General features: G+C 42.8%; 11 protein-coding genes across 27 annotated transcripts; 4 read left to right on the top strand and 7 right to left on the bottom strand.

Moving 5' to 3' along the window:
- The first annotated feature begins 6,046 nt into the window (after window positions 1-6,046).
- On the top strand, window positions 6,047-8,387 carry wu:fj16a03 (uncharacterized protein LOC335475 homolog). Its single transcript, XM_042010936.1, has 3 exons — window positions 6,047-6,223; window positions 7,935-8,033; window positions 8,153-8,387. Exons 1-3 carry the CDS (start codon window positions 6,178-6,180, stop codon window positions 8,236-8,238), a joined length of 231 nt encoding a protein of 76 aa, XP_041866870.1. The 5' UTR covers window positions 6,047-6,177; the 3' UTR covers window positions 8,239-8,387.
- Window positions 8,388-16,709: 8,322 nt separating this feature from the next.
- LOC121655934 lies at window positions 16,710-73,941 on the bottom strand. Its single transcript, XM_042010866.1, has 19 exons — window positions 73,491-73,941; window positions 59,554-62,129; window positions 56,050-56,158; window positions 54,474-54,748; window positions 54,115-54,383; window positions 52,196-52,433; window positions 51,895-52,121; window positions 35,458-35,655; window positions 33,419-33,499; window positions 32,872-32,984; window positions 32,443-32,501; window positions 31,566-31,655; window positions 23,216-23,259; window positions 22,295-22,485; window positions 21,996-22,066; window positions 20,849-21,006; window positions 20,608-20,752; window positions 20,387-20,530; window positions 16,710-17,583 (listed from the first exon to the last, which is right to left on the bottom strand). Exons 2-19 carry the CDS (start codon window positions 61,990-61,992, stop codon window positions 17,269-17,271), a joined length of 5,166 nt encoding a protein of 1,721 aa, XP_041866800.1. The 5' UTR covers window positions 61,993-62,129; window positions 73,491-73,941; the 3' UTR covers window positions 16,710-17,268.
- An 11,342-nt stretch (window positions 73,942-85,283) lies between these two features.
- LOC121655966 (elongation of very long chain fatty acids protein 6-like) lies at window positions 85,284-90,703 on the top strand. Its single transcript, XM_042010918.1, has 4 exons — window positions 85,284-85,419; window positions 86,697-86,828; window positions 87,665-87,816; window positions 88,550-90,703. Exons 1-4 carry the CDS (start codon window positions 85,316-85,318, stop codon window positions 88,981-88,983), a joined length of 822 nt encoding a protein of 273 aa, XP_041866852.1. The 5' UTR covers window positions 85,284-85,315; the 3' UTR covers window positions 88,984-90,703.
- Window positions 90,704-91,967: 1,264 nt separating this feature from the next.
- LOC121655936 (ribonuclease inhibitor-like) lies at window positions 91,968-101,206 on the bottom strand. 5 transcript variants are annotated; one of them, XM_042010872.1, is made up of 9 exons: window positions 101,074-101,206; window positions 100,541-100,675; window positions 99,178-99,386; window positions 97,217-99,065; window positions 96,484-96,657; window positions 95,591-95,764; window positions 94,208-94,381; window positions 92,946-93,119; window positions 91,971-92,507 (listed from the first exon to the last, which is right to left on the bottom strand). In XM_042010872.1, exons 2-9 carry the CDS (start codon window positions 100,666-100,668, stop codon window positions 92,495-92,497), a joined length of 2,895 nt encoding a protein of 964 aa, XP_041866806.1. In that variant the 5' UTR covers window positions 100,669-100,675; window positions 101,074-101,206; the 3' UTR covers window positions 91,971-92,494. The 5 variants fall into 5 exon arrangements, with proteins under 5 accessions (XP_041866810.1, XP_041866806.1, XP_041866807.1 ...); XM_042010873.1 differs by having other exon boundaries at window positions 100,899-101,132; XM_042010876.1 differs by having other exon boundaries at window positions 91,968-92,507; window positions 98,840-99,065; window positions 100,541-101,131.
- A 1,186-nt stretch (window positions 101,207-102,392) lies between these two features.
- On the bottom strand, window positions 102,393-105,887 carry LOC121655978 (barrier-to-autointegration factor-like protein). 4 transcript variants are annotated; one of them, XM_042010935.1, is made up of 4 exons: window positions 105,491-105,887; window positions 105,295-105,372; window positions 103,713-103,843; window positions 102,393-102,922 (listed from the first exon to the last, which is right to left on the bottom strand). In XM_042010935.1, the coding sequence occupies exons 3-4, from the start codon at window positions 103,836-103,838 to the stop codon at window positions 102,776-102,778; spliced, it is 273 nt and encodes a 90-aa protein (XP_041866869.1). In that variant the 5' UTR covers window positions 103,839-103,843; window positions 105,295-105,372; window positions 105,491-105,887; the 3' UTR covers window positions 102,393-102,775. The 4 variants fall into 4 exon arrangements, with proteins under 4 accessions (XP_041866869.1, XP_041866866.1, XP_041866865.1 ...); XM_042010932.1 differs by having other exon boundaries at window positions 102,394-102,922; window positions 105,462-105,887; XM_042010931.1 differs by having other exon boundaries at window positions 102,396-102,922; window positions 103,713-103,856.
- Window positions 105,888-105,987: 100 nt separating this feature from the next.
- On the top strand, window positions 105,988-116,163 carry pygb (phosphorylase, glycogen; brain). Its single transcript, XM_042010877.1, has 20 exons — window positions 105,988-106,352; window positions 107,739-107,840; window positions 108,033-108,111; window positions 108,451-108,554; window positions 108,629-108,760; window positions 108,839-108,950; window positions 109,188-109,270; window positions 109,410-109,553; window positions 109,632-109,724; window positions 109,832-109,978; window positions 110,365-110,528; window positions 110,625-110,739; window positions 110,813-110,914; window positions 111,004-111,151; window positions 111,465-111,523; window positions 111,621-111,762; window positions 111,918-112,125; window positions 112,887-113,021; window positions 114,105-114,171; window positions 114,970-116,163. The coding sequence occupies exons 1-20, from the start codon at window positions 106,110-106,112 to the stop codon at window positions 115,132-115,134; spliced, it is 2,544 nt and encodes an 847-aa protein (XP_041866811.1). The 5' UTR covers window positions 105,988-106,109; the 3' UTR covers window positions 115,135-116,163.
- A 98-nt stretch (window positions 116,164-116,261) lies between these two features.
- Window positions 116,262-134,668, bottom strand: abhd12 (abhydrolase domain containing 12, lysophospholipase). Of its 3 annotated transcripts, none has more exons than XM_042010891.1 (13): window positions 134,590-134,668; window positions 133,042-133,216; window positions 128,026-128,147; window positions 123,314-123,419; window positions 122,966-123,116; window positions 121,938-121,983; window positions 120,265-120,397; window positions 119,676-119,713; window positions 119,094-119,173; window positions 118,906-118,988; window positions 118,042-118,120; window positions 116,672-116,799; window positions 116,262-116,598 (listed from the first exon to the last, which is right to left on the bottom strand). In XM_042010891.1, exons 2-13 carry the CDS (start codon window positions 133,212-133,214, stop codon window positions 116,562-116,564), a joined length of 1,176 nt encoding a protein of 391 aa, XP_041866825.1. In that variant the 5' UTR covers window positions 133,215-133,216; window positions 134,590-134,668; the 3' UTR covers window positions 116,262-116,561. The 3 variants fall into 3 exon arrangements, with proteins under 3 accessions (XP_041866825.1, XP_041866824.1, XP_041866822.1); XM_042010890.1 differs by having other exon boundaries at window positions 134,632-134,661; XM_042010888.1 differs by lacking the exon at window positions 134,590-134,668 and adding an exon at window positions 134,007-134,028.
- gins1 (GINS complex subunit 1 (Psf1 homolog)) lies at window positions 134,647-139,018 on the top strand. Its single transcript, XM_042010923.1, has 7 exons — window positions 134,647-134,887; window positions 137,198-137,262; window positions 138,138-138,236; window positions 138,337-138,427; window positions 138,511-138,627; window positions 138,702-138,776; window positions 138,860-139,018. Exons 1-7 carry the CDS (start codon window positions 134,813-134,815, stop codon window positions 138,926-138,928), a joined length of 591 nt encoding a protein of 196 aa, XP_041866857.1. The 5' UTR covers window positions 134,647-134,812; the 3' UTR covers window positions 138,929-139,018.
- A 1,086-nt stretch (window positions 139,019-140,104) lies between these two features.
- On the bottom strand, window positions 140,105-189,047 carry ninl (ninein-like). 4 transcript variants are annotated; one of them, XM_042010869.1, is made up of 31 exons: window positions 188,884-189,047; window positions 184,578-184,786; window positions 184,380-184,476; window positions 183,326-183,528; window positions 169,926-169,989; window positions 169,758-169,852; window positions 169,519-169,665; window positions 166,866-167,042; window positions 165,072-165,208; window positions 163,176-163,316; window positions 162,758-162,932; window positions 159,156-159,266; window positions 158,372-158,458; window positions 154,819-154,948; window positions 152,705-152,773; window positions 151,732-151,856; window positions 151,570-151,650; window positions 150,141-150,274; window positions 148,882-149,019; window positions 147,401-148,615; window positions 146,073-146,177; window positions 145,868-145,937; window positions 144,994-145,161; window positions 144,797-144,913; window positions 144,612-144,725; window positions 143,541-143,675; window positions 143,320-143,469; window positions 142,766-142,879; window positions 141,641-141,844; window positions 141,450-141,563; window positions 140,105-141,370 (listed from the first exon to the last, which is right to left on the bottom strand). In XM_042010869.1, exons 2-31 carry the CDS (start codon window positions 184,758-184,760, stop codon window positions 141,179-141,181), a joined length of 4,992 nt encoding a protein of 1,663 aa, XP_041866803.1. In that variant the 5' UTR covers window positions 184,761-184,786; window positions 188,884-189,047; the 3' UTR covers window positions 140,105-141,178. The 4 variants fall into 4 exon arrangements, with proteins under 4 accessions (XP_041866803.1, XP_041866801.1, XP_041866805.1 ...); XM_042010867.1 differs by having other exon boundaries at window positions 151,732-151,895; XM_042010871.1 differs by lacking the exon at window positions 147,401-148,615 and having other exon boundaries at window positions 188,884-189,046.
- A 2,925-nt stretch (window positions 189,048-191,972) lies between these two features.
- aifm2 (apoptosis inducing factor mitochondria associated 2) lies at window positions 191,973-198,765 on the bottom strand. 5 transcript variants are annotated; one of them, XM_042010893.1, is made up of 10 exons: window positions 198,675-198,763; window positions 198,148-198,208; window positions 197,189-197,363; window positions 196,624-196,739; window positions 196,263-196,382; window positions 194,365-194,457; window positions 194,124-194,232; window positions 193,884-194,036; window positions 192,656-192,856; window positions 191,973-192,581 (listed from the first exon to the last, which is right to left on the bottom strand). In XM_042010893.1, the coding sequence occupies exons 3-10, from the start codon at window positions 197,361-197,363 to the stop codon at window positions 192,430-192,432; spliced, it is 1,119 nt and encodes a 372-aa protein (XP_041866827.1). In that variant the 5' UTR covers window positions 198,148-198,208; window positions 198,675-198,763; the 3' UTR covers window positions 191,973-192,429. The 5 variants fall into 5 exon arrangements, with proteins under 5 accessions (XP_041866827.1, XP_041866830.1, XP_041866829.1 ...); XM_042010896.1 differs by having other exon boundaries at window positions 198,181-198,208; window positions 198,675-198,761; XM_042010895.1 differs by having other exon boundaries at window positions 197,189-197,393; window positions 198,181-198,208; window positions 198,675-198,761.
- Window positions 198,766-203,445: 4,680 nt separating this feature from the next.
- On the bottom strand, window positions 203,446-230,023 carry entpd6 (ectonucleoside triphosphate diphosphohydrolase 6). The gene is made up of 14 exons (XM_042010887.1): window positions 229,893-230,023; window positions 228,677-228,965; window positions 225,975-226,051; window positions 223,490-223,633; window positions 222,407-222,482; window positions 213,171-213,206; window positions 211,896-211,984; window positions 209,608-209,687; window positions 209,335-209,399; window positions 206,352-206,453; window positions 206,130-206,270; window positions 204,830-204,886; window positions 204,304-204,416; window positions 203,446-204,235 (listed from the first exon to the last, which is right to left on the bottom strand). The coding sequence occupies exons 2-14, from the start codon at window positions 228,936-228,938 to the stop codon at window positions 204,152-204,154; spliced, it is 1,326 nt and encodes a 441-aa protein (XP_041866821.1). The 5' UTR covers window positions 228,939-228,965; window positions 229,893-230,023; the 3' UTR covers window positions 203,446-204,151.
- Window positions 230,024-261,754: the final 31,731 nt, after the last annotated feature.

The raw sequence follows: 261,754 nt of genomic DNA on the forward strand, positions 1-261,754 counted from the left end.
ATTAAATAACACTGAAGGGGTTTGCCTCCCTTCACCACAGTTTTACATCATGATTCATCATAAAAACAAACCTTTCCACACGCATGACACAGAAGAATCTGCTGACTCTCTGTCACCAACATATAGAAGTACATTTCATGCTGCATTTACTGACCCTTGGACATCTGATGTTTACCCAAAAGAAGGTCAGTTAACATCAAATATTTGTGTCATGCCTGCGGACTGCCTCTCTGCACGCATGACACAGCAGAATCTGCTGACTCTCTGACACCAATGACTCAGCTAAAAGAAGGAAAGACAAAGTTTAATCAAACATCAACTAAATATAGGGCCCAAGCTCTGACGTATGCAACACTGTTATCTGTTTACCGGAAACATTGCGCTAACAAACATTTTACATTCATACATGCACACTAGGGCCGTGCATGTTATCGCGTTAACACATTTATTAAGTAACGCCGTTAATTTTTGTTAACGCACGTTAACACAGGCTTTTTTTTTCTTTTTTTTCCCAAAATTCTTGCTTTTTTTGTTGGAACAACAATGAGTGCGGTGTGACTGAGTGGGTAGAGTGGCCGTCTTGTAGCCTGAGGGTTGCTGGTTCGATCCTCCGCCTGTCAAGCTCATGTTGAGGTGTCCCTGAGCAAGACACCAAACACCAAATTGCTCCTGATGGGTCGTGATCGAGCGCTGTGCAAAACAAAAATAAAACTCAGGGAGACTCCACTGATTCCCATGAGTAGTTTTTAATGTTTACTGTAAAGCACATTGAGTTGTCTTGTACATGAAATGTGAAATAAAATAAACTTGTCTTAGTTGTACATCATGGGCATTAAAATGCGTCAAAGCCTGGCTGTGGAACATTTAGCTCAAACTAATTGTCTCCAACCAGCAGCTGTGTACCATGAAAAGTACTTAAAAAAATCTATAAACGATAACATGGGAGTGTTTTGCCACAGCAGAACACAGTTTCACTCTGTGTTTCACAATTAACTAAATCATGGAGTCCAATTAACATTTTACATTAAGCCCAAAACTCATTACATGTGACCCACTTCTCCTTGCAACTTGTAAGGTTTAACAGGTGTAGCTTGCACTAGCCTCTTAGCTACAGAGAGCTTGTCAACCAGTGCCACGCCCCATTTGGTAGGTTTTTTTTTTTTTTTTGACGAACATCGGTCAAAAAAAAACAACAACAAAAAAAAAACATAACACTACTAACAGCCTTCTAAACACTTACTTCCCCACAAGCCATTCAAGACATTTACTAGCCAGATGCAACAACTTTACATGTTTTTTTAGAGGCGTTCCACACCCGGAAAACAAAAGAGAAATGACAGCACAGGAGACGAGTATGAAGGTTAAAATGTGCCAGAATGATCAAACTACTACTACTAAAACACACACATCATCCATCCATCCATCTGTTTTCTGCCGCTTATCTGGAGTCGGGTCGCAGGGGCAGCTGCCTAAGCAGGAAAACTCAGACCTTATCCACTCCCGGGGCACTGCCACCGAGGAGCTTTTTAACTACCTCAGCGACCTCAGCCCCAGAGATGGGAGAGCTAGCACCAGCTACCCCAGACTCTGCTTCCTCATCAGAAGGATGGTGGGATTGAGAAGGTCTTCAAAGTATTCCTTCCTCTGCCTCACAACATCCCGAGTCGAAGTCAGCAGCCCCCCATCCCCACTGTACAGTTTTGACGGAACTCTGCTTTCCCCTCCTGAGCCGCCGGATGGTGGACCAGAATCTCCTCAAAGCCGTCCGGAAGTCATTTTCCATGGCCTCTCCAAACTTCTCCCATGCCCAAGTTTTTGCCTGCACTCCGCTTAGCCCACCGATACCCATCAGCTGCCTCTGGAGTCCCACAGGCCAAAAAGGCCCGATAGGACTCCTTCTTCTGCTTGACGGCATCCCTTACTGCTGGTGTCCACCAACGAGTTCGGGGGTTACCGCCACGACAGGCACCGACGACCTTACGGCCACAGCTGCAGCTGGTCGCCTCAACAATAGAGGCACGGAACACAACCCACTCGGACTCAATGTCCCCTGCCTCACCCCGGACATGGTTGAAGCTCTGCCAGAGATGGGAGTTGAAACTTTTTCTGACAGGGAGCTCCGCCAGATGTTCCCAGCAGACCCTCACAACACACTTGGGTCTTCCAGGCCTGACCGGCATCCTCCCCCACCATCTAAGCCAATTCACCACCAGGTGGTGATCGGTTGACAGCTCCACCCTTCTCTTCACCCGAGTGTCCAGGACATGCGGTCGCAAGTCCGACGATACAACTACAAAGTTGATCATCAAACTGCGGCCAAGAATGTCCTGGTGCCAAGTGCACATGTGGGCACTCTTATGCCTGAACAAGGTGTTCGTTATGGACTGTCCATGACGAGAACAGAAGTCCAGCAACGAAACACCACTCGGATTCAGCTAGCTAGCATAGATACATTAGCAGTCAGAGGAAATCAATTCTACATTAAGCAAAGATCAGCCTGCATGGTTCCCACGTTTCACATTAAATACAATGGTATTAGCAGAGAGCTCAGTAGATGAACACCAGTGATCGGTTGTTGTGCTTAAACGTCATCCCGCTATAAAGTTATAAAGTTATAAAACCTAATTTGTTGTACATTAATGCAGCCATAACTTGATCTATTTGATCTTTTTTAATAATTAAACAGTTTAGGGAATATTAATTGAACAATGAAACACCTGCAGCCTGTTGTGATGACTTTATACTGCTGAAATAGTTCTTAAATGACACTGTATGGAATGATTTCCATTTTGCAGATTTCTGTTACAGCAACACAATATTTACATGATTTACTAGTTAAATTATGTCTAAATAAAAACATCATACGATGAAAATTAAAATGCAACAGCAACTCTTTAAAGGTTTTTATAAAATGCATTGCACCAGTGAAACAGACAGAGGCAAGTTTTTTTTTTTCTAAGCAAAATCCATCATTCCAACAGGAATACAAAAGTAGCCCCAAGTCAAATCAAATCAAATCAAACTTTATTTATATAGCACCTTTCATACATACAAATAGCAACTCAAGGTGCTTTACAGATAGTAAAATCCCCCAGAACCCCAACCCAATAGCAGCAAGCCCCTCCCCCTCTTCCCGTCAAACACACACACACATCACAGAGGGTAAAAGCAAGTTAAAAGGACCAAGGAAACGCTGTTGTAAATTCTGGGGTCTAGTGATGTGGGGAAACACTGAGATAAAACACTGTAAAACTAAATCTAAGACAATCTAAAAACCAACCTGGGTATAATAGTAATATTGCTAAGACCCATAAAATAAGAGAACCCGTGAAATAAGAGAATCAGAATGATTAAACAAATACATAAATGATAAATAAATAGAAGCTGAATACAGCCTGTGTGTTAAGAATAAAGAAATGAATAAATACAATAGTAATAATAAAAGTAATGATTAAAATGCTAAACTAAAAAGGTGGGTCTTGAGTCTGTTTTTAAAAATGTCCACACTAGGTGTGTTATCAGAGAAAAGAAAAGACTGGTATGATGTGAGGGAACCTCTCCTAATCAGCTGGAACATTTGGGGCAGCAGCGTCATTCCCAGGAATTTGGTGAAGTTGGCTTGTTTTCTGTGCAAATATTAGAGCTGTTAGGACTTTTAACTTGTTTTCTACATATTTATATCTTACTTATATCTTACAGGAGCTAGATTGGGAAAGCAGCGACCTCTTACTCAGTGAGCCCAACTCTGGCATCTTCATACCCGAGACTGAATGCCCACTGAGCCAGCAGGAGCATGAAAATTTTATCCACACTGTCTTACATGGGCTATATTTTTCTAACTTCAAATTCAGTTCACGTGTATGTGTGTGTTTTCTTTACAGCAGAAAATTTTGACATACAAGTTCAGATTTTTGTTGCACCAGTTCTCACATTGTATTCTACAAGTTTTCACATTAAAGCTACAAGTTTGTTCATTCTGGCACATTTTAACCTTCGTAGACGTGGTATGTGCTAAACCAGTGTTTCTCAATCCTGGTCCTTGGGTACCACTGCCCTGCATGTTTTAGAGGTATCCATCTTTAACACACCTGACTCAAATGAATGGCTCATTAACAGGCTTGTAAAGAACTTAACAATCAGTTCAATTAATCAAAATCAGGTGTGCTGGAGTTGGAAAGAACTAAAACATGCAGGGCAGTAGTCCCAGAGGACCAGGATTGAGAAACACTGTGCTAAACTAATCTCTCTCTTTATGAGAGAATCAGTGAAGCAAACCAGTAACTCACAGTCTCTGTGCACCGCCCACTGGCGAAACATTATTACTGCATCTGCCTATAAAAGCCAGTGCGGATGACAAACAAAAGCCATTTTGCATAAAACAAGATCACCTTTTATACAAAGCTCATTCCACCTTTAAAAAAGACATTTAACACACTGTGGGCACACGTTAGTGGGCATTACACATACATGGTCTTTACACCAGATTGTTTACCAAAAACACTGTATACTAGCATTATGGCTAGAGACAGGAAGTTAAGATAAGATAATCCTTATTTGTCCCTTGGTGGGGAAATTTGGGGGTTTTTTTATAAAAATGGTCTGTATTATATAGCGCTTTTAGCCAAAGCGCTTTACATTACACATCACATTCACCCGCTGGTGGCAGAAGCTGCCATGCAAGGTACTAACCACAACCCTTCAGGAGCAATTTGGGGTTTGGGGTTTTGCTCAGGGATCAAACCGTCAACCCTCAGGCTACAGGAAAACTACTCTACCCACTGAGCCACGCCACTCCTGAAAGAGGAACACTGCAGCGGTGGGATTCGAAGGGCCGCAGAGACCAGAGCCTTAATCCAGGACAGGAAACATGACTGCAAAGACGGCAGCGAGAGCAAAACTCTGATCAGCAAGAACGAAACAGAGGAAACTGATAACAGAATATTTACTGTCACACAAAAAAAGACAAAGACTTTACACAACTGCTGTTTTCACTAATGTTTATTTCTCCCAAATTCTTAATTTTTTCCAGTCTAAAGAGCCATTTTTCCCTCAACCCTAAATAAAACTCCTTTAAAGCTCCAAATGTTACGAGACTTTTCAAAAAGGCAACTTAATATATGTTTTAATGAAGAGCCACCATAGATATTTGTTATTTTTAAAGAACCACATTTTTATTTCCATTTTTAGGTTTTGAAATAAAAAAAAACATAAAACCTTTATAAAAAGAGGATAGACAGACTTTCTTTTAAAGGATATAGATAATAGTGGGAAATTATATTTAAAAAAAAAAATTACCTTGTTTCCAACCTAATGGCAGGAAAGATAGATTTAGGAAATATTTTAACCGCATATTTAGAGGAATTGTGGAAGGTCCAGAGAGACACTTTGAGTCTTTCTCGGTCCTTTTGGCACAAATCTAATCCCATAGAAAAGTTCTGATGGGGGTCCAGGCAGGAAAAGGGGGCACACATGAGACCTTTTTTTAGGTCTACATTTCATAAATTCCTGAACTCGTTATTACAACTGAAGTGATCATCTAATGTAAAAAAGTGAAGAAAAACCAGCAGATGTGACGACTGAAGTTAAACAGCCAACACTGATGATCTGGATGAAAACGGCTTTTTCCTTTTATCACTGTGAGTGTTTGTGCAGCAGAGATAAAAGTCCAACAGCAGCATCACCCAAAGTAAACACCTGCTGGTAAAACACATCAATGGCTGTTTGTTTTACTAGTTTTATTACAGAAATGATCACCATGGAGACAGTTGGTGAGACAATGATGCATGAATTCTGAATTTTCTGGAACATGGTAGCAATGATTCAGAACAACATATAGAAGTACATTTCATGCTGCATTTACTGACCCTTGGACATCTGACGTTTACCCAAGAGAAGGTCAGTTAACAGCAAATATTTGTGTCATGCCTGCGGGGGTGCCTCTCTGCATGCATGACTCGGCAGAATCTGCCAACTGTCTCTCTGACACCAATGACTCAGCTAAAAGAAGGAAAGACAAAGTTTCAGCAAACAGTCGGGGCATGTTGATTCAGAGCTTTCCATGATTTCAGCACATTCTGTTCACCTTTGTGTATTTTTCTGCAGGGAATAAAACCGAGCTTTGCTCTGCTCTTCCCAGTTTTCCTGCTTGTTGAGTCTTGTCGACACAAATCCAGAAATATGAAGTTTTACCTGCTGCTGCTTCTGCTGCTGCCACTCTGCACAGGTATGTACTCTCACCTGTAACTTTTCTTTTAAGCAATGATCTTAAATGACATGTTCTCAGGTTTAAATGAAAACGTGTCCGCGCAGCCACGCAGCTCGTAAACGAATAAACTGCTTCATTACTGAAGTGTGTGACGGAACACTTGAACCACTGGGATTTTTTGTTAAATTATTGCATTTTACGTAGCGTAAAGCTAATTAAATAACTGTCTGGCAGCAGCAACACTGACACTTTTTTGTTTGTATTTGTCCCCCTCTTTAATAAATGATTTCCTCCTCTTACCTAAAGAATGCTTTAGGTACCTGAGCTAACATCAGCAGCAGCTCAAAACTTAACGTAATAAAGAACGAAGCAGAACTGGAGTGGATCTTAACCCTGAATGTATGAGATGTTCAGAGTTTTAACAAATGTTATTAACAAACAGGGACCTCAGAAATCTGTTAACTGTTAAAGACACAGAGCTTCCTGTGTGACGGAAAATCTAATTCCACCTAAAGCTGCACAAAGTTAAGAAGATTTTTATTATGTTTTGTTTTTTTGTTGTTTTTTTTTTGTTTGTTTGTTTTGTTTTTTTTTGTTGTTTTTTGTTTTTTTACCTTATTTGATGGTTAACAGGACTTGAGCTGGTCAATGACATTTACTGCACAGAAACTACAGAGAAATATTCACGATTATGACTAAAACCACATCTTATAAGTTCTTCTCATCTTTAATACTTGACAGTTACTCCCATTTTTGAAGTTTACATCTCATTTTAACTTTTTTCAAAGTTTTGAATTATGTGTGAATGTGAAATGTCTTGTAAAGTGCTCTATAAGTAAAATTCTTATTTTATTATTATTAATAATAATAATAATAAAATAAGAATTTTACTTATAGAGCACTTTACAAGACTTTGCTGGGGATCTATTTTTATCTATTGTTTTCATAAAAGCTGTACTTTGTGTTTACTTTTCAGTTATAGAATGAGTTACTATTAAGTTTATCTATGTAGCAGATTTAAAAATAACCTCCAACCAAAGTGCTGCACAATGTTGGAAATGTATATGAACACTATATAACCTCTAAGATGGTGATCAAAATGTCAAAATTAAGAGGAAAAAAATTTAACAGGAGATTTAAAAAAAATTAATTAATAAATAAATATAAAAAATAAATAGCAAAGTAAGTTACTTCACCAGGTTTAAAGGCCAGCAAAAATAATAATAAAAAAAATTACATTTTAGAATTTTCATCTTTAAATTAAAAGAACAATTGGCCACAAAGTCACAACAATCTAAATAACTGACGGCCAAAGTCTGAAATTATGACAATTAAAATTAATTTCTTAAATTTAACCCAACACACTTGTATTTACGTCCAGCTCGTCCTCTCTCTTTCACATAATGGTACGATCCTATTCTTTCCTCCCGTGTGATTGGCTGCATGCTGTGCCCATCAAGACAAAGCCCCGCCCCTTCTAAGGGTTCAGCTTTTCTTGCTCACTACAACACATGATGATGTTATTATAACATTCCAGACATGAACATTCTGGACAGTCGAGTTTTATATCACAGATTTACTGTGAAATAAAATAATTCGTTTTATTTTAGTTGGATCATCCTCTCTGTTACTTCTAACCAGCCTCTCAGTCTGGATTACTTCAGAGTTAAAACCCTACAGCGAGGGTCCAGTGTAACCTGGTTTTGACCTGATCTGCTGTGTTTTCCAGCTCAGTTTTCCATAGAGTGTTATGGGGAAGACTTCTTACTGGTCAGAAACATGTTGCTGCACTGCAACAGCAAAACCCCCCAGGCCTGTTACACCAAAGGTGAGTCCTCCGTCAGCACGCAGAGCTTTAGGAACCTGATCAGGATTCACCAATAGTGATAAAACCAGGTCAGTTTATTAACCATGTCATGGAGCTTCTCACGTGTTTTCTGTTTGCAGATAATGGAGAGAAAGGTTGTACTGTCCTGAAGAACTGTAACCTTCCCAAATGGACCTGCTGTCACACCGACCGCTGCAATGCCTAGAAAACCTGCCATCAAACCTCTGGATGAGGTTTCCCAGGATCAGCAGCCACATTTTCAGCTCTGTGTCAATGTGAATATTTGCTTTTTAAATCTTGAATCACTCTTTGAGTGATGTCTGTGGACTTCAATAAACTCAAATCCTGGGAAAAGTCATTTTCAAAGCATGAATGTTTACAGGTTTAAAGCTGCAGAATCTCCCTGCAGATCTCTGAATGGTTGATTGTCGCTCAGGACTTTGGAGGTGATGGGGAACTCTATTAAAAATTTAATCTAATTAATTACAGGCATTCTAATTAAGTAATCTTGATTAATCACATTTTAATCGCATAACAATATTTGCCTCAAAAGCATTACTTTTTTATTTAAATGTATTTTAGTAGACGACTGAATGGAAAATAGACATTAATATTATAAACTAATTATATGTCTGAAAGCTAATGTCTGAAAAATGCATTTAATTCCATGTCAGTTAAAAACAGTAGAAAAAGAAATAAAAAATATTTCTGGCCAAAACTGAACTAAAATTGAAGTGTTATTTTAAGTATTTTCACTAGCAGCTCCAGTTGTTCTCAGATTAAAAGTGTGCAACAAGTTACAGAACTTTCAACTTTTAAAATATTTTCCTCTACACTCTAAGCCAGGTAAGCCGGGGCGAAGTCAGCCAGCAGCAGCTTCCAGTCTGGTCCTGGCAAAGCAAGGCAAATTTATTTATATAGCACATTTCATGTACAAGACAATTCAAAGTGCTTTACATTAAACAGTAAAAGCCTTACAGTGAGGTGCAGGAAGCAATAACAGGTGCATTAAAACAAGCTTTAAAAGAAATAAAAAAAAAATTACAAAACAAAAAAAGCAAAAATAAAATCAATGAAATGCAAGAAATAAAGTTCCAGTGTGGGGAATTAACTGCTGTTCTGACAAAGGGCGGCAAATAGAAAAGTTTTTAACCCTGATGTAAAACTGCTGAGTCAGCAGACCTGCAGTTTTCTGGGAGTTTGTTCCACATGTGAAGAGCATGAAAGTTGAACGCTGCCTCTCCACGTTTAGTTCTGACTCTAGGAACAGAAAGTAGACCGGACCCTGATGACCTGAGGGATCTGATTGGTTCATAACAAACCAGAATACAGAGGATCCTGAATAGATGCTGGTCCTAAACATTTCAGGTCTTTGTAAATATGAGTTCTAGGATCTACTTTCCTGGTCTTAGTAAGGACTGGAGTTTTAGGATCTACTTTCCTGGTCTTAGTAAGGACTGGAGTTCTAGGATCTACTTTTCTGGTCTTAGTAAGGACTGGAGTTCTAGGATCTACTTTCCTGGTCTTAGTAAGGACTGGAGTTTTAGGATCTACTTTCCTGGTCTTAGTAAGGACTGGAGTTCTAGGATCTACTTTCCTGGTCTTAGTGATGACTGAAGTTCTAGGATCAACTTTCCTGGTCTTAGTGAGGACTGGAGTTCTAGGATCTACTTTCCTGGTCTTAGTGAGGACTGGAGCAGAAGCGTTCTGGACTACCTGCAGCTGTCTGAAGGACTTTTTAGGACAGTAGTCCAGTCTACTAAAGAAAGATGCATTTACCAGTTTTCTAAATCCAGCTGAATCATAAGTCCTGTCATCAGTGGTGAAAGTAGTTTGAAATTCTTGCCGGTGCTATTTCCAAAACCTTTATGTATACCTTTTATGTATAAAAAATATATGAATATACATATGTATGTATGTATGTATGTATGTATAAATATGTACATATATATGTACATATGTATATATGTACATATATGTGCATGTATGTATGTATCTATGTATGTACATATGTATATACTGACTACATACATGTAAGTATGTATGCAAATATGTAGGTATAAAAAATGTATGAATATACATATGTACATATGTATGTATGTATGTATGTATTTATGTATGTATGCATGTATGTACTGTATGTATGTATGTATGTACATATGTTTATTAAAATGTAAATATGTGTGAACATATCTATATATGTACATATGTATGTATGTATGTATGTATGTATGTATGTATGTATGTATGTATGTATGTATGTATGTATGTATGTATGATAAATTTATGTACTTATGTATGTACATATGTATATATACATTCATGTAAGTATGTTTATTAGTATATATTTATGTGTGAACGTATCTATATATGTACATATTAATGTATGTATGTATGTATGTATTTGTGTGAACGTATTTATATATGTACAAATATATGTATGTATGTATGTATGTATGTATATATTTATGTATATATGTATGTATGTATGTACATATGTATATATACATACATGTAAGTTTGTTTATTAGTTTCAATTTATGTGTGAACGTATCTATATATGTACATATTAATGTATGTATGTATGTATATATGTATATATTTGTGTGAACGTATTTATATATGTACAAGTGTATGTATGTATGTAAGTATGTCTGTATAAAAAATGTATCAATGTGGATATGTATGTATGAATTTATGTATGTGCCAAAGTATCTGTATATGTATGTATGTAGGTATGTATGTATGTATGTTTGTATGTATGTATGTATGTATGTATGTATGTATGTATGTATGTATGTATGTATGTATGTATGTACTGTATGTATCTAAACATATCTATATATGCACATATGTATAAATGTACATATGTGTGCATGTATGTATATATCTACGTATGTCCATATGTATATATACATACATGTGCGTTTCTATAATAGTATATATTTATGTGTGAACGTATCTATATATGTACATATTAATGTATGTATGTATGTATGTGTGTATGTGTGTATGTATGTATGAATGTATGTGTGTATGTATGTATGTATGCATGTATGTATGTATATATGTATGTATGTATGTATCTATGTATGTATGTATGTAAACATATCTATATATGCACATATGTATATATGTACATATGTGTGCATGTATGTATATATCTACGTATGTCCATATGTATATACACATACATGTAGGTATGCATATTTGTATGTATTTATGTGTGAACGTATCTATATATGTACATATGTATGTATGTATGTATGTATGTATGTATGTATGTATGTATGTATGTCTTTGTGTGTACATATTTATATATGTACAAATCTATGTATGTATGTATATATTTATGTATGTATGTATGTATGTATGTATGTATGTATGTATGTATGTATGTATGTATGTATGTATGTACATATGTATATATACATACATATAAGTATGTTTATTAGTATCTTTTTCTGTGAGAACGTATATATATGTATGTATGCATGTATGTATGTATATATGTATCTATGTATGTATCTATGTACCTATGTTTGTGTGAACATATCTATATATGAAAATATGTATGTATAAATTAAAAATGTATGAATATCCATATGTACGTGTGTATGAATGTGTATGTGTAAACATATCTATATATGTACATTTGAATATATGTACATATGTTTTCATGTATGTATGTATCTACGTATTTACATATGTATATAAACATACATGTAAGTATGTATGTAAATATGTATGTATTAAACATGTATGAATATACAAATATATATATGTATGTATGTATGTATGTATGTATGTCTGAAATTTTTTTTTATCAATATAGACATGTATGTATGAATTTATGTATGTGTCAAAGTGTCTGTATATGTATGTATGTATTTATGAATATATCTATGTATGCATGTATGTATGTATGTATTTATGTGTGAATGTATCTTTACATGTACATATGTATATTGAACATATGTATGTAAGTTTGTCTGTATGTATGTATGTATGTATGTATCCATGAACATATATTATATATATTATATCCATATAACATTTTAGTTACAATGCAATGGTAATACAAAGTTTCTTGTTTTTGGAAACATTTATGAACACCTGCCCTGTACATGAAATGTGCTCTACAAATAAACTGTCTTGCTTTGCCTTCACAACTTTGTTTATATAAGCTAGCAATACCCACTATGATGAGGCAGATCTTGGAATGGCACAGAGGAGGTAACAACTGGTTCACGTCTGTTAAAATTGGAATATGGCCAGTTGAACTGGTATCTGGTTATTTTTCCTGGAAGGTGAGGAAATAAATGTCACAAGTGTTTCTTTGGAACTCTAAGAAGGAAATGGAAGTAAACCCGTGACAATCTCAGTTGTGACAGAAGTTTCATGATAGTAGATAGCGAGTTGCTAGGGGCAGATGGAGGTCTATAACACCCCACTAACATAATTTGGTGATTTCTAGGCAATTCGATTTTAAGTGCCTACAGTTAAAATTCTTTACTTACTGAGGAATCCTGGCATCCTGGTCCTGCTGGACCAGGTCAGAACATGACCATTGATAAATGTTGTGGGTTTGGTGTCTGTAGCTCATTTCCAGCCATAAATATTAAACTATGATGCTCACTTAACTTGGTTTCTAACGTGTATATAGCGTCTAAACATTATCTTTTCTGTCCTGTTTTTTTTTTTTATCTATGATCGTTCTGGTGGATGTTGCTATTGTTGAGGGTGGTGAAGATCACAAGTCTGTTTCTCTCTTCTGATGTCAGTTTAGTAACGGGGAGGGGGGGACCTTTTCACTGCAGGGGTGCTTGTTTCAGCACAACACCTGGGTGAATGTCCTGGCTTGGCACGATAAGCAACCGTGTTAAATACTGGTTGTTTTATTAAAAAAGATTTATATTGATCAAAAATAATTGTGAGTTTTTCTATAATCCAGCAGCCCCAACAGAAATGGGATCCCACAGAGGAACATCGATGTAGCCAAAGGAAGGTTCCCATGGGCTGATACCGATGGCGGTCTCAGCCCAGACAACAGCTCCAGTGTTTACTGGGATCCTTCCCAGCTTGGATTTTCCCACCTCAAGTTGTGATCAAGGGTTTTTTGGTTATTAGTTTTAGAGCTTGTTTGTATGCTGTTTGACCTGCATGCCAGCTTGTCATACAGTACATCACATGTTACAGTCATTACATGATAATACAGTCTCTTATATCTGAAATTTGACATTAAATCTAAATTTGGTCCCAGTTTTCTTAACGTGTTGCATAAAGTGGAGTCTTAAATCAACAGCAACATTAAATATTTAAACTTGTGAACCACTTCAAGTTTTGTTCCTTCATCACAGCAACATCTTCATCTTCAGCTCAACTTTTCTTCAAAAACAGTTTTTCATACATTCAGAAGCAGATGGGAATTTTGCAGTGACCCAGATAAACTACTCATGGATGATGATGACTATCTCATTAGCATTTATCTGGCATTGGGGGCATCACTGACATAAATAAATACTAAATAATAACGGTCCCAAGACCTTGAGGTACACTCAGAAGTTTTAGATGTTACTTGCTGCACTCTTACACATTTTTGTCCCAGATATGGCTCCATCTACTACATGGTACATGAGGAAAAATTCAAATGCTCCAATTACAGCACTTACAGTCACATACTCTATACAACATAGTTTATTCAGATGTTGAATTTTCTCTAAAATATCTGAAATTAGAGATGAAATCAAATTTCGAAGTTGTTTAAAGAAGAATTACGAATCAACAGTAAAACCAAAATATTTAAACTCTTGATCCAATTTTGTTCCTTCGTCATCACAGCAGGATCCTTTTTTTAACTTAAACTTTGAAGTTTTTTTTTTACCTTTTAATATATATTATAAGTCCTGCGATGTGCCAGAACTGGACCTGGACAACCCGGTTTAAACCCCACCTGTTTCTCTTCAACCAACTGGAAACATCATTTCGGTCACAGTCTGAGATCACACACAAATAAATAAATGACTGAGTTTTTTTGTTTTCCAAGTTTTATTACTATTATTATTTTATTTCTAAGCCTCCAGCACGTCACAACATCTTGTTTGTGTTTCACTACAACAAACCTCACAGGTTGTGACAGTATGTACAGCATCGATCAGATCGGCGAACCGGCAGCAGACATCCGGGCCACCGGGAAGACAAACAACGACAAACATTTACAGGAACTAGTTTGTGGTCTGAATAAATAAACAAGTGTTTTTATCTAAAAGCTCTAAAAGCAAAGTGCGGCTGTATGGCTTCTTCTTCTTCGCTCCAACTTTATTTACAACAAGAAGTTGCTGAAAGCGATGGAGTGATCGCACACAGCAACAACACACATACACAAACACAATGTTTCCATGGAAACTGCTGCAACCTTCCCATCAATCTTGAAGTAAACTTGAATGAGACCTGCAGTCTGTTTGGGTCCAGACAGGTCCTAGTCCTGGTTCTGAGTCCACAGGGACTTCAGTTTATTTACATGGAACCAACATCAGACCAGAACCTGAACCCAGAGTGTTTGTTCTCCAGGTGAGCTGAAGAATTTCTGGTTGGAGATTGGATTTGTTGATGATGATGATGATGATGGAGGACTGATTTTGATGTTCAGTCTGCTCTGGTGTCGCTAAAGTCAAAACCACAGAGGTGATAAACTCTATCCATCCTGAGAATTCTTTTCCTCTCTCCGGTCCTCAGTTTGGACTTCAGTTTTATTGGTACCTTCAAATTGCTCCTCAGTTGAAGTGCAGGAGGAGTAAATACTGCAGGTCAAGTTTCCAGACAGGTTCAGACTGAACTCTGATGAAGAGCTGTAAACAAACAACATGGGGAAAACAACCAGCTGCTCTCTGCTGCCACCCAGAGGCCGTTTCCTGGCATTACACAAAGCTCTGACAAGGAGCAACAACCAGCTGCTCTCTGCTGCCACCCAGAGGCCGTTTCCTGGCATTACACAAAGCTCTGACAAGGAGCAACAACCAGCTGCTCTCTGCTGCCACCCAGAGGCCGTTTCCTGGCATTACACAAAGCTCTGACAAGGAGCAACAACCAGCTGCTCTCTGCTGCCACCCAGAGGCCGTTTCCTGGCATTACACAAAGCTCTGACAAGGAGCATCAAGCTTTAGTGTTAAAAAACAGAAACAGGAATGTTACTGCATCACATTGGGAAAAGATCCAGAATGAATCAGTTTTCTGGTCTCTTTGGATCTCTAATATTCTGATAAGTTTTAGATTTTAAACAATCAAAAAGAAAATTGATCTTCAATAGTTTGATATGGATCAATATGTGAAAAGCAGCTCTCTGCTGCCCTCCGGTGGAAGCAGGAGGAAACTACATGAAGGTCTGATAACACACTTCTGTCATATGACTTGGACCAATCAGATTGTCTTAAACTGTTACATAAACTTCACATGAAGAAGAAGGAGATGGACGATGAGAACAAAGTGGACGGATCCAAACGCTTCAGTAGACAAAACTACAGAAACTCATGAGGAAAAAACTCCTGAATGAAAGCAGTTTGAGTCACTCGTTAGTTTTACTGATTTTGTCACTGTTAGAAAAACAAAGAAAAACTTTTTCTTCCATTGACACAGAAATAAAACTCAACTTCTGGTTCTGGTTCCTGCTCCAGAATCAACTCTCAGCATGAAAACTGGGAACCTCTTATGTCAGAGTCTGGGGGCGGAGTTAATGTGTAACTACACACCCTATTTTTTGCGTAACTCCGCCCACTGTCGAATTTGAAAAATGCCTGCAACTGCAAGGGTGGGGGGAGGTGTGGGGCTATCAGGGAGAAGAGAGTGGGCGGGACGGGATGCACAGGCAGAAATGATTGACAGACAGCAGCTCAGCTCACGTGTGCGTGAGCTGCAGTCATATGCGTTGGTGGGCGTGGTTTTTGATACCTGCATCTGGAGGGAGGGGCTGTGTAGGTTTTAAAATTATCTGGTGATGAAGATAACCTCTCTTTGTCACAAAAAACAAAATGGTTTTATCCTGTAGAGGGCGTTATGAGCCATGTTTTTACCCATAAAATCCCATTTTTAAAATAAATAAAAAAATATAAATTTTATCAACAGTACATGTGATTTTCATCACAATTAAGTAATTCCGTGACGTTTACAGCTCAAAAAACACATTTTTGGGTGCACTACCCCTTTAATGTGACCGTGGTGATCAACCAGGAGTTTTGGCTGATCCATTTAAAATGTTTCATCGGAAATCTGCATCTGTGTGCAGAAAACATTTAATCCGGTTAAGATAAATGCAACTTTTCAGGCAAAAAATGATCAAATTAGTCTGAGATATTCAGAACTAAATGAAGGTTTTGATGTGAAGAAACACCGAACTGACTGCTGCTCTGTGACGATCAGGTGAAAACAAATACAGATTTTTAGAAACTTACGAATATTTAAGTCCAGAAAAGTCTGGTGGAGGACGAAAAGTCACAGAAGTTAAATGTTCACATGTAAGGGGGGGGGGGGACTCATGGAGGAAAACTTCCAGTTAATTTATTCAGTTTTTATCTTATAAGGTTTTATTTATCATCTAGTCTTTAATTACAGTTATCTTATTTTTATTTTTATTTACTATTTTGCAGCATTTTTAATCCTGTTTTTTCCTTAACTTTATTTTACTAAAATAAATTCAGTTTTTGAGTTCAGTAAAAAATAAAAAAAACTTAAACTAAACTCAGTGAAATCCCGTTTTATAAATCCTGTTTTAATTGTTTTTTAAGATCCTGTTTCACAGTAAATGGATCAATAACTGGTCGACTGATCCACATTTAAACTTGTTGTTCTGTCACTCAGAAGTTTTTGGTCCCTGATGCTTCAGTTCCTGTTTGTTTCCAGCAGAATGAGGAAAGCAACAATAAACACTCAGTAAAGTGTGCAGGTTCCTGTGTTTTCTTTGTTTGTTCGCTTGTTTGTTTGTTCGGAGGTTCTCTGACTCTACAGTCTTTCCCCCCTCCCTCTCCTCTTGTCCATTATCTCCATTACCGCGGCAACGCACCCACACATTTGTGGTTATCATGGCAACCAGATGGGAGAAGCAGTCAGTCTTATGGGGCAAAATTAAAAGTTCCTACAGAGTGTTTGTGACCCTGAAGGCCCCACTGTGACACCCCCTGTCAAAACAGCATCAGCCAATCAGGAGGAGGCTGAGGGTGAACAGAAAAAGTTGGCTGCTGGTTGGTTACGCCGCCTCCTCCTGTCTGCTGCTCTGTCTCTGCAGCTCCACCTGCTGGCCGCCGCCGTTCTTCCTCCTGCTTCCGTCTCTGCCGCCGCTCTTGGATGACGACGAGTGAGACGAGGTGACCTTTAAACTCTTGGACGTCTTGGTTCCTCGGGTCTTCTCCTTGTTGGCGGCATCCTGAGGCAATGTGGGGCTCGAGTGCGCCCTCTGGAGGCCGCCGTCGTCAAACAGCCGGGACTCAAAGGCCTCCAGGTCCTCATCTCCGTGGGACAGCTTGGCTCGCATCAGCATGGCGTACGTACCGTAACGGGTTTTCTGTAAGAGAGACGGGAGAAGGGTGGTGAGCAGGGTGGAGCTTCGCGATTACAGGGCCATGGTGCCAAACTTCTCAGCATGAATGACTGAACATCACTACCTGGAAAACCTCAAAAAGAATTATTAAGCAACAAGGACAATGAGGTAACCACAGTTCACCTGTTGGGCCGATTAAATACACAACTTCTCTGATTCTTCCACATGACTGTAAACGCATCAGAGACTTACATCATCTGTGTGTGTGGCAGCAATATTTTAGATGTGTGTCTTCAGCTGAGTCATGTGACAACAGATATTCGTGCACGCTGCTGCTGTGCATCAACAACATGCACAATGGTGCAAAGCGATGATGATGATGATGCAGCCATAGAAATAACTTATCACTCTAAATCCCCCTTCAGCTCCTTAAAACCCAACATGAGGTCAGGCTGAACCTGATCAGAGACCGAGTCTGTCCACTGATGTCCACGGTGACGTTCGCTGTCTGTAATGAGAGTGGGACAGGTTTGTGAGGCTAACTGGATGAAATAAAGGAGTAGAAACAGGCGGTAAACAGCAGCCTGTCACTGTGACTGATCTCCGTGTTCTGACACGCAGTCTGCGGTTCGATTGACACCACACACACTGATCTAGAGCAAACTGTGATGAAGACGAGCTGGAACGAGACAGAAGGAGCTGTCACCATTTCCCACTCGCCTGTGAGGAGGTCATGTGACCTCAGAGGTTTCACATGGTCGCCGTAGCGACTGACACTTTGTGTGTGCTCCAGTCAACAAACTGATGATGCATTTGCTGCTTTTTACTTGTGAGTGTTTATCACATTACGGTTAAAGAACTGCAGCCGCCTGTTTCAGGCTGTTCTCCGTGTAAAGATGAGGCGAGTGTACTGAGTGCTGGTTGGTCTGATTTGCATTAAACGCAGCATGGCGGCAGCAGCAGGCTGGACTGTCGCCGCTTGGCTCTGGGCAGGTTGTTTCCATGGTTTCATGCTGTTGGTTCTGACCGACCATCTGCAGCCGACTCAGACTCAGACCAGAATGTGTTTTTCCATCTGCAGCTTGGTGTTTGGTGAACATCACATTTCTGTTGCTGCCTTCTGGGACCGACCGACGTTTTCTGCTTCAGTCTGATCCTCAGCTGAGGGACTGGTTTCATCATGTGTAAAAGATTTTCACAGGTAAAGAAAACAGAGACTCTTTCCGGTGCAGCGGCACAGATTGTTTTAGAGAAAAGGAGAAAATGATCTGAGTTTTAATCCATTCAGCTCCATGTTCTCTGTTTTCCATCCAAAGTCCGGATCCAGTCTCTGACTCTTTACTGGACCTTTGAATCAATCAACAATAAATCAAGAGAAACTATCAACACACATGAAGGAGGATTTTCTAGCTTTGGTCTTTAATCTTTGTAAGTTATCAAGGATGTTTTTGTCCTTTCAAGTGGTTCTTCCTCAATTTCTGGCTGCCATTTTGGCTTTGTTACCCCGTAAGGGAAGATTTATTTTGAAAGAAGAATTTCAGTTTTTCTTTAAGGTCAACAGGACACCAGAGGACAAATTTACGGCCCTTTCAGGTCATTAGAGGACGAAAAAGTCCTCTCCCCAAAACTGCTATAAAACATTACAGATTAATAGTTTTCTTTTTTTTTCTCTAATTGCTCAATCACCTTCATTCCTAATCAGAAATAAGTAATTATTAAATGATTTAAACCATTTAGATACAGATTTGATCACATGATGAAACTGTTTTTTAAACCATGTAAAATGAGTTATTTTCCATATAAAACATGTTGAGGGATGGGTATCAATTTAAAGACTGAAATAAATGTTTTTACTACTTTTTTTGTACATTTAGGACTTACAGAAAACCCTCCCTAACATGTATTTGATGAAAAATAACTTATTTTCTATGGGATATTTTTATATTGTAATTAATTTGGCATTTACATAATAAAACTATTTTAAATAGTGACATGTTCAGTATTTTTTATTACGGAATTTGATTGAACGATTTGACAAAAAAGTGGAAATAAATGACAAATTTAATATAATATCAATTATTATAATATAAATTTATTCAGGACTTTTTTGTCCTTTAATGACCCAAACGGGTAGTAAATTATAGATCTGACACTGCCATAAAAAATCTATTTAGTTAATAGTGTTAAATACATTTAAGACTGATCTTTAAACAAAATCTCCAAATAAAGGGTTAAAATTATTTGAACAACTACATATTTTGGAGTTTTGATTAGAGATGACTGAAAAATGTGAGACAAATATTATCTGCAATATTTTTGTTTTAATAGCCGTTTATGGGAGAGGACTTTTTTTTAATTTATAAATCTTACACTGGGGAAAAAAGAACAATCAAATCAAACAAATCAATTTTGTTACTAATTAGGTGAAAATGAACTAAAACCCAGCCATCCAAAATATATTATATGGGAAATAACTAATATTATTTTTATGTTCTTTTTTTTTAAACAGTGACATTATGCTCACACTGGTTTTTAAAGAGTTGAAATGATGTGAATAATTACAGATATGGTATTTCTGATTAGGACAGAGGTTTATTGAGCAATTTTAACAAAAACACACAAAAAAGTTGAAAAAATATTAATCTGTAATGTTTTAGTTTTAGTTTCTGTAAGAGGACTTTTTGTCGCCCAACAACCCGAAAGTGAAGGAAACTAAAGGAACCTAAAAGGATTAACACTTAGCACCACTAGAGGGCAGCATTTCACTGTACCAAGTCAAGATCAAAATTAATTTATTTGCTTCTTCTTCTTTGGTGTTCCTCCTCACCTCAAACTCCAGGTACTCCTTCCGGAGTTTTTGCTCCTCCAGCTCCCGACCTTTCACCTTTCGGTCCGGCGTGGAGGCCGTGAGTTCCACCAGCTCAGAGGAAACCGCCCTGAATCGGTTCTCGTGAGATTTAAGCTGCTCTTCCTGTTGGAACAGACGAGGAAACGGGTGAAACTCGGTCCGATAGAAAGTCAGACGTGGACAGAAGGTTCTTTTGGTACCTGGGACAGCTTGGTGTTGGAGCCTGGCAACAAAGGACGGCTGAACCGCTTCTGGGAGCCGATCGCCGCAGGGAAGGGAGGGGCAGAAAACATGGCCGCCACCACGTTGATGCGAGTGATCCAGGACTGCATCTGCTCTGCGTTCCTGCAGGACGAGATACAGGAAGCGCTCAGCTTTAAAGCGGCAGGATGTCTGAAGCTGCAGAGAGGAGGAGTGGTGTGGAAGAGAGGAGCGACTCACGGCGCCTGGAACAGGAAGACCCTCCAGTCGGCGGTCCGCAGGTAGAACACGTTGGGCCTCTTGCTGTAATCAGCTGCTCTCAGGGCCAGAGAGTGATGGATGGACACGGCGTTCTTCACATCCTCCTCCGTCAGCTCTCGCTCCGTGCGGTACTCATCCTGCAGAGCAGGCGACCAGTCATGTGACCACAGGGAATACAGTCACATGATCTCTGTTATACAGACTCAGTCTGTCAGAACAACATTAAAACGGCTCACATTTCACACTTATTTCTCTGAGATGAAAAGTGTTGGTCTTTTTACTTAAATAAACATTACTACCAATGTTAAAGTTAACCAAAAGGTTATTTTTCACCTGCGGTCCCTGGATTAAAAGAAAAAATATATATCAGATGCATACAAACACGTTAAAAATACATTAATCGAATCAGAAGAAATGAACTTGTTTCTACCTCAGAAACCTGATTTTTCCTCTTTGTTTGTTTCTTTTTTTCTTTCCAGGGACTGAAGATGAAAATGAACTTTTAGCTAATTTTGCATCACTTCACAGATGCATACAACACACTCTTCCTGACTAATTCTTTTTTTTTTATATAACAATGAATATTCCTCATTGGACGAGTCTTTTTACCTACATCACAGCTCATGTAATGTGTTGCCTAGGTTACTGTTTGTGGACACAGTGATTAAATCCATTCTCGCAGTGGTCGAGTGAGCTTGAGAATAAATCTGGAGAGAGAGCAGCAATCGTGACAAAAGTAAAAGGGATGATAAATAATTCTGCGACTGCTTCAGAGCGGTGACACCTGTAGAAACATTGAATATTAACACATCTGAAGTGACTGCAGCTGACTGTGGTTCAACGAGATCCAGAAGGGCTGGAACTGGAAAAACCTTTAGTTTAGAAAAAAGCTGCAGTTTCACTACTAGATCTCACTACATGCAACACACTGGATGTCAGATCCTGGTTTATATTTTCATAAAACGGTTTTATTTATATTTGATGCTTTGTGTCAGATGAAGAAGAAAGTTCAGAACTTGAAGCTTCACAGCAGCTCATGATCTAATGAGTGACATCACGCTGACCACGCCCACAGTCTGATCATGTGATCACAGGTTAAACAGAGAGGCTGCTGAGAAATGTTTACCTTCTGCAGGTAGAGCACCAGACCCTTCAGCATGGCATAGAAAGTCTTCCATCCTCTTTTACCCCGTGGTGCTGCAACAAGCAAAGCATCATGGGATATCACTCGACAGCACGAGGGACAGGAAATAACCTGAGCTTTGGCATCCATGTTCTCCTAAAATGTTTAGCAACATCTCCAACTTCAAAGCGACTTTTTCTGATGTTTAAACTTCATCTTTATCTTTTATTAAATTATTGTATTAAAACCAACTGATGTAAGAAACAAAAGGATTAAAAGGAGGAAGAGGAGGAGAGTTGTACTTCTCTTCCCGTCAGGGTCGGCGTGGACTTTGCGAACAAGGAAGCTGCTCTTGTAAAGCTCGCCGTCGGCCTGTTGGGCGACGCCCACCAGTGGGTTTCCACCACTCCCAAGCCGTTTCATTGTGTGGGAGGCGGAGTCTGTTCGGACATCTGCCAGCTCCGACATGGACTTCCTTAACTCCTCTTCATCACTTCAATAAAAAAAAAAAACGAAAAAACAGAAATTATTTGGATTTATGCTTTTAGAAAGAACTACAAAAGATAATAATTAGAAAAAGTTTCCTTAGTCTGTTCATTGGCTCGGACGGCTGTACCGCCTGACATTTTTATGTCAAAACATAAAAAATTTTTTATTATTGCAATGTTCTGAAAATGTATTAAAACTCAGTGATTTGCATACAATAAAGTGATGCATAATGTATTGATATGTACGTCATGGGAGGGACAGACAGACAGACAGACAGACAGACAGACAGATAGACAGACAGACAGATAGACAGATAGATAGATAGAAACTGAACATGTGTTTTATCCAAACTGAAAATGTTTTTTAGACTACAGTTTTTAACAGAAAGCAGTTTTCAGCCCAGTGAAAAGGAATTTAGGAGGTTAACGTCGCCACCTGTGTGCCTGTTTCCTGATGACTTCAGCCGAAACTGATTGAGAAAATACAGAAAAGGCTTAACCGTGAGGGAAACAAATGCACACACAGTGTGTGTTTGTGTGTGTCCAATGTTAAGCATGGGCGTTGGGATGCTGACCTGTAATTACAGCGAGGAAATAAGCAGGGAATGGTTACCATGGCAACAGAGGCTTAAATAAGAGTCAGGGCAGCGGGGACACACAGTACAAACAGCACACGCAGAATGCAGAACTCAAAAATACATTTCACATGTGTACAAGCTGCATGTTTGCACTTACATGGTCCACTGCAGCTTCTCGTTCTTGATGGAGCTGTACAGCGTCTGCAGAGACAACACACACAGTCAGCTGGACGTGACACACACACTCAGAGTGTTATCATCCGCCAGCACGCGAGGATCATGAGGAAGACTCAGCTCTTCGTCTGTCCTGCTGTTGGGTTTGTCTGAACTCAGATCCTCTGCAGAGTCCTGACAATCTGGACTGTAAAACTTACAGCCCTGAAAGATGAGAAACTCTTCTTTTACCCGATGGAGAAACATCCGACTCCTCAGTCTGATCACATGACCAGAACATTGAGTGTTAGTTTGCCTCATAGACTTATGTGTACTGATGGACGCTCAGGTCAGAAATCTCTGAAAGTGTGAATGTTCATGACTAACTAACTAAAGTTTGACTAACCTGAAAACTGAACAGGAAGTGAAGGAAGTCGAAGACGTGTTCTCGTTAAACCTTTAACATGTTTTCAGAAGAGGCAGAATCAGTGTTTCTGTGTTTATCCCGTCACGTGTCATGTCGACTTGAGTGATATGTTGAGTTAACTGGCAGGCTGTTACATGTGGTACATATCATGTGACATGTCGAGTCATGTAGTATGTTGTGTGAAGTGTTACATTGAGTCATGTAACATGTTGAGGTGAGTGATATGTTAAGTGATGTGTTGAGTCAAAAGCTGTGTCATGTGACATGTCAAGTGGCATTGAATGTTGAATGAAGTGATATGCTGAGTCGTGTAAAATTTGTCAAGTGACATATCGAGTCATCTCACTAGGTATGACAAGGCGAAATAAAACGGTTTTTGCACTGCTAGCAAACATGGACAATTTTGTGAAAGAACCAATGAGCAAACGATGATGATCAACAACAGAGATTTCAACTAACAAAAAAAGGCAATAAAAAATGATGAGGCATGTCTTTCCCTGGCCTGACCAGGTAATAGTCAATGTTGGCTAATGAAGGAGACGGTTGTATGTCGCAAAACATTAGTATCTGACAGTATGAAGCTAAACAAGTTACAAAGCTACTTGAAAACATGGTTTTAGCTACTTTATTGGCTACTACTAGTAGCAGCCAATAATTTGCGGCACATTTCTTTCTACATTTCTTCGTAAGCATCGATGAGGAGCTTTGACATTATTCTTGTTGATGAAAAGGGGGCACCACAGAAAACCACCACTTGGGAACCACTGTGTTAAGTCAGTGAAACATCTTGTCAAATCACATTCTGAGTCATGTGAAAATGTCAAGTAAAATCTTGAGTCAAGTCATGAATTGAGTGAAGAGTTAAGTGACAGTCAAGTCATTTGACATGTCAATCATGTGGAAGGCTGTGTGAAGTGATATCGAGTCATGCAAATACGTCAAATGACATGTGGAGTCATTTGACATGCTGTTTCATGGGGTACATGTTATGTGGTGCCATGTGACATGTTGAGTCATGTAATCTGTTATGTCAGTGTTTCTCAGTCCTGGTCCTCAGGACCCACTGCCCTGCATGTCTTAGAGGTAACACTACATCAACACATCTGAATTAAATGAATGAATCGTTAACAGGCTATAAAGAACTCGATGAGGAAGTTTATTGAACTGAACCAGGTGTGTTGGAGTAGGAACACGCCTAAGACACGCAGGGCAGTGTGTCTGCGTGTCAAGTGATGTGTCAAGGCATAAGAAATGTCGAGTCATGTGGAATGTTGAGTTAAGTCATGTGACATGTGAAAGTTGTGTCACGTGATATGTTAAGTCGTGTAGAATGTCTTGTCGAGTCATGTCGAGTCATTAAAATATGTCTAGTGACATGTCAAGTCATGTGACAAGTCATGTGGAATGTTATGTGAAGTGATATGTCAAGTCGTGAGACGTGATGTCAAAAGGTGTGTCCCGTGTCAGGTGACATATAGTAGCAGTACAATTAGCCTAGGCTAACATTGTTAGCAACACACCATGTTGCTAGCTAGCTGTTAAACATTAGAGGCTGATGGTGAGCAGCAGCAGCAGTAACACAGGTATCTCAGGTGGCTACCAGAGTCAGAAGCTGACACTCCCTCAGAGGAAGGCAGGAAAAAAGGACACGGTTTATGTACACTGGAAATAAAAGCAGCTTTACATGTCAACACACTACTGCCAACAATTTTTATTGAAATGCAGCAAAAACTATCACATGTCTAGCATCACTACACTGCATTAGCATGCTGCTGTGTAACCTTTACATCTTTTTTTATATCTATACACTGCATATTTATAAACTACGGAAGCGTGGAGCTGTCACACAAATAAAAAAAATCTTATAACTATTTTTACAATAAAACTGATTATAACGTGATAGTTTATTGTAAAAACATGAAGCATATGAGGTTAAAACGTGATAGTTCATTTTAAAACATGAAACGTATTACGTTAAAACATGATAAACAAAAACAACACAAGCAAGAATTCAATCAGAGACAAACCAACACTGCCGAATAGGTCATGTATCCAGCAGTGACCTCCGGAGTTATTATTACCTCTGTCAAGGCGGAGGTAATAATAACCACAACCAATGAAAAATCCCAGAGGTGGTCTAAACCTCCACATTAGCAAGTACACAACAGCACCAAGAGTCACCCCCTGCTGGTCACTGGATAGAATGCAGCTTCAAAGTGCTTCATCATTAAAATGATCAGCTGTTTCCATTTTCTTAATAAACTTATCCGTCTCATTTATTTCTGTTGCTCATCAACCAAAACTAATTTAACTCTAGCTAATGAGCTAACCTACCGAAAAATGAAATTAGAGCACTGTGGTCGGCTCACTGAAGAGAGAGTGAAATATTAAGTTTGAAAGGTAATTTACATGTCAGGGAAACAAATCTTTCAGATTTTACATGAGAAAATTCTGCTGTCAATTATACACACACACATATATATATATATATATATATACAGTATATTTTATGAGTTTTCGTCCAGAGACATGCATGATAGGTTAATTGATGACTCTAAATTCTCCCTAGGAGTGTGTTGGCCCTGTGACTGTTGACCCCTCCAGGGTGTACCCTGCCTCTCACCTGTTAATGCTGGGATAGCCTCCAGCTTAGCTATGACCTGTAATGGACTAAGTGGACCAGTAAGAATTTATTACAGGTAATGCTATTAAATTATATCTGCAATGTTTCCATGTGAAGTGTTGTAGGATTAAACAGAGGAATAGAAAAATAAGGCACTCTTACTGACTTCTATGAAACCTGTAAAATCAAATAAGAAAACGTGTTTGGTATCGTTTCGGCACGTAAACCCACTGTTTTACCTTCTTCTTGCGGCTCTGTGGGTGCTGCTGTCCGTCCTGGGATTTTCCCAGCAGATCCGGGAAGGCCAGCGGCTTCAGGGAACGGGAGCGAGGTGCTCTGGGATACCTAAAGGCGTCCGACTCCCTCGAGTCCCGCCCACTCCGGACCGAGCACAGTGAGCGCGAGCGCATGCGGCCTGTGGAGTGGATGCTGTTGACTCCAATCATCGTGGTGAGCCAGATGAAGATCTGATCAGGTCGGGTCAGACTGAACCACAGAAGTTCGAAGGTTAAAAATCTAAAGTGAAAGTTTCAAACCACAAAAACTCGACTGAACCGTTGAAGATCTCCAAAAGATTCAAATGATGTTGGTTTCATGTGTTGAGTCCAGAGATGCTCCTCAAACATCAACAACATCTACTGATGTCATCAACATGGACGTCAGGTTCTGGTCCAGCAGGTGGAAGCTGCAGACGGGGAACCAGCTGGTTATGAGGGAGCTGGTTGGATCGTGTCCTCAGAGGAGTCAGGTCTGCTGCATTATGGATCGGATTCTATTCATTATGCATAAAAACCCTGTGATGCTTCAGCGAGCTCTGAATCCTGCAGGTGGCTCAGCTGAGACCAGAACTGTGACCAGAAAACAGTCCACTACACCAAAGAGACCATTTAATACACATTCTGGTTATCCAGCAGTTCAGGAGGAAATCAGGTTGAAATTAGAACAAAAATGTTTTTTTTTTTTTCCAATCTGTATAGATTGGATTAGATAAAATAATATATTTTCAATATTTTTTTTAAATATGCATCTATCATTTACTCTTTAAAAATAATAATATATCATCTTAAGCCGAAAATATGAGAAAATTTAAATATTTAATTAAAAGAAATCAGTTAATATTAATTATTTTATGTTTTCATCCATCTGCTGTTGATGGGTTCAAAAGAGAAACTTTAAAAATTCTACATTTATAACTTCACCTGGTGGTTTTTACCAGACTTTCTGTTAATATTTAACGCTGCTGTCAGTCGTCCAGGCCACCTCCTGCTGACGTCTCATTAAACAAACACTCCAAACTGTCCCGTCGGCGTTCCAGTCAATTCCCCCAGACGATCCGCACCACTGAGGCGTGATTCATCCACAAAAAAATCCCAGACAAAAATCCCAAAAACCAGATCTGGACTCAGAGCTGCTCCTTCTCGTCCTGACACAGCCAGAGGAGAATCCCTGATCTGCAAATACAGCTGCGTGACGGAGATGCTCTCACCTCCAAAACAGAAGAAGAAGGAGAGCAGGAGGCTGGGGCGGGCGAGCACACCCACATAGACAGACAGACAGAGAGAGAGAGAGAGAGAGAGAGAGAGAGCACCCCAAACCTGACGTCAGCACCCTGATGGAGGGATGATGGAGATCTGAAGGTGGAGAAAAAAAAAAGTTTTTCCTGTTGCTCTCCCTCCTCTTCCTCAGCTGTTGATCTCTTCGACCTCTAACTTCACTCCCACTCTTTATCCTCTTTTACTCCCCTCTGTTTGTTGTTGTCTTACTCCTGCAGGAGGACCCCTTCATCTCCTCCTCTTCCTCTGTTTCTTCCGCCCCCTCCTCCTCTTCCTCTGCTGAGACTGAACTGTTGAGGACTGAGGAGGAGCTGCTGATATGCCCCCCCACCATCCACCTCCTCCTCCTCTCTTTCATTTCCCTTGCACTCGCAATGCGCATTTTCTCTGAGCTTCAGCAGCCAATCGGAATGCAGTAACAGGAGCTTAGGCCCACCTCCTGCTCTCCTTGGAGCTGTCACTCATCGAGGATCCACAGAGCTGAATGTAAATGCAGCTGAGAAACGACAAGCTGCAGAAACGCTGAAAATTAGCTCTTCCTTGATTCCCATCTTCCCTTTTCCCGATATTCCCATCGTTCAGGATGAGATACATCCATCACAGATGGCCATTAACATTTTATCTGTCTGTATCTGGAAGTCCACAAGATCTTAGCCCTCTCATTCTCCACCACCTTGGGAGGCGTTTCCCATTGTGATCTAGGGGTCTCCAGTCCATAATCTGCACAGGTGTCTCTGTACTTGAAGCGGCTATTTGGTTATGGTTTTCTGTGTATTCTTTTCCTGCCAGTATCTCACACCCTGCTGTTATGTGCTGGATTGTTTCAGGGGCCTCTTTGCACAGCCTGGACCTGGAATCCTGCCTGGTGCGGTAGATCTGGGATCCTGTCTGGTCCGGCAGATCTGGGATCCCTCCTGGTGAGGTTGACCTGGGATCCCGCCTGGTGAGGTAGACCTGGGACCCCGCCTGGTCCGGCAGATCTGGGATCCCGCCTGGTGCGGTAGATCTGGGATCCTGCCTGGTGGGTTAGATCTGGGACCCCGCCTGGTGTGGTAGACCTGGGATCCTGCCTGGTGCGGTAGATCTGGGATCCTGCCTGGTGCGGTAGATCTGGGACCCCGCCTGGTGAGGTAGATCTGGGATCCTGCCTGGTGCGGTAGATCTGGGATCCTGTCTGGTGTGGTAGATCTGGGACCCTGCCTGGTCCGGCAGATCTGGGATCCTGTCTGGTCCGGCAGATCTGGGATCCCTCCTGGTGAGGTAGACCTGGGATCCCTTCTGGTGAGGTAGACCTGGGATCCTGCCTGGTGAGGTAGACCTAGGATCCCGCCTGGTGAGGTAGACCTGGGACCCCGCCTGGTCCGGCAGATCTGGGATCCCGCCTGGTGCGGTAGATCTGGGACCCCGCCTGGTCTGGCAGATCTGGGATCCCGCCTGGTGCGGTAGATCTGGGATCCTGCCTGGTGCGGTAGATCTGGGATCCTGCCTGGTGCTGTAGATCTGGGACCCCGCCTGGTGAGGTAGATCTGGGATCCTGCCTGGTGCGGTAGACCTGGGACCCCGCCTGGTCCGGCAGATCTGGGATCCCGCCTGGTGCGGTAGATCTGGGATCCTGCCTGGTGCGGTAGATCTGGGATCCTGCCTGGTGGGTTAGATCTGGGACCCCGCCTGGTGTGGTAGACCTGGGATCCTGCCTGGTGCGGTAGATCTGGGATCCTGCCTGGTGCGGTAGATCTGGGATCCTGTCTGGTGTGGCAGATCTGGGATCCTGCCTGGTGTGGTAGATCTGGGATCCTGTCTGGTCCGGCAGATCTGGGATCCCTCCTGGTGAGGTAGACCTGGGATCCCGCCTGGTGCGGTAGATCTGGGATCCTGCCTGGTGGGTTAGATCTGGGACCCCGCCTGGTGAGGTAGATCTGGGATCCTGCCTGGTGCTGTCCTTCAGTCTAGCCCTCTCTAGCTATTGGTAGGACTTGTTCATATCCACCACTTCAGCTTTCTGTCGGTGGTACATCCCATGCAGGAGCTTGTCCTTCCATGATGGTTCCTCCTTTTCATTCCCCTCCAGGTTCCATTGCCTGAGGCATTCACTCAGTGGTTCACCCCTTGGGCCCATTAACCTGATGTATTCATGGAGCTTGGATGTTTCATCCTGGACTGTGGCCCTGATGCTCACTAGTCTTCGGCCTCTCTCTTAGCAACAAATTATACTAGTCATTTTTCATGAATATAAACAACTCTTCTGAGCAACTGGTTTGTGGTTTTGGAACCTAGCTTAGAACATGAGAACATCAGGTTTTCTGTGTGTCAGATCTAAACTAAAAACAGAATCTGTGTAACTGAACAGACTAAATCAGCTTATGAATGATGAACCAGCTGATTCCTCACAGTAACTCAATCAACTTACAGAATAATCTTCATGGCAAAAGTCACTTTAAGCTGCAGCCAGCAGGGGGCGACTCTTCCGGCAGAATGACTCTACTCGGCTTATTTCTGACCTCAGTGGACATTTTTATGGCTTAAAACAGAAAATGGAACAGGTTGTTTCAGGTCGTCGTGACCAGCGGGCTGCTAATCAATGAGTTCAGAAAAGTTTAGCTATATTCAAAAACTGTAAATTAGATCTTCTGTTCATGAAAACCAACATAAAGTCAGTCAATAAAAACACACAATCTCGCAACGGTTGGCGATGAAACTACAACGATAAGCAAAACAAATGTGAAGGAACAACACAAAAGAGACAGAAAAACAAAACCACAAAGCACAAAAAGTCTTTAAACAGACCAGAAGCACCACATTCTGACTTCAGTTAGTACGCAGAATGATCAATAAGAGCACAGATCTGCAACCCAAACAAAGACTCCTCTTCCTGCCAACTACCAGCTGAAAACCACAGAAGAAGTAGAGAAGCAGTTGATGTTTTTCTTGTCTAAATGTTCTGAATTCAGTGTTTTTCTGGCTCTCAGTCATTTGGAGCTGCTGCCCACACACTCTCTGCAGCATGAACCACCAGCAGACCAACCAGAGACCAGCTGAAGGCAAGAAACACATACACACTAACAGGCATGATGATGATGATGATGGAGGTGAAGAGGTGACGCAGATTCATGTTGATCGCTCTGAGGCTGAGATGGAAAAACTGAGATGGAAAAAAAAGAGTGGGAGAACAAGAGATGGACACACACACATACACTCATGCACACACACGTGCACACTTTTGCCCAGCAGTCATGAGAAGTGAAATTAATGCATCACTTCTTTCTTTTCCTGCTTTGACAAACACACCAACAACCCATCCAGTGTGTGTGTGTGTGTGTGTTACTTGCACTGTGTGGACATTAATCTGTCCCGTTGTGGACTCTTGACCTGAGTTTGAGGACAAAAAGTGAGTCCCTACTGTCATTAAATCGGAGAGCGAGGACTTGTCTAATCGTGTCTCTCCACATTAATGTGATGTCCTCACAAGTAAAGTAACACCAGTGTGTGTTGCGTGATTGTGTGTTTATATGTGTGTGCACGTTGCTCCATCTTTGTGTGGACACGTTCAGATTTAATCCCAATGAGAAGTTCTTTTCTGCTCTATGAGGACACTGATTCTGTAAAGACATTTTCTTCCCATAGCTTCATTTGGCTGTTTGAAGATTCAGATTCGGTTTCAGGGTTCAGGTCGGACCACAGAAGGTTTTAGTGTAAAATGGGGACATCATCGTGTCGACGAGGGTTCTCGCAGCATGAAAGATGCGAGTCGTACCTTCAGCAGATCTTTGGGGAAGTCTTTTCCATCGTTGAGTCCCTCCAGGTTGGAGACAAACTGACTGCAGGACATCCTCTTCCCCACGTTCTGCACACAAACACACAGTCTCGTTTACATCATTTTAGAGGACTCTGCTCTTATTTCCATCCATATCCTACGTTATGGGACGTACGTTCCTGTAGCACGACGGTGTCACTTCTGTTTACACAGAGCAACACAGTTCCTCCGTATGTGTGATCAGTTTTCTGGTTGCCTTGGTAACAGTCCAACATCTTTAAACAAGTGTGTTAACTAAAGTGAAGGAACATCAAGTATTCGACCATCATGACAGGTGTTTATTGACAACAGCTGAAAGTAAGAAGAAATCACTGGAATTTCTAAACATTATATGTCTAGTTTTAATACTTTTAGTGATATTTAGCTCAAATTCAATAATTTTACTGTACAGAGAAAAAAGATGCAGATTGTGAATGAAAATAATGAAGAAATTTAGTCCAGACTTTGGAGTATTTGAAATATTTGCAATCAGAATTTTTGTCCTTCATTTTGTTCTAAGCTAAAGTGCTTTTTATGGCAGTAAAACCTGCAGAGACCATAATGTCTTATTGATTACCCTGTGCGGCCTCTTTTATCTGCTATAAAAATTTAAATGAAACACCTTCTAGTTTTGTAGTGATAGATGCGTTCATGGACAAACTGGAAATTTAAAACACAACAAAGAAAATATTTTAATCTTAATGGGACACTCAGCAGCAGGACTGAAATATAAAGAAAAATAAATAAATGCAGCTTCAATCTACCAAATATGGACTTCCTGTTAATGTAAGGGGCAGTCATGTGACCTGATTAAAACAAACAAAAAATAAAAACTTACGTTTCCATGAAGGTCTGTGTTCAGCAGCATGACGGCACACGTCAGAGTGTGGACGCTGTCTGAGAGACAGAGAGACAGAGACAGGTAGGAAACCGGTAGACATACAACTGGACAGACAGGTGGGAAGACATGGATATGGTGAGAGACAGGTGGACAGATGGACAAGTAGACAAAGAGGTAGACAGACTGACCAGAGGGCATGTTGACAGATGGACAGAGATGTATATAGAAAGATGGACAGACATGTGGACAGAAAGACAAGTGGACCGACAGGTCAGTGGACATGTGGACACGTGGACATAGAGGTGGGCAGACATGCATAGAGATAGGTGGACAGATGGACAAGTAGACATGTTGACAGACAGACCAGTGGACATGTGGACAAACAGGTGGACAGACAGACATGTGGACAGATGGACAGACAGGTACCTTCATTGGACAAGCTGTCTGGGTTACACTGTCTGTATCTCCTGGAGAAATGGATGAGGACTCGTTCTCTCTCCTGAGTTTCTCCCATCAGAGCGAACTGACTCAGAAACATCCTGAACAAACAGGGGACGGATGGTCTGACTCGTTGAAGACCCAGAAACAGAAATTCACACATTTCTCAAAAACCTCTTTCCAAACTCAGAGAACCAAGACTGACTCAGGACTCAGGAGTCAGACAGTTCTTCATCTAACTGGTTCTGACAACCAGCCAGTTGACTGGTCTGCCTTCAGTGGTCTAGACTAAAGGTAATTTTCTGACAGCCCTTTGTGACAGAGAGCTGGGGATCCTCACCAACTCCAGGCTAAATTTTTATTATTTTTATTATAACGTCATCAAACTGTCCCTGAGCGTCCAACACCAACCAGGACACCAACATTTGTAAGACACAAAAGGTTAAAAAGAAATATCTTTATGACAAAAGTTTATCAAGCACCTTCAGAAACAGAAAATAATATTTACTGTAATTAAAAATAAATAAGAACCAACCTGAGTGCGTGGTCGATAGTCAGACCCGTGAAGTTAAAGAAACTGAGATATTCTTCTGCCACAATCTGACTAAACTCGTTACTGCAGAGAGAAACAGGTGGAGTTAGTGGTCAGCTCAGCATCAACAGGACATTTAGACAAGACACCGTCCACATGAATGAGATTTTCATTTTAAACCATCTTCTGTTTGTTTTTTATAGCTGGAGCAGAGTGCAGTTCCAGCAGACTGCAGCAGAGGGCAGCATGGTGAACTAATACTAGGCTTCTGGAATCATGTCTCTGATGTATTTTGGGCCCAGACTGCAGGGCCTTATATTCAGCTCTATATTTAACTGGGAGCTTGATCTCAAAGTAGAAGTAACATCTGATCCGATCGGTTTTCTAGCTGCAGTGTTTTAAATAAGCTGATGTCTGACCTTTTGAGATTTTTTCACCGGAGTACAACATACAAGAAATAAAAAACATGAAAGACCATCTGAGTCCTGCTGGGACATGAAGGTTAAGCTGTTTAAAATGCACAATGATGTACAAGTTTTGAACCGAGATTTAAAACCTCATCTGTATCTTAGAAAAATCCTTGATGGGTTAGTTTTCAGGACCAAGCACAGCCTTCATTCTTTATTAAATCAGTCTAATCTCTATACACCTGTTATTGTTTTGGGTTTGTAGTGAGACTGTAAAATTGATCTGAGTTTCATCTGAACAGCAGAAACAAAAGTGGAAAATAAGGGGTTCAAGAACTGATCTCTGTGGAACTCAGTATACAGTGGCATTCAAAAATGTGGGCACACCTGCTTTAAATTTCTGCTCCTGTTAAAATTTCAGCAAGTAGAAGATGAAATGACATTTAAAACTCATGTTTTAAATGTTTAGGTCAGAAGATGGAGAGGACTGTGGTAAAACCTACAGACTGTGCCTCTTGAGAAAGTCCATTATGAATTTTGAGGTGAGTTTAGGATCTTCTCCATATCCTGAAGCATCGGCTGCAGCACATATTCAAAGCATGATGGATTCACCACCATGTTTAACAGTTGGATAGCAGAGTTCTACTTTAACCTCACTGGTCACTGGATTTGTTTCCTAAATCCATCACACTTGTTTGGATGTTTTGTTTTTTTTTAACTTCTGAGACTGAATTTTGTGTTGAGGATGCAAAAGAGAATTTTATCCTGTTGACTCTTCCACAAACGCCATATTTGTGCAGTTGTTGCTGGTGTTTGCCTTTCTAGAAATCCTACGAGCAGTCCTCTGAACATTTTCTCTTATCTTGACCTCCACTGGTACCATTAACTACCATTTCTTAATTACATTACGACTGAGGAAATGGCTTCCTGAAAACACTTTGCTACCTTTTTGCTGTCTTCTGCTTTGTGGGCCTCAATCTTCATTTTCAGAAAAAACTGTACTTGTTGGGACAAGTTTAGCAGAGGTTGAAAATTTATAGAGGTCTGAAATCTTCATTACTGTTCCTGTTCCTAATGATGAACGAGCCATAGCGCTACTAAGCTAAGACTATGTTCACACTTTCTTTTCTTTCTTTTTCTTTCTTTTTGAAATCAGCATTTTTTTGCGTAGTTGTTCACATCATTTGAATGCAACCTCCATCACACTTCAGTGTCTCTAAAGCTTTAACTTCTATTGGACCAAGTTTAAAAAGCTTCATGCATATGATATAGTGGGTCTCATAGCTATTGCCTGGACCTGGTGTTAACCATGATTATCAATGCAGCTAACTTTAAACTAGCACTTCTTCTGTGACCAACGCATCCAAAAGCTAATGAATTGCATACTAGTAATGTGCATACCTGAAATACCCTCTCCCACAAATACAACCAAATAAATGTTGGTGGTTCCAATCTTTCCGATTTCTTACGCAAAAATTATATCAATTAGAAATTTGCCAAATTCTTTTCAGAAATGATCATAGAAAATATATAAATCTTGTTAATTGGGTTTATGGTATTTTTAGGACCTTTGGGCGCTGGGTTTAAGGGTAAATTTTACAGACAGAGCTGAAGCTAACAGACAGAAACACTGACTTCTTGCTGAGGTGTCGAGCAACGTCAGACTTCCTGAATCCGTCCAGGTTGTAGAGCCGCTTGGCGAGGCGTTTGGCAGCCTGAAGGTCTGGTTTCAAGCCGTTAGCCAGAGCATCATCGCTGCCGCCAAGCGCCAGGCGCTCTGCCACGTCGGCCTGAGGGTACAGCAGCTCAGGCGGTCGGTTCACCGGGCGCTCCCTGACAACACAACACATACAGAGCATTATTTCAGGACTTTCACATCCTTTTTACTGAAGGACAAAAGTTTACTACTTCTTGTTCCCAGAGTTCCTCCTTCAGACAACAGAAACTTAATGAGACATTCATGGTCACGTGTTTATTAATGTTTCATATGAGCAGGAACAGAGAAGAATATTTCACAGGTGAATTGTTTCAGCTGCTCTTCACCAGAGTTTCTGAATTCCAACCCGTCAAACTGGCCCAAATAAACCCACAGAAAATTTAATGGAGGCCTCCAAACTGGAACTTTGGAAGAGGAAATCAATCATAAACCGTCAGGTTTCAGAAGGTTGTGTTTCTGTTCAGAACCGGGTTCTCACACCTCTTTCAGCAAGTGAGTCACCGTCAGATGTTTTCCTTCAGTTCCAGCGGTCGCTTAGTGATTGTTATCTGTTGCCATGGTTACAGCAGCCGCTGATGCAACTTGACATTTAACAGGTCAGGATGTGATAAAAGCTTTTTTCTCCGTATTCATAGGCTATTCCAACACTTTCAGCCTGGAAAACGTCTCCTTCAACCTTTAAAGTAACACTGGAAAAATCCTGTTTATGTTTATTTAATTATTGATATTTGTTTCTGCTTTTAGACTGTTACTGCTTTAATATGTGTATTTTTTCCTATTATAGATGTAAAATCCTGAATATGAGGAGACAAATAAAATGAAAAAGATGGTTCTGCACACAGTGATTTACCACAAAAAGCTGACATTCATTAATTTATTATAAAAACTGTGTTGTTGTCAGCCCCACCAATCACAGAATGCGTTCACCACCTGTGCACCAATCAGACTGGTCTCTCAGCCTCGAGACACTGCAGGGCAACAACAGCTCGAGGAATGAACATAATAATAGTTGATGTGCCATAACAACAAGCCAGAAGCTCAGTTTAAAGCTGCAAAGTTGCAAGTTTCTACTTTAAAATCAGGAAAAAATAATCTCTGACATCTGTAACGCAGTTGATGCCGCACAAATAAAAATAAATCATATTTTCTTTTCACACTATCAGACAGATGAAGATAGAAATGGGGCCTTGAAACAGAGTTTCTGGACAAACATGGTTGTAGTAAATCTTCAAATATTCATGCTGTAGTTGTAAATAGTGGATTTTACTGGCCCACCACCAATAATATCTGGCCCGCCAGATTATATTAATTAAAAGGAGTTATGTGTCATTGTGCAGAGACTTGGTGGTGTTTACAGCGCATGGTTAAAAAAACAACGTAGCCCCTTTAAGAAAAGCTGGAGAGGAGGAGAGACGCGCAGCGCATGGGAGGGTGAAACGTTGGAGCAGAGGAAGTCACTGTGAGAAACTTCCTGTTTAGTAGTGAATGTTTTGCTACCAGCTCTAGGAATAAACACCACACAGCTCTGCTAGTTCCAGCAGAGTGCCGTGCCTAATTTACCACTGCTGGGTAAAGTGAAGGGAGCTAAGCCTGAAGCTAACTGCTGCTTCACCCATGAGTAACCACCTCTCAACTGCCTCCTTAGCTTGGTGTGGCGGCGGAAAGTTTAACAGCTGTTTCTGTCAGGAGTTTTCACAGACAGCTGAGGCAATAGTCCAGGTGCCCCATTTATAAACTTTGCGTAGCAAGGATGACTACAGGTGGTGTAGGTAGGCAAAAAAGGAAATGCGGTGCATAATAACTTCCAAACTGCATTGTGTTTGCCTCCCCCAGTGTAGGAAAGTTAATGTAACATTTGGACAAACCACGTCTGGCATCACATGGCTGAAGGTTGGCTGTAAAATCCCCAACAGTTCCCTCTGAAAGGTGCCGGTTTCCAGAACAAGTTAGAACTTGCAGAGGGACAGGAACAGCCTTGTTCATTCTGGTGCATTTCTGTAATGCTGAGCCCAATCCATCACAGAGGTCCAAGACCATCACAGAGGTCCCAGACCATCACATGGGCCCGAGACCATCACAGAGGTCCGAGACCATCACAGCAGTCCGAGACCATCACAGCAGTCAGAGACCATCACAGCAGTCAGAGACCAGCACAGCAGTCAGAGACCATCACAGCAGTCAGAGACCATCACAGCAGTCAGAGACCATTACGGAGGTCTGTAGAGGCAAAAAGTTACTCTGTCAAGGGATGAGGAGTCTGGTTCTGAAGTGAAAAATGATTACAAGTTTATGGAACACAGAATTAGAATACAAAGAATAGAAAGAATAGAATTGCAATTTGAGAGACTGTTCAGAGGTCTGACAGCACAGAGATCTGAAGAGAATCTGATAAGAAACACACAGGCAGCATCTTTTAAGTAGAATGATCACGTCACAGCACATCATATATCTTGTAAGATAAAAACAAAGAGACTGTCTGTTCCTCACACAAGATTAGACACTTCAGCAAACCTAATGAGCTTTTGCATTTATTGAGCACATAAACAACCCCTTTGACATTAAGGCAGGATGCCCTGCTGGGTCATTCTGAAGATATCTGGCTAGTATCAGATAAGTCACACAGGTCAGTGTGAACTGCTCTAAGGAATGCATCCACTTTTACGATAGCAACAGGCTACTCAGCATTAATCTCTGTTACCAAGAACTTAAACAATCTGTTTACCTTGAGAGTGATCAGCATAACACAACATAGTAAAAGGAATATATGAAATTTCCACAACAGGTCCGAGACCATCACAGAGGTTTGAGACCATCACAGAGGTCCGATAGCATCACAGAGGTCCGAGACCATCACAGCGGTCCGAGACCATCACAGAGGTTTGAGACCATCACAGAGGTCCGATAGCATCACAGAGGTCCGAGACCATCACAGCGGTCCGAGACAATCACAGAGGTTTGAGACCATCACAGAGGTCCGAGACCATCACAGAGGTTTGAGACCATCACAGAGGTCCGAGACCATCACAGCGGTCCGAGACAATCACAGAGGTTTGAGACCATCACAGAGGTCCGAGACCATCACAGAGGTCCGAGACCATCACAGAGGTTTGAGACCATCACAGAGGTCTGATAGCATCACAGAGGTCCGAGACCATCACAGAGGTCCGATAGCATCACAGAGGTTTGAGACCATCACAGAGGTCCGATAGCATCACAGAGGTTTGAGACCATCACAGAGGTCCGAGACCATCACAGAGGTCCGATAGCATCACAGAGGTCCGAGACATCACAGCGGTCCGAGACAATCACAGAGGTTTGAGACCATCACAGAGGTCTGATAGCATCACAGAGGTCCGAGACCATCACAGAGCAGGGAAAACCAGTTTGTGAGCCATGACGTAAGTCTTGTCTGGTCTCCGAAAATCCACTCACTTCAGAGTCTCGCGCCATATCGTATTGCAGTGCCAGAAAAGGCGTTGTGTGTATTTACGCATTTGGTGTATATACACATAAATATATATATATACATATATATATATATACACATATATATAAATATATACACATATATATATATATATACATACACACACACATATGTACATATATATATGTATACACATACACACACACATATGTACATATATATATATATATATATATATATATACATATATATATATATATATATATATATATATATATATATATATATATATATATATATATATATATATATATATATATATATATATATATATATATATATATATATATATATATATATATACATACATATATATATATATATATACATATATATATACATATATATATACATATATATATATTCACTCTGGATAAAAGCGTCTGCTAAATGACTGTAGAATAGAATTTCCCCATGGGGGATCGATAAAGATCTATTCTGTTCTAAACAACATCCAGAAAAACAACCCTATGACTGAACCAACGCCTCTTCATCCCTGCAGGATGGTGGCCCTCATCACCTGCTGAATGTTCACCACAGATTAGCATCAGTTCCCATCTGGACAGAAAATCCAGAGCAGATAACCTATAAGGAGGCTTCCCAGGACACCTAAAGGTTTACTGAGTTTGTCGAGGATAAAGGTTACAGACCTGAACCTTGGCTGAATGGAAAGATGGTGCACACTGTCTGAAATTTGGGCATCGCAGCAGAAAGATGAACAGTCTGCTTCAAATACCACTGATGCTACAGCAGGGCTGACCGTTTCATTGTTTATGAATTGAAATCACAATTTAAAATGTTGCAGTTAGCAAATCACAAGGAGTGTGAATAATTCTCATGTTACACGGCACCTGATCCAGGCTTCAAACCTGCAGCGTCCACTCACACACTTCCTGTCTGCAGGCGTTTAAACATCATGTGACAGCTGCACTCAGCTGTGAAGTCGCGTCTTCAAACCTCATCATTTCCAGAAAACTGTCCAACTTCTGAGACGGTTTTCCTGAGTGGAGTCGCCCTAAATCTTCTTAAAGTTCAGATCTCAGATAACGTGCCAAAGTTAAAACCCACAAAGAATATTGAATCCATTTAAAGCCGTAATACGACTCAGAAATTCCTCCCATGATGTAGATTCAGCTCGTTCAGCTGCGTGTCCCTGATGGACATGAAGTTCTCAGCGTCTTCACCTCCCTGGGAGAGTTTAGAAACCAGGATTCTGTCTGGCTTCCAGCTGGACGAAGACACATGATGTCCCACATGGTTGGAGTGGGATCACCTGGACGTGCGATCAGGTTCACGCATCCAGGTCGACAAAGTAGAAACCAGTTCTAGAGGAAACGTCAGTGTTTAGGCTGCAGGCTGCATCTGAAGCCGTTCATATCTCAGCTTTACATCGAGCCGTTCATGTTTATCCTCCATCTCATGGTAGACATAGATTTCTGCATGAACACTGAACGAAAGCTGGAATTCAAAAGATTAAATTGTGATATTTGTCAGAAAAATTTTTTCTTTTTCAAAATTGTTGTTACAGGTAACCAAGAAAAATGGAGATGAATGAGATGCCGATACCACGGGGCAAAAACCAAAAGAAATACAATAACATACAATAACAGACAAACTGATCTAGTCGTCTAGTTCAGACCATTGAAAAAGACGAAAACAGGAGTCATGTTAACAAAGAGCGGAGTAAAAACTTTTAGCTTATAAAACCAACTTTCCACCAGGAATCTGAGCTGCTCTAAAGTCTCAGTCGGCTACTTTTCAGCAGGTATCACCATCGTCGTCGTACAGTCTCTACATCAGACATGCTGCTGAGTTTATCCAACGCCTGTCAGCCTGGTGTCAGCAAACTTAAGACGGTTAACAATCAGAGAGCAGTTGAACCTGATGATAAAATAATTCATTTTACTTTAACGTGTCCTCATTTAGCCACATAACCTGTCAGGTGATCTGATGCTCTGTTTTCTTTTAAGCTCAGCCTTTCTTCCATCAGCAGCCTCTCCAGGGTCAATACCCTGGTCTGTAACGCACCCATCTGTTGCTTTCCTGGAAACGTGTCCGTTCTCCATCAGCAGCTCTTCAGTCGCTCTTAAAACAAACGTTGAAATTAAAACTGAAGCATGAGGAGGAAATGAAGTCAGAGAGTGAATGAGAGTCAGAAAGTGGGAAGTGGCCGAGCCACAGTGTGGACTACATCCACTTCCCTTAATGGGCTCCGGCTTCCCCTCAGTGGATCGCTGCGGTCAGCAGGGCTGCAACTCAGAGCTGTTTCACTGTTGATTCATCTGACAACCAGCATCTGTTTTAGCTCAGAAATGTGACAAAACATCATGGCTCAGGTCATTAAACGTCTTCTGTCTGACAAACAGTTAAATCCTCAAACATTCAGCTGACAGTGACAAGCGTGATACAATACTGGAGAAGCTCAGACTGAAGCAGAAATGCTTCCAGAGGAACAAACAGGTGATGAACATGGGTTAGGGTTCAGGAACCGGCCCGTTTTCATGTAGTGTGGCGTAATAAAGACCTCAGCGCTGCACCAATCACAGGAGTCCGGCTGCAGGCTGTTTCTGGATTAAAAGAGACCAAATCAAACCCATTCAGCCTGCCGGCACTCAGCTGTGTAGTAATATTTCCTGGTGTGTAGACAAACAGAGGGAATGTGAGTCCGGATGTTTCTGTCGGCGAGTCCTTCCTACACTCGCCAACACAAGCCATTCATCCCAGACAGAAATAACCAGCAGCCACAGAGCTGCACTCCACAGGACGCCAGGAAGCTCTTTTTCTACGTTTCAGTCCATGTCTGACTGCAGCGCCCACTTCCACTGCCCGAGTTCAAGTTCAGCAGCTTTTATGTGTGTGTGTGTGTGTGTGTGTGCGCGTGCGTGTGTGTGTGATATAAAATCTGAATCAAAATCCTCAGCTGTAGTGTAGTGTACTGAATGTGTGGTCAGATGGATGAGCAGCACTCTTGATGTTTAGGTCACACCTGACACCTGGATGACACCTGACTGGGCTTAGCTGTCTGAGCCACCTGCTGAGACTTGAAAGCCAACAAAGACAGAGGCCGAGATCAGAACAGAACAAATACAGAGAAAGGAGGAGGAGTGAGAGCCTGCTGTTTGTTTCCAGGGTGTGTCAGAGAGACTGAAACCACAACAACCAAACCACCAACACACACTGACTCACATCACAAACACCACATTTCAAGTCCGAAGAGAAAATCTGTCCAGATTCAACGTCTGCTGTTGCTCTGTGTTCCTGCTGCTGTCCCGTTCACGTGTTCACGTGTTTGTGTGTCTCTCAGCTGCTTTCAGATGAAAATCTGCAAACACAGATCACATTTATTCGTGGTCAGGTCCTCATTTGTGATACTGGGAACTGTTTTCAGTGGTGGATTGATAATTAAGTTCTGTAAATTAGACAAATGGAAAACTGGAGCAAAACCCGTTCCCAGCAGGTTTGGTTGTTAAACCTGGTGTCCTCTTTGATGGACACCTCATGAAGAAGTGTCAGGACTCTGGAGACGATGAAGACTGATGAAGTTCGTCTGCGTTGGATTGTATGACTTAAGAAAGACGACGAGGCAGCAGGAAACATGTCATCACATTAAAAACTGCTCGAATCCCAGCTGCTCGAATCCCAGCTGGAAGAACACTGGACGGCATGATCAGATCCTTTCCTTCTTTCAAGATGCTCACGTTTCCTTTCCTTAGCAGTAAGACCAGCTGGGAGGAATCAACAGAAACTATCCAACCCGACCCTCCCAGTGTTTATGATGTGGAGCTGCAGAACCACCGGGATGCAAACAGATGTGGATTTAAGATTCCAGTAAACAATTTTCTTTCCATTCCCAGCTGAAAACCCTGGAGAGCTTTCTAGATGTCCGGGTGTTGTTGATAAAAATAGTTTTCTGATCTGATTCGTCTCTGGTTGAAATCTGTCAAAACTTCACAAACCAGGAAACCAAACAGCTCCGGTTCAGAAAGAAAAATCCAGATAATCCTACAAAGTTATTAAGTAATGAAAAATCCTCCCAGCACACGTCTGAAACAAACCGATAAAACCTCTGATCCTCAATTAAAGAGCAACGGCTTTAAAGGGACACTGTGTGAGAATTACTGCCATCTACAGTGGGAATCGTGTATGGCATGCTAACGTACAGCGCTTTCTAGCCTCTCGCGTTTTCAAACAACATGCAACAACGGTAGCAGTCGAATCTCAAAAAGCCTCGACAACACTGATGAAAGCATGTCATCCGATAGTTCATGGAGTTTCACTCAGCTGAAGAGGTTCATAATTTCATAAATATTGCAAACTGCATCCTATCAAACGTCAGACATGGTTCTGGGGAACAGATCTTAATGGGGAAACTGGCTTCGGCATAGAACCGCACACATTAGCGGAGATCGTAATACACCAATGATAAGACATATACACATGCAGTCATGGATTATGGCCAGTAGACAACAGAAAATGTTACACAACGTCCCTTTAAAGATGGACGTCTGGATTTACAGCTTCAGCAGACGACAGATGAGAATTTACTGAAATCCAGTGAAGGAAGGAGATGATGTGGAACCAACAGCTGCTGGATGGGCTGAAGATGGACCACAGAGGACTGAGGATTCAGGTAGACCATCATCCATCCACCCACCCATCCATCCTCCATCCATCCATCGTGTAAAAGTATCAGAATTTGTGGCATTCTGTAACTTGTATGTTAACAGAGCCTTTGTTACTTCCTGTGCTGATGATGATGATGATGAAGGACACCATCTGTCAGATCAGTTTTAATGCCTCCTGTAACCGAACTAGGAGAAAATCCTCTCTGCAGCATCCAGCTTGGTTTGTAGGAAGGCATGAATCACTCGTCAGGAGGAGGTAAAGAGAGTTCAGGCCTCACATGTTCCTCTCGCTGTCAAACAGGTTCCTGATCAATAATGGATGCCGAGCTGGAACTTCCTCCGACTCCGGAGCAGATCCTTCGCCTGCAGCAGCCTCATCGTGGAGTCTGTTTGAAGTGAAGCAGAGCCGAGCCTCAAAGCAGAGATGAGTTCCCGCTGAGTCAGACCACCAGCTCAGGCAGTTCTACACAAAAACTAAACCTGAGCCACAAACAGGACCAGATCTCCTGCATCAGGACCACCGGGAGGCTGGCTGCATGGTCAGCTGTATCTCCTCTTATGAAACAACTTGACCTTAATTTAATTTTCAATATGGAACCTTCCTGACCTCGAACAGCAGACCAGACCAGACTGGACTGGATCACCTCAGACTGATAAACAGGTTCTGATCATCCTGTGGCCCACATGTAATAAAGTGGAAACAAGCTCCTCTTTTTGTCGTCTGAATTCATGCTGAATTTAATGATTTTGTTCAGTCTGAGCAGCGACTCGGCTCTGAGCATCGTCCTGCCGACGTCATCATCTCTCCTGGTCCTCACACAGACTTTCATCCGACACATAAACCTCATCAGCCCTTCAGTTTGAGGGATCACTTCATGGACATCAGTGTGATTTTAAGAACAAATAAAGCCTTAATTTATGACTTTCCAAAGACAAGCAGCTTAGAAAGAAAATTGTTTCAGGATTAATTAAAATCCTCTAAGTGGCAAATAAACCAGCGATGATGGGAGCGTGTGTGGAATGTAACAGAGAAACTAAAATGTTCTGTTTTGGTTCCACAACGTGGAACAGTTTCCATCACTTTCACAGAACCAGATCAGAAAAGTCCAGACTGATGATGGACTGAGCAGAGCAGAGTCCTAGTCCACACAAGTAGCTCAGATGTAGAGAACTGGGACTAATATTTACTTTAACCTACAATGTTTTCATTATTGTGAGAAGAAAGAAGAAGAACTCTTCAAACTACAAGAAGCGACAGGAAACATGCGGCTAACACAAAGCATTGTGGGAGATCTGTCCCGTTGAAGGTTGTGTCATTGAAGGATTAACCCTATAATAACATATGTATCATGTTTGATAGTTTAAGAGCTTTTACATCATTTTATGGTAAAAACTTTGCTCAAAACCTTGTTGTTCTTTTCTTCGGCCCCCTGGTGGATACAATAATAATACAACAAACCTCCATTATCTGTACCGCTTCATCCAATGAGGGGCTGCGGGGCAGCTGGAGCCTTACCCAGCATTTAGGCCAGGTACACCCTGGATAGGTCACCAGTCCATCGCAGGGAAAACACAGAGACAAACAACCATTTACACTCACTCATAGGGAGGATTTAGAGCGACCAGTTAACCTAACATCATGTCTTTGGACGGTAGGAGGAAGCCGGAGAACCCGAGAGAACCCACGCATACAGAGGGAGAACATGCAGACTCCACTCAGAAAGGCCGCTGATCCAACCTCCCCCGAGCTGAGGCTCGAACCAGCGACCTTGGGTCCTGCGAACTCCACCAACAGCTTTGGTATTTTGTTGGACTCAGGTTTTAAATCCAAAAATCCCAAATCCACGTTCAACATGTCATCGTGGAGGACAGTGACCAAAACTTGTAATATTTAAAGAGCTTCCATACCAAATGTTTTTAGTTACAACCTGCAAATGAACCCTTAAGAGTCACTTCCATTTACTATCCTTCAAGGCCATTAGAGGACAAAAAGTGCTGCTATAAAAACATTACAGATGACCTACATGGGAGAAATGGACGGACACGGGGAAAAGGTTCATGTTTCTATAACATCAGAGTGCAAAGTTCAGTGAAGCATCACTGACCTCAGAAGGATGCTCATGTTACTATGACGACACATCAGCTCATCCTGCTCAGAACGATGCTGACAGCACTCACCTGTACACGGCAGGGTAGGGTGGGGCGTACAGGTATCTGTCCTCTAGAGCCCCGCCTCCCCAGCACAGCAGGTAATTTGCCATGACGACGTGGCTCCACCCACTATGACGGCCAGACTGCAAGGTCAGTGGCCATAAGCAGCTGCCAATCCACCGACATCGACGCCTCTGAGGCGAGAGGAGGCGTTACCGAGGGAAACGGAGCAACATCATTTGAGTGTTAATGGGATGACATCACACTGATGTGACGTCACGTCCTGAGAGTTTTCCGACAGTCTTTGAGAGTCTCTGATCTGTCTGGTTCTGGTTGACTTTCCCTGCTTGCAGCACCTTCCTCCTCTTCCTGCTTTTCCTCTTCTTCACTCTTCCACCCGTAGAAAATATCCACGCCGGCGTTTCAACAACTTCCCAACACAACTTTCTGTCTGCTCTGCGTCGGATCCTGTTCTCCCTCCCTCCCGTCCATCAGCTGGGTTATTTTCCTCCACTGAGCGGACGGAGGTATGCGTTTCCTCCCCCGACTGACCCCTCCTCCTCATCCTCCTCCCACCTCCCCTCTGTCCTCTCCTTCCCCTCTTCCTCTCTTTGTCTCATCTTACCTTCCTTTCACTCCACCAACCTTCCTGGAAGTTTCTACTTGCCTCTTTTTGCAACAGCTCAATAAACTGCAGATCTTCACTTTCAGGCCTGATTTGAGTTGAGGAGAACAGAAAAATCCCGCGGGTGGATCTGCACACGAATGCAGCACACGTTTTTTTGAAACATGAAACTAGACGACTGACTCAGCTGAAAATTCACTTTTAAATAAAATAAAAGCAGATCATTTAAAATAAAAAAATCCAAACATTTAACTTCTATTAAATATATTTTAATGTAATTTTGTTTTTTGTTTATTTTTGTCATGTTCCTGTTTGATGCAAATCTAAAGTTTCAAGAGTTTTGGACCTAAATGTCAAATATTTGTTTACACAGGTGCTGCAGAGAGATGTCTTATCAAACTAACTACTAAACCATTAAACCACCAAAATGTGTGAGAATATACGGCAGTATCATTCAGGTCCTGAAGGAAAATCTAAACTCCAGCAGAGAGAAAGCAGGTCAGAGGTCAGAGGTCAGAACCCCCAGACAACAGATGGAGAAGATCCACATGAATGAGAAAGAGGAGGAGGAGGCTGGAAAAGGAGCTTCTGGTCTTCTGACAGGAGTGGGAGGTCCTTTCTTTCCATCTTGTCTCTGAGACGCTGCCTGGATGAACCCATCTGGAATTTCCCTCTATAGGCTGATAAACTGCATGTGTGTGTGTGTGTGTGTGTGTGTGTGTGTGTGTATACTCATTCATCTACCTTTGTGAGACTATTGAGCTTGTTTTAACTTCTTTTACTCTTTTTAGTGTTTGATTTTAATCCTTCTATGGTACTTTATGATGTTTCTTTTGCTTTTATTGTTTTATGTAAAACATTAAGTTGTCTTGTATGTGACGTGTGCTACACATATAAACCTGCTTTGCCTTGGCAGACCTGATTTTAGGGACTGAATATGGTTTAGGTTGAGCTCAGGAAAGAAGCTTGTTGTTGCACCATGTCCTCACAAAGCTGGAGGCTCACATTATGTGATGTGTGCTGGGAGGAGTTTGGTTACAGTGAGTCGGAGGAAAAAGAAGAAGAAGCAGCTGCTGTTTGGGTGTGATCCTGGTTTTCATTTCCAGGCCCGAATTCTTTCTGCGGCTCGATTTGTTTCCTTCAGCAGACAATAAAGTTTGACTTTGTTTGAATGTGAATTGTGTGGGTCCACACCCAATGAAAGAAACCAGCGAAGCCCAGAAAACTCCCTGTAGCCATCTGCTTTCACTTCACTCCTTGAGCGTTTGAATGTGTTGAATGAGCTAAAAACGAAGGTTTGAAAACAGCGTGAAGAAGAAAAACATCAATCATTCAAGATGCCTTCAAGTTTAAGGAGCTGCAGCTCCAGGTGGCCTTAACATATTTTTAGTAGTTTTGTTGCGCCTGTTTTTTTAAATGTAAAAATGGATGTAAAAGATAAACCTTTTAATCCCAGTCAGCATCAGACATGATGTTTCCAGCCTCAGCTGTCAGATTAAGAGGCTAAAATGATGTAAAATGAATGTATGAATAGATATAGCAGCATAAAGGTCGACCAGAAGAAGAAAGCAGAATTTATTACTAACAGAACTTTGTAGAAATAACACACAGACCAACAGTGACCAAACCTTTTCTCATCTCATCGTTCTCTCAAGTCTTGGCTTTCAGGAGAAAAAATATTGTTATTGAAACAAACACACAACAGAAACTATTTCCATGTTTCCACTTTTTCCTCATTTCCAGTTATTCCTGCTACTATTTACCTGCTATCCTCACTAAACCAACTCCAGCTCAGCTGCTTTGTGGCGCCACCGTGCATCAGAAACGTCTTCTTGGCTTTATTCCAGCCATAGAGGAGCATTATTTTTCTTCTTTTCACACACACATAGAACTTTCTGCTCACTGGTTGATCTTTGGCTGCTCCTGATTGGACGTTACCGTCAATCTAAGCTCTCTGATTGGTGGAAAGTCTGACAGGAAGTGGCTTCATCATCATGTCCAGGTCTAAATAGAGGTCTCTTAGCAACATAGTAGTGATGGTGATGTTTTTATGGTGAAATGTGTTAAATAATGCTGTTATCATGGATCATTGTGGATTTACCAGATAGAGTCTCTGAATAAAACTACATTTAGTGGCTGGATTGTAAACCTCCTGGACGGGATAGAAATGTCTGGAAAACCTCCGTAGATCAGCTAAAGGGTAAAATATCCAGCTACACACCACCGCTGCTGAGACGCTGGTGATGGTAGAAGCGATAGCGCATAAAGACACTGGTGATCTAGCAAATTTTTAAGGGATAAAAAGAAAAGAATCAATCTCATCCTGTTCATGGCTGTCTTTTGTATCTCTTTGAATTTGACTCATTTTCTTCCATCTTCAAACTGTTTATTTTTCCTTCTTTAAATACCTTCAAGGTTAAACTGCTGTCTTGTTAAACTTGGCTAACCTTGAAATGATCTTTATTCCTAGTTTTTACTTCATTAAACATGTTTCCTGGTACCTGTGGTTTACTATCAGTAGAAATCCCATGACCAAGGGATATAATCTAGTAAAAATAGGCTGTAACCATGTGGAAATAGTTTGTCAGGTCAGGAAGTTGCCTGACAGCGAAGGGATCCTCTGGGAACCTTTCCTGGAACGTTTCTGTGAGGAATCTGCATGAGCTCACCCTGGGTGGGTTTGCTCTGGTTTCTTCCCAGTCCAAGGGCACGTGTTAGGTCAGCATGTGGTTCTGAGACGGCTAGACTCAGGTCATGTGACCTCCAGCCTTTCTACCTGTGGTGTCCGAACGGTTCCAGGCTCAGGATATGGTAACAGGTCAGGCAGTGGACGGTTGCTGGTGGGCCTATGACTATTTTGCTATAATACTACTTAAAACAAAAACAGTGATGTTATGAGAGATACTTTCAGCACCATTGATTGCATTTCAACACAGCTTTAATTAGGCAACGCAACAAACTTCCACATCCCAGTCAAAGAGGAACTGTGGTGGAGCGCTCGGTAACTAAGCTGCACAAGTACTTTTACAAATGTCTGAGACAGGCTAGTACTACTCAACCCAACTGATCCCGGTTCATTTTGTGCAATTTAATTCAATTCTGTAAAACAGACTAAAATACTGTCAGTATAAATGTGACTTATTACACTAAGTATGGCTCAGAGCCAGAATGAGGCTAATCCAGCTGCAGATTATGCTTCTGAGACGAGAAGGTGGGACACACGAACCAGTGGCTGCAGCAGCAGATGCCATCGAGCCAGGTCTCGTACCGTCGCAGCGTGACACAGGACACGTGGTATGAACCACTTTCTAGTGTCTAAAGGTAGAAGTCTACGTAAGTATTTCACTGAATCTAGCCAATGACGGAGTAACAAACACACTGATAACTTCAGTTACACACAAACACACCAGGTGTGTGTCAGAGCTAAGTGCTGAGCTGTGGCCCAACTTCTCTTTGTTCTGCTATCAATCCAGACACACTCACTCTGGGATGATTATTTCAACCCACAGTGAGTGTGTTTTATAGAGACCTACATGTGTCACTGTCATGTTATATGTGCCAGAGGGGATGGAATAGTTAGAATTTTGATCTTTTGGTATCCTCACCAGTTAATGCATTTAAAGGGACTTGTGTGGACGGGTTGTGTCGCAGGTGGAACCACCTGATGCATGAAGATTATTTAGTTATTTTTAGTCCTTTTAGTGCTGGTCTTCAATGATTATTGAGAGTAGGCCATTAAGTACAAAGCAAAGAAGATTAGCATCATGATTATAAGAAGCAGGAAGGATCAAAAACTAATATTTCCTCATTTCTCTCTGTCTGTTCTGAAAGTCTGTGCACTGGTTAAATACCTTGGACATGTTATAACTGATGATCTGGCTGATGACATAAACACTTACTGACAGTGTCACCTTATGTTTGCACGTTGCTCACACACCACGTTAAATATGTGTTCTGTCTCAGTGAAGGTTGCGCTTTTTAAGGCATACCACCCTTCGGAGGTGTTATAAACAAATAAGTGCATGAACTCAAAGTGGCATAAAATGATGGACTGAGGATGCTGAGATGGACTAGCACATCTCCAGATGTCCAGATGTGTGTGTAGACTGGCAGGTTTTTTAAACATCATAATCACTGATGGACCTGCACGAAGTTCAGTCAGGTTTTACTCTAGTATGTGGATCCATCAGTGCTTTAATCTTTTATGTGACTGTATTTTTCTACCTGTTTTATCTCTTTTTATACTGACCTACATGCGCCTTTAATGAATTGAAATTAAATCACTGTATCTGCCACACGCAACCTTTTCTTTATGAGCCTAATAATTAAACACAAAAGTTGGAACTGAAGAAGTCTTTCAGACAAGAAGTGAAACGTTTCCAGGCACCAAATAAATCATTCCTGTTTATCAGACCAGTTCTAGTTAGCAGCTCTTTCTATATAAATAAAGGTCAGGAAAAGCTGGAGGTAAAACTTATTACTGACTACTATTCACAAGTAGTCAGTAATAAATAAAGCTGATTAAGGTACAGACTGAAGAAACCCAAATATCAACTGTTAAAATGCTGTTTGAAGCAGAAGCAAACAAACACACAGATGGATAAAAAAAATGTCTGTTCTGCCTCCTTGTGGCCAATCTGTGTTACTGCAACAAGCTCACTTCCGCCTGTAAAAATACTTTGTTTTTTTACTGTAGTCAACAGATTTTCAGTCTGAGGAGCAAATTCAGATTCCTTTAGCCGATTAACACGAAGCATCTACATTAAGCTGGATGTTGGTTTCCATGGTGACGGTCACAGTTTCTAGAGGAGCATTTTTTTTAGATTTAAACCTCTCTGATGGTAAGTAAAATATCTTGACTCTAAAATCAGACAGAGATTAAAAATAACAGTTATCTGTTAATCATATTTCCATACTGATGAGCTGGATCCAGATGAACAGCAGTGAATGGACGACTGGATAAATGAAACTAATTCATTCCGTAGAGTTTACAGTTCTCTGTTTTATGCATAACTTATCAGTTTATTTTCCAGTGATTTCATTAATGTGATTAAAACTTATTGATTTCAGAATCAATCTAAAAATTTGTGTCTTGTTAAAGGTCGATAGTGAACAAACAGAAGGAAACAGATGTGGCATCGAACAGCTGGTTCAAACAGAAACGCCTCCCTGAAGTCTGAGCTGAATATGAATTTATTTCTATTATGGTTTAAGTTTTGGACAAAAGGTTTTAATATCAGGTCCCTGCCGATTGAGCTGAAATAAATCTTCTCTAAACCAGCTGTTCCAACCTGAGTGTCTGCATCATGACTCAGCCTTTGTCTGCTTGCCCGTTGGTATTCTGGTCCCGTCGGCCGGTCCGATGCAGACTCTCTGAGGCAGACAGCAGCTCGCTTGTTCTCAGACGGAGTCCGTGATGGACATGAAACCTCCACAGTTTGGATCTGAATCTTTGGGTCTGACTCACCTCGTGCTACTGTGGAGCGACGGGACCGAGCTCGCTTTTCGGAAGCCATCTTTGAGGACGGAGCGTCTCCCCGATTCTTTCTCCGACCTGGATCGAACTGGAGGTCCAGAGTCGTCGTTGAGGGCGATCTCGGAGCGAGATGTCTCTGAAAGGGCGGGTGAGTTGGGGCGGGCCAGCGGGGCGAAACTCAGCTCGATGATCTGTTTGGCGCTCTCACAGATCTGACTCTGAACACACAAACAGATCAACAAGTCACCCACGACACTCACACAAGTCCAGGTGGGATCAGGGTCTGGCCTACCTGGATCTCTGGGGTGAGTGTCGGCAGGTCAAAGGTGAACACAGACGTGGATCCAGAGGTCAGCAGGTCAACGCTGTCCAGGCTGCTGTACGAGGTGCCTTTGGCCCGGTGAGACTCCATGATGCTTTCAAAGTGCCGGCTGAAGGAGTCCAGGTTGCTGTCAGAGGGCCGGCGGGGGCTGTCGACGGAGATCGGAGACTTCAGGCCACCGTGGGTGTCGGGCGATACCTCCAATGTCCTATTCAAGAAAAATACACTCGATTATAAGGGCTGTCTTCTTAATTTTGTCAGGTTTGCATCTGTTTCTGATCCAAATCTGAATCAATGTTCAGAAAGCTTCTTTTATTGCTGAAAAATCCAACATTCACACACCCGGAAAAAACCTGTGATGGAGGAAGGCTCTGGGATGCTCACCTGCAGCATCCCAACACCTGTTAGGATGCTGCTTGTGTGCTTCAGCTCAGCCTTTAACACCGTTCTCCCGGACCTGCTGGCCCTGAAGCTCCACAACCTGGTCTGCCAGCATCACTCTGCACCTGGATCAGGGACTTCCTCACCAACAGGCCCAGGTGGTGAGGATAGGGAAATCAACATCTTCACCACTGATCCTCAACACCGCTCGGCCCCGCCCTCTTCACACAGGACTGCTCTGCCATCCACCCCACCACCATGGCTGGGAAGTCTGTGGACGAGTCCACCATGGTGGGTCTCATCCAACAATGATGAGACCCACTACAGAGAAGAGGTCCAGAGTCTCACAGAATGCTTTTCCAACAATCTGGTTCTTAACATCAACGAGACCAAGGAAGTCCTAGTAGATTCCAGGAGGTCCAGGAAGACTGAGCATGCTCCTCTCTGCATCCACGGAGGGGCAGTGGAGAGTGTGGACAGCATGACGTTCCTGGACATCCACATTTCCTCTGACCTCTCCTGGATTGAACACTTCCCACCCGGTGAAGAAGCCCAACAACGGCTCTTCTTCCTCAGGAAGTTGAAGCGGACGGGACTCTCTTCTCAGCTGCTGGTGAACTTCTACAGAGCCTCCATGGAGAGCATCCTGTGTCTCAGAGTGACAGTGTGGTACGGCAGCTGCACAGGACCAGAGGAGCTTAGCCCAGCTGGTGAGGACAACTCAGGGGATTGTGGGCCACCGTCTACCAGATCTGGACTCCATCTACATCACCCCGAGTCCAGAAGAGGGCCAGACGCACTGCAGCCGACACCGCCCACCCGGGCAACGTCCTGTTTGTACCACTTCCATCAGGAAAGCTGGACAGGAGCATTAAAACCTCACTGGAAACATCATGAAAACATGGATCCATCCTGCCTTGATTCAACGCTTCAGGCTGCTGCTGGTGTAATGGTGGGGGAGATTTTCTTGGCCCACTTTGGGCCCCTTAGTACCAACGTGTCCTGGTTGAACCAGTACAGCCTACCTGAGTATTGTTGCTGACCATGTCCATCCCTTTATGACCACAGTGGAGCATCTTCTGATGCTACTTCCAGCAGGATAATGCACCATGTCACAAAGCTCAGATCATCTCCACCTGCTTTCTAGAACATGACGATGAGTTCACTGGACTCCAACGGCCTCCACAGCCACCAGATCTCAGTCCAGTAGAGCAGCTTTGGGATGTGGTGGAACGGGAGATTCTCATCATGGATGCAGCCGACAAACCTGCAGCAACTGTGTGATGCTGTCATGTCAATATGGAGCAAAACCTCTGAAGAAGGTTTCCACCACCTGCTTCATCTATCACACCAGGATTAAAAAGGTCCGACCCGGTACTAGAAGGTGGACCTGATGAAGAGGACGACCCGGTACTAGAAGGTGGACCTGATGAAACGGATGCTGAGTTTGGATAAAAACATTAAAATGGATAAAAACCTAATTTAATTTAGAATCGGTTTAAGCTCACCCCTTTAGCAGCAGACTGAACACCTCATCTTCTTCTTTGGTGGCTTTCTGCCTCTTTTTGTCTCCCTGCATCCGGACGCTGGCCCAGCTCACCACTTCTTCCTCATCATCCTCATCCTCCTCATCCTCTTCCTCCTCTCCATCCTCCTCCTTCCTCCCTCGAGGTTTTGGGGAGGCGTCAGTGCTGAGGCTGGAGTTTTCCAGAACACTGCGGTTACTGCCAAAGGCTGAGTCCGCCTCCTCGGCCGCCTCAGCTTCCGCCCGCATGACCTGAAATCAAACCCATCAACAACATGTTCAACAGTCTGATCCTGCATGATGCACCAACAGCTGAGTCCAGATCCGACAGAACCGGCTCACCTCGTCCAGGTCGGTCTCCCGGTAGCAGCGTAGTGGCACGGCGTCCAGGTCCGTCTCAGAGTATTTGATGGACCGCCGGATGATGCCCGTCTGGGGAGTGGGGCCCCGAGGGTGGGGAGTCACCAGCTCTACCTCGATCTGCTGGACCTCGTGATGCGACAGCTTCTGACCCTCACTGTCCCACCCCCTCCTCTGATTGGCTAGCTTCAGAAGGAGGGAGGAGGAAGGAGTAGCGCTGAGTGAACTACCGGCTGGAGGCGTCGTGGACGGAGCGTCTGCAGGAGACACGGAACGAGACGGTAAGTACAAGCCCCGAGAGGATGTCAGGTTCTTTAGTTCAAGGCTGCTCGATTTGGTTTCAGGAGTTTAGCAAAACCCAAAGAGATGAGAATTTCATTTGGACGTCTTCCAGACGGAAAACCCAAAATTAAATTAAATTAAATTAAATTAAATTAAATTAAATTAAACTTGAATGATGTCACATGATCTGAGTGTGAAGCATAGTAAGACGTGTACGTTGAGTTAGACTCTGTCACAACTGTTCTTCTTCATGTTAAGCTTCATCTAATTGGCTTAGAAGAAGCTGGAGGCCCTTGAAGCTGCTTGTTTACTTCACTGAGTTTGTTCAGTTTAATCAGCTAAACACTCGAGCCATTCACATCTTCTTCAAACAAAATTTTGAACTAAATCTTGACTTGCTGGTGTTAATCAGCTCATCATTTAAGAGGAAAACTGAATTAAAAATGCAGCATGTCAGTGTTTCAGTATAAGGGATAAAATTATGGAACAGTTTAACAGATAAATTACAGCAAAGTAAAAACATCTACTGATCTAAAATAAGCAACAACATGGAAGTTTGAAATATAAACTTGAAGAACAGTTAAATCCAGGACGGTGATGACAGTGTTTAAAGCCTTTAAAAACAGCGCTGGAGAGATGCTCCGTCCTCAAAGACGGCTTCCGGAAAAACAGTGGGAGGAAGGGACTGCAGCTGACTGACTGGATGACGTTGTATCGTAACGGAGTAGCGACAGGCAGGTTTGTACTCCTGCTACAAGAAGAGACTATCCATCCATCCATCCACCCATCCATCCATAAATCCATCCATCCATCCATCTTCCCTTAGGGGATAAATAAAATATTTCTCATCCAGGTCTACAGCAGAGATGATTTACATCTCGTGATAATTCTGAATATTTATCTTCCAGTTTACAAAGTTCAGATTTGTCAGCCATCACACAAAATTCATAAAAGAATTTTTAAATATTGACATAAAATATTATTTAAATATATTTTTTAAGATTTCTGATTTATCTCTGTTATAACAAACAAAGCTGCAAAACATCCAGGTGATTTATTTAGGATAAAACAACCAAAACCAAAAGAAAAATATAGCCCAGAAAAAACAAACTGACAAATCAAAAACTTCTGAAAAATAATAAATCTTGTCTGAATCATTCATTTAATGTTAAATGATTCAGACAAGCCAGCTCCTCTTGCTGCAGATTTTTTACTATTTTTTTTATTAAAAAAGACAAAAACTGATAATCACTGATAATCTTCTCATGTACAGCACCTTTCCTGCAGGAGCTTTCCTTTCTCTGGCCTCCGAACAGGAACTCCCACTTTGCTCGTGCGATTTTCTGCGATCGCGAGGATGGAGTTGATGCCGAGCCGCTGTCCGACTGCAGGAAGAAAAATATGCTGACGTTAAATGATGCATTTCCAATTTTGAAGTCAGAAATTAAACTTTTTTTTCTTTTTTTTTTTTAATGAGACGAAAAAGGAGCCAACGTTAAATGTTAAGAATTCTTGTGTTGAAAAATTATTTTTTAATTCAAGAACATTTAAGAACATATTTTCATAGTGATTCATATGGCATTATCACGAAGTTACGTTTACAGTGCACATGATTTTGTAATGAACAACCCCTGGATATGACAAATATTTAAAAATAACTGTGCTCCTGAACATTATTGTAATTAAAATAATTAATCACAATAATTAATTTGGTCTCTCAGACTTCTCCACCTTGGAGTCTCCAACATCGACCCTCGTTTTACTCCACTTTTAATCATTTGCCCTTTTTGATAGGTGTCGAAGCTTCTTAAGTTTTGATGAAACTATTTTTTGTCCGCTTCTTTTGCTGGCTTCAATAACAGCACGCTGCTGCTCTGTAATTAAAATACCAACCAACCAGCCAGCTCGGGTCTCTCTGCAACCTAAAGGCTCATTTATGCTCCCTTACGTAAATTGCGACATCCATTTCAGATGTCGTACGTTGCCGTCCTCTTACTTCCATGCGTCTTTTTTGTTGCCATGGTTAAGTCAATTTCTCCACTAGTGGGCAGTGCCGAGTTCAGAGTTCATTCCCACAAGCCGATGTCAGATTCAGACATGAGCTGGCGGCAGTAATGTACCAATATAAAAGGTTTTCCAACCGCCCAACACGCCCTAAACACTCGCATACTGTCTTTCTTCAAAAGCTTTCTACAGTTGTTGTCCTTGTCTTCATTCTTCTTCTGCTTTTTTTCCCTTCCCGATTCTCTTCTTCTCTGGTTGTTTCTGTCGCTGATTGCATGTCAGCTATTCTGCTCAAGACTGCCCCCACAATTTCCGTTGGTGTTGCTCCATCTTCTGCGTCAAGCGACAGATAGCTAAACTCTGTAAAAACGGACCAAATTATGTGTGTAACCAACAAAGAAGACAAACGAAACTGCCCATCCATCTGTGTATCCGTCTTCTGCGTCCAGTATAAATGGGCTTTAAGGGGCTCAAATACGGTATGATTGGTTCTGGAACCAGGAAGTAGTAACGAGCTACGCAGCACAGCAACGTTCTCCTACTCTGTACCGCCCAGTTTGAAAGCAGAAATACTGGGCTAAAACAGTGTTGATGGAGAAGACAAGTTTTTAAATGGAATCTTCCTTCCATCTCTGGTGAAATGTTAAAATTATGTTGTTGGTTTTTTTTATTATTACTTTTAGAGTAAATTTATTGCTTATTTTGCCTTTAAGCAACTTTAACAAGAACTGAAAAAGTTCTTGAGGTCTCTAGAATAGCTCTAGTGGTCTTTGTGGGCGTTTTAAGATTATCTAGGAGTCACCAACAGGAATCCATGGATCCATTAATAATTTTAAATATCAGCTGATGGGTTTCGACATGTTGTAAAGAAATATAGGGGTTCTTTGTAAATCTGAGGCTCTGCTGAGTTTCTAGAGTTCTTGTGGTCACTATGGCAGCCTTAAAAGCAGCCTGGAGACCTTTAGTTCTACTGAACTAAAACAGAATCTAGGCTGTCTTCAGACATTTCCAATTAAATAATCTAATCCCCCACTATTAAAAGAATAATGATCATTTGTAAAATTTAGGCCTTTAATAAGGTTCCATGGTTTCATCAAATAGATTAAATAAGATAAAGAGGGAGTTAAAGTGGTCTGTGAAGATGTTATTTTGAGATCCAAGGGCCTCTAGGAGTCATTTGGGAAAAGTGGTCTTCTGTGCCATGAAATGTCCAAAAGTCTTATTATATGTTTTTACAAGGTTTTTCCAGCTCTTTAAGATGTTGTTGAGTTTTTTTCTTTTTAACAGGTACAACCATGTCACAAACGAAGAATATTCTTTAGGATGTTTTGAGAAACTATTTCTGATGCTATTATGTTCTACAGGTCATTAAAATCTTCCTTGTAGTCAGTGTGAACCAAGCGGAAACCCCCGGCGGTAAAATGTGAAGCCTATGTGGAAGTGCAAAAACTTGCAGTTCCCACCTCATCCACTAGGGGCTGGCTCCAAAACAGAGCAAATCCCCATAGACTCCCATGTTAAAAAGATAAACTTCACAGCAGAAATAAACATGTTTAAAGCCGGGTACAAAAATCCATTTTAGGATTAATAGGTCAAGTTTACCTTCATGACAACTGTGAGGGGGGTGAATTTTTTCCTAACTAATTCGTTTGGATGTTATTTATTCTTGAAATTCAATATCCGCGGCAAGAAGGAAGAGTGCCGCAAAACTGCAATTTTTAGCCGGCTAACAGTGCGCCTTAGCTTTAGCCCACCTACCTTCATTAGCCAGTTAGCTCATGTTAGGTCTGAGTTGGCTCAGTTAGCTCGTAGCTACAGGCAACTCGGAGTTTGATCAGCTCTGCCACTTTGCCCATTTTTGTATTTTCCAGGAGCAATGGAAGGTGTGACGCTGCCAAGATAGCGATGGTAAGAACCACCCAACGAGCTTCATTTTTGCTATTCAGAAGCCTACGGGTGACGTCACCGAGGCTCCGCCCATCTTTTATATAGAGTCTATGGCAGGGATCTCCAACTCCGGTCCTCGTGAGCTACTGTCCTGTAGGTTTTGGATTCTACCCTGATGCAACACACCTGACTCAAATCACTGGGTCATTAACAGGCTTGTGCAGAGTTGTGTTGAAGTAGGAGACATCTAAAACCTGCAGGACAGTAGCTCATGTGGACCGGAATTGGAGACCCCTGGTCTATGCTTTGAACCTATTTTGCTTGCTGAGCATAATCATGGAATTACAGATACTACATAAACAAATAATTTGTGTTTTGAGGTTCAGTACAAGTTCAAAGATTGGACACACCTACCCACAGACTTTGAATGAATGTGTCCAAACGTTTGATACTGTACTTACAAAGTTTAAGTTGTTTGATCATTCGTATTAAAACAACAACTAATAAGTGTTAGCCATAAGGGTAATGAGCTTTATGGGACAATGCAAATGTTGACTGATGATAACAAAACAAACTAAAAATGTGATGGTATTCTATTCTATTCAGTACAAGACGAGATCTTAGAAGCCGTATTTCTTTGAAGGCAGAAACTGCATGAAAAGACTGAAGATGAGTCAAACAAAACTATCTGAAAGGTAGGGTGGTAGTTTGGGTTTCTTAGATTTGATATTATCACTGTTCCTCTGACAGTCTGAGGATTTACTGATGAGCTCTGCAGACAGTCATTTTCACTATACTCATAAAGACTTAAAACAAACATAATCTTAACCATAAATTTCCCTAAAAAAGACAGAGACATATTCTCATACAACCCTCCCATCCAGCAGACCTGCATCCCAGAGCCACCGTTTATCATTTCATGGCTCGAATGGCTCGAGGTTTCGGGGGAAAGACTGCCATTTCTGTCCAGCTGCGAACTGTCTCCCAGACTGCCCGTCACTCCACTGGAGCTCCGAGAGGATGTACCAGTGGTCCCGCTGTAATCCTGAACCTCACTCTGATCCTTGGATATGCCCAAAACCAACCTCTGGTACTCCTGCACCAACTGCGTTTGTAGGACCTTGTTTCCTCCATCAGTCGTATGATACTCTTTTTTCTGGATATATATCCTAGAAGATGACTGACTGTTTTCTTGGTCACATAGTTCACCTCCATTGTGGGCTTGTCCAGCTTCTTTCCACTCTCGCTGCCTGGACACCCAGCTCGCAGGCAGACTTTCAGCATTTTGGCTGGACAAGTGTCTCCTGGTGACCTCAGGGGTAGCTTTGGGTAATGTCTCAAAGGTGTGATTATACTGTTTGCGTTCCATACCAGGTGATTTGCGGTCACCGGTATACTGTGGGGGTTGGTAGCGATGTAAAGTAGACAAGTCTTTAGTAGGTGATGAACTCTGTTTATGTCTTTGGTCAAGTGCTGATGGCTGAGAGCCAAATGCATGGGACAACTTAGATGGCAAGGCAGGAGATGCAGGTGTAGAGAAGCCTCTGTGGGAAGGCAGAGGAGAAATGCATCCTGGTTTAGTTTGAGGTATTGGTTTTTCTTCTCTTTTGCAGTGTTTCTGGTTGTCCATCTGCAATAATTCAAAGGAGCTTCGCCTCTGAAGAGAGGTGGAGTGCTGGGATTCTTTTGGGAATGACCCTCCAGGTTTGGGACTCTCAGACCTTAGTGAGTCAGCGTGAGAGGTAGTTGGAGAGACAGCCTGTTTGTCTGCAAACAATTTGTTAGCTTCAACAGCTAATTTACAATCCAATTCAGTATTTGAGGATGGGGAGATGCTTGTCCTGTCATTGATGAGACTGTCTGCATCACTAGATCGGCTACTACAGCGTGATGGCCTGTAGAGACTCTTGCTGTTCAAGTTATCATTCGCATTGTAGTGGGAAGTGTCTGTGGCATTGTGACTGGTGTTAGTGCTTTTAGTATTATAGCTATTGGTAACACTTTGATATGAGTTCCCAGCTTGATAGCTAGTCCGGGAAATGATGCTGGTGGGGAACATGTTTGGAACCTCATGCTGGATATCTGTGGGTCTCCCTGCAGGTAAAGGTGGGTGAAACTTGCTGGACAACCTAGGGCTTTCCACTCTCTGCCATGGCCTCTGCTGCTGGTTCTGGACTGGCCTATGGGGGTCAGGTACTAAGGTTGCAGCCATTGAGTGGGATGCGTGACCACTCTGGGCAGACAGGTGGTCAGAGGCAGGACTTCTGGGTAATCCATTCACTGCACTACGGCAGACTCTCCTGTCCAGCTCCAGGAGTTGGGTCTTGGATGGTAGGGTGAGGGTACTGCGGGATTGTATGGGTGACCCCCCCAAAGACCGGCAACGAGGAGACTGATATTGCCATGGCAGAGACGGACTGCAGCTCTCCAGACTGTGACCTCCAAACCTGCGTCTGAGTTCTGGCGATCCAAACTCCTCTAAGGCCTTGTAGGTAGCGTCTCTGGCAACTGTGTCCATGGTAGCTCTCTGTAAGTAAGGCGAGCTCTCTCTAGACTCATTCTGAGATGAGTGGGGGTGACTATGGAATCTGTCACACCGTGATGGCTGATCACTGTACCACATTGGATCACTCATTCTTTTCTGGAGGTGAGCAGGCAGCAGCTGCCTATCCATTCTCCTAAAAGGATTTGTCGGCTCATTGAGGCACACAGAGTTACGTCTCACCATGCTGTGAACACTATCTTTGTCTATGTACCCAAAAGTAACCACAGATGTCTTTCCTTCCTCATCCACTGCCTCTGCAACCTCATAAGATCTACGTTTGCTGGTGGGAGTGGAGGGCACAGCCAGCCTGCAAGAGGATGTAGGTGATGGGGACATAAGGAGTCTTTCCTGGTATGGATCCATGTTAGGGGAAAGGGTTTGTCCAAGTGAGCCACAAACACCTGAACTGGGTGATTTGGGTGCAAGAACCTCAAGTAAATGACCAAAGCTATCATGCAGTACATCCTGCCGCTGGAACTGGGTGGGTGACCCTGTAAAATCAGGACTTTGGAGTTGGAAGCTAACTGAGTGTCTGGAAGATGACTTTGAGGGACAGAAGCCATGGTTACCAACACCTGCATGATTCGGGATGACCGGAGAAAGATCTGGACTGGGGTTAAGACTTGAGCAGGCGGAGCTCTTCTGAGAGTGCGTGAGGACGTCAGGGCACTGCAGCATCAGATGATTAGTGCCGTCATCTCCTCTACCCAGCATCTTTTCATCCTCTTCAGAAACAGACCTCACCTCCACATAGAGATGGAGGACTTTACCAGCCTGAGACATATCTGCCTCTTCTAGGATCTGATATTTCCGTCTTTGTGAACTCTGCTCTCCTTGAACTCAGCAGTCTCATACAGTCACAGTTAGAGGCAAGACTGAAGTAGAATGTCCATCCTTCATCTGCACATTCTAACTTCAACCTGCAACAAGAAGAAGAAACAGAGTTAATTTTACATAGTTTGTATTGTACAGGATTTCTTAAAAAGAATTTGAGATAAGTAGATTTTTTTCCAAGATCTCACAACACCCATGTTCATAACATTCAATCAATGGTAGGTATGCTACAACAGAATAAAATAAAATCATTTACATACACAAACTCATTCAAACACATTCAAACAAACAAGTTTGGGTTGTGTGCAAGCCATGCTGTTTCAGGCTCAAAGTAAAAGCCACTAAATAAAATCCAACACCATGTCTTGAATCTAGTTTATCTTTCAGGGTAGATGTAGAACTGCTCTTAACATAAACAAGAAATTAACAACGATAAAAAGGTTTCCGATGTTGCCAGTAGCTACTGATAAGGCGTAGACAACATCATTTTCATGTACTGAAGTGTGACTAAAGGAAGTTTTCTACCCTACTAACCATAACCCCTCAGGCTTGTCTGACCTATTACACTTCGATCATGGCTGACCTATTACACTTCACCAGTTCTCTGTGAATCCTCCATGTAGGTCAGCGAGCTGCTCAGACTAACTCAATCAGAAACCAACGACCCCTCGTGTTTTATTCATGACAGGCGGAAGACGAGTCACACAAGACAGACATTGACAGAATTTAAGGAGGGTAAATGATGGGTAATCCGCTCAGTAAATGAAGCTTCCTTGGCATTTCTTTAAAAAACTTCTGAAAGAAGCTGAATTACTGCACACTGACTTCTGTCAAAGTCCTGAACCTCACAGGATAAAGGGCACACTTTGAACTAAAAGATCAGAAATATCCAGTTTGAATACGAAGCAGTGTTGGAGCCCGACATTTTGAGAGTCTTCATTACTTTTAAGTCCTGATTCCACTGTGCAACTCGGCAATAAGAACAAAGTGGAATCAGCTCTGTCTAAATATGTGGTTGATTCTTTGTTGTTTCAAGCCACCTGCCAAGAAGAAAGAACAAAAACTGCTGGATGTTCACCATTGTCCTACTTTGTTTCTGGAAGTCGTTTCTTATAATAATTTAACCTTTTAAAGCACGACTCAATGAAAAATGTAGAGAGAAAATTCTATTTTTTAAGCTAAAGTCTTTAATTAGCCCAACAAAATGTAAAAAAAAAAAAAAAAATGAAAAGTTGTATATTTACTGTTTATTACCGTGTGATATGTCAAATTTATTGTAGTGCATTATTACTGAATCCACCAGGGAGCAGAAGACAAGTTTCGGATTGTGTACAACAGGATTTTACAACGAGGATGAAATAATGGCCTTTCTATGTGGAGTTTGCATGTTCTCCGTGTGTACACGTGGGTTTTCTGCAGGTTCTCCGGCTTCCTCCCACCGTCCAAAGACATGCATGTTAGGTTAACTGGTCACACTAAATTGTTCCTAGGAGTGAGTGTGTGAATGGTTGTTTGTCCCTCTGTGTGGCCTGCGATGGACTGGTGACCTGTCCAGGTGTACCTGCCTCTCGCCTGCTAATTGCTGGGATAGGCTCCAGCTTCAATGTGACCCTGTACTGGACTAAGCGGTATAGAAATGAAATGAAGGCTGTCATTGTATTTAAGAATTTATTTGACAGTTTTACACTCAAAACACTTTGAAGCAATGTGGTCAAAATACCAAAGAGGAGTTTCCTGGAGAAGGCTTCCAGTGAACAAAGATTTGACTGTACATGCAACTAAAAATCTGTGCAACAGGCCAAAGTTTATGTATTTCAAAGACTAGTTAACTTGGTGGCAATAGTTTAGGTGTGATACACTGTCCAATGTGAAGAATGGAGCCACGACATGGTCAGGAACGATGCTTTTGTTGTTGGAGTCTTAACATTCAGCAGTGATATGCTGAAAAAAGAAGAAACACTTCATCTGTTGTGACAATAAATTTCCTCCTCCTCTAAAGCTGCGAGTCAGAGATGATAATAAAATTCAACATTGCTTATCTTATAGCCAAAGATACTATTTTATAAATTTAAATCAAAAATCATACTTTTGAAAAAAAAAAAAATAGTGCAATTCTTAATTCTTATTGTTGAGCTGTTCTGAACATGCTCTGAAAAGCCTCCAGCTGATCCAAAATGCTGCAGCGAGTTTAATGAAAACTAGCACACTAGAGCACATTGTCTCCCGTTTTAGCTTCTCTTTATTGGTTCCCTGTTAAATCCAGAGTAGAATTTAAAATTCTTTTCACATATAAAAGTCTTAGTGACCAAGCTCCATTGTATATCAGAGATCTCAAAGTTCCAGATTTTACCAACAGAACACTTCCCTCTCTGACTGCAGGTTCACTGGTGGTTCCCAGAGTCTCTAAAGACTCATTTATGCTCCATGTACATATGTAAATAGGTACGTCCATTTCAAACGTCAAGTGTCCTCATACTTTCATGCGTCCTTTACATTGGTATGAATGTCATACCATTACATCCACCAGAGGGCAGTGCAGAGCTCAGAGTTCACCTCCAGCATGACCTGTTTCAGAAACATGGCAACAGTGAAGACGATCGTGATAATGTTCATTCTCAAAAAGAGACATTAAAAAAAGGCAGCGCAGTAGACGGAGGTGGTCTGTGCAGCCGTCTTTGCTCCTACGCAACACTGCCCCCTGCAGTTTCCGGTGGTACAACTCTCTTATGGAACCAGCTCCCAGTTAGCTCCCAGTCTGCTTCTCAAACCCAATCTACCTTGAAGATCAGCCTTAAAACCTTCCTTTGTGATAAATATTATTGTTGGGGGGATTAGCCATCCCATAGTAATGCTGCCGTAGGTTTAAACTGCTGAGGGACATCCAATGACATCCCATTGAGCTCTTCCCTTTTCATCTCTCTGCTCCTTACTTTCCATGTATACATTTATGACAGCATTGCCGCCATTAACTTGTATTTCCCCTCTCTCAGCAGGTCTGCCTGGCTAAAGGTTGTGGTGCCTGTTGATCCCTCTTTTCTGTCCTCTCCGCCCCAACCGATTGAGGCTGATGGTCGCCCTCCCTGAGCCGAAGGTTTTTTCCTTCCTGGTATAAGGGAGTTTTTTCCTTTCTACTTTTGCCCATCGCTCTGTCCATGCTCAGGATGAGAGACAGAATCAAAGACCAGATACAGTGCAATCCACTGGTTTTCCTTAGCTGGGCAGTTATTCATGAACTGGCTTTTATGAACACAGTTATCATGAAATGGATTATAGGGTTTTTGTTTTAGCTGCATCTCAGTGATTTGGCTTGAAATGTGCCTTGAGAGGTCTTGGTTGTGAATCAGGCACTGTACAGATAAAGCTGAACTGAACTGAATGGAACGAGGTTGAATGTAAAACTACTGTGGCAGTACAGGCACCTTGAAAAACGTGGGTGCCACTTGTGTCCTACCCTTTGATAAGGTTAAATAAGGTAGTAATTACATGTCCATTTCATGTCCTTGGCGTCCCACCAGTACAGTGGCAGGAGCAGCAGGCGCCCTGCAATGTGCCAGTTTGATTCGTCTATTAATAGATGAGGCAGCCTGAAAGCTGTTCAGGTAGTGAGCGTACAGCCACAATACGAGCTTTCTTATGACTTCTCACACCTTACAGTTAAACTGTCCTCATCACAAGTGCTGTGGATTTTCTGGAAGATGGCTGAGGTTTACACAAATGATGTTCATTTCTTGATTTCTACCCAACAGAAGCTGGCCATACTTTATTTTCTCAACCTTTCCATCTGTGTCTGTTTGTGCCACAGTAAATCTGCGGGAAGAGAAGCAAGTTTTTATGCTGTTCATTGTTGTAAGTCAGCAGTTTGGATCATGAGTCTGAAGTCACATGAAAAACACAAGAGGCTGCAGGAAACACAACACAAGCACAAACGCAAACACAGCAAACAAGATTGTTGTGGAGGAGATCCTCGGCAGTCCTGATGGGATAGCTCACATTGTAGACACACTGAAGTCCCCACGCCCCACATCCAAGTATAAACATGCAGGAGAAAAACCACTTACAGCCATGTTAACTGGTCATTAACATATATATTAGTGCTGTCAAATGTCTAACATTTTTAATCAGATTAATTAGTTCATAAATTAATTAACCAGGAGAAATGTCTGAAATATGGATGTTTTTACTTTATTATTACAACAGAAAGAGAAAGCCAATACGTACAAATATTTAATGTTAACTGACCTTCACTTGGGTTTTTCTTCACATTTCTACATTAGATGATCACTTTAGTTATAATAATCAGGTAAATATTTAATAAAATCAAGACCTTAAAACTGATCTCATCTGTGCCCCCTTTTCCAGGCCAATGCCCCCACCTGGCCTCCATCAAAACTTCTAGACCCGCCCCTGAGAGCTGAAGTATAAACCCTTCTACCACCTGTCAGCTACTGTGTTAGAGAAGGTCCTGCTCTGGTTTGTATCTCAGAACATGTTCATAGTTTCTCTCACCACATTCATGGCCCGTAAATGATCTGACCTGTGTCTCCAACATCTGCACAGCACCAGAGATTTACAGAAGACGTCTCCTTCCTTCCTTTAGCTGTTTCACTCTCACTGGATATCTGAACCTGATCCGTCTTCATTGACATGTGCACGGTTGTCAGATGGCCGGTGATTTTACAGCTGTGTCTCTACCAAACCCCATTAATACTGAAAAGTTATAGGAAATAAAGGCAAACAATATCTAATCGAAACAGGCTGCTGTTATCAGCAGTTTTCATTCTTCAGCTTCACGTGACAGCGACATGATTGACACGAGTGCTAAATTTAGCTTACTTTTGCCAGCGTGTATGGATGTAAAGTGAATCATCTGATATACACTGATGACTTCATTCTCTCTCATCTTGCTGGCTTACAGCAACTGCTTCAATCTCTGAAAGTTATGCTGTGAAGTATAACATCTCATTTAATTCTAAAAAGAGTGCTGTCATGATTGTTAGAACCAAGGAGGACCAGTAGCTGAAATTTTCTTCTTTATATTTATTTATTTACTTGCAGGTGCTTCAGAGATTAACTGCTCACTGCAATAATCTAAACGGGAAGAAATGAAGCGTGAATGATAATTTCAATTTCCAATAAAGTAACAACTAGAATTATTACAGAAAATTCTGGTTTTTTTCTTGTATGTTACAGAAAACTTTACTTACTTCCTGCACAAGACATCATCTTTAATGACTTTTTCCTTTTAATTTTGGATATTTTCTCAGAATACAGACGATCTGATTGGAGTTGTGTTTCTGTGACTTTCCACTTTTTCCATTTTGTGAACATTGTGTTTTCATTCAGACCTTTACGGAGCTGCAGTCAAAGTGAACATAACAGAAAATGCAGCGTTGACAGATGTAACCTCGGTTGGACATGAAGCAGGACACAGCGTGATGCTCTGCTACAGACCAGAATCAAAGGGACGGTTTTCTTCCCTGCAGAGTCACATCAGAGAGCCGAACTTCAACCCACTTATATCAGCTGTTCAGTGTTTTTTAAAGCCGACTCGTGAGCTGCTCAGACATCAGTCCTCATCACTGTAACAGTAACAGGATGAAACTGCATGAACCTGCTCTGGGTTTCCCTCTAAACTGATGCACTGTTACTGAAAGCGATGAAGACTCAGTGCGACGATGAAGGACTTCAATGGTGCATCCTTTCGTCCGTCTCCTGCATCCCTTACGAGCACTATTTGGTTGGTTGTTTTTTTTCCTCTCTCTTTCTTTTTCTTTTGCTGACGATAGTTGACGGTTAAATTTGTTGTCGACTATTGTCGACAACGTCGACTAATCGTTACAGCCCTATCTTGGCCATAAGTGCACGCAGCCTATTCAGTACTTAGTTGAGCCAAAGAGGTGGACAAATCTTTCTAACTCATTCCAAGTAAAAGAGTTAAGTTAAGTGCAAAAATGCTCCTTAAAGAGCTGAGTCTTTAGCTTGCTCTTAAAAGTAGATAAGGACTCTGTGGATCGGACAGAGGTCGGTATATCGTTCCACCACCGGGTAACAACCAGAGAATGAACATCCTCATGGTCGCCTTCACCGTCGCCATGTTTAATACTGTCTGAAGCAGACGTCTGAACTCGGAGGTGACCTCTGAGCTCTGCACTGCCCTCTGGTGGATGTCTTTCCTAACAGCCATGCCAACATAGCATTTTTGCTTGGTAAACAGAGCATAAATGAGCCTTTGCTGTCGTACCAAACTGGTCACTGGACAGAGTTGATCTGTTTCACTGACGTCATTCAATGAACGGAGAAAAGTCTGAACTAAAAACTGAGTCGTTTGTGGGTGAGAATAAACTAGAGGACCTCTAAAGACCTATTACATCCAAAACTCCAAAAGTGAATGTGCTGGAAAACCAAAAGGCATCAATATGTTTCAATTTAGAGCTTCATGAAAGTTTTAAAGTTTCACAGTATTTAAATTAAACTTCATGAGGACAGAAAGATGTGATAAGTGGACGTGTTACAGCAACGTCATGCTTGGTTGGATGAATTTTCCTCCACCTATGGCGACTCGCTGCTGTTTAGGTCCCAGATATTACATCAGAGATGTAAGATGTGTGATGTAATAGAGCGACTGAGAGGACTTCTGGGTCATGTGACTCCTTTCAGATGAAAAAACCCAGACATCAAATCCACTTTGTACATTTTTGTTTTGAGCACAAACTAAAGAAATGAATAACAGTTTATCAGATTTTTTTTTGTGTCTGTTCAGGAATAAAAAACAAGAAAAGTGGTTTTCTGTGTTTAGTTTGTTTTTTTTCCATTTTAATTTCAGAGAAAAAACAAACTGCCTGAAGGTAAACAAACCAAATAAAACCAGTCTGCTGTTGTCGTCCTGGACAGAAGAAAACAGTTTCCAAGTAGCACCAGTTGTAGCTACGTTCACATGGACAAATATTTAATCCATCCGACTGAAATAAATCTGATCAGATTCCAGCCGACATGTTAACATGGATGGAAAAAGTGATGGACAGATTTAATACGATCCTAACGCTTTTGAAATGTGCAATACGTAATAATTCAGAAGATGAGGTTTTTTATTTTGAACTTTTTCACTGCTGTGATGCTCAATAATCCTGAACTTTCCGTTTCTAATAAAAATGTGTCTGTCCACACACGGTCCAGTCTTCCCAGACACTCGTTACATCACCTGCAACCCCCACATGGTTCAAGCATGCTCAGAAACAGCAGCCACCACAATGACTGTTTACATGGTCATTGTTTCCCGCTGATCCAAAAAAGTGTGAAAAGGTTCAAACCGCCCTTCCAGATCAGATAGACAATTCCTTCCAATCGAACCAACATGTTTACAGGATGCATTTTTATTCTGATTGGACGTTCGATCGGATCAAAGCGCTCCATGTAAACGCAGCTAGTGATGCGTGAACACAAGTCAGTAAAAATTCATTCTATCATGGTGAAATGTGAATCCCAGCTCTTCCCAAGAGGGGAGGATATAAAGTAAATGTGTCAAAAAATAAATAATTAGAAATCCACCTCCACATTAAAGCAGCCCCTGAGGACGGCTAATCCAGCATCATCTTCATCCTGTCTCTTCTCTGAGCTCTCTCCATCCAGTAAAGGTCAGTTGGACTTAACTTTTCTCTTGCTCTGTCCCTCTCTCTCTTTCTTTTACTCTTTTACTGATAATGTCGTCTTGTAAATGGTCTGTACTTTTATCCAAAGCGCTTTACTTCTTGTGTATCTGAATCAGCCACGGTGCACATTCGAAGCAGCCAGTGTGTTGATATCCAGTTGCTGGTGTGACATGATGCCATAAAGTGAAACTCCGGGTTGGAAGAGCGGTTTCTCAGCCTCAGGACCCTCCAGAACAACAACAACAGCATGAAAATGAGTCAGAAGCACTGCGTTTTAAGGCTGTAAAGTTATGCAGCGTTGCTGTAAAATGACGAACATTTCAACGAAGATTCTAGATGCGATTCAAAATGTGGACGGTGGAGCTTGTCCAGCTCAAACAGCTGCTCGTGAATGAACGAAAGCTGACAGAGCAGCCATGTTTTCACTTCACGGTGAGAATCTTTGCCAACAATCAGAGGCTTAACAAAGTTACTCTGACCTTCAGTGATGAAGAAGAGGCACCTTCTCTCTTCTTCCTCAGCAGCCTCATCTTTACGCCACCTGCTCATTAAACACCAAATGGCAGGAAGCAAAAAAAGTGCTCTGAGCTGTGAATTCAGACCTTCACCAGTCACAAGTCCAGTTTGGTTCTCTCTGGGATCATACTTCCACCTCTTCACTTCCTGTCTGCACATCTGCCATCTCCATCAACTAAAGGCAGAAAAATGCTGGAAAACAAAAGACTGCAGCAGTGTGAGCTTCAGGTTTTCCTTTCCGAGCAGCTGCTAAAGCAATCTAACTTCTGGAACAAGTAGAAGATCGGCTGTGTGACGGGAAGCCAGTCAGAGTCATCTGGAAGCCTCCGCTGCTTCAGAAGCTGCTGCAACATGCTGGCGTTTCTGGTGAGGTTTCCTGGGCCCTGAAGTTACACAGCAGGAAACATGAAGCAAGTCTGAACATGAGCAACGTTTGTCTTTATCTTCTGAAGTCGTGTGTGATGAGATAAAAAAATAATGCAGGAACTAAAACTGGAACTTTGTCCAGGAATGTAAATACAACAAACTGGTGTCTCAGAAGTTTTAATCTTCATCCCTGAAACAACAACACGCCTCTGCTGGAATAATCCTCAGAAATACGTTTCCACTGCAAAGACTCAGCTCATTTCTACAGTTTTGTCCAAATGTTCTGTTATCCGGATATGTGTGTTTGAGATAGAAGATGTTTTTCTTTTTTGGAGACAGATTTGTTTTAAAATCTGGTGAACATTATGCTTCAATAATGCTCACATGGGACGATCTGCACCACCGTGATGTTCTTGCTAAGACTGTTAATGCACATTGTGAAGTAAAGTTAAACAGGAAACAGTAGAAGTTTAAATCACATATATGAGAGCAAAATGAAAATGAAAATGGGCTGTGGGCGGGGCTTAAGTCTTACCAAATGAATTCCCTCTGTAAACCACACCGATCCCACCACAGACTGAAGACGTCCAGGACGACTTTCATGAAGTTTTGGGTTAATGATGAAACAAACAAACCTGCTCAGGTTGATTTTATTTCATTCAAGAAAAAGTTTAACTAACTTTTTCTGTTTTCTAATGTTATTTCCATCTGTTTAGAAGTTTATGTACCATCAGAACTGCACGTTTGTTCAGAGTGAAAAATGTTGTCCTGCGTGTTTTAAAGGAAACCAGACTGAAACACATCTGAATGAAATTAATGGTTCCTAAACAGGCTGCAAAGAACTTGATGAGTAAGTTCACTAATCTGAATCTGGTGTGCTGGAGTAGGAACACATCTAAAACAGTGGGTCCTGATGACCTGGATGAGAAACACTGACCTACAATACACTTTCAGTGTATTTAAAAATACACCATCTTTAGCTTTGATTCCAGCATTATTCTCTGAGGCAGCTTCTCACATGATGTTCTTCCATCCAGCATTACATTAGTGTTTTTCTTGTATTGATGATGGAGGGACAGACCACTGCACAAAGCCTTCTCCAGCACATCCCAAAGATTCTCCATGGGGTTCAGGTCTGGACTCTGTGGTGAACAATCTATGTGTGAAAATTATGTCTCCTGTTCCCTGAACCGCTCTTTCACAGTCTGAGCCCCATGAATGCTGGCACTGTGCCATCAGGGAAGAAGGAATAACCTGCTCATTCGGGATATTCAGGTATCAGCTGACCTCATTCTTTGGACACATAATGTTGCTGAACCTAGACCTGAACCTAGGCCTGAACCTAGACCTGACCATCTGCAGCAACCCACAGGCTTGTACAGTAGTACTAGGCATGATGGCTGCATCCCTCCTGCTCCATTTTCTGACCACATTTCTTCCTAGAAAACGATGGCTCCCCACCATCCTTCCAGTGTTTAATGTTGCATTAAACACAGATTTTTCAAATATCTCTTTCAGAAGTGCGCGCACAGATCAGATTATTACAGTAAATGGAGATTTTTGGTGTGCATGTAAACACACTGACCAGTAAATGCTCCAGATCTTAATCTGAGTTCAGGTTTATGGAAGAAACATGACCAGAATCCATCCCGCACAGCTGATCTGTCAGCTGCTGAATGAGGAAGAGCGAGTTGATGATGAAGGTCGTGGATTTTATTAGTGAATTCAAGCCATCAGAAAACACAGAGGAGCTGAAACAGGAAGTTTTTTATTATTCCATTATTATTTTTTCTACTTGGTCTGATAAAAACAACCAATGGTTAGAATAAATCAATCCTTTTGGGGTATTTTTTTAAATAAATCTGGCACCCAGCTTTAAAAAATATATAAAAAATAAAAAATGTGCAGATTCCAGATGTGATTTTAAAGAGAAGCACCTGCAAGCTCATTCTGACTGAACCAGGGGTGACATGGTGGGATCATGGATCTTTGCTCCACCTGTTATCAGGAAAACTGTAAAAACTTTGACTTCCTTCATTACCCTTCAGCTGGAAACAAGAAACAAAAGCAGAACCACGTTGGACTGTTCAGATCACATCATCAGTCAGAAAGGATTACACATGGAAAGTAAGTCTGGGAATTTAAAATAATCCAAATATTTCATGTTTCTAGCAAGTGTCAACAGGAAGGAGAAATAAAACATCAGAGGAAACAAACACTTTTATCTGACGCTGAACTTTGAACCCAGTTTACAGCTTCACTGAATTACAACCAACCGTGAGCTGAACTCCAGACTTCACCAGGACGGGAGCTTCACGGTGCCTCGCCAGGTCCATTCAAACACCAAGACAACTTTTCACAACAACAAAAACAAAGAGGAAAATCCCAGGGATGACCTCCGTCTCTGATCCGTCTCTCCTGTCCATCACCTGAAGCTTAAACTGCTCGGCTGGACTCGCCGATTCTGCTGCTTTAAACTGATCGTTTAGATAAGTTTATGTGATTAAATGAACCATAAATAATTAAATCAGGGACTGTTTGAAGGCAGAACTCGTTTTCCTCTGAGTTTTCATCCAGGTGCAGGTTTCAGCAGAAGTTTGGACGCCCTGCGTCACTAAAAGCATCTGATACGCAGAGAAAACCTGAGAACTGAAATATTTCTGATTTCCTGTCAGTCAGCTGAGCATGTGTGTGTGTGTGTGTGCACGTCAGCTTGCAAGAACACACACATACACACTCAGACTGATAAGCACACAGTTAGCCCTACTTTTCCTGGACTCTGCTAATAGGATTCCCCCCCCACCACCTCCTCCATCTCACCCCCCTCCCTGCATCTAGTCCACAATCTGCCAACACACACACTTATAAAACCACACGTATGTACACACACATGCCACACACACTCAGCTGTAACCTTACCTGAGTGTCCTCTGTTCTCGCCTCTGCTGCCACGTCCTCTGAGTTGCCGTGGTAACCTCCTTTTCTGCTCCGTTACAGAGAAGCCTCGTTTTCCCCTCCCTCGTCCTCCTCTTCCTCTCTGAACACTTGTTGTCTGCAGCAGAGCCGGCTCATCGTGGATTTACCGACTCGGCTCAGCTTCTCCTCCTCCGGCTCCTCCTCTTCCTCCTTTGGGATAAATCAGCTAATGGCCCCGCCCCCCTCCTTCCGGGCAGCCTGCCAGCAGGTCAGGTACCGCCTCCTTCAGCCAATGATGAGGCTGACAGATGGCAGGGTGTCGGAACTCAGGCCGGTCCGGTATCAGGACACTGGAACTGCATCAGTTACAGCTGATCGATGAGCACACCACACAAACAGTGATGTCACACTGCGCTGCTTCATGACTGGCTGATAGACCGTGACCTCATCGCTCTGTGCTGGTCAGAGAGATAAAACATTTCAGTATTTCTGATGGACACCTGTACACAGCTGTACTGTTAAGATGTTGGCAGGTAAGTTTCAGAGTTTAACATCATACATCACCGTGGCAACAGATGTTGAACATCACATTGTATAAAGGAAGTTCCGATCAGTGTTTCCATCTTTTCACTGATTATGTTCCTGTTGACATCCAGACAGAAACATCGTGGTCAGACAGAAGAACCGAATGTTTGATAGATCCTGAATAAACTGATTTTTCAGCCGCAAGCTAAATATGTTCAAACAATAAGTACAGGTTGGAACTGGGGATGTCACAATTACATGATTTCACAATTAGTGGTATTAAATGCCATGATCAATAATCGTAAAGACTCCTCGATATCGTCGCTTGATAACGACGTCAGCAGAACGAAAACAAAGTTCAACGTCTGTGTGTTTCTGCTTGTCTGGCTTTGTTTCCGTTAGAGAGGGAAAGTACGTCAGAGGACGAGTATTCCTTCCAAACTAATGGATTAGATCATCCTTGTCGGATTTATTTGGCAATAGACAAAATGAGCAAGGTGTCATTGTGGAGGACGGCTCATCGAGAAATACGTCCTCCTGCAGGACAGCCAGCAGCTTTGTACAACAAAGTAAAGCTACGTCACCGTTTAACGTAACGTTGAAATGAAATGTGACTACAAGCCACACGCAGACGAAAAGCTCTGCACAAGTCTGTTAATGACTCACTGAACTGAGTCATGTGTGTGGCAGCAGGGAAACATCTAAACCCGCAGGACAGTAGCTCACGAGGACCAGAGGCAGAGATCCCTGGTGTAGGGGAGATTTTCTTGTCCCACTTTGGGCCCCTTAGTACCAACGTGGCCTGGTTTAACCAGCACAGCCTACCTGAGTATTGTTGCTGACCATGTCCATCCCTTTATGACCACAGTGGAGCATCTTCTGATGCTACTTCCAGCAGGATAATGCACCATGTCACAAAGCTCAGATCATCTCCACCTGCTTTCTAGAACATGACGATGAGTTCACTGGACTCCAACGGCCTCCACAGCCACCAGATCTCAGTCCAGTAGAGCAGCTTTGGGATGTGGTGGAACGGGAGATTCTCATCATGGATGCAGCCGACAAACCTGCAGCAACTGTGTGATGCTGTCATGTTAATATGGAGAAAACCTCTGAGGAAGGTTTCCACCTCCTGCTTCATCTATCACACCAGGATTAAAAAGGTCCGACCCGGTACTAGAAGGTGGACCTGATGAAGAGGACGACCCGGTACTAGAAGGTGGACCTGATGAAGAGGACGACCCGGTACTAGAAGGTGGACCTGATGAAGAGGACGACCCGGTACTAGAAGGTGGACCTGATGAAGAGGACGACCCGGTACTAGAAGGTGGACCTGATGAAGAGGACGACCCGGTACTAGAAGGTGGACCTGATGAAGAGGACGACCCGGTACTAGAAGGCGGTCCTGATGAAGAGGACGACCCGGTACTAGAAGGCGGTCCTGATGAAGAGGATGGTGTATACAATAGGACGATGCTAAAGGATAAAACACTACATGGACGCCCATGTGTCCGTCAGCTCCATGGATTTCATATTGATGGGAACTTTAGATGCTCAACGTCTCCTGTGAAGCAGCCGGAGGTGAAACCACATCTGAAACCCACGAGTTCATTTCAGATTCTTTCAAACTTGATTTTTTGTAAAAAGTGACAGCTCTAAAACACACCATAAACACCATCTTAACCTCTATCATCGCTGAGATGGTCCAGAGTTTAGAGACGGAGGTCCTGAGCTCCATCAGTTATTTATCACATTTACATGGAGTTACATGGAGTTGTGAAGCTCTGCAGACACATGTTACCTGGGGAGATGGCCACTTTCACTCAGCTGGAAAATGACGAGATGAGAGGACGTTAATGACCAAGTCAACCTCCGTCAATGCTGTAAGCCAAAGGAAACAAGATGAGGAGAATAAAACGGTCCAATGAACAGCCAGAATTTTTACTTTAATTATAGTTCTTCATCAAATAAGCGTGTTTTCTTACCTTCACCTGATCTGTCCTTTTAGTAAAATCAGTCTGCAAATCGTCCAGACATCAGTGTTCCACTTCAGATCCACAAAATACCAAAGACCCTCTATCGCATCATTTGAAAATACAAAACCTGTTTCTCATTTTGCAGATAAAAGTGCAGAAGATTGTGGTTCCAGAAAATTTAAGAGTTAATGTATAAAACTTTATACATGCTTCCTGTGTTTACAGTTCTCTGGCCGACTGGACCGGATGAAATTTTAATGGAAACATGTCAGTAAACGTGTTTAGAATTTACTAACACGTAAATGTTACTAACACGCTAAAAACAACGACACCAAAGAACAGAAATCAAAACAAAAAAAAACAAACCAAACAACCACAAAAGCCTCGTTTCCACCAGCTAGTCCGGTTCGGTTTAGTCCAGTCTGGTTCAGTTCGGTCCAGTTCGGTTTAGTCCGGTTCAGTCCGGTTCAGTTCGGTTCAGTTCGGTTCATAATTCAAGGAAGACGCATCCACCGCCTCGCGGGTAAAGGTACCAAACCAAACTGTCCGGTACCAACCTGGACCAGCTCATGGACACAAAGCTAAAGAGATGCAAAACAACAAAGACGAGAAACAAAACGATGTAAAACAAAAGAAAAACAGGAGACGAAATGACAACAAAGAGACAAAAACAAAACAAAAACAAAACAAAAATAAGAAACAAACAAGAAACAAAGAACAACAATGAACAAAACCAGAGAGAGACAAACAACCTGGAAGTAACAAACAACAAACAAATATAATAAAATAAACTGACCAACAAAACAACCACAATGAGACAAACACAAAAAACTAAAACCTCAAATAAACTAAAATGACCACAAAAAACATAAAATAAGCAAAATGAAGAAAAATGAAAACACACATTAATAAACAACCACAAGACAAAAAAAAAACAAACAAACAAACAGCTGCAGGAATGAAAACGATCTCAAAGGTTTGCAGAAATCCTCCTTTTAAAACTAATTAATGAGCTGGTTTCTTCTTAAAGTCTGATGCTAATCAATAACTCCACTAATGCTGACACAAGCATTGGATCACCAGGAAAAGCTGGTGATCAGGTCCTGGCCAAAGACCGTCTGGACTTAGAATCAGAAGGAGGAATTATGCTGATCATTAATCATTAATTCTGATCATTTAATCATCTTTACAGCCAAACAGACTCTTTTCTAAGAACAGGAACAAACAGAAGGAATTTTGTTGAATGTGATACTGATACTCCATCAATCATCCTCCCATTCTTTAGTGATACACTCCGTTTTTATTTCTCATCTTATTTTTCTGTCCATCGTTAACAGACTGGTGTCTGGAAGCGGCCACAGTGGACCTTTCACGTCCCGGATCCTCAGCTCAACTAAAACCGCATTTTCAGCCAGAAAACTACATTTATAAACACAAACAGACGCACTTTTAGAAAGACTACAGAGTTTTTGTTTTTTTAACAGTTTCTGTTTCTGTTTAGCTCCAGACTCCCGCTGTTCAGCCACGGCACCAGATCTCCTTTCAGGATCGGGTGTTTTTATTCCCCCTGGAAAAAGTAATCAGTTAGCATCGCTTCCTGTGTTATTAGACTCTTTTCAGTTTTTATGGTTTATTTTATGGTCCAGCACGTAAATAACCGACCAAGCCGCCTTTTCTTTGCAGAAATGTCGACTTTTCCAACAGACCCGAGGTGCTGTTGGCACCGCTCAGCAGGGTGGACAGTAATTTTGGGAACAGGAATGTTATAAAAGTAGAAATATTCCTGGAAGAAGCTGGAATCACGTGTATGCCGAGTTATTAAGGACATGGTCTTACACCGGTTAAAACTTCAGGTTCTGTTTGGACGCCTCAAAAATTCGATCTATAAGAAAACCTATTTAAATTTAGATGTTTATCAAAGGAGTTCCGTGTAGCGTCCACTTACCTCCAGGAGACGAAGGGATGCAGCGGATTCTGCAGCTTTTACGGAGCCGTCAAACGCCACAGCAGAAGCGAGGAGGATTCCGGCTCATCGGCTCGGTCCATTTGATGGATGGCGGGGTAACGGGCGGTCAGATGGCCACAGAGGGCAGATGTAACTGGAGGAGTAGTTCCAGTAACGACGGGCTGAGAGCCGCGGTGCTCAGCGGGCAGCAGTGAGGGTGCAGCCGGGGATGAAGTGTCCGCAGGGTCCGCTGTCTCCTCCGCCGCTCCGGCCTTTCTTTCTTTCTCTTCTGTGGTTCTTGTCTTGATTTTCCAGGCGGCTGCTTGACATTAGTTTATGTTCTCCACGGTGACTTCGACTTCCGCATCGTTAGTGTGACGTAACAGCAGCGTAAGGAGACGTCAGACCAGTCAGACTGGACCGGCTGGATGACACGCGAGCTAAAAACACTCCGTAACACGTTTAGTTCCTTTCGCTCTATAAAACTGCTGATATTAATAACACTGGATCATAATTTACTGTAAAGCTGCGATCATCCTGTTCTAGACTATTACAGACTTCATCATATTCAGCTTCGTTAAATCTTAAACTAAAATTAGAAAATGTTGGGACAATAAATCTTTAAAAGACATTTATAAAAAGTTTTTTTATTCATAAATTTATTTCATTATTTTCCAAAGAAAACGACATTGCAAAGATAAATCTCAAACACCTGAATAAGAATATTTTTTCTATAATCTGGTCCTCTCACACAAACCATTAGTCAGCCAAACATACGAGAGTTTCAGATGTTATTTTCTCCTGATCTTCCTCTTCAGGAGCTGAACATTAGAAACAACCAGGATCCCGTAAAAACTGCAGGCAGGCCAGTCCCCTCCTCTTCCTCAGCCATGCTGCTGTAATGTAGCAGAATATGGATCTTCATCGTCATGTTGAAAACTCCATGGACATCCCTGGAAAAGATTAAAGCATCAGAACCCTGATCCACCTCCAGACCATCACAGAACCCTGATCATACCATCAGAACCCTGATCCACCTCCAGACCATCACAGAACCCTGATCCACCTCCAGACCATCAGAACCCTGATCATATCATCAGAACCCTGATCCACCTCAAGACCATCAGAACCCTGATCATACCATCAGAACCCTGATCCACCTCCAGACCATCAGAACCCTGATCCACCTCCAGACCATCAGAACCCTTATCATACCATCTGAACCCTGATCCACCTCCAGACCATCAGAACCCTGATCCACCTCCAGACCATCAGAACCCTTATCATACCATCTGAACCCTGATCCACCTCAAGACCATCAGAACCCTGATCCACCTCCAGACCATCAGAACCCTGATCATATCATCAGAACCCTGATCCACCTCAAGACCATCAGAACCCTGATCATACCATCAGAACCCTGATCCACCTCCAGACCATCAGAACCCTGATCCACCTCCAGACCATCAGAACCCTTATCATACCATCTGAACCCTGATCCACCTCAAGACCATCACAGAACCCTGATCCACCTCCAGACCATCAGAACCCTTATCATACCATCAGAACCCTGATCCACCTCCATACCATCACAGAACCCTGATCCACCTCCAGACCATCACAGAACCCTGATCCACCTCCAGACCATCACAGAACCCTGATCCACCTCCAGACCATCACAGAACCCTGATCCACCTCCAGACCATCACAGAACCCTGATCCACCTCAAGACCATCACAGAACCCTGATCCACCTCCAGACCATCAGCCTAAAATGTAAACAGATGTATATTAACAAAATGTTTTACGTTGACCTTATATCTTTAATAAAAAACATGAAAATGTGTTAAATCAGTTAAAATAAGTCACTTTTTGGTATCAATCACATCATGTCCGCATGAGATCAGAACATGTTTAGAAAATCTGAAAATATCTAATTATTTAGTTTTTTTTTTTCAGTTTTTTTTCAGTAATTGAGGAACTTCAGCTGAAATAGAAAAAAATTAATTTTACTGAAATTTGGAACATCTGTTAAGAAAAGAAACTGACATTTTCCTGCAGTGCTGCTTTCGTTTCCCTCCTGTCCGCCGTTTCTTCTAATCATCTCCAGCTCATAATTTAAATAAAAAAGCTAGAACGGATTTATAAGATCTTGTTATGAACCCACTGGTTCTGGTTCAGATCAGGTTTTTTGAAGACTGGAGTCTTTAGCATTTAGCCTTTTGGTGATGTTGCATAAAGTTTCTTTACCAACACGTTTGCCAGCCTCTGACCAGACAGAGCTGCAGTGAAACGTGGGATCAGTTAGTGTGAGTCAACTTTATCCAACTAGTTTTACCTGATTTCACCCTGTTGTTGCTTCTCTGACTTGAACTAACATGATTTTAGCTTCATGAAGCTCAAAAACATCACATATGTTTGTAATATTCAGTTGAAGCTCATTAGAACTGGACCGACTCTGGTTCAGGTCCTGAGCAGTGAGTTTTGCTCACAGTCCACATCGCTGCTATCTGCTGCTACCAGTGACCCACCTCTGGTCACCTGGAGGAGACTGACACCTTTAAGATGGACCAATGAGATTATTCGATCCCAGAAATATGAAAGTTCATGAATTGATTAGTGATCAGGTTATTGAGCCGGGAAGTTCTGGTGTAAATCTTCGCTCTGAGGCTGAACCGTCGACTGATCATCGATGTCATGTCGATATTCTCCACTGCTGTGCTAGAAAACGTAATTAGGGATGGATTGGTGGGGCGGTTCAGAATCTGAGTATCCAGCTGAAATCAAACTTTGACAACATGGTAAAACAGTATGAAGGTGCGGATCCTTTTTGACCCTTCACACTTCCTGTTCTCTGAGTTTGAGCAGCAGATGTAAAATTAATCACCTCATTCTTCACACTTTTTCAGGCTAGATGAAATATTTACTTCACTCCTCAACCCTCCCTGGTTAGAACCGGTTTCTCATGGATTGTTCTGCAGCTTCTGCAGCAGAAAAACTCCCCCGAAGGGAAACTAAAATAAATCTAATCGACATGATTGATTTACAGCTTGAATTTCCAGCATCATGCAGTTGTTTGTTTGAAGCTGCAGAAAAAAAAAACACATATTTTATACAGCACCTTTCATGCACAAAGCAACACAACGTGCTAATAAAACAAATTATGCATATTAAAAACAAAATTTAAAAGCCTTCACACATCAAAGAATATAACAAAAAAAATAAAAAGGCACACCTCGTAATAGTTCACACACAACCGCACACAAGCTCACACACATACAAAGTGCATGTACACCCCCCATCAGTACCAACAGCTAACCCTGAATTACGATGATTTTTGTCAGATTTCTTAACTCTTTTATTGAAACATACATGGAGCATTACAATTTTATATTTAAATTATGACCAGTGTTTTCTGTTATAAAGCTCCAGAAACAGGATGTCAGACTGGGATTCAAACTACATCCATAAAATAGAAATATTCTGTTTTACATGCAGAAAACTTGCAAATAAAAAAAATCTTTAACTAATTTTAAGGTTTTAAGTTTTCTTCTACACACTTATTTATAAAATTAACTTGATTTATTTTTTTGTTTAAGTATACCCATGTTAATGTGAAAATGTGAATGAGTAAAACTGATTTTCTGGTGTTTTCAGATAAAAATTAAACTTTCAAAGATGCTGTTTTAGTTTCTCTCCAGCAGGTGGCGCCTCCTCCTCATCCTCCTCTCAGATGCAAACATGGAAACATGGGATGTGGAATCAGACTCTCTGGAATTGTTGGGTTTCCTAACACAAGAAAAAAGACAAAGTACAGAAGAATGCATGTACGTAATTTAAGCAGACTTTAATATTAAACACGTAGAATTTAAATAGAGAGCTCAAACAGCTGCAGTTTGTGCAGACGTGGTAAAAGGTTCCAAAATGAGAGAGATTCTCCTGGAAGTCCAGTGAGTTCCCAGATTCTACAGATGTTCAGTGTTTCAGGTGTCATCAGGATCCAGATTCGTAGGAAAACCTGACTCTCGCTGTCAGGCTTTTAAATGCTAGTGACAGTTCTTAGTGTAACACCGTGTCTTGTTAGGTTTTTCATCTGTTGCATCTATTTATTTCTACTGTTGCACTCTGGGTTAAAGGCCAAGGAATAAAGGTGTGTTTTTAAACGAGATTTAAAACCAGCAATTGAGGGAGCCTGTGATGTGCTGGGGAAGATCACTCCATAGCTTAGGACCCAAAACAGAGAAAGCCCCATCACTTCTAAGTTTTTTTGGATGTCTTGGAACTACTAACAGAGTCTGATCCGCTGACCTGAGGAACTAGACGGCACATATCGCTGCAGCAGGTCAGGCAAATAAGAAGGGGCATGGGAATTAAGAGATTTAAAAACAAATAAAAAGATTTTACACTTAATTTTCAGGTGCACTGAAGCCAGTGACGAGTTGGTAGAGCTGGAGCGATGTGCTCTCGTTTCTTATACCTGTCCTGCTAACTCCTGCAAAAAGAGTGTTGCAGTAATCGTTGCAGATGTGATAAAAGCATGAATTACAGTTTCCAGGTTACTCTTAGAAACAACGTCTGAGATGGAAAAAGCAGGACTAAATCACTGCATTTACATGTCTGTCCAGTTTCAGATCAGCATCTATCTTCACACCTAAATCTGTGATAACAGGCTTTTCATAAGGAGCAAGCCAAGAACGATCAACACTGGGTGTCCTGCAAGGACTGCTGGGCCTAAAGAAAATGACTTCTTTTCACCGAAATTCAAAAAGAGCCATCCAGCTCCTGAGAAGCAGTCAAGTAGAGGCTGAACAGAGCGAGCACCTGAACGCCTGAGGGGAAAATAAACCTGACAATCATCAGCATACAAATAAAAACAGATGATCACATGAAGAAATTCATCACAAGTTTCCTGAGAGGCTCCCAGATGGACAGATTCCTGAACATTTAAAGCAGAGTTGAGTGTTTTGGGATTATGGGATATAATTTTGATGATAATAATACCTCATCAATCGCAGAAGAAAAATTAGACAGTATTTTACACGTTTTTAGAGTGCAGTCTCAGGCGCTGGCAGTGGTTCACCTCTGTTTCCAGTCCAGGGATTTCATCCAGGGTCCTCCAGCCCCAAGGCCACCTCTGTAACCACCAGGCCAGCACTCTCCAGAGTCGAGGTGGTGCAGGGTGGGGAGGCTGCATCGTGCACCTGAAGACCCCTTATGGCCACCAGGTGGGTCAACACCTGTCACGGAGTCGATTAGCAGCATCATTATGTTGGAATGGCAGTCGGCCTGACCTCGTTCATCTCTCTCTTTCTGGAGCTTTTCTTTTGGTTTAAATTTCTGCAGCTCAGACACAAGACGACCTGTGTCAACACCCTGAAGAATCTCAGGATTCCTTGCTGTGAAATTACGTGCTCAGCTTCCACATGCCAGGCAGCTATCGTCATCATCTCTGTGACCTGCCAAGATCACACATTTCGTGTTCATGGAGTCACAGAGTTCCTTAAAAGGTCTGTTGTTGTTCAGTCTGCTCGGCCTGTTTGTCTCCATTCACTGACAGGTGTTTTCATTCCTGCCGGCTCACCAGGTGATCTGCCTCACCTGGATCTGCACTGATCCCTCAGCTTTTCTACCGGAATGAAGTCCTGCACGCTGCTAAAGAGTGGACCAACATTTACATTTAAAACATTTTTCTACACACAGTCCCCAAAACTACGAGTTTCACAGTGAAACATTTATTCTGTAATTGATCATTTACAGAATCTGTGGAATATTGAACAAAAAAAACTGAATTTTCAGGCCCCTTCAATGTTCCCTTTCAATCCCCGCGTGATGCCAGCAGAGGAAAGTTATTTTACTTTAAACATTCAGATGAACTCATGGCTTTTCGGATGAACCAGACCCTGTCAACAAAAGAGCTTATTAACATGTTAAAATTCATGTTTCAGTCACAGCTTTGATTTCTGTCATTTATTTCTTTATTTCCAGCCTTTTCCTTTTTTATTATGACATTTTAGTTGATATATTTCTTATTCTCTCTTTGCTCTTTACGCTTCACATACATAAATATACAGACAGAGCTTATATAAATTTATTTATTATTTACAAATGAAATCAAACTTTGACATGATGAAACAACCGTGAAGGTGTTGATTCTTTTTGACCCTTCACACTTCCCGTTCTCTGACTCTGACCCCCAGCAGCCTACACCATGGTTTAATGTAGAGTTCTGGTTTTATCAGAGATGTTTTTCACTCCACAACCTCCCCGGGGTGTGAAGTAAACCTCCCTCCCTGACAACATGTTTGGGATGTTTTGTCGTCCCCGAGGGGAGAATGAAGTAAATCTAATCAGTTTGATTGATTTGCAGCTTGTATTTCCAGTAACTGTGTTTGAATTAGACACTTCAGTACCAACAATTAACCCTGAACGAAGATGGTTTCTTAACTCTTTAAGATTTGAGCATTATAATTTTATATTTAAATTATGACGAGTTTTCTGTTAAACAGGAATTTAAAATGGAAACATCCTATAATTTTAGCTTTAAAATACAGAATCTAAATATTCTGTTTTTACAAAAGAAATGCAGAAAAGTTACAATAATTTCCCATTCTGAATTACGTTATAAATCATATTATTCTCATTTATTCATGTCCCTAAACTCTGTCTTCCTTCATATAAATACATGACATTGTTGTTATTACTGATTTATTTCTTTATTATTTACTGTGATATGAACCAATTCATAAAACCTGATTTCCTAAGAAAACCAGCGGGTTCCCTCGACTTTCCCTTTGATTCAATCCTTCAGCTGCACCAGGAGACAGTGGAGAGGACTTTGTGATAAAATTGTGTTTGCTGCATAAGTAAAGTTAATTTGATTTATTTACTGTTGGTTCAGACTCAAAGGTCAAAAGGTATTTTTATTTGTCTCCCTTGGGAGAAATTTGGCTTAGACACAAACACATCAACACAAAATATAATAAATACGCGTCAAAGTAGTTAAAACAGTTAAACTAGACTTAATAAAAAGACTAATAAAAACCCTAAAGTTCATTACAAAAACACTCCAGGTCTGTGCAGATCCAGCCTGAGACTCTGCATCACTTCAAAAGTTCAGCAGAAGTTGAAACGAGCTCCTGGTTTTACCGGATCAGTCAGAAACTAAAACAAACCCTGAACCAGTTTTCCTGAAATATTTACTCTTAACTTCTCGGACTACATGTTCTGTTCATTCTCACGTCGCTGGAGTCATCAGCAAGCTACGAAACGCTGACAGGTGGGTCCTGGAGGCCCCGCCCCCTGCAGCCAGGCTTTAATTAGGACGGAGAGGCGGCGACTCACCAGGAAAAGTCTTCGGTGTTGAAGGTTTGACGGTCGGTGAAGATGCTGCAGATGAATGAGACGGACTTCTACCTGCAGCTGTCGGAGTTCAGCTTCGAGCGGCGCTTCGACGAGCGCGGAGCGATCCGGTGGATGCAGGAAAACTGGTCAGCCTTCATCTTTCACCTCATCACCTCATTACAGCTCAGAGTAACTGGAAATTCCGCTGGGGGGTTAAAAGAAATGACCAATAACAGTGGTCTTTTCATCCCTTCAACTTTTCCGTTCCGGAGTCTAAAAATATTCCAGTTTTAGAAGTTGCGCACCTACAGAGGCTGTTTGCAATATGGGACGGAGATTCTCTGTATCGGGCCCCTGGGGGCCAGTCTTTGTTTGGCATGCAACTGAAGCTGATTTGTAAAATACTAAAAATATCACGTGGGTTTTTGTTGATGCTGCAGAGGAGCTGATGTTAAATCAACTTAAATTCTTAAAAAATAAGCAGAGATCCGCTGGAAACATCAAACTTAACTTTTTATGAGGCAGAAAACTCTTTACAAGCTGGACTAGCCTACCTGTGGACAGCAGTGTGTCAGAGAGTTTACCAGAAAATTACCCGAGGGCACGAGCTGCAGGTGTTGTCAGCTGTGATGTCGCAGCTGTGAAGGTTTACCTTAAATCCGGTCGGTCCGGTTCCTCCAGAAACACAGAGATGGAGATGCAGCTCAGAAACACGTGACCTGCTGGTAACACCGAAACTGGGAATAGGTGATGAAACTTTTAACTGTGTTGGTTGGATAAGGGGCTAAAAGTTTCACTGCTGGAGAAGGTCAGGTGTAATTAACACCTCAGACGATTGAAGGTGATGAGATGCAGATCAGCTGAGCTTCCTGGTGTCTCAGGTATCAGTGCAGGTGTCTGCCAGGTGTTAGTAATGCTGGAATTCAGACCACTTCTGATTACTAGCAAAGATAAAACCGTTTTTATTTTAGTTCAGATGAGTAGGTTAAAACATTTAATGTTAGCCTTGATTTGGAAGTAGATGACTTTGTTGATGTTGTTCTGTCAAACGGGAGGATAAAAATATTAAAGTTTTCTTTAATTTTTTATAACACACGCAGATATCCTGAGTTCCCCAAGTGTCCCTAGATACCAAGAACATGTATTAAATATGTTACTGCATGGTGACACCAGCTTTAAACAGTTTGTAGGCCATCATGGACTGAGATGTGCTGTTTTTTGTGTTGATCCATCCCTCTCAGCAGACCTGCTCCTCTCGGGCCTTCAGTGGCCATTTATCAGGCCTTATTACACCTAAACATTCTCTCTTTCTGGTTTACATCGTGTATTTGAGATCGTTTTGTCCTGAAACCGGAAGCAAAAGATTTCTTACTAAAATAACAAATTTCTTCTCCCATTTAAATGTAGTGTTTTTTCTCCTCAGGAGCAAGTCGTTTGTGTTCAGCGCGCTCTACGCCGCCCTGGTGTTTGGAGGCCAGCACTACATGAAGCCGCGACCCAAACTCAACCTGCGGCTGCCGCTCGTCCTCTGGTCTCTCAGCCTCGCTTTGTTCAGGTATGCACATCTGGAAAACTCCTCCCCTGCAGCAACACCTTCAGGTCCTTTTGGGGGGAAAATGGCAAAATGATACGAGTATGTTTTTAGCTGTTTTTTTTTACTTATATTTCTAAACAGTTAAATGACCAATTTTAAATCATTTAATGGGAAAATTAGCATCTGAAGTTAGTTTTCAAGATGACTGATTTCATAATTGATAGGCTGGTGTACTTTGTTTCGGCCCACATTGTGTGTATCACCTGCGACAGGTGAACAGGTGTCTGTTTCTGACCGTCCAGCGTCAGTTTTGTTCGTTTGAATCGTTTCTCATCAGAATCAAACTAAACTGTCTGAAATTTACACACTGGTCAAGCTGTTTATGCGGAGACGACACCTCCTGACAAAGGTATTGTCTCCATGGTAACCAGTAGCATGCTTTGCATTGTGTCCTCTTCCACGCCCATTCCGATTCCTGACTCAACACATTGGCATGACTGATGTGCTAAAGGGATGCCGTCTCCGTAGTAACCACACCTGACTGCCATGTGTTGCCGCTCTTAGATTAGGTGTTTGTTTTTCTGCATGTTTGAGGTGTCGACTCACCTGTGGGAACAATGCAGAGCGGCAGCTCAGCGTGATGGACGTTCCTGAAACCAGACACCTGCAGCTTCGTGCTGGAAAAATCTGCTGATTGTTCCTTTTTAAAGGAAAACACTCATCACTTTCTGAACATTGTAAATCCACATGTCAAACAGGTTATTGGTCATAATTGTTGGAACATACCTGAAACAGACAAGGGTTGATTGTTTCCTCCTGCAGCAGCAGGTTTTATTAGTTTCGTGTGTATGTTGCAGTATCATCGGGGCGGTTCGGACCGGTTCCTACATGTTCCACATCCTAAGCTCCAGCGGCTTCAGACGCTCCATCTGTGACCAAAGCTTCTACAACGGACCCATCAGCAAGTTCTGGGCCTATGCCTTTGTCCTCAGCAAAGCTCCAGAACTCGGTTTGTTTCAGGTTTTTTAACTTTATTCAATGAAATGTTCATTTTTTTAAAGGCCAGAAGGTGGCGTTAGTGTCACATCACCATGGTAACCGTCAGGCTGGTCATACAGATGTTTCAATGTCCTGCAGTCAGTGGTGAAGAAGCCTGTTTCTTTTGGATTTTGATGCATTGGCGTTCATGTCCTGTGAGACCACAATGAGGGTAAAATGTCGTCCATATCGAACAGATGTGAACCTCAGATTCAGTTTGCTGTGATTTAAAACAGCAAATATTCCCAAAACTGAAAACATTTGGATGTTTTTCTCTCTCCAGAAATGACCCTAAGTTACTGCCCATAGTTTCCAGGTAAAATATAGTTTCAGTTGTAAAATTTAAATTCTGGTAACTGGTGACTACAACCTGCCGGCTGAACAGCTGAGCAGTGGATTAAAAGGTTGAAGATGTATAAATAGCTGAAAGTAAAGGATTAACTGGCTAGCTGAGGGTAATGCATGGATAAAAGTCGGAGGATTAAATGACTGGATAATATTTATAGTCCTGGGTAAAACTGATGTCCAACCCTTTACTTGGTGATTTGACTGATTTCAAGCCGTCTGAAAAGACTGTCCTGACGGTTTTACGGTAGATAAAACGTCAACATCCTGGTTGCATTAAAAGGTAAATGGCAGACCTGAACTGAAACTCAGACTTTGGATTGACTGACATGATCATTGATGGTGTGTTTATGTGGCAGGCGACACGGCGTTCATCGTTCTCCGGAAGCAGAAGCTCCTCTTCCTGCACTGGTACCACCACATCACCGTTCTGCTCTACTCCTGGTACTCCTACAAAGACATGGTGGCCGGCGGCGGCTGGTTCATGACCATGAACTACACCGTGCACGCGCTCATGTACAGCTACTACGCTGCACGTGCCGCCGGGCTGCGCGTGCCCCGCCCCTTCGCCGTGCTCATCACCAGCTCTCAGATCGCCCAGATGGTGATGGGGGTGACGGTTAGTGGGCTGGTGTACCGCTGGATGCAGCAGGGGGACTGCCCCTCTCACCTGGATAACATCACCTGGGCTTCGCTCATGTACCTCAGCTACCTGCTGCTCTTCTCCAATTTCTTCTACCAGACATACCTGCGCCGCGACGCCAAGCCTGTCAAGACCACCAAGACCCAGTAGAGACCAAGGCCCCAGCATGAGGAGCTGAGGCTTTAGAGTCGACAGATTTATGACAAAAATCTGACATTTTAATGTCTGAACAACTTAAAGACGGAGCGAGACAGAAGTCACATTTGTGACGCCGCCAAACCGAAGAAACTCTAAATTCTGTAAACTCTAAATGCAACGTGCTGAAATAATTAACAGTAATTTCCCACCAAAGCAACCGGAAGTCCAGAACTCACACTTTCACGAACATGGAAACTCAGAACCAGGTGATGTTTTGGTTTTTAAAAACCTGAAATATTTATTGTCAGTCAGGAATGTGCCGTCCGTCAGGGATGGATCGGCTCATCTTTGGAAGGCTTCATAAATATCTGCTCCAGAAAATGTCTCAACGTCCGGTGAATATTTCAGTTTATCAAATATGGAATAAGTGAATTTAAAAAGAGGAAATTATTTGGGTCTTAAGAGAGCAGGTCTTTAAATCCTCTCTAGAAAGAGTCTCTAAACCTCTGGAAATGGAAACCTGTCACTCAGTCTGAAGGTGTACTGTGAAGGATTTTGAGTTGGACCCTGAAACATTCACATCTTGCCTTTTCATTCTCATTTCTAAGTAATTTAATTTGTAAGATAAGCTAATTTTACCATCTGAACTCAGAAAACCTGCTACTGTTGGTCCAAACCACTGAGACGCGTCAGTCAACATTTACCTGCTTCTTTTTTTCTGTCTGTCGGTGACACAATAGCAGGATTAAAACTAAAAAGACTGGAAGTTTTTCTGGAGATGCCACTGGGAGTAACCAATTTCAGCCCTTTTATACTGGTTTAACTGGTTCCACCTGCTGCTGCTGAAACTGTAAATGTTGACTGGATGTAGATGATCTTCACCTTGGATAACGGATGCTTTGAATCCATCTGGGACAGAATTTTCCTAAACTTTCCTTAAACTTCAGGGTTTGATGGTAGAGTTGGGTTTTCTTCATCCCGACTCAAGTCCTGCACGTGTTTATCAAGGTGGATATTTTTCTTTTTCTCAATGTTCAAACTTTGGGCTGCAGCTGCTTTTAGGCTGAAGCTGTTGATATTTAGTAGATTTCAAATATATGAACATCTAAGAAAATCATGTTTGAGGCACATTAAAGGATCCTCAGCGGTTTGGACCTTTTCATTCAGAGGTGACCTCTTCGGAGGTTTTGTTGATCGGATTCACACGTTAATGATCAAACTGAAAGTAGTGAATTGTCAGTTTGAGACTCAGACGTGATCATTTCTTTATTTTCTCCATAAGACTTCAATGGTTTGTGTCTCAGTCATTTTTAAAGTCTGCATCTCTCAGATCAGGATGATTTTACATGGTTTACGTCCGCGTGTGTGTTGGCAGGAAGCTTTTTTTTTTTTTCTTGTTTCTGATGTATGATGGCGCCTGATTGGCTGCTGGAAAGTCTCCTTGTGGTGTTTCGCTTCTGTTTTCACTAAAACTTACATTTGTATAAATCACAGGTTGGATATTTAATGTTTTTATAGGAAAAAAGTTTGCCTGTTTAAGTGTTTTTGTATTTATATGTTTGAAATGTGTGTGATGGCAAAAATGTCTGAATTTTAAAGAAAAACCAACTTTGTTTTATGAAGACAGGATGTTTTGCTGTATGAACACAACCTGCTGCTGAGAAGTTCAGCAAAAGATTAAATTTATATTTTATTTATTTTGAATTTAATAAAGACTTTTTTAAAAATCTGATCTATGTCTTGAGTTTTTTAAGGCTCTTAAAATCACATTTTTGAGGTTTTATTGACTCCATAAAATACAACTTGATTAAATGACTGAATCCAGCAGGAAGATGCTAAACATCACGAAGCCAATTTCTTTATGTGTGATTTTGTAAATTGGTCTGCATCATTGATTCCTAGAGACGTTATCACTCCCACACACATTCTCCAATACAGATAAAAGTTGGCTTATTGTTTTTTTAAGGTCTTTAAGTTAAAGTTGCACTAAACACTGGCAGACTTATTTATTTTCCCCGTTAGTGCGTCCTAATGAAGGCTACTTCAGGACCTGTCTTGCATCTTGTTTCTTCTCTCCACCCAGTAAAACTCAGTTTGACTCCTGTCTTATCTTTTGCTCTGTCACTCTTTCCTCTGATAAATTACATTAATCTGCCACAGTGTGTGAAAAATGGGCACTGTGCTTATTTCCAGATACTATTAACACCACTAATTCTGCAGTTCCAGTTATTTCTTTTATGGTGTATGGATCACCCTAGAGACTATTTCTGTAGTTGTGGGGTGTATGTGATGAAGGACTTCAGGGAGTTCACTTCTTGAGGAAGCTGAGATCTGTCAATGTCTCCCCAAAGATTTTGCACATCTTTAATTAGTCTGTGCTGGAAAGCTCAGTCTGGTTTTGTGGCCATCTGTTGGGGCAGCAGCAGCATCAGAACCACAGACTTTAACCTTATAATGCTGTATGAATCGTATTTGATAACAGTTTCTGAGAACTTTTTTTGTACACAATCAGATACTCGTCTTCTGCCCCCTGGTGGCTGCAATAATGCACTACAATAATTTAGCCAAATCACACGAAAAAAAATCTACAAAAATTCTTTTTGTAAATTTTTTTTTTACAATTTGTTAAAGGGTCAAAGATTTCAGGTAAAAAAAAATCTACTTTTCTCCATGTTTTCTTGGGACGGACTTTAACAGAAGAAAGGAAGGCTGGCACTGTCCTGCAGACCGAGCTGGAGCCGATTGTCCAGAGAATACCTCTAACATATATTTTACCTTTCTAATTCCTTTCTTTCAATGCGTTTTAATATTTTAATTACTTTTATTTTTTAGATTTCTTAAGTACATTTTGATGTATTTTATTTCTCCAGTCTTAATGTCTTTTGGAGTCCAGAATATCTGGCTGTGTGTGGAAAGTCTGTCTCCATGTTCAACATTTATGTTTTATATGTAGGCTACAGCACAATGGCAACCGTGTGTTTTTATAATGTTCCATATAAATAAAGTCGGTTGGACTGGAATACTGCAAAAGCTGCTGAATATGACGAACAATTCTTCACACCCTCAAAAACACGGTGAGGAAACGGTGTGTTCAGTGTCCACTGTGCAACTGAGAACAGTACAGGAAGTTATTCCCACCAACAGCAGAAACACTTTTTAAAATGTAATTTTTTTCCTACTCCAAACCTTTAATGTTAACATGTGCTGCAGCTCTTCATTATTCCACAGTGTGGCGCTGCAACATGACATACAATGACAACAGAACTTCCACTTCTCTGTGTGCTGTTTAAATTACACAGCAATAATTCTTTCTTGGTCCAAAATAAATAGATAAACTGTCTCCACTGCTTAGGTGAAGGTGGAGGAGGTGTCTGAGTGTGGAGCAGGAGAGGAAGAGTTTCGGTGAAGCTCTTCTCTCTTCTTCACCTCCCAGTAACATGGCCCAGTCGAGCACTTCATACACAATCTGCCACTGTGTCCATTTCTCATCACAGACCCTCGTCTCTCAGACACCTGATCACGATCATGCCTTCCAGCTGGAGAGAGAAGAATAAAGAACAGAGGAATGAGAGTTTCCAGGGCGTCTCTAGCAGCAGAAGGTCAGCTGTGGAGCAGCTGTGTGGTTTAATCAGCTTCTTTTCAGCTCGCATGTTAACACGTTGGAGTGAACACACTAAAATCGAAGCCCACACACCAGCCGAACCCTTTAACTTCGAATCTGTTGTCTCAGTGAAAGTGTAGTTGAATATTTTAGATAAAAAAAAATCAGGTATAAACATTTGATGGACTACAGCATTTCCAATAAATCTTTATATTAACTCAATCAGCATATTGGCTCTCTGTTTCTGGATTCCTGTCCAATCCTGAACCCGTCAGTATTCTTGGCTCGCAGCTTCATTGAGGAAAGCTGCAGATTAACAGGAAACTCTGGAACTTTCATTGAGGATTATTGAATGAATCCATCCTCTACCAACCTCAGAGTCTCCAGTCTGAAGTCTGGACTGTCCACGAGCTCAGACAGCCGCTTCACGTCCGGATCCTGCAGGTTGTTGTTACTCAGGTCCATTTTTGTCAGATGGGAGGGGTTGGACCTCAGAGCTGAGACCAGAGACTCACAGCTGATTTCTGACAAGCTGCAGCGACTCAGGCTGAATAAAGAATAAAACATGTTAGTGTAGAACATAAATCCGATGTTAGAAGAAGCTACCTTTAGTTCTGAGACAGTTTCCAGATCATTTTTACCACTTTGATGTTAAAAGTTTTACTACTTCTTGTGTGAGTGGTGGTTATTGATGTTGCTTCACATTAAGCCGGGTTCAGTCCTTGGCTGGAGCTTTTCTTTGTCAAGTCTCTGTTCTACCTGTTCATGTGTGAATTTTCTCTTACAGTCTGAATATATCATGTCAGTTTAACTCTATTCTAAATACTGAAGGTGTGAGTGTGTACGGTCGTCCATCTTTCTTTGTCCTGTGATGAACAGTCCAGGATGTACCCTGTCCCTTTTTCTATGGCTGTGTCCGAAAGTCCACCCAACTCCCAAACCCCTCGTTTACGACATAGTGACTCATTCCTTTGGCGATTTGGACATGAAGCTGCCTATTTTTTCCTCACCGCAAACCACGTGACTACCAGCCGTCACCACGGCAACCACAATGCGCGTCAAGATGTCATTCCAAATCCAATCCAAAGTTGTGTGTAAGTGTTTTTATTTTTATTCCTTGTTGTATTTTATTCTTTGTTGCAGATCTATTCAATAAAAAGGTTTTTTTGCCTCCTTGAGCCATATTGAGCTTCTGCCCGCAATGCATTGTGGTCTATATTGACCCGTCTACTAACCATCAATGCTCACTACTTTTCAAGATGCATTGTGGGTAATTTTGAGTGCCCTACTTTTTTCTCTCTGGACATTTGGACACCCCTACGAAATGGCGTGACCCCTATATAGGTCACTATGTATTGAGTAGGTGCACATTCGGACACAGCCCATGATACCTGGGTTATGTTCCACCTGGTGTGACTAAATAGAACAGAAAGTTTATAACATGGATGGATGCACGAAGCTGTCACATGTGAAGCAAAACGTTACGTTCCACAATCAATGGACTAAGCCACTGAAGAAGAAAACTAATTTTGCCAGATCATCATTGTGGATCAGTATGATGTATTTTGTAGTTTTGTGTTACCACAACTTTCACATCACATCAGTCTCAGAACAAACTAAAGCTCAGTGCCTGACCTCAGAGCTTCCAGTTGACAGCGTGGACTCTTCAGAAATGTGCACAGCTGCTTTACTCCTGAATCCAGCAAGATGTTCCAGCTCAGGTCCAACTCCGTCAGATGGGAGGGGTTGGACCTCAGAGCTGAGCCTATGGACAGGCAGCTGACCTCTGACAAGCTGCAAGTCCACAGTCTGGATTAAGAAGAAAACACGCATATAAAGAGGACAAAATAATACAACTTTCATCTGTTTGGAAAGATGATCAATATCAACACTAGCTTTTGATTTTGCAGGATAAACCTTTGTTAGTAAAAACCTAAACAAGAAGGCAAAATATCCGACAGTTTATATATTTGCAGCTTTGTGCTTATAAATATTTTAATTACATTTTTAAATTTCACCTTAAAACAAAAAAGTTCATTCCCTTTAACAGTCCTGCTCATGGCAGCACCCCCCACCAACCATCCCTTGACTGATCCACAGGGATTATTAGCAGAATAACACTGCACCTGACCACTCAGAAGCGAACCTTTTAGCGTCGTTGATAGTCAGATGGTCATGTGAAGGGAGACAATGTCATAAAAACAGGCATTTCCTGGTGCCCAGTTTGAGGGAAGACAAACTACAAGTTTTATTTCAGTTGTAAGTTCTTCAAGCAGCAATTTCAATTGTCATTTATTCAGTCCCATCTTTGAATTGTCATTCAGAAGCATTTTAAAGTGAATTTAATTATTTTCCCAGTCAATGCAGACAACATTTTAATTACCCAACCCAAAAAGTTATAAACAGAGGCACTCCCACATCAGATTCTAGTTGTATGAAACCTGGTGGAACCAGCTGACAGCTTTGGTTCAGGAAACAGAAATTCTCTCCACCTTTATTATAATTCTCAATTACCTCCTTTTCCACAAAGCTTTTAGTTAGGACCGGTCTAAGGTGATCCTAAACCAGGGATCTCCCACTTCAGACCTCTGGGGTCAGTGTCCTGTGGGATTTAAATGTTTCCCTGCTGCAACACACATGATTCAAATAAAATTTTCCTCCAACAGTTTGTGCCAACTTCTGCACAACTCTCTTGATGGCCCTTAATGTCTCACTGCTACTTCAGGGGAACTGGCCTAATAACACCATGATAATAATTCCCCCACATCTTCCCTGTTATGGTCCAACGAGCTAGAGTCAGTCACCCAGAGTATGATAGTTCTTGCTTTGCTTACGATCTGAGACAATGCATTGCTTTGGCTACAGTCAATGGACTAAACCACCGAGGAGGAGAAAATACACCATGTCATGAAGATCTGTTGTGTGAATTAGTACAATATCAGCCATAAGTCCAGTTCAGGGTCACCACAATTTTCATATCATTATTATCTCAGCACAGAATTAAAACAAATGTCTAACCTCAGAGTCTTCAGTTTACACTGTGGACTCCTCAGAAAACTACACAGGTGCTTCACTCCTGAATCCTGCAGGTTGTTCCAGCTCAGGTCCAGATTTCTCAGACTGGACGGGTTGGACTTCAGAGCCGAGGCCAGAGGAGCACAGCTGATCTCCGACAAACTGCAGCCCAACAATCTGAAAAAAGTCATTAAAATAGATACGATACATTACAACATTCCAGGTATTAAATGTGCAACTCAGCTTCATATGAACTTTACAGACGTGATGATTCCTGTTGTCCACACTGATGGTGCACGCTCTGCACCATCACTGAACTACAACATTCAGTAATTCAGCTGCCACTGAATGAAGCTTCAGAAGTCACAAAAATCAATTCAACCTCTTATAAGGTTACTAAAAGTTATTTACAGATTCCCTCTTTGATTTACTGTCTTTCTGCTGTAGTTCAGCAGGAAACTGTGAAAACACAAAGTGTTGATCAAAGGAATTCAGACAACTGAAGAGTCACATAAGTTTACAGATTAAACTTCACACAGAAATGGAGGGTCCTCAGTTCTGGAGTCGGCTGGGCAGATTTACAGCTCCAAACACGGAAAAGTGTTTAAAGAAGACCCAGAAAGACAAGTTTCAGTCATTTAATCATTAATCTTTGGTAAACCTAGATGAGCTTTGCATTCATCATTACTCCAGAAAAGTTAAAATGATATCAGACAAGGTGGAGCGTTTTCTGGGGGAAGCTTCAGACTGGTGGCCTTCTGGGGGGGGGGGGGGGGGGGGGGGGGGGGGGGGGGGGGGGGGGGGGGGGTGCTGCTTCAGTCAGGAAGCTATGACAACTTCTAAACAAAGGCTCATAACTTTAGTAATGGATGTAAAATATGAATCAGTAAAATGACCTTAAAGTCTCCAGTTTACAGTTTGGACTCTCCAGTCCAACAGACAGCTGCTCCACTCCTGAATCCGTTAAGCTGCAAAGGTTTAGATCCAGATCTGTCAGATGGGAGGGGCTGGACTTCAGAGCTGAGGCCACAACTTCACAGTGAGTGTCTGAGAGTCCACAGCGGGAAAGTCTGCAAGATAAAATGTTGTAATGAAAAGGGACACTGGTTGAGCTGGTCTTATCTGACTGTATTTAACATGAAACAATCATTCCCATCATTCTCCACCAACGCTGGACTTCCTGGGCCAGTGTCTGCAGGTTTAAGCTCTTTCCCTGCTGCACCTGATTCAAATGCAAAGGATCTCCAACAGCTTGTTGTCAAGAGCTGCAGAAGCCTCCTAATGACCCACTCATTCAAGTCAGCGTGGGGTGTATCGCATGTGGTACCATCATTTCATGAATACATATAAATCTATGTATTTGTTGTCTTTTAGAACATTTTGGCTAAAAGGCTCAAAATGAAATAAACTGAAAATGTGTCAAAAAGTCTTGTTGTGACTTTCAGTCCACATTCAGTGTGGGGATTTTAATGTACTTTAAGAAGTGTTCATTCTTTCCATTCGTTCGTTCGTTCGTTCGTTCGTTCGTTCGTTCGTTCGTTCGTTCGTTCGATCAACCAATCACAGCTGCTACTCCAGCTTCAATCACTCCCAATTTAAATAACAACTAAAATGAAATACTTGACTCACACAAACTTCCTGCAGTTCCTCACAGCTGGGATCAGTCTCAGTCGTCCCATGTCTGAGGTCTTGTATTTCTTCAGGTTCAACTCGTCCAGAACCTCCTCGGACATCTGCAGCATGTAGGCCAGAGCTGAGCAGTGGATCTCAGAGAGCTCTTTCTCTGACCTGTGTTCTGACTTCAGGAACTCTTGGATCTCTTGATGAACTGAGAGGTCCTTCATCTCCATCAGAACGTGGAATATGTTGATGCTTCTGTCAGGAGAGATAGATTCAGTGTTCATCTTCTTCAGGTTGTCTGTGATTTTCTGGATGATTTCAGGACTGGTCTCTGTCTGACCCAGCAGGTCTCCTAAGAGTCTCTGGTTTGACTCCAGAGAAAGGCCATGAAGGAAGCAGACAAACAAATCCAGATGTCCAGTTTTAATGCTGAGGGATTTTTTCATGACTCTATGCAAGAAGTCCTCCAGAGTTAGAGCATGTAGATCATCCTTTCTGAAGAACATGAAAATCTTATCAAGAAAAGACTTTGTTTGTTCCATTTGCCTGTATTTTTGTAAGAAGTCCTCCAGAACCTTTATCTTCTTGCTGGTGTGACAGTGGATCATGTAGACTGCAGCCAGAAACTCCTGAACACTCAGATGAACGAAGCAGTAAACTGGTTTCTGGAAGATCACACACTCTCTTCTGAAGATCTCAGTACAAACTCCTGAGAACACAGAGGCCTCTGAGACACCAAGACCACACCGCTCCAGGTCTTCTTGGTAGAACATGATGTTTCCTTTCGCCAGATGTTCCAACGCCAGCCTCCCCAGCTTCAGAAGACCTTCCCTGTCAGCCTCCATCAGCTCCTGTGCACTCGTCTCATGTCCCTCACGGTACTTGGTCTTCCTCTTTGTCTGGACCAGCAGGAAGTGTGAGTACATGTCCGTCATGGTCTTGGGCAGCTCTCCTCTCTGTTCTGTGGCCAATATGTTCTCCAGAACTGTGGCGGTGATCCAGCAGAAGACTGGGATTCTACACATGACGTGGAGGCTCCTGGATGCCTTCATGTGGGACATGATTCTGCTGGACATCTCTTCATCACTGAATCTCCTTCTAAAGTATTCTTCCTTCTGAGCATCAGTGAAGCCTCGTACTTCTGTTACCCTGTCAACACATGCCGGAGGGATCTGATTGGCTGCTGCAGGTCTGGAAGTGATCCAGATGAGAGCCGAGGGCAGCAGATTCCCCCTGATGAGGTTTATCAGCAGCACGTTGACTGAAGACTTCTGTGTGACATCAGAAACAACCTCAGAGTTGTTGAAGTCCAGAGAAAGTCTGCTTTCATCCAGACCATCAAAGATGAAGAGAAGTCTCCAGACAGCCAGCTGCTCTGCTGGGATCTTCTGTAATGCTGGATGGAAAACATGGAGCAGCTGGAGAAGACTGTGCGGATCATCTCTGATCAAGTTCAGCTCCCTGAATGAAAGCAGAACCACCACACCCACATCTTGGTTCTCCAAGCCCGCTGCCCAGTCCAGAGTGAACTTCTGTACTGAGAAGGTTTTTCCAACACCAGCGACACCATTTGTCAGAACCACTCTGATTGGTCCATGTTGGTCAGGTAAGGCTTTAAAGATGTCATGGCACCTGATTGGATCGTCATGGAGGGTGTTGGTCTTGGAACCGGTCTCCAGCTGCCTCACCTCATGTTGGGCATTAACCTCTTCACTCTGTCCCTCTGTGATGAAGAGCTCAGTGTAGATCCTGTTGAGGAGGATTCCACTTCCTGTTTCATCAGTTCCTTCAGTCACACGTTCACATCTTCTCCTCAGACTGATCTTATGTTCATCTTTGACCTCCTGCAGCCCAGCATCTGATAAAAGACGAGAAAACTCATCAATCTCTGCACAAAACAACAGGACGTTTTCAGAAACTAGTCCATCAGCGGACAGATGAACAGAGACTTCGTATGGAGTCGCTCTGACCGCATGTCTGCAGCTTGGTTCTGGTTCTTTCTGCACACTGGGGACAAGAGGAATCTCCTGATGCAGCAGACTGGTCCCAGTATGAGTTGATGCACCGTCTGCAGAACCAGTGTCCACAGGTGGAAGAGACTGGATGCTTCAGGACATCCTGACATAAACCACAGCAGGACAGCTGCTCTTCCTCCCCAACATGCCTCCACTTATTCACTCTGTGGATATGAAAGAAGAAATTAGACCAGAAGAAACAAAGTGAAGCTATAAATATAAAAATATTTGATGTTGGTAGTGATTAACTTGCAGGCATTTGCTGTGAAACAAATCATCCATCAGAAAATGTTAAATGTTATGTTGAAATAATATTAAGGTTTGAATCAGAGTCCGATGCAGGGGTGGACAAACAGGAGAGTCGGGAGTGTTTTGGTTGATTGTTGTGTTCTCTGGAAGCCTTCACGATGTTTCTGGCTTCTTTACAGGCGTAGCAGCTGTTTAGTTTCTCTGTTTAGCTTTGATTGCAGTTGCTGCGACCTTTTGTTTTGCTCTCTTTCTATTTCTCTCCTACCCACCTGTTTCCTGCTGTTTCTCCAGTCCAGCAGTTATAAGCAAAAACACATTTTAAAATAATAATAAAGAATAACAGTTAAGATTCAAAGGGAGCCGCATGTCCAGAAGGCTCCTCTTAGCAGAGTAAACTAGTTCAGCTCAACACGGCAGCCAGATCATCATTCTGCTGCCACCATGCTGGACAGGACAGGTTAAAACACATAAGAAGAAGAATTGGGTTTAAGCATTAGGGAACTATGAATTTTAGATATATAATTATTATATAATTAATTATATCATTTTATATATAACTTTCCATGAAATGGTTAAGTGTCTCAGTTTAAATATGTGATATGTATTTACGTTCTTTGAGGAATAAAATGTGGGTCGATTTATAAATGACTGCATTCTGTATGTATTTAGATTTTACACAGCGTCCCAGGTGTTTGGGGAATGGAGCTGTTCTTGAACAGACTGAGCGTTAATCAGGCAGATTTTAAAAGCAGCCAATAAACAGTTTGTGGTTTGTATGAAAATCGTCTTGTTTGATGAAGACTTAATAAAGTAAAGGAATCAAACATGTGGAGTTACTGGTCATAAATAACTGTGTTCCTCAGGTTTTATTTTCAGGGGTTGATGGATGTAATACAGAAAACCTCCGTAAGCTTTTCAGATGTACGAGAACTTCTTCCTGCTGGAAAACAAACGTGGGTGGAGCGTGGTCTCTGAAGCTCTGCAGTCTGGTGGTAATGCAACAGTTAATGAAGCTGATCCAACACATGAATCATCTCCGCTCAGTTTACAGTAGAAAACAGTCTCTTACTTTCTGTATGAAGCTTGAGGTTCAGTACTGAAGTCTAAAGGATCGTCTTTGGACCAGTCGCTCTCCATAGACGGACAGTTGGACCCTGGAGGACCGGTTCTGTCCTGCTCTTCCTCCAGCCCACTCATCTTCAGTCTGTGAGATAAACCAGCAGTATAAGCTGTAAGCAGAACATAAAAAACAGTTTCTTTTGTCCAGAGTCTCAAACAAGAGCAGTAAAAACTACATGAAGAGGGAGACCAGCTGTCTGCTCCACACAGGACCTGGATCCTTCATTTGTCAGTCCACAGAGAAACAGCAAAGCCAGACTGACAGCAGAAGATGTGTTTAAGTTAATAAATATTGGAATAAAGCTCACCTTGTCTTCCTCCTGCTTCTCTGTTGACTGTAAAATGAAGTCTGAACTCGGGAAAAACTGTCAGTTTCATTTTACTCATGTGATCACAGCTGAGACATCATGACTGCTTTAGACTTTGAGTTTTTATATGTGTGCCATCAGATTATTTTACAGTAGATATAAAAGCTTTTCTTACTCATAAAGCTGTAAAATCAGCCTGTCACAACATCATTTGTTCCCATTTCTTTAGTTTCATGTGTGAAACCAGCAAAGATCAGACAGAAAGCAGGATTTCAGCAGCAACAACAGCTGGTAGCTGGAAACCTGGCGTATCTCATGGAGGCAGAAACTGGACACGTGGAGGACAGAAGAAGAAGAGTCAGGACTGAAAACTATCTACAGCAGATCAACAGGATCTGAATCCAGCAAAGACCTGAACCAGGACCTGAGAGATGCATCTGGACCTTCAGCTGATCCATCTACTGCTGGCCGAAGCCTCATCTGAGATGGTCTCCATGGAAACGTAGCTGTCAGGAAGCTGTCAGGAAGGGAAACAGGAAGAAAAAGGCTGAGGTAGGTCATATGACACAATACACACACACACACACACACACACAGCAGCAGCAGCAAATGCTAACATACTACACTGGTGCTGCAGACATGTTGACATGGCTGAATTTAAAGTTATGGTTTTAGATCAGTGTGGGGAAAGCTTTGGGGTAAAACTGTTTAAAAGTCTGTCCAAAGAGCAGCTCTGGAAACTCATTCAAGATTCCTGGAGACTGGAGACCAGGTAGAAGATGAACATACACCTGCGAGCTAATGTATGAAGTGGGAAATAATTTATTTTTTATCGCTAGCGTTTGAGACGGAGGAAGTCTACATTTGTTTTAGACCATATTTATAAAATAACAAAAAAATAATAAGATCCGACTATAGTCTGGTTATATATTAAATATTGTATTTCTTCATTTTTTTTAGATATAGCATACCCAGAGGCCTTTTTTGGGGATCACCATAAAATACCAAACTTTACTAAATTTACAGATTAGGAAATTTGACTTGAGGCATTTGTTGTGTCCTGGCTGGAAATTAACTGCCAGGTCCGATGTGCCAGATCAGGTTAGGCAAGCAGAACAAGTCCATAACCACACTTTCATTCCCAAGTAAATAAATCTACAGCAAACGATAGAAAAACCACAAAACAGAAAAAACAGAAGAATGACATTTTCATACACAACTGGCATTTACAAACACAATCTTTTGTCTGTTGTTTCCATTCCTTGCTGTAATATTTCTCTGGTATATGTTGATGAAAGCATCTATGACTACTAGCCTACCTCTTCTGGTGTGTAGCTGACGCGAGCTGACACAAATTACTGCAAGTCTATGATGATGTTGCAAAATAAATAAAATGTTCTCCTATAGAATAAAGAAACCTAAGTACGGTCAAAGACCAGGGCTTTCTCTGGGTAAAAAATAAAACTCAAGCTTCTGGGCAGCTTGTTAAGCCCGAACCAATCAAAGACCAGAGCAAAGGGCAACCAACGGTCTTCAGTTAACCTTGTTCAAGTCAAATACTGCCTCGTGGTTAACTACAGGAACACTTTACCAGCATTTACCTAGATGGCTCTAACATACTAGATGTGCCATGCAGCAACTCTCAGAAACCACAGGAATAAAGTTTTAACCGACAACAGTTGAGACAACATTTTTAATTCACATCAACTTTTTAAGCAAGCATATAAAAACAGGTAAACGCCTGCAGTGACGTCACAGTCGTCCTGCAGCGGCAGAACAAACCCAAAGGCTGCGTCAGAGACAGTAAGCAAGCTGAGGAACATCAGGTTGAGGTGGAAGTGTAGATGGGAGGCGGGGCTTCAGAGGAAGGCGGGGCTTCAGAGGAAGGCGTCACACCACTCCTTCAGGCACTGAGCACATGACCCGGCCTGGCGAGAGTTCGCTCCGCTGGCATCTTTCAGCCAGTCGATGAACATCTCAGAGTCTTTCTTCAGCAGCAGGAACTGACCCAGAACCACGAAGGCCTGAAACAAACCAAGTACATGAACAAAAAAATCACAGACAAGCAAAAACCGTCCAACATCACAACAGAACACTGGAAGCCGTCTGACAGACTGAGGAGAGGAAGAAGACTGAGGACTGGTCCAGATGGTCCGGGATCCTTTATCCTCATTCACACTGATGAAGTTGGTGTGTATGCTAGTGCACAGCTGTGCACCTTCATGGCTGAGAGACAGAGTGAGGTGAGATCATGGAGGCACTGACGAACGAGAGACTAGGCCAATATCCGATATGCCGATATTTTATAAGTCATTTAACCAAAAACAGATACAGATATTTCAACTCTATCTAGTTTCCTCTGTTGTGGAATTAAAATACAGTATTATCCTGCATATTCTGTCATGTTGATGTCACATTCACTGTGGAAAATAAGAAAAATATTTCAACTTGTATTATGTACAACATGTCAAAAAGAATCAGAACAATTATTTTAAACAAAACAAGTAAGACATGTGCATCCTATCCTCCTTAAATCAGACTGGGATTAAGTTCTCTCAGTGACTGTTATTTTATTTGTTAATTATATTGGTGGAATGGCCGATGTCAAATATTTAAATATTGAAACTGTTATCGGCTGATACCGATATTGTGCCGATTATATTGTGCATCTCTTGGTAAAGGTTGAATAATGACTCCTGGAACACTGAAAATATAAAAATGCAATGAAGAAGCAGGTGACAGAGAAACCTCCGTCTTCTGACTTGTGAAATGACTCCCCAGCATCGTGGAGTGTGTTTCAGGTATTTCCTGCACCTTGTCGAAGCCCTGGTCCTCCAGCTTCTTCCCCAGAGTCTCTCCAATACCCGACAGGGCCGTCACCGGTTTGTCTCCCATCGGCTCTCCGACGAAATCCCGGTGCTTCTGAGACGTGGTCGACATCCTGACTGCAGGGAACGGTTACAGGGAGATATTTCAATCTTCATCCGTCCGACACAGACTCAAAACATGAGCTCACTCACATTTACTCTGAATAAAATAAAACTTTTTTTTCCATTTTATACAAGGAAAACATGAACAATAAATTATGTTTCTCATCACATTAAATACATTATTTTTAATTTTCATAAACTCCACAATCTGCAGTCCTGTAACTGCTATTACACCAGTTCTTTAAGTCAGTTTTAAATTAGCCTTTTTTTTCTTCGGCTAGAAGTTTTAACTGGAGCGGATTTCCTAGTCAAACCTTTCTGGACGAGATTAAGTCTTTATAACAATAAAAAAAATCTATGTCAGTGATTTTATTTTAAAATAAAACAGGAAATGTCAGAATTGTGCGGACTTTGTAGTTTATAAACTTTTCTGAATTACTGAGCATGTAAATGAGGGATACTCTGTATAATAAACCTTTCCATTAATTAGAGAACAAGTTCCCCAAATTAATTAACTATCAAACCAACTGTTCAAAACATCAGAACATGTTTCATGGAAAACAGATTTTAAACATTAACAGAATTTTTGCTTTGGTTACAAAAAAAGGGGGAAAATGCAGCTAAGGAACAATTAAATTCTATTAATAAGACACTTTCTGCCAAAACAAACAGAATTTCTAAATAAACAACTTAACATTTTACAGTTTTGAGGGGACTGAAAAGAAACATTTGATCAAGTTTTTTGTTTGTATTTGTGAATTATTTTCTTACAAGAAAACATATGAAAAAAACTTTTAGTCCGTAACTATTCTAAAAAATGTTCATTTCACCATAAATGAATATTAGGTTAATAATAAAAAAAAAATTCTTCCCCTCCCTTTTTTTTAAACCCTTTTTTGTGAGTGCTGAATGGGTTTTAGGTTAAAAGCAACATGAAACACAAAAAATGTATAAAATAATAAATTTTAAAAATGAATTAAAGGAATGATTATGAAAGGAAAAAAAGTAGCTCATTTTCATTTAATAATCTAAATTATTTATTAGTATATGTTTTCTGTGTGCTTTTCCATGTTACTCCATGTTATTTCTGTAATGCTTTAGATTCCCTAGTAAGGACGTCTTGAACCAAATCTGAAGCCATTTCACAGCTCTGTGTTTTAAAACTAAAATGTCTAACTACTGAGTTAATGAGGATGGCAACTAAACTACCCAGCAGTCAGTTATTCAACCCTGTAGCAATAAAACACTTTCCCAATATTAATCCCTTAATTAACTACTTTTTAAATTAATTTTTATTTCAGTGATTTAATATTTTTGGCACAACTTTGATTCCGTACAACAGCTGAAGCATCTGCAAACTCTGTAAAAACTAGTGGAATCAGCTGCTCGAGCAGAACCATAACTACCACTAGGACTCTGCTGGAGCCCATGACCCGAAAACTAACCGGGTCAGAACGATTCTGTACCTGATGGCCGTAGACTTCACCTGGTGGTCTGGAACTGCACCTGGACCTGGATCGGGTTCACGTGCTGTCAAACAGATGCTGCAGAGACACGTTGTTCTAATATCATGAACTTTCCTGAGAGCAGCCGCAGCTCACAGACAACAGGTCAAACAGTGCGTGACACTTACCTGACGCAGCTCCGCGTGGCGCGTCTTACCTGTGTTGAGGGAGCACCTGAAGCTTCTTAAAATCTCTCAAAACTGTCAGCGTCAAAGAGGGGCGTTTATCTCAACAACTAGGACCCAAGCCCAGAGGCTGAGGCTGTGCGTCTGACGTCATGACGTAAAGCAGAAGAAGATGGCTCCGTAAAAAGATGAGTCACTTACGCAGAAATGAAGACCACGTCCCATCACGTCACTGTGGTACGAACCTAAACCTGCTCCATCCCTTCATCAGGATTTTTCCCAGCCGGTGTGTTTAGTGTAATAACAAACAAACAAAATGTAAAATCTTACTCCGACCAGAAACAGGAATAATCCGGTTTCAACCAGGGGCCTAGAGACGTGAGCCTCCGGTTCATACCTCAGAAGCAGCACCAGAGTAAGCCCTCTTTCTTCCCTTCAGCCTCTTTGTAAAAACAATCCGCTTTAAACACCGCCCTCTGCACGTTTAGGCTCCGCCCATGTGTAGACACGCCCCAGAATATCACGAAGTACGTGCGTGGGCGGGGCGCTGTTGTTCTCGTGCTCTACCTGCCAGCTGCTCATCGGTCTGCTGACCTTCCTCGTCGCTCAGTCCGTAGCTGGTGCTCCTTCTGCCGGTTGTTGTGTGGAAACATGGCGGCGCCGCTGACCGACCACGAGAAGCGGAAGCAGATCAGCGTCCGAGGCATCGCGGGGCTCGGGGACGTGGCGGAGATCAAGCGGAGTTTTAACCGACACCTGCACTTCACGCTGGCGAAGGACCGAAATGTGGCAACGCCCCGGGACTACTACTTTGCCTTGGCCCACACCGTCCGGGACCACCTGGTGGGCCGCTGGATCCGGACCCAGCAGTACTACTATGAAAAGGACCCGAAGGTAACGGCCTAGTTTCTGGCGTGCAGAGCGCTGACAAGTGACAGCTAGAAAGTTCCATGAGTTTATAAAAAACAAAACAAAAACAAACATTAAACGATTTTTTAAAGACCAGGTGATTGGTTTCTGGGTGTTTAAACATAAAACCTTAATTCGACATAAATTTAGCTGCTTTTTATATAAAATTTATACATTTAAATAAAAAAGTTGGAAAACTTGGCTTCTTGCAGGTGGTCGTTTACCTCAGAGCTGATAAGTTTAAATCATGATTTCCTAAAAATACATTTATATTTGCTTTTACTAATTATGCCGATTTAATCAGAGAATTTCAAGAATGCCTTCAATATGTTTTAACTTTTACATTATTATGTCATTATAATTACAACCATAAATTAGAATATTTATCAATGAAAACTGGTTTGACTTTATAAATGACCTCCATGAAATCCTGCAAGTGGACCAGGTTCTGTTGTTCAGATAAAACTGCTAAAGGTTCCTGTCTGTACTAGAGCTAAATATGGTTTGATACGTTACACCAGACTGTATTCAGTTATTTTGTAGTTTTTTTTCTTGATTTATAATTGTGTTGAGGATGCAGGAGAACAGCTGGGAGTTCAGGGTGCAGTGGGGTTTTAATAAATGTTAGGAAGATTTACTTCTCTGAAGTTTGCATTGATCTTATGTCTGGTCCTCCCTCAGTTTGGGTTCATCAGCAGAAATGAAGGAGCTGAAAATGACTGAGCAGCTGAGTGATGGTCTGAGAGGAGCAGGTGATTCCTGTCCTTTGAGCAGGAAGTGGTCTGTCTGTGTTTTCAGTCCTGAAAGTCCACATTCAGTTTCCACAAACACGTCCTGCTGTGCAGCTTTTCTGATATCAGGTCGCAGTGACCCAGAAACACTGAACAGGTTTCTCATTTATGGAACCGATTAAAACTCCAAGCTCTTTTAGTATTTTGGTGTGTCTGGGTTTGTTTTATATATAAATTGCATGTAGAAGCTGAACGAATTTATTCCCAGCCAGCATGCAGACATGATGCAGAGCAGTGGGCGGAGCTTGTAGCTTTCAGATGATGAGCTCCTCCAAATAGATTTTTTCATCCTTTCTGATAAGATGAGGTCAACCTGAATATCTGCTTCTCCTCCATTTTCTTGGTTACCATGGTGACAGTTTCTACAGTAACAGCTGACCCTCAGCCGGACTTGGTCTGTTGTTTCCTGGCCATCATGGCCTCCTGGTTTTGGTTGTGTAGTGGCGACCAGGAAGCAGCTGCGGACTGTCTGGTGACCAGGATTTGCTCTGGTCCAGTTCAGGTTCCTTCTGATTATGAACGTGGAGGATTTAGATGAATTTGAATTAATTTTAATTTAATTTGATTTAAATGTCTTCAGCGGGTGTACTACCTGTCTCTGGAGTTCTACATGGGCCGAACTCTGCAGAACACCATGGTCAACCTCGGCCTGGAAAACGCCTGCGATGAAGCCATCTACCAGGTAACAGCACACCGGTGTGTGTGTGTGTGTGTGAACACACAATGAGTACACTAATTTTTGAAAGTGTGTGTAGAAGCCTTTCATCGTTTCCTCCTTTAACTTCCTCATAGTTTGAACTCAAAGCATCCAACACACACCGATAACAGGCGTGTGTGTGTGTGTGTGTGTGTGTGTGTGTGTGTGTGTGTGTAGCTGGGTTTGGACATTGAAGAGCTGGAGGAGATTGAAGAGGATGCTGGTCTGGGAAACGGAGGACTGGGACGACTGGCAGGTGATATTTGCAGACGCTTTATTTTGATAGAAACTTTATTAACTTGGTTTAAAAGAAAATCTTCAATATTCAGAGCAATTTTTTTTCTTTATCAAAACTTCCTGTTTTTGTTTTTGTTTGTTTTTTTTTTTTAACATCCTCCTTCTGCATAAAAACCTTCTTCCTTTCCACATTCGTCCAGTTTGGCTGCAGATGCCCTGACTTTGTAAAATATCCGGCCTTTCTGCACGACTCTGTTTTATTTCCTGGTTAAATGAAGTTCATGAGGAAAAGCTTCTCACCCTGCAGTTATTGACAGTCGGACGGTCCACTGAGCCGTCCTCTTCTCGTCCCATGCAGCTTGTTTTTTGGACTCCATGGCGACGCTCGGCCTCGCAGCGTACGGTTACGGGATCCGTTACGAGTTCGGCATCTTCAACCAGAAGATCAGCAACGGTTGGCAGGTACGGTCACCTGCGCCAGGCCTGCTCAGGCTGTGATTGGCTGAAGGGTTGACATGTTGCTCCGCCCCCTTCAGGTGGAGGAGGCAGATGATTGGCTACGGTATGGAAACCCCTGGGAGAAGGCGAGACCAGAGTACATGCTGCCGGTACATTTCTACGGCCGAGTCCAGAACACGGAGAGTGGGATGAAGTGGGTCGACACGCAGGTCAGATCCACACACACACGGGGTTTAGTGTGTTCACGCTCTGAGCTGAAACGGTTTATCCACCAATCACATGTTTAGGTGGTGCTGGCAATGCCCTACGACACTCCAGTTCCTGGTTACCATAACAACACGGTGAACACGATGAGGCTGTGGTCGGCTAAAGCTCCGAATGACTTCAACCTGCAGAACTGTACGTCTGATCACTCATCAGTTCACACACACATGAACACACACACAGACACATGTTAACAGGGAGGTTTTTCTTCCTTAGTTTGTCTCTTTGCTGTAAAAGTGAAGTTGGGACATGGATCAGGTCTGTTTAGATCAGGATGGCTGAAGTCCACATCCAGGACTGTCAGATGTGGAGGTCTGGCTCTGGGTCTTGGTCTGGTGATCCGTCCTCTCACTGTCACTCTGTCTGCTGCAGTTAACCTGGGTGATTACATCGAAGCGGTTCTGGACCGAAACCTGGCTGAGAACATCTCCAGAGTCCTGTACCCCAACGACAACGTGAGTCTGAACCGACCCGAACATCTGGACCACTGGACGGACTCTGACTGGTCGGATCCTGACCGGTTGGACTCTGACTGGACGGATTCTGGCTGTTCGGACTCTAACTAGTCAGATCTGTGTGTGTGTGTGTTTGTAGTTCTTCGAAGGGAAGGAGCTGCGTCTGAAGCAAGAATACTTTGTGGTTGCCGCCACGCTGCAGGACATCATCCGCAGGTTCAAATCCTCCAAGTTCGGCTGCAGAGATCCGGTTCGAACGTCTTTCGACACGTTACCTGAAAAGGTGAGAAATTGAAGAAGAGCAGGAGTCTGGGTAGAAGAACAGCTCTAAAACCTCACATTTCTTCTTCTGTGGTGTCAGGTAGCGATCCAGCTGAACGACACCCACCCAGCTCTAGCCATCCCAGAACTGATGAGGATCCTGGTGGACATCGAGAAGCTGGACTGGAACAAGGTCTGAGTTTCAGACATGTCTGAAGGAAAACAAACATTTTTAGAGCATGTGATTGATTTGTGTGTGTGTGTGTGTGTGTGTGTGTGTGTGTGTGTGTGTGTGTGCAGGCCTGGGACATCACCTGTCGTACGTGTGCGTACACCAACCACACGGTGCTGCCTGAGGCGCTGGAGCGATGGCCCGTTCATATGTTCGAACAGCTGCTGCCTCGACACCTGCTGATCATCTACGAGATCAACCAGAGACACCTGGACGTAAGAATGCCGAGTTCTACTGAGTTCTACCGAGTTCTGGTACAGCGGCCCAATCCTTGATGTGTGAGCTGAACCTGGGTTCTCATTCATCAACCGTTCTTACACAGTTTTTATTTACCAGCTGAAATGTTCTGAAACATAAGTGGAGCTCTGACTTGCTGACAGACAGAATCTGGAGGTGGAAAAGAGAAACTGCGTTATTTCTGCAGCATCCTGGTTTATTCTTTATCCAACAGACAGACAAGTTACTTTCATTCAGCATCGTTGCACCAGAGTTGCAGAATGAAATCACGCTGCATCGAGCCACCATAAAAGAAATGTCAGATTCTGGCGAAGTTCTGCAGGGTTCTGCACTCGGCCACTGAGTTTCTATGTTTGTGTCTCAGAGGATAGCAGCCATGTTTCCGGGGGACGTGGACCGTCTGCGGCGGATGTCTCTGATCGAGGAGGGCGACCCGAAGAGGATCAACATGGCTCACCTGTGTGTGGTTGGCTGTCACACCGTCAACGGAGTGGCTCAGATCCACTCAGACATAGTCAAGAACACCGTGTGAGTCCATGGAGACGACACGCCGTTGACGGCTCGCCGATCTGCTCAACGATGGCGTTCTGAGACGTTTTCTGCTCGTTTCTTCTTCTTCTGCAGGTTTAAAGACTTCCACGAGGTGGATCCTGAGAAGTTTCAGAACAAAACCAACGGGATCACTCCGCGCCGCTGGCTGCTGCTGTGCAACCCGGGCCTGGCCGACATCATCGCCGAGGCAGGTCTACGTGGTTTTTGTTGCCACGGCAACGTGCTGCTGTGGTCTAAGCTTGTTGCTTCTCTTCTTGCAGAGGATTGGAGAAGGTTTCCTCACAGACCTCCACGAGCTTAAGAACGTCCTGCAGTTTGTGGATGATGAGTCCTTCATCAGAGACGTGTCCAAAGTCAAACAGGTAGAAACAAACCCATCGGAGAGTCAGTCGGTCCAGTCCGGTCAGATCTGGTCTGCCTGTCCTCTAACAGCTGTCCTCCGTCCTCACAGGAGAACAAACTGAAGTTCGCCTCCTACCTGCAGAAACAGAACCAGGTGAAGGTGAACCCGGACTCCATCTTTGACGTCCAGGTGAAGAGGATCCATGAGTACAAGAGGCAGCTGCTCAACTGTCTGCACGCCGTCACGCTGTACAACCGTAAGACTCCAGAGTCCTCGGCTGAGCCTTAACGCCTGAGGAATCGATTCAGCGGTAGAAAATATTAAAAAATAAATATGTAGACTTCGTTTTAATCATAGCTTTGATAAATGTCGGTCAAGGATCAATCGCGGGAGTTTACCAGGAAAATGGGAGCGGAACAACGTGAGGGATGTGAGGTCAGGGACGAAGATCACAGCTTCATCCGGAGGATGATGAGATGATTTTAAACACACATGAGGAAGATGAGATCCTGATGGTGCAGATCTTCTGTTGTCTGTGGTGGAAATTGAGTTTTCTTTTTCTTTTTCAGGGCTCAAACTTCAGCCCAACAGGCCGTTTGTTCCCCGCACGGTGATCATCGGAGGGAAGGTGCCACTTCCAGTCTGTTTCTAACAAATGCCAGAAAAACTTGGCTGCGAGTCTCATGTGGCTGAACTGTGTGGCTGAACTGTGTCGCCCCCTGCAGGCAGCTCCTGGGTACCACATGGCAAAGAGGACCATCAAACTGATCACGTCTGTGGGTCAGGTGATCAATAACGACCCGGCAGTGGGAGACAAGCTGAAAGTCATCTTCCTGGAGAACTACAGAGTTTCTTTAGCTGAGAGAGGTGAGACCACAGAACCACACCAGTCCAGGATTCACACCTGTTTCAGGGTTTTTCTTCAGGTCTCGTGTTGTTGTGAGAACCTGTCGGTAGTTTACATGCAGCTGCAGAACCTTCAGGTCTGAAACATCGTAGTGATTCTCCTGGTTCTGGTCCAGTGATCCCAGCTGCAGACCTGTCAGAGCAGATCTCCACCGCCGGAACAGAAGCGTCTGGAACAGGAAACATGAAGTTCATGCTGAACGGCGCTCTGACCATCGGCACCATGGACGGCGCCACGGTGGAGATGGCCGAGGAGGCCGGCGAGGAGAACCTCTTCATCTTCGGCATGAGGGTGGAAGACGTAGAAGAGCTGGACAGGAAGGGGTGAGGTCACTTCCTGTCCTCACAAAGATGACGTTAATGGAAAAGATAAAGAAAATTCACATTTAACTTACTAGTAGCTGCCACTAACGATAAATTCTTTTCATCATCAGTTTCTCACAGCCAAATATTTAGTTTAGTCAAAAAACTTCATAAAGTCTAAATATTTACCTATAAATGACACACACACAAAGATTTTACATTATAGATGAGTTCAAACTGTTCCTTCACTGTTTAATGCTCATATTCTTCACTATTTATTTCCTTGTAGATATCTTTATATATTGAAATTGATATTTAGTTTAGTTTTTTGGGTTTTAATACTCTGATTTAAGGTTTAAAGATTTTAGTCTCCCAACCAACCAAACACTGACAGAAATCTGATGAGGGTTTAAATATCTGGAATTTGTTTAGTTCTTGAATGTAATTTAGTTTTATTGTTGTTTAAATTTTTTTATAAGGCAAAAGTATTAAGACAAAATTGTGACAAAAGTTTTAGCAAATGTATGAATGAATATCCATAAAACAGAACAGAGCTGCAGCTGATGCTCTGATGTCTCAGCATCCCTGAATGCACCACCGCTGCTGCTTTAGCAGAGTTTAACCAGTCAGATTAATTTTAAATCAGAGGAAAGTTTTGGTCGTAAACGAACAGACAGAAAGTTCAGACACATTTTAAAGCAACTTTTCTGTCACTGCTCTACGTTGAATATCATCTCCTCAGGACTGCGCTCTAGAATGACATCACTACCTGTTTCCTGCAGTTATGATGCCACAGAGTTCTACAACCGCCTACCAGAGCTGAAGCTGGCTGTGGACCAGATCCAGGCTGGTTTCTTCAGTCCTGCAGAACCAGAAATGTTCAGAGACCTGACGGAGATGCTGATGAAACATGACAGGTAAAACTGAGCTTAGCAGATACTAAGAGCAGAAGCATCATCACAAAGACTGGATGCAAATCTGGTGGTGTTGGTTTGAAGTTGCTTTGGGAGTCGGGGAGAACTCAAAGCTTAGCACAGGAATGGGCAAAGTCTGTCTTCAAGGGCTCCAGTCCTGCAGGTTTTAGATGTTTTCTGCTGCAGAACATCTGAATCAGGTTACTGGGTCAACATGCTTTGGTAGAACTTGGCAAGCTCTTGAGGTGAGGATTTAATTAAAACCAGGTGTGTTGGAGCAGGGGAAACACCTAAAACCTGCAGGACTGCAGTTCTTTAAAGTTGTAATTGCCCATCCCTGGCTTAGCACAAACACTGGAAGCAGGTGGAAACAGTTAGCATAGCTTAACACAAGGACTTGTGAGGGATAGACATTTTTAGCATAGATGGAAACTGTTGGTATAGCTTAGCATTAGAAACTAGAAGCATGGGGGAACTTTTATAGTAGCTTAGCTAAGAGTCTGGAAACAATTAGCATAGCTTTTCATGGAGACTTGAAGCATATGGCAACAAAAAAACGCCATAACCAAGTAGATATTGTTACCGTAGCTCAGCATAGGGAGAAAATGTTGGCATTGGAAAGGAAACTTTAACATAACATACACAAGGACTTGAGGCAGCTGGAAATTATTTATGTAGCTTAGCACAGGTGAAAACCTTTGGCTCCACAGAACTTGGCACAAAGACTGAAAAAGACCGACTTGTGACAGGTAGAAATCATTAACATAGTGTAGCATAGGTGGAAACTGTTGCCTTATACAGAGACTGGAAGTATGAGGAAGTTGTTAGTGTAGCTTAGCAAAGAGAAAACTTAGTTTAACACAAAGACCGTACACAAAGAAACTGTTAACATAGACTAAAATGGAGACTTGAACCATTAATGCAGCTCAGCACAAACACCAGAAGCAGGTAGAAGTCATTGGTGAAGCGTAATAACTGTTAGCATAGCTTAGCATTGACTATGGCAGTAGTTCATATCTGAACGTCTAAAATTCACATGAACATTTCTGTAAGATTCTGTCCTTCACGCCGACGTTTCCTCTGCAGGTTTAAGGTGTTTGCAGATTATGAAGACTACATCAAATGTCAGGAGAGAGTCGATGAGCTGTACAAGGTAATCCAGATTATTTCTCTCAGAAGTAAGTTTAGCTTTCTGTTTTTGACTGTTTTAACTGACTGATTATCCTCCGTTTAATATTAATGCAGAATCATTTTAAGGGAAAAATTGTTGATAAAATGATGGAACATCTTGTCTCGAAGCAGCTGCACGTTTCAGTTGGTCAGACTGTTCTTTTTTTTTTTTACTTTATTATTGATTTTTAGAACAGGTATAAAACAAACATATGACAACAACAGCAGACAGGGTCAGTACAGGCTTAACACACATAAACCACAGCTTTGTTTCATTTATACAACAGAAAAATGAACTGCTGAGACACATTCATTTATATATTGCATATCTTAGGGTTCTTAGGGGCATCACGGGGAAGATTTCACAAATAGTACTGTCATACATCTGCACAGGGTGTAACAAACATGTCCACTACCTTGAATTCAAATAGGCCTACCAAGGTTCCCAATTTCTCTCTACCTTAGCACCCACATTTCTCAGAGAGAAGGTCAGACGCTCCCAATGATCTCGATCCCCTCCTGAACAGATGGAGGCTCTCTGCTGAGCCATTTTCTGGTTATTGCTTTTTTGCCACCAACTAACAAAATCTGCTTTAAGTATCTGTCTTGTTTTTTCATGTTAGTTGGCAAATTCCCCAAATTTATGAAACTGAAAGAGCAGTTTGTACCCAAACCTACAACTGATCTGATCTCTCTAATCACATTTCCCCAAAACACTGACAGTATAGGACGATCCCGCTGATGTATTGCCACACATGGTCACAGACTGTTTTCCCTGCAGAACCCCAGAGAGTGGACCCGGATGGTGATCCGGAACATCGCTGCCTCAGGGAAGTTCTCCAGCGACCGAACCATCTCCCAGTACGCCCGCGAGATCTGGGGCGTGGAACCGTCTGACGTGAAGATCCCGCCACCAAATGAACCTCCTTTCGATTCGCGGAGCTGAAGAACCGGACCGCAGCGTTTCTGATGCAGCCAAACAGAATCTAAACAAAAGCATCATCTTCCTCCTCCTGTGTCTGTACCGTATCCATGTTAGCAAGAAGCTACATGCTAGCCTTAAAAATAACAAACACAAACGGTGACATTTTTCTGTTTTTGTTCTGGGTTCATTTTCCTGGATCCGGCAGCTCATCCAGGGTTTCCAGATGAATCTGTTACCACTGACATCCAAATTCCTTCTAGTGGAATAAACCTCAATAAGATGTTTTACTGCTTCTGATGAAATGAAGTCATATGACCTTTTGTCATCCTGTTTTCTGCTCTTAACAAAAATTATCAGGTATTTTTGTAAAACTAAACAAATTTAATTTTAAAAGTCATTTTAGAAAACAAACGATGAAATCTCCTCAAGAAGCTCATTTGTTAAAAACAAAAGATTTCATCCATCATCTTACCGGGTCGTCGGCGTCCGCTAACGCAGAACTATGTGAAGACTGTTCAGATTAACAGCAGCTGGTTAACGTTAACCTGGTAACCAGTCGTCATCCCAACTTGTTAAAAGCTCAGTTCTGAACTTTTAACTAATTTTGTTGTCGATTTAAACTCTGAACATGAAGAAATAGTTTCTTTCTGTCGCAGTATGAGCTTTAGGTTTTCTGTAACTCCTTCTGACAGAGGTGCCTTCATGTCTTCTGCAGAAACGCCAGCAGTAAGAACTAAACCTAACGGCTTTGTTTGGTCAGTTTGAAGATCGTATTGTCAGATCTGGATGAAGATCTGAGCATTTTGAACATTTTGTTTGGTTTAATTTAAAGACGCTGATGTCAAAGCTCCATCTGGCTTCACAGGTGCCTGATGGGAAACGGAGTCCTCCCAGAATCCCCTTCAGCTCAACATGAACGTCTCAGTTATCATGTACTGTATAAACGGCACTGAAATAAACGTTTGTTCCAGGTTTCACTTTGTCCATCATGTTGGACTTTTTCTCCTCAGAGGTGAAAACTTTTTATACCAATAAACTCTTAAATGGAAACCAGTCATGTGGTCCGTGAGTCATGTGACATGTTTACCTGCCAACGTTCAGCCTTTCTTCATCTTCACTGCAGAATGTGTAAAACAGACAGACGCAGCTACATAAAACAAATATTTAATTCATAAATTCATATTCAAGTCATAACAGGCTTCAAACCTCCAGACAGAAGAGTCAGACGTGATGAAGAGGAGAAGAAAAAAACCATGCAGAGGATGAAGAGTCGGCTGCTCAGCTGCCGAGAATAAAAATAAAAAAAAGCGTTTTTTGCTTCACTTCGTAGTCCGCTCTGGAGTAAAAACAGTCGCCATGGTAACCCTGTGTATGTGAGGGGCGGGGGGAATGTTAACCGAGGAATCACGTGTTTAGTCTGATCGTTTGATGAAGAGCCATCATCTTCGTCACGGTGTGATGGGATGAGCTGTGCCGAGGAAGTCGCTGAAAGAACAGAACGGGTGAGTGAGGCGTTCAGGGAGCGTCGGGATCTGTGTGAGCGGCTGTGAGCCGGTACCTGAGGATGTTTGGCAGCTCCGGGCTCCTGTAGATGAACTTGTGTTTGTAGGCGAGCGAAGACGGGAACGAGATGAACTGAACTTTGTGACCGTTGAGGCTCTTCGACTGCGAGGCCACGTTGTAGAGCTGCAGGAGGGGGAGAGGGTTCAGGAAGAGCCACCTTTCATCTGCTACAGGGAACTTCAGAAAGTTCCACACAGAACTTTCCCCCACATAAATTCCTGCAGGTGGAAGCTCTGTTTTCCTACAAATGTTTTAAACTTTAAATAAGATTTAATTTGATGATGACTTTTGTGGCTTTTACTATTTCCATTATGATCAAATCATAATGTTTTAACTGGAACTGATGATGCCCAACAACAAAAACATGTTTCTGAAAATATTCACATTTCCAACAAAGACTTTCAAAGAGTTATAAAAAAACGTATGAAAATAAAATCCTCAGCTGTGAATTTTCTCATGACCTGGCACTGGAAATAGCGGGCACAGAAAACGGGTGGATGGATGGCGAGGTACAATAAATTACGAGCCATAAGAAAAGAACCAACCCTCCCAAAAAAGTCATGTTTCCTTATAAAGTGCTTAAAATGGAAACTTTGGATCCAGACAGATGTGATGTCCCTTAACTCGATTCCTTTAGTTAGTATTTTTATAATAAATAAAAGTAAAATAAAAGAGAAAATGGAAATACAAACTGAACGGGTTTAGGTGGAAAAGATTATTTAACGTCTACCCGTAAAGAATAAAAGATCAACATCATAAAAAATGACGTAAACACCCTTCATGATCATAGCAACTTATAAATTACTAATAATCATAACGAGCTCTTTAGGATTTCATTTTTCACATTTATTATTTTTTCATTTCTATAGTTTTTATTTCAAAGTGAATTTTTTGTGGTCAGACGGACAGTTTTGTTAAAACTTTATTGTCTTTAAGACCAACAGATATGAATCTTTGCGTTTGTTAAACATATGATCGTCATTTTTCTCCCTCTTTTTAACCAGCTTCTGGTTACGGAGACATAACTGGTTAATTATTAGCTTTGAAAAGAATCTTAATTGTGTTGTAATCTACTATATCTCTAAATTTATAATTGGATTAAATAATGCTGAATTTGGTGGTTTGCATTCTAAAGTAAAAATAAATTTATTTTGATGTTTTTCTGACTCTGGAATTATTAAAAAAAATGCATCACAAGTTCTGATCAGAACCGGATCAGACATCACATTATGGACTCCAGCACAGTTTGGTTCCGAGAGAAATTCTAAAGGTAAGTATTTTTTTTTCTCAGGAAATCAGCTGAATATAAATTTGACATTAAATACTTTTAAAATATCAGATTCTTGTAAATGTTTGGACTTGTACCTTTTTTCCGAGGTGGAAAGGAACCACACTGTCGTCCTCGGCATGAAGGATCAGAACCGGACAAGAGATGTGGTTCACGCTGCAGAACACAACAGAGTTAAAGCTGCATTTCCTCAAACGGCCACTAGAGGTCGCCAGAGTCCAAGCTCTGACACTTTAGTTTGGACTTTGTCTCAATCCTGAGCAGCTTTCAGCCCTTTCAGGATTTACTTTCCCAGAAACAGAACGGAAGAAAACCAGCAGCAGGTTCTGAGACCGCCGGGCTGCTTTAAAAAGAACATTTACACAACGTTCAAGAAAACTTCCCTCAATGTTCCAGCACCAAACAGGAAGAGTCCAAACGGTGCCGCAAAGTGAACATGTTGGTGGGAAAATGGCAGAAATGTTCAGTTTCTGAAAAAAGTTTTTCTGTGGAGCCTGTTTGGGCATAAATAAATAAAGAAGTCTTTGATTCTCGTTTATTAAAGAGTTTAATTAAGACTTTTAGATTTCAACTGAACAAGAACATGAAGCAAAACTCTGAACTGAGGATGGAAACGAAAAATCTTCCGTTTTTAAAAAATGGATTGATTAAAATTTTTCTTTTGAAAAAAGTTCTGCGAAGTTCTGACCTGACATGAAGTTAAAGCCTCTGCAGTGTAAATTTTCTGGACCACATAAATGGTTCCTCTGTCATTTGGAATGACAACAAAACAAAAATATCTTTAATAAAATGTGAATTAAATCCAGTTTTAGATTTTTGAGTCTTGAAACGGTTCTAGAGACATAAAAAGATCTAGATATGAAAACTGTGATGTGCCGGTTCTGCTCTAAAGTTCTGGAAGGTTCTGGCTCTTTAAACAAACAGGAAGTAAAACTACGTACTTTTCATCGCTGGCAAAGCGGATGTTGTTGGCAGCGATGGCGTCCAGGAAGAACCAATCAAAGCCAGGCAGGTATCTGTACACCTGGAACACATGCACACACAGAATGAGTGGGAGCACTTGGTGTGTGTTAAACTCTAACTGTGGGGTCCGACGGGTTTGTGGGGACTAGACTAATGAGAGCGTTACCATGGAGAAGGGATGACTCTTGGCCTCCTCTCGGATGTTGGTGAAGGGAGACTCCAGAATCAGAGCATCAGGAGGACTTCCTGAAAAAGCAGAAACGGAAACTCAAACCATGTTCACCCATTTAATGATCAGTGAAGATGATGATGATGATCCCACAGCGTCATATCTGAACAGCTCTACAAACTACAGCATCCAGAATCAACTGATTCAAATCTGAACCCAACACCTTAATGTCTGATCCAAGAAATGATGGGGGGAATTTTTCTTAGGTGTTTATTCGGCTCTCCCAAAAATACAAAAAAACAATTATTGTAGATGCAAATGGTCTCCACTAGAGGGCAGCTGACCAGTTTCACTCAGGGTTATGTGTAAAGTCTTTACCATAGTGATGAAATAAGTCTCAGAAACTATCAGGTATGAACATTAGGCATTAAAGGGTTAATCCTAAGCTTTCTAACTAAAAACCACAGACACACAGCAGTTCGATTGTTTCCTTTTTCATCGATGCAAACACAAACAGGAAGAAGCTCCACATGTTTCTGATGAGAATCAGACCGAACAGCCAATCACAGCTCGACTAACCTCTGTCACACAGCCGTCTCACCAGGTTTGTGGCGACTCTGAAAAATAGAACAATCAGGTTTAAGATGGACGTTACTGATGTTGAAACGTGTGTGTTTCAGGGTGTGTCTATGTATCTTTGTGAGGACACACACATGCTCCACGTGATCCAGTTTATACTGCAAATGAACAGAACCTGTACAGAACCAACAGAATTTTCTCTCTGTATTTTTTAACATGTTATTTCCTTCAGTCTCCTCAACATTCTGTTGATGTTGATTTTATTCTGTTTGTTCAAGTCAAGGACTGATGTGGAGTCAAGAACCCTCTTAAAGTAGCACTGCACAACATTCTGACTTTAAACCTGTTGCACTTGTTTTGATGCCACAGTGATGAGCAGCATTTTGCTTCACAGCACCTCATCACAGAAAAAGAAAGGAAACAGAAGAGAGAAAGGGAGAAAATAAAAGATAAGTGTCATCATCAGACTGACTTTTACTGCCTGAAGAGATCTCAGAGAAGAGACGGGATGAAATCAAAAAAGATTTCAGTGAACAGGTGGAGAAATTAGAGGGTTTGAACAGCTGATTATCAGAAATCTGTGTGTTACCCCGTTCCCAGAGAGTGTCCCCAGATATAAAGCGGCAGAGATTTTTCTATCCGTCGTTTCAGCCAATCGTAAATGAAGAGAGCATCTGATGTCATCCCCACTTCTGATGGCGAGCCGTCTGAATCCCCCCAACCTGCAGCCATAAACACAAAGTGAGAAACTTCAGGCTAACGGTGAGAAAGAGATATGATTGGCTGATAAATGGTCCGTTTATGTTCCATCTAATCACAATAAACATCCAGCATCAAACTGTGAGAATGACTCCAGATTTAGTGAAGTTAAAGAAAAAGAAAATGTTTGACATCAAATAATTCAGTTTGTAAGAAAAATCAGCTGCTCATCTGTGAAAGATTAAAAAGAAAATTAAAGCTGAATATTAATATGGAGATTAATGTTGTTTTATGGATTAAAAAGGGAAAAAAGAAGCAGGACAAACACTAACCCCTGAGGAACTCCTCAAATCAAAGATTCTGCTGAAGATCTGCAGCCACCAGAGGAAGCTGAGGCCAGTGTTGTGCCTGAACGAGTTCATATTTGAGTGAAGGTGACCTGAACGTTCTGTATTTCTGCCTCATGAACGTCATTGTGAGCGCGCTCATTCTGGCGTTTGTGAACGGCGTTCTCTCACAGTTGAACTTTGTTCCAGAGAGAGCCAGAGTTCCATGGAGCCTTCCAGGCAAAATCCCGGCTAAAACACATCGTAAATGTGAGTCAAACTCAAGGCCCGTGGGCCACATCTGGCCCATGAATTAATTATTTTTGGCCCGCATGATCATACCTAACCACAATTAGAGCTGACCCACTGATAGAGCACAAGCACCACCATAATACCAAAAGTCCCACAATGCACTGCCAGCGAGCGCGGACCTCGCTCGTTCTCTAGCAGCCTGACGGAGCTGCTCACCTTAGTCAACGTTCCATGTCAAAAATGGCTAAAGGAAAAGTGAACTGAAAACAGAGAATGTGTTATGGAAATAATGTTTAAATGTTTTGCACTTTGAGGTACTTTGTTTCCTACCTCAGCCTGGTTCCTACCTCAGATAGTTTAATTCGTCATTAAAAAAAACACCATTCAAGCAAGTCTTTCCTCGTGTTTTTATCCTGTAGGAGTAAAAGCTGCAGCTGCTCCGAGCGTGGACTGAACTGGTGGAAAAACAGGAAAATGCCGTATTCTGAGGGTAACAGCTCGCAGCGACATACTGGGAAAAAGAACTATGAACTGGTTCATTTTTAAAACTGTGAACTTAGTTCAAAAAATTTAATTATGAACTATGAACTGAACTAGTTCACTTTAAAATGTGTGAAGTGAAATTTGAACTAGTTCACGTAGAAACTGAAGTTTCCCAACACTGCCTGTGGAAACACCAACCTACTTTATCTGAAGGTGGCCGTAAGATCCAGGAGGATTAAAACTAAAGACTCCGTTGCTTTGAGAAGATCATTAAGCTCCAGCAGTTTTTGAATTCTAAAACCAGATCAGAACTTTTCACGGACCATTTCCTGTCAGAAATTAAATGACTTACGCTGCAACTTTTTAAGTAACTTTGACAAGAATGAAAGTTTGGAGATAAAAATGGAGGCGTGTGCAGGGATCTTCCACATTCAGGAAAAAAGCTTCTCTGGTTCTGGTTCTGGTTTGTCCCAAGACCCGTCGAATGGCTGCACTTTCTCACCTCTGTAATCGAAGGTCACCACGTGGTATCCTAACGAACTGAGGACCTGAAGGAAGACAGAGAGGAGAAGTTACAGCAGAAACGTGCACATGCATTCAGCCTGAAAGACTGTATAAAGCCAAGCGTGCACGTGGAGAACCGCCTGACATGAACTGAAAAAAAAAGTCTGCTAAATTAAAATTAGTTCCTGGGAAACAAAAAGCTTCAACAATTGTTCTTGAGATCCTGAATAAGCGTCTTTCAGAACATTTTAAAGGTTCTGCAAACAGTCTGTGACCCTACAGAACTCATGGAGAAGGTTCCGAAGCTCAAATCCAAAGTTCACTTTAAAAGAATTTCCTGAAATGATCACAAACGAAGAACTCCTGATAAAGTTCCTGGCTCTGCATCACCCTGAGAAATGTTCTAGAAAGATGTTCCTGAGGTCCTGAATGAAGATTTTCTTAGTCCAGAGTAAAAACCTAATTTAAAACTTTGAAAAGGTTCCTGCATATTTCAGGTCCTATAAAAAGGATTGTGACCCAAGAAAAAAAGCTTTCACTTTAAAAATGATCCAAAATAAAAAGGTCCACCAGGAATTTCTTTCATCTCAGAACATCTGTGGATTAAAATGGTGTTGAGTTGATCAAAAAATGTTCCAGGAACATTTTTTTTAAAATGTTACTGAAGAAGTTCACCATTTATCTCCAAAGGTCCTTAAAAAAGTTCCTACAGCACCAAAACATTTCTGAGCTCACAGATGTGTGTGTACTTTATGAAAAATAAATTCATTTTAGCTCCTGCCTACAAAAAAAAAAACAACTTACAAGGATCCTTAAAAAAAGGTCCTGAAACAGTTCCTAAGTTCTCAAAAACCGTTACTGAAAATCTCCCATAGGTTCCTGAAGAAGTCCCTGTGTAACAATGATATGCTCATGATTCCAGCCTGATCAATGACTTAGAAACCATCCAGACTCAGGGAGGAACAGATCAACAGAATGATCCAGAGACGTGTGTGTGTGTGTGTGTGTGTGTGTGTGTGTGTTCACCTTGTAGAGCTGCACCCTGTGGTCTCCTCCCCTGGTCCCTGCGTTGCCATGGAGATAGAGAATGATGGGGTGGGAGGAGCTGAACGTGGAGTCGTACCAGTCACCATCTTTTCCCTGAGCTTCTCTCCACATCTCAGCTGGAACTGTGTGCCTTTAACAAACAAACTTCTTTAGCTTCAGTTTTACATCTTGAAACTAACAATGTCACATCTGATCCTTCGTGTTTGTCTCACCAACGAAAACAGATTAATTTACGTTAGGTTTTTATTGTGTCATCATCTCTGGATGACTTTAAGTGTTGACTCCAAGGTTTCGGTGTGAAGAGTTAGACTGTGGGAATCGTCTTACCAGACTCCGATCTTGAGTCCAGTTTCGGGCTCCATGTAGAAGTTGTGTGTGTGGTTCAGTCCCTGGTCCAGCGGCCGCTTCAGGTCAATGAAGTACGGCATCCTCACTGATGGAGGGAAATCACAAACAGCTCAGAGGCAGATCACATGACCTCGGATAAGGACTCCTGTCTGGTTTCACCTTGTTAGATCTCAGTGCTACATTGGTCACAACATTCTGCTACAGAGGCTTGAACATGTTTTTGGGATTAAAGGAACTACATTAGGCCGGTTTAGGTCATATTTATCTGATAGATTTCAGTTTGGTAATGTAAATGAGTCTTCCTCACACACCAAAGTAATGGGAGTTCCTCAGGGTTCTGTACTTGGACCAATACTTTTCATGTTCTACATGCTTCCTTTAGGTAATATAATCAGACAGCATGGTATAAACTTTCATTGCTATGCAGATGATACTCAGATTTACTTCTCCATGAAGCCTGATGAAATCAGTTTGTTAGATTACAAAGACGTCTTAAAGACAAAGACCTTTTCTCCTTCTAAATTGAGACAAGACTGACGTTTTTGTCTTTGGACCTGAAAAACTCAGGACAAATAGTCCAGCTATGTAATAATTCTGGATGCCATTCATTTGGCTTCCAGTACTACAGCGAGGAACCTTGGAGTTACTTTTGACCAGGATCTGGCTTTGTCTCTCATAAAGAACAGCTTTCTCGAACCGCCTTCTTCCACCTACGCAATATTGCTAGAATGAGGGACATCCTGCCTCAGAGTGATGCTGGAAAACTGGTCCATGCTTTCGTTACTTCCAGATTGGATTACTGCAATTTCTTTTTATTGTTCTGTTCCAAATACGTCCTGAAAAGTCTCCAGCTGATCCAAACTACTATATAGCTTTCTACTCAACAGCTAATGCTACTTTTTCTTTAGTAATAGAATTAAAGCTGCGCCCAGTTAAGCTAAACTCTCCAGATAAAAATGTCATAGAATTTATAGGCAGGAAATCTGATCATGCACTACAGAGGTGAGTGGATGGTGTGTATTTTATATTACACATGTCGAGTAGGCTTCATGCTTCAGAAAACTTATTTATTTATGCCCTGTATAATGCTGTAGGTGTAGGCTTCAGCACAGTTATTGGAACCATGTTAAAAATCATATTTCCCCTGTTTAAGCAAATGAAAATAGTCATGTTGATTCTGAGCACAGGTTATATTATTTTGACTGTAACTATAACCTTTGTGTACTTGTGTTCTTATACTATTGCATTTATATGTTTTAGAATCAAATTAATAGTTGAAAGGATAACAGTTTAGTTATAATTGCAGCAGAAACTAATGAAATGCTGTTATATGTGTGTTATAGCTGCTGTAGCTGAAGATGAATGGCGAGGATGATTGTTATGGAGAAGGGACCAGTGAGCCTCAGCTCTCCAACATCTTTCCTACTGGACCCAAACATGTGATGTGTTTTATCAGCGCACAACTAGATTTTTATTAGCCTGTGTTTTCACATGCAAACAATCCCCCAAGACTGGCAATGCCACAAACTTCATTCACCCTCAGCCCAGGCCGATGATGTGGCCGTTAGCAGTACACGGTCAGTTGGTTCCTTTTTGTTCTTTAATAATAATAAATCAAGTACATTTTATTTAAATAGCATCACAAAGTGCTTCACAATAAAACACAAAACAACACAGAAAACAAAAAAACAACTAAAACTAAACAAAAGCAAGTTAAAGAAGATGCATTTTAGCTGCTTTTAAATGAGACCTCAGGCTGAGAGGAAGGCAGGTCCAGCGGGAGGAAGCCGCTGGTTTTCACCCATGTCGGCTTCAAACCAGCAGACCCTGATCACGTGACCTCAGGGGCCTGCTGGGAACATTGGGCTGCCAAAGGATATAAACGGGTGCTCGGTCATTTAGTTCAAACCAGAGTTACTGCACATTTTTAAATAGTGGTGTCATGTTAAATGTTGTTTATCACTCCAGACATCCCCCACCCAAAGCAGAGTCCTGCCCAGCCAGGACCAAAGACATTTAATCCAAGGAGGTAGCGTACATAGCAATGGCTTCAATAGAGTACCGTACACTTCAGGTTTCCTCGAAGGATGATTTTTAAATTCATAAAGAATATTCATGTCATTAACAATAAACATCAACATAAACAGTTTGTCATTCTAATGAATCCTTTCTAGTAAGCTTATTTTATCATATCTTTTAGTAAAAGGTCACCTCATCAGGTCTTTGGATGATGTACAGACATCGGTCATTTTCTTCTCATTGTTACTTTATCAAAAAGAAATTCACAGCCTTGCAGGGATTTTTTAATAGTCGGCTATTGATTCTTAAAAAAGAAAATTGTACATTATTTATACATTGTGGCCACCTCTGCACATTCCTTGGCCACCCCCATGAAAATTCCTAAAACTGCCACTACCTGTTGGTGTCCCTTTCCCGCCCCCTCCACCCCAACCGGTCGAGGCAGGTGGCTGCCCTCCCGGAGCCGGGTTATACAAATAAAGCTGAACTGACCTGCTGATGCTTGAAGAGGTTCTCATTGTTCTGTGCTGGCAATATTTTTCTTTTAAAATACTTCAGTGATACCCAATTCCTTTAGGTCTAATGAACAAACCTCCTCCTTTGAGAAAATACACAGAATAAACATCCAAACCTGCAGCTCAGCCAGGAATCATGCTGAAGTTTTGATTCATCGCTTGGCTTTTATAATATTCACAAAAGCAAACAAAGCCAAGGAACAAGCCTGAAGAAGTCTAAAACCAGGACGAACCATAAAAAAGACAAATGTTGTGATTTAATCTTTGAAATTCCAGCTTCTGGAATCTATTCTACCATGAGATGTTAAAGATACAAACATGCAAGATTCCTCTAGAACTGGTTTCTACTGTGTATTTGTAAAAACTAAAGAGTCTGATGTTATTGATCCAACTTCCACCACAGCGTCAGCCTGGACCTCTGGGACAACAGGGGGCAACAGGTCTACAGACTTCTCTAAAGGGAGCACGTTTAGTTAAATTATGTTAAAAAAACGATAAAATCTACTCTAAAACAAACAGCAAGCCAGTGCAAAGACGCCACAAGTGCAATGTGGTCTGACTTCCACCGGTTAGCATCTGGGCGGCTGCATCATAGACCAGCAGCAGACGGTGCAGCAGGGACCAGACCCACACCTGGACAGAGGCATAACAGCGTGAAAGACTCTCAAACCTTTTTCTAGGATTCTAAGCTAATAAAAACTAGCTCAGAGAACGCATGTGGGACAACATGTGTCTTCATCCATTGTCTTGTGAGAGTTCATGCAAGCTTTTGACTCATGTTCTTTAGGTTCGCACCTGGCCCAGTGCATGCACAGTGCGTCCGACTCAAGTGGCAACCTCCAACAGTAAAATGTGAAGCCTATGTGGAAGTGCAAAAAATTGCAGTTCCCCCCTCGTCCACTAGGGGCTTCAAAACAGAGCAAATCCCCATTGACTCCCATGTTAAAAAGACCAACTTCAGTTTAAAGCCTGGTATAAAAATCCATTTTAGGATTAACAGGTCAAGTTTACCTTCAACCTACAACTGTGAGGGGGGTGCATTTTTTTCTGACTCATCCGTTTGGATGTTTTTTATTCTTGAAATTTTGGAATTCAGCCATTTATGTTTGAACCAGACTCCGAGCCTGAGAGTGAAGATACCGAGACGGTGGAAGAAGCACGTGTAAACAAAATGTTTACAAAAATTTACCTGCCAGAGCACTTCACCCCACTTATAAAAAAAGAAAACAGGGACTCATTTGTACATTTTGTACATTGCAGGGGGTTAAACTTTTCAGCTTGTCCCTTAGCATTAGCGTTAGCATTAGCTGCGTCAGCAGTAAAGCATGATTTTTTATCATTATATCATTCCAAAGCATGACTTTAGGCGTGGAAGAGGGGCTGGCTTATTCAAATAGCCTCCTGGGATGAGGAAATCCTAGGAGCAAATTAAAATCACGCGTTTGCGAGAGTTTACCTTGTTGGCGGTTATGCTGTGAACAAAGGGTCTAGACGGAAAAACTCGACTGTCTTCAAAAGAAAGGCTTTCAGGGAAGTTAACACTTCAGTCCAACACCAGTACACATGTTTTAACTTAAAAAAAGTGCAGTTTCCGGGTGATGACTCCTTTAAATGGCGGATGATAAACAAGAAGTGGATGCTGTAAAACCGTGCACGCTGCAGGTGTGAAACCTGAATCAGGCTCAGCTGTTTGGAGTCCCAGCTTTACAGCAGAAGCATCGCTCAGACTGGAACAGGTCGCAGGAAGCTGGACTAAACCCTCTGAATCTGTTCCAGATCTGTTTTAGTTCTCATACAAACATGGTTTAGGTTGAATGATTTTAGGTCTAAATAAACATCTAAATTTTGACTCAAATATATTTAATCAAATTCTTGCTCACTGCTTATTTTCTACACAATTTATACATCAGAATGAAGATGTTTCTATCTTGTTTTATCTGACTGTCACTGTACACCGATCTCACAGTTTTCCCTCAGATCAGCTCAGAGTCTGTCCCCCAAACTTTATTCACTCCCATTATATCCAAGCTCTGAATTTTCTCTTCACATTTGGAGGGAAGGGGTTTCTAACTTGCCATAAAAGCTATAGAACGCATCAGAAGAAGATTCTGTATGGAAATGAACCACCAGCAGTCGTCCAGGGTTTAAACCACTCACCGAAGTTGAGGAAGACGAGTTTGGCCTGGATGGAGGGGAAGATTTTGATGATGATGGGGATGGAGACGTAGACAACCAGCAGCACCAACATGATCCTCTTCAGCTTCCCCATCAAGCCCAACCTGAGGAGACACCAGACACCACATCATTAGTAAACATCAGGAAACCTTCACGTGTGCAGCTGCTGGCACACGTGATGCTTTCGCTGCTCCAGTCGGGCTGCTGCAGCTTCAGGAAATTTAATCTACAAGCTGTTAAACATCACAAATAATTTAATGAGTTTCACTTTCAGCCTGATAAGGAGTGATGCATCTTCACACAGAAACCATCTCTGTCACAGCTCCATCAGCAGGATGGACACTCGGAAAAACCAGCCGACAGTGAAGTGTCACAGATGAGGGCTGACAGGAAAAAGTTAAATTCACTGAAATCTGAATGAAGTTTGGTTCGTTTCTTCACATCCGCTGCAGCTGAGACCACTTAGATCAGCAGGTTAAATATTAAAGAGCCATCTGAGCCCGCTCACTGTATCAGCTGATGGTTGTGACCCGGCTGTCACATGATCCAGCAGGTCTGCGGGTCTGAATAATGCAGAACAGCAGAGTCAGCGGCGCTGAGATCCCCGAGGACCTCAGCAGCAGTTTCCAGGTTAAATCATCTCCATGCAGAAACAGGAACAGTAGGACGGAGTTTCACCAACAATCAGATCAAAGTCTGAAACGTTCCACGTCTGAACCTTTTACTGGAACAAGTTTCACCTTTTTTCTGTTTAAAGGGACGTGAGGAAGAAGAAAGTTTTAGTATTAAAAGGTCCATATGAAATACTGGACACAAAGATTTACTGAAACATCCTCAAACATAATAATTAATCCAAAATATGAGTCAGAACCAAAGTTAATTTGAATATTAACATTTCTGATTCACTGAGATAATCCTCCCATCATTTCTTTGGCTGGTTGTGAAAGACGGAGCTCAAGATTCTTTGTCATTTATTTTTTATGTAAACACAAAAAAATGAGTCTAAAGACAAGTTGAAAACAGTGCAGCATTTAAAAAGAGCTTCTAATCAGCTATTTAAAAAAGACCAAAAGTACCATTTAAATAGAAAAAGCAATTCACGCTTTAAAATGATAAAAATAGGTAATAAATACTAAAATGATGTGGACAGAAGCTGTGACCCATTTCTCATTTAGTAACCTGATCGCAGTACGAATTTTCTTAACTGATCCTAATCAATTTCATATTGTCTGATTTGTAAAAGTAATCTTTCCCACATTCACGTACAGACCAACAGACCTTTGAGACCGATACTAGCATTTAGTCATTAGTTCCCAGTTTCCTCCAGCGGTGTTCCAGAATGCCTGTTCCAGAATGACTGTTCCAGAATGACTGTTCCAGAATGCCTGTTCCAGAATGACTGTTCCAGAATGCCTGTTCCAGAATGACTGTTCCAAAATGACTGTTCCAGAATGCCTGTTCCAGAAAGACTTTTCCAGAATGACTTTTCCAAAATGACTGTTCCAGAATGCCTGTTCCAGAATGCCTGTTCCAGAATGACTGTTCCAAAATGACTGTTCCAGAATGCCTGTTCCAGAAAGACTTTTCCAGAATGACTTTTCCAAAATGACTGTTCCAGAATGCCTGTTCCAGAATGACTGTTCCAGAAAGACTGTTCCAGAATGACTGTTCCAAAATGACTGTTCCAGAATGACTGTTCCAAAATGCCTGTTCCAGAATGATTGTTCCAGAATGACTGTTCCAGAATGACTGTTCCAGAATGATAGTTCCAGAATGCCTGTTCCAGAATGACTGTTCCAGAATGACTGTTCCAGAACAGAAATCATCAATAATTTTATTGAGTATTAATAACTGTCCTTGGACACAATTAACTACAAATATCTAAACTAGTTCCCACCAATCCTCAACACAGTCTTCAGGACTAGTTCTCAAGACTTCTTGAGGGCTGGGGTCAACTTTCTACATTCCCTGTTAGGGTCTAAGTTCCTTGTCAGGTTAGACATTCCTGTTGGGATCCATGTTTTCTGTCGGGATTAATGTTCTTTGTCAGAATCAACATTCCCTGTCAGATTAAACATTCCTGCTCGGATCCATGTTTTCTACTGGGTTTCTATGTTCCCTGTCAGAATTAACGTTCCCCGTAGGTGTGAGAAAGCCCTACAGGTCAACAGTAGGGACTAACATTCCCTGTCAGGAATCAACGTTCCCTGTCGGGATTCATGTGTATGTCGGGTTCCAGTAAACTGACCTTCATCTTGCAGCCGTGTTGAACCTGAACCGGTTCAGAGGCTTCGCAACATGTGATGATGGATCAGAACTGCTGTCAGGTTTGTTTTTCAGAAAATAAAGATTTTCCAGCCGTGATCCAGAGAACATGATGCCAAAACAAACACAGAGGAGCTGCTGTTTACATGAACACAAACAGACGTGAGGCAGGCTTCAGCAGAACTTCTGCTCTGTTTCCATCCAGCTCCGGTCTATATGTAACAAACAGAACCGGTGGTGCCGGCTCAGTTCATCTTTGTCCTGAAAGTTTGATTGTGACTGTGAACCCAGCATTCTAGGTCAGATTCTCAATCCGGCTCACATGGCCTGACCAAGGTCCAGATCGCTGACTCGGAATCCAGACTTCTGCTTTCTAAAGTTGGTTTTGAAGAAGTGACTCTGGAACTGAACTTGAGGCATGCAGACACAGCGGCAGTGACATCACTTCCTGCCAGATGAAAGTGATGCTGAACAAGCAGCAAGAACAAGCTGCTCTCATTATGTCGCTGCTTCACTTGGTAATTTTAGATCTCGTTAACGAGGTCGACACACTCCAACGGCTCAACGCACACACACAACACACAGGTCTGGTTTACACGAGCTGTGGGGACTCTATTAACATGCGGCATTAACAGCACCTTCTCTAACCTGCACCGCCACATCTGGATGCCTGACCCAGACTCAGCGCTATGAGCAGGATCAGTGTGGTTGAGCTTTAGCCGCCGTTCTCAAAGATGAGCTTATCTAAAGTACGCATGCAGGTTAGTTACTGAGCGTTCTACCACTGTTCCTCCGACTGAGACGTAGAAGTCTGTCAATTAGCCAGATCATTATGAAAGCATCTGTGCTGAGTGTCTGAGTTGTTTTGAGTGAAACGTGATCCAACATATTTCCTAACATCGCTGCTTAGGTTCTTTAACTGATCTCAGTCTCAGACAGTTGTCAGGTATTTTTAAACCGTGGCTATTGGTTGGAAATAAAAGACTATCTTTGCTATTCATAAATAAAATGCTCTTTTTTCTTTGTTTGAATTCGCAGCCTCACAGCAAGAAGGCTCCTGGTTCGAATCTCGGGTGGGGAGGTTTGAACCTGGAGGTTCGAACCTTGAGGGTGGTGGCCTTTCTGTGTGGAGTTTGCATGTTCTCCCCGTGTATGCGTGGGTTCTCTCCAGGTACTCCGGCTTCCTCCCACCATCCAAAGGCATGATGTTAGGTTAATTTATGACTCTAAATTCTCCCTAGGAGTGTGTATGAGTGTGAATGGTTGTTTGTTCCTGCGATGGACTGGTGACCTGTTCCAGGGTGTACCTGCCTCTCACCTGTTAATGCTGGGAGAGGCTCCAGCTTACCCATGTTCATGTCTGGAAGAAGTTTGGCCACTGACAGCCACCGTATACTGTATTTACAATGTACCATATATATATATATATATATATACACACACACACACGCGCTCTGGGACGATGTGTGTGTGTTTATGTAAATGTGACCTGTGTACTGATGTCGGTTCTGTGTGCTGGTTCTGCTTCATTGTAGAACTGGAACGCTGCTGTAATGAGAGCATATCTCTGATCAGCTTCAAGTTTCTCTTAGTGACAACCCACGATGCACTGCAGCGTCCTCCACCCTGATCTGATCTGTGGTCAGCTTCACCTTCTGTAAAACTGCACCAGGACTGTAATGAGGATTAGACTGAGGAAGAGGAGGAAGAAAAAGAGGAAGAGTAAAGCTGGCAGGACTCACAGCAGGAGGCTGCAGATTATCTGATCATATGTTTCCTGCCAATAACCATCACTTTATCAATAATCCACCTGCTGATTGAATCATTGGTTTAGTCTTTGGTTTATTAAACCTGAGAAATGCATGCTGATCAGCAGCCTTCATCGTCATCATCATTTTTTAGATACACAAACAGTAAGAGGTTTAACCTGCTGATAGGGTTGAAGTTCAGGTCTACAGAAGGCGACAGCTGACGTCTGAGGTCACACGTTCAGACTGTCTACAACAAAAACCTCAAGCCGTTCGGACATCTAGACTTTTTAATCCAGAACTCCCTCAGAACATCCAGACGGCAGCTTCCAGACGTTCCACCTCCTCACAGAGAAACGCAGGATTTAAATAAAAGTCTCTACTTAACAACAAACAAAATAAATCAAACTTTATCCTCACAAATAAACAAACTAAACAGCTGAATGGTCTGACCTGACGCCTCAGAGGAAGTTAATACAGACCGCAGATAAACACTCACACCTTCAGGCTTTTCAGTCTGATCTGCAGCTTCTGGTCCAACCAGCTTCCCAGTCCCACCAAAACCAGTCAGACCAGTCGGATCAGAGCCAGATCCACTGCTTCGAATGGGTCAACAATTCTTTCTAATAATAATAATAATGACAGGGATTTTTCTTCTTCATAACTCAACTTTCAGAATTCTTTAAGGGTTATGATCAGTGTGATGCATCACTCTGATTTAATTAAATATCAATGAGTTCTGAAGTTATTATGTTTAGGTGATAATTATCATTTATTAATAAAACACTTTTATTTAATTTCATATTATCTTCATGTGTTTTAACATGTAGTTTCTGAGCAGGAAACAAGTTTTTCTTTTTTCTGTGTAAAATAAAATTTACTTCTTGGATGATGGTTCTGGTTTCCATCCGAACTGAACCATTTGTCCTTCAGTCACCTCCCAGTAGATACAAGGCTAGCACACCTGTCCCGGTTCGGTTCTTACCTCCTGAACGGTTTCCCCATGTTCTGCTGCTCTCCCGGGCCCTGCAGGCTGCCGGTTCCGGGCCCCGCTGCTCCCCTGCTGGGACGCTGCTTCAGGTCCGGGTCGCTGTCCAGCAGAGCGCCGGCGGTCCCGCTGTCCTGCTCCGCGGTCAGGGAGTTATTCCGCTTCCGCATCACTGGAAACACCGAGAAGGAGGTGTTAACTGGAGGAAAGCGGCGGAACGACGAGCCGTCAGCGCGAGCCTGTCAGCGGGGAGGAGGCCTGAGCCTGCGGGGCGACGGAGCGCTGAGAGCCGGTGTGGATAGGAGCCGAGTCCCCGCTGTGCCCGCACTGCGATCCGCAGAGAGCAGCTGATCCGATACCGAGACTGCTGCAGCCAATCACAGGATAGCAACACGGCCACGTGCTCATGTCGTGCTGCGTCAACGGCTCAGGGGAGCGTCGGAGCAACGACTATCAAAACAAAACCGGTTTCAGAGGGTTTAAAAAACAAAAGAAAACGTGGCCCTTCAAGTGCACCTCAAACCCCTAAACGATATGTGATAATCTCCCCTTTTATAGGTCAGATTATCAGATAATATGCAGATCAATACAATTTCCGTTTGATTTATTCATAATTCACTTGGTTTCAGGTTACTTGGGGTCAGAACTAAATGTTCTGATTAAATTTTTGGTCACAGATATTTTAAAACTTGCTGATTTACTTTCTGAACAATTTTCTTGGGTTTTCAGCTTATAATTCCAGTGGCTGTTTTTCTGTTATCAGTTTTAAATAGTTTCTCCTTCGTTAAATTCACAACCATCTTCTCTTCTGGGTCAACTGACCGCCGAGCTGGTGCCGTTCAAGTTAATAAAGATCAAAACCAACATAGTAAAAGCTGTTATTTCTGGGAAGATGTTCTGGTTTAGTCGAGCTGTAAAGAAAGAAAGCTCGGCTTTGTGAGGATGGTTGACAGCTCCACAACGGTTCATGTTGGCTTTGTGTTTAAACTACAAATCTTCTGGTTGCTGAGAAATTTGTGTCATTTATTCCTGTTTGTTTTGATCAAAAGCAGAAATAAAGTAGCTTAACATTTTCAAACCCCAACGGAGCTCAGTTTGTTCTTATTCCTTCTGTATCATCTGATGACCCCCTGAAGGGCCCTGAACCCCATGTTGAGGCACAATGAGCGGGCCATAAAGTAGTTAAACGTGATGAACACCTAGAAGTATTTAGGGACAAAAAATGAAATTGAGTTTCAGTCTGAAAACAGCTCTGAGTAGCAGTTCTTCACATGGTCGGGTTCTGTGTGGGATCACGTTCAGGTTTTAGATCAAACCGGAAATAAAACGCTGGTCACGTCAAACCCGCATCTTCCCGCAGGAGCGGAACCCAAATGCAGTTCAGCAAATTAAACAAACACAAAACCAGCAGGAAGCAGCTGGTGGGCGCGTGCCAGCTGACTGACAGACCCAGAAGTTCCGCCTTCATCGTCACCTTCCTGCGGGAAACGGATTTTTGTACTTTCATAAACATCCACACGAAAAAAGATAAACACAAACTCTCACCATTAAAGAGTAGTAAAGCGGCTTCATGACGGCAGCTTCTACTGAGCTGCTCGTGCTTCTCTGCTTGACCCAAAGCGGCTTCCGGAGTATTACGTCACTGAAACACGTGATCACAACACGGTTTTTGCCGCGAAAGTGCTCGCTGTTCCAGCTGAGGCGGACTCGCTCGAGGCGGAGTGAACGGTGAAGTTCTGGTTCTGTGCTCGGGGTGAGGAGGCCCAGGATGTTCTGTGAGAACGCCATCGACCTGATCAGAGAGCTGCAGCGGGTCAGCGACGGACAGCTGCCCGCGTTTAACGTGAGTAAGCCGGAAGGTCGGAGGAGGAGGAAGCGGTGTCCGGCCAAAAACTGCTCGTTAGCGGCTCAAAACACAAACCGCGTCGAAGAAAAGTCACCAAAGGTGAAAAGTTAGTGAAATCATAATTAAAACGGGTTGATCACGTCTAATACTTTAAACAGAAATAACTTCAACCACCGTTTAAAAGCGATTTTACAGTTCTGGTCAAACAGTAAAAAATGCTTCAGCGCTTTTATTGTGGATGCTGAGTGAGCTGGTGGACCAAGACCAGCATCTGGAGAGGCACATTCATGAGAAAATAACAGCAAAAAGCTTTCAAGGATGTCAAAATTTACTGTATAATTAAGGAGATTTTGTAGCAGCAAATCAGTTAATTATATTTTCAAGATTTAACTATTTAACTAAAAACTTGTGAATCTCTTAGTTCTCCATCTCAACACGAATGTGAAACAATATTTGTCCCAGCATCAACTTCACATGAATAATAAAGAAAATGTTTAGTGGAGTTAAACACAGTTGGAGCCAGCGTGGTTATAGCTGCAGCATCTCAGGTTTGGCCTGCTGAAAAAACTGGAAGCAGCTTCCTTCAGTTCTTGTATCCAGACGGAGGATCATCAGTGTCCGGGCTTCTAGGAAAGCAACATATTTTTTTCCCAGCATAATAATATGCATTTAGGTTGTTTTTAGTATTCAAGCTGGTTGTGAACTTCAGGCCATGCTCTGCTTCGTCTGCTTCAGTCCCCAGAAAGATTTAAAATTTTGGCAGGTCTCTGCTGGTCTTGCTGATATCTGAAGGAAATGTTAATCAGAAGACACCTGCTGAGGTAATGCCTAATTCAGATTTTTACCACAGCGTGAGTCAGGGGCGTTTCCTGGACCTGGGAACATTGGGGGCTGAGCCCACAACCTTTATAAAGAAATCTCAGTGAACCAACGCAGTATCACCTTGTTTAAAGCAAAATACTTTAATATGTGCTTCGATATGTATTTATTATCAATCCTAAACGTGACGATGTAAACAAGATCTCTACAATCAGTATTAAACTTTTACTTCCAGACATCTGTTCATCTCCACAACCTCTCTACTGCACATCTTCTGCAACAAAAGGATGAACGTGAACTGTTTTCATCCTGTTTTCAATTTTCAGAATAAAGAAGATGCTGTAGTGTTTACTGTACCTCTCTATCATCTCATCTGTCTCTTCCTTCTTTCCCTACAGGCTTCATCACTTGTTTTCCTTCCATCATTTCCCTTCTTTCCTTCTTTCACCTGCTGTTTTAGTATATTGGTAGTAGTAGTATAAAGCCCATCGGCAGCGACCACAACTGAAGAGTTTCTCTCTTCTTTAAATAAAAAACCGTCTGATGTCCATTTTAGACCCCTAATAATGACGCTCGAAATAACACCAGAGTTCAGATCAGGGATAAAACGCCGGGCTGTCAGCCAACACGGAGGATTCCCCGCTTCCAGAAAATTCCTCTGTGATTGGTCATATTGTACCTGTGTTGCATTCACATAAGCCAGGAAATTACCAAACTACCATCTTCTTTAATGTCATAAGGCGGCTGAGAGAATGTAAACTTATTCCTTCTGGGATGAAAAAACATTTGGGGCTTGATGTGAAATGTTCGGGGCTAAAACCGGGAACGCCAGGCCAGGCGACGCCCCAGGCGTGAGTAATTAGTTGGTTGTTTATGCGTTAATACATTAAACAAAATGACCATGTTGATTCCACAAATAAATCTCTTTGTATAAACATAGTAATTTTGTCAGTCCTAATATTTTAGGGTTATAACAAGTGGGCGTGGCTACACTGTGGCGTAAATCTTTGACCTACACTTGAACCCAGCGGCCACATCTCTGTGTGAGGTCCGAGTGGAAAATTGAGCTACACTTTGGTCCCATAACTTGGTTTAGGTGGAATTATCACAAAAGAACCCCGGGGGGGGTCCAGGACTACCGGTGGCCCTGGCCCACCCTGGACCCCCTCTAGAACCACCCCTGCTTTTAACAACCTGCGTTAGACTGAAGTTGGAACAATGTAAAAGGTAAATAAAAAAAAAAATAATTTATCAGATTCACTATCAGCTCATATTTTCATCACATGTAAAATGTCTCAGTTTAATCATCTGACATGTTGTTTATCTTCTACTGGAATAAAATATGAGTGGACGAGAGTTGAATGTCCTGACTCATTTTTTGGGAGCTAAGGTTGTAATTCAACAACAATCTTTTTCGGGTTTCAGTATTTCACCTTTTCAGAGTCTTTCAGCTTCAAATGTTTAGAGTCCAGTTGTGTCTCGTTTCAGGAGGACGGACTGCGGCAGGTTCTGCAGGAAATGGAATCCCTGTACGAACAGAACCAGGCTGATGTGTGAGTGCTGACACACAAACAGTTTTCAGGTAGAACTTGGTGACTGTAGCATCCATTGATGGACCCTGTGGGCTCCCGGTTCCCTACATCTGACGTCTCTAAACAGTTTTAATAATTATTTTACAATCAACCTCCTTAGATTCTCGCAACAGGTCATAACAAGATGATTTCAGAGGAAACATGAAGATCTGATCAGTTTGACGCTGATCGTCGTATTAATGAGTAAAAACATGAAACAAAACTAACTGATCACCATCGAAGCTGAACATAGTCCGATTTTCCAGGATATTAAAAAAATTAGGGTATTTTTATTTTCTCAGGAACAAACGAGGTGAAATCAGATTAAAAATGATCTCCATCATGATGACATCATGATGACATCATGATACCATCATGACAAACTGATCAATGATGAAGGTTTAAAATCGATCCGTTTGAAATTTCACGTTTTAGTTTCCACTTCCTCTCTCAGGTCTCAGGTGGACTTTTATTTTGTTACACACAGGAAACAGACAAGAAGATCTTATCAAATATACTATTGATTAAATAAAGTAAAAAAAAAACATGACAAATAAATGAATCTGACAGCAAATAAACACACAAACAGCCCAACAAACGAGTGAGCGTACAGACGAATGAATGAAGATCAAACGAATAAAAGGAGGAATGAAGGAAGAGTAACGTACTGATATTTGATCAGATCTTCTCGTCTGTTTGTCTGGAATGAAATAAAACGTCACACGAGACCCGAGAGAACAAACAAACAAACGAACGAGTAAATGAGAGAAAGAACAAAAGACTGAATGAAACAAACGGATAAATGAATAAGTGAGCGAACGAATAAACGAGTGAATCAGCTGACTGATGCGTTTCAGGAACGAAGCCAAGGCCGACGGTCGAGCTGAGCTCATTCCCTCCATCAAGCTACGTCACTGCTGCCTGCTGAGGAACCAGCGCTGCGTCACCGCCTACCTGTAACTACACCTCCACACACACCTACGGTCACCTGACCACACACACCTGCGGTCACGTGACCACACACCTGTCTTGTTCACTGGTTGTTGTCGTTTCCAGGTACGACCGGCTGCTGAGGATCAGGGCGCTGCGATGGGAGTACGGCAGCGTGCTCCCCGCCAACATTCGCTTCCATATGTGTGCAGAGGAGGTCAGTGTGACATCACTTCCTGTTGCTGTTTCAAATGAAAACTTTCCTGTCTGACACACCTGTGTGTGTGTGTGTGTGAGTAGGTGCAGTGGTTTAGTCAGTATAAAAAGTCTCTGGCTTCCTTCATGCGGTCCGTCGGGGGAGAGGAGGGTCTGGACATCACGCAGGACATGAAACCGCCAAAGAGCCTTTACATCCAGGTGAGACCACACACCTGTCTGACCTCTGACCTGCAGACTGACCTCTGACCTGATGATGTCACGTGTGATTCCAGGTGAGGTGCCTGAAGGACCACGGAGAGTTTGAAATCGACGATGGAACGGTGATCCTGCTGAAGAAGAACAGCCAGGTGAGAACAGGAAATTGTCATCTCCTCACACACCTGTTGGTTAGAAGTTTCGCCACCTCACAGGAAGTCGTCTCTGTCCTCAGCATTTCCTGCCGCGGTGGAAATGTGAGCAGCTGATTCGTCAGGGCATCCTGGAGCACGTGATGTCATGAACACCTGAGAAGGACGCAGGTGTCTACCACCTGCAGATGTTTGTTTTGCCAACAGCTGGTCGTCATGTTTAACAATAAATGAGTTTTTTTTACACTTTGTGTCATCATTCAGTCTGATGAGCCTGGAAGAGAAGAACCGTCACTGATCTCATCAAACCCGACATGTTTTAGCTGTGAAACAAAAAAAAAAAAAAAAAATCATCACCTGGGCTCCGTTCCAGAAACTCTGGGTTTTCTGTTCCCAGTTCAAGTCTTGGCTTGAGGCTGTTACCACGGTAACTGACTCCATGAAGTGAAACTCCTCGCTGACAGGTTCACATTAACAAAACCCGTCTCCTCCACCTGAAGCAGCTGTCAGGCTCAGGTTGTCATAGCAACACGATTCCAGAAATTTAGAAGCTGAATTAATGCACAATATTTGTGTAGCGAAGATTTTTCATAACAGATGTCATTTCCTGGTTCTCCAGCCAGATGTGCATATCCAACATCACACCATGGACATGATGGTGCCACAGCCAGTCTGGTGTTTACTGCTGCAAGTTTTATTTAATAAATAGGTTTTATTTAAACCACTAGCAACACAAAACATTTTGGAACGATAACCGTGTGCCAAGCCACGAGGAAAGTCCTCGTACACGTCTGAAATCATAACTCCCTACAAGGTTGCAGTGTAACCATCGACTGGATCCCAGCATCATCTTCCTCCTCCTGGGATGAAGGAGATCATTCTGCTTCAGTATATTTTAAACCACCATATGTGGTAAAAAGTAGGGGGGTTAAGAAACCTGTAGTATATTTACTTTATATAAATACTTTTTAGACTCAGCTGTAGCTGCTTTCTGAAACAGAACAAGTTTAAACTGGAGTAAAACAGGAGGTGTAGTTGGACCAAGCCGAGTCTCCATCAGAATCCACCGTGAACTCACATCAGAGGGAGCTGCAGGAAAGTCTGAGAACATCCTGATAACAGCCTGGAAAGTTCTGGAAGGTCCAGTCAGACCGGATCCAAGTCCTGCTGACATGGTTTTAAACTGGTCAACCAGGTCAAAGATGAGCTTGTAAAATGTGGAAATTAAAAGCCTTCCTTCGGTCAGCTGATCACCTGTCACGCCTGATGACATCACACCTGTCGCTTCTCGCTTCAGACGGGGACATAAAAACATCTCAACAACCAGCTGATAAAAACATAATTTAATGTGACTTTGGTTTGTTGCACCTGAACAGGTGGGACATAAAACAAGGAGCTGGAGTAACAGGAGGTGTCACTCTGAGGAAAAAACAGGAGACTGAGGCAGCCTGCAGACAGAAACTCTTCAGTAGCAGAGGAAGACTCCGCCTTCTGCGAAACAATAAAAGCTAAAGATACACAATACTGAGACACACAGGTGAAAAATGGCTGCTTACATGAAATCCCTCATAACTTACACAGTTTGGTGGAAAGAGACAGCTGTGAGTTTTGGCAACTTTCAGGAGTTAACAGGAAAAATTCTTAACGACTTTGTTGGATTTCAGTTAAAAACGTGAACAGGAAGCAGCTGATTTAACGGCAGAAACACGGTGTGTCGATGAAGAATTAGCAGAAAAACAGATCATTATTTCAGTTGACTTTTGTTTATTGGCGCTAACAGTTTCCATCCACTCCCAGTGTTTGTGCTAAGCTAGCTTAGGCTTGCTTAACAATCAATAAATTTTCCTCTCAGACTGAGTTCAGCTCCTTTTCTTAGTTTCAACTGGATAAATCGATCAATAGATTGGGAGCTGCTGGGATCTGTTGCCATGACAACAGTGATGTGTGAGAGATGCTGCTGATTCATCCAGAAACTGATCTATCCACCATTCTGTGTGGAAACTATTGAACTGATCAGAGAATTTATCCAGAAATTGATCGATCGGTTTAAATCTGGAGCCGTTTGAGGGAGAAACTTCTGAGGAGAAAATTTGATGTTTTGAGTCTGTTCAGAAGTCCTGGCTTTGATCTGTAACTTTAAAAGATGAATCGGGGCCGGATGAAGGAAATCTTGGACGAACCCAGCTCCACGTGCACATCAGACAAACGTCGCTCTGACGGTGAACCTGGACCTTTATTACAAATAAAACTTTATTTATAAAATGGGAAACAGTGAGTAAGAGGCTGAAGCGACGTCTTCAGTGCCCTGATTCGTCATCGCATCAAATTTTCACATTTAAAAAGTTCACAGAAACATCGAACTGTGATTCGTCTGTCACGTGGGCGTGGTCATGTGGGCGTGGTCACGTGGCCAGCGCAGCGGGGACGATCTCTCGCAGCAGCTTGTTGAGCGCTCCGACCTTCTCCTCCAACAGGAAGTTCTTCTTCTCTGCGTTTTTCTGCCGTTGCTCGGTGACCTGCAGCGCCTTCATCAGCTGCGAGTTCTCCACGTACAGATCCTTCAGCAGCGCGCTCGCCTTGCTGCTCTTCGCCATCTGCGGGCGACATCACACATCAGACCTCAGAGCGCCGTCGCTGCAGGCTGGACAGCCAAGAAGCTGCCTGCACACTCACCTGCTCTTTGAGCTGCTGGACTTTCTCCTGCAGAACCAGACGAATCCCCTTCAGCTGGATCTCCAGGTCCTCCACCCTCTGCTCCAGGGCAGCCGCTGCCTTCTCGTACTGCTCCTGAACGCACCACGGACACTGACATGAGACATAGGAACCAAACAGGAAGTGGAACCATCGGGTAACCTGTTTCTCACCTGCTTTACGCTGATCTGGGAGCTGCTCTGCTGAGCTTGTAGCTGCAGCGCCTCCTCCAGCTCCTGACTCTTCCTCATCTCCTCCTCCAGCCGCTCCTGGAGAAGCTCCGCCTCCTTCCGGCCACCTGCCTGCTCCTGCAGCTCGTGCAACTGTCGTAGTTGTTGCGCCTGCACCACGCTGAGGGCGGCGTCTGCCCGCACCGCCTGCACACAACACAGCTTTAATCAGGAGATTCTGCTTCCTTCCTTCCGTTTTCTCTCAGAGGCAAATATGTTACACAAGGCCTGAATTTATTTTGGGAGGTGAGTCTCTTATTAAAAAAAAAAAAAATGGAACTTTTTCCCCAGGATTCATTACTTTAACCCAAGAAATATTCAAAATGGTCCCGTCAGAAGCTACAGAAGCTTCTGTCATAGCAAACTGTCTGACATATTACCTCCTGATTACAGATTTAGCCAAGCTATTTAAAACGGTAACACCAGGAAAGGTGAAAAGGTGGCTAAAATACTCATCTGTATGCAGCCTTAAACAGGATCTGGTCTGATGTGGTGTACATGCCAACAATAATAAAAAAAACAGGTCGTATTACATGTTTATAAATAAAGGTATCGGAAGCTGTGTGATAATGAATCTACAAGCTCTATAGAGTAACTCAGTCCAGATTGGAACATCATAAGTCTTGCAGCTTTTCACCAGGACCTGGTTTAATATGTCCCAGAAAAGCAGTGGAGTCCCCCTTTATATAGTTAACAAATCAGAAGCCAACTTCAGCAACGTCAGGCTGATGTGTCATCAGCGCTCAGCTCCGAAACTAAACACCCTGATGATATTTCTCTTATTTAAATAACAGAATGTCATTTCTGACTCTACCTGGTCACATGTTTAGGTCTGGATCTAGTGGTCTGGATCTAATGGTCTGGATCTCTCAACCAATCATTTTCCAGGATCTGCTCTGATCTGATTGGTTAGTAATTTGTTTGTTTGAGCAAAGCTGCGTTCCTCTCGTACCACTGGTAGATTAACTAAACATTATTTTCTCCACACCAGAGATCCAGCATGGAGCTGGAATACTTTAAACCCTTCATCGTTCTCCCTTCTGATTCAGAACTGATCCGGATCCTGACCTGGTCCTGAGCCTGCATTCGGGCCGCCTCCACCTCAGTCAGTTTGGACTTCAGGTTCTGCTGCTCCTGGGTCAGTTTGTGGACCTGGAGATCCTGGATCTGCAGCTCAGACAGCTGGCACAGACATCCACCAATCAGCTTTGAGCTCTCATTCAATCAATCAGAATTTTTTGTATAGCACTTTTCATACACGGGCTTTGCAGAAAAAACAAGTGTGTGTCACACACACAGAAATCCTCTGTTCTACGTCCACAGTATAAAACAGAACTAAGGAATCACAGTGAGGAAAACGGGCTAAATTAGATCAGAATACATAAAATAATACATTAAATAGGATTTTTAAAAACATTAAAACAACCAAAAGTAGGAAAATAAAAGAAATAGTCAAATTAAATAAAAGAATAAAGTTTTTTAATTAAAAAAAAAATGCATAAAATACCACTAAGATATAATAAAATACTTATTGAAATACTTTAAAAAGCCAAGTTAAAAAGGTGGTTTTCAAACCGTTGAAGAACTCTCAGATGCCCCGCCCCCTCCCCTCCATGTGGTACCTGGTGCTGGAGCTCCTGGTTCTGGACTCTCAGTTTGTGGGTCTCCTCCTGCAGAGTGACAGAGGCCTGCTCCTCCTGCTCCTTCAGCATCAGGCTTAGCTCCTCCTTCTCCTTGATCAACCTCCTGGTTCCGACTTCCAGCTCTTCCACCTGAAACAGAACCGGGTCAGACTCCGAGCAGACACCGCTGACACATGTCGGGCGGTTTCAGGTGACCTCACCTTGCTGTGAGCTTCCTGCAGCTCCATCACTTCCTGGGCGTGGCTGACTCTCTCCTGAGTGACGGCGTGGAGCTGAGAGCGAAGTAGCTCCGCCTCCGTCTCCAGAGACATCAGCTGCTGCTGCAGCTTCTCCACCTGAGGAAGACAGAACGTTGAGGTGGTTCTGATCCGACTGCAGGTTGAGCATCACCCGTCTCTTCGTCAGCAAACTGAAGATGTGAAGGCGACTCGCAGGAAACAAATGGAACGATCCGAGCCAGAATTCATACAGACCGCTGAGAAAGTGATCACGTGACCTGAATAAGTACGGCTGAGATTCTGCAGCCAGTGGTGATCCCATGTCTCCATGCCGACCACGCTGGCCCCCACAGACCGGGGTTCATCTGAGACTACATCCAGAATCTGGGAATCCGGCATAAACGTTGTCCTACCTTTCCTACAGATCTCTCCAGCCAGTAAGGGTCCTAACTCTGTCTCTTTCTCTCTTCCTCCGATAAGGTCCTCTCTTCAAATCACAACTCAAAACACATTTGTTCTGACAGTCCTTTCCCATCTAGCTACTCACCATCTTTATGTTGTCCTCCGTTCCGTTTTGTTTTGTACTTATTGTTTTTAAGTATTTTAATGTTCTTTTGTACAGTGTCCTTGGGTGTTTTGAAAGGCGCTTTTAAATAAAATGTATTATTATTATGTTCTCAATTAACAGTTAAAAAAACGATTTCTAATCGTCCACAACTTCCTTGTGATGCATGAGGTTGTATTGAAACAGAAACTGAAACAAATGCTCGTACGACTTGCTAACTGATGTAATTTCCTTCAAATGCTTCCAATATCAAATAATGAACAAAGTAAACGTCTCCTCTTATAAACCCATGATTAGCAAGGATTGAAAACACTTGTACAACACTGAGACAGAGTAGACCGAATCTGAAACATTCCTGTGAAGCAGCTCAATACGTGTCTGATGAAAGTCTGACACAACGAGGTTGGTGTGGTCATGTGACTTTTAGCTGCTGAAGCAACATGGCGTCCAACACTTTGGCTTCATGTGGTGGCACCAGGTAGCCTGACCTTGTTGTTTCGATCGTCGACGTCTCTCTGCAGTCGCTCCTTGTCCTCCTCCACCCACTGCAGCTTCAGAGTCACGCTGCTAAGCTCCGCCTCCAGCTGTGACTGGCGGCCCAGCTGAGGGACAAACGGCGTCAGTCGACACAAACGAGACCAGCAGCCAATCAGAATCCTAGAGAACCTTCTACCTTCTCCTTGGTGGAGCTGAGTTCTCTCTCCAGCAGCTTTTTCTCCTGCTTCCAGCCCGTCTGCTGCTGCAGCTTCTCCCTCTCCTGCTGCGTCATGGCGTCCTGCAGCCACCGCACCTGAAACCAACAATAGCCGCCGCTCCGTCACCTGAACTTTCACCTCAACGATCATCCACAGTCAGAAACATGATGCTCACTGTAGCTTCCTCCTCCTCATGCTCCCTGGAAACCGTTGCTAGGCGCTCCCGCAGCATCCGGACCGACTCCTGCTCTCCATGGAGACGAGCACTCAGCTCGCTGTTGTCGCTGCTAAGCTGCAGGTTCCTGCTGCTCAGATCCAGAACTTCCTCTCGATATTTAGAGTTCTGCACACAGAGAGGAAGAGGAGCAAAAGATGAAGGAAGAGACAATGAGGAGTGAAGTGATCTGATTATTTTAGGTGTCTGTCTGTAGCAGCTGGAGATTTTAATCCCAGTATAAACCAGTCCGTAGCAGCTTTTCATCCCAGTATAAACCAGTCTGTAGCAGCTTTTAAACCCAGTATAAACCAGTGTGTAGCAGCTTTTAATCCCAGTATAAACCAGTCTGTAGCAGCTTTTAATCCCAGTATAAACCAGTCTGTAGCAGCTTTTAATCCCAGTATAAACCAGTCTGTAGCAGCTGCTTTGTGGCGCCACCGTGCATCAGAAACGTCTTCTTGGCTTTATTCCAGCCATAGAGGAGCATTATTTTTCTTCTTTTCACACACACATAGAACTTTCTGCTCACTGGTTGATCTTTGGCTGCTCCTGATTGGACGTTACCATCAATCTAAGCTCTCTGATTGGTGGAAAGTCTGACAGGAAATGGCTTCATCATCATGTCCAGGTCTAAATAGAGGTCTCTTAGCAACATAGTAGTTGGGTAAAGGGTAGCTATCCATCACAGTTTACCCCACAGAGCTACACACTACCACTCCTGAGACAATGATGATGGTAGAAGAGATCTGGTGGAGGTTTAAGGGTTAAACTCTGAAGATAACTAGGTCTAATATTAAATAATATTTAAATGGCGTCGAGTGGAGCTTCTCACCTCCTTATGGAGCCGCTCCTCCTCCTCCCTGCTCCTCTTATGTTCTCTCTCCATCTCCTCCAGTCTCCTCCTGTGAATGAGCAGCAAAATACAGACTCCTGATCTTCCTCCACTTAGAACCAGTATCTCAGTTTAGAACCAAAGTTCTGGTTCCTTCATTTTCCCGTCCTGCATCATCACTTCTGTTTCCGGGTTTTTTGCTCACCTCTTCTTTGCGAGGTCATCCTCTAGATTCTGGACTTCCTGCTGCAAGACGCTCAGCTTCTCCTGCAGAGCTGCGTTCTCAGATCGGACCTCTTCCAGCTGAGTCCTGCAGCCAACAAACCAAACCCAGTCAGAAGCACAGAACCTGAGTACCGGAGACAGAATCTTCTTCTGTAGGTCGCAGAAATGATCAGAAACTGGAGACCTGATTTTACTGATTTTATTCTGATTGAATCAAGAAGACAGAAGTTCAGGTTCTGGTCAGACGTCCGACTGGGTCTCAAACTGTTCTTCAGGTTCTGACTGATACTGTCTGGAGGTGCCTCAGTCTAATGATGGATCACTGGCTAAGAACCTGGACCGGTTCCTCTCAGGTCAACAGTCCGAAACTCCTCCTGCCTCAGAGTCACGTGACCAGATCAGCCAGACATCAGTCTCTAAATATCTTCATCATCATCTTCATCAAATACCAGAAATCATCAGAAACAGTTTGAGCCAAAGTCAGAGTTCAGTTCAGAGAAGACGGAGGAGACGGAGAAAAAAGGACAGAGACAGACAGGACAGAGAGGACGGAGAAAGATGGAGAGGACAGAGAGGACGGAGAAAGATGGAGAGGACAGAGAGGACGGAGAAAGATGGAGAGGACAGAGAGGACAGAGAAAGATGGAGAGGACAGAGAGGACGGAGAAAGATGGAGAAAGATGGAGAGGACAGAGGACGGAGAAAGATGGAGAAGACAGAAAAAGATGGAGAGGACAGAGAGGACGGAGAAAGATGGAGAGGACAGAGATGATGGAGAAAGATGGAGAGGACAGAGGACGGAGAAAGATGGAGAGGACGGAGAAAGATGGAGAGGACAGAGGACGGAGAAAGATGGAGAAGACAGAAAAAGATGGAGAGGACAGAGAGGACGGAGAAAGATGGAGAGGACAGAGAAAGATGGAGAGGACAGAGGATGGAGAAAGATGGAGAAGACAGAAAAAGATGGAGAGGACAGAGAGGACGGAGAAAGATGGAGAAGACAGAAAAAGATGGAGAGGACAGAGAGGACGGAGAAAGATGGAGAGGACAGAGAAAGATGGAGAGGACAGAGGATGGAGAAAGATGGAGAGGACAGAGAGGACGGAGAAAGATGGAAAGGACAGGTGTGGACAGACGTGAGGACATGGACAGAGGGTTATTGATGCGCTTCATGCGTCCATCACAGGGTTAGAGATGCAGCGGTGCATGTGGGTGATTGTTTCCGTCAGATTAGTTTGATCTGGTTCAGGCAGGCGGAGGTTAGTCGTCGATCGGGTTCTGGTTCCGAGACCACCATGCTCCACAAACCTGTGAGGACTGGTCGGGTCCATCACATCCTCCAGATCCAGGACCAGCCTTTCCAGCTCCATCAGCTGCTGCGCCATCCTTCCTTTCTCTCTCTCAAAGTCTTCCTCTGCGGACCTCAGCTGGTTCTGGGAGTCCTGCAGGGCCTGCTGCAGGTAACGAACCTGCTCCCTGACCTGGTCTAGCTCTCCGTTCTGGACCTCCAGCTGCTCAGAAGCGGACCTGGCCTGTCTTTCTGTAGCCTCGGCCCGTAACAGGTCCACATCGCTGGTTTTGGAGTTGAGCTGTTTCCGGAGGTCCAGAACCAGGTCTGCGGTACCGTTGAGCTGGGAGCTGAGGCCTCTCAGGTGGTCTCTGAGGGAGGAGATCTCCTCCTCCATCTCCACAATCTGGGTGGACAGCTGGTCCACCAGACGGATGTAGGTACTGTTCTCCTGGCTCAGACGGTGGACCTCCTCCGTCTCCTCAGCGAGACTGGACCGGAGCAGCAAGGTCTGGTTCTGCTCCTGCTTCAGAGCCTCCTGCAGAACCACCTCACTGCTCCTCCTCCTGTCCAGCTCCTCAGAGACACTGTCCAGCTCCAGCTGCAGGTTGTCCACAGCCATGGCCTGGTCCTTCAGGTCCTGGATCAGCCGGTCTCGGTCCATCTTTAAGGAGTCCAGTTCAGCTATGAGTCTGGAAACAGACTCAATTCTGGTCCTCAGGGCCTCCTGCAGGTTCTCCAGCTCAGACCTGAGGGAGGTGATGGTCTGCTCCTTGGCTCTGAGCTGGACCTGCTGCTGGATGAAGGCGCCGGACAGACGGCTGCAGTTATTGGCTGCTGCCTCCCGGTCCTGCAGGAGGATGTCGGACGCGGCCCGCAGGTCTTCCAGCTCCGCCTTCAGCTGGGAGACCTGAACCAGGTCCTTATCCGCCCGGGTCTTTGCCTGGTGGAGCTCCTCCTCCACAGCGCTCTTTTCTGAGGCCAGGTGTTTGTTCAGAAGGTCTTGTGACTCCAGGAACATGATGCTGTCCTCCAGCTGAGTGCAGGCCTCCTCCAGCCGGGCCTCGAGCTCAGAACACCGCCTCCGAGAAGCTTCCAGATCTTCCTCCAACATGGCCTCCGTTTGGCCGGACTTCTGTATGGCCTCTTGTAAACCTGAGACCTGTTCCTCCAGGTGCTGGACCTCCTCCTCATTCTGCAGCTTCACCTGAGAGAGCTGCAGGTTGGACTCCTCCCTGCTTACAGCACACAGAGCTCATTCAGCTGCTGTCAGACGTCCGAGACGCTCCAGAACCAGCAGAACCAGAAACCTGTCAGGTCACTGCTGCAAAAAACACTCTTCATCTTCATCATCAATACTTATTTACTGATTAAGTTGTTTTGTTTCAATGCCTGTGAGCTGTGTGTGAGTTTCTGATCAATAAAAACAAATAAAAACATTCTGATCATCAGAATAAACATCTCTGAAAACGTCTCTTGTTTCTGTGATGTCACCACCCACCTGACAGCCATCACTTCCTGGTCCATCTTCAACTTCAGCTCTGCCTCCAGCTGGTCCTTCTCGCTGCTCAGTTTCTGGACCAGGTTACTGATCTCTCTGGCGAAGTTTGTCTCAAGCTCAGCCCGGTCCCGCTGCATCCTGGGAGTTCAAACAGGTCAAAGTACTGGAAGTGTTTGGGTTTCAGAGCAGAACCCATCACACTGATCTCATGTTTGAGTTAAGGTCACATCATGATCTCATTCTGGTTCTTAATGAGCAGAAACATGACCTAAATCTGTCATACAACAAATAAAACAGCTCTCTGGGACCAGTGGAGATCGGGTCAGAACCGGGCGATTAGTAACAGTTCCTCAGTGAAAAGACTAAAAATGTTCTGCTAGAAGAAGCTGATTTAGCTTAAAACAAGAATCTAACAAACAGGATCAGAACAACATGCCTGATGGAGCTGCTGTTGGATTCATGAAAAGCAGAAAAATATGGATTCTACTAGAGACATCCATCCATCCATCCATCCATCTATCCATCCATGGATCCATCCGTCCACCCATCCATCCATCCGTTCATCCATCCATTCATCTGTCCGTCCATCCATCCATCCATGGATCCATCCATCCGTTCATCCATCCATTCATCTGTCCGTCCATCCATCCATCCATGGATCCATCCATCCGTTCATCCATCCATTCATCTGTCCGTCCATCCATCCATCCATGGATCCATCCATCCATCCATCCATGGATCCATCCATCCATCAATCCGTGGCTCCATCCACCCATCCATCCATCCATCCATGGATCCATCCATCCGTTCATCCATCCATGGATCCATGGATCCATCCATCCGCCCATCCACCCATCCGCCCATCCATCCATCCATTCATCTGTCCGTCCATCCATCCATCCATGGATCCATCCATCCGTTCATCCATCCATTCATCTGTCCGTCCATCCATCCATCCATCCATGGATCCATCCATCCATCCATCCATCAATCCGTGGCTCCATCCACCCATGGATCCATCCATCCGCCCATCCATCCATCCATTCATCCGTCCATCCATGGATTTAAACACACACAAAATAGTTTACAGGTCTGTAAATAATGTGATACACATCTCTGTTACTGAGTCTAATTTCAGATTTCAGCTTCCTGCTTGAAGCCAAGATACAAACCAGCATCTGACACATTTCTGTTAACATTCAGATACTTGACTCGTTTCCATAGAGACAAACTGCAGACCTGAGTGAGATCTTCCTCACCTGCGCTCCTGCTCGTTGCTCCACCCTCCTCCTCCTTGATGGATCTGAATCTGCAGTTTGTCCAGCGCCTCCTTCAGCTCCTTCACCTGCTGCTCCACCTGAGACTTCTGTTCCTCCAGCTCGCTGATCTCCAGCTGATCAACACCAGAGCAACATGTAAACGCCAGCTTTCATTACATCTGGGGACGCACTGAAACCACGTCTTTTCAAACCGAGTACAAGTACTTACAGATGAGTACTTGCTGATACCGAGAACCAATATGAGTACTAATAAATCCCATTATAGTATGACTGAGTGGTTGACAGTGTGACTTATCAGACGGGTCGTCCTGCAGCATCTCGACATGTGACGCTGGAAAACTATCAGAATCTTCATCGATGAGGATAAAATGGTTTTTGGTGGATTTCGTTTACAGCTGTGACAACGAACCTATAATCCCAAAATCACCTTCTCTCACCAACATAATGTGGAATTCAGATTTTTATTATTGTGTGAGTAATAACTTTGATTATTTTTAACACATAAATAATTATTTCCAAAGATTATTCTCTTTGCCTTTAACCTAGTTTTCAGCTTGGTATCGGGCTGTGTAGTATGGGAACACCTTTATGAATATCAGAACAGACTTGATTTGTGTGACGTCATCGGAGCTGCGAGCCTTTCCACCTGCTAGATTCGGTGGCAGAAAAAATGTGACTTATCAGAAATGGTTGTTTAAATTTTATATCACACGTATGTTGACGCTACGAGGTTCATTTAGTTTGCCTTCACCTGCCTGTGCTTTCCGTCTGTCCCATGCTGCTGCTCAGCTGTGTTATTTTAGCCAGCGCGTGTCAAACAAGCTGGCAGCGCCTCGTGTGAAAGTCCCAGTTTTGGCAAGCGGAGCGAGGAACACTGTGTAAATGTGTTTGTCATGTAAAACATGTATGTAAGCCTTAGATGTGTCCATGCAGTTTACTTATAGATATATTTAAATACACTGTTTGATGTCACATATAAAGGTACTTAAGTACAAATTTCTGTCTTTATGAGTTATGTTACCTACAATAAGCCGACACGTTTTACTGTGTATGTGGACGGAGTTTTCTCTGTTTAAGACTATGTTGTGTGAAACTGTAAGCAGATGTATTTATGTTATTTTATAGTTTCCACTGTGCTGGCGATAGGGTGCTGGTGGCGTTCCTATACACCCCAGACGAGAACAAATACAATGCTGCTCTCTTCTCCCTTTGTTGATGCCAAGCGCTGCTACATTATTGATGCACTTTATTATGTAACACACCTAGACTTGGCACTTTAACATCTCAGTTTAGATCCTGGTCGATGAGGTACTCCTCCTGGTCTGAGATCAAGACCAAATTGCTTAACTTCAGGATAATTCCAAATCTAAAGTCTGACTCAGCAAAACAGTTTTCATGATCTTCTCACCTTGAAGGCCTGACAGATGTCTTTACGCTCCACCTCCATGCTCTGCCTCATCTTCTCCAGACTGCGCTCGTAGTAGTTCACCTGAGGAGGAGGAGGAGGATGAAGGTTTGACTCCTCCCTCTGAACAGGTAAAAATTGGTTGTGCTCCTGTCAGCGTGTTACCTGCGTCTCCAGCTGGATGTTCAGCTGCTGCAGCTCCTGCTCGTGCTTCTGCTTCAGCTGTTCCACAGCCAGCTCAGTCTGGATGCTGACGGCCGGACCAGAGACATCGTCCAATGAGCACAGAGCTGAGGACAAACCAGAGACATCGTCCAATGAGCACAGAGCTGAGGACAAACCAGAGGCATCGTCCAATCATCAGATTATGGGCCTGTTGGACACTTGGAGGCCACATTTCTTCTAACATCATCCTCAACACCCAGAAGCCTTGGAAGCTGCGTCAACATTAATGTATGGCATTGTATGTGTTGTAATTTACACACACACACGCTTTTTATATATATATATATATATATATATATACACACATATACACATACCTACATACATATATACAAACTAGATGTGGTATGTGGTATATTGTCACTATTTGCTGAACAATAAAAACATGCAGCAGCAAGTTCTGCTTATTTTCTAAGATGAATACGTGTAATTTCCAACTTTAACATTGTTCATTGTTCAATTCATTTTCTACAATTCAGTCAATTCAGAGTCTCAACCACTTTACCCATAGTTAAGTTTTTTTCCTGAATCACAGTGAAAAGCCGGAGATCCGGCACGGTGCTGGAATACTTTAAGCCCTGTGTTTGTAAACCAAAATTTACTGCAATTTCTTTATATAGCTGTAGGCCTTGATTTAAAGGAAAGAGACATCAGCACTATATATATATATATATATATATACACATACCTACACTCATATATACAAACAAGATATTTGTGTGTTCAACTGAACTTAGAAGGTCACCGTGACCGTGACCTCTTCTTCCTCCTCAGGTTTCCACTCTGGTATCTTCCAGCAGACTCGATCAGAACCAGGTCTGATCAGGTCTGATGGTGGGTCATTCACAGCTCTGTTGTAGAGCCATGTGGAGGTGTGGTGCTCCTCCACCTGATCAATGTGTGTGTGTCTCACCAGTTTTATTGTCCGGCTGTAGTTTCCTCCTCCTTGCAGGAGACAAGCTTCGCTTCATGTCAGAGTCGTCTAAACAAACAAGCAAACAAACAAACAATACTTCAGCAGTAAGTCTGATTTCTGATTTTACCGATGAACAAACAGCAGAGACACACCAGCGCTGTGTGTGTGTGTGTGTGTGTGGTGGGCGTGGCTTCGTCTACCTGCACAGATCTAACCTGAAAGTCCTGAAAGTCAGACAGCAGTTTCTGCTCTGCAGGTTTTATCTTCTCCATCATCTTTCATTCTGACGTCACACTTCCTCTCCAGAACGTTTGATGAAGGCTTTTTAAGTTTAGTCATCAGTCAGACCTCTACTGACGAGTCAGCTGATCAGTCAGACCTCTACTGATGAGTCAGCTGATCAGTCAGACCTCTACTGATAAGTCAGCTGATCAGTCAGACCTCTACTGATGAGTCAGCTGATCAGTCAGACCTCTACTGATAAGTCAGCTGATCAGTCAGACCTCTACTGATCAGTCAGCTGATCAGTCAGACCTCTACTGATCAGTCAGCTGATCAGTCAGACCTCTACTGATCAGTCAGCTGACCTCAGTCTGAATGGAGCTTGTGTTTTTGGACATTTTCTCCAATCTGATTTAAATACTGCCAGGTTCCTTTGTAAATGAGAATTTGTTCTCAGATGACACATCTGGTTAAATAAAGGCAACGTGATACAAACACATGACGACATCAAGTTTGGTAAAGAGAAATCTAACGTGGACTTCAGAGGGAGGGGTCCACTTGTCAGGTGAAATGTTCAGAACATGAGGACAAGTGAACAGGGTTTGGTCTTCTGCAGTTCCTGTTCACGGCTGGAGCAGAGGAGGTAAAACAGGATGCAGCAGGCGAGGATCAACAACAACAACAATGAGGAGGAGGAAAATAAAGCAGCTGATCCAGAGATCTGACCAGCAGAAGGAAAATCTCTGCTCGGTGAAAGTTCTGGCCATTCAGGACTCCAACATGAGTGAAAGTTTCTTTAATGAAAGTTCTGCCATTATGAAGCAGAGCTGAATAAGCAGCCAATCAGCTCACAGTATTTAACTGTTTACCACTGTCACCAGTGATGTCATCAGCTCATCATGACTGTCTGCTCTGTGAACACAGGAGCGTCTGAATGAGACCTCCTGGGTTGGTCTGAGGTCCACAGATGCTCTGGACGGGTTCTGGAGGACTGAATGTCTGCAGCTCTCACTCTGGACCTCCGAGGAGGAAGCTCATCTTAGTTAGGAGGAGGAGAAAAAGAAGAGTAAGAAAAAAAAGCAGTCGTTGAAGTACTCGTGGAAGAAGAACAAACAGTAATAGTTTTAGTAGTAGTAAAATAAGGATTAGTAAAAGATGAAGTAGTTGTGGTAGTAGAAGAAAAAGTAGTAGTTGTCGCAGTAGCAGACGTAGTAGCAGGAGGATGAGAAGTACTAGTAGAAGAAGAAAAAGTAGTAATAGTACTAGCGATAGTAAAGGGATAGTAACAGTACAAGATAAAGTAGTCATAGAAATAGAAGTAGTAGTAGTAGGAGGAGTAGAAGAGATAGTACATGTAGTACTAAAAGAAAAAGAAGCAGGTGTACTGATGATGTCATCCTCAGTCTCCGCCTACAGCGGATGAGCAGGTGGAAACCTCGACCCACTGATGCTTGTGTTGACTCTTCATATCAAACACAAACATGGTGGAACCTCGTTCTGTTTTCAACATGAAAAACAGATTCCTTTGAACACACCATCTCATCTCCAGCTGTGAACAATCTGGAGTAGTTTCCACCTCCAGTGTTCCTGTCTGACATGTTTCACTGAACTGAAGCTCCATCACTCGGTCCAACGGCCATTAAAGTGCTCACATGAACACAGGAGAACCGACTCGGTTGTTTGAGAGGAACCTTTAACAAAGAACTGAAGTGAATCTGACACAGAGCTGATGTCTGAACAGATTTCCTCCCGACTTCAACAGTTTCACAGTTTTAGTTTAAAGCTGAGGTTTTAAACTTTAAAGTATCAGAAATTTGTAAACGATCTGAGTTCATCTGATGTTTGAATTTCACACCTGAAACAGTTTTCTTGTTGTTTGTTTTTGTTACCTGAGTCCGACTCTGCGCGTTGACGACTCCAGCTCAGTGCATCGGCATCTCCTGCGGTCTGCCTGGACTTCCTGTTGCTCTTCAGCAGCTCCAACTCTGAGCTCAACTCATCATTTCTGTCCCGCAGCTCCTGAACGCACCACAAACACACAGGTTTTCAGCATGTACACACACACTGCTGCATCCTTCTGAATGCAAACACACAAACCAACAGCCTGCAGTCATCATATGTGACATCATGATGGAAGTGACCAATCAGGTCAGAGGTGAGTCTGAGCTGCATGCCAAGGAAAATACAGAAAACTACAGCAGCAAAATATGTTGGAAAATGTCGGCAGACGCTCAGTTGAAGAGTCACATGACCCGCACCTGCAGGCATCATGTGACCCACACCTGAGTGTTCGGCTGCTCTCACCTTGATTTTCTGTCCAGCCACGTGAGGCATTCAGATGTACAAACATAATTGGATATTAGAACTCTTGCACATGAGAGATGAAACACAGAAAAAACTCATCCTGACTCAACATGTTTTAACGTTTCTCTGCAGTTCTGTTGGTTTGTGGCAGCAGCCGCAACATCTGGAGCTTCAGCCTGATTTCATCTTCACTTCCTGTTTCACTCTGAAGGAGCAAAATCAGACTGGACTTCCTGTCTGGGCTGTTGCTCTTCAGCAGCTCCACTTCGTCGTTTCTGTCCCGCAGCTCCACAGGGATGTCATGATTACTTAATTTCACAATTAATCGCGATTTATCATAAAGATCCCTGAACATCGTCACTTTTCATAAAGGATTATGTTGTTCCATCTGAGATGCAGAAGGTGTGTCAGAGTGGGACAGCACGGTAGAGGAAGAGTTATTCCCTCCAAAGAAACAGATGAGGTCAACCTTGGTACCCTCTCTTTTGTGGCCAAGGTGTCTTTGTGTAAAACATAAAGAGCTGCAGAGAAAAGAGGAAATACACTGAAGCTTCACCAGCTGCAAGCTAAGCACCAGCTTCTATGCTAACGTAAATGTTCAATAAATGGATTAAATGACATTGATGTTTATCTAACCTAAAGATAAAATTAAATGTCATTTGCAATTTTGTAGTTATGTACGACTAATGGAGTTTACGATGCTATGTGACGCGTTCACTGAACGTTACATTATACAGATGAGAAAAACTGAAATAGGTCTTTAACGGATATTTTCTCAGTTCCAACATCACCGACTGGGCAAGAGGTCGACGCCTTTTACTGGTCAGTGTCTAATGGTCTGTAGCAGAAAGCGTATTTAATTCCAGATATGTGGTCTAGGTTCCTTATTTCCACTGTTCCAGGATTATTTATGTGTCAAACAGCAGCTGGAAGTCACAGCTGGATGTTTTTCCTGCTTCCTGAAGAAATGTTTATAAAGTTTTTTTTATTAAGTAGTTTCCAGAAAGAAGCCTCCCAAGTCCAGGTAGAGGTCCTGTAGCCTTCCATCTGTTCTCCCTGAGAGAAACCCAGAGTTAATATGAAGGATTTATTTATTCTACACGCAGCAGAGCAGATTTAGATGCAATTCACTTTGTCGTTCTATTATTTTGGTACGTTAGCATCAAAAGATAGGAAGAAATAAAACTTGAAGACTTAAAAGGAGTGTTCATGTGGTTTTACACAATTCATTTCCTGAGACTATAAATAACGCATCATTAACTGATAACCGATCATTTCTCTGACAGTAATCGTACTGATTAAAGCCGAATCGTGACATCATGACAGTTCTGATCTTCTCTGATCTACAAATATCAAGACTCAACTCTGCCTCCATCATCTGGAGCGATTCGAGGCTGAAGATCAAGGCGTGACGAAGCCAACAGAACCACATCATCCGCAAAGAGCAGAGACCCAATCCTGAGGCCACCAAACCAGATCCCCTCAACACCTCGGCTGCACCTAGAAATTCTGTCCATAAAAGTTATGAACAGAATCAGTGACAAAGGGCAGCCTTGGCGGAGTCCAACCCGCACTGGAAACGATTCTGATTTACTGCCAGCAATGCGGACCAAGCTCTGACACCGGTCGTACAGGGACCGGACAGCTCGTACAAGCGGGTCCGGTACTCCATACTCCCGGAGTACCCCCACAAGAGTCCCCGGGGAACATGGCCGAATGCCTTCCCCAAGTCCACAAAGCACATGTTGACTGGTTGGGCAAACTTCCATGCCACCTCAAAGACCCTGAAGAGGGTGTAGAGCTGGTCCACTGTTCCACGACCGGGACGGGTTACCGCCACAACAGGCACCGACGACCTTACGGCCACAGCTGCGGCTGGCCGCCTCGCCAACAGAGGCACGGAACACAGCCTATTCGGACTCAATGGTCCTCGCCTCACCCGGGACATGGTTGAAGCTCTGCCGGAGATGGGAGTTGAAACTCTTTCTGACAGGGGACTCTGCCAGACGTTCCTTGCAGACCCTCACAACACGCTTGAGTCTGCGAGGCCTGACCAGCATCCTCCCCCACCATCCGAGCCAACTCACCAGTTGACAGCTGACAGCTCCGCCCCTCTCTTCACCCGAGTGTCCAAGACATGCGGCTGCAAGTCCGACGATATGACTACAAAGTCCATCATCGAATTGCAGCCTAGAGTGTCCTGGTGCCAAGTGCAAGGGAGTCCCCGGAAGGAGTGCTCTCCAACACCCCCTCCAAGGACTCCAAAAAGGACTCCTTAAGAATATATCAAGGGTAAAAGATCTGATGTCTCAGCAGGACCTGGAAAAACTAGTCCAGCTTCCATCTTTAGTCGGTTTGATTATTGTAACAGTGTTTTTACAGGTTCTACCTAAAACATCAGTCAGACACCTGCAGCTGATCCAGAACTCTGCTGCTCCAGTCCTCACTAAAACCAAGAGAGTGGACCACATCAGTCCAGCTCTGAGGTCTTTACACTGGCTGCCTGTTCGTCAGGGAATAGACTTTAAAGTTCTGCTGCTGGTCTAGAAAGCTCTGAATGGTTTAGGACCAACATACATCAGAGACCTCTTGACCCAGTATGAACCTACCAGAACCCTCAGGTCATCTGGATCCAGTTTCTTATCAGTTCCAGAGTCAGAACCAGACATGGAGAAGCTGCATTCAGCTTCTATGCTCCACATGTCTGGAACAAACTCCCAGAAAGCCTCAAATCAGCTGAAACACTCAGTTTATTTAGATCCAGGTTAAAGACCCACCTGTTCTCTGCTGCATGGACTAGTTTTTATTTAGAAATCAAAATCTACATCTGGTTGTTTTAAGCTGGAATCATGTTTTAATATTGTCTTTAACTTTATTTCTTGCATTTTATCTATTTTATTTTAGCATCTTCGTTCTGCTTTTATTTCATTAATTGTATTTCTTTTAATGTTTTTTTTAATGCTTGTATTACTTTCTGCACCCTGCTGTGGTCTTTTATGTAAAGCACTTTGAACTGTCTTGTACATGAAATGTGCTATACAAATAAATTTGCCTTGCCTACATTAACACACACACATTAACACACACGCACATTAACACATACACATTAACACACACACACAAATTAACACTCATTACCCGGCACTGCAGCTCGTACTCTTTGATGAATTCGGAGAATCGCTCCTCATGACTCAGACCGGCACCAGCTGCGTCCAAACTGCCCAACTATCAAAGAAAGAAACACGTTAGTGATTCTTTTAATCCATCGGTGAGCCGATTGATCGATTGATCGATCCGCTGCAGCAGGTTGAAGAGAAAAGCTCAGAGACGGCAGCCGCAACAGAAAGAACGAAACAAGTTACAGGAAACTTCATCAATCATTCATCAGATACAAGGAGACGCGTCACCCAACACCACCCAACACGCTCACAGCTCCGCCTCACACTCTTCATCAGTGCTGTCAGGCTGACAACATCTTCATCACTCTTCATCCTCCACCGTCTCCATCAGCTGGAAGTTCTGCACCTCTCTGGGTACTCCAGCTTCCTCCCAGCGTCCAAACACATGTATGCTAGGTTAACTGCTCACACTAAATTCTCCCTAGGAGTGAGTGTGAGTGTTTGTTTGTCTCTCTGTGTTGCCCTGCGATGGACTGGTTACCTGTCCAGGTGTACCTGCCTCTTAAATGCCGGGTTAGGCTCCAGCTTCCCCGCGACCCTTAATGGACGAAGCGGTACAGAGAATAAATTGATGTAAAAATATGCTGATGTTCATGTTGTCCCTATGTTATTATATGCTGTCCATGTACGATTTGTATTTTACTGTTTTTAGGTCCATCAACCTGCCATTGGCTATGATAAAATGTACATAATGTGCCTGGTCCCATTCTTAAATAAATACAGAAATAACTGTTGCGTGTCACCTTGTCGTGCAGCAGCTGGTTCAGATCTCCCTGCAGTCTGGACACCGAACTCTCTGCTTCAGTCAGCTTCAGCTTCACGGCACTCAGCTCCTCCATCAGACGTCGGTTCTCCTGGGAACACAGAACATCAGGTGTTGACTCGTGTCTGAACGACCTTCCTGCTGCTGTTTAAGAAGTCTGAGCTGCAGCTTCTTCTCTCTGATTCAGGATCAGTGTTTTCAGCTGCTCTTTTTATCACAAACAAACTCAACCAGAGAAACATGGATGAGTTTCAGCCTTGAGGTGAAACAAAAACCTCAGTTTTTGGCTCAAGAGTTAACCCTTAAAACTCTGATAGATATCCAGCGTCTGCGAGGTCCATCTCTTCTATCATCATCATCATCATCATCTCCTGTGTCTCAGGAATGCTAGTGTGTAGCTCTGTGGGTTAAATTGTGATGGATAGTTTATCCCTTAGGTCAGGGGTGGCCAACGTCAGTCCTCGAGAGCCACAATCCTGCAGGTTTTCCAGATTTCCCTCCTCCAGCATGAGGAAATGAGGAAAAAGTGGAAACATGGAAATAGTTTCTGTTGTGTGTTTGTTTCAATAACAATATTTTTTCTCCTGAAAGACTTGAGAGAACGATGAGATGAGAAAAGGTTTGGTCACTGTTGATCTGTGTGTTATTTCTACAAAGTTCTGTTAGTAATAAATTCTGCTTTCTTCTTCTGGTCGACCTTTATGCTGCTATATCTATTCATACATTCATTTTACATCATTTTACCTCCCAGTCTGACAGCTGCTACACACTGGTTTATACTGGGATTAAAAGCTGTTACACACTGGTTTATACTGGGATTAAAAGCTGCTACACACTGGTTTATACTGGGATTATAAGCTGCTACACACTGGTTTATACTGGGATTAAAAGCTGCTACACACTGGTTTATACTGGGATTATAAGCTGCTACACACTGGTTTATACTGGGATTAAAAGCTGCTACACACTGGTTTATACTGGGATTAAAAGCTGTTACATACTGGTTTATACTGGGATTAAAAGCTGCTACACACTGGTTTATACTGGGATTAAAAGCTGCTACACACTGGTTTATACTGGGATTAAAAGCTGCTACAGACTGGTTTATACTGGGATTAAAAGCTGCTACACACTGGTTTATACTGGGATTAAAAGCTGCTACAGACTGGTTTATACTGGGATTAAAAGCTGCCACAGACTGGTTTATAGTGGGATTAAAAGCTGCTACACACTGGTTTATACTGGGATTAAAAGCTGCTACAGACTGGTTTATACTGGGATTAAAAGCTGCTACAGACTGGTTTATACTGGGATTAAAAGCTGCTACAGACTGGTTTATACTGGGATTAAAAGCTGCTACAGACTGGTTTATACTGGGATTAAAAGCTGCTACATACTGGTTTATACTGGGATTAAAAGATGCTACAGACTGGTTTATACTGGGATTAAACGATGCTACAGACTGGTTTATACTGGGATTAAAAGCTGCTACACACTGGTTTATACTGGGATTAAAAGATGCTACAGACTGGTTTATACTGGGATTAAAAGCTGCTACAGACTGGTTTATACTGGGATTAAAAGCTGCTACAGACTGGTTTATACTGGGATTAAAAGCTGCTACACACTGGTTTATACTGGGATTAAAAGCTGCTACAGACTGGTTTATACTGGGATTAAAAGCTGCTACAGACTGGTTTATACTGGGATTAAAAGCTGCTACAGACTGGTTTATACTGGGATTAAAAGATGCTACAGACTGGTTTATACTGGGATTAAAAGATGCTACACACTGGTTTATACTGGGATTAAAAGCTGCTACAGACTGGTTTATACTGGGATTAAAAGATGCTACAGACTGGTTTATACTGGGATTAAAAGCTGCTACAGACTGGTTTATACTGGGATTAAAAGCTGCTACAGACTGGTTTATACTGGGATTAAAAGCTGCTACAGACTGGTTTATACTGGGATTAAAAGATGCTACACACTGGCTTATACTGGGATTAAAAGCTGCTACAGACTGGTTTATACTGGGATTAAAAGTTGCTACATACTGGTTTATACTGGGATTAAAAGATGCTACAGACTGGTTTATACTGGGATTAAAAGATGCTACACACTGGTTTATACTGGGCTTAAAAGATGCTACAGACTGGTTTATACTGGGATTAAAAGCTGCTACACACTGGTTTATACTGGGATTAAAAGCTGCTACAGACTGGTTTATACTGGGATTAAAAGCTGCTACAGGCTGGTTTATACTGGGATTAAAAGCTACTACAGACTGGTTTATACTGGGATTAAAAGCTGCTACACACTGGTTTATACTGGGATTAAAAGCTGCTACAGACTGGTTTATACTGGGATTAAAAGCTGCTACAGACTGGTTTATACTGGGATTAAAAGCTGCTACACACTGGTTTATACTGGGATTAAAAGCTGCTACAGACTGGTTTATACTGGGATTAAAAGCTACTACAGACTGGTTTATACTGGGATTAAAAGCTGCTACACACTGGTTTATACTGGGATGAAAAGCTGCTACACACTGGTTTATACTGGGATTAAAAGATGCTACAGACTGGTTTATACTGGGATTAAAAGCTGCTACACACTGGTTTATACTGGATTAAAAGCTACTACAGACTGGTTTATACTGGGATTAAAAGCTACTACAGACTGGTTTATGCTGGGATTAAAAGCTGCTACACACTGGTTTATACTGGGATTAAAAGATGCTACAGACTGGTTTATACTGGGATTAAAAGCTGCTACAGACTGGTTTATACTGGGATTAAAAGATGCTACAGACTGGTTTATACTGGGATTAAAAGATGCTACATACTGGTTTATACTGGGATTAAAAGATGCTACATACTGGTTTATACTGGGATTAAAAGATGCTACACACTGGTTTATACTGGGATTAAAAGCTACTACAGACTGGTTTATACTGGGATTAAAAGCTGCTACAGACTGGTTTATACTGGGATTAAAAGCTGCTACAGACTGGTTTATACTGGGATTAAAAGATGCTACAGACTGGTTTATACTGGGATTAAAAGATGCTACATACTGGTTTATACTGGGATTAAAAGATGCTACACACTGGTTTATACTGGGATTAAAAGCTACTACAGACTGGTTTATACTGGGTTAAAAGCTACTACAGACTGTTTTATATTGGGATTAAAAGCTGCTACACACTGGTTTATACTGGGATTAAAAGCTGCTACAGACTGTTTTATACTGGGATTAAAAGCTACTACAGACTGTTTTATAGTGGGATTAAAAGCTGCTACACACTGGTTTATACTGGGATTAAAAGCTGCTACAGACTGTTTTATACTGGGATTAAAAGCTGCTACAGACTGTTTTATACTGGGATTAAAAGCTACTACAGACTGTTTTATAGTGGGATTAAAAGCTGCTACACACTGGTTTATACTGGGATTAAAAGCTGCTACAGACTGGTTTATACAGGGATTAAAAGCTAAAATAGTAATGGTGTGGAGTTTTCAGGGTTAAAGATAAAACACAATTGGATCAGAACCACAGCACCACCTGTGTCGGGCTCACCTGCGCCATGCTGCAGAGCTCCTCCTGAAGCTCCACCTCCTGCACTCTGAGCAGCTGTAGCTCGTCCTGCAGCGTCTGGTGTTCCCGCTCCACCTGCTGCAGCAACACCTCGCTCTCCTGCTCCGATTGACAGCGCAGGGTCATCAGCCGGTCCCGGAAGTCCTGCTCCAGGTCCCTGCCGATAACAGAGCAGCTCGTCAGCACTGCAGCCCGACCGGTTTGATCAGGACACAACTGGACCTCGAGCAGCCAGATCTCCCAGAATGCTTTGCACGTTTTAGAGCTTCCAGCTCTGAAGGAAAAGGAGGAAACTCGACACCAGAACTCTGCGGACATCTCATCATCTGGACTGAAATGCATTCTGGGACATTTGGCTCCTCAGACTGTCCTGATGGACCTGGAGCAGCAGAACACGGACCTGATCCTGCTCTCGTTCAGTGTTTCCATGCTGGCATGGCGGTCATCCACCTCTCGGACCAGCTGCAGGTTCCTTTGATCCGCCACGTCCAGGTCCGCCTTCAACTTGTCGCGCTCCCTGCAGGCCTGCTCCGCCACCTCCCTGAAACATGACGACAGGTCAGACAGGAAGTGGCTGCAGGCTCGGATCTGTCAGAACCACATGAGGCCCCTCCTCAGCAGGAGGTTCTGGAGTCTGGTTCTACCGGGCCTGCTGCAGAGCATCAGGACTGTGTGACATCCCTTTTCCCTGTTCCGTTCATCTCAGAACAGGAGGAGCAGAGCTTTCTCTCAGTCCATTTACCAGTTCTCTCCTGCTGGTAACACTTTGCAACATTGCTTAGAAAGCGGCATGTAAATAAAGATTTGTCATTATTTTTCATTTTGTTGCTAGTACTGTCCCAATTTCCACAAACACATGTTCTCTATTTCCTTCTAGCCTTAAAAACAAATTAGACATTTTTGGTATATTTTCTCTTTTGTAAATAAAGTTTTATGTTCACTGAGTTTAAACAAACATGAGGAAAGTGTTCAGTTTTAATTTGACTCCAACCTGAAATAAGAAGTTGGAACAGAATAAAAATTTCAAACTAAATGGATGAAAATAGTAAAATTCCTCCAGATTCCCTAAACGGTGTGAAGAAATTCTGAGAAATCTGTAAATTCTTTCCAATCTTCCTTAGAGGAACTTTTGTTTTGAAGCTGTTCAGTGATTTTCTGACATTTGGTGACAAGCTGGAGACCTTCTCAACATCTTTTTATCCTAAAAGTCCTTCAGAGACGCTGCCGCTGGACCAGTCGCCTGTTTGAAATATCAGTGACACTAAATTTCCCATTCTGACTTTTTCTGAAATGAAAAGATTCATTAATATTTACAAATGAAATTAACTGATGAGACAGAACACGAAACCTGTCGGCTTCATTCTTTCTACAGCGAGGTTTAAGCCTAAATGTTTATCTTTCAGCCTAACGTTTCCTGATCTGCAGCTCGGAGATCATGATGAACTTTGTTCCAGAAGAATCTGGGTGGAGATATGTGGATGTGGTGGTGCAGCAGACAGGTCTGGATTTCATCATCAAACCTGGGAGGTATTCCAGAAAGGAGGTTTAACAAATCCTGTGATAAAGCTGTGTTGGAGTTTGCTAAATCCTCTGACATCTTAACCTATGTTAAGAAGAAGCTATGACAACCTGAGTTGGTTAAAACAGTGTGCACGTCCACAGCAAACCAATGGAAGGCATCACCCACTGAGCCCCGAAATCACAATGAAAATAACAAAAAAGGAAAAACAGCTGCATCCTCCAGCGCCTGCTGTGATGCTTGGAGGAGGAATTCCAGCAATGTCATCGCTTAAATGGATCTTAAATGCAGGTAGTCTACAGCTGGCATGTTATCTAATTACTAAACTTAATAAGCTTATTATATTATATTATATTATATTATATTATATTATATTATATTATATTATATTATATTATATTATATTATATTATATTATATTATAAGCAGATGGAACCCATCGTCCTCCAGCGTATCTGGGTCCAAGTGCAACTACTGGTCCCCATTGCAACGAAGCATGTGGTGGGGAAGTTACCAGACAGAAGTTTAAATTAAAAAAAATATTAAAAACAAAGTTGTGTGTTCATTTCTTTAAATCAAAGTAGTTGACAGATTGATCAGGCATATAGACACCTTCCCTCTAATCATTATGTTGGAGATATGTTGGACACAGCCTGAACAGAACCTGCTTCCTACCAGGCTGCTCACAGCACGTTTCCGTATTAACCTACCTAACCTTGCGAGGTTACAGATTTATTCTGGTCAGAAACATGAGAACTGCTGTGGGGTGAAACCTACTGCAGGTGCTGGATCTCGTTCTTGTAGGAGATGAGCGCCGCCTGGTGGATCCCGTTCCCGCTGACCAGCAGCTCGTTGTCCAGAGCCAGAGTGAGATCGGCCAGACTGAGACGCTCCTCCAGGGGGAAGTCCAGAGTCTGCACACAGAACCCCTGGGTTAGATGATGCAGCCTTATAGCCAGCGTTTAATACCTCCGCTCTTCTTCTCCACCAGTGAACTGAACCTCAGCTTCATTTGAACGTAAAATGTCCACATGAAGCAAAGATGGGGTGTGATGATAATGGGACATCTGGATCGTTGCTTCATGGTGAAGATGTCCAGGTTGTCCTATAAAAATCTATTATAAACATCCATTTAAAGAGGAAGCTGGACACCTCTAAAGTCTTTTTTTTTGTCCATCTATTGAAAGTCTAACTTCTTCCTTCACTCAGGGAGTCAAACCCCGTCATCAAGCGCTTCTTTCAGTAAAATAATAGTTTCTACAAGTCTTCTGCCATCAGGGGGCTGAATTCAGACCATTTTTATTAACTAATACTTTAACCTGAACTTTGATCTTTTTCTTTGTTTTTATTATTTTACTGATGTTGTTTTACAAATGTTTGTTAAGACTGCAGAAAGAGAGAAAAAAGAGAGAGAAAGGAGAAAAGAAAGAAATTAAAACAAAAGAAGGGTAAATGAAGATGAAAACGAAACAAGAAGAAGAAAAGAAAAAAGGATAGAGGACAAAAAAAGTAAAAACAAAGGATCAAAACAAAAAAAGAAAAAGAAAAACAAAGAAAGAAAAAAGAATGAAGGAAGAAAGAGAAATTTTTATTGTAATGTGGTCTTTTATTCCAATATTTCCACTCTCATCTATTTAAAACCACTTCAAATTAATCAGAAATTGAGAACCATAGATAGACAGACAGATGGATTCAGGCGGACAGGCAGACAGACAGGCAGACAGACAGACAGGCAGACAGACAGGCAGACAGACAGACACAGGCAGACAGACAGGCAGACAGACAGACAGGCAGGCAGACAGACAGACAGGCAGACAGACAGACACAGGCAGACAGACAGGCAGACAGACAGACAGACAGACAGACTGACAGACAGACTGACTGACTGATGGATTCAGGCGGACAGGCAGACAGACAGGCAGACAGACAGGCAGACAGACAGACAGACAGACAGACAAACAGACAGGCAGACAGACAGACAAACAGACAGACAGGCAGGCAGACAGACAGACAGACAAACAGACAGACAGACAGACAGATGGATTGAGGCGGACAGCAGGGGGCGCTGCTGCCCACAGAGCCAACGCCGTGTTTCAGACGGATTCCTCAGCAGCGACTATAACAATTAGTCAGGAATGATTTAAATGTGGGTCTCGGTTCTGGTGTCATTATGCTGAAGGTCTCAGTACTGAACAGAACCAGCGACACGCCCGCCCCCTCCGGACCACAGATAAGTAGGAAGAGGTCCGGATCGGATCTTTGGGAGGAATGTGACAGAAAGATGAGATCTGAGGTTCTGCTCGGGTTTGGAACCGGTCTGGACCTCCCAGCTGAAACCTCGGCGCTGATGAGGCGGTTTGGCTGAAACTCAGTGGAGGAAGAGTTGGACACAGAAGCTGAGGAAGACGAGCTGTCAGAGTTCTGCTGAGGTAACTAAATGTTCTGAACAGAACTTTTACCTCGACAAACAAAAGCCCAGTGAGCTTCCTCTGTAGCTGACCCATCATCAGAAGCTCCAAACACCTCACCTTCTCTCTGCTCCAGCTGGTCCTGGTTCTGGTCCGTACTGACCTGCAGGATGTCCCGGCTGTTCCGGATGCCCTCCTCGGTCCACAGTGCTGCGACACGCTCTGGGCTGGTGCATCCTGATCCGTCATCCAGCCAGCTGAGGACTCTCTGACCTACGGTGGCCGTCAGCAGGGAGGGCGAGGCGGACCGGGCCGAGAGCTCCTCTAAGACAGCCTGGGACTGCATGGAGAACCAGAAACCAGAATCAGAGCCAGCTCAGGGAAGCTCGGGTTTGAAACCGACAGACTTCAGAGAACAGAGACGCCTTTTGTTGGAGGGTAATGCTGTAAGAGTTAATCTGGATTAGCCCACATTCACAACTGCCGGCACCAGGGTCCGGCTTTAAACCTGCAGGACACGTTTCACACGCGAGACGGGTTCATCTCAAAGTACAAAGTCAGAAATGAAGTTCAGCTATGAAAAAACACTGGAACGTGATGTTCAGCCTCTGATTCATTTTTGTCTTGAATGATTAAAACCTGAGCAGAAACAACATGGGTCAACCTGATTTCTCTGTTTTCAGATTAAGTTATTGATCGTTGTGCCATCAGTAGAAACTGAAAACATCATAACATCCTATCGAGCTCATGCAGGAGGTGGGAGCTCACAGAGTTCTCACCTGAGTGTGGCAGTAAGCGGCATTGATCTGGTCGTTCCTGACCCACGTTAGCAAACCGCAGTCAGACATCGGACCTGACATGCAGTACATGATGACCTCCACCTGTGTGTCTGAGCAGCTACCTGTTCACCTGCAGCACCTGCTCATCCTGAATGGACTGATGATGTCAGCCGCAGCTGCAGCTCCTGACTGGTGGAAGGCTAGTGCTGCATTCAGGAGCTCCTGGGAAACTGTGCTTTTACGTCTGACTGATTGATTTGATTAGATTAATATAACCTGACATCTTTGTTTTTCTCTTTTGAGACACACACGTCTGAGGAGGAGAAATGTTTCCTATTTAATGACTGAATATTGAATGTTGAGTCCCAGGCATCCACGGTCTGACCTGCACTATGAAGCTGAATGACCATTTCACAGAAACGCGTCAAATGAAAACATATTTACATGCTTCATCCTCTCCTGCTCTGAAAATGTAATCAGTAAATAAAACTTTAACAGCTGCACAGACGTTATGGATCAGAACAAGTTTCTGGTTCTCAGCAGGTCCTGAACACACATTCAAAGAGAAAACGTTCAACACGAACAAATGAAATAATAAACACATCTGAAAGATCTGAGCTCAGCAAAGTCTGGTTCTACTGGTTCTGGTTCTCCTAGCCAATCAGAAACCACCGTCAGAACATCTGAGAAGGACATCAGCTGCAGCAGCAGCAGACCTCATGAAACATGATCTAAACTTGGCATCCTCTTCATCAGGACCGCCTTCTAGTACCGGGTCGTCCTCTTCATCAGGACCGCCTTCTAGTACCGGGTCGTCCTCTTCATCAGGACCGCCTTCTAGTACCGGGTCGGACCTTTTTAATCCTGGTGTGATAGATGGAAGCAGGAGGTGGAAACCTTCCTCAGAGGTTTTCTCCATATTAACATGACAGCATCACACAGTTGCTGCAGGTTTGTCGGCTGCATCCATGATGAGAATCTCCCGTTCCACCACATCCCAAAGCTGTTCTACTGGACTGAGATCTGGTGGCTGTGGAGGCCGTTGGAGTCCAGTGAACTCATCGTCATGTTCTAGAAAGCAGGTGGAGATGATCTGAGCTTTGTGACATGGTGCATTATCCTGCTGGAAGTAGCATCAGAAGATGCTCCACTGTGGTCATAAAGGGATGGACATGGTCAGCAACAATACTCAGGTAGACTGTGCTGGTTAAACCAGGACACGTTGGTACTAAGGGGCCCAAAGTGGACCAAGAAAATCTCCCCCCACCATTACACCAGCAGCAGCCTGAAGCATTGATCCAAGGCAGGATGGATCCATGTTTTCATGATGTTTTCAGCAGATTCTGAGCCGAGCATCTGAATGTGGAGCTGAAATGGAGACTCATCAGACCAGCAACGTTTCTCCATCTTCTATTGTCCAGTGTTGGTGAGTGTGTGTGAATTGTAGCCTCAGTTTCCTGTTCTTAGCTGGCAGGAGGAACCCGGTGTGTCTTCTGCTGCTGTAGAACATCTGCTTCCAGGTTGGACGTGTTGTGTGTTCAGAGATGCTGTTCTGCAGAACTTGGTTGGAACCAGTGCTGACTGGACTTCCTGTTGTCTTTCTATCATCTCCAACCCGTCTGCCCATTCTCCTCTGACCTCTGACATCAACCAGACATTCTGGTCCAGACAACTGCTGCTCGCTGGATATTTTCTCTTCTTCAGACCGTTCTCTGGAAACCCTGGAGATGGTTGTGGGTGAAAATTCCAGTAAATACTCAGACCAACAACCATGCCACGTTCAGTCACTGAAATCCCTTTTCTTCCTCATTCTGATGCTCAGTTTGAACTTCAGCAAGTCGTCTTCACCACGTCTCCATGACTAAATGCTGCCATGTGATTGGCTGATTATATATTTGTGTTAACAGGAAGTTGAGCAGGTGGACCTGATCAGGAGGATGGTGACTGGATGTTTACACACTTAGTGCTTCTTGTTTAAAGTCAGTTCACAGAAATAACACATTTTGCATCTACTGAACCAGGTAAACTGATTCTGACCCTGTATGGTGCCCTCTGGATGTCAGTTGATCGTGTAGGGGTGGAGCTTGAAAAGGGGGTGGAGCTACACAGAACCTTCTTGAACTCTCTGATGCTGACTCTGCCGTCCAGGTCGGCATCCAACCTCCTGAGGAGCACGTCCATGTCCTGGAAGTGAGACAGACAGACAGCATCACACGGCATCACTGCAGGATGTTTTACCTGAAACTAAAATCTGCAGATCATTTCACCAGCTTTACCTGTGTGTGGAGGTGCTGCAGACCCAGGTGATCACACACTGCTGTCATGACGTGATGGCTTCCTCCCACTTCCAGCTCCTCCTCCTGCTGCTCACCTGAACATCACACATCTTTTAGAAAATCTGACTGTTTTTGGGAGTGTGCTTGAAGATGCAGATGGAAGCGTACCTTTATTCTGAAAGAGCGGCTGGACATTCTTCTGACTTCCTGTCTCCTCATCAGACTTCAGGCTCTGCATTGAAAAGATGGAGGTCAGCGACAGTCTACAACACAGACTGTGTGTTAACATGCCTGAACTAACAGCAGAGTTATGAAAGAGTGTGTGTGAAGGAATTCCTGAGCCGGAATTACTTCTGCTAGAACAAACATATTGTATGTGTGTGTTCATGTATAGACTCAACTGTCATGCTCAAGAGCTTAGCATGTAACACCACGCACACACACACGCACACACACACCAGATCAGGTCAGCTGTGAGACACTGAACCTGTCACATGAGAACTGATGTTGATCAGAGAATTGTTTGATTTTGTTTTTGATGTTTGAAAACAACAAACTGTGAACATTGTGTGTGTGTGTGTGTGTGTGTGGGTGTGTGTGTGTGTGTGTGTGTGTGTGTAAAAACTCAATTAATGAACAGTGGAGTTAAAAATTCAACAGTGTTGTGTAACAGTCCTTGCTGAGTGTGGATCACTGAGCTCTAATAAACCAAACCGACACCCAGAACCGGGAACCGGCTGAATCTACTCGCTTCACCAGGAAAAAAAAACACATGAACCACAGAAACGCGACTTCCACCTGCCAGTCTCGGTGATGGAACTGAATCATGTGAGACATGTTAAGTTAGGCGTTAGCTTCCCGTCGCCACAGCCTCCTAAACTTATTCGCTTCTCTGAACAGCCAATCAGAGACAGATGGTCACCAGCCCTCCAGTGAGTGTTAGCTTGTTGCATAAGAGCTGTTCAGCGTCGTCTTCTCCAGGGCTGGATGTTCCCGGGTCAGATCCAAGACTGGATGGGACCAGCATGGTTTTGAATCTGTGTGTAAAACAGTAGAACAGAGCCAGTATTCACCAGGTTTACATAAACAAAGCCAAGCTCCATCAGATGTGTGCAGGTCCAGGTCTGATCTCAGTTTACACAGACAGGAGGAGAATCTGGTTCCTGGCTACAGTCTGTCTGAAACCATGTCACTGTCCACTGTGTGAGAAAATGGTGACGATGTTCTGCTGCTTCTAACATCCTCTTTGGGAGAATGTGGTCTATGCAAGTCCAGCTGAATTCTGTGCAGACGTTACCTGAACGGGATTTAACAGTCTGGAAACGATATTTTCTTCTTGTAGCTGCCATGGTCAGAGCTTCTGAGCTTCCAGACCAACTTCTATTAGCTGCTGACAGGACTTCTTGGTATCATCCACAGCCAGCTTCCTCTTCTCCCTTGTTGGGTTTCAGCTGTCTGAGGTTTTCACTCAGTTCTTCATCCTGATGTACTCATGGATCTTTATTGTTTCTTAATGTTTCCTTCTTTCTTTTAACTGGTCTTATCCACCATCATAGCAAAAACAGTGGCGGTTTAGTGATATTACTGCCTCTCGGTGACAGAGGACCAGGGGTACTGCGGAAGTTTTCTCTGCATCTTCCTTTACGGGTCAGTGGAGACCTAACATGTTATCCCTCTGAAGGCAGCATACCACCCATTACTGGGTCTGCCTGGACTCTTCATTGCTGAATGTGATGGGTGAAGAAGAAAAGGAGGTTAAAGCTGCACTGAAATATTCAGCAGCCTCAGATGAATTATTAACCCGACAGTGTTGGAGAGTTTGGCAGCATCCAGCTTAGTTAACCTACATGCGTCGCACCGTGTTCACCAGATGACGGTAGAGCGATGAAATGATGAAGAAACAAGCAGAAGCTCTTACATAGAGCTTTTTGATTATTTATTTCAACTTTAGTTTCTATGTCCTCTGTCTTTGCCTTCCGTTACCCTTTAAAACTCCACTACATCACTGGCACCTCGACCACCATCACTTCCACCCTCACCAGTGTCTCAGCAGCGGTGGTGTGTAGCTCTGTGGGGTAAATGTGATGGATATTTTAACCTTTAGCTGATCTATGGAGGTTTTCCAGACATTTCTATCCTGTCCAGGAGGTTTACAATCCAGCCACTAAATGTAGTTTTATTCAGAGACTCTATCTGGTAAATCCACAATGATCCATGATAACAGCATTATTTATCACATTTCATCATAAAAACATCACCATCACTACTATGCTGCTAAGAGACCTCTATTTAGACCTGGACATGATGATGAAGCCAATTCCTGTCTGACTTTCCACCAATCAGAGAGCTTAGATTGACGGTAACGTCCAATCAGGAGCAGCCAAAGATCAACCAGTGAGCAGAAAGTTCTATGTGTGTGTGAAAAGAAGAAAAATAATGCTCCTCTATGGCTGGAATAAAGCCAAGAAGACGTTTCTGATGCACGGTGGCGCCACAAAGCAGCTGAGCTGGACGTGATTTAGTAATAAATTCTGCTTTCTTCTTCTGGTCGGCATTCATGCTGCTATATCTGTTGATACATTCATTTTACATCATTTTAGCCTCACAATCTGACAGCTGAGGCTGCCCTAAAAAACAATGTCTACATATTGACTGCAGCCCCAGAGCCATTTTCAGGCAAGTTTTATAACAACCTCCTTGATCCAAATCCGCCTGGCTGCAGCTGTGACGGCTCTCTTGTCTGAGACAGAGGGCCTAAAGGCATCCAGAGATGCAGCTCGGTCCTGGTTCTCATCCCGACCTCTCTGCAGACTCAGAGCCCTCTGAGATGTGATTCTCAGTCACGGCTCATGCTTGGTTTGAATCAGTTGTGAGAATTCTCCTTCTCTGACCATGCTGCATCTGTCTCCAGCTTTGTGCTGTACAACATCATATATTCAGGATGTATCTGACTCCATATTTCATCTAGGATTCTAAGGGATGTCATTTCTTTATTAACTGCTGTATTAAATGCCACGATTAATTAATCTTAAAGATCCCTCAATAAAAGATTATGTCTGAACTACATTAGCAGATCAGCATAACTCAGAATGAAAGCAAAGTTAAACAACAGAGGAGGAGTAATTCGCTCCAAATAAAAGATTAAGTCATCCTTGTCAATATTGACATTAAAAGTCTTTTTGTCATTAGCCATTTTGTAATTGTGTACAACTCAGGCTGGACTTTACGTTACGCAGCATACACTGAATAACACATTATATGTATAAAAAAAAAAAAAAAAGAAAAACTTTTTTGATGGATAGTTTCACGGGTCTAACGTAATCAACTCTGGGTGAGTTTGAATCCTTTTCAGTAATCAATGTGTAATGGTCTGTAGTAGAAACCTTATTCAATCCCAGATATGTGGTCTTGTGTTTTTATTTCCACTGTTCCAGTATTATTTATGTGTCAAACAGCAGCTATTCTGCTAAAGGACAGCTGGAAGTAAACGTAGCTGAATGTTTTTCCTGGGTTTCTAAATTCTCTACTCCAATCCGAAGCACTTTAAACCACAGTGGACCAAACTGTTGTACAGAAGAATAAAATCAATCAAAATATTAAAAAACAATTAAATCAAATAAATAACACAGGTTAAAATATAAAAACACAAGCAAAATGTCAACATCTCAGAGTCAAAAAGCCAAAAAGAACAAATGAGTTTTAAGAAGAGCCTCAAAACCAGGAAAGGAGGAGGCCTGTCTTATATGCAGACCCAGGTCGTTCCACCATCTGGGACCAGCACCAGAAAAGGCCTGATCTCCTCGGAGCTCACGCTTGGTTCTCGGCACCATGAGGAGCAGCTGATCAGCTGATCTTACAGTGTGAAGGAGCGTAAGGTTGAAAAGAAATGTTCAAAACCATTTTAATAGTGTGGTTTCCAGAAAAAGTAGTGGAGGTCCTGCAGCCTTTCCATCTCTTTTCTCTGAGAGAAATCCAGAGTTAATAAGTAGGATTTATTTATGGTTTACAGAGCAGAGGAGATTTACATGGAATGAGACATCCTGGTTGCTTTACTTTGTTTCTTTATTATTTTGTTATGTTGGTATAGAAAGATGGGAACAAATAAAACTTAAAGACCTATAAGAAGAGGTTGTGTGGTTTTACACATTTTAAGTGTTGATGAATTAATAAATGAAGAAAAAATCCTGATTATTTCTTTGACAATAATCATACCAAGAAAATCTCTAATCCTGACATCTGATTCCATCTCGGTTATCACCTACTACCGCCCTCCTCCACCAGGTCTTCTAGCATGGACAGGGAAAGCCCTAATGATGGTGCAGAACCTGGCGCGTCTGCTGTTCCATCCAATGAAACGGTTATATGACCCTCCACTCCTCACTGACCTCCTCTGGCTGCTTCAATCAAACTCTGTCTGCAGCTGCTTAAACTCATGAGGGTTCTGCTGCTTCTGGACCACTGTGGTCCTCTCCAGAACATAATCTGGTTCTGTTGGTCTCAGTCCAGACTGTTCTCATTTGTGGTTCTATGATGCTGGAACAAGCTACTATATGCTATCAGAGCAGGAATATGTGGTTTTATGTGTATAAATCACCACCAGAATGATCAATGCATCATTTGATTGGTGCAGCTGCTGTCTTTGTGTAAATGGAGTCACATGACTTTAACCGGCTTTAACCTGCTGGTTCTGGATGTGTTCTAAGGCCTGTCTCATCAACAACCACTGAAGCATGTTAGCGTCTCTGTCTTCATTCTGAATTCACCACCACGTGTCTCTGAGCTCCTTACGTAAGCACCTAAATGCTGCAAACATGAAGTATTTATCATCAATTCAGCATCACAACTGGGAAAGAGACTCCGTGTTTAATCTGTGGAGCCGAGTTACATAAACACACTCGGTCTGATGTAACAGCAGAGAGCTGATCCAGGACCAGATCCACCAACTCAGAACGGCCCGTTTTTAACCGATGGTGGAAACACAGTGGATCAGAGATCAAACCATCTTCATTGCGAGTTCCCCCTCCAGCTAGAACTTAATGTTAAATATTCATCTTTACAGAAACACATGTTTAAAGACCGGTTCTGAGAACAGAAACTAAAGCTGATTTGTTTGAATTATTTCAAAACTAAGCTGATAATATGTTAACGAATAAAAATAAAGATATATAATAATGCATGCATTACAGGCATAAAATGATCAAAAGTCCAAAAGAACACAAGCCTGTCTCTTTGTTTGGGTGTGAAACTGTCAGGGATCCAGTCTGGTTTGAAGGGTTCTGCTCAATCTCATAAAAACTGAGCTGTTTACATGCACACCAAAAATCTGATCATGCAGTGATGATGCAGACGGCATAACCTGATGTTTTATCAGATAGCTGCAGTTATCTGATTAGTTCTCCCCAGTACTCTGTCTTTGTGCATGTAGACCCGTTTATCTGATTCAGTGTTTTTTTTTTTTTTTTACACATCTGCACATGTGCACATGTGCAGATGTGCACATGTGCAAAAAACTGTTGCCTCCATCTTTTCAACGTCTTCCATTACGAAGACGAAAGCGCCGGCACAACGTGAGAGTGATGATGGCGTGCAGGAAGCTGACTATAAACAAAGTAAGACACTCACCTACTTCGCAGCTTGTTAGCTCACATTAGCAGCTAACGCTTTAACTGTAGGCGCCATGTTCAACAAAGACCAGATGTTTTTAAAAGTATTGAGTACTAGAGTATTACGTCACTACGAGGTACTCTGAAGTAAACCGATAATGAATAATGGACAGGAAAATGCAGACCAGGGCTTTTTGAATGTTGTGTTTCAGAAATTCATGTAGACGCATCAGATCAGATTATTCCAGTTATCTGATTTGCAGGTCCTGTAAACGGTCTGTGTTCAGATTGAAGGTGGCAGGTTAGGCCTGTTCCAGAAGATGAATCTCAGGTCCAGGCTCGGCTTAAAACCAGTTGAATCGTCTGAAATGTTCAGACAGAAGAAAAGTGGACTTCTCCGAGTCCAGATCTGTTCAGATATTTAGGGTTACCATGACCTGTTGTACACGTACTAAAGGCACGGTACAGAAATAAAACCCAAATTTTACACTCTGTCCATCCTAAACACAGAGTTACATCCAGGGTTAAACAGAAGTGTGGAAACTTCGGGATTCTTTGATCTATTTGGATCAGAACTGATCTGCGTTGCTGCAGTGAAAGAAAAGATTCTGCAGCCATCACAGCAGTTTCTCATAGTTATCATCATTTATCATGTAGATGACGATGATTAATCCTTTAACAGCGTGTTTCTTTTAATGCTCTGTGATACTTTACGTGTAGTAATGACTGAATAATTTAGCTAACCTTTATAAATTTAGCAGCCAATAAAAATCTACACTGAATACACAGGTGTGTGTTATAGGTTTTCTAACAACAGCTGATGGAAAACAGGATGATTTGGACAGTTTCATCCAGCAGTTTTCAAAACAAAGAATGAAGATGATTTTGTAACCATCATCACCATTATCTCTAATAATCTGTTAAAAGTGACAGTCCTACTTCAGCTGCTCCTCAACACAGAGATGACCTCCACCTGCTGCCTACGATCTACACCTGAAGAGAAAACATACCTGCAGTGTAGGACGAAGCAGGAAGTAAACAACTAGTATCATTATAGCTCTAGCTCTGTTCAGCTGTCTAGCATGTTTACATAAAACACATATAAATTTAAACTAACACATCACAGTGATTATTTTATACCTTCATACACTCAATAAGTATTTAAGCTTCAAGTCTCAAAGTCTCACCACAGTTGACCCAACAGTAACATGTAGAGCTCATTCGCCGCACTGAACAGATACTCCAGCTTTTAAACCCGACAATGATGGTGTTAAATCATCTGAAAAAGTTCCACAGGTCCCACAGCGAATGATGCGTTACAGACTAAAACAACCAGAGATGTTCCTGATGGCTGATCTTTGATTTAGTACATTGTGTTAAATATTACTGTGACAGACCAGAAGAAGACTGCTCAGCAGTGAGGGGTCAAACAGAAAAAAAAGAAAGCAGTGATCTGGGAACATTTTGGATATGATGATCTTAAGCAGAAGTTAACAACCATCAGCACGTGTTTATTGCAAACACGCAAGATTTGATTCCAACCAAAAGTTCACATTTTCTCATTTTCTCCAGTCTTTTCATTAAATCCTTGGATTTTTTAAAATAACCTCCATCAGTTTCATGATTTGAACCATCAGAACAGCCAAAACAACTCAGTTGTAAAGAATAATCTCATCTCTGAGGTGTAACGTAGTAACCTAGTTACTTGCTGTCCTTGAAGATAAGATGCTGCCTTCCTGTTCGAGTCATTATTTTTGTCAGTTTTTAAGATGAGCAGCACAAAGTTTCTGCATTTTATTAAACAGTATAAAACGTCTCGGTTTTAAACAACTGGTCAGAAAAACCAGAAGAACCTTGTAAGCTGTACTCCTGATATTTATCTGATTAGAGAAATATCACCTGAACACATCCAGACAAATGACTGGAATCATTTCTATCTGCTCTCTTCTTTTAAACTCTTTTCAGAATCAAGACTAACAACTCCATCAATGTTTACTAGGAACTGTAAGAGAGGGAGAACCTGGTCAGTGAAAACGGCACATACAAAGCCATCTTTCAGGTCAGGGGGAAAAAGATATTGATCAGAGTTTTGAAGCTTTAAGGCATGCTGAAAATAAGAAAAATGTTGAATATGAAGCAGAGTTCGTGATGGCGGTAAAATTACTCATCTAACGTCATGTTGTGGCATCACAGGTTGGCAACCTGTGATTCACATGTCTGCCACGTAGCGGTGGAGAGAGAATACAGGTTTAAGCTCTTTCTGGAGACATGACGCAAGTTTTTGACTTTATCAAATCAAATCAAATCTAACTTTATTTATAAAGCACTTTTCATGCTGGGGCAGCAAAAAGTGCTTTACATGAAAAATCAATTTATGCACATTAAAAACAAAACGAGTCTAAAATTTAGAAATTAAATTTAAATGAAATGGTACAAAGACAACATTTTAAATGTTGTTTTTCCTAAAGAGTATCCTGATGAGATCTAAAGAGGTTCCTGTGAACAGGTGAAGAACTGGACTGGGTTTAAACACAATCCAGTGTAGAGAACCAGAGAGGTTTAACGATGTATGGTGGACTCTCCAGGACGACAGAGACTTTGTCAGCTACACCTGGACTCCTGTCTGGCAGACACGTACAGGCAGTTCAAACGCGTTCATCATCATGCAGGAGGACACCAACCTGGTGATGAACACCGAGAACAACACAGCGGTGTGGCGCTCCGTGCGACCAACCCCAATAAGAGGGTACGCCTGACCTTAACTAACGAAGGCCACCTCATCATGAGGAACAATGGGATTATAATCTGGAGCTCTGAAACTCCTCAAGGTGTTACAGGTTCACAGTGAAGCTAGGATGGCTGAAATAAAGCAGCTGTGATCATTAGTGTGTGTGTGTTTTATTGTTTGAGGTCTGACAATATCTCTGCCTCGTACTGATGGTGCTGATCACCAGGCTGCAAAATAAATGGATGGTTTTTAAAACTGATCAACTGATAGGGAGCGTTCAGTTTCACAGAGTGACCAGTGGTCTAAAGTAAAACATGAAACCAGTGGAGAAAAGGGTCTTCATACCCACAGTCAGAGCCTCAGACTAACAGATCAACCTCAGGTTGTTTTCTACAATATTTGATGGCTCTATTACATTTTATTTATTATTTATATCTGTTGTAGACCATCCCTGCTTGAAGATGACACAACTCAGACATCCAGGATCTTTGTTTGGCTGATCACAGACAGAAGTAGGTTTTTATTTACTCTAATCACCTGCAGGTTGAGATATGAGACTTTAAAATCTCAGATTATCTGAGACAACAAAGTCTATCTGAACTCTTTTTCTGGCAGCTCAGTTTGTACAGTCGTGACTTCAAGGGTTGTTTTTTCTTTTTTCTTTGAATGGGTGCAGACAGAAATGGTGGCAGGTCACAGTTTAAACAGAAGTTTTTTTCTTTTTCATGTTTTTATAAACATGACAAGTTTTAAACTGAAATAACTGTCCAGTGTTTTAGCAAGAATATACCATCCTATCAGGGTTAATTAGTCCGAAATTAATCAATAAATAAAATAATTTCTATTTTCATACGCCTGGATTAAAGATTACTGTTTCAGCCAATCAGAATTTTCACTGGACACATTTTTTAGATAATTATTATAAGAGCACCTGAACGCATTTCATTGTTTTTATTGACATTTTTAATCAACAACATTTCTCCAAGTTTTTTCTAACAAACTAACTCAATCATAAGTTTTCATTTATACCTGCCACTTTGAGTTTTAACCCACTTTTGGTTGGTGGGTGCTCATTCAGAGTCGCCTAATTATGAACAAAACAACTTTTCTACAGGTCACCCGTCGGGTCCCCGGAGCACCCGGCACGTTGCAGGACTCAAGTAAAATCCAAACACTGCTCAGCTTAGATGTAAACACCTTTACTCGAGTCTCCTCCATTTCTGCAGCAACCTAGCAAACGTAGCATTGGCTGTTTTACCAGAGATGCTAGCAGCGGATGTTGTGGGCAAACTGACTTCTGACCGGATTCTTACTGGTTACTGAATTCACCATGAATGTTTTACACCGTTCAGTTGTGAAGGAAACATCATGAGATTGGTAAATTCTGAATAAAACTCATGTCCATCAGACGCGGACATGTCACTCACTTTCCTGTTTCCCAGACGATGTTTCTAAAAATAACTCCGCATGACTCAGTAGTGATCTAACAGTTTCATGTTTAAGGTGTTAAACTGACACCAGAACAGAGGGATGCTCCATGAAGGAAGGAGGTCTCGCTCATTTTGATAAGTCTGGCTCATCTGTTCCGTCATAGTTACCATGGCAACTAGTACTGGAGAACCAGAAAATAGACTTGTACTTAGGTAGCACTTTTCCAGTCAGCTTGACCACTCAAAGCGCTTTCCACCACCTGTCACATTCATGCCACGGCCTGGACTCGAACCCCCGACCCTCTGGTTGGAAGCTGACCGCTCTTCCTCCTGAGCGACAGCATATTTACGTCTCATCTCAAAGGTCCGACGGGTCGACACAGGACTTCCATATGAGATAAATTCTGCACTCACTGTCATGCTCTGTGGTGCGGAGCTGGGTTTTCGCAGCTACCCTGAAGGCATCTTCCCCGCACGCTGGCTTGATGGCTGATGCGCTCCACCTGCGCTGAGCACCTTATATACCTGCCTGTTTCGTCTCTCAGTTGCCAGATCGTCTTAGTTCTACCCTGTACGCTTCCAGCCCTGATTTCTCTGCCTGTCTGCCCGTCTGTTGTTGACCCTGTCGCCTTGGATTTGGATTCTGCCTCAGCCTGCCCCTGTCTGGTACTCTGCCTGTCTCTGTTTGGATCTCCCGGCTCTGGACCTCTGGAATCGATTATTGGAATTGGATAACGGATTACGGACTACTCCCCAACCCCCCACGAGGATCTCATTTCCCACGCGGTCATCCTGGCCGGCAGTTCAACCTGTGGGTTGCTTTCCAGTTTCTCACCTCTCTTTTGTTCAGCAGCTTCTCCGACAGAACGCAGCAGATTCTTCCCCCTCGGATTCCCCTGGCTCTGAGCTTGAGGATACCGCCCGCTCCCGCTGGATCTCACTCTGCTGGTACGTCAGCCACACTATTACGCACAGTAACCTGCCGCCCCCTGCCTACTAACCTCTGTCTCCATATTCACAGAAGCCTGAACTTAGAGGACCAGGATTGCACATTCCATTCATTGTAAACCAATAAATGTTTGTAACCCATCCCTGGGATTCTGAGTCATCTTCCGAGTCCACACCTATCAGCATCATGACACTCACACTGCTCACGACATGTAATAAAACAATGTTAAAATCTATTATGTTTTATTTATTATTTATATTATTATTTTATTTTATTTATATCATTTTTTTCTATTATTTCTTATTTCATTAAAATCACATGCCTGTAATTTAGTTGTTTCTAAAATAAATAAAAACTTTAATATTAAAAAGTCAACAAAATATTTTACAAAAATATTTAAGAAAAAAAAAGTTTCATTTTAAGAAACTAAGTAGTGGGCATCACCTCCTCCATATTTCTCCTGGGGGATCATTTCTGTTGACATCCAAGGAAGCCCCCCGTCATTTTTATTTACAGCTACATTTATGAATGTTAAAAACTGTTTGGATGACCAAACTGACTTCATAAACTACTAACCACTACTAACTTCCTGCCACATATCACTGTCCACTCAGATTATTCTGCTCTATGATAGTAGAACATTATTTTAATATAAATATTAGCATCTTTCATTTAATTGCATTTCATGAAATGGACAGAGAGCCATGTGTGTTGCATTGTGGGAAGTTTTGATTTTCTCTCCCTTTCCACTCAGATAATATAAGCGATAACATTTCGCAAAGTGATTATTTTTATCATTTTGGGACCATTTTCAACTAATATAATGACAATGTCATAATAATGTAAGTACACCCTTTCAAATATCAATAAACTTCCATTTCTAAAGAACATTCTACACTGAAACTGGAAGAAATTTAAGATAAAACAAAAACAATAAACAGAACAGACTCTGTGTCATTAACAATGAATGAAAACCAAACACAACCAAAAACAATAGGTATGATAGAAAATAAAGTCTTTGTTCTGCAAACAAAATTACTCTTAAAAAACATTAAACATGGGCTCAGACAGGGAAAACCGGTAAAACTTACTTAATACCACTGTACTAAAAAAACTAGAAAAAAAAGTATATACTGCGCGTCGTTGCAGCAAACTCATCACCGTGCAATTAATTGACTTATTGCTTATCACAACAGGCCTAGTTGGAGACACTACAGCGGGACATAAAACAAAAATAAAATAAAATAAAATAAAATACATTGAAAATAAAAAATATTCAGTGGAAATGTAAATGATCAAATATAAAATATATATTAAGTAAATAAAATACCTTAAAAAATATATTAAATTGATCAATTTCATAAATAAATTTTGAATAAGAAATGTTACATTTATTTAATAAATTTAAATAAATTAAATTAAAATTTAATTATATATTTCATATTTGTTAGACATTATATATAATAATAAAATAAATTAAATAAAAATATGTGAATAAATTAAATGACAAAATCATCTAAATGTGTAATCGAGGCAAAATATTGTTGAAATGAGACTTAATTTTCTCCAGAAATTTCAGGTAGTTCATTAGTTAGTTTAAGTATCTTAATATTGTACCTGTTTTTTGCACTAAAAAAAAGAAGTTTAGTTTTAGTGCAAAGACTAAAATCTTTGTGAAAGAGATTATGACCACAGGGTGAAATAAAGGTTATAAAAACTTCATTTACAGGTTATTATGCTGTTATTTTACTGCTCCGACCCACTGGAGATCAAATTGTGCTGAATGTGGAACCTGAACCAAAGTGTAGATTGCCCTGGTTTCGGACGAGGACCATGACCAAAGTTCTGAGGAAGAGCAGCTGTCAAATATGCGAGCGTGAAAACAAAGACCAACCCTCTCAAATCAGAGAAACATGCATCTGCCAAAAGATGAGACACAGCCAGAGACAGTGAGCAGTAAGTTTTCATTAGCTCTGATTAACCAGAACGAGGAGGTAAAAAGAGCTCAGAGGTTCAGGATCATCACTGGAATGATGAGATAAAATCTGTCCATCAGCCAAAAGCAACAAAGATTAAATTCCAACTAAAGATGCTTCACTGGGTCACGGAGATGAAGAGGAGGTGCAGTTTATTTGTTATTCTGTTGTCAGATTGTAAATCCAGCTGTTTGCAGCTGAAACACGAAACTGAACATCTGAACAAAAAGCAGCCGAGAAGCTTCAGAAACACGAGTGAAAACTGGCCGGCAGAAACAGAGAGAAGCATCTTCATCCGGCTGCCAAACCAGAGCACAGTCTGCCAGCAGCCACATTCCTCACAATCCCACTTCCTGAAAAACCTCCACCACCCCCCAAAACCACCAAACCTCCTCCCCCCGCAGGTATTCAGGCCTCAGCTGCAGGAGCCGCAGAACAATCACAGCATGTGTGGATATTTGATCCGAACGGACCTCACCCAGCCCGCACAGACACAGAGGTGGAGTCTGACAGCGTGGAAGAAGAGGTCACAGCATCACAACATTTCTGCAGCTTTAATTTCACATTATTCTGAGGAAACAAAGACTTATTACAGAAAAATCCTGGGAGGAAATATTTTACTGAACATCACTACCAACTCAAAAACTAAAACTTTGTTTTAGTTCCTGGCTCTGAAAACTCAGTGATTTGTTTTAGATTGTCAGAGTTCATCTGCATCTCCACCCAACTTCAACCTCAGATGATGCTGTGTTCACTGCACCTGGGAAATGTGAACGTCCATTTTAACTTTCCACAGAACTTAAAGCAGCAGCAGCAGAGACGAGGTGTATCGTCACGTTACCATCTCAAACCTCCTCCAGAGGGAGCCGACGTCTGTCTCACCTCCACACTCTCCAGAGACGTGGCCCGTCTCAGTTTGGCTCTGCGGACGCCGGGTGGCGACAAGTCCGCGGGTTCGGTTCTGGACGGCGGGGAGTCCTCCGAGTCGCAGGCCAGCACAGCATCGAGCTTACTGTCAGGACGAGAGCGGCGGCCATAACGCTTCGTTCCCTTCACGAACTTTGGCTTCACCTCCTCTGGAACAGCTGCAGGGAGGAAGAGGAGGAAGAGAAATATTTACCAGCTGAACATTTAGATTCTGCAACATATTTGACAAAACTTTATATTAATGATCTTTTTTATTACATAGAGGAAAAAATTCTAATGAGCTATTTTGACAGGAAACATGGTGAAAGAATGGAAGAGATTATCAAGCTCCTTCAGCTTTAAGTGTAGAAACAACGCTGGCTGTTCCCAGGCCGCTGGCTAACATTTGGAGAAATTAAAAACTAAATAGGAAGGTTGCAAAAGGGAAACATACAGGAGGACGGAGGACGAGGACAGAGAACCCGGACAGGAGACTGAAATTAACATGATGGAAAACAGGAAATGTCAAAAAAAAAACAAAAAAAACAAAGAAACAGGAGCTGACGTTTGTAAGTGAAGTGAAGGAAATGGAATTTTAAACCAGAAAAGCTGAACGTAAATACTAACAAGCAAACAGAAGGAACCTTCTTTGTGCTGTCTGAACACTGGACCCGACAGAACAATCGTTCCTTTAACTCGTACTTCATGAGAACTTCGTCTGTGGCAGCACCGTGCACGCCGTGTTTCTCACCACATCGATCAGCTGTTTATTAAAACTATTTGTTCAACCTCTCATCAGCAGAAAGTGACAACTTTTCACTTCACGCCTTTCTGTGTTAACCACACCCACTTCAAATGTCCGACCAATCACACGACAGTTCTGCTCGGCTGGTGTGTCAAAGACAAGCTGCAAAAACGAGGTCATTTTGTTCTAGTGGACTCGAGAACAGTAATAAAGTTCTTGCTTGCCAGTAAGTGTGTAACAGGCTGAAAATCTGGACTTGTTGATCACATGATCCTAATGCCTCACCTGGCTCCAGGTAGCTGCTGTCGTCCTCTGAGGTGCTGAAGTCCAGAGAACGAGACAGAACAGCTACAAAGCCCTCCTTAAACTCCTCAAAGTTCACCTGAACACACACAGTTAAACAAATGAAACACACAAAAGCACACCATCACTCACCTGAGGAGTGTGTGTTCTCCCAGCAGTGTGTGTGTCGGTGCGCGTTACCCTGCCGTATGTGCGCTCTCCCAGCAGCGTGTCGAGCAGCAGCGGCAGATGTGCGTCCAGCTGCAGCTTCCTGCAGAGCTCCGTCAGCTCGTCTCTGTCCAGAAAGCCGGTGGCCGTCGTGTCGCAGCTGTCGAACTCAGCTTTCAGCTGCGTGACGTAGCGGCTGTGCTCCGCCTCCTCCATCACCACGCATCACGCTGGAATGACACCTGCACAGGAAACACAGCACACGTCGTGTTATTCAGACACAACTCACATCCTCCTGGGCTGGATTCTGTTTTTAGGCTCAGAACAACCTTTTCAGTCTCTGAATGAGTTCACCTCCTCAGTGGTTCCGCCCAGCTGTGGCGTACCAGGGTTCGGTTCTGGGTCAACATGCTGCCTCTCAGCAGATTATTCTGGTGTAAATTAGCATTTCTAATCTGATTACACTCAGCTGTTCATGCTCATCTCTCATATTTCTGACGTTAAATTCTGGACGGCTTAAAATGTCCTTTTTTACATTGTCTTTGATGTTCAGGTCAAACATGTTGTTCTGTCTTGGTTTTGAAGGCAGTCTCTAGAATAATTTAATTTTTTTCCACTGCTTATTTACAGAAAGTTCGGCAGGTTTTGTCGGACTGGAACTCGCTGTTTTTAGGTATTACAGTTCCTCCGTCATCGGGTGATTCAAAACCTTGCCGCTGGACTCATTACTGGAAAAGACGTCATGAACACACCAGGTCTCATCGCCCTGCGCTGGCGTCCTGTTGGATTTTGATGAGAAAACTTTACAGCTCCTTTCAAGCCTTTAACATCCCTGTGTCTGGAATATTCCACCTGACTGCTGAGATATGCACATAGTCTGACTGGTAACTCCCGAATCCCAGTTTATGACAAAAAGAGAAGAAATTTTTTCAATGAAGCTCCTGTTTAATGGAACTCTCTGCCCGCTGAACTCAAGCATAATAAAGCTTTTGTAATAATGACTGAAAATCCTACCACCACCTGCTAACATGAGTGTTTCAGTTCAGTGTTAAAAAAGCCCTACGTCAATTTCTGACCCTAAAATTTATTTAGTCTTTCTTATTGAGGCCTAAGAAACCCCTTTACTACTTTGCAAGATGGATGCTGACTTACCCGTCGAATCGCTGAAGAAATCTGGAAAAGTGTGGTGGTGCGTCTTTAAAGTGTTTAATCAGCACTGACAGCAGGTTTCAATCAGCATCAGAGCGAACGGACTGATTTTCACCGATGATGCTGCTCTTGGGGCTGGAAGACCGAAAGTTGCTCAGCTGTTCTTTACAGAAACATGTTCCCCGACCAGAACATCTCACATGGAGCCGTTTGGTAGCTCAGTCTTGGTCCATTCAGGAATAATAAACCAGTCTGATTGTGTCAGAATCTGTGGTGTGATGTTATCACTTCATGATGGCGTAGTTACAGCCGTTCCCTGGGAGGTGGGGGTAGGTACTGGACTGGTTCTAAATACACCAAAGTCCTCAGGACACTCTGGATAAACATGTTACGACGAACAACGACACCAAGATCCCATCCTGAAAACTTTCCTCTTTAGGAAACTTTTAGGAAATGTAAATCGGATGTTCCCGTAGCTTTATGAACATCTATCTCAGGGCTATTCTTTTCGGTCCCACAAGGGCCGCACAGTCCTGCAGGTTTTTCATGTTTTCCTGCTCCAACACACCTGAAATAATGAGACATTGCGCAGAACCTCATAGGCTGTTGGATCCATTTTATTTGAGTTAGGTGTGTTGGAGCAGGGAAACACTGAAAACCTGCAGAATTTGCAGCCCTTGTGGGACAGAAATGAGAAGCCCTGATCAAGCTGATCCAGCCGGTTGTATTTTTGTAAAGCTCTTTGTAACACTGCTCAGAAAAGTTTATCACGAATATCGTTTTATTACCCCAAACCAGAATCACAGCTTGAAGATCAGAGAATTACCCCGCCGTATGCGCAGGGAGGTGATTGGCCAAAATTCACCTTGGTGGGTATAAATGAGAACTTCCTGTCCAGCCCAGCAGGGGATTCTTTAATTTAATAATGAAAATAATTTCAGCTGTTTGGCGTTCAGTGCCGTCACTACATTTCCTATCAACACTATTCCACGATGTATCATCCATCCATCCATCAGCTGTGTGGTGTCATTTACCAGCTGCTGGATGAACAGCGATTAAATAAATGAGGAGAGAACTTTAAAGCAAGCGACGCGTAGAAGGAGAAACAGAAATGTGAAGGTTGGATGGCAAGGACTGCCACTTCTATTCATAAAAAGTAAAACTATTAAAAAAACAAGAAATTGCCCAAAATCACCAGAACAGTAAAACTAAGACGGGTAGAAAAATTAAGAGAATGTTGTTGCTGCTATTGTTTGGCATTTTCATGGAAAAAACACCAATTAAAACAGTTTAAAGAAAAACAAAACTCAGTTAGTGGAAATTCTGAAGGACATTCCTGACGATAACAGTCTGAGACAGTGAGGCGAGAAGGAATAACAAGAACACGCCATGTGGCGTGATAACACGGAACACGGCGTTCTCGGGTCATCGTGACGGGATGGAGGACGAGAGAGGCTGGGACACAGAAAAGCTGCACAGGTAAGCTCTGCAAACACCTCACAGGAAGAGCTTGAGGTGTGATCCTGCTCCTGAAGCTCAGATCTAAATCTGATCTTCGTTTACTTCTTGAATCAAACAGCAGGAGTTTCTGGAAACATGAGGATGAAGGTGATGTAACCCTCCTCATCCTCTAATGACACTTAAATTTCTCTGTTAAATCAGAAACCAGAAGCTCCTCATCTTCCTCCTCCTCCTCTTCCGTTATATAATCTATGATCAGAGCTCGTCTTATCTCTGCTGGCTGCTCACCATCATCATCTTCAGCTTCCTCTGCAGGGACTCGGTAAATGCCCTGATGCCAAACGGCTGCAGGACATTTTCCAACATAAAACGGCTGAAAGCTGAACTGAAAACACTCACTAATCAGCGGATGAGTTGATTGTTTTAGTGAGTTTTACATGAAAAATGCAACAACTCAAAAACAAACGTTTAACTTTTAAATTTAGGTTAAAATCCTCCAAACCCCCCTTTTTATTTATTTATTTGTTTAAAAAATGCTAATATTTATTATTTGCCATTGAAAATATTCAACTGAACTAATTTGTCAAGTAATTCAGGTTATTAAATACATCTGCAGTATGATGTCATGTTACATTTATGCTGTTTAATCATGAACAAAATTATAATGGTAAGTTTTCTATATGTTTTTCATCGTACCTGGCTCCGAAGAAATATTTTCAACAATGACAGGTGTTTTTTTTTTTTTTTTTGTTGTTGTTGTTTCCCCTGAACATGAAAGAATTCAGCACTTATAAAAAAAACATTCCTACTGAATTAATCCAGTCTCTCGCTCTGTAGTAAAAACAACTCCAGATTTTCTCTCAGTGATCCTTTAAACATCATTTATTCTAAACCAGATATAAAAAGAAGTATTTTCATCTAATCTAATACTGCTAAACAAATTCAAGAATATTTTATTATGATAATAATTGAAAAACTTACATTTCCAATTCACATCATATATGATGTAGAAGATGTATTTTTGATTAAATTAAAATATGTTTTAAAATTTAACTTGAAATTGATCTTGTGAAGCTGCACCTCTGTCTTCATATACTTTCAATTATAAACATTTGTTCTAACTAGAAAAACTTGTTTTTAAAAAGGTTATTGTTATTATATTGTTATATCATTATTATATTATCATTTTACTTTGAGAGACATCATCTGTTACCATGACAACGACATAGACACAGCTTTACATTTTATATGATTTATTGATATTTTAGCTTTTAGTTATAAAAACTTTTTTTGTTAGTTTTACTCTACCATGTTGCGTTATTTCCAAATATCTGTGGTTTTAAAGTTTAATAAAAATTAGTTTTGTGCTTAAAAAAGTTTATCAATAAAGTTGATCGGTATTAAGACTGAGTCCAGAACCAGAACCTGTGCGGACAGCGTTCTGGTCCGAATCACGAACCTTCATCCGTCAGACTCGGTTTTTATCGGAGAACTTCTCGGCTCGGTCCGGAGAGTCTCGCAAGCCGGAGAAGCTTCACCATGGGAACGGCGGCGCGAGCCGCAGGAACAATAGACGAAGTGATCGAATGAAGAGTTTTTAAAGTCAAATGAAGAAAACGTTTCTCTGCGCCATTTTCCTCTGTCCTTAAACTGTGAGGAACTAACGGAAAGTGTCCGTTAACCAGCGGCGGAGCTTAACGGTGAGTGTCGGTGAAATAGTGACTCTTACCGCGGGAAAACTTCTCCTCCTCCGTTTCTCTCCTCTCCGGTAAAACCTCACGTTTCCTCCATGAGCGAGCTCCTGTAGCTTCAAACAACCGCCGACACAAAGTAACGGAGCTGCGGAGCGACCACCGACTAACCGAAGAAGCTCTGTGCGCGCTGACGTGCACACAGCCGGGACTTCCGGTACCCTTCCAAGATAAAAGTTAAGAAGTGATTAACACTTCCGGCCTCTTTATCAGGTTCACATTGCACGTACCAGGTTGGACCGCCTTTTCCCTTCAGAACTGCATCAGTTCTCGGTGGCATAGATTAATTAATTAATTTATTTTTCTCCGTACTGACTTGACAGCATCACATAGTTGCTGCAGATTCGTCGCCTGCATCCATGATGAAAATCTAGTTCCACCACATTCAGTTGAGTTCAATTCAATTCAATACTTCTATTCAATTCACTTGAGCTTCATTATGTACAGTGCCAATTCACAACAAGATAATCTCCAGGCATTTTTAAAGGTGCAGTTTAATTCAATCCCATTCACTTTAGTCCAGTTATAATCCAGTTTAAATAAATCCATTACATCATCCATCTCAGTCCAGTTTAACCATTCATAAAAATAATTACTTGACTAAGAAAACCAATAGATTGTGTGAAAAAAATGATATATATACAAAAAAATTTGTCCCCTCGCCCTCCGTGGGCGGTCTCATCCATCCAAGCTCGGGTCCTCTACCAGAGACCTGGGAGCTTGAGGGTTCTGTGCAGTATCTTGGCTGTTCCTAGGACTGCTCTCTACTGGACCGAGATGTCTGAGGTTTGTCCTGGGATCTGCTGTAGCTACTCTTCCAGTTTGGGGGTTCCTGCCCCGAGTGCTCCGATGACCACGGGCACCACTGTTGCCTTCACTTTCCAGGCCTTCTCAAGTTCTTCTTTCAGGCCTTGGTATTTCTCCAGTTTCTCATGTTCCTTTTTCCTGATGTTGCAATCGCTTGGTATTGCGATGTCAACCACAACGACTTTCCTCTGCTGTTTCTCCATCACCACAATGTCCGGCTGGTTACCATTACCATTTTGTCGGTCTGGATCTGGAAGTCCCACAGGATCTTAGCTCGGTTATTCTCTACCACCTTCAGAGGTGTTTCCCACCTTGACCTCGGGGCTTCCAGTCTGTACTCCGCACAGATGTTCCTGTACACTATACCAGCCACTTGGTTATGACGCTCCTTGTAAGCTTTCCCTGCCAGCATCTTACACCCTGCAGTTATGTGCTGGATACACCTGGGGTCTTGTATGGTAGATCTGGGCCTCTATTGCTCTGGTGCTCAAGGCCTGCTCCTGTGCAGCTATGGTCAGTGCCTCTGTGCTGTCTTTCAGTCCAGCCCTTTCTAGCCATTGGTAGGATTTCTCCATATCAGCCACTTCAGTTATCTGTCGATGGTACATCCCATCATGGAGGGGCTTTTCCTCCCATGATGGTTCCTCCATCACCACATCACCCTCCATCAGCTGGCCAAAGGAAGAGATTCATATATATATATATATATATATATATATATATATATATATGTGTGTGTGTGTGTGTGTGTGTGTGTGTGTGTATATGACCACTTTTGCTTAAAAAAGGAAAAATGAAAAAATTTTTTTCTTCAGGTGGAACAGCAACTGAAAAGACGGTTGATCGATTCCTGGCTTCCTCAGACTGTATGCTGAATTTTCGGTTTTTAAAAGGTGCTGAGGCGCCCTTCGGGTTCAGCAACGCCTAATTCAGCATCCATCTTCATCTTGTCTGTTCTCTGAGACCTTTCCAGACAATCCTGCCTTGGTTATGGTCTTATGTTCACTGAATCAGCCATGGTGCTCGTTCAAAATGGCCAGTGTGTTGATGTCAAGTTGCTAGCGTGTGACACAGTTTGTGATGGGAAATTTAGAGTCTAAGTCCAATACTTTAACACTAATGGCTGTTAACTGTTTGGCATTGTTTTTAACGTAAACTCTGGTAAAAATCATGACAGAATCCTTCCTTTGCTTTTTAAGATGTATCAGTGATTTATTTTATTTCTAATGTTTGTTCATCTTTCCATTTCCATAAAAAAAAAAAACTTTAAACTGATCACAGTAGAAAATTGTTTGCTCTTTCCAGTCAGTAACACCTGAGTAACATGACAGTTGACCTAAAATAATCAAGCATAACCCCGACCAGCCTCCACCTCCAGCAGAACACAAGATTAAATACAACCGCCTACTGCTTGGGGGGGCAGAAAGGCTTAACAAAAATCAAACATGGCTCCTAAACACCGTCCCTTAATTAAATTTGGTAGAAGACAGCAATTAACAAACTCAAAAAAACAATAATAAATCTGAGCATAAGAGCCTAATCCATAGTGCTGCTGTACAGTGATGCAGCATCAGAGACATGACGTCAGCCTCTGGATGCTGCAGACTAACAATGCTTCCATTAATGTACAAAACAAACGTCGCTGTGTCATCAACATGATCAGAAACACCAGGTTTACGGCTACATCTTGCTACTTAAGCTTTCATTTTATATTTTTAAAAACATGAACATTTTCAGCAGATGAGCAGTGATTTAGGACAGTGGTCCCCAATCCTGGTCCTCAAGGCCCACTATCCTTTTGTACTTAGATGTTTCCCTCCTGCAACGCACCTGATTCACATTAAATGGTTCTCTGACAAGATCTGCACAAGTCTGCAGATCTGTTGAAGTAGGGAAACATTGAATGTCTACAGGACAGTGGAGCATGAGGACCAGAGTTGGGGTTCCCTGATTTAGGATGGAGACTAATATATATATATATTATATAATATATATATATATATATATAATAATATATTCAATAATTTTGGTATTTATCTATTTATTGAATTTTGAATAAAACGTTTTTCTATAGGAGACTAGTGTTTTCTCGGTATGTTAATGAGGACTATGACCAGCAGGGGGCACTCTAAACAAACTGATAATAGGTTTACATGAACATCCAGATGTAATCTGGAGGAAAAACCTGATAAAACATGAAATGTTTCAGTTTCTTTATGATTTAGCTGTTAAAAAATTTATGAAGGAAAAAAAACTCAGATTAACATGTTTAATATTTTCAGTTTATTGATGAAAAGTGTAATTAAACAGTTTAAAACCTACATAATGTTCATTTAAAATGTTTAAGCTGTAACATGACTTAGAAATAATAAGATAACAGGTTTTATTGTTAGTGTAAAATACAGAATGAAACTGTGTAAACATCGCTGCTGAAAGCTCAGATTCATGCAGACTTTAGCTCACGGTTATAACCTCCTGAGTTCATTTAAAGAATAATATATGTACTAAATATTTCTAGAGGCAAGTAGGTGCAACTTTAAACATATATGATGAGGTGAATCGAACTTTGTCAACAGCCGCGTATCTAACCGAGCTACTGAAGAAACTCAAGCTTCAGCCTTACAGTACTGAGTTGGCTCTGGGTTGCGTTGAGGCACTTGGTGGTGGCTGAGGATGTGGAAGGCTCCGTGATGATGAGGACGGTCTGCAGCGACACATCAGGGTTGTTTCTGCTGCATCTCCCTCCAGCTCTTCCACAGCAGCAGATCACGACTCTTCCCCAGAGCAACGAGGAAACGAGGCAGCCTCATTCCGTTGAACTGACCCACGCCGTCATCTCGGCCCATCGCCAGCAACATGGTGATGTTGCCTAGCAACAAGAATACGCATCAGCCAACCAGCAACACAGAAAGCAGACAGCTGACCGGCAGCATGCAGGTGTACCTGTGTGATACTCTGTCAGCTGCTTCCCGCTCAGACTGTTGATGATGTTGGTCACAGCGACAGCGGCGTGGAGGCCGGCGTGATACGCCATCTTGGGTTCTTTGATGTCAGCGCAGTCGCCCACAGCGAAGACGTTGGAGAAACCTTCAACTTGCAGGTGATTGTTCACCTGCAGCGCTCCGTTATCAGCCACGCTCCCAGCTGGCAGCAGAAACACATCATGGATCAATTCCTGATCAGTTCATTGATGTTTTTACTTCATCTTCAAAGCTCCGGATCCACAGCTGGTAAAGTGCCGACCCAAATCTCATCTGGCCTCAAACTCAAAGCAAAAAGCTGCTTTCACACCATTTAACATGTAAACAAATGTTTGTCGTTTGATAAAAGGGGAACTTTTCTGAGCTGCTTCACATTTCTTACAGAGACAGATTTTTATATTCATGTATGTTTTCATGTCAATAGTTTATTTACTGTGATGTTAAATAGATTTTCTTACACCAACAGCATTAAAATATTCACATAAAAAGTTCATATATTTTGTCATCAGGTTTTCTGGAACTTACCGTTTTTATAAACTTGTTCTTTTGTTTGTGTTATTATTTCTACGACCAACAGTTCCTTTGTGTTATTATGCTCATGCAGCGGCTTCCAGGCTTTTTCTGCAGGGCCGTCTTTCCATCAACAGAAATCATGTCAAGCCAAATCTCTGTTGTTGATTCATCGGTTTCCTGTTGGTACTTCATAAATCCCTCCATGTTTTACTAGCAGTACAAAAACTACTAGTTTTATTTATACTAGCTGCCTCCTCCAGCAGAACTCTGCCCCCAGTTTGGGAACCACTGTGCTAATGAAAGTTTTCTATGGTGACAGTTTGTATAAAGTTTATTGAAGACAATAACAACATTAACTTTAACTGCTTTGTTCATTCTTGGACATTTTTATGCAGTTGTTTGTGCTTTGGTTTTATACATTTTAAATTGTATTAAGTTTTTATGATATCACAGATATTTTTTCCTGGATTTATTTTTTCCATACTGATTATTTTTTAATGCTAAAGTTTGCCTTTTTTCCCCCAAGATAAAATGTATTTACACCCTCCCATTTGATAGGGTTTTCATGATAACTGGAGATGACTGACATGAAGTAGATTTTATTTTATTTTATGAATGTAAGATTCTTTTAGTACTGCTTGCTGCCATTCTCATCACATCAGCACACACGGACTCACAGAACCCGGATGCATAGGCTGCAGAGTTGATCCTGAGACCGGTGCAGCTGATGATCAGATCTGTGGTCAGTGTTTCTCCTTTATCTGTGGTCACCACCATGTTTTTCTGCATCACGTTCAGCTGCAGCTCTGAAAGGTTATTCACTTTCTGTCCTGAAACACACAGTAGCAGGTTTAAGAAACCAGGACAGGACCTGGTTTAGCAGACACCTGTCAGAAGATATGAGCAAGTTTTCATACCCAGAAGTAGCTCCACTCTTTTCTCCAGCAGAACCTCTTTGGCCTGCTGTCTGACACTGGGCAGCAGGTCTGGGTCAGCCAGCCCAATTCTGGAGTGGATCAGAACCACCTGGATGGAAGAAAATGAGGGAGTGAACAACATATATATAGAAGAAATATGCTAACATGCAGCTGTAGATCAGCGCTATCAGAGGTCAGACTGAAAACTGTCAGATCTGATCAGAGGTCAGTTTGCTGTCACCTTTTTGTCTGGATACTCCGTCTTGATCTCAGCAGCCATCTCCACACCAGTCGACCCTCCTCCAACCACCAACACAGAATCTGCAGCCTGGATCTGAGCAAAAAGCACAAACACAGCACCCCACACCCTCATCTTAACCATCACAACTGTAGATTTTCAACCAAACCATAAACTACTTAGAACCTGATCCTAAAACCAAGTCTTAACCCTAAATAGAAAAATCACTTTGTACCCATGTGACTGCAATTTGGTCAACATGCTTACAGGAAATCTCTATAAGATGACATCTATCCATCCATCCATCCATCATCCATCCAGACCCAGACACCCCTCTCCATAGCAACACTCTTCAGCTCCTCTTGGAGGATCCCATGGGGTTCCCAGACCAGAAAAGCCATATAATACCCCAGCAGGTCTTGGATCTGTCCTGGAGTTTCCTCCCAATAGGATGTGCCTGAGAAAGGGAGGTGACCAGGAATTATCCCAATTAGATGCCCAAACCACCTCAGCTGACTCATTTCAATGGAAAGGAGGGGCAGCAGATCCACACCAACCTTTCATTCTTTTGGTGTCTTCCTAAATCTGATTCCCACAGGTGAGGGTTGGAACATAGATGGACCATTTGTATTTTGGTTCAGCTCTTTATTATTATTACTACTGATGAAGCAGCAATCTGCCTGCTCATCTCTCGCTCAATCCGAACATCTCCCGCGAACATGATCCAGAGACACTTAAACTCCTCTACTTGAGGTAAAGACTCATTTCCATCCTAGGAGGAGTTCTCCACCCTTTTCTGGTTGAGAACCATGGTTGTAGACTTAGAGGAGCTAACTTTCATCCCAACCACTTCACCATCAGCTGCAGACCACCCCTAGTACATGCTTAAGATCTTAGTGTGATAACCCTGAGGTGCCCAAACCAGACACCGTCCTCTCCCTGACTGCAGCTTGAGACCCTGTCAATGAACGCCACAAACAGGATTACTGACAGGGGCAGCCTTGTTGGAGTTTAGCTCCTGCAGCATCCCTCATAGAACCCTGAAGGAACACAGAAAACAACGGAATCATCAGGTCTCACCCCTTTCAGGACACCACCCGGGGACTCTAAGAAGGCTGGATATGCTTATGCCATTTGGTAAATAAGCACCAAAAGCAGTCGGAGCCTTCCCACTCATGACTCACTCACTGAGAAGAACTCCAACAACGAGCCACTCAGCTGGGGGCTTGTGAGCATGCCCACAGCCGCCCGATGCCTCTCTCCCTGAGCAACTCCAGACCAAGACAGGGTCTGACTGCTCTGCGAGAGTTTGGTTTCAGAACTCACGTGAGAAGAGTCAAGCCCGATAAATATGTAGCCAGTACCACTCCCCCTCATGCACAAGCTCAGGCTCCTTCCCCACCAGCAATGTCACATTCTACGTCCCAATAGCCAGTCCATGAACCCAGCAATGGGCATGCCAAGGCCCCTCCTTTCACCTGCAGACCAGCTCATACTGCACCCAAACTCAAAATCCCTCCATGCAGATGCTGAGCCCACCTGTTTTTTTCTGGCTGGATCCAACTGAGTTCAGGTACCAATGCCAACTACCAGGGGGTTACTGGTAAGCTCCTCTCCAAGGCCTAGCTCTGGGAAGGTGCCCAGTTTCCCCTTTTCAGGCGAGGTATCTAGAACATCATGGTATCTTTCCGTTGAGGTCTTTTAAACCATTCTTAGTCTGACCCCACCCCTGAGACTACTCAACCTTCGGAGACCCAACCAGCTTCATGGAGGTTATGAGATTCTCTACCACTTCAATGTGATTATTCACCTTAACATGGTGGAGGGATGTCCCCATCAGGACATAAAAACACAAATAAAGAGACTGTTGAACAGCTGTCTTGGATTCTTGTGTATTTTACCTGTTGGATGAAGTCCTCGTACGCCTGGACAGCTGTCTGATACGACGCCTCTGTGTTGAATTTCCCAGGAAATGGCCCATCTGTCCCAGTACACAGGATAAGGTGGGAGTACTGGATCTCCTGCAGCACAGAGGAACATCATCAGCAGATATTCGTGGTTTTAGGAATCAGCAGCCTCATGCTGACCATCTGCAGATTTCCATTTCAGGTGGATGGAAAGCTGAACAGCAGGAGGCAGCAGAACCAGTTAATTTATGAAGCAGGGAAACATGTTGCAGGTCTGAAACTGCAGAAGATAAATGTTGTAATGCTCCTTTATCCCCCTCAGAGAGGCAGTTTGTCCCCGTCCCTCCGTCCTCACCTGCCCTCCCAGCAGGACGACCATCTGTCTGTCAGTGTCAACTCGCTCCACCCGTCCCTGAATGAAACTGTCTCCAAATGTCTCAACATACGGGATGAAGGTCCTCTGAGCGAATCCTGCAGACAGGACCCAGAGTCAGGGGTCAAAGGTCAGAGGTGAGGCTCTGATATCATTATTACTGAATATTCACTCATCTGTGGTAAAGTTCATCCGAGTCACTGTGACACAGCAAAAACTGATTCAGGATTAGTTTGAATAATCTGGTTTCAATGCAAGAAGCACTTTCATGTGCACTTCAATTAAATAAAAACAAGCAGAAAAGAAAATGTAGGAAAAACAAAGAAAGCTATTAACATACACAGAGGAAAATTTGTTAAGCTTAAAGCATAAACAGCCTCTTATTTATTACAAATTATTTAACATTAACTAACAAATTACAATATGTGTAAATTGTTAAGTACAAACCTAAAAAAAAAAAGAAAATAAACTGAAAAGTAATAAAAAAGAAAAGAAATTGAATAATTTAAATAAAATGAGAGCACATGATGTGAACAGTTGGCCTCACCGGGCTGTACGGACGCTCTGAGCGACGCCACGTTGTGATGAAAAGCATCTCTCATGTCGATCAGCGTGAAGTCCAGTCCTCCAGATTTCAGCTGCTGAGCCGCCGCGATGCCACCGAATCCTCCGCCCACCACCACCACGTGGACGCCCTCTGGCCTGGACGCCTGACCCCCCATCTGCGCCAGTCACACAGAATTCACCACAAACTGGAACAATGAAGGATAATAATAATTCAGCCGGTGTGAACCAATAAAAGTCTTTTGTTGTGATCTTTTTTAAACAAACTTTATCAATAAATTTCTCCAAACATACTTTGTCAGTTTTACTCGTTTTATCAAAAATGTTTTCTTGAACATATTTTCTACACGTTTTTTTTTTTTAAATAAGCTGCAGCTTTTACTCAGAAAACAAAAACAATAAAACTAACAAACACACACTGATGGAAAATCACTGCTCTGATGTAAGAATGGTTTAGGCCCAGAATACATCTGTGATATGTTCAGAGAATATAAACCTAGCAGAGCTCTTAGATCCAAAGACTCTGGTCAACTAGCCCAGACCAGAGTCCAGAACAGAGACCAGACCAGAGTCCAGACCAGAGTCCAGACTAAACATGGAGAAGCAGCATTTAGCTGTTATGCTGCAAACAAGTGGAACAAACTGCCAGTGGAGATTAAACTTTCCCCAAATGTAGACATTTTTAAATCCAGGTTAAAAACATTTCTTTTCTCATGCACCTATGCATGAAATCTGCACGGTAACTTTTTTAACTTATCCTGCTTTTATTCATTTTAATGTAATTTATTATTTTATTGTGATTATGTGTTGATGCCTTTTACTATTTCTAAATATCTGTAATGTCTTTGTTTTATGTAAAGCACTTTTAATTGTCCTGTACATGAAATGTTCTATACAAATAAACTGCCTTGTCTATATACTGATAAAAATAATGATCAGAATCTGTAGACAGTGGTTGAAGTTTCCTGTGTGTACCTGTTGGTTCCCGCCCCCTTTAGACCACCTGTAGGAACGTTACAGCCGTCAGTTTGTACGTCTGTTTATGTGTCTGTGACAACAACAACAACAACAACAACAACAACAACAACAACAACAACAACAGGGACCCTCAGAACTGGACCAAAACATTTCAACAACAGGAAACTAAATCTGAGCAAATATTCACGTGATGTTCCTAAATTTCCTTTTATGGTCCTGAACCTGGACCGTATGGTCCTGAACCTGGACCGTATGGTCCGGGACCTGGACCGTATGGTCCGGGACCTGGACCATTTTTAATGGGAGGAAGTGTGTTTTTCTGGTTCTTTTCTTTGCTGTACGTGACGAACTTCTCGCTTTGACTCGGACAAAAAGAAACTTCTTTCAAGCTCTATCAAATTAAGGGTTTTTAAGAAGAAAATCAGTCTGCGAACAGTGACAACGCAAACAACCTGCTGACGTCACACAGAACCTACACGACGTGAACTCACCTGCTGCAGGTACGAACTTAAATCTGCTGCTGTTTAAAGGTTCCGTTTCTCAGCTGTTCAGGTTTTTGGTTTCCTGATTAGTTCTCCCTCTTCCCTCTGACGACATCAGCTCTACACCAATCACAGACCAGCACCGCCCATCTGAGGGTCGAAGGGGCGGGCTGTACTGCTGCCTTTAAGTACTGCAGGAAATATTGACACTCAGAAACCAAAAGTGGCAGAGAAAAGTAAAAAAAAAAAGAAAATTAAAATTCGCTCCACAGTTTTCACTTTTATCAGCCACTGTTTTAGCGTTTAAGATTCTTAAAGATGACTCATTTGTTAAACTAATCAACAGCTGACTTGATGTGACTCAGCATTAATTCATGTCATGTCACTGTTATGAAACTGCTCTATTGTGTGAAAATGTGGCAGAGGTAACAGAAAGATCAGTCTCTGTGGTGCTTAGATCACACTTTTCTGATGATGCAGGATTAAAAATGTTTGGAAATCTGAGCTCAGTGTTGTTGGCATGAAGCTGGACTGGTTTACACAGGGATGCAGGATTCCGGCTGCAGCACACATCCCTGCTGAAATTCCAGTGTGAACGCATTTAAACATAGTGTTCAAAATAGGGCTGACTGAGACACACCCAGTGTTTCTGAAGAGTTTTAGCTGTTTCCAACGTTTCTGTCAAATCCAGCATGCCAGGAAAAAAGAAGGAGAAGAGTTCGTGACTTCGACGGACATCCCATAATAAGACATCTCTGTGTTAATAAAGAGTAATTCTGATGCAGTGAACCATCAAATTCTTCTGAAGCATTCGCAGAACTAAGATTTAAAATAGCTCACATATTTTCAAAGAACTAGAAGTTCCCGTCTTACAGGACCAACAGGATTCAGGAGCCAATCAGCTGAATGAGGAGGGAACGTGTGATTGGCTGGATAAGCTGTGGCCACACACCAGGTTTAGTTGTGTGCTCAGATGAACCTGAATTTGAAAGTTGTGTTAACACTAAACTGCAGACACAAGGTTGATGTTATTCTGATCCACAATGAGGCTCTTTAAGGAAACATCTGGTGTCTTCTTCAGAGATTTTTCCATAAACTTTGGAAAAACATTGGTGTTTGCACATTTAAGATCTTATTATTAATTATTTTATATCTGTCCTTGTCATTTTGTCCTCTCACATTTGAACTAACTCGAACATAACTAATCTGTATGCAGGTGTCAGTTTTACTTGTATTACTAGTATTGAATTATAGTATATTTAATCATAGAATAAATATAGAATAGAATTTGATTAAACTGATTTGGTCAATTCAAGCCAGTTTGGTGCAGATTCCTTTCCAGACTCTTCTCAGCTTAGGTTTATTTACAGGAAAAATATTGAATAAAGAATTACTTGCAAGTAATGAGAGTTGTCGTCCCGACTCGCATGAAGTCGGGAGAGACTGATGATTCATCAGAGAGAAACAGTTTTATTCAGCTGGTCTCCAGCTGAAGGTCAAACAGTAAAATAATAAATGAGGAATAAAAGACTGAGTGGCGCCACTTTCTTCCAGTTTTCAGACAAAGCCCACAAACCACAACAAGCTGATATCCCAAACAACTATTGCTATCTAGCAGGTGGAAAACCAGTCTGAACTCATATCAGAGCTCTGGAAGAAAGTCAGTCTGACCTCTCTCACACACACACACACACACACACACACACACACACACACACACACACAATGAAAACTGTAACTTCAGTATTCTGTAGAATGAGAACACACAATATGAAAATGTAATAGTGAATGGATTAACAATATTAAATTAATAAAGAAAACTGAATATATGTGATTATTATATGAGTATATATGAGTGATTACCATATGCAGCTACATTTTTTTCACACCTGATAAGACACAGCATCTTCAGACTGTCAGAGAAAATTCACACAGGAAGACGTGGAACAGAAACTCGACCAAGAACACGTCAGGCTAAGGACTGAACCAGGTCCCGTCTTAATGTGAAGCAACTTCAATAACCTCCATTCACACAGATGTAGTTCATATCTCACCTTTATCAGATTAAAACCAGGACTGGAACAAAAAACAACTTTTTGTTGTTAAGTGATGCAAAATGATAGAAAATAGCTTTTAACATCAAAGTGTTAAAAATAATCTGGAAACTGTCTCAGAACTAAAGGTAGCTTCTTCTAACATCGATTTATGTTCTAAACTAACATGTTTTATTCTTTATTCAGCCTGAGCCGCTGCAGCTTGTCAGAAATCAGCTGTGAGTCTCTGGTCTCAGCTCTGAGGTCCAACCCCTCCCATCTGACAAAAACAGACCTGAGTAACAACAACCTGCAGGATCCGGACGTGAAGCGGCTGTCTGAGCTCGTGGACAGTCCAGACTTCAGACGGGAGACTCTGAGGTTGGTAGAGGATGGATTCAGTTTGCAGACAGAACTTCAGGACAGAAATACTGAAACTGTCAGTCAGCTTGAGTTCACGTGAAGTTGTTGTTGTGTTCATGTTTACAGGAAATAAAGCTGGATTAGAGCTGACATCTTAAAGCGTGTATGAAGACATATTCTTTTGCTTCATCCAAAACTCTTCATCGACAGTTTCCATCTTTTCAGCTGATATTTCAGAACCAGACGAGACTCTTTCTTTGAACGGAGCAGCAGTTCATCCATCACTTCAGTGATGAAACAGCATTTTATTTCCACTGTGGACTTGAGGGATTTTGTTTTTATAGATTTTAAGCTAAAAGTTTTTTGCATGTGTGTGTGCTTCAGTCTCAGTGTGTGAAGCTGGTTAAACCACACAGCTGCTCAGAACAGCTGCTTTTTCTACTGATGCTGCATGAAGAGACGCCCTGGAAACGCTCATTCATCTCCTCTGCTCTTACTTCTTCTCGCCAGCTGGAAGTCGTGGTATACTGACAGCTGGTTGAAGCAGCAGCAGATGGTCTGTGGAGAGCCTGATGGGAAAATGTTACTGGGAGATGAAAGGAGAACTTCATCCAGCAGCGACTGGTAGAGGAATCAGAAAAAGAGGAGATGAGTCTAAATGCTGCAGCTGCACCTGGTTCAGGCCAAACATCATTCCTGTCTGTTCTCGTGGGTCTGATAGAATCATCATCAGTCCTTCTTTGTTCTTTTGCACACTTTCTGCACAAACTACAACTCATTTACTCCTGATCTCCTCCACCACCTCATCCTCCACCTCCACTTTAGCTGCTTCTTTTAGTCATTCACATATTCTGAGCTCAGACTGAATACATGTAGAATTTGTGTAGCTACCGCCTGGTTCCACGTTGCTGCTCATTTCTGTTTATGACAACATTAAGTTTTAACAGCACACAGGTTGCTTCAGTGACTGTAAACTACTGTAAATTCTCTTCTTACTACTGTATATTCCTGTGTTGCAAATCTGGGGGAATTTAAAAACGCAGCACGTCAGGAAAACTTTAAAAAGTTTGTGTTTTAATGTCAAGGGTAAAATTCTGGAAGTTTAACGGGTATATTGACAGAAGACGCTAAGTTTTGAAAACATAAGAAACAGTTGCAGATGTCCGTTTGGTTTTTAAAATGTTACATGGCACTGCACCTCCTTTTGTTCACCTTACCGCTGCACAAATGAAGAGTAACAAGAACAACCTCTAGATGGCGCTGTAGCGTCCTGAATGTACAACTACTTTTGCGCAATCAGCATTTTCTTGTACAGGAACGAGCCTCCTACAGACCCGTCCACCAGCACAAACTACAGAATTTCTTCCTGTCAGCACTGAAAACTTTACTGTGCTTTAATGTATCTTAATGCCTCGTTTGTGCTGTATTTTCTGTTCTGTATGGAACGATCCTGCTGGACATTGTATGCGTTTGAACTCGATGCCAAGTATATTTTGTAATACCTTTTATGTATGCTTTTAGCCTTTTAAAAAATTAATAGATTTTTTTTTGTTTTATTCTCTTCCATCTTCAAACTTTTTTACATTTCTAATCTGCCTGCCCTCGGGCCTGCAGATGGAAACTAGCTGGAGAGCTGCCTCCTGGTGCAGAGCATCTCTTCTCAGTTTACTGCTTTACTGTACATGCTCCCAGACAAACTATTAAAATAAACATTTTAAACAAAATGCACATTTTAAGTGAATATAAGCTTGAAGAATCGCAGTCTTTTCCAGGATGGGTGAGAAATATTGTGGAGTTCTTTTCCTCTAGGAAATGTAAAGGTGTATGTATTGTGTATTGTAAATGTTAGAAATAAAACTACATCTATGAAGAACTGCACCGAATGTTCATGTAAAATCTTTGAGGCTGACGTCAGGTTCTCTCTGAAGTGTTTAGCAGCTACAACTAAAAGTGGAAACGTGACGTTAATTCATCCCAAATATGGTCCACAGGTCTAGATTTCAGCTGCTGCAGCCACTTTATTTTCATTTTTCATCAGCAGGTAGTCTGTCGTTTGTTTTTTTCTCAGTTTTCTATACCGCTAGGTCCAGTTCAGGGTCACTGGGGGGACTGGAGTCTGTCCAGCAACTAGCAGGAGGGAGGCAGGTCACCACTCTATCGCAGGGACACTTTATCTCAAATATCTAAGTTTTTCCAGCTTATGGAAAACTTCCTAAACCAAAGCTCAACTGGTCAAGGCTTGAAGAAATTTAAGATAAAATGAAAAGAATAACAGAAAAACAAGGACATCTATTTAAATAGCTTTTTTCTGTGGTTATGAGCACATTTTCTATAAATAACATCCCACTGACATCCCTAAAAACGAGTGCAGAGACTCCAACACGTGCTCTAAAAATACTTTATTTGTCTGCACACAGACATATTCATACAATGTCGCTCAGTTTAGTGACAATTTATTTTCCAGCTGATTTCTACAAAATATTACTTGTATTTTCCTAAAAACGAGCTGCGGATATCTGTCCCTAACCAGAAAAGCTCGCTTCATCCTTCAGGGACCTGAAAACTAAACCAGCAGGTAAAGGAGAACCACTTCATAAACAGGATCCAGTTTGCATCAGAAAAGTTCGCAGCAGCTGATTTTCAGGACAAGAGTCTGAAAAGTTTGCAGAAAATATCTGGAGATTAAAGAATCAGTGAACAGAGTTTCTGGATCCCACAGAGAGAAAACCGCTCCACCCGAGACAACAGAAGTCCTTCAGAGACGAAAACAATCAGTCGCTGTCGATACAAACAGGAAGTACCAGCGCGAGGTCAGAGCTTACTGGTTAGACTGGGACAGGCTGGATCCTGGTAAAGTCAAACAGACCCATCGAAGGGTTTAGTGTTTTAGTGCTTTCAGAGACCAGAAACAAACCCCGAACTGAACAAACCCCGGAAGATTCAGAAATACAAAAAAAACCCAACATTATATTATTACTGAAGATAAATAAACCATCGGACCATGATGTGTGTGTAAAGGCATGAGGTCACGTTGCTCAGATCCACCTGAAGACCCGAGGCCAGCGGACTAGTTCAGGATCAGGTCTGAACTCAAGGTCTCTTCAGGGACTCGATATAATGGAACGTGGCCCCCAGAGCCCAGCTGGTCTCCACCTGGTTGATGGTCCTCGCCAGCTGCAACACACAGACAGCAGTGAGAACACACTCAGCGGACAGCGGATCAATCCCGATCTGATACTCACCTTGAGCTGTTTGTGTGGAGGGAAGCCGAGCTCATGCAGCAGAACTGAGATGTAGACCAGGTCCAGACAGAGGAAGGGGCTCTTCAGAGGACTGGCGGACAGGCTGCCACAGACTGCAGGAAACAACAGAGTCCTCCAATCAGAAGCAAGCACACTGCCTGGCTCAGGTCACATGATCAGCATCAGGTACACTGTTTGAAAACGCTGCCAATCTCTCACACCATCTTCCTTTTTCTCTTTCCTAAAGGACTGATTCATTGTGCTTGATTTACTCTTCACACAGATTTCACTGGGCTGTGCAGGATTGTTCGTGTATGAGCAACAGCGTGACTGCAGATCTTCCAGACAGATTTTCTCCAGGGTTCATGAGAAGGTTCCTCGTCCCTCCTCCATGTAAACAATAAACATGAAGGAGAAGCAGCTGAGGAATCCAGGTCATCCAGGTCTGTTGTCTGGAACCTGGTGACAGAACTCAGTGAGCACTGCTGCAGCTCAGACAGGTTGCCACCAGGTGGCGCCACCTTACCTGTTTTAGCTGCATCGACGTAGTCGGACACTCGGATGGTTCCCCCTTTCTGTTCGTCTAAACGGAGGAAACAGGCGAAAGAAGAAAGTCAGCGGAGGCACCAAACCCGTCACAGAATATAAAAATAATCTAATAAAAACACTGAAGCATCCGGTCAGCGATGAAGTCGTCTTAATGACACCAACAGATCTGTTTTAAGTCATGACTGGAAAACCTCTGGCAGCAGCTTCAGATGATCTGCTTCCCGCAGATCTGGATCCAGATCTGGGAAATGTGGGAATAACATCTTCAAATGGGAAAATATGTTTTAGTCAGGACAAACTTTTTCCATTTTTATTAGTTTATATCAGAAATAAATCTAAAAGTTTCTGTGATGGACATGAACCTGACTACCGGAACCTTTTCATAGTTCCTGTAACTACTGGAGGAAGTTCCCGCTGCTAATATGAAAACCGGTGGATGGCGGGCTTTATGGAGCCGACGTGGTTCTGACTGGTCCTCCAGATGGCTGTGATGCTTCCTCAGTGTTCCTGTCTGTGCTGTGGACGTAACCAGAAAAAAGGGCTGAAGCTTTGCTGTCCTTCAGGAAGCTCTTCAGTCCAGATGCCCCGCAACGAAACTTCAGAACCGGTTTGTCAGAACCACATTCCTGGATCCGCCTTTAAATCTACATCAGGCAGGTTTTACAGTTCCTGTTTGCAGACGTCCCACTTTTCTCTCACCATTACAAGCATCACTCTTGTGGGCGGAGCCTGTGGAAACCACACCTCTTTTTGCCAACGCAGTCCTGGTGCTAGTTCTGACCTGGTGCTGGATCCAGACGGTTCATTAAAGAACCAGTTATTCAGGAAATTAGCTCTTGTTCCTCTCTACTCCTCGTTCATGCCGAAGCTCAGTTTGCTCTTGCTTCTGAGACCAGAACCAGAACATAGACCAGTTCTGCACTGGTTCTGGTTTACACATGATAACAATGTTTGAGTTGGTTTTCAGAACTCAGAACTGCCACACATTTCACTTCTCTTCCAGCTAATCCTCATAGTTTCAGCACACAACCATCACCACCTGTGTGGTCTCAGATTTGTGACCCGTCATGTGACCCGCCATGTGACCCGTCATGTGACCCGTCATGTGACCTGTCATGTGATCTGTCGTGTGATCTGTCATGTGATCTGTCATGTGACCCGTCATGTGACCTGTCATGTGATCTGTCATGTGACCCGTCATGTGACCCGTCATGTGACCCGTCATGTGATCTGTCGGCGCCTGCAGACACGGAGGAGGGCTGCAGTGAGCTTCCTACCGATGAATCCGAGGTCGGCGGCGCGGTCGTAGTAAAAGGAGAAGGCGTAGAAGTCCATGTCTGCTGCCTCCGATGCTTTTACCACCTTCCTGTACAGAACCTTCTCCACTTTGGTGAGGCACGCCTTGTAAGCCGGCTCCCCTGAAACACAAGCACAAGGTTCCTACCTGATCCAGTTGCATGATGGGTTATAGGAGCAAACAACTAATCCGATCTCAGTACCTGACTTCTGTCCTTTAACAGTGTAGATGACGTCAGAGTGTTCCCAGCTGCCCGAGTACTCCGGAGGGAGGCAGGGACTGACCAGCTCAGTGCTGCCCCCTACTGCACACACACAGATTACAGTGAGTATTTATTCTATCGTATTCTGAACCAACATGCAGGAAAAGTTCTGACTGGATGATGAAGACTGATCTGGTCTGAACTGCGACACATATGACCCGGTTCTGTGACTAAATGAGTCAATGAAGCAGCACTTCCACCTCGACCTGAGGTGGGAAATTTTTCCCAAACAACACGACTGGAAACACAATAAATAACCCTGTTAGTTGTTCCATGGGTTTAATGACCACACCAGCAAACACATCCATCAGGGAAGATCCATCCAGTTAAATGAGGAAAAATGTGAGTCAAACACCTGAATTAAAAGTTTTCTGGATGCATGATGCACACATGAAGCAGCTGGAGGAGAAGAAGAATGTGATGCTGATCTCATGTCTGGTCCAGTCTGTGTTCTGTTTTCAGATGAAACAGTTTCTAAAATACACCTGAAGCATCGAGAATAAAACAACCTCACATGTATCACACAACTGTTTTACATGCTTCCTGTAGGACAAACTATCCCAACATGGTGTTTCTGCTCACTGGATTTACCAGTTAGATCCTCCGATCCCAGTAGTTCACTGCAAAACTGCCTTCAAAATGTTAAAAACTGGATCTCTCAGAACCTGTAAATTTTAGACCACATTTTTCAAACCAAGTACAAGTACTTGCTGACACAAAGTACCGATGTGAGTACTAATAAATCCTATTATATGGTAATGAGTGTGGACCAGAATGTCAGAATTAAAGACTGAGAGGTGACTGGTGTGATATATCAAATGGGTTGCAGCATCCCCTAAATATACAAAAAACTGTAAGAATCTTCATAAATGAGGAGGATAATGGGGTTTTTGGTGGATTCTATTTGCAGCTGTAAGAAGGCACCTATATGCCCAAAACCAGCTTCTCTCACAGAGATAATCATAAATTCTGATTTTTAAACCAGACAGCAGACATGTCTGGGCTGAATCTGGGCTACTTTTGGCACTGTTACGGCACTGGCAAGTGTTGTGCGGGCCACATGTGGCCCAGATGCCAGTTGTTGGCCTGGACGTGGATTACGGTAGGTATTTATTCTCCTAATACAGGAAGCCTTCCTTTTGGCAATTTCCTTGTGGGGTGGTCTACGCTCATATTTTGTCAACATCGAAAGTAAAACCAAATTTGGGCCAAACATTTTTGCTATCTGGGAAGATTGTGTTCACTGGTGTGACAAGGCAACAACATGACTCAAAATAACTTCTCTCACAGACATAACGCCAAATTCAGATTTTTAATAAAGCATGAGTAAAAACTATTTATAACATTAAAAAGAATTATCGCATTCATTTGACAGCTTAATCTCTTTGCATTAATGTGTTAATTTTGACAGCCCTAGTTTTTTTATATTGGTATTGGGTTCCGTAGTATCTGAATACTTTAATGACTTATGACTTAAATCCATCTGCTGGTTTCCTGCACGAACATGTAAAACATGTTTGAGCAGAACATTGTAAAACTTATTTGGTTGTCTTTTCAAAATCTAAGAAATATTTCTAATACGATTAAATGCATCTTTTAAAAGACAGAAATAATTTGAGGGCTCAGTTACGTTCTCTTTACGTACATTCATAGATAGTACGTTGTCAAATGCATGCTTTTCATTGGCATGGCTGTTGTACATCCACTGGAGGGCAGTGCAGTGTGAGTGGATGTAGCTCAGGAGGAAAAGTAGTCCTCCACCAACCGCAAAGTTGGTGCATGCCGAAGTGTCCTTGGGCAAGACACGGAACCCTACGCTGCCTCCCAATGTATCCATCGGGTTATGACTGTGTGTGTGTGTGTGAATGGGTGAACGTGACACGTAAAGCACTTTGAGTACAGTCCATTTACCAAAAGAGCTGAGAGTTCACGTCTGAGTTCTGAGGTCAGTTTCAAATGACAGCAAACACGTATGTCATCATACATTCTCATAAAGAGACATAAAAAGAGATGTGTTTGTAGTTCTGTACACTGTACACAGCCCCTCTTCCAAAAGTTATATCAAGATAAAAAAAACAACAACAGCCTAACTGTAAATGTTTGTAGAGTAAAATATTGCATGTGAATAAAAAAGAAAAAAAAAGCACTGCACCTTCATCAGATGGTTAAAGCCCTTTGTGTCCTTTCACCCACTGATTTATAACCTTTCAGAATCCAATGAGCCTGTATGAAGTCTGAGATCCTCTCTCAGAGGACTCTTTCTTGTTCCAGAAACTTGGTTTAAGACCAGAAGTAACAGAGAATTTAAACTCAGAGGAAATCAGGTCAGCAGACTCACAGTCTTCTTTCAGATTTCTTCTTAAAACAGACATTTATCGGAGAGCTTTTCCTGATTTTATCTGTTTAACTTCATTTTATCTGCTGCTGTGTGAAGTACTTTGTAACACAAGTGCTAATTAACTACAGTTTATTACTATTATCAAAATGATTTTACTCCAAATCTGATTAATTCTGTAAAATTACACAGGCGCAGCTTTGTGTAAATAAAGATCATTCCGTCATTAACGTGAAAGTCTGCAGAACTTTATCAGGTTCCACTGTGCTTGGTCCAATCCTGATCATTGATAATGAGGGGGCGGGGCTAAGCAACACATCTCATCACCCTGGCAGTGTTAGTCTGCAGGTATGACATCATATGTGGTCGGCGGTGTTTGGTCCTGCAGCTCTGCAGACGGATCCAGAGCGAGGAACTGAGCTGCAGATAAATCACAGCAACAGCTGGCAGGCAAGGAATTAATCTTGCAGTGTGTTATTAAAAGATTAGATAATGGCTTATTTATCTGACGGGGGGTGGGGGGTATAAAAGGCAGAGATGAAAAACAAGAAATAAAAAAAGGAAAAAAAAAGAGGGTCTGGTACGTACGGGGTGGAGCGACGACGCCGCCTAGGATGGCGAGTCGGGCCGACATCAAACCGAGACCCAGATAACTGCAGAGAGAGCAGATTTACAGGAAGTGAAGGAAACAATCAGCTGATCAACAGAAAATGACGCAGAAACCATTCAGTGTGTTAGAAATGCTGCTTCCAGCCCGTCTGGTTCAGACTGTCTCGTGAAGAAAATCAGCCTGTTATGGCTATAACACACACACACACACGTCATAATGACGTTTCAGAAAAGCAAACTGTGTGTGTTTACCTGTGAGTGTAAACGGTGTGTGTGTTGTTGAACATCTGGAAAGACCTGATGTAGTCAATGGGGGACGTCTGGATGGTTTTCTGAACAGAAAAAAACAAACCATAGAAAACGTGTCACATGTAACACTGCAGAGAGTTCTGTTCACGTCATCAGCTCCACCTGTTCAACTTCCTGTTAACCAGCCAATCACATGGCAGCATGTAGTCATGGAGACGTGGTGAAGACGACTTGCTGAAGTTCAAACTGAGCATCAGAATGAGGAAGAAAGGGGATTTCAGTGACTGAACGTGGCATGGTTGTTGGTCTGAGTATTTACTGGCATTTTCACCCACAACCATCTCCAGGGTTTCCAGAGAATGGTCTCAAGAAGATAAAATATCCAGAGCAGCAGTTGTCTGGCCCAGGATGAAGCAGAAGACACACCGGGTGCCTCCTGCCAGCTAAGAACAGGAAACTTAGGCTACAATTCACACACACTCACCAACACTGGACAATAGAAGATGGAGAAACGTTGCTGGTCTGATGAGTCTCCATTTTAGCTCATGAAACAGAGATCAGGGTTTACCCGACCAAACTGCACCAAACCATCCTGTCCCAAGCCGGGCCCCATGGTGGAAACTTTAGTACCAACGTGTCCTGGTTTAACCAGCACAGCCTACCTGAGTATTGTTGCTGACCATGTCCATCCATTTATGACCACAGTGGAGCATCTTCTGATGCTACTTCCAGCAGGATAATGCACCATGTCACAAAGCTCAGATCATCTCCACCTGCTTTCTAGAACATGACGATGAGTTCACTGGACTCCAACGGCCTCCACAGCCACCAGCTCTCAGTCCAGTAGAGCAGCTTTGGGATGTGGTGGAACGGGAGATTCTCATCATGAAGGTTTGTCAGACGGTCTTTGAACACACCGTGACTTTAAAATTTTTGCTGCATATTTCTGTGGTCTCATGCTCAGCAGCAGGTTCAGTTCAGCTTCATTTGTTTAGCACCAAATTACAACAAAGTCATCACAAGGCATGTTTACAGATCTGTTTTTTAGAATCTTCTCTTTGATTTATTCAAGAGGAGACAGTGGAGAGGAAAACCTCCATTAGAACCAGAACCGGGAAGGAAAACCTCCATTAGAACCAGAACCAGGACGGAAAACCTCCATTAGAACCAGAACCAGGACGGAAAACCTCCATTAGAACCAGAACCAGTAAGTAAAACCTCCATTAGAAACAGAACCAGAAAGTAAAACCTCCTTAGAACCAGAACCAGAAAGGAAAACCTCCATTAGAAACAGAACCAGAAAGTAAAACCTCCATTAGGAACAGAACCAGGAAGGAAAACCTCCATTAGAGCCAGAACCAGTAAGTAAAACCTCCATTAGAACCAGAACCAGGAAGGAAAACCTCCATTAGAAACAGAACCAGAAAGTAAAACCTCCATTAGAAACAGAACCAGAGAGTAAAACCTCCATTAGAACCAGAACCAGTAAGGAAAACCTCCATTAGAACCAGAACCAGGAAGGAAAACCTCCATTAGAGCCAGAACCAGGAAGTAAAACCTCCGTTAGAAACAGAACCAGAAAGTAAAACCTCCATTAGAACCAGAACCAGAAAGTAAAACCTCCATTAGAACCAGAACCAGTAAGGAAAACCTCCATTAGAACCAGACCCAGGAAGGAAAACCTCCATTAAAGCCAGAACCAGTAAGTAAAACCTCCATTAGAACCAGAACCAGGACGGAAAACCTCCATTAGAAACAGAACCAGGAGGTGGAAAAACTCCATTAGAACCAGAACCAGGAAGGAAAACCTCCACTAGAAACAGAACCAGGAAGGAAAACCTCCATTAGAGCCAGAACCAGTAAGTAAAACCTCCATTAGAACCAGAACCAGTAAGGGAAACCTCCATTAGAACCAGAACCAGGAAGGAAAACCTCCATTAGAGCCAGAACCAGTAAGTAAAACCTCCATTAGAACCAGAACCAGGACGGAAAACCTCCATTAGAACCAGAACCAGGAGGTGGAAAACCTCCATTAGAACCAGAACCAGGACGGAACACCTCCATCAGAACCAGAACCAGGAAGGACAGCCATCTGTCTTCCTGACTGGTTGAAGCAGCAGACGAAGAAGAAATGAAACTGAAGTCATATGAAGTCTGACCTACATAAGGTCTGCCCCCCCCCCCGTTATTAGTGCTGCTTTTTTAGATTACAGTTTCTAACCATCCTGGTAGTTTCAGAAGAGATTTTCCTTTCGGTGTCTTCCTCGCTATCTGTCCCTGATCATCCTCACCTCATCGTTAGGGCTGAAGGTGATCTGGGTCGACCCGCCGCCCAGATCCAGCATCCCCACGGTGGGCAAGCCAGCACCGTGAAGACCACCTGAAAAGAGAGAGAGGGGAGGAGGAGATTAGAAGAAACAGCGTGAGCTGCAGAATAATCCAGTAACCAATCAGAACCATCAACATTTTTCAAACATCACACACCCCGTTTTTAAATACTCTGGAAAATCCTTCCAGGATGAAGAATCTTTCTGACTGTAATGTCCTCAGTTTAACACCAGAAAGAGGGTTAAACTGGTCCGGGACAATAAAACTCACCATTTTCAGTTCTGAATAATAAAACAACACTTTTAACAAAACACAATGAAACTTCTTTGTGTTTAGTTTTAACTCTCCTGCTGCGGAATACCAGATATCCAGAACTAAGAAGTCTGTTTACTGTGAGCGCGCTCCATTCTCATGTGCATGGTTGGTTTTCACGTGCATGTGTTCTGGAGCTAAATAAACGCTGAATCTGTCAAACACTAACTTCTAACAGGTTAACATTACATGAGCCTCCGTGTCACTGACTGAAAATGAAGCAGTTTTTCTCTTTATCGGCCTAAAACAGGGCCGGTGTAAAACATTTCTGATGTGGGTTCCATGCAGGGGAGCAGACTGGAAAGAGGGTGGCACATGCAAATGAGACCTACAAATAAGTAAATGGGGAAAAAGGACTAGATTTTAGGAAATAATGAACTGATTATTAAAAATAAATTGGTCATCTAATGATAAAAGTAAATTTTGCGAAGGCAAACAGTCGATATTGTTCATCACCAACTTTACTGAGGATGATCCTGCACTTTATGTCTCTGCTGCACAAATAATTCTATTTCATTAACAAGGAGAAAATATTTGAACCAAATTACAAGTTTTTTCAACCAATTAACTTGGTGGTTTTCTGACTTTTACATCCTCCTTATGAAATGTAAACCATTTGGACAGACATATTATCACCGCGCAGGTAGTTGGTGAGATGATGTACGAATGCTGGATTAAGATTAATAACTTGATAGTGTTGATGCAGAAAAATGTAAAAACACAGTACATGCTGCAGTCTGAGGTTTACCCAGGGAGAGGTCAGTCACAAAAATACAGCTCGTTCATTAGATCTTTTTCAGGTCAGTATTATTTCATCAAAGAGTCTATAAACTGTAGTTACTATGGAGACCCAAACAGGAAACTGTCCTGGGATCAGCTGTCAGTCCGGTAAAAAAAAAACAGCAGTGTGTGTGTTTAATTCTTACCTGTGAGGAAGTTGATGGTGATCCAGGCAGAAATTCCTGAGGAGAGAAAATAACGGATTTATCCAATATGATGGAATAAAAAACATAAAACTCTTCTCTTTCACTGCAGATAGAATGGACTTCAGATATTTCATGTTTTGTCTCATCAGCTTAATTTCATTTATAAATATAAATCCCTTTTATATTTCAGGCTGCAACACAAAGTTGGGATGGGAAATTTAGGGTCGGTAATGACTACAAATGGTTTTATCTCAACCACGTGACTGTAATGACAATTAGATCCCAAAAAATCATCAGAGAAAGTGTCTGATGATCAAAGATGTTCAGAAATTTCCATTCTGCCACCAAATGTGTGAAAAGTTCCTTTAACAGCTAAAAAAACAAAGGGACTCAAAGAAAGATTGAAGAGGCTTATAGATCCCCCCCTATTCAAACAATCTGGAAGAATTTCATGTGTAAAGGACAAGGGACCAAATCTAATTTGTGATCTCTGATCCCTCAGATGGACCATCATCCATCACCAGCTGATAGAACCACAGGAACCACGATTACCATGGAAACCACCATCAGCTCTACAATACAGAGTTACGTTCACAGATGTCGCTTCAGAATTTACGGAACAGAAAAGAACCTGCTTGCTAACCTGGTCCAGAGTTCCAGAGTCCAGTTCTCTGGACTTGGAGGCCTCTGGGATGGACCATCATACAGTGGAAACCTGGACTGATCAGACCAGTCAGTATTCCTGGGGCCTCACTTCTCAAACTCTGTGTAGCAAAGTAAACTACAGGCAGCGTCTGCTGAGCAAAAAAGCAAATGCTGCACACTTCTACTTTCAGATTTATCAAAGCGTGCACACGCACGTCCTACACCTGTTTCTGTTCATCAATCAGAATCAACTCTAAAGCGTGCAGGTGAGGGAACGCCTTGCCCCGCCCACATGATGGCTATAAATGGTCAGGTGGACGCCTGTAATACATATTCATCACATCGTTTGCATGATTGCTCGGGAGAGAAAAAGAGTTAAGAAGTGGATATGTTCAGAGTGTGAGACAAAGATCCTGATGGACCACGTTGGAAAAGGTAAACATGTTTAACTGGTGGGCACGACGTGGACATTACTGGTGTCAGAGAGACAGAATAGAGGCAGCAGGTGGAGATGCTGTCATCACAGTGTTAGAACACAAGACATTTCAGAGGAGTCGGAACATACGGCTGGATATCTCAGTCGGTAGAGCATCCGTCTCCCATACAGAAGGCCGAAGTTCGATTCCCAGAGGGGTGAAAAGCGTATGCTAAATTACAGCAATGATACCGGTGATTTGTTTTATCACCGCTATTAACCAGGTGGACAAGGAGTTGCAGGAAATAAAGACCGTCTGGATAGAAATTGGGACAACAATAAAAAACATTGTGTAAGAATAAATAAATAAAGGAAATCCTCCTCTTGTGTGTTTCGTTAGCGTAGCATCACTTCTAGACCTCCAGCCTCCAGTCTGGTCCCGCTCTGCTGGAATCCAGGCCAGAATCCAGGCCAGAGACCAGGCCAGGGTCCAGGCAGCGACCAGACTAGAGTCCAGGCCAGAGACCAGGCCAGGGTCCAGGCAGCGACCAGACTAGAGTCCAGGCCAGAGTCCAGGCAGCGACCAGACTAGAGTCCAGGCCAGAATCCAGGCCAGAGACCAGCCAGCGACCAGCCCAGAGATCAGGCCAGAGAGCAGGCCAGAATCCAGGCCAGAGACCAGGCTAGAGTCCAGGCCAGAGACCAGGCCAGACACCAGCCAGCGACCAGTCCAGAGTCCAGGTCAGACACCAGGCCAGCGACCAGGCCAGAGACCAGGCCAGAGAGCAGGCCAGAATCCAGGCCAGAGACCAGGCTAGAGTCCAGGCCAGAGACCAGGCCAGACACCAGCAAGCGACCAGACCAGAGAGCATGCCAGAATCCAGGCCAGACACCAGGCCAGCGACCAGGCCAGACACCAGGCCAGAGACCAGGCCAGAATCCAGGCAAGGCACCAGGCCAGAGACCAGCCAGCCACCAGGCCAGAGTCCAGGCAGCGACCAGACTAGAGCCCAGGCCAGAGACCAGGCCAGAATCCAGGCCAGAATCCAGGCCAGAGACCAGGCCAGGGTCCAGGCAGCGACCAGACTAGAGTCCAGGCCAGAGACCAGGCCAGAGTCCAGGCAGCGACCAGACTAGAGTCCAGGCCAGAATCCAGGCCAGAGACCAGCCAGCGACCAGCCCAGAGATCAGGCCAGAGAGCAGGCCAGAATCCAGGCCAGAGACCAGGCTAGAGTCCAGGCCAGAGACCAGGCCAGACACCAGCCAGCGACCAGTCCAGAGTCCAGGTCAGACACCAGGCCAGAGACCAGGCCAGAGAGCAGGCCAGAATCCAGGCCAGAGACCAGGCTAGAGTCCAGGCCAGAGACCAGGCCAGACACCAGCAAGCGACCAGAACAGAGAGCATGCCAGAATCCAGGCCAGACACCAGGCCAGTGACCAGGCCAGAGACCAGGCCAGAGAGCAGGCCAGAATCCAGGCCAGAGACCAGGCTAGAGTCCAGGCCAGAGACCAGGCCAGACACCAGCCAGCGACCAGCCCAGAGACCAGGCCAGAATCCAGGCCAGAGACCAGGCCAGAGACCAGGCCAGCAACCAGACTAGAGTCCAGGCCAGAATCCAGGCCAGAGAGCAGGCCAGACACCAGCTAGTGACCAGCCCAGAGACCAGCCAGCGACAAGCCCAGAGACCAGGCCAGAGAGCAGGCCAGAATCCAGGCCAGAGACCAGGCTAGAGTCCAGGCCAGAGACCGGGCCAGAGTCCAGGCGGCGACCAGACTAGAGAGCATGCCAGAATCCAGGACAGACACCAGGCCAGTGACCTGGCGGCGACCAGACTAGAGTCCAGGCCAGACACCAGGCTAGCGACCAGGCCAGAGACTAGGCCAGAGAGCAGGCCAGAATCCAGGCCAGAGACCAGGCTAGAGTCCAGGCCAGAGACCAGGCCAGACACCAGCAAGCGACCAGAACAGAGAGCATGCCAGAATCCAGGCCAGACACCAGGCCAGCGACCAGCCCAGAGTCCAGGCCAGAGTCCAGGCCAGAATCCAGGCAAGGCACCAGGCCAGAGACCAGGCCAGACACCAGCAAGCGACCAGACCAGAGAGCATGCCAGAATCCAGGCCAGACACCAGGCCAGCGACCAGGCCAGACACCAGGCCAGAGACCAGGCCAGAATCCAGGCAAGGCACCAGGCCAGAGACCAGCCAGCCACCAGGCCAGAGTCCAGGCAGCGACCAGACTAGAGCCCAGGCCAGAGACCAGGCCAGAATCCAGGCCAGAATCCAGGCCAGAGACCAGGCCAGGGTCCAGGCAGCGACCAGACTAGAGTCCAGGCCAGAGACCAGGCCAGAGTCCAGGCAGCGACCAGACTAGAGTCCAGGCCAGAATCCAGGCCAGAGACCAGCCAGCGACCAGCCCAGAGATCAGGCCAGAGAGCAGGCCAGAATCCAGGCCAGAGACCAGGCTAGAGTCCAGGCCAGAGACCAGGCCAGACACCAGCCAGCGACCAGTCCAGAGTCCAGGTCAGACACCAGGCCAGAGACCAGGCCAGAGAGCAGGCCAGAATCCAGGCCAGAGACCAGGCTAGAGTCCAGGCCAGAGACCAGGCCAGACACCAGCAAGCGACCAGAACAGAGAGCATGCCAGAATCCAGGCCAGACACCAGGCCAGTGACCAGGCCAGAGACCAGGCCAGAGAGCAGGCCAGAATCCAGGCCAGAGACCAGGCTAGAGTCCAGGCCAGAGACCAGGCCAGACACCAGCCAGCGACCAGCCCAGAGACCAGGCCAGAATCCAGGCCAGAGAGCAGGCCAGACACCAGCTAGTGACCAGCCCAGAGACCAGCCAGCGACAAGCCCAGAGACCAGGCCAGAGAGCAGGCCAGAATCCAGGCCAGAGACCAGGCTAGAGTCCAGGCCAGAGACCGGGCCAGAGTCCAGGCGGCGACCAGACTAGAGAGCATGCCAGAATCCAGGACAGACACCAGGCCAGTGACCTGGCGGCGACCAGACTAGAGTCCAGGCCAGACACCAGGCTAGCGACCAGGCCAGAGACTAGGCCAGAGAGCAGGCCAGAATCCAGGCCAGAGACCAGGCTAGAGTCCAGGCCAGAGACCAGGCCAGACACCAGCAAGCGACCAGAACAGAGAGCATGCCAGAATCCAGGCCAGACACCAGGCCAGCGACCAGGCCAGAGTCCAGGCCAGAGTCCAGGCGGCGACCAGACTAGAGTCCAGGCCAGACACCAGGCTAGCGACCAGGCCAGAGACTAGGCCAGAATCCAGGCCAGAGACCAGGCTAGAGTCCAGGCCAGAGACCAGGCCAGACACCAGCCAGCGACCAGACCAGAGAAAATGCCAGAATCCAGGCCAGAGAGCAGGCCAGCGACCAGCCCAGAGACCAGGCCAGAATCCAGCCCAGAGACCAGGCCAGAGACCAGGCCAGAATCCAGGCCAGAGACCAGGCTAGAGAGCAGGCCAGAGAGCAGGCCAGAATCCAGGCCAGAGACCAGGCTAGAGTCCAGGCCAGAGACCGGGCCAGACACCAGCTAGTGACCAGCCCAGAGACCAGCCAGCGACAAGCCCAGAGACCAGGCCAGAGAGCAGGCCAGAATCCAGGCCAGAGACCAGGCTAGAGTCCAGGCCAGAGACCGGGCCAGAGTCCAGGCGGCGACCAGACTAGAGAGCATGCCAGAATCCAGGACAGACACCAGGCCAGTGACCTGGCGGCGACCAGACTAGAGTCCAGGCCAGACACCAGGCTAGCGACCAGGCCAGAGACTAGGCCAGAATCCAGGCCAGAGACCAGGCTAGAGTCCAGGCCAGAGACCAGGCCAGACACCAGCCAGCGACCAGACCAGAGAAAATGCCAGAATCCAGGCCAGACACCAGGCCAGCGACCAGGCCAGAGTCCAGGCCAGAGTCCAGGCGGCGACCAGACTAGAGTCCAGGCCAGACACCAGGCTAGCGACCAGGCCAGAGACTAGGCCAGAATCCAGGCCAGAGACCAGGCTAGAGTCCAGGCCAGAGACCAGGCCAGACACCAGCCAGCGACCAGACCAGAGAAAATGCCAGAATCCAGGCCAGACACCAGGCCAGCGACCAGCCCAGAGACCAGGCCAGAATCCAGCCCAGAGACCAGGCCAGAGACCAGGCCAGAATCCAGGCCAGAGACCAGGCTAGAGAGCAGGCCAGAGAGCAGGCCAGAATCCAGGCCAGAGACCAGGCTAGAGTCCAGGCCAGAGACCGGGCCAGACACCTGCCAGCGACCAGACCAGAGAGCATGCCAGAATCCAGGACAGACACCAGGCCAGCGACCAGGCCAGACACCAGGCCAGAGTCCAGGCCAGACACCAGGCCAGAGTCCAGGCCAGAGACCAGGCTAGCGACCAGGCCAGAGACTAGGCCAGAATCCAGGCCAGAGACCAGGCTAGAGTCCAGGCCAGAGACCAGGCCAGACACCAGCCAGCGACCAGGCCAGAGTCCAGGCGGCGACCAGACTAGAGTCCAGGCCAGAGTCCAGACTAAACATGGAGAAGCAGCATTTAGCCGTTATGCTGCAGACAAGTGGAACAAACTGCCATCGGAGATTAAACTTTCACCAGATGTAGACACGTTTAAATCCAGATTAAAAACATTTCTTTTCTTGTGCTTCTACTCATGAAATCTGCACCGTATCTGGTAACAGATCTAGACTGTTGCTGCTTTTAATCATTTTGATTTAATTTAGTTAGCTTACATGATTTTCTTATGATTTTGCACACCTTTCCAATCATGTCTATGATTTTCTTCTTTTATGTACTTTTTAATGCTTCTTCTGCAGCCAGCTGTAATGCTGTTTGTAAACATGTACAAACAAACCAGCCTTGCCTTGTAGGATGTACCAGAAACCATCAGACAGTAATGTTAGTTCTCTTTAATTCTCTTCCTCACTGCTCTCTCTCCTCACTCATTCCCAGTGTCTTTCCACCAGTCAGGAGTCGTTCTGCAGGTGATGAAACATGAGAAATAAGATGCTGGAAAAATTCATTCAATCAGAACTATTTTAGAGCCATTTCCTCAGTACTTCATTTAGTTCCTGGTTCTACGACTGAAGAGGACGTTCTCGGTAGGAACGCTCCTGTTGTTGAATTCAGCTGTAAACAGGATCCAGATGTGAAGGCTTGAGCCCCGCCGGCCCTCCTCTTCCTCCTCTGCTGACAATGAGCCCCACAGCTGTAATTCCTCTGTTGGTGGATGTATATGGGAATCACAAGTAGGCTCTGTGTTTGAAATTCTCCCTCTGTATGGACACAAAGCTTGCGGGGGTATAATCCAATCCTTTTAAAGTAGTTCATACAAGCAATTATGGCCATGTGGGATAATGTCCCACTTAATCTTGAAGTGGGGGAGGGGGAGGCCGATTATCTGTCCCGTTTATTTCTGAAGCTGAAATGTTTTCTCCTTGTCCATGAGTGGGATCAGCTCGTTACACCGCTCACCCATAAATGTCTTTTAATGATTACTGAATTATCTCTTTACGTGCTGCACTTCTCCTAATGGACAGATTCCTCGTGCCACGCTTCGAGCAAACGCTAAACTGTCCTCTCAGAAGTCTAACCGGATTCCATCAGCCTTATTATCTCCCAGATATTTGCCGTTCTTGCCTGGATGCTTATCCTCGCTCAGATTACCCATTGCCGACCTGAATGGAAGCGACTTATTGTTAATGGAGATCTCTGAGTGGTTACTAGGAAGCAGCCGGGTGCTAAGTGCCGGTGTTTAGCTTCCCAACCTAAAGCCGACTCTCCCCATACTTCGATGTTTTGTTTGAAAATTGCTTCTTAGTGTCTCTGCCTAAGAGTTTTATGGTAAATCTCCTATGATACAGTTTCTATCAAGCTCTTAATCATCCACTTCTGCATGAAGGCAGGGTCAGAGGTCGCTGCTAAAAGGCTCTAATGCATGCAGCTGAGTACAAATATTCTGCAACAGACACTCATTTGGTCTCTGAGTTGACCTGGATAAGCAGATCCTCAGCTCCTCTGCACATATTGCTCTTAACATCTTTATGTTCATAACTGCTGCTTCAATTACTTCATTTCATCCACTTTCAGCTGTTTTTTTACACTTCTGCTGGGTGTGTTCAGCACACACAGAAAAGTGATTCTCATTAGACTGAGATGCAGATCAGGACTCGCTCAGCAACAAAAGCAGGAATCCTGGTCTCAAACATTTAATGCCACACTATAATCATCTCAAACTATTTGTTTTCACACTTATTCTTACATTTATCTCTGTGCATGTTTATTTACACAGTTTAAACAAACAGTCCTGATACTTTTTATTTTTCCAGAAAACCAGGAAAGAGCTGCAGGGTCAAACTTCCTGATCTGAGTCCAAACGAGACTAGATCCAGAGCTTAAAGTGAATATTTGGTCTGAGCAGCTTTGTTCTTCATCACAGTCTGAACCCTCTTAGAGAAGTCGTTTCTTCAATGGTCTTCAGGAACAGTTCTCCAGGATCCTTGAAGGACTTTCCAAAGTCTTCGGATGTTTCTGCCTTTTGTTCCGTTTTCTGGTCCAGATGATCCATCACTGCTTCAATAATGTTGAGGTCCAGGTTCTGGGGAGAATCCATCCCTCCATCAGACCTGGTTCCACTGATCTTCAGTCCAGTTTTTGGGTCATGTGACCTACCTACCTCAGCCTTTCCTCCCTGCTTCCCTTCATTAAGAACAGCTACCTGACAGCCACGCTTCCATGAAGACTATTTCTTTGGCCAACAGTACATGGATCAACTGAAGGTCCAGATGCATCTCTCAGGTCCTGGTTCAGGTCTTTTTTCAGATCCTGTCCATCTGCAGTAGACAGTTTTTAGTCCTGACTCTTCTTTTGTTTCTGCTTCCACGCTGAGATACGCCAGGTTTCCAGCTACCAGCTGTTTGGGAATCACCTTGTTGCTGCTAAAATCCTGTTTTCTGTCAGACTGTCGGAGCTTTGCTGGTTTCACACATGAAACTAAAGAAATGGGAACAAATGATGTGTTACAAACAGCCTAAAGATCCAGTTTAAACCGGTTCTTAGTTGACCGTTACGTGTCGACACAGCTCTGGTTCATCCTGCGAGTAAGGAGCCTTTCTTCTCCCTGAATGATGCAGTCAGAGTTTAGTTCTTCTGAAAATGGTCACGTTCCAGGACTGGACTGAAGATTATCCAAAATAAAAACAAAAAACTTCACAAAGCTGGAGAACTACTGGAACTTTGGATCAAGACGGCACGTTAAATATTTTAGTTATGTATTTCCGTCTCATTATTTTCATTAGAGTTTTCATGTTTTCACATCTACTTTTTTCTATTTAGTAATTTAGTCTCTATTAAAGGTTTAGAACAACGTCTTCAACAGATGTTGTCGGGGTTTTCATGCTGGTTACCACGGCACCAGATGTTTGTGTATTCCTGGGAACAGGTGGGGAACCTGTTAATCTGATAATTTGTTTATTTAAAGCTCAGTGATGGCGACAGAAACACCTGGATTCTCCTCACCTGACCATGTTGGACGGTGGGGGTCCTGGCACACCTCTACATTAACTCTCCTCTTTTGTGTCTCTGAAGCTACATCATCTTGCTGGAGGTTTGTCTGCTGCCTCATGTCGTCTTGTTAATCCCACAAATTGACAGCTGTCATTGGGGAAATCAGAGACCTGATCTGAGGTCTCTCAGAGGGTCAACTCCCCGTTCATCGTGTGACCTGCTGCTCAGATTAAAAAAATGGAACTATGAGGAAATGCTCAAACTCTGTAATCTGATAAACTGTAAAGAGACGAGGCTCATGCTCAAGATGAGACATGAAAACCAGCAGGAAGCTGCTTAAGGACCGTCCTGGTTCGGTCTAGTCTGAGGAGGTTCTGTCTTCGGACTCGCTGCAGTTTTTTATACAGAAAGATTTTTATGGGAATCACCTGGAACATAAACACCCAAAGACCAGCTGATCTGGACCAGGACAGACTACCTGAAACAGATCCAGGTCAGAACAGACCAGATGTTGGGGACCAGGACAGACTAGCTAATCTGGACCAGAACAGACCAGCTGATCCAGGTCAGACCAGCTGATCTGGACCAGAACTGATCTAGTCTAATGTGAGCCATCACTGGTCTATCTCCAGAGTTCTAATGTGAATCCCGCCCTGGGTGAAGCAGTTACCTTCATCGGTGCCATCCATGATGGACACGCTGTCGCCTTTGAACAGGAAGGGAGACTCCCGGAACAGCGCCCTCACCTGGACACAAAGAGAAGTGGGTTTACAGCGAGACCACTGAACAGATGAACTCGGTCACCTTCTTAGTTCTGAACACGTCCAGAATCAGAACCAGCCGTCATTTCTCTGGACAAAGCTTCAACTTTCTGTAAACTCACGAGCTCATTACAGAAATGTCACATTTTAATAACCCCGCCCCCTTCGCTCCCACACATCCACCCCCGACTCAGGTCCGGTCTAAGAGCCAAGAGTCAGACTGAATCTCATTTTAGTTTTTACTGATTAACACAAAGACTGTGGAGAGTTTCTCTGATTCCCACATCATGCTGATGATGATGCTGATGATAATGAGCAGTAACCAGCTTCCTGTGAGGAAGGTAGTTCACCAGTGTTATCCAGAGCAGATTATTGATCGGAACATGTAAAAACGTTGCTCTCAGATCACAGCCAGCTGAGTTCTCCAGGACACTTTTACAAATAAAAAAAACATTGTTATTAATGGCAATAATAAATTATTTTCTTCATTTGTCTACTTTAGGCTGAATAAAATAATTAAAACATAATCACTATAATTTATTATAATTATATCACATACTTTTATATATTACTAGAAAAGCCAGTTAAACCCCCCCAAAAAAGAGAAAAGAAAAAGAAATCCTTGTCTGAGACTGAATGATTGAATAAATATGAAAATCTTAAATTTTAAGATTTAAATAAATATCTCGAATTAAACAACATTGTAGAAAATAAGGGAATATCAGTCAGTTTGGGACGTTGGGGTTTTATCCTGAAAAAAAATAATAAAAAAAGAAAACTGACTGAACAAATTTAAATATAAACATATTTAAACTGAACATGGATAAGAACATAAAACATCTACTGTTTTAATAATTCATTTTTCACAATAAAACCAAAAAAATACATTTATATTAAATTCAGCTGACTTCCGGTCCTTATGTTTGAATCTTCCAGCCAGTGTCTCAGTTTACATGGATGCAGGTGATCAGGTGTACAGGTGAGCCTCTCACCCCCTCCAGCAGGTGGTCGGCCTTCTCTCCGGGCAGCATCCGCAGGCCGGCCGTGGCCCTCAGAACCACAGGGGTGCTGGTCCACATGATAGTGGGGACGCTGGACTTGGCCACTTCCAGGAGCTCCTCTATGCCTGCAGCACACTGACAACAGAAGAAGAGAACAGGATGACATTTTATCCTGGACTTCGTGAAGCTGATTTTATCTGAATCTTTTAACACCTTCCAGTGTATTCATTGTGACCTCCGCATCACAGGCCGGGGCCCCGAGGGGTCCCTACTTCCCATCACAGGCCGGGGCCCCGAGGGGTCCCTACTTCCCATCACAGGCCTGGGCCCCGAGGGGTCCCAACTTCCCATCACAGGCCGGGGCCCCGAGGGGTCCCAACTTCCCATCACAGGCCGGGGCCCCGAGGGGTCCCTTCTTCCCATCACAGGCCGGGGCCCCGAGGGGTCCCTACTTCCCATCACAGGCCGGGGCCCGGAGGGGTCCCTTCTTCCCATAATAATAATAATAATAATAATAATAACTTTATTTATAAAGCACTTTTCATGCTGGTGAAACACAAAGTGCTTTACATGAAAAATCAATTCATCCATATTAGAAAAAAAAACACAAAATAAAAGAAATTACAGTTGCACGCAGGAACATGCATAAATACACACAAAGCAAATACACCCCCCCGAACAACCCCCAACCCATATTCAGCACACGTCTCTTTGACTTCTTTCTCTGTACTAAAAGTAGTTTAAAACACTAAGAGTGATAACCATCTGGCTTGATGTTGCTGCTGTGAGGAAACAATACCATGGGGATCCATCCACACCAGGAGCCAGTCTACCCATGTCCTAAAGAGGCCACCATCACGACAACCACCCGATCAGGGCAGACCGGGGCCCACACCACAGCCATCAAGCTGCAGTATAGGGCCCCAGCCACCCAGACAAGGGCGATCACCGCAGCAACAACCCCTGACTGAGCAGGCAGAACCCCCGGCGTGGAGGATCCCCATGAGGAAAACACTGGAGTAAAAACAAATATTAAATAACCTTAAGAAACAATAAGCTAAGGGTAAGTAAATAAATAAATAAACAGAGAAATAAAATAAATACAGTTGAGTAAAATGCCATGAAAATAAAATAAGATATAAAATTTAAAAGCTTAAGATCAAATAAAATTTAGTTAAAAGGTAAGCTAAAAAGGTAGGTCTTAAGCCTCTTTTTAAAAACATCAACAGTCTCTGCAGCCCTGAGGCCCTCCGGCAGACTGTTCCACAGACGAGGGCCGTAACAATGGAAAGAGGCCTCACCGTATTTCATGGTCCTCACCCTTGGAACAACTAAAAGGCCAGTACCAGAGGACTCCAGGGTCCGTGAGGGTTCATAATTTAAAAGCAAGTCTGATAAATAAGAGGGACCAAGACCATTAAGACATTTATAAACTACTAAGAGAACCTTAAAATCAATCCTGAAACGCACGTGGAGCCAATGCAGTGATTTTAAAACTGGTGTAATGTGTTCCCGCCCTCTGGTCCTCATCAGAACTCGTGCCGCCGAGTTCTGAAGTAGCTGTAGGTTTGAAATGGACTTTTTAGGAAGACCAGTGAGCAGGGCATTACAGTAATCTAATCTACTGAAAATAAAAGCATGCATCAGCACCTCCGTGCTGGCAAGAGAGAGAAATGGGTGGACTCTGGCGATGTTTTTAAGATGATAAAATCCAGTCTTTGTGACATTTCTGATGTGTGGAATAAAATCAAGCTCAGAGTCGAAAAGAACACCCAGATTTCTCACACACTGAGAGGGATTAAAATGATGTACTTTTGGTAAAATGATCTCTCTCTTGTCTTCAGGACCGATAATTAAAACTTCAGTTTTGTCCTGATTGAGCTGTAAGAAGTTCTCTGCCATCCATGACTTAATATCTAAAATACAGTTTAAAAGGACATTAACTGGCTCCAGGTCATCAGGAGACACGGTGATGTAAAGCTGTGTGTCATCAGCATAGCTGTGAAAATCAATGCTGTGTCTCCTGATGACATCCCCAAGAGGTAACATGTACAAATTAAAAAGTATTGGGCCTAAAATTGATCCTTGGGGAACCCCACACTTGACTTTATGGATCCTTGAGGAGCATGTATCCATACTTACAAAGAATTTTCGATCTGTGAGGTAGGAGTAAAACCATTTAGGGACAGTACCTGAGAGGACCACCAGACTTCTGAGTCTGTCTAGTAAAATCTCGTGATCAACTGTATCAAAGGCGGCACTAAGATCCAGTAGAACCAGGACAGAAAGTTTCTGTGAGTCTAAGTTAGATCTAAGATCATTAACAATTTTTAAAAGGGTCGTCTCGGTACTGTGGTTTGTCCTAAAACCAGATTGATATTTTTCTAAAATATTACAGGCAGGGGCCCGAGGGGTCCCTTCTTCCCATCACGGGCAGGGGCCCCTCAGGCGAGTCCAGTGAGAGCAGCAGTCGTACCTTCTGTGGGTCATCAGCGTACGCAGACAGTCCGGGTTTGATGGCCCTGAACGTCTCGTGGGTCAGTTTGGGAGCTTCTGCAGAAACACAATCACACACACCGTCAAACACAGAGCAGCCCAGCACAACAAGATCCTCAGTGTGTGTGAAACCATAAAGCAACTTAGTACTCCGAGCTTTTTCCCACATTTAACCAGTGTTATGTCTGACTGACCCTGGACCTGTGCCTAGATTTGAGCTGTCATTAAGCTCTTAATAACAATCCCGGTCTGTATAACTAACAGGTGCTGCCATTACTCCGGTTAGCTCTGATGCTAACAAAGAAGCCAAAACAGCACTCAGCCTGTGGGAGTCAGCTTAGCGGTTAAATGCGATAACGAAGGCATTTGGCCGAGCTCGGCAGGAAACTTTCTCTAAGCCTAATAAACCAAAAAGCTCTGAAACACTCTAATGAGTTTGTGTCCATCTAAACTGGCAGCAGCTCCACAGCAGCAGGACTTAAAGGCTCAAAGCTCCTCTTGTCTGCCTCAGTCACATCTGGTAATTAATGTTTTGGGCCAACATGTGTGGATTTTAAATACACTAAAAGCAGTTCAGTGAGGTCTGCTTCATAAACATGTCGCTCGACTGAAGAGGTTTAACTTCCAAATATCCTGTTTCATATCTCATCTGGGCCACTGAGTGGTTATAGCAGCTACTAATAAACCACAACGCTTATTATTCTCAGCCGTGGGCACAAATAGGCACTTAGATTTACAGTACACGCAGATATTCGCCTGCATGATTCACATGTTGCAGCAGCTGGTTGCACTGTGATAAAAAGTCATCCCTGTTTGCATATTTTAACGAAAGTGATGTGACACTACTTCAAATGCTGCTGTGCATTCATGCTCAGTGGCCAATCAGACGGACTCTTACTGTGCTGGATACCTGCTCCATGTAGATGCTAGTAGCTGCGACAGTAGAGCACATGCAGCGAGATGTGTGGCCAAGAGTCCGGACTGAAAACCTGTTTAACCCTGATGTCCTGAACAAAGAGTGAATTTCTGCTGAGTTTGAAGCCAACCAAACATTTCTGTTTAGTTCACTCGAGGTTCAATTAAGCTCACATGCAGGAGATAAATATTACTTAACAATCCTCTGACACAAAGCTGTGTAAAAACATGAAACTAACAAAGAATAAATAAACGCTGGAGAAAGAAACGTGAGCAGAAAAAGATTGTGGATCGAAGGGAGATCGCCGTCAACTTTTCTTTTAAAGAAGATACAAATCAAGAAAAGCATCTTTAAAGTGTTGCAGCACACAGACGAGACGTATCTGCAGCTGGAGGCCAGAAGAAAACCAAACTTCCTCCTGGATGTTGTGTTTTCATCCTGTGAAGCTCTTTGATTAACCGCGGATGGTTGTACACGTTCTGTAGAGATGAAGGAAACTTGATTTGACGTTACTTAAACATACAATACTGGCATAAATGTATTTTGTCTGTTTAGTCTGGACTCTGGAGAAAGAGGCAGAAGGCGTGAAGCAGATCGGTGATGGTCAGGGAAAGTAAACCATCTGGATATTCACCGGAATAGTAGTTACCATAACTGTGCCACACAGATCCCAGATCACGGCAGAACTCGAACAGGATCTCTTTCTCAATCTGATCAGAAATGATCTCAGTGATCAGATCAACTGATGACACGCTCACAGCGAAGCGCGGAGTCTGAAATATTATTTGATAACATCAGGCCTCACCTGTCTGTCACAGCTGTCTTTTGTAAACTTTGAAAACAGTTTTGTGTCTTTCATTGTTTTTTTTCAAAATTATTATTAACTGAATATTATTATTTCAACTAAAAATAGAAACAGGTCCGATGGAGGGACGGATCCTCCACGGAACCCGAACCTTGACAGGTCCAATGGAGGGATGGATCCTCCACAGAACCCGGACCGTAACAGGTCAAATGGAGGGACGGATCCTCCACGGAACCCGGACCTTGACAGGTCCGATGGAGGGACGGATCCTCCACGGAACCCGGATCTTAACGGGTCCGATGGAGGGACGGATCCTCCACGGAACCCGGACCGTAACGGGTCCGATGGAGGGACGGATCCTCCACGGAACCCAAACCTTGACAGGTCCGATGGAGGGACGGATCCTCCATGGAACCCGGACAGTAAAGGGTCCGATGGAGGGATGGATCCTCCACGGAACCCGGACCTTGACAGGTCCGATGGAGGGACGGATCCTCCACGGAACCCGGACCTTAACATTAGAAAGTAGTGTGGGATCATTTGGACAGAGAACAAAACAAAAATCGGAAACATCCAAGGAAGAGTTTTGGAAAGTCATTCAAGGATCCTGGAGAACGTTTCCTGAAGACTATTGAAAGAAACGACAGAAAGCTTCGCTAAGAGGGTTCAGACTGGGAAGAAGAAAAAATCTGCTCAGACCAAATGGAGAACAGAAATTTAAAAAAATGGCTTCTGCCTCATATTCTGTATTTATATTTATGTTTAAACATGTTTAAATACGTCTCTGCAGCTGTTTCTTGTTTCCCTGGAAATATAAAAAGAAATCTGGATCAGGACTGTTTGTTTTAAATGTGTAAATAAAAATGAATGAACTGATGAATGTGAAATAAAAATCAGCATTTATAATATTACTGGTGATGTTTACAGTTTCGTTTCTGTTGTTGACCGTCCTCTGCTCTACCTTTGTTCTCCATCTGGAACTTGAAGATGTGGATTCTGGTCCCAGTGCTCCCGGCATCGAACATGATGCCATACTGGAAGTGGAGCCCGTCAGCAGAGGCGAGCTCGTCGTCTCTGGTTCTGTCTGAGCCGGGCCGGAGGTGCGGAGGCAATCTGTAGGTGGTGGCCTTGGAGGTGGAGAAATGATGCTTCACAAACATGAGGTAAGCCAGCAGGCAGCCCACGAAGAGGAAGACTCCGGCCAGTTTTGGTTTCTTCATCATCACTCATTCTGTGTGGAGCTGCAACAGCTGCCAAACAAATTCCAGTCATTAAAATACCTGAATTTAAATCTTCATTACAAAATAATAATAATTAAAAAAAAAAAATCTTTTCAAAAAATTTATTTCTATTACATTTTTAACTAAAATTTAAAACACAAAAGAAAGATGAACATTTAGCACGTAAAATAAAAGCTTTCAAAGGTAAAAAAAAGGTCATGTGAAATACTTACATTAGGCTCAAAATTAGTCATATTACCCCTCGAATTTTTTTTTTTTCTTTTGATTGAAAAGAAAATAGATGTGTCAAAATATGATGGTACGATATGCCATAGACTTCAGGGAAAATAAACTATTTCTATGCTTATGACTTACATTTTAAGAAAAATATGTCCAAAATTATTCACACACATTGTAAATTGTCACAGTCTATAGGTGAATTCAAGGTTCTAGAGCAGGGCTACAGAATCCGGTCCTACAAGAGCCGCATTCCTGCAGGTTTTTAATGTTTCCCTGCTCCAACGCACATGACTCAAACTAATGAGTCATTCTGCACAATTTCGTAGGCTGTTGGATCTATTTAATCCATTATTTGGATAAATAATGTATTTTTATTTCATTTTCACTCCTCACAAAATCAGGAATTAGGTGAAACACCAGTCCCACATTAATTTTGCAGATATGTGAAGGAGTTTGATGTTAAACAGCTAAACGGTTAAACTCAGATTTTGGTAAATTTTGTTAAAAGAGGAGGTAAACAGCCTCATGACTCCGTGTCCAATACATCAGTGTTAAGAGATAAAACAGCAGAAATTTTGATGAAGGTTATGTAGAGTTGTGGAAGAAAGCAGAGGTGTCCACATGCTAACAGAAAGCGAAACGAAGCTCATTAAATAGGTTAACGGGTTAGTCTAAATGTGAACTACCAGCCGGTGAGCAAATACAATGTTTACCTACCGAAAGAAAACCGTCAGCCACTCCGATAATTCAGTTCTTCCACCACTAATTTCCCTCATTCTTCCATTGACAACACGGCGCTCCCTGATGACGTCAGTACCGTCACACCGGCGACGTGGCCGAAATTACGCGGCACAAACACGGAAACGTTTGCTAGAGGTGACGTGTTTGTTTTTTTTTTTATTTATTTATTCTTATTTAAATCAGAGTTACAAAAATAAAATTAATACAAATAGTTGTCCAAGTCAGTCCTCGAGGACCGCTGTCCGGCAGGTTTTAGATGTTTCCAGCTGCAGCACCAGAATCAGACTGATGGGTCTACAGGTTAGGGAAGAACTTGCCAACAAGCTGTTGAGGGGAGTCAGGTGTGTTGGAGCAGGGAGACATCTAAAGCCTGCAGGACTGTGACCTTTAAGGACCGGAACTAGATTGAAATACGTAATAAATAAATGGCGGTTGTACATTGCAAACACCAAAATTGAAAATGCTAATAACTGAACAAACAGTAAAGAAGAAGAAGACAAAAGTAAAATCTTCAGGGTCTGCTACAGGAAGCTATTCATTTCAGAAAGCTCAAGACTTTTTTTTTTTTTTTTTGCTTAGTTTTTCGTTATTACAATTCAGTTGATTGGTTAATTGGTTGATATGTACATTTTTAAGTCTGTAATTACGAAAATAAAAAAGGAAAGTAATTTCTTTTCAGCAATATTGTTTTGTGGTATAAAATCCATCTATCTATCTATCTGTCTGTCTGTCTGTCTGTCTGTACATCCGTCCGTCCGTCCACCCTCCCACCCGCCATCCATCCATCTGTCTATCTATTTGTCTGTCTTTCCTTCCGTCCGTCCGTCCGTCCATTCCATCCATCCATTTTCTGCCACTTGTCTCAAGTCGGGTCGCGCCAGGCCGCTAGGGTCCCCGCCTTTGGCCGCTGCACAGCTCACACTGCACCCGACCCCTATGGCCCCTCCTGCAGGTGGTGAGCCCACGGGAGGGGGGGGGGGACATGTAACCCTTTCGAGCTTAGCCCAACCGGGCCCCACGGACAAAGGCCCGGCCACCAAGCACTCGCCTCCATGCCCCACCTCCAGGCCTGGCTCCAGAGGGGTCCCAGTGACCCATGTCCGGGCAAGGGAAACCTGGGTCCATAGCTTTTTGTCATCATAGGGGTGCTTTGAGCCGCTTCCTCCGGTCCCTCCCCTGCACACCTGTTTGCCATGATTGACTCTACCAGGGGCATAAAGCCCTCGACAACATAGCTAGGATCATCAGGACTTGCAAACTCCTCCCCCATGCTATGGTGGCGGCACAGGGAGGAGGCAAAATGTAGTAACAACTAAATAAGTAAATACATGCAAAACAATGACATTATACAAATGGTAAACGGTAAAATGGTCTGTAGTTATATAGCGCCTTTACCCAAAGCACTTTACATATACGTCACATTCACCCGTTCATTCACACCCTGACAGCAGGAGCTGCCAAGGCGCTCACCACAACCTATAAGGTTCAATTGGGGGTTTAGTGTCTTGCTCAGGGACACCTTGACATGAGCTCGACAGGCCGGGATCAAACCAGCAACCCTTGGGCTACAGGACAACCACGCTACCCACTGAGCCATGCCACCCCAAAAGATGAAGAAAAACTTGTACAAACGGCTTGTACAAATTTTGAATGGCGAGGACAGAAAGCTGTTAAATATAAAATAAGTCGCATACAGTCCAATATTTACACTGATCATCATTACCATCCAGCCAGCCATCCATTTTCTGCCGCTTATCCGGAGTCGGGTCGCGGGGCAGCTGCCTAAACAGGGAAACCCAGACTTCCCTCACCCCAGCCACATTCACCAGCTCATCCGAAGGCCCAGGCCCGCCGAGAGATGTAGTCCATCCTAGGTCTTCCCCGGGGCCTCTTTCCGGTGGGACGTGCCCGGAACACCTCACCAGGGAGGTGTCCAGGAGGCATCCTAACCAGATGCCCGAGCCACCTCATCTGGCTCCTCTCGATGTGGAGGAGCAGCGGCTCTACTCTGAGCCCCTCCCGCATTACAGAAGAACTAAAACAGAATTTATCCAAAATGGTCAAAAAATGGTAAAGCCGCATTTTTGTTGGTCTTTGTGTTGGTCTGTGCAGCGCCCCCTTCAGCTGAAACAGTGTCTGTAATGAGTGCGTGCAGCCTGCAGAGGGCGCTGCAGTCACTCTGTCAGCAGCAGGTGGTGTGAAGCGCCTCATTAACTCATTAACCTGCAGCAGCCAATCAGAGTGTGAGAGTGCTGCAGCATATGGAGCCTTTCTCTGCTGCTCAGCAGGGCAGAAGAGGGACTCTGACAGCCAACCGGGTCTCTGTTCAATAAAACTTTATTGATAGCACTGTGACCCTCAGGGTGACGTTTCCAGTTCAGACTGCATCTCACAACGCTCTGACTTCATGTGTAAGGCTGTCAGTTGAAGGTGGAAACCTGATGAACACCACTTTAACACCTGAATGCTCAAATACCAGAATGGGACTACTTTCAGAGGTGGATTAAGCCAATTTTCAATTGTCTTAAACTTGTTTTTGCTTGCTGTGAGTATGGTTAAAATGAGTTTGAAAGCAATTATGGGGGGAATTTTGGGGTATTTTTGGTATAAGTGTGTGACAAAGCCACAATTAAAGGTGACTAAACGTGAATTCATTCGCCATTGAAAGTAGTCCCCTTTTTCAGGGCATTTTACATACACCACAGATAATACTTTGCTGCTCATAACAGACAGAAAAGAAGATCATAAAGAAGTAAACAAAACAAGAAATTAAAACAAAGATGGAGAAGTTGGCAACGTTTGGTCCACGTCCTCATCATTTACAGCCCACATTTAACCTAAAATGATGATGAACACACTACATTACCAGAACCTGACTGAAGCATAAGAGCCAAAAGTGGTCCAAATCAGGACCAAATGGGTCTCAAACCCAGAAATAATGATGATATTGTTGCCATTAATAATTAAAAAAAATTTATTAACTTTTAATAACTCAGAAAAGAATTGGACATATTTCTGATTTGATTTAAAATCACATCATTGCAGGTAAATCTCAAGTCTTTCATCCTAAAAGAGTAAATGCTCATTACTCGCCTCCTCCTCCTTCTTGCAGAGCCTTCATCACTCTGCTCCATATTTGTAATTTCATCTATAAGCCTCTAATAGCTGTTTATCAGTTAATGGCCACAGTGACCTTAATGGTTCTGTAATCTTTCTGCTGCCTTTTTATTTTCATCACACTGATGTTCAGCAGAACAAAAGCAGCACTGAGTGAATCCTAATCGTCCCGCAGATTTACATACAAATGACATTTAGACACAATTACGTCAGTTTGAGACGCTAATCCAACTAAGTTGTTAATCGATGCAGAAACACGGTGAAGAGTTGCAGCAACAGAAGCCGACAGCACGAAGCAACACCTGCTGCAGGTTGTGGAGCGCTTCCAGAGGTTTAACCCCTCCAGGACCAGATTCAGCTAGAATTATTAACCTGTTTTTACCAGACGTACAGGGTGCAGGACATGACAAATAAATGTGTATTTTACTCAGTCTACCTTCAAAGTACCTACACATGTTATATACCATTGGAAAGCTAAGAGTCTTCAGATCTGACTGATGTATTCCATTCCAGGCTCTGGTCATATGTGACTAGTAAACATTTATTTCAGAACAGTTGTAAATGCAACTTACCTTTGAAGCCATACGGTACTCCAGTAGCAGATGATGCTGCAACATAAACGCTCCTGTTACATCAACAAGGGTCCAGTAAAAGCAGTCTAGTAAAATGGTTGGTCCACAAGAAGCCTCTTATCCATAAAAAAGCTGTTTATTGTGAAAATTGCAGGATTTTTAGGGGTTAATGGCTCCACAATGCTGGACTCGAACTGAGCAGCTGAGCACCAGAGATAGAAAACCTGCCTGTTGTCAGGCTCTGTGGGTTTTTATTAAATTTCATTTGTGGTTTCTGGTATTGTCACATAAGTTCAGATTCTGTAGTTTTTTTCCTGTTTCTGGATAACATGCAGCACAGTTTCCAACATGCCAAAGTGGAATCTTTATTTAATCTTGATCATGGAATTCTGTTTTTATGCTGACGACACGGTGGTGTTCTGTGCTGCATCTCCTCCTCAACAGCCTCTCGCTCAGCTACAACAAGCTTTTGATATTGTCCAGAAAAGTTTGTTTGATTTAAAAATAGTTTAAAATGCCAACAACATTCATGATCTTCTCAAAGTAAAGATCAAACCTTCCCTTTATCCCCACCAGATTGGATCTATGGGTCAGTATAAATACTGAGGAATCCTCCTGGATGACACTCTTTTTCAGACTTCTCATCCAGCAGCTGATCAAATAAAAAAAAAAAAAAAAAAGCAAGCTAAAATTTATCATTTTTCTGTGTTTAAACAGCTGAATGTGGGGCCAGACTCTGGGCTGAGGTTTTAACATCTTGGAAATCATCTTCTTTCTTCTAAATTAGCCATTAAACTGCAGCTCCTCATTATTTTTTTTATTTTCTGCACCTTCCTGCTAGACTGACAGGAATCTGTTATGAAACCATTTCTGCATCTTATAAATGTGGAGCGCTGAGCTTCTGCAGCTCTATCTGGGTCATGTGATCCCATCAGGAGGATTATTAGGGAATCATTTGAAGGATTTCTGCGGATATAATTCGGCATGTTTGGATAATAATTGATAGAAGATTCCACTTTCATCTTGTAAGACACAGCTTCAGTGTGGATTAGACATCTGGACTGAGCTGCCTTATTTTCTGAGCCTTATTAGGCTGCATCTTATTTATCTCTTATCATCAGCGCAGCTCTGATTATCATCTGGAATCTGCAGCAGATGCAGGCGGAGATGCTGCACGCCATCACCAGGCGTCAGGTGACACCTGACAGAAAAATGAAGCTGTGAAAACATTACTAAAAATTCTGAAATTTTATTTATTTTAATGATGTAAAATCCAACATACTGAGCGGTGTGTTTGACTGTGTTGGTCCTCTGATGGGCAAGCAACCTTTCCAGGGGAACATCCTACCTCTCACCTGGTGGCAAATGGGATTGGCTGGTTGCTATGGTGATTCCCGCCGTTTTCAGACAGCAAGGCAAGAGGGGAGCTCACAGCAGCTCTCTGCAGAGCACATGGAGGCAGATCCTCCAACAAATACTTGCTGTGTGAAAAATAGAAGTTATATTGAAATAATTCAGCTGTTTAAAATCAGCAACAACGAGGAAGACTCTTTCCCAAAGTTCTGCTTTAAAGTGGAGATTCACTGTTTTGTAGCGCTGCTACATTTTGGTGGAAGACAAACTAAAAACATCCACTGAAAAACATTTTTCTACAGCAAAACACCTCCAGAGAAAGTCTGAGATAAGAACAGATGAGATGAGGGATTCAGGAGATCAAGATATCCTGCAAATGCAAGAACGAGGACTGTTGTATTTTCCATGCTGTTTGAAGAATTACTTGCAGCTTCATTCTGCCGACTGGTGAAAAACCCAGTTACTTATTTCAATAAAGACTGTTGGAAGGTCAGAATTTTTGTTTTTCTTCATTCATATGATTATAATTAATATAATAAATGATAGTTTAAATAAATAAGCAAAGATAAATTCAACGAACTGCAGTTTGTGTGGAAGCACTCCCAACTCTGGGATCACTAGAGATAAAAAACTATGAGGTCAATCACAATAACAGTAACAGCGGATGAAAGAAGAGACAAACAGCTTTGTTTTGATCTGTAAATCTTTTAAATTTATTTATTTATTTTGTGTAGATTGTCTGTGTGGAGGGGAAACAGTGATGTAATATTCAGCATGTGACATCACACTGTAATTGGAAAAAATCCCCCAAAATCATTAATCATGAACTGTGATTGTATAAAAACAATAAAAGAAATTAAAATTCAGATTTAGTCAGGAAAGTCCAACTTCATGAGAAGCAGAGAGTTCTTTCGGGTTTGGTTAACCTGTGATGCATAAATTATTAATAAATAGAGATGCAAACTTGGTAAATATAATGTATGTTTATTTATAAAATGTTATCTATTTATTCTTCTGTGAGGGTTTTATTTTTGACTCGCTAATAACACTGAAGTGGAATTTGCAAATATTCCATGCTTACTCATGCATGTACTAGAAAACAGCCTTTAAATAGGTCTCCACTGTGGAGGACACAATGCATGAAGGGTTAAAATCCTGTTGCTCTGTATGGGCGAGTTTTCCACCATTTTTTTCTTATTTTGTAAACTTTGCCACCCAACATCACTGACAAAACACAGAATTCTTTCTCTATGACTCTTTCTCCATTGGTAGCGTCCCACCTTATTACTCATGTTCTGATTGGAGCTGATCTTTCATTCCTTACTAACGATGGTTGTGTCGCAGTCAAGACTTCAGGAACAAGGTAAAGAAAGGAGGGCAGGAGGTATTTTAGACGGAGTCAACGTGAAAGTTTAAGGCACAAAGGAATTATTTTCCAGCTGCCTTTAAATCATTAATAATGACGATTAAAACAACCATGGAGCCAAAATCTTGTTTCCTCATCATGAATCAGTGTGTGCTTTTGTCAGGTGACAGAATCAAAGCTGTGGGAAGTTCAGAGGGAGGAGATGCTGAGGCAGGTGGAGCTTTAGTACTCAGAGTTTGTCATGGCTCACACTTCCTGCTGACCTTATTTGGACTTTGAAGCCTACCTGCAATCAGGACGGCGCAGCTGGAAGTCTTCAGACTGATTATCCTCGCACGAATAAGAACTCCAAGCAGACCTTCAGTCTTCGCTGGATTATACTACAATCTGTGGTAACCAGTCGCGATCTCAGTCTTGTCTCTGTCTCATAGCCTGACATTAACCACTGTGTGTTTTCTCCTCACAAAGAACCTGACCTGGACTTCACCCGTGCCTCTGAGGAATCCTGTCTGCCCGCTCCTGCCCGTCCTTCCAGCGTTATCATCTCCGTCCACCATTCAGTCACAATAAAACCTCTGTTAACTCTTTCTGGTGCTCCCTTTTCCTTGGATCCTCACACCCTCCGTGACAGAGTTGTGACTTGGGCTTCATAATTAGTTCAAATTTAATAAATGTCATACTGATGTGTTTACCTGACCTTCACATAATATTGTGCAGATTAAAAAACACATTTTTGTTTGGTACAGATCCCTGATATATGTACCATAATAATTTTAACATGTTTTCCAGTTAAAATGAGAATAATAATGTAAATGTGAACATTTCCTTTGGAGATGCAGCTGCTTCTTCACAGAAGCCAGAAAAACCACTCTATCCTTCTTATTTATCATTTCTTCTTATTTATTTTTTGGCCACAGGATGATCCATTTGATATATCACACAATTAACCACTCATCTAATATTCTGGTCCACGCTCCTTACCAGTGAACTGTAATGGGATTTTATAGTACTCATAACAGTACTCAGAAATGGCAAGTACTCAAATGTAAGTACTTGTTGTGGAATGTGGAATTGGTGTATCCCTATTTTGTATAGAAACATCAACCTTATTGAAAAAGTAGACGTAACCTGAAATTGGACTGTTTTGATAGAATCAGCTGAATGTCTTTAAGGGAGCCGAGTTCCTCTTCCTGGTTATTCCAACCAGGAGTGAATGTAATATGAAGGCTGATTGCTTCAGTAGCTCCAAGTCATGGCTCTAGAAGCTGAAGACAACATAAAATACATCAAACTGCAGGAAATACAAAACTCAGAATCTACCTGTCTGTCTGTCTTTTCTTCCGTCCGAAGAATTAGAAAAACAATGTTTTAAATCACGGCGGCAAGCAGCAGCAGCTCTGGTTCTCCTCAGTTTACAGAAGAACCGCCCTCTCCTGCAGTAAATTGGGGTCATGATGACATTTCATAAAACCATCAGAGCTTCTAAAAACCAATAAAGGAGAGTGAACGGCAGCGTCTCGGTCCATCCAATCCGCCTGCTGCTGCCGCTCTATTTTTGGAGGAGGAAAAGAAATGATGATTAATGTTATTGGATTATTTACATTGCCCTCAACATGATTGAGCCACAGAAATGAAATTAAAATGTGTGTTGAATGGGATTTTCTAGGAAAGTCCTGTAAAAACCACGACGGTAATAAGGAATGACTAATTCTCCCAAAGTCGATTAAACACCATCTCATCCCGCAGGAAAATACAATGCAGCTGCACGAGGAAGACGAGGATTAGACGACTGCAGCCACATTAAGAGGAAGATTAAAGCGTTTGCATCGATTCTTTTATTAATATTCTGTGTGTTCTTGTTCTGAGGCTTAACTCTGCTGGTTAGTCCACAAAACAAGCCATTAGGCTCGCAAGTGATCACAGAAACCTGTAGAGACACACAGATTACCAGACAATGGCCTCCCAGGGGCCAACATGCCTGATGCCCCACAGAGGGTGGTGGCCCCCAGCTGGAGCACTGCTTGTGGAGCAATCCGGAGATTTTAAGATTACTTATTTTCCTCTTTTACTTCCTGAAGCGAGGAGTACTTTCCAGATAATTTTGGAACTTCTCCTGCAGATGAGGATCTGAGTACTTCCTGTTTACAGGTGTGCACGCTGCAGCGTCCTCACCGAGTCTGTGCACGACAAAAAAACGTCCTCTGCAGCTTTTCATCTGAGCGCGGCTGCATTATAACAGGCCAATCCAATTTTCAGGGCTCCTTTGTAGATGAGGGCTGAGGGGGATGAGTGAGCAAAACCACTTTGTTTCATTATATAATGTTGGAGCGCAGCAAATATAATAATATTAATGGGATAATTTAATGCAATTTTCTTTATTTGATGCACTCTGACTCTGACGGCTAATCTGAAGGCATTGTTTAAAATAGATTGAAAAATGAAAGAAGTCAGAACGGCTAATCCTCAGCCGAGGTCAGACAGGCAGAGAACATTTACTGAACGCTGCAGCAAACTGAAGCTCGACATGAAGGAGGACGACGCAGCCGAGGAAACAGTGGCTCAGCCGGTAGAACGGGTCGTCCAATGACTGGAAGGTTGGCGGTCTGAATCAACAGTCAGTCTGTTGTGTCCTTGGGCAAGGCACCACACCCTCCTTGCCTCAGGTGTCAGCATCGCTGGTGGTCAGAGAGGCCGTTGGGGAGCATTGGCCACCATGTTTCTGTCAGTCTGCTCCACAGCAGCTGTGGCTGCACATGTAGCTCAACATCACCAGGTATGAGAGGAGTGGATGGATAAAGGATCCGAGGCAGGAGCATTGAGTGCTGTCAGCAGTAAAACACAATATTATTATTATTATTATTATTATTATAATAGAGCAGTTAATCTAGATCTGGAAAAGTTACTCTGATTATCACGTGAGATACTGTGAAATCACTTCCAGATACCTGGAATTAAATGTTTTGTGATTAGAATTAAGACTTACTTTATTCATCCCCAACAGGGAATATTCAGGAGCCCAGCAGCAGACACAGTTTGCCATAATCAAGAACTCTCACTACCAACATGACAACAGTAAATAAGTTAAGCTAAAATCATCAATATTAATGAAGTGCACATTAACATGGTTTATTGTGGAGTCTTATGGCAGCCGGATAAACGACCTGAGGGAGGCCTGCACCAGGCTCCTAATGCACCTCTCCAACAGAGTCCGCCCCCCTCCCCATCACTGACACACACTTCCTGACCAGTTTGTGGAGCCGTTTCCCCTCTCTGGCCGTCATGCAGTTCCCCCAGAACACAACAGCAACAACTGATGGAAGAGGTTCAGCATTTCACTGCAGACTTCAAATGAGTTCTGCTTCCTGAGAAAGAAGAGTCTGCTCTGTTCTTGTTTGTATGCTGCTTCTGCACCGACCAGTCCAGCTTATGATACAGGTGGACACCCAGGTCTGGACCACTTCAATGTCCTCCCCCTCAGTTACCACCAGGCTTCTTGCACAGATTCTCAAGTTTGCCTCTCAGGATCTGAGACTGGATAGATTTGAAGGCACTTGAGAAATTGAAAAACATTAACCTTACTTATCCCCCAGAGCCATGGAGAGGGCCCATCTCTAGATGGGCAAACTGTGAGAGATCTAGTGTCTTCTACAGGTGTGGCCCCAGAAGCTCTTCATGATCACAGAGATCAGGGCCACTGGTCTGTAATCCTCAATGCCGGATGGCCTCCCGACTTTAGGCCCTGGCACAAAGCCGGATGTTATTCACTAGCTCAGCATCTGACCCTGATGTTTGCTCCAGCTGAAAAGGTGGAGCAGCCGCTGGGTGGAGCAAAACAGGAGGCAGCAGCAGAGGTGGAGACGCTGCTGGGTGGAGCAAAACAGGAGGCAGCAGCAGAGGTGGAGCAGCTGCTGGGTGGAGCAAAACAGGAGGCAGCAGTAGAGGTGGAGCAGCCGCTGGATGGAGCAGGACAGGAGGCAGCAGCAGAGGCGGAGCAGCTGCTGGGTGGAGCAAGACAGGAGGCAGCAGCAGAGGCGGAGCAGCCGCTGGGTGGAGCAAGACAGGAGGCAGTAGCAGAGGTGGAGCAGCCGCTGGATGGAGCAGGACAGGAGGCAGCAGCCGCTGGGTGGAGCAAGATAGGAGGCAGCAGCAGAGGTGGAGCAGCCGCTGGATGGAGCAGGACAGGAGGCAGCAGCCGCTAGGTGGAGCAGAACAGGAAGCAGCAGCAGAGGTGGAGCAGCCGCTGGGTGGAGCAGGACAGGAGGCAGCAGCAGAGGTGGAGCAGCCCTTGGGTGGAGCAGGACTGGAGGCGGCAGCAGAGGTGGAGCAGCGCCTGGGTGGAGCAGGACAGGAGGCAGCAGCAGAGGTGGAGCAGCCCCTGGGTGGAGCAGGACAGGAGGCAGCAGCAGAGGTGGAGCAGCCCCTGGGTGGAGCAGGACTGGAGGCAGCAGCAGAGGTGGAGCAGCCCCTGGGTGGAGCAGGACTGGAGGCAGCAGCAGAGGTGGAGTAGCCGCTGGGTGGAGCAGGACAGGAGGCTGCAGCAGAGGTGGAGTAGCCCCTGGGTGGAGCAGGACTGGAGGCAGCAGCAGAGGTGGAGTAGCCGCTGGGTGGAGCAGGACTCGAGGCAGCAGCAGAGGTGGAGCAGCCCCTGGGTGGAGCAGGACTGGAGGCTGCAGCAGAGGTGGAGTAGCCGCTGGGTGGAGCAGGACAGGATGTCACGGATTGGGTGTATGGATCCAAGGAGAGGAGCGCTCGGAGAATGATCAAAGACACTTTATTTGAATTGTGCAGTGCAGTATGCAGGGTTTGCTGGAAGGACGGGCTGGAGCGGGCAGACAGGATTCTCCGTGGTGTGGACAAAGTTCAGGTACGGTTCTTGGAAGAGAGAGGGTACAAGTTAGGTTGGTTCAGATACAATACGATTTAGATCATGTGCACGACTGGTTACCACGATGAGTAGTATAATCCAGCGATGACTGGAGGTCCGGGTGAGGTTTATATGGCGATGAGAATGATGACTTGATGTTCTCCAGCTGTGCCGTCCAAACAGCGGTGATGATTGGCAAGCCAAATATGGTCAGCAGGAAGCAGGGAGTGGTAATGAGCATGGACCATGACACAGGAGGCAGCAGCAGAGGTGGAGCAGCCGCTGGGTGGAGCAGGACAGGAGGCTGCAGCAGAGGTGGAGTAGCCCCTGGGTGGAGCAGGACTGGAGGCAGCATCAGAGGTGGAGCAGCCTCTGGGTGGAGCAGGACAGGAGGCAGCAGCAGAGGTGGAGCAGCCCCTGGGTGGAGCAGGACAGGAGGCTGCAGCAGAGGTGGAGTAGCCGCTGGGTGGAGCAGGACTGGAGGCAGCAGTGATTTTGTAGATCTGGAAGTTGTAATAAACGTGTAAACAATTAAATATATAAATGTATAAATATGTAAAATAAATGGGTTAGGAAGTCAAAGAAAATGTCCGTGTGTGGTGGTTAGCACTGCGGCCTCACAGCAAGGAGGTCACTGGTCCGAGCCTCAGAAGGATGGAGGTTCTAACAGCAGCCTTTCTGTGTGGAGTTAACATGTTCTCCTCGTGTATGCGTGGGTTCTCTCCGGGTTCTCCGGCTTCCTCTCCCCGACCAAAGGGAGGTTAACTGGTCACTCTAGATTCTCCCTGGGAGGGAGTGTGTGGTTGTTTGTCTCTATATGTTGGACTGGCAACCTGTCTAGATTTACCTGCTAACTGCTGGGATAGATTCCAGCTTCCCCACAAAGCCTGAATTGGACTAAGCTCTACAGAAAATGGATGGATAAAACATAAAATAATTTTAATATATATAGTATATATTTTAAAAATTAATTTTATAATTAGTTTTTAAATAAAAACATAGATATAACAAAAATATATAACAGAATAAATAGGAATAACACGTAAATAAATAAAACAAGACAAATTATGCTGTATGTACCTGGATTAACTGGCAGCAGAGTTCAGTGTCTACTTTGGATCCATTTACCTCTGTGAAACAGTATTTGCGTAGATGAAAATAATCAAATCAAAGTAGAGGAGCCGACTTTCTGGCAGACCCCTCACAGACTGCCTCAGACTGGCTGTTTGTAGTTATGAGGCAAACTACCAGGTCCACACAGACCGTGTTCAGTCACAGCCATCACACAGATTTAAGTGACAAGACTGCATCTTTTTGCCCAGTACAGTGAAGTTAATTAAGTTGTCATTAATTTCTGTTTCCCTTTTTCTGTCTCAGCAGGTTTCCCTGCTATGTTGCTTGTTGTCTGGTCTGATGAGTCTCCATTTCAGCTCCACATTCAGATGCTCGGCTCAGAATCTGCTGGAAACATCATGAAAACATGGATCCATCCTGCCTCAACGCTTCAGGCTGCTGCTGGTGTAATGGTGGGGGGAGATTTTCTTGTCCCACTTTGGGCACTTTCTCTACATTTTTGACTGGGTCCTGCTTGGTACAACACTTTGTTTAAATATATTGTTGATTTTTTAGTTGTTTAAAACCACATGCCAAGAAGAAAGGACACATACTGCTGGATTTACAGTGCAGAACTCTACTTTGTTTTAATTCAAGGAAGGCGACAGGCTGCTATGACTGCATGCTGTTACCTAGCTAACACATCTACTGCCATCGGACTTATACCCCACCTGTAAGAGTACAGTTGGCTGTGTAAATGCAACAGAGATCAGGGTTTACCCAACCAAACTGCACCAAACCATCCTGTCCCAAGCCGGGCCCCATGGTGGAAACTGGACTTTAGTACCAACGTGACCTGGTTGAACCAGCACATGATCACAGTGGAGCATCTTCTGATGCTACTTCCAGCAGGATAATGCACCATGTCACAAAGCTCAGATCATCTCCACCTGCTTTCTAGAACATGACGATGAGTTCACTGGACTCCAACGGCCTCCACAGCCACCAGATCTCAGTCCAGTAGAGCAGCTTTGGGATGTGGTGGAACAGGAGATTCTCATCATGGATGCAGCCGACAAACCTGCAGCAACTGTGTGATGCTGTCATGTTAATATGGAGAAAACCTCTGAGGAAGGTTTCCACCACCTGCTTCATCTATCACACCAGGATTAAGGGGGACAAATGTCCTGGAAGGTGAACCTGAGACTGTAGACTGGCCGCTATGATCTGAATTCACTTCAAGAAATCATCACAGTGTAGCCTCCAGCCTGTTAGCTGCTAACCTTTTATCAGTTATGAGTTGTCCTCAGACTTTGTTGGACCACCCATGATGTGGAAGAACTTCATTTCTTCATTATGTCAGAGCTTAGTGCTGCATGTTCAGGAGCGTGTTAACTTGCCTGCAGCTGCATGAACGCTGACCGTGGCTGGAATCAGGATCTTTGGCCCAGACTTGTCAGACAGCAGTTAAACATCAACATGAGTCTCTAAACCAAACTGAAACACGCTTCCATTCACAAGCTTTTCCACTAATCCTCCAATCTGCTTCACGGCTGTAATTCTGTATTTGTCTTTTGTTCTTGATTGATGTCATTGCAGCAATTCTCTGGTTTTGCATTTTTCTTAGTATTTCAATGTCTTTTTATTGAGCACTTTGGTCAGCTTTAAGCTGTATTTAAATATGCCCCGAATTAAATTTACTTACTTACTTTAATAAAGGGGGGTGTACACCATATGTTTCTCTCTGAAATCCACAGTGATCCCTTTTGTTTTGTCCAGTTCAGACCTAGATTATTTCTGCTGCTCCATGCCGGTCACCGGCTGCATCACTCCTGATGTTCAGGTGTGTTACTGTCATGTTTTTCATACCTGATGCAGGTGCAGAGGGTTCCCAAGTTAACAGTGGTGAACGTTTTAGTTCCCACGCCACTGTGTCTTTGGTTTGATGTCAGAATATATACCAATATCTTGTTTTTTTATACACTTAAAATGTATAAAACTGTATAATGAGTTTGTTTTTTACAGGTTATTTACAGATTTTGTGACCTTCTTGATTTTTTTTTATTGTAAGATAGTGTTGAATATGAAGTATCTCAGACATTTGAACTCATTCACAACCTGCTGATATTGATCACCCAAGAATACATTAAAGTGGTTGATTTCTGTGATCTGCTTTTATGTTTATATAAATAATATATATATTACAAAGAGGCACTTTCAGTTTCTAAAACACCTGAAATTGGACAAATTGTATTTCAAAGTATGACAGATCTTTTTAATACATTTTTGAAGCTGAGCTTGGAGTTTAAAATAATGCCTAGGTATCTGAACTCATCTACATTTTTAACTGTTTCTCACATAACAGTTACAATGGGATAGATTCAGCAACTTTGCCTGTTGGAGAAGAACATTGTTGTTTTTTCCACATTTCATCCACTTTCAACACAATCATCCCAAACATTCTGGTCCCCAAACTATCCTACTTGGGGCTCCCACCACCCACCTGCGCCCGGATAAAGGACTTTTTGATCAATCGGCCCCAGCGAGTAAAACTTGGCTCTCACTTCTCCTCCACCCGCTCTCTCAGCTCTGGCTCTCCTCAGGGATGCTGAGCCCACTACTCTACTCCCTCTACACATCTGACTGAAGTCCTGCTCATCCAGAGAACATCACTGTCTAATCTGCAGACGACATGACGGTGGTGGGGCTGATTACAGGAGGGAACGAAGCTGCCTACAGAGATGAGGTCCGGAACCTTGGTGAGTGATGCCCAGTGAATAACTTTACACTGATCACAAAAACCAAGGAAATCATCCTGGATTTTAGGTGGAACAGAACCGATCCCACACCCACATCAACGGCGAACATGTAGAAACAGTACAGTCCTTCAAGTTCCTTGATGTCCACGTCCGCAGACCTCTCCTGGTCTGAGAACACCACAGCGCTGGTCAGGAAGGTACAACCGCGGCTACACCTCCTGAGGGAGCTCAGGAAGAACATCTGAACACAGCTGGTGACCTTTTACCTCCACCATTGAGAGCCTGCTGACCTATACTGGGGCTGACAGGTAGAGGCTGCACAGGACAGTAAACACAGCACAGAAGATCATTGGCTACCCTCTGCCCTCCCTGTCTGACATCGATAACTCCTGTTGTCTCAAAAGGACCAGAAACATCACGCAGGACTCCACTCACGCCGGTTTTCACCTCTTTGACTTGTTGCCCTCTGACAGCTTCTTTCCCCAAGCTGTTACCATACTGAACTCAGACCTGCATTAATGTCATGTGCTGATCACTTCTATTACTAAATACATTCAGACTACCACACTGATTACTGCACAGACCCACATACCACCTCAGACTGTTGTAACAACACCAGCTAGGTGTAATAACACCTACTCGTACGCCTACAATTCACTCATTTTGAGTTATTTTTATAGCTGCTATTTATATTGTGTTCTATACTGTGTTTTTTATTTACACTGCACTACTATGTGTGCACTTTTACAGAGCTGCTTTTAAATCTCATTGTACTCTGTATAATGACAGTAAAGGCTTTCTATTCTATTCTATTCTATTCTATTCTATTTCAAACAAGAGTCTTTCAACCATTTTATCCATCACTTGTGAAAAATTGGCAGCAACTTCCTCTGGGTTCTTTCCATGTAGATGACTGTCGTCAGCATGCATCTGGACATCAGCATCATCACACACAAATGCGAGGTCATTGATGTAAAAACTGAACAGTAGTGGCCCCAGAGCAGAGCCTTGTGGTATCCCCATAGTGCACACATCCAGCTGTGACACTGCATCATTTAGACAGACACACCGGGATCGCACCTAGGTGGGATTTTAGCCAGCTAAGGGTGTCCATGGACGATAATGAGTTTAACTTAGATAATAGAACTGCATGATTAACTGTGTCAAAAGCTTTGTGCAAATCTAAGAAGACAGCACCTACCACCTCTCCTTTGTCTAAACTGGATTTTAGGGAGTCCAAAAAAAAAAAAAAGAAACCATCATGCCGTCTCAGTGGAATGATTAGTCCTGAAGCCGAACTGCATGGGATGAAGGGTTGACTCTAGATGTTTTACCAACTCTTCAATGCACATGTTGCATTAAAACAATAACTTGAAGTGTTGGAGATGTTTTGAAGGAACTTCTGTTCCTTGATTTCTATAATTATTCCTGTATGATGATAAATATTATACAGACTGAACCAACTACTTATTGTAAACGTAATTTCTGTTTTATTTGAGTTACTGTAGCTATCTGTTTGCGAATGATCCAGTAGAAGAAAAGAAGCCCCAAAGTGCTGAGGAATTTCAAACCTAATTTAACCTGATAAGCTCTTTATATAAACAGATAAGCGTGTCTGTTCTGCAGCCATTCTCCTGGAAATTTAAGATTCAATCTGCTGTTAAGTAAAATCTGAAAAAATGACCTTTTGGATTTATGTGATGAATGTTTCACTTTGATCTCTTCACGGATAAAATCACGAATCTCCTCACAACGCTCGGCTACTTCCTGCTCCAAAGGTAAGAAAATCCCTTAACCTCTGACTTCTATGATGTTGAATGATGTGAAAGTTTAGCTTTGATTTGATTTAGTTTATGTTTGATCAGCTTTGCAGCCACTCCAATATGTGAGCAGCAGATTGCCTGCAGGGTTTAACATTTCACAGCACTGAAATTAGAGCTGAGCCGCCTGTAAGACACACAATGTGTAATCTAACAAGCCCCCAGTCAATCTGTGATCAAACTCCAGCTCATAGAGATGCTTCAGCAGCTGGGATTAAACTCAGAGGACTCACTGAATTATTTTGTCAGACTGAAACAGCTTCTTCTCAGGTACAGAAAGTCCCTGAAGGTCTGCTGGGATGAAAACTTTTCTTCCATCAGAACCAGAACCAAGAAGGACGGCCATGTGTCTGGACCGGTTGGGTGCTGGGCCACTATGCTACAGGCAGAAATCCAAGAAATAAAATATTATACCATCATATGGTCAGTGAGTCAATGACATTGATCCAAAATGCAAATGATAAACAAAGACTAATACAGTAATCATTCATCTAAAGCGCTTTTATTTTGAAATGGTTGAATTTTCCTGGTACGTTATATGTTATAAGAACATACAGTTTTTATTGAAATTGTGTACATGAGCTCAGGAATAAAAATGTTATGATATTCTGGTTGCTTTTTGTCATTTTGAGATGAATGGAAATGACTGTTCAGCTGTCTGTGATCATGTTTTCACATCAATCGGAAGATCTTAAATCAAAGTGAATCAAAATCAGCTCACGACTGAATTTGAGCTGTCAGCAAACATCTAATCGCATTCCATTAAATCAATATAATATTGTATCGTGAGCAAACACACAAATTCTGGAGGGTTTTTCTCTCATAAAAATCCTGCCAATCTGGAAAATGACAAGAAAACTGTGAAGTTCATACCGACTGAAGTCAACCTAACACATAAAAACTAAAAAAAAAAAAAAAAAAAACAGGAGGCAAAAGTTCACAACGATGGAACATTTCTAAATGAAGGAATAGAAATATTTCCCTGTGGGATAATGTGCAGGCAGAACGTTTCCCGAGGAACACCAGACGTGGAAGCTGAGGAGGAGACCCGAGCCTCAGAATCAACCTCCTGCTGCAGCAGTCCGAGCCACCAACAGTTCAGCAGGATGTAGGATGGAATTATCAGACGTCACCCATCACCTCCACAGACAGGTAAACTTCCATCCTCCTGAACACATGATGCACTAGCTTGTAGATCTTCCAGAGCTTCTTCCCGCAGGTCAGGAGAAGGAAAAATTCATCCTCTACAAACACATTCATGCTGAGGACCATGCAGGACGTTCACCTCCCCTCCACCAGAACATTATCCCTGCACATACTGAAATACTTCATTTTGGCATCAACTGTAAAATTCAGCTGTGGAATCACTCATGTGAGTCATATTAAAGATGCACTACGGAACTTTCACGCCTCGTATCGACGGCTAATCCAGCATCCATCTTCATCCTACCTTCACTCCGATTACAGGTAGGATGTACTCCAGCCAGTAAAAATGGTCTAATCTTGACTCTTGTCTTACTCATACTCTGTCCTTTTATCTCTTTATTTTCCTCTTTTCCTTGATAAATCAGCCACGTTACACAGCCGTTAAATGGGCGGTGTGTTATTATCTGTTTGTTCGCTTGTGACACGGTGTGAAACACAAAACTAATCCACAACGTCACATGACATCCTGGAAGAAAAAGTCGGGTAGTTTTCTGTAGGTTTCTCAGCCTCGGGAGGCTGCTGTGATGTCACTGTACCAGTTTTAAGGTCAGAGAGTTTAAAATCGGGGCTTCCTTCTTTAAGTGAAAAAAAATATAAACAAGCTTGTGATTTTCTTAAAAGAGCAAGTGTCCCACAAAAGAAATCATGAAGTGGAAAGTTTGAATGGATAGCTGGAAGGAACAGTTGATGGGAACTTACAAACATATGAGCAACACATGCAGCATGCAAAGACACGGACTCTGTCCGTTTCTCATTAAAGCAGCAATAAGCAGAAATTCATAATTTCTAAAGAACTAGAGGTGTAACTACATCTGGAGCATTGCATGATGCTTGCCTCTGTGTGTTGGTCTCCAGTCCCGTGTTTTACCCGCCTGTTATTGTTTTCAGTTCTGGCTTTTTCTGTTAACAATAGTCTCAAGTCCATCACCATTTCCTCGTCATATCCTCTTTCATGCTGTGTGTTGTGTTTTCCGGTTGTTGCTATGTTTCTTCTTCTTTGTTTGCCGGTTGTTACTATGGTTCTTCTTCGTTTTTTGCCGGTTGTTGCTATGGTTCTTCTTCGTTTTTTGTCGGTTGTTGCTATGGTTCTTCTTCGTTTTTTTGTCGGTTGTTGCTATGGTTCTTCTTCCTTTTTTGTCGGTTGTTGGTATGGTTCTTCTTCGTTTTTTGTCGGTTGTTGCTATGGTTCTTCTTCGTTTTTTGTCGGTTGTTGCTCTGTTTCTTCTTCGTTTTTTGTCGGTTGTTGCTATGGTTCTTCTTCGTTTTTTGTCGGTTGTTGCTATGGTTCTTCCTTCGTTTTTTGCCGGTTGTTGCTATGGTTCTCCTTCGTTTTTTGCCGGTTGTTGCTATGGTTCTTCTTCGTTTTTTGTCGGTTGTTGCTATGGTTCTTCTTCGTTTTTTGCCGGTTGTTGCTATGGTTCTTCCTTCGTTTTTTGCCGGTTGTTGCTATGGTTCTTCTTGGTTTTTTGTCGGTTGTTGCTATGGTTCTTCTTGGTTTTTTGTCGGTTGTTGCTATGGTTCTTCTTGGTTTTTTGTCGGTTGTTGCTATGGTTCTTCTTCGTTTTTTGCCGGTTGTTGCTATGGTTCTTCTTGGTTTTTTGTCGGTTGTTGCTATGGTTCTTCTTGGTTTTTTGCCGGTTGTTGCTATGGTTCTTCCTTCGTTTTTTGTCGGTTGTTGCTATGGTTCTTCTTGGTTTTTTGCCGGTTGTTGCTATGGTTCTTCCTTCGTTTTTTGTCGGTTGTTGCTATGGTTCTTCTTGGTTTTTTGCCGGTTGTTGCTATGGTTCTTCCTTCGTTTTTTGTCGGTTGTTGCTATGGTTCTTCTTGGTTTTTTGCCGGTTGTTCAATTCAATTCAATTCAAACTTTATTTGTATAGCCCTTTTCATACATTATCATGCAATACAAAGTGCTTTACAATGTAAAAACATATATTAAAAATGTAAGAGTAGAATAACACAAATGCTATCTACTTTACATTTTGAATCACACACATTCACACACGCACACACACCCAAGCGCGCAAACACACAACACAAACAGATGATGCAACTCTTCTTTCATAGAATTAAAACTATTCCTTCTAGTTCCTGTCTCTTTAACTGAAACGGTTTAAGAACAAAGTTTGAGAGAGAGATCTAAAAGACAAGATAAAAGACGATTGGCTTGACACCACTGTGAGGAAGCAATACCTTGGGGACCCATCCACACCATGAGCGCCCCACCAGCAACCACAGAGGCCATCGCCACAGGAGCCGACAGGATCGGGGCAGGCGGGGGCCCCCACCACAGCCACAGGACTGCAATGCAGGGCCCGTCAGCCATCCCGTCCAGGTCGACCCCCGCAGCGACAACCCTGCAGGCCGGAGAGACAGCCCACGATGTGGAGGATCCCCATGAGGGAACACCGGAGCTAGAGGATAAAAGATAAAAAAGATAAAAGCTGAAAATAAAACACAGTATAAGATACTTAAAAGAGCATAAATAAATCAACGTAATAAGAACAATAAAAGAAAATTAATATATATTAAAAAGTCAATTTAAGACCAAGATACAAATGATAAGTGATAAAAATAGACAAAATGGATAAATAGATTAATTAAAATAACTGAATAAATAAACTAATAATATTGTTAGTCAAATAACTAAATGATTAAGAAGTTCAAGTAAAAGCTAAACTAAAAAGATGTGTCTTGAGCCTCTTTTTAAAAGCATCTACAGTCTCTGCAGACCTGAGGCCCTCTGGCAGGCCGTTCCACAGGCGAGGGCCACGATATTGGAATGTGGCCTCGCCATGTGTTTTGGTCCTCGCCTTAGGAATGACCAAAAGGCCGGTACCAGAGGACCTCAGGGTCCGCGAGGGTTTATAGTCTAAGTTGCCGGTTGTTGCTATGGTTCTTCTTGGTTTTTTGTCAGTTGTTGCTATGGTTCTTCTTGGTTTTTTGTCGGTTGTTGCTATGGTTCTTCTTGGTTTTTTGTCGGTTGTTGCTATGGTTCTTCTTCGTTTTTTGCCGGTTTATGCTATGGTTCTTCTTCGTTTTTTGTCGGTTGTTGCTATGGTTCTTCTTTGTTTTTTGCCGGTTGTTGCTATGGTTTTTCCTTCGTTTTTTGCCGGTTGTTACTATTGTTCTTCTTCTATGTTCGGAGGACTAGATTGTAGATAAGTTGCGAGACATGTGTGTGTTGTTCTGTGATTAGATTATCGGAGCACACCACACACATTATGATCAAAACTGATTTTTATCTTCTCGTGTGAGGTCTCGACCAGATAAAAAAATCTCATAAGATTAAAAAAATCCTTGTGTGTTTACCAGGCTTTAAAGAAAAAAACAATTCTTCAAAAACTGTGTTTGATTTGACACTTCGATGCACAAACTAGCTTTATTCTTTTAACCAATGAATACTTCCTCTTAACAGACCTTTGCTGTTTCTAGACTGAACAGTTATTATCAGTCTTTAATGAGACAAAAGCATTTCTTGATGGAATAATTGACAGACTAGCTGATTACCTAACTAAAGCTCTTCTGCAGCCCTGACTTCATCCGTCTCTCAGTTTAATTTGGAAGTTACAGAGAGGGAGTCTGAGCAGATGAAGACGTAATCTGTGAGGGTCCTGCAGTCAGGTGGACAAAATCCTGTTGGTATCCTCACAGAAACTCGTGTCCCTCCTCTTCTTCCTCTTAATTTCCTGATAACCTGTTAATTTTATTGTTTTTCACTCACATTACATGATTACTGCAATGACCCAGCGACTCAAATCACTTAATGCATTGTTATTGAGGCCAGGCCCTCCCTGCGCTCCTTTAACCAAATGACTGTTGATATTTGCTTTTAATTTAAGCAATCCACTACAAGACTCATTAACATGCTGCTAGATTAACTGCCTCCAAGCTGAGGTTATCCGTCTCTTAATGCCCTTTCCATGGAGATAATCCCTGCTAACTTGGATTGGAAGCTACAATGAGATAAGCAGCAAATATGAAGAGATGAAGGAGAACCTGTCTGATCTGTTGCAGCGCTGCAGCCATGATTGTTTTTCTCATTCAGCTGCAATTTGCTTAATTTGGGTGTTACTGAAAGGCAGAGTGTCACAGAGCCCGAAGGCAGACCTCAGGCTGGATTATTGATCACTTCGACAACACGGTCATGTGTTCATCAACAACATCTCTTCCAGGAAAAAACAGGATTTCCAGTTTGCATTGTGGAAAACACACAGAGAGATGATTACGGAAGTGTTTGAGGGGATTATTCCCACAAAACGGGGTAATGAGGTCTGATGGAAAACAGTCATGGTGCTTCCAGGAGCTGCAGGTAGACTGCAGAGGCTTGAAAACACAAACGGATCAGCTGTGTTGCAGGAATCAGGACGTGTTAGTGAACGTCCTCTTCAATGCTGACTGATGTTTGCAACATCCCAAACACCCATCAGGGATGTTGACTCATAAAACCAGAGAAAAATGAAAGGACTGAACTACTGATGGTCGGTGTGTTAAGGAAGCGTTGATGTAAACATCATAAAAACTGTCAGTGGTGCTTTTTCGCAGTGAAACAGTTTTTTGTCCTGGCTTTAAAATTCCCACTTCATATTTTTTCATGTTTTTAGGTTCATTTTGGAGAATTAACATAATGAATTATTACCTTAAACATCACTCAAAGACAAAAAAAAGAGGTTTAGGTTTTGGTATTTTTATGCAGTCGCTACTAGAGCAGTACCCCAGTGGTTACAGAGGTTGGTTTGGATCTTCAGGCCCTGGGTTTGAGTCCTGGTAGCTGAATTTCCCAAGTAGAAATAATAAAGTAAAAATGATTTTTCCAGAGGTCTTAAATTTTTACTTGCAAGAATACTTTCAGCAACCTGTTTACTATGACATCATCATTCCTTATATGGTCAAATTCACAAGATAGTGCACCCCGGCAAGAGTGTGCACATTACCACCATGAGCCCATTTACATGCACACCAAAAATCTGATCACTATCTCAGTTATCAGATAATTCAACTGATCATGTTGACGGCAGTTATGTGATTGGAAATCAGATAAACACCTAAATTTCTCCCCAGTACTACCATGTTACGTCATTTTTTTACATCTGTACATGTGTAAAAACTGCGTAGCTTCACCTGGTGAGCAGAACACACAAGAAAAACAATAAAAAAAAAGATTATTTTACAGCTTATTAGCTCCCATATTAGCAGCTAACGCTACGAGCACATGCACCACCTTCAGTCTCAGAACTCTGAGATCATGTTCCTCCTCTGCTGCTTCCATCATCATCATCATCACAGTTGATGTTCTCGCTTGGATCGGACCAGCCGGATGGTGCACTGGTTCTGGGTATGGAACTGACTCTGAACCAGAACTGTCAGGGTCCCGTTGTCCACCTGTCCAGAATCCAGCAGTGTCCCAGCCAGTGGTCAGACAATGATGTAATGATGATTTCTGTCATGTGAACCTCAAACCATGATTAACTTTAACCATGAAAACTAGGAGTGAGGTGGTAATGTGGGGATGGTTCTGGATTTTTGGAGTTGGTGGGCTGTCCTTTATCCTGATACGGCATCGTGTTCCAGGATGTCACTGTGGTGATGGCCCCTGCAGAGGCAGCTGAGTCCAGTAACATGGTGAAATGGCAACAACTGGCACCGTGGACCAGCGCAGCGATTACAGTTCTGACCTGAGATCGGGCTGAGCAGAACCACCTCCCTTTCATAGCTTCTGTGTGACCGGTTGGAGCTACTGAGAGGCCGACAGGTCATCTTCTCGTCTCTCTGACAGAACCAGGACCTCCTGCTGCAGCATCGTGTTCGCTGGAAGCTTCCTGATACTTTTCCATGTTGGACAATAATTCAGAATAAGCTTCTTTCTGTGTTTGACAAAACTTTGTTTTCTCAGTCTGCACACTTCTATTTTAGGATCCTCTCACAGGGACTACTTTGTGTCACTTGGTAACTATAGATCTACTCAAACAAAGATTTTTCTTCAGCTAAATAAAGATAAAACTGAAATCATACAGTGTGGATATGGAGATGCAGCTTTAGTCAGCAATATGACACATCAATCCAGAAATCTTGGTACTAAATTCTGTGCAGGAACCAAATCAGCCTTTTACTACCCAATGAACATTTAGAACAAGGGGACTCGTGGCTTAACAAGCTTTAGAAAAGCTTTATCACCTGTTTTCAGTAGGCTTGACAACTTTAGTGGAGTTTTTAAGGGTCTCTAAAAACTCCCCAAGACAACTGCATCTAATCCAGAAAGCTGCTGCTCATGTTGGGAACACATCACTCCGGTTCTCACATCTTTTGTGAGACAAAACAGCTTGTTTAAAAATGTTAAAATGTTGCTGTTGGTGTACAGGGCTCTGAGTGGTCCTGGTCTAAAATACCTGATCTGCAGATGCCATGTGAGCCAGCAGGACTCCTACCGTCTACAAACAAGCCTGAAAAGGACAGAAAGCCAAAAACCGGAAAACACGGCCTACTGAGCTGGGAAATGTGATTAAGCTGTAAGTTGCGTCCTCCTTGGTTCAGCCTCAGAGCCACTACAAGAATACATTAAGAAAAAAGAGACACAAAGCAGGTTCGTTATTTTATTTACACTTGTATGAATGCTGTTGTTATTGTACTTCTTGCATACACGGACAGTGATGGTGATAATGATGTATTTCCCATTGATGCCTGTATTATAAGTACCTCACTGTACTATCTGTTCTGTTGTAGCTTGTTCTGTTTCTATTGCATTCCTTTAATTTTTTTATTTTATATAATTTTACTTTTAACATTTTTTTTGCACCTTTCTTGTAATTTTTGTGAAACAAACTTTGAGTTGTCTTGTAGATGAAATGTGCTTTACTAATGAACCTGCCTTATGTCTCACCCCTCTCCTCCTCCCGCCACATGTTTCTCTTCTATTTTTTCCTCTCCGTGATCTGTAGCTTCATGAGTTTGTCTGATGTGAATAAAAGAAGTATTAATAGAAAATGGGCAGAATCAGACATCCCCAGCTGGGCTGATGCAGAAATTAAAACATCAGCAGTAAAAGAAAAGAAAAAAAACATGAATCTGAAAAAGCTGAGTGATTCTTCCGTTTATTGAGTTTGGATTCAGTGAAAGTAGATTTATGAGTGAAAGTGATGATGATGAAGAAGAGCTGGATAATGAAAACCTCATCTGATTGAATCAATAAGTCTGATGTTAGAAGCTGACAGATTGCTGTTCATGCTCTCATCACAGCAGGATGATGGAAATCTGCTAAGAAAATCTTCATTTGTGGATTATCTCATATTCAGAACTCTGCAGACCAAAACCTGAGCCATATGGTTTGTAATCAAGAAAATAACCTCAAGGTTATCCAAGGTTATCCAAGGTTATCCAAGGTTATCCAAGGTTATCCAAGGTTATCCAGGGTTATCCAAGGCTGGACGTGTTGTGTGTCCAGAGGTGCTGTTCTGCAGATCTTGGTAGGAACCAGTGCTGACTGGACTTCCTGTTGTATTTCTATCATCTCCAACCAGTCTGCCCATTCTCCTCTGACCTCTGACAACAACCAGACATCCTGCTCCAGACAACTGCTGCTCTGGATGTTTTCTCTTCTTCAGACCATTCTCTGGAAACCCTGGAGATGGTTGTGGGTGAGAATCCCAGTAAATACTCATACCAACAACCATGCCACGTTCAAAGTCACTTAGATCCCACGCTGCTATTTTAACACAGTGCTGCAAATGGCAGCATGTCTCTGCACAACGAGAGATAACTCTCATCCAAACATCAGCCGACTTTTAAAGAAAGCCGTTGACTTTGTGTCCCACTTGTACTAATCGATTAGTTGAGATGCCGATATGAGATTAGACGAGTAATTTTACTGTCATCATAAACTCTCATTCATAGTCAACGTTTTTTGCCTCAAAAACTTTCTAACTCCGGCGTGTAGACGGCTAAATAACCTACAGCAGCACACTCGGCCGGTTTGTAGGAAGGTTTGATTTGTTAGATTGCAGCATGAAGCTGCACCTGCAGAGTTTACAGCAGATTAGGACGACCTGGATTCCAGATGCATCATCAGGAATCAGAGAAAAGGAAGGAAAGTGGGAAGGAAGGAAAGGTCTCCTAACACCTTTATACATAGCAAACTCACTATGACTTTAGACTTAGATGGGTGCATCACCTGTTGGTCATATGACAACATTCAGTTGGACACTTTCTGAACCACATCAGCCACAGTCCCTGAATGAGCAGGCATCAACAGTCCCCTCCCTTTAACCCCTTTACCGAACAGGTTAGCAACATCCCGCAGAGTAATGAGCTGTTAAAGATTAACTCCAGTCCAACATGATTTGCATTTTAATGCTACTTCCTGTCAATCACAAAGCCTCCTGCTGGGCCTCCACGTGGCAAGGCCAGAAACAACAGCAGCACTGACTGGTTTACACCCACTCTGACCATTTGGCAGCTCTTACAGAGATCACTGACTTTCCACCCAAACTGTGGTGTTTCAACACATCCCTCAAACTAAATGATGGATACAGTTTCTCGCCTATAGTTTCTCAAGCATGATGGAGAATACCAGGACATGAGTGGACAGCAGCAAACCATGCTAAAGTTCAGTTCAGTTCAGTTCAGTTCAGTTCAGTTCAATTCAATACAATTCAGTTCAGTTCAATTCAATTCAATACAATTCAGTTCAATTCAATTCAATTCAATTCAATACAATTCAATACAATTCAGTTCAGTTCAATTCAATTCAATACAATTCAGTTCAGTTCAGTTCAATTCAATTCAATACAATTCAGTTCAATTCAATACAATTCAGTTCAGTTCAATTCAATTCAATTCAATTCAATTCAATTCAATTCAATTCAACACAGTTCAGTTCAGTTCAATTCAATTCAATACAATTCAGTTCAGTTCAGTTCAATTCAATTCAATTCAATTCAATTCAATTCAATTCAATACAATTCAGTTCAGTTCAATTCAATACAATTCAATACAATTCAGTTCAATACAATTCAGTTCAGTTCATTTCAATACAATTCAACACAATTCAGTTCAGTTCAGTTCAATTCAATTCAATACAATTCAGTTCAGTTCAGTTCAGTTCAATTCAATTCAATTCAATTCAATACAATTAAGTTCAATTCAGTTCAATTCAATTCAGTTCACTTCAGTTCACTTCAGTTCAATTCAGTTCAGTTCAGTTCAGTTCAATTCAGTTGTGTTGAATGTAATCTAATTAAAATACAAAACAAATTAATATATTTTATTACTGTGTAATATGTCTGAATTATTGCAGTGTAGAAGGTGTCCACTGCGGACAGAAGACGAGTATTGGACTCTCATGGCTTTTCTATAAAGTCTTTACAATAAAGTGAAGCAACTCAGAAACAGTGTTTATACATTAGCGGAACATTAGGTGTTAACCTTACCGCACCTGTGCAACAAAGTAGGAACTTTTTCATTCTGTGGGTTTTTATCATAATGGTCAAATGAGTTCAACACATTGTTTATGGTGCAGAAATCATGTGACTCTCAAATAGAAGACTAAATCAAATCGAGGCATTTTTCCTTTTTTTTCTGAGCACAAATCAGAAAACAGATCACGGTTAGTTTAGGAAACAAAAACAGCATCCACAGCATAGTCAGAATTGTTTTTCAGGATTTTTTAATTATCCTGAATAAAATAAACCCAAATATGATCCTGAACTACACAATATGCCTAAAAAATACATTGTTATTACAATATCAGTAAATGTGATATCCAGATGTATTAATTAGAGTTGCATTCTAGTAAAGGAAGATCTGTATTTGTGAAGTTTCGACAAGTCGCTGCACAGGTGCAGAAGTGGATCATATTAAGTATATGTTCACATATGTTATCACAATATTCAGCATGAAAGCAGCCTTTTTTCAAACATTGTGCAGCACACTGAAAGACAGTTAAACTAAATCAGAGAATAATTATCCAGCACAGGACTCAAACGCAAGTCTCCTGTGTGAACATCCTAACGGTGGATAAATCAGCTGATTGCTAACCTTTATCCATCTTTGGTCGGCCTGTTATTTATTTTATGTAAAATGCACGTAGAAGGGTTATTTATTCCAGCCATAGAGGAGCATTATTTTTCTTCTTTTCACACACACATAGAACTTTCTGCTCACTGGTTGATCTTTGGCTGCTCCTGATTGGACGTTACCGTCAATCTAAGCTCTCTGATTGGTGGAAAGTCTGACAGGAAGTGGCTTCATCATCATGTCCAGGTCTAAATAGAGGTCTCTTAGCAACATAGTAGTGATGGTGATGTTTTTATGATGAAATGTGATAAATAATCATGGATCATTATGGATTTAACAGATAGAGTCTCTGAATAAAACTACATTTAATGGCTGGATTGTGTTGTAGCAGAAATTACCAAGAGTCTGGGATGAGTAAAAGTATATAAGGATTATTACAGGAGAAGTATAAAATACCGGCAATATTTGCAAGTTTGAGAGCTGTCTGCTGACCCCAGAAGCCGACAAGAGGACTCTGCCTTGCTGCATTTTAGGAATCAGTTTTATTCAACCTGGTCCTAGCTGAAGGCCAGTCTCTAAACTGATAAAAAGGAGAAGAGGGACTAGAAGGCGCCTCTCTCTTACTGTCTCGCCCAAACAGGCTGCTATTTTCTAAACAACTGTTTGTATCTAGCAGCTGCCCATCAGTCTCAACTTTTCCCCATATCACGAGTCTGGAAGAAAAGTGGTCAGCCTGACCTCACACAAGACAGAAGAATAATAACTTCAATGTTCTATATAAGGAAAATACACATTATAAAATGTAATTGAGGGTAATAAATGAATAAATGTATTATATGAATAAAAGAATGATTACACTTGTGATTGTTATATGAGTAAATATGATCGATCACCATATGCATTAAAATTACTTCCACAATTGTAAACCTCCTGGATGGGATAGAAATGTCTGGAAAACCTCCGTAGATCACCTAAAATATCCATCACAGTTTACCCCACAGAGCTACACACTCTTCCTGAGACACTGCTGTAGACGTGATGGCGGTCGGGGACGCAGACGATCTACTAGAGTTGGAAGAGTTTTAAGAGTTAAACAGCTTCCAGAACAAAGATGGCTGCCCTCTGACCCTTTTCACCTCTGAAGGTTTTTAACTGTCATTTCATTTTTGTGGTTTTTAAACCGATTTCCTTCTGATTCTCTCCTCTTCCAATCTGTTCTTAGCCTCATTGTGTTAATCCTGACACACTTTCCTCTTGTTAACACACACACCTCCCATGTCGCTGATGAGCTTCTTGTTTTAACTGAGTTTCCGTCTCATCTTCTCAACATCTGATTTAAAGCTGTCCTTTTATCACACATTTTAATAGCCCCTGAAATTTTAAACAGATACAAAACACATAATTAAAACACAAATAAAAACATATTTAGTAAATTTAAAATATCCCCAAAATATCCACAGCTTATTTTATAAAATGTCAGAAAAGTACTACTTTAATGCCTTTAATGCCCAAGAAAAAGTGGGGAGGAAAATCACATTTTAAAAAAAAAATCTGAACTCTTTATTAGGTCCTTTATCAAAATGTTGAAAAAAAATATATTTACAAAAATATATGAAGTAAAATATATATGAAGAGTGATGAAGCTGAGGGGAGAGTCCTGGAATTCCTTCTTTCTTATTAGAAGGAATAATAGGAGGGCTGGACGGGTGGGGAGGGGGGCTGAGAGGTGACAGATGGAGGAGGAGGAGAGTGGCGATTCAGAGAGATGGAAAGGAGGAGTTGGGGGTGAAAAAGGAGGGAAAGGCGGAGGGTGAGGAGGAGGTGATTGAGCTTCACATCAGAAAATCATGAAATCAGAAACCAGAACTTCATGATTCAGCGGTTTTAGTCCAGAGAAACAGAAACAGACGGTCGGTCAGTGACATAAAACTCAGCTTGAAAATCCTAAAATTCAGTTTAAAACAATTAATACGTTAAAAGAGTCAGCAGAAGACGAGCTGAGGACATATCAGACAAACCAGCTTCATTTACATCACTAACAGAGAAAAGCTTGTTCATCACTACGTTACTGTTTCAGCCTCCACAGGTGAAGGTTTACATCATGTTCCAACCAGGTGAATAATTTAACAACTTACTAAATAAATAAACTGAAAGAACAAATAAACATTATAATCAGTTGTTATGTTATACATCCTGGCAGGAATTAGCTGTAACTTTCTGTGTTGCAGACCTGAAGAAGCCTCTGACTGAACCTATTATTTCCTCACTGTGTTGTCTCCAGCAGCCTTCCTCAAAGTGGGAGTCCCAACCCCCCCAGGGGTCCCAAAATAATTTCATGGTTTGCCAGATCATTGTAAAGAAAATTATACATTTATCAAATAAAATGATAAATATTCTAATTAAAACGCATTAATGCAGAGAATTTTTTCTGGAACTAAAGGCCCATTTATGTTCCTTTACGTATGAGAAGTCCATTTCAAACGTTGTCATACGATGCCATCCTCATACTTACATTGCCGTGGTTGTTAATTCAGTTCCTCCACTAGAGGGCAGTGCTGAGTTCAGAGTTCAGCTCCATCTTCTGCGTCAATCAACGGATAGCTAAGGAAATGCAGATGGACGAAATTGTCCATCCGTCTGAGTATCCGTCTTCTGTGTTGAGCAAATGGGCCTTAAATTGCATTAACACATAAACAACAAAGTTATTACTCATATCACATTAAAAATCTGGTTGCAAACACCAGTGTAGGTTATCTTGGGGGTCGTGGCTCAAACTGGTTGAGAATCAGGATGTGAAGAATTGTCCATCATATTCAGCAGCTTCAGATCAGTCCCCAGAACAGAAGCAGAACTTCTGGACCAGTTTGTCCTGTGTTTTTTTAAATCAGTTAAATTAACAACCATTAACTCAAAGATCCATCCATCCATCCATCCATTGTCCGCTCATCCGGAGCCAACACTAGAACTTCGGCCTAGACTGTCCTGGTGCCAAGTGCGCATGTGGGCACTCATATGTCTGAACAAGGTGTTCGTTATGGACAATCCATGACAAGCACAGAAGTCCAACAACAAAACACCACTCGGATTCAGATCAGGGAGGGCCATTCCATCATGCTGCTGTCATTGCCCACGTGGGCATTGAAGTCCCCCAGCAGAACGAGGGAGTCCCCAGAAGGAGTGTTCTCCAACATCCCCTGCAAGGACTCCAAAAAGCAGTGGGTACTCTGAACAGCTGTTTGATGCACAAACAACAGTCAGGACCCGTCCCCCCACCTTCTGCCATAAATAATCCTCCCCCATTCTTGCAATTTTTCCACTCTTGATAATTTAGTTTCTCACTACAATGATAACCTCAACAACCTTCTTAACATTTTTGCTCCACTGAAACACAGATGCGTTTCAAGCCTTCAAGACTGCTGCTGTCACTCCGATCATCAAAAACCTGGTGCTGATCCGTCTAACTTCTATAACCTTCATCCCTTTTCTAAACTTCCCTTCATCTCCAAAATTCTCGAAAAGGTTGTCGCCTCTCAGCTCCGCAAACACCTCACTAATAACAACCTTTACGAACAATTCCAGTCTGGCTTCCGTCTTTTTCACAGTACAGAATGTTGATGGCAACTGACGCCAGTCTCCTTACAATCCTCAGCATTCGACACCATCTCATTTCCTCCTAAATAGACTGGCAACCCTTGGTGTTTCTGATACTCCTCTCACTTGGTT

The sequence above is a fragment of the Melanotaenia boesemani genome, chromosome 16 (genome assembly GCF_017639745.1).
Source record: "Melanotaenia boesemani isolate fMelBoe1 chromosome 16, fMelBoe1.pri, whole genome shotgun sequence".
NCBI lineage: Eukaryota > Metazoa > Chordata > Actinopteri > Atheriniformes > Melanotaeniidae > Melanotaenia > Melanotaenia boesemani.

Bases quoted from the DNA above. Each gene is read 5' to 3' on its own strand.
- wu:fj16a03 (XM_042010936.1), top strand. From the start codon at position 6,178: ATGAAGTTTTACCTGCTGCTGCTTCTGCTGCTGCCACTCTGCACAG. The intron at 6,224-7,934 runs GTATGTACTCTC...TGTGTTTTCCAG, and splicing joins GCTGCTGCCACTCTGCACAG to CTCAGTTTTCCATAGAGTGT. The intron at 8,034-8,152 runs GTGAGTCCTCCG...TTCTGTTTGCAG, and splicing joins CCAGGCCTGTTACACCAAAG to ATAATGGAGAGAAAGGTTGT.
- LOC121655934 (XM_042010866.1), bottom strand. From the start codon at position 61,992: ATGTCTCAGGCTGGTAAAGTCCTCCATCTCTATGTGGAGGTGAGGTCT. The intron at 35,656-51,894 runs GTGAGTCAGACC...TTGTGTTGTCAG, and splicing joins TCGCTCCACAGTAGCACGAG to GGAGCGCCCGGTGAACCGAC. The intron at 21,007-21,995 runs GTAAACATTTCT...CCTGCTCTGCAG, and splicing joins TGGTGCTCTACCTGCAGAAG to GATGAGTACCGCACGGAGCG.
- LOC121655966 (XM_042010918.1), top strand. From the start codon at position 85,316: ATGCTGCAGATGAATGAGACGGACTTCTACCTGCAGCTGTCGGAGTTC. The intron at 85,420-86,696 runs GTCAGCCTTCAT...TTTTCTCCTCAG, and splicing joins CGGTGGATGCAGGAAAACTG to GAGCAAGTCGTTTGTGTTCA. The intron at 86,829-87,664 runs GTATGCACATCT...TGTATGTTGCAG, and splicing joins CTCAGCCTCGCTTTGTTCAG to TATCATCGGGGCGGTTCGGA.
- LOC121655936 (XM_042010872.1), bottom strand. From the start codon at position 100,668: ATGAGTGGGCTGGAGGAAGAGCAGGACAGAACCGGTCCTCCAGGGTCC. The intron at 99,387-100,540 runs GTAAGAGACTGT...TCATATCCACAG, and splicing joins CCTCAAGCTTCATACAGAAA to AGTGAATAAGTGGAGGCATG. The intron at 96,658-97,216 runs GTGAGTCAAGTA...TTTATCTTGCAG, and splicing joins AGGAACTGCAGGAAGTTTGT to ACTTTCCCGCTGTGGACTCT.
- LOC121655978 (XM_042010935.1), bottom strand. From the start codon at position 103,838: ATGTCGACCACGTCTCAGAAGCACCGGGATTTCGTCGGAGAGCCGATG. The intron at 102,923-103,712 runs GTGCAGGAAATA...GGTTTGTTTCAG, and splicing joins AGGACCAGGGCTTCGACAAG to GCCTTCGTGGTTCTGGGTCA.
- pygb (XM_042010877.1), top strand. From the start codon at position 106,110: ATGGCGGCGCCGCTGACCGACCACGAGAAGCGGAAGCAGATCAGCGTC. The intron at 109,554-109,631 runs GTGAGAAATTGA...CTGTGGTGTCAG, and splicing joins TCGACACGTTACCTGAAAAG to GTAGCGATCCAGCTGAACGA. The intron at 109,725-109,831 runs GTCTGAGTTTCA...GTGTGTGTGCAG, and splicing joins AGAAGCTGGACTGGAACAAG to GCCTGGGACATCACCTGTCG.
- abhd12 (XM_042010888.1), bottom strand. The intron at 128,148-133,041 runs GTAAGAACCGAA...GTGTCTCCTCAG, and splicing joins ATGGGGAAACCGTTCAGGAG to GTTGGGCTTGATGGGGAAGC. The intron at 123,117-123,313 runs GTAAGACGATTC...TGTTTGTTAAAG, and splicing joins GGACTCAAGATCGGAGTCTG to GCACACAGTTCCAGCTGAGA.
- gins1 (XM_042010923.1), top strand. From the start codon at position 134,813: ATGTTCTGTGAGAACGCCATCGACCTGATCAGAGAGCTGCAGCGGGTC. The intron at 138,428-138,510 runs GTCAGTGTGACA...GTGTGTGAGTAG, and splicing joins TCCATATGTGTGCAGAGGAG to GTGCAGTGGTTTAGTCAGTA. The intron at 138,628-138,701 runs GTGAGACCACAC...GTGTGATTCCAG, and splicing joins CAAAGAGCCTTTACATCCAG to GTGAGGTGCCTGAAGGACCA.
- ninl (XM_042010867.1), bottom strand. From the start codon at position 184,760: ATGGAGGAGGCGGAGCACAGCCGCTACGTCACGCAGCTGAAAGCTGAG. The intron at 152,774-154,818 runs GTAACAAAAACA...TTGTTTGTTTAG, and splicing joins ACGCGCAGAGTCGGACTCAG to ACGACTCTGACATGAAGCGA. The intron at 146,178-147,400 runs GTTTGTGGAGCA...TGTTGGCTGCAG, and splicing joins GACCCGACCAGTCCTCACAG to GACTCAGCTGGAAGAGGTCC.
- aifm2 (XM_042010894.1), bottom strand. From the start codon at position 197,363: ATGGGGGGTCAGGCGTCCAGGCCAGAGGGCGTCCACGTGGTGGTGGTG. The intron at 192,857-193,883 runs GTGAGTCCGTGT...TTCTGCTGCCAG, and splicing joins AGCCTATGCATCCGGGTTCT to CTGGGAGCGTGGCTGATAAC. The intron at 192,582-192,655 runs GTACACCTGCAT...TCTTGTTGCTAG, and splicing joins GCTGACAGAGTATCACACAG to GCAACATCACCATGTTGCTG.
- entpd6 (XM_042010887.1), bottom strand. From the start codon at position 228,938: ATGATGAAGAAACCAAAACTGGCCGGAGTCTTCCTCTTCGTGGGCTGC. The intron at 209,400-209,607 runs GTAAACACACAC...CTCTCTCTGCAG, and splicing joins CACACCGTTTACACTCACAG to TTATCTGGGTCTCGGTTTGA. The intron at 204,887-206,129 runs GTAGGAAGCTCA...TCCTCCGTTTAG, and splicing joins CGCCGACCTCGGATTCATCG to ACGAACAGAAAGGGGGAACC.